Source organism: Coloeus monedula, assembly GCF_965178545.1.
Source record: "Coloeus monedula genome assembly, chromosome: Z".
Taxonomy (NCBI): Eukaryota; Metazoa; Chordata; class Aves; order Passeriformes; family Corvidae; genus Coloeus; species Coloeus monedula.
Window position 1 is genome coordinate 30,906,621 of NC_138822.1, and position 288,358 is coordinate 31,194,978.

At 39.3% G+C, this 288,358-nt stretch overlaps 3 protein-coding genes across 5 annotated transcripts; 1 reads left to right on the plus strand and 2 right to left on the minus strand.

The window, feature by feature from the left end:
* Positions 1-11,241: 11,241 nt before the first annotated feature.
* LOC309585049 (ras GTPase-activating-like protein IQGAP2) lies at positions 11,242-134,550 on the minus strand (the record flags this gene model as incomplete). Of its 3 annotated transcripts, none has more annotated exons than XM_082301499.1 (38): positions 11,242-11,355; positions 11,816-11,924; positions 12,891-13,034; positions 13,855-14,015; positions 14,864-15,076; positions 15,946-16,033; positions 17,737-17,878; positions 18,610-18,712; positions 20,145-20,277; positions 22,379-22,611; positions 24,073-24,157; positions 24,503-24,643; positions 25,246-25,470; positions 26,094-26,257; positions 27,042-27,191; positions 27,886-28,094; positions 28,391-28,460; positions 28,612-28,683; positions 29,327-29,410; positions 32,202-32,372; positions 33,332-33,474; positions 34,685-34,846; positions 39,200-39,290; positions 47,543-47,706; positions 49,702-49,826; positions 52,145-52,305; positions 52,845-53,008; positions 55,446-55,533; positions 56,063-56,226; positions 56,777-56,864; positions 57,496-57,674; positions 61,958-62,071; positions 62,422-62,489; positions 66,950-67,026; positions 68,766-68,843; positions 69,987-70,143; positions 112,698-112,797; positions 134,505-134,550. In XM_082301499.1, the coding sequence occupies 38 exons, from the start codon at positions 134,548-134,550 to the stop codon at positions 11,242-11,244; spliced, it is 4,980 nt and encodes a 1,659-aa protein (XP_082157625.1). The 3 variants fall into 3 exon arrangements, with proteins under 3 accessions (XP_082157625.1, XP_082157624.1, XP_082157626.1); XM_082301498.1 differs by having other exon boundaries at positions 57,493-57,674; XM_082301500.1 differs by lacking the exons at positions 55,446-55,533; positions 56,063-56,226.
* F2RL2 (coagulation factor II thrombin receptor like 2) lies at positions 41,426-44,270 on the plus strand (the record flags this gene model as incomplete). The annotated part of the gene is made up of 2 exons (XM_082301501.1): positions 41,426-41,483; positions 43,183-44,270. 2 exons carry the CDS (start codon positions 41,426-41,428, stop codon positions 44,268-44,270), a joined length of 1,146 nt encoding a protein of 381 aa, XP_082157627.1.
* A 20,724-nt stretch (positions 134,551-155,274) lies between the features above and the next one.
* SV2C (synaptic vesicle glycoprotein 2C) lies at positions 155,275-231,521 on the minus strand (the record flags this gene model as incomplete). Its single annotated transcript, XM_082301807.1, has 12 exons — positions 155,275-155,458; positions 164,043-164,202; positions 165,090-165,293; positions 166,586-166,719; positions 169,585-169,749; positions 170,102-170,190; positions 172,059-172,169; positions 176,367-176,456; positions 176,612-176,745; positions 195,498-195,649; positions 209,610-209,786; positions 230,938-231,521. The coding sequence occupies 12 exons, from the start codon at positions 231,519-231,521 to the stop codon at positions 155,275-155,277; spliced, it is 2,184 nt and encodes a 727-aa protein (XP_082157933.1).
* Positions 231,522-288,358: the final 56,837 nt, after the last annotated feature.

Here is a 288,358-nt window from a genome sequence, read left to right on the forward strand (position 1 = left end):
GGCGAAACTGAGCCATCAAATGTTCCATCAAAATGTGCCGGGGCTGGTCCGTCAGTTCCACCTGATGTGGAGTCAGGCGAAGGCCATCGTGGATATGTGCCCACATTGCCAGCGGTCAGCCCTCCCCTCATTAGGCACTGGGGTGAAGCCCAGAGGGTTGGCTAGCTGTGAGGTGTGGCAGACTGATGTCATGCACTTCCCCGAATTTGGCCGACTAAAGTATGTACATGTAAGTATAGATACCTTTTCTAGAGCAGTCTATGCCTCTGCCCACACAGGAGAAAAGGCTGAACACACCAGGAAACACCTTCTCCAGGTGTTTGCAGTCTTGGGGTCCCCAAGGAAATCAAAACAGACAATGGCCCCGCATATAGATCCGAGGCCTTTAAGGAGTTCCTGGATGAGTGGAGAGTAAGACATAAGAAGGGCATCCCTTACTCCCCGACTGGTCAAGCAGTGATTGAGTGGGCCCACCAAACGCTCAAAACCACCCTGAGGCACCAATGGGCAAGCAGTAGAGAGCTTTCCCCACAGGATCGGCTAAGCAAAGCTCTCTTTGTGATCAATTTCTTAAACTGCTCTTTCAACATCATGAACCTGCCAGTGGCAAGACACTTCGGTCCACACAGCAACTACCCTCTGCGTGAGTATCCGCCAGTCCTTATAAGAGATCCGGAGAGCAGTAAGGTTGAGGGGCCATACAAGCTGGTCACATGGGGTCATGGGTACTCCTGCATATCCACACCCCTAGGAGTGAGGTGGATCCCACAAAAGTGGGTGAAACCGTATACTCCTGCATATCCACACCCCTAGGAGTGAGGTGGATCCCACAAAAGTGGGTGAAACCGTATACCCCAAAACATCCAGTGAGACCCCCAGATCCCCAGATGTGTGCACTGGGAGGAGGAAGCGGCGTCACCAACCCCAAGATTTCCCCAGATGCCTGTTTGTCCCTGAGTTTTCACGTTTATGGTTTGATTTTCTCACAAATTATTTTTGATCTTGTTATCTTCATTACTCTATTAGTTTTGTTTCTCTTCAGTTTGTTAAAGAGATTTTGCTTTTCTGTTAACGCCACTGCACTCCCTCAAGTCAGCCACACAGAAGTTACTGAAGAAGCAGCAGCTGCTCCACCAGACTGGTTATGTGAACAAGAAAACAATTTCTAAATTTTTTAAAACAAAAAAAGGGGAGATGTGGTGATGTGATGTTTTTGTTGCCTTTTTGTGTGTTCTTTGTACCCTAATGGTTTGTCCCTACCTTCCCCACTTCTACTCCCAGTTGGTCTGTCCCAGATCCAAGACGCTCCCCTGGTGCTCCCAAAAATGGTTATCCCCTCCCCTTGTTCTGGCACCTTCCCTGTCAATCACTGAAACCCCTTCTGGAGTTCTGGACTGTTCTGTGTCTGTCACCCGAGCCCTCCCTAATTACCCTTATATGGTCCCCGTCAATCCCCTGAGACCCTGCCCCCTTGGATACCTCCCCTCTTGGAAATCCCCTAAACCTCGATGTCCCATTGGGGCATGTGACCCCTTTCCCTCCACCCCTCAAGACTGTTGGTCCATGTAAATGTCTATCCCTGTCCATATCCCTCCCCCAAAGACCCCTATTGGTCCCCTCTCAGGTCATCCCGGTTGTAACACCTCCCTTTATAAGTTGTTGCACAGATCTGGTCGGTGCTTGTGCTCATTGGACTCCCTTTGGGCGATAAACCTGAAGCTGTATCCAAAGGCAAGCCTCCCCACAACTTTCTATCCTCTACCTCATCAGGGCTGCTGACAGCCACTGTGCCTGGAGCTTCAGCTCCCCTGGGCAGAGCTGAACTCCAGAGGAGCAGCTTTAAAGCCTCGAGCCTTCGGCTGTGCCCTACTCCTGCCGCACACCACAGGTGCTGGCCAGGCTGAAGATAGCGGTCACTGTGACACATGCTGACTCCTGTATGCAGTCCGTGTCCCCATCTTTAACTTAGATGACATGAGGTACTACTTGAAAGCCAGCTTTGTGGAAAAATGAGAGATTTCTGTGCCACTTGATAATACAACACATGGTGATCTAAACTTTCCTGATGAAACTAAATTTAACTTGAAAGCTTGACAGCCATGTATTGGTTCTTGTCCTTTACCAAGCTGCTTGTATGACACAGTGTCTGTGTAATTCCAGGAGAAACAGTGTGCACTCCATGCTTTCTGAAACAGAAAGGAAGATAGATACTGTCCTGAGACTTTTTATTCCTTTTGTGTCAGTACTTATACGACAAAGCTGAAGATAAAAAAGATTTATTCACAGAAGAGAACAGGATGAAATTATGTCATATTATTTCAAAAGATCTTCATGAACCTTCACAACAAACAAAAAGGTCAGTACGGGAAACAGACATTACCTTTAAAATGGGTTAGTACAAGTCTGCCAATATACAGCAGCTCTACAGAAAAGATTTTGAATGTACTGTTAAATAACTACAACTATACCAGAATCTGTGAAACAATTCCTTGTAACTGTTTTCAAGCTACAGATATCATATGATATAAATGATATCTGTATCTACTTATTCACCACAGCTTAATTATTTTTTAATAATTCAAATAATGTTAGGAAAAGAGAGGTAAAGCTTGTATAATGATCATAAATGTTCAAAGGGTCATCTTATTTTTCTAGGCTGTCATCCAGTCCAGAAGAAATCAATCTTGGTGGATTTCTATTTTTATGACTAATAGTAACTCTGTCATGTCAGCAGTGAGAGTAACAGCTCTATCAAAACACCTACAAAATTTAAACATGTATGAAAGAGTAAGATGAGTAAACTATGAGCAAAGAAACAGCAGGATAAAGCATTGAGGTTTTATCCTTGTGGTGTGTGTAGTCAGGACACTAAATGACATGCAGAAAGTCTTTTCTTTGCCTCCAACAAGTACTTCAAAAGGCAAAATTACATAGAATCGGTACAACATTCAAGTTGCCCAGAATGTTCTTTTATTGCCTGTGGTTTTTGCACCAATTCTCCAACAAGGACATAGAGGAGTTATGTAGAAAGCTCAGTACATTTGTGATTGTCTAATTTTAACAATCTACACTCTGCTATTTTCCATCAAGAACTATAGATATTGTTCATCTCACAATCAGAATACACGTATTCTGCTTACTCCAACGTTTTGGGTTTTTTTAAAATACAGAGATATGTTGTAATTTCTTTTCATGTCTACCTTCATATGCAAGGAACTACTCTGCATACTATTCTGTGGAAGAATTACAGAGCAAAAATACAGAGCAAAAAACCCCCAATCTTATAAAGCACTCTTGAGTTCCAGAACAAACTTGAAAAATATTTCTGTAGGTCTATAAATATGGACAAGATGTTACAAACGAGCAGACTTCATATCCCAAGGGATATCTTTGATGTGAGAGACTAAAGAATAGGCTCCTACACAAGCTGGTTAAATATGTTCCTGTGTGCTGCTGGACAACAATTAATACTGATTTCTGGGCATTACTGGTGACAGCTGTATACTAGCTTAAAACAAAAAGGTTTCTTTTATCTCCCCTTTGTATAACCGAAAGCGATAAGCATCTAGAAGCTAAATTACTCAGTGGCCCAAAATTAGACACTTGAAGGCAGACTGTGAAGTGCATGCCAGACACATTAATAAACAAAATAAGACACCATCTTGTAGGAGTAGTGACAGTTATTTGCTTTTATAAAAACAAACACTGAATTGGTTATGAGTCCACATCTCCATTTATACAGAATTCATTATTAGATCACACAACTGATGTAGTAGCAACCTGAACACATTTTCCAGAAGTATTGTTTTCTTGCAACATTTTACTTTCCTTTCTCAACTCTTTAACTACTGTCTCGGTTTTGAAAGACAGGTGTCTGCTAAGGAAGGCAGAAGACCCCCTTGAAGTGGCAGATATAACCCCTTTTCCCTCCAAGTTATTATAGTTTGAAATCAAGGGCCTTTAGGTAAAGATGTGGGAAATAGGAATAACAGTTCTTTACTCTCTCTCTCTCTCTATATTTATATAACCAGTCAAACAAAACAACAATAAGTATGACAGTAACAGCACACACAAACCCAGTCCCAGCCCTCTCGGCTGTCGGGCCCTTTCCCCTCGGGTGCAGTTCCGCTCGCAGCCGGCAGGGGCGCTGGCGGCTCCCGGTGAGCAGGGCAGGTGCGATGGTTCCCCCGCGGCTGCAGGGGGCGCTCCGCAGCGAGCTCGGGGAGCACGCGGCAATGGCGCCCTGGGATCCCGGGAAGGGATGGGACAAAGGCTTCACAAACCCCTGGGCAGCCGATCCCGGACTCTCAGGAACAGCAGGCTGGAACGGCAGGCTGGAACAGCAGGCTAGGACAGCAGGCTGGAGCTGCAGGGACGAACACAAACCCCGGGTGGCAGACGAGATGTATCCAGATGGGAGAACCCCACGGATGCCCAGGCAGGCAGGGCGAGCAGGGCTACAGCGCAGCGAAAGCTCGAAGCAGCAGCAGCGGGGCAGGGCAGCCACAGCCCGGCCTCCAGCAGGGCAGGGAAAGCGGCTTTTGGGGTCCCGGCGTTGTTTCCAGCAGGAAGAGAAGAACGGCCAAAAAGAAAGGAACAGCAGCTCCTTTCTCTGCAGCTTCTCTCTCCGGATGCTCAGAGCGAACTGACCCCACACCCAGGTGTAAACAAAGGAGTAGCCAGGCCCGCCCCACCCCCCTTTTTGTCTTTCTTAAGTACAGCTATTTGTCCCCTAGCAACATGCATATGGGAGAAAATTCCTTTAACAGGAAAAAAACTAAGACTAAACTAAAACCCCAACAACTACATGTGCTGGCTTCAGACAGTGACATCCCTCTATCTTGCCAGCAGTGTCCCAAGGCAGAGAAGTCCACGCAAGTTCAGATTAGGCACCTCAACAGCACCTGGCCAGATAATCTGCAAGCACCTAAAACCAACCTACTGCCAAACTAGTGCTTTTTCACCTGCCCACAGGAACAGCACAGGTCAGTAATGTGGTGGTAACTGTGCATACTGGTGGAGGGGGGAAAAGCAGGAGAGAAGCTGCAGGTCCAAGGGCAGAGCAGAACTCAGGATACAACAATGCAGGGCAACAGGAATTAAGCACATTGTGGTAAAAACAGGGAAGGTTATCTACGACAGTGGGGAAATTATATTCTTACAATGAGAGTGAGCACAAGAAGAGCAGAAGATATATTCAGATGATCAGGTTTTATTAGTTCTGTTGTGCATCAAGTAACCGGAAGAATAGCACACAACAGTGCAATCTTTTTCCTAGCATTAACACGTATAGTTTGTCTTTCACACCACCCCCCCCTTCTTTTTAAAAGATATTTTCCTTAAGCTTCCCATATAAACATGATTTTGACAGCTTCATTCCAACTTGTCCTTGTGCCAAAATGTTGTCTAGCAAGAATTATTTGTCCTCCCTGATGTTTCCCTCCCAGCATAAACACTAGGTCTATCCCCTTTCAGTTTAGCTCAGTAGTCAATGTGTGCTATGCTCTGAAGTTTCCTCTTATCTGCTCCCCCAATCAGCCCTTTTACATACGTAGGACCTGAGGCTTTACTGCAGGCCATCTCATGGGACTAAGTTATTTCTATAGCAGTACTACCACCACTAGCTGATTGAAAGAAATCTCAAACTGAACCAAGCAAAATAGTAATAACAAAAAGCCCTTCGCTAATCTCTAAATGCATAGTTCTTAGTACTGCTGTACCTCTACGATAAACTGTGAGGTTACTTGCATGCCTGTCTTCTCTCACCTTCCTTCTCTCAGAATTTCCATTGTCTAACAAGCTCTGAGCTGGATGGATCCATGGGCTCACCAGTTAGGGTACTGATGATGCTATTAGTGAATAACCCTGAAAGTCATCTACTTGGGGTGGATATTCTGAACTTTTGTGCTGACAGGTCTTCCGAAATTTGCACCGCCTAGAAATTCAGCTGGCACTCCCTCTTCTTAAGTTGTTAATGAAAGGCAATGGTAGTTTTTTAAGAGAATCCACCAGCAAGTCTCACCAGTCTGGTCCCTTCTTTCCACCATCACCTGCTGCTGCCTGCCCGCTTCCTTAGCTACGGCGTCACTCCGAGCCATCCTTCACCACCACCACCAGCCTCTCGCCACCGCTGCCATGAGCACAAAGAGCTGCGTGTAACAACGCCGAAGAAAACTCGGCCCGAGCTCGCACTGCAGCTCCCAAGCGGGAGGCCCCCGACCCGGCTACGTGCAGGCACACGGTGCTGTGCGCTAGGGCGTTTTTTGTTTATTCCTCCATTTCCCCGGGGCTCGTGCCCGGCCCCCGCCTGCCCGCGGACCCACCTGGCCGGGGCGCGGCGGCAAGCGCCGGGCAGCAGAGCAGCGCCAGGGCGCACAACAGCGCCCGGGGCTGCATGGCCGCGCGTCCCGCCCGCAGGCCCTCCGTCCGTCCGTTCGTCCGTCCGTCCGTCGGTGCGGGCAGCGCGGCGCTGGCGAACGCAGCCCACAGAAGGCTGAGGCCGGCGAAGGGCCGCTCCGGGACCTCCTCCTGCCGCGCCGCTCCAGTGCCGCGAGGGGGCTGCGCGCCGAGGGGAAGGAAGGGGAGGAGAAGGCGGGGGCCAGCGCCCGCCGCCCCCGCGGGACAAAGAGCGCAGCCAGCAGCCCCCGCACCCAGCTGCGACACGGGAAGCGGTGGCGGGCTTGGGCGGGCTGAGAGGTCAGGAGCTCCAGAACAAAGGGTTGTGCTCAAGGAATTATTCTAAGCTAAGTTTGCCAAATTTGCAGTTCGAATGCCTCACGGGAGCAGTTCCAAGGCCAGATGAAATGCCGGCATTACTCACAGCTGAAAGATCACGCTGATTCAGAAAAGGCCCTTACAATTGACCTGCTTCGTATAAAGGAGATGACGTCCAAGCTTGCTTGTGTTGCATGGGTTCAGTAAACTGACTGCTCTACAAACACAGGGCAACCCACAAGTGATTCATTGCTCAGCTCTGCAGACCTGTCTGCTGTTCCAAAATCCCCGACAAAGTGGTGCCACTCCCCAGTCCAGTGGCATGTGCCATGGACAAACTTCGGAAAGCTTGTGTACTCCTTTAGTGATTCTCATGAATCAAGAGGTGGTTGAAAAGTAACCTACATGAAAGTTATGTAGGAAAATATTTCGGTAATTTTGCAGTTATTATTTAGACTCTTTGCTTTAAGAACATCCCGATGCTATTTAAGTGCTTTGTATTTATCAAGCCTGTAAGACAGTCAGAAGCGTTACAAGTGGACATTCTGGCTTGCTAGGGTGTGCTGTCCTTGCCTCAACTGTGTATCCTTCTGTTTACAGCAGTACAGGCAAAAAAGAGGAAGGAGGGGAAAGCTGAACTTGTATGTATGAAGTGCCTTTGTTACTGCAGAAGCACCGACCTTTGCTTTTAATGGAGAATAAAAACCATGAAAAACAAATTCCCCTAACCATAAGTACTGGTTGCCAGTAAGTTCTATGTCTCTACAGTGTTCCTTGCATAGTCCCACTAGTTTTAGCATGGTTGGAGCTGACTCCATTTGTGTAGAGCAAGAAATAGATCCATGTTTTACAGCTGGCCAGCCTTTCTACACCTCTATCATCCCAGATGTTCTGGGGAACCTAGACAAAATGCCTTAATTGAACTATTCATCTGTTTAGACAAGACCTTAATCAGATGTAATCATTTTATCTTGGAAGAGAAAGTGATGTCCTTGGTCATTCCTGTGGTCTCACAGTTCTATAAGCATACATAAAGGTTGCTCTTGTAACTTTCTAAACCCAAAATAGAACTGAAGTATAACAGATAATTGTAAAAATTACTCAAGATCTCAAAAAAGCATATATTGCCAGTATTTTTCTTACATTTCAAGAAGCCTTAACCAGTGGGCCCATGCTTGAGGAATAAATTAGTTTACAGAGTTTGTGAAACATATGAAGAGAACCTCAGATGGAACCTCCAGGGAGTGTTTTAGTCACAGACATTATAAACAGTCTTAGGGGTATGTCCTTTCATCTTTGTAAACTAGTTATTATAAATAAAGCAAGTAAATAAAAACCATGTTTGTTAAATTTTGTGTCTGCATGTGAAACCCAAATTTATGTTTTGTAACCTGTAATTTTGTGAATCAACTTGCTCCTTTCCTCTCTCAAGATCAGCTTATTGTAACAGAGGTGAAGAGTTCATGACATCTAAAGCTTTAGTTTTTAATTCTATTTCTTGCACCTTTTCAGAGTTTTGGTTTTTCTGGCAGAAGTGTGTTACAGAAAAAAAACTTCATTTCTGTTAAACACACCAAATCTACCAAAAAAAGCCTGTACCTATCTAGTGAGACTGCTACATCATTAGTGTTTGTGAAAGGACATCTTTCTGCTGCTCAATACACAGATTACCCTGGTGCATGTCAGAGGTGGGTAGTTACTGCTGAAAGATGAGTGTAGAAACATACCACAGGAGGGGAAATAGGTCATCTAGGAAGAGGGTTGTCTATCTAGTTATAAACTTTTTGAAATCACATGTGACTGCCAGTGTTTCAGTTTTCTGGAAATGAAGGTTCTTTTATCCTGTATTCTTTTAAAAGAAAGACAGACAGCTAAAGGAGGGCTGCAGACAAGTGCAAAGTGAAACAGAGCAAAGCTAGTGCTTGTATTGGTGTTTCTGTGTGCCTGGCCTAAGCAGAAGGATGTTGTTCTACAATGCTGTGGATAGTTTTGGATCTTCAGAGGCCCTTGAAAAGGAAAAGTTCCAAAATAAACTAAGTTAGCTACCAAGCACTCTTAGTCAACTCTAAAAACATGTGATAGAAAAATGCATGCTGCGGGCTTAACAGACTAAGATGATAGTCTATTATAATTTGTTTTCACTACCACCAGTTAAGGAGGACAAAGTTGAGAGATAGGCAAGTTGTCCACGGAAAGATCCATTTTCTCCTGTAGTGACAACTGATGCAGAGGCCCTATTCAGTTGCACTGGCTTTGTTTCTCAGCTTTTGAACCAGCAATGCAAGTCTTTCCACACCACCATTTCATGACTAAAACTGGTTTCAACAAATCCTGTCTATTGTTGAAGTCCCCACATTGCATCTTGCAGTAGCTTCTAAAAAGCCTGTCTTTTTTTGTTGTACGTAGTAGCTGGCAGCAACATTGGGTGATAACAGAATCACTTGGCTCATTTGTGTGGTACTTCACACTACCATCAGTCTTACATGGAGGTAGAAAACATTGTGGTCAGTCCTGTTTATCAGGGTTCGTATTATTGTTCAGTGACAAGGCCCTAAACAGAACTAGCTAATTAAGGAAAAAAGCTTACAAAGGAGTTTAAAGAAATTAAATGGAAATTACTCTTTGATGTGCACTAGGAAGAACAGGAAGCCCAGGAAATAGTCAGAAAAGGGGAGTGCTGGCACACAGACTGTACCATTCATACTTGTCATTACATCGGGACCAAAAACACTTTTCTAAGCTTGCCTACACCAGGAAATAACTGAGAAACGTGCTATTTGCTTTAGAACCAGGCAGATACTAGATGTGTCAAGTGTATTACACAAAATTTCATATCCAGGAGTACCTTACTCCCATAAAGTCTGTGGGGCTCTGGCATGTCTCACCAGCAGAACTCCAGGCTTTTGGCACTTTACCTCAAGAATCTGGTTTTAGGAGCAACATCACACCTGTGGCAAACTTAGTGCTCAGCTAGAATTTGTTAAAAATATCGTGATTAATCAAGTCTGTTGCAAATAGGGGAAAAAAAGATTGGAAATTTAATTCATACTTAAATAAAATTCACTTCTCTTTGGAAGGAAAAGTGAAGCTCTGTTTTTGCTTTTCTATCCAGGGTATCAATACTGCAGCATTTATGGCATGTTAAAATGTCTTATACATAACCAGCTAGAAGAAAAATGGAAACATGTGGGAGTTTTTTAATCCTTTAATTAGGGATAGTAGCTGTTTTAAAGTAGTCATGTGTTCAAACTTAATGTCATGCAAAAATTAATATCTCTGGTAAATGTCATCATTTCTTCAGCTTGTGTAACACCACAGGTCAGTTAGTGTATCAGCTGAGCTTGTAATCTATATATATGCCAGTGACTTAACACTGCTCTATTCCCATACCAGAGTTAATACTTATTTAATATTTGCTTTTATAATTCATTCCAGAATGTCTCACTGCCTGTCTTTTGAAGTGTTTGTCACAAGAAAAGTAAGAGAAGGAAGTATTTTCTATTGGTCATCATCACATTCAATGGCATAAAGGCCATGAAGTCTTCACTGCTGAGCAGCTTTCCCTAAGTGTACCGAGGACAGTCAGACTTAATTACATGCAATTTTATAAAAGCACTGAAAGAAGTTCTTTCAATTACCATCTAGATTGCAGCTTTAATGATTCCTTGAAATGAAATTTAGGGACCAAGCCAGTTTAATTAGGTAATGTTTATTTTACATAGAACAATCTTCAAAGAATATTTAAAAAACCCAATCTAAATACTGATTTTATTGCATTTATTTTCTTACAAAAAAAAAAAAAAAAAAAAAAAGACAGACAGGCACAATTTACGTATTCAAATACTTCAAACTGAACAACTGTTCGCTATTCAGATTTCCCCAATACCACTCCAAAGGCTGTGAAAGTAGAAAATGTCATTTTGCACGAGGCAGTAGTGCATTTAGTAGGAATGAATCACAAAATATATTTTTGTGAAGTAAGTCGTTATTGTCGCTTTATAATTACCTATAAAATTTTTTGAATTGCACAATAAGTTTGCTTTGCAATTGACAAATGCCACAAAATAGGCCTAGTATGTAACTAAATATTTGCTCAAACTATCCCTTAGAAACAAATTAGGTTTTCTTTTGGTAAATACTTAAAGTCTAGTATTAACTATATTATATATCTGAGGTAATTTAAAAATGTTTCAATAGGAAGAGGTTTATATATTCAACTAAATTCAGTTTCTGCCTACCTTAATATCTACACAATAGCTGTGTGTCCTAAAGAATATTTTGATTTGAAAGTACCAACACCAATGAAATAATCTGGAACTGTTTAAATGAATCGATTTTCCTGGTATTCTGTTTTGTTATCAATGCTGAAAAGGCACTGTCTACATTATTTGGAACATTTGGTGTTTTAGGGTGTGTTTTTTAAAGTTAAAAAGCATCCAACGACAAACTTCAAACAAATGTTTATAAGCAAAAAAATACTGAATAGACTTCCCACTGATTGACGAAGTCCATGATATCTGAAAATACTCATTTTCCATAGAACTTCTTATTCAACAAGAATATAAGCAAGTTCACATTCACTTTAGCTTTATCAAACATTTTCATTACAGCCACACCTTCATACTGCATCTGAAGCAAATCCTGAAATGAGAAAAAATCATTAGTGTCTGTATAAATCCATACCTTACAACAAGAAGATGTGATAAACATCACCAGCTCCAGGTTCTTCATAACTTATACAACTGCAAGCAACCATTGGGATATGTGTAGAAAACATTACGTGTCCTCTAGATTGTAAGCTGTAGATGGTCAGTAACAGCAAACCAAAAGAAATTAACTGTTTTCTGTATACTTCCATTTTCTTTTAGTATGTCCTGCTTGCCACTGAACTAATGTGGGGTTTGATTTCATGTAGCTGTCCCAAGATAAACATTAAGTCAATGCCCATGCCCAGCATCCTGCAGAAGTCACATTGTTATTCTCCACATGATCTGCTGCTCTGTACTGATTGACTAGTTCATGCATATATGTGAAAAAAATACTGAAATAGTTTTTCAGGAAATGCAACAGCAACTATATAGCAAAGTAACAAAATTCAAACCTGGAAATGAAGCTGCACTTTTTCCATCTCAACTCCTAAAAATTTTGCTTTGATTTCAAAGTCACCCACTTCTTCTCCAGGTGTGATATCAAACATCACGTTCTTAAACCTTGAAAGAGGAAAAGTAATTGAATACATAGGCTGTGCAGTTTCATATAGTCCAGAGACAGTTTTGGGGAAAAAGCCTGCAGAACATGGAAGAACTTTGACCACAAGCAGTGTTGTTGCTGTCAAAAGAATCACTACATCTCTCCCTGCACTGCACTCCATGCAGTGTCTTCTTAGAGACTTTCTGGTGTACAGGTAGCATGAAATACAGAATTCTGAAGTCATTTGTAATGGAAAAACAATACAAAAAAAAAACCCCAAAACAAAACAAAAAACCAGCCAAACAAAAAAAAGGCTGTGGGAAGTTCAGTGAGCAAATCAGATCAAACATCCAGTGGATAGAAACAGGACAGCCAGATTTTCTTTCTACCATGCCCAAGTGTCTCTTTGCAGGTACATATTTGCCTCATGTGGCTTCTTCTACCTGATGAATCCACTTGGAAAAAAACAAACAAATAAAAAAACCTGGAAAAAAAAATTTCTTGCAGAAGGTGGATGGGAAGGTGCAAAAAATGCAAGACTTTCACTACCACAGCCTCAATATGGATGAATACAAAATGGATGTTAAACCACCACATCCATTCACCCTGCCCTAGTGAGGAAGAGCAGAAAACCTGGGGTTTACTAAGTTATTTGAAAATGACTGGTTAATATATGAAAAAAAAATTGCTACAACTGCTTAAAAAGGTGGTCATAAATAGCAAGTCTGCTGCCAAACTTGTACTTGTCCATGTAAGCTGGTGCTAGGGCTCGCTTGTTAAAATATTTTCCCAAGGTAATCATAGAGCAAGGTACAAAGTAAAAAATTAATTACAACAATTAGATTGTAGCGTCCTTCTGAATGCAAAAGTCTGAGGTAATTTTAGCTGTGGCACAGGAAATTGTTAAGATTTCTTTCATCAAAAGCCAGACCTCTTCAGAAATTGTTGATTAGAAAATGCTTGGAATTGTTTTGTACTGCACTTACTGATTGGTTTGAAGATCTTCAATTTCTAGGATGACACCTTTTTCATGAAGTCTTGCAGCTGTGTACTTTAGTGAGGTCTGTTTCAGCTTTTTGCTTCCCTTCACCTCCTCTTTTCCATCTAATTTAATTGACCTCCGTGAATTTCTGGAAAGAGAACAAAAAAACTTGCTTTTGATGTGCCTGTCAGACCTTTAATACTTCAGCTACTCTTCTAGAACTTTCTTTCACTCTTTTTTGAACTCCTCTAAAAAAACAGAATTAACATCCCAAAAAATCTAAGAGTTAGAGGAATTTTGAGCATGCAGTGAATCATCTAAACATCTTGCCAATGATTTTTAATCATCTTTTAGCACTTTTTTCAATTCTGTTGCGAAATGCAACCCTGATCCTAAAGGGTCCTCAATCCCCAGTTTAAAAGAGCAATTTGTAAACTTATGGCGACATAAATGTTAAATGCTCTGTAGTTAGAGATAATTTTTGGATCAATGAAGTGTGCACTAGGAAAATTCCTACTCATGTCAGTAAAATGTTTTCATTTTGATACTTTGGTGGCATTGGTAGGGGGGATTGCTTTCAAGTAACTGCATCATACCTGAAAGGTAAATTATTTAGGCATTTATTTCCTCCTTTTCCATGCTAAAGACAAACCCCAAACCTTTTAAAGAAGGAAGAAACCAATAATTACTTCCCAAAGCTTCATGAACTCAAAGCATGCAAATGGATCTGCAAAGTAGCACCAATTAAATATATTGAAAACATCTATACATCTCAGACTTCTCTTTCTCAAAGAAGTCTTAAATAAATGCAAGACTTTAGTTTCCAGATGCTTATGCAGTTTACAACTCTCACAGACCTTTTGTAGATTGTCAATCTGTTGGAAACAAAACTTTAAACTACAGATTATCACCTGATCTCCCTCTTGTTAGAGCACACTAAAAGACACATTAGAAGACAAAATACTCACTTTCTTGTTAAGTTGTCTAAACAAGTTTTTATATAGGTGTTGTAATAATTAATTTGTTCCTCATAAAATGCTGTCTTGGAGTTAAGTGCATTCAAAGTCTGCTGGAGTTTCACCAGTTCAGCTTTTCGATGATGTCTGTATCTTCTTTGATTCCGGATATCCTAAAAAAAAAATGTATTAATGTAACTGTTGTATTTATTTGAAATTTTAAAAAGCCTCAGTTCATAACCATTCAAATTTGTAATTACACAATCTGACTTAATTACTGAGAGAAAGCACGAACTATCATTTTAGTTCTTAAAAGAACAGTACCTGTAGGGAGTCCTACAGTTTACCTGGCAATCACATTGCTACTCATATGTACAAGCAGTGGTATATTGACAACTTTGCTGTTCTGCAGGGCCTAACAGACCCAGAATGCGTAAGGAAGATGTCATTGTTGTGCTGAAGATAATTCAATATACTAAGATTCTTATGGCCAGAATGGGTTGTGGATGTGGAACAGGATTTGTTGACAACAGTCCCTGTGCTTTATGACTGTCAGGATGGGCACCGCATTGGCCCACTATTCTTGTGTCCTGCCCAACTACAGCAGATCAGCGTTAATACTAATCAGATAATATTTCACAGGGGTTTGAGTCTTTTGAAACCTTACCAAGACCACAGCCATTCTTAACTGAAACACCACTGAGTAATTCCAATTACTGTTAAAATATACAAAGTTATATTGAAACACATTACAGGGGAGGAGTTAAATCATCATCATCAAATTCAATATCAGATTTGGATAACAAAGGCTGCAGCTGTATGTTATTCAGTTCAGGAAGTTATGCAGGGATGTACTGTCTTTCACTTACTTTGCCAGGAAACAAAAACAATTTGCTTCATATGTGGATTGAGTAATTTAGGGTAGCATTCCCTGAAAAATATGTATTTTACTTTTCTAACTGGAATGGATTTAGGCTAGATGCTAAAAAACCATCGATATACAGCGAAACATTCCATTTACCTTAGCAATCTCATTTATAATTTCTTGGTACTTAGTTGCTGAAGACACTAGTCCTGCTTGTTCCAATGTCCGGAGATTTCTCTGAATTTTCCTTTTCTTTTGTTCTATTGGTAGCTGCCCATCTTCAAAAATAGCCTGGCTGTTCTTCATTTTCTCTGGAGTTTTTGAATCTAAGATGGCACGTTTTTCTACAAGTTTCAAGTTCTCAGATTCCTGGGGGGGGAAAAAAAAAAAAATCCAGAACAGTTATTTTCCAGATTTTGATAACTGTTAAATGTTCAAGTACATTGAATTCTCAAAGGAGATTATCAAAAATCAGGGTGCAGGCTTTATGTCCTATTACCACTTGGTCTCAAAGTACCCCATTTTTACTATGCCTTTGGGCATATCTTAAGTATGTAGTGACAACACCTAGACATACATTTGAATTAATCAAAATGTGTAATTCAGCCAGGTGACTCAGTGACTTCACTAAGTTGTGAGAAGGCTGTCCAGATCTCACAGGTGTTTCCTACATATGCACACACTGAGGTTAACTAAAATCTGCACATTATTAAGATGCAGTTTTGTGTGTCAGTGTCTACAGGAAAGACTTCAACTGTGAGCCGCTCCCACTCAATTCCCATACTGAGAATAGCAGTAGTTCCCTGAGATTTGCTTGTATAGATTAAGCAAATAAACTAAAGGGTCAAGGAACTTGAATTACAATACTGAATTTAATGGGGTGGGGGGGAATGATAAGAGTAGAAAGATTCACCTCAGGCTATTCGATTGTATTATAAAGTAGGAGAGAAAAGACCCTGCTCACAAAAAGTGTAAAGAAAAAAATATCCTAGTCATCATCCTAGCTCACAGCAAGACTTATTTTTTCTTTTCCTCTGAAGCTGTTTGCAATTATACAGTTAAAAAAAAAAATTGCAAGCCTCATATTTTGGAAGACTCTAAATCTGCATAGTCTAAAGCCATCAACAAACAATTTCATTGTTATAACGTGATGGAGAAAGCTGTCAGAGATCTGTTAAGGCTTCAAATAGCTATAATAAATTACTTTATTCCCTATTCAGTCACAGTATAGCACTCACCTGTTGTGCAGTGGCTGGTGTTTCTAGTATTTCTGAGAGTGTATCCCCTGGTTGTGTTCGTATCACATCCACGATAAGTCTTTTGGTCCTTTTGAAAGGGATATATGGATATTACAAACCAGTTATCACTGGATCACTTGTACATGTCATTTTTTCAACAATAAAATTCACAAACTCCCTCTTTATTATAGATTCTTGGTAAATTTTGCTTTCTAGCTTTTTATGTTTCAGAGCTTCCCTTAATAGTGTTGAGTATCTGGTTTCTACACAGTCTGAATAGAGAAATACATGTAAGCTTCCCTCCATTTATTTTAGAAAACAGATGACCAACTGGCACAGTAAAACAGTTACTGTTAACAAAAATACAAGCAACAACTTGCATGTGGATTTTAATTGTGATCATGACAAAACAGCAGACAGAAACGTAACCATTGAAAAGCCTCAGCTTTTCATCATTCCATTAAACATCATATTTACTGAATAAAGTGGAAATGCACTCAGAACTGCTGAACTCTGAAGGAATTTTACATTTGTTGCAGTGTGTTTACGCAAACCACTAAGGGCAGATATTTCTCTAGTGACAACAGACAAAGAGCACTTCCTTGCTAAAAAAGGGAAGCTGCTAGACTCCGATATGTTAACCAGTTTTTTTCTTGGTAAGAATTTATCTCATTCCTGCTGCCTATTCATTCATAATACTTCCAAGAACTTCCTGTTACAGAATTCTATTAATTTAGAGAACAGGATTACTGAAATAGCTCACTATTCTTAACAATTAACAGAAAATTAAAGATGCAGCATAAGTTTCCAAGGAAAATGTCTAAATATGGTCAAGATTTCTATGATAAAACCTAATAGTTTAAAGTGATAGTCTTCCTAGGTACAGTTACTTCTTCAGAAGTAAAACTTCACACCACCTAATAAATCCAGAATACTTATTTCTGATTTAAAAAACCCCAAACAGCTTATTAGATCATATTTTAATTACAGCCCATATCTGCCCTCCTAGTTATTGGTGCTGTCTTTCACTTTTAATGTGAATTTCTGCCTTCACACATGTGTGCTACATATAAGCATGGTAATAGAGGAGAGCAGCATCCTGTTCTTCCCCAGATTGTACTAGGATCTTAGAGTACGCCAATCCCTTTTCTGGACAGCTTGAAATGACTTCAGAAGATGGGTGCCAATAATTTGAAATTAAGTGCTGTTACGTAATTAATTTTTACTATAAAGTAGACTGTATTCCAGAGTATCCCCATAGCCATTTTTTAATTTATTCACCAGATAGAATAAACACAATTTGCTTTCCTGGATAAAAGCATGCAGCATATGCACTATTCCTCCTGAAGTAACAGTTACATCCTTTTCAAATGGCTGATGACAATGTATCAGGGAAGTGTTTATTTTTGAGGGGGAAGAAAGGACATAATACTCTCTGACCCTTACAAGTCTAGACTGCTTTTCATCTCTGCTTTCTCAAGGCTATGGCATTTTAAAGGAGAATGCTTTTGTAGCTTCATGAAAAAACACTTACTAGGTTAGGTAATGATGCAGTCATGCTCCAAAACACAAATGGCAATATATTTATTTTTCTGGAAGAACTGACAGTTCACCTGACTTTGGCAAAAGTTTGAGTAGCACTGAACACAAACTGGCTTTTGAAAACTGAATGCACTCAGCACCTCAGAAATGCACTTAGGCAGGGCAGTTGTCAAAACAATGTTTTTTTAAAAAAAAGTAAAAACAAAACAAAAAGCATTGCCAGAATATAAAGGTTGGAGCAAAACTTACTTTATCATCAGACTTTTGAGATCCTGATCCTCACCTTCCCGTAACTCATATTTACTTGTTAGAGACAGTGAAATCTCTGTTTTTGCAAGTTGATTTAGTGTGCTTTCCCTGTTGGGGTCATTGGGGTCAACAGCTCCTTCCCCTAAAAGGAAACATTCAAAACCATAACTTAGCTATTTATAAGCTCAATTACAGTGTTTTGGAAATCATGCCAATCCTTGCTTTTCAGGCTACTGATGTGCAAAACTTTTATGTTGTCTTCTCAAAGAATAATACAAACAATTTAACGTCCTTTATCCTAACATGCAGTGATAATGAAGAAGTGAAAGAGTAGCAGCTATGTTAAAAGGCTATTCACTTGAATGTTGGTGTTATCCATGACTCCTAGCTACTTTCTGAACAATTTGCTACAGTTAATGCAAATTAAGTATCAGTCAAATGCATTACTTTCTAATAAATTTGCATGATCTCAAAAATGTAATTTTTATTTGGATAATTAAGTATCAAAAAAAAGGCTGGTTTTAGAATTTTCTATATACTTTTTCTAAGTTCTAGCCAACACTAGCAAATCTTAAGATTGGATTGTTAAAAAAATCACTTGCTTCCTATCTGCAGTTTAAGCACAACTGGATCATTCAAAATATTACTAATGTTTGTATTTTGAATCACATCCTTCATTTTTAGAGTGAGTATTGCAGCTAGAAAAAGGTTCAAGTATAAGGTGCAATGTTACAATAAGTGTTTGGACAAAAATTTTGTAGTAAACAGAGAACCAGAAGCTATTGCTCTGAGAGACACAAGAGTGTTAAGGCAAGCCTCTGTTTAATTCAGCCCCTAGAATGAAATTACACATAAAGACAAAATACAGCATACCAAGGAAAGATTCTATATCCGGAACAGGTCCCAGACCTTCCAGCAATTCGTTCAGCAGGTCATTAGTCTCAGTGGCAATGGCATCCTGGTGTTCCAAAAGCAGCTACAAACAAATGTGAATGAAATAATCATCCAGAAAAAGGTTTCTTGGTATCTTTATACTTGAAAATAAATCTGGAAACTAAAAGTTGAAAAACACAGACCAGGCATGATTGGGATTATGGAGGACCTTCTCAAGGCCAGGAAGCACCCTGGATTCTGGGCTAGAGTGTAAGGCTGCCCTTGCTGAAAAACAACAGCCTTGCTGTTGCTCCTCCAGGAATTGTCTCTGGAGTCCTAAATGTCACAGCTGAGCGGAAGATTTGCAATTAGGACTAACAAAATCCTAATCATCACAGAATAAAGGGTGCTAATCCCAAGCAGAGCATTTTGGTGCTTCATCCTTAAACATGCAAAGGAATAAAGACAGTGTTGGTGGTCCACAGAAAGATACCTGTTTTCTGTATATCCATTCCAGTAGCTTACAACGTCAGTGATACCTTTCAGAAAGGACTGTATTTTCTAAGTGAGGAACCAGCTCTGCAGCAACCACTGCACCTAACAGATATGCTATGCCAGTCACTAGACTCACTAAAAGGAGTACTTGATCAGGACTAAGGTTCACATACAACTGCTGATCATTAAAATGCAGGTGTAGGTCTATTCATAATTTAGAAGAACAGGCACAAAGACAAGCCAGAATGTATGTTTTTAGCAGATTAGGTTATTTGTTTTGACTTGAATAAAACTGCCTTATAGTGTGGTCTGCTGTGAGTTGGGTGTTCTACCTTTTCCATAGTGTATCTGGCAGTATTTGTGAGAGGTTCTTTGTGGGCTTTTTTTTTAATGGGGGAATGTTCTTGTGTTTTTTTTGTTTTTTTTTTTCACTTGGGCGGGGGGGACACACAGGGGACATATTGCAAGCCAGGAAACAGATAGTGATATCCCAGCTTCAGGAGGAACATGTGGTAAACATTTAACTTACACTGTATTGAGTCATAACTTCAGACTGCAGTTATTCTGTTCTTTACCCACACTAAGAACAGGCATGATAGCACAGCTTCATTTTTTCTAAATCAGATGTTTGCATCTGCTTCCAAGAAGTCACGTGACAGAATGCCAGAGCCACAATACACAGTTTCTATTCCCAGAGTCAAAGGCTCTCCTTCAAATTGCTTTCACTTTTTTACCCATGACAGAAAATTGTTTCAAAGTTAGAAATGTCACACGAGACTAGAACATAAATGTTCTTTCCCCTCATCAGAAAGTGTTATGTAGTAATTGTTATTCAAGATGATGCTTTTGCATGGAAACAGTATTTGCCTTTTTCCTGGGGAAAAAAAAAATCTAATATTTAACTTCAGAACATTCCAGAGATGAAGAAATTACTTCAAAAGTAAGAAAGAAAACTAAGCTTTTCCCAGAGAATGTTAGCTGCAAATATTTGATAATCTGTATGCTACAGTCCATTGACAAGTCTGTTTTCATTGACTTACTGAATGGGTATTAATAATTTCTTCAATGGAGATATATATGACAGGCTTGCTAAGGGTCACCATATCAGAGTATTCATCAATATTGAATTTCTCCTCTGGTTCAGGAACATCACATGCTGCTTGAAAAAAATTCCTAAGAGAAAATGAGAAAGACTTCAATAATTGTCGCTTATAAATTCACTTTATTTAGCCTGTATAAAAAAGTCACAGTCAAGTCTTTGACATGCATTATATTTCTCTTATAACCTGCAATCTACCCTCAATGTTTCAAAGAGCCTTTTGAAGGAGATATGTAAATATGAATGATGAAGTGTTCTCTTTCCTGGGTAGCTGGTGGTAGACTGTTTTAAAGGGGTTGGGTTGTTTTCCCCTCGTTATTAACTTGGTAAATTTTAAGGACTTAGAGAAATATCTATTTAATGCTCTAGAAGTTATAAAAAGATTTCCCTCTGATTTTATGAAGGCACTTTGTAGTATGAGGTATGCCAAGAAGGAATTGATTGAAATAGCTGCACAAAATTCCCATTTGTCCCACAAATGTTTACGTTGCTGTTAGGCAGAAAATGAGCTGCTCAAAATGACAGAAAATGCAGTATTGTTTAAAAATATAAGAATCCTGAGAGGAAAAAATGCAGAGTGTGGTTGAAGTGTTACTTCAGTATGACTAGCATGTACACGGACTACTGAGACCTGCTTCGCAAAATGACAACTGATGTCTCTCCAAGCTACTGCCTTCTTCAGGAATGTGCACAGACAACTGAGAACCAGCAGGGTCCTCAGTGAGAGAACCACTTTTGTTTTCCAAAGTGAGAGGACCTGAAATGGGGCAGCTGGGTAAAACAGGGTTTTGGATGATGCCTATGGATTTGCTCCAGGAGCCATGTTGTGCCAGCCCTGTGGTGTTGAAGAGTATACATGTTTCAGGTTCACAGCACATTTAAAGTATTAGAAAAGAATAATCAAAAAAAAAAAAAAAAAAAAAAAAAAAACCAAAAAGAAAAAGGGGAAGGGTTGTGATTCTTCACTTTGGAGAGGAAAAGCTGGCGACTACAAATCAAATTGTACAAAATCACAGTGGTATTGTACGAGATGTGTGCAGAATTCATACTCAAGTCTAAAAATTAATGGCCAAGAGGGTATGCAATGAAACTGCAGGAAAATTTTAATTTTAACTAACAGGTAGCAAACTTCTAAATATTGCTACAGGAGGGGTTGTGGAGGCAGATGATCTCAAAGGCTTAGGAAGGGTGTGAACAGATTCCTGCACAAGTTCATAAGTGCAGAGTAAAAGAACTAGGCAGGCTCAGTAGCTTTTAGCATAGCTAATATTGCTAATACTGTTCCAAAAGGGAACAGGCAGCTAAGGGCAGCCACCATTGCTGTCTAAGAAGGGTTTAGTTGAAGTACAGAGCACAGGCATACAGATACTTAAGTTAGCTTAATTAGGAGAGGGATTCTTCCTTTTGTAGCGATCAAGGGCCAACTAGAGTAGCGCTCTTTTTTTAGCATTTGTTATTCTTATTATAACACTGTCTTTCCTATAGCTTCTTCATGTTTTGGTCATTCCCTTAACTACTTCATTAAAATGACTAAGTTTAATTATCTCTGTATCCATGGTTGATCTCTCAAGGAAACCCATTATATGAATAGTGCATTTGCTTTCATGAAGGGCAGACACTAAAGACAGAAATTCTGAGTGCAAGTTTGTTGCAAAACTCAACAATACCACAAAGTAATAGCAGTCACCCCCAAAAATGGGCAATAACCCCAAAAAACTTGTCTGAGAATGTAGCAAACATGCAGTTTCCTACGACTGCATGATAAAAGAATGAAATCTGTATAGAATCTCTCAGCAAAGATGAAGAGAATAAAAACCTGCAACTTTTTCCTGACTAACAATGTTTTTTTCTTCAGACAAAATGTTCAGCTGTCCTCCCAAATCAAAGCAGACATTGTTTCTGCTAGATAATGAATTACCTCAGTCTATTCTCAATCTGTGTTTGCAGTAAGGAACTGCAACCAAGACAGCAGAGATGATCTCAAATTAATGCACAAGCTAAAATACAACCTGTTACTCCTGCTCCAATTTCCTTGTCAGTGAGCATTTCTCTTTGCCATATCATTCAACATTTTTAACTATGAACAGGAAATTCCTATCAGTGAGGAGTCCACCTGCCTTACTTATCCTAGAGGAAAGCACTTATTCTATAGGTATTTGTGAGGGCTTTGCATACCTGAACTTCTGGTAGGTCTGTGAGAGGTAAGTGTTCATAGAGGACAGATGTTCACTTTCTCCTTCAAAGAGTTTGTTAGAAGCAGCGTGCTGGAGGACTTTTGCCACGCAGCCTAGGTTCCTCCTCTGGTCAGGGTGTATCTGGCCCCCAGCTGTCATATCAATTATATCAAAACCATCAGGAGCAACTATGGCAGGGTTCATGTAGCGATAGTACAGAAGGTTGCCAACAATCTAAAGAAAAAGTTAGAGAAAAAAGTTAAAAGATCTTCCCTTTACATACAGTAATGACACCTTACAAAACATGACCAATCATTTCTACTTCTGAATTAGACCATAAGAACTGGTTCTAGAAGATTCCTCAAGACACACGTTACCTATGGGGCTAGCTGGAAGAACCTGTGGTCTTTTACATTATATTCCTCCTACAACACCTCTGTGAACATCAGTTACAGACTTTTACAACCACATTTCAATTTGGTGCTGGCTGTAGTTCAGCTAATGCAAGGCATGGAGTTAAACACAAACACAACTCTTCTATATTTTGCAAGGTTCTGCTCCCGAGGCACATTCTCCCAAATGCTGCAGATACTGGCAGCATTTAATGCACTCACTGATAAGGGGACCCCAATTGTTTCCCAATGGGGCTGGACTGCAATGCAGCCTAGAAATCTAGAGAACAGATTTCCCAAAGTGCAGTTTCTATGACAATGGTACAGTAGCTTCTGAAGATGTCAACTTCGAAGAATTCCTGGTCTCAGAAACAGGCAGGACTTTGCTTTCTGCAATTTGCTTTAGCTTATGTGTATGTACATGCAGAACTTCCAAGTTACACATTTAAAGGCTTTCAGGCAGGTGCTCCATTTGCTATCTAAATTTTTTCATGAGCAATTTTTTAAACTGTATTGCTGGAGCGATGGACAGTGAAGAATAATAGGAAAGTTCTGTTAAAATTAAAACCTTGTACTTTTAGAACCATGTAATTAAATACCAATAATAGGGTCTTTATTGAAGTGTAAAATAGTCCTAATCTAAGAGCATTGTCAGTCTCTCAGCTGTTTGGATGGCTTATGGAGCAATTCCCCTAAAACCTCTGAAGAGACACTATGGCTGTGGTAGGGTAACAATGGCCACTATGCCAGTACATACTTACCACTCACACCTTATTTTTCAGTCTGTACAAATGCCATTTCTATAACTTTTACAAGCATCTTAAGTGTAATGTAATCTAAGTGTAGTATAATCTACTCTAAATTTTCTTTTAGAGACCTTTCTCATTGCATTTAAATTACAGTATCTTAACATGTTAACAACTTCAGATAGGGGAGGAAAAAAAAAAAGAGGACTACAGTGTTCTCAGTGAAAGAATTGGTGATGACAAGGACCTCAGCATCAACCCAAGCCACAGGATGATTCAGATAAACTCCAGCCTTCTAAGTATTTATTATTTCTAAGTTATTATCCAAAACAGGTTGAACACTCTCTTCCATAAGAATTGCTGAGCACCCAGATTAACATACCTAGATTGTGGCAACAAAATTCCCTTCTCCCTCAGCCCCTTTGCAACTCAATAAGAAGTGCCAAATTCCTTCAATAAATGCTGCTTTCCCACATCCTTAGAATGTTTAGTGTTAATAAAAATCCATTTTGGCATTAAAAGAACAAGCTGCTGGCAGTTTGCCCTCTGAAGTCTACCTTTAGTAGTTCATCTTCTGTTGCATCTGGGAATTTCTCATGGAGTGAGCTCTTCAGAACTTTGGCTATGTATCTCATTCCATAACTACACGTAGAACAGATGAAAAGGGAAAATATTGGAAAATACTTAGATGAAACACAAAACAGTCATTCTAGTCAGCTTAAGCTATTGGCTTTTTGCCCACTCCCTTGAAACTCAAGAATGAGTTGATAATGGAAAACAAAATGTTTCAAGTACAGGGAGAAGTTTGCCAGGCTGCTGAAGTGGGGCAGAGGCAGAGAAACCACTCCCTCTACTGGGGAAGTGATTCGAGAGGCACGTATCACAAGCCTTTGAAAGCATAGAAAGGATTTTAAAGAATCTCCATAACAGAGGTTCAAGTGAACTGCACATGAACTGCTGCTTGGAGAGTCCTAGCTCAGCACTTACGGCATCATATTGAGAGAGGAGAATATGGATGTGAGAACTTTGTCAGTTACTGCTCGCAAACTCTGAATAGATGATTCCAGTTTACTGACAACTTCTGTGTGTGTCAATGCTTGTTCTGTGGTCACATCATATGGGAGTTTGCTGCAAAGCAAAAAAATAGACATTAAACCAAGTGAAATACATTTGAGAATAAAATACTTTATTTTTTTCTTCATAAGGGCCATCAGTGAGCAAAAGTCCAACAAATACAACTGAATCTGAGTTTTGTTACTGAAAGTCTCAGATGCTTTGGCTTCCTTTTTTGGGGGTAAGTAGTTTGCTTAGTTGGGAGTGCACATGCTATCGTGTACCTTCCCTTAATTACAAAAGGAGTATACAAATATAAGGAACGCATCTCCACATCCCCATCCCAGCATAGCTCCTCAAAAGTCTGGGACACTACTGACATGCTGGTAGTAAAAAACTTGAGAAAAAGACTAAGTTGTTCCATGGCATAGTCTATTACACTTACAAAGATTAAGTAATTGACTTTGGAAGGTCATGACAAGGAAAGTGATCCTTTCGTTGTTCCGAACAAGTTAAAGCACCTGTTTTTCAAGCATCCCTCCCCAAAATCTCTCTGCTGGAGGAAGATTGAGAAGGGGTGCATGGACACAAGTACAATTTCTCAGAGGAAGAATAGGAAAGCAGAACTGAGGGATTCCCCATGTGTGTGGCACAGTAAGTCCAGCTTCCTCACTCACCTGGCCTCACCAGTCTGCATTTCTAGCTGGTTTACCCATGACTTGTAAACATCTACAGGACTAGTGTTGATTATGAGAGACTTGTCCTCCATGATTTCCTTCACCACCGGGGCCAGGAGCTGGCGCAGAGTGTTCTGCCCCCGAGCGCCTCGATTGAAGCTGACAACCATCTTAATGACAGTGGGGTTTCCAGTAACAATATCCTGAATCTGGTCTACTTTTGAGCTGTATCAGAAACAGAAGAGTTATATATGCAGTTATCCATATTTTCAAATCCCACACTTTTAAAATGACCCTATTTCTATGTTGAAACCTCTTTATATAGCCTATTTCTTAAGGCTTTTATATAAAACAAGGTGATATATAGAAACTACCACCTGAATTGTGCATGTCTTATAGTAATGTCCTGGAACATAGCATAGTCAGTGGCAGCTAATATATACCTGATTCAGACCCAAATACCTGTTCAGCCAGTATCTATTAAGGGCATAAAATAACATTTCATTATTTCAGGATAAACCACCAATCTTCACTTATAGAACATAAAATTACATAAAGAAGGATAATACTTCCTCCACCCTTACATACTCAAGCACAAACCAAGAAGCCCTAGCATCTTTTTACAAGCAATTTTTTCGTAGACAAATGTGTTCCACCATAGAAAGATAATTTTTTTCCTGAATTTGCAATCACTTGATTTTAACACCCAGAAAACAAAGTTCTCTTGTAATACAATTATGTGTGTAATTTTATGGTAAAGATTAACCACCAGTTTCTTTTAGGCACAAAGCATTCGTTGAACTGTCTGAAACACAAACTAGCTAAATCCTTTCTGTGAGAGCACATACGTTATCTCCTCTTCTAGAGCAGTTTTGAAGAGTTTGAGAAGCAGGTATTCTTCCCGTTGATTGGAGGCATAATTGTATAGAGTGAAGATGACTGTATCCATAAACTTCGTTGATTTGTTTTGTGGCATCTGGAAAATCAGCTTTGCCAGGTATGTGGGATTAGTCTACAAAGCAAACAAATGACATGCATGCTGTTGTCCAGGACAAGCTCCCCCACTTGGAGGGCAGCTCTCTACATTTGTTCTTGCCTAAAGCACTTATGGTGACTTCCATATCTGTCACTTTTGCACGCAGGTTTTACTTTTCTCCAAATCCTAGTACATAAGGAACACGGAATACTGCACAATCTGTGAGAAGCACCATTAAGGATTTTATTTGCAGTCTCTGGATAGTACCTCTCTGCATCTGATGACAATGAGAATTTACCAAATGACAATGGTTATCTACCAAGAAAACTTTGCATACTACATGTCTGCTTTGGAGAGCGGCTGCCCTGGGAGGATCTAAAATTCTTCTAGAAAAATGTCAGTGAGGTGAGATAAAAATAGCATAAGAACAGATACAGTATATTCTCTGAACTGCATTGCAGACCACTTCCCTTCCACCATGTATAATGCATGGTATTAGTAACTGACAGTAATTTACATGGGCTAAAAGGTATATGGACGTAAACATTTCTCTTCCACGTCAGTACAGACTGAAGTATACTCAAGCAAAAACCAGTCATATTTGCTGCACACTTTAAAAACAACAAGGATTTTCTCAATTACAGGGAAGATTAGAAATTAACCATAGTGCCTGTTGCAGTCTGCATGTTATTTAGAAATATTTTCATATACTCAATCATTTTCATATACTACAATCATTAAAACAAAATAAGCAGTACAGTATATTTTTAGTTTTTCTTTTAAAATTAGCTGCCATGTTAATTTTTGCATTAAAAATTACCTGTAGGAGGTAGAATAAGTGTTGATAAGCCTCCAATTTTTTTCTTCTCTCTTTACTCAAACCTTTGATGCCCTGTTTGTCCACCATAACCATCTCCTCCAGTTGACTTTTGCTCTTTTTGTTAAGTTTCTTACTGTGCAGTACCACATCCTGCAGAAAAGCAATCAAAAATCTGGATTATATATTCATAAAACAGGAAAAATTAACATTTTCCCAATCGTGTTAAATGTAGTATTACTCCAAGGGCCTTAATTAGCAACTTTGTAAATTTTGCTGCTCTATTCACTACCCAGTTTTTTAACATTTTTATCTTTCACCAGTATGGGTTGCCAACAGTGACTATATGGAACCTGATCTCCTACACAGACTCATTCATGATTAATTAACATTGAACAACCTGTTCCATATGATCAGAAGTCTACTCTAATTTAACACAGAAAAGATGTGAAATATTTTAAATCTGCCAGGTAGTTACTATTGTCCACAACAATAGTGTCCAGCACAAGAAAACACAGTGATGTACAACTCAGGACAACAGAACAACAGCTAGCACAAGGTAAAAACATGCAAAGATACTGCTTAATTTACCAGGAGTACTTTGACTAATTGAGGGTGACTGAACACTAGCACAGGTTGCTCAGGTTGTGCCGTCTCCACTGTTGGAGAGAATCAGCCATCTGGACATAGTCCTGGGCAACCTGTTCTGGGCTGTGCAGGGGGTTTGGACCAGATGATCTCCAAGATCCCTTCCAGCCTCAGCTGTGATTGTGTAACCCTCAGTTCCTTCAACATGGGCAAGTGCTCAGTGCATGCTACCAAGGGGGCCTGAACAGAGCCTGCTGACCTGAAGAGTGATTCTGTTTTTCACCAGCAATCCAATCTTTATATCCATTAAGTTCAAATCCTTCTCCAGCTGTTGATTGGATCGAATTTTTGTAACTACTTCTTCCCTTAACCTTGTTACTTCCAGTTCTTCTTGAAAGTCTAAGTCACTTTGGTCCAAGAGGTAGGCAAATTTGCGCAGAACAGTCAAGGGTGGATTTTCAGCACCAACTACAATTGAAGAAAACAGGCCTGTTAGTTGACGTAATACCAAAAGCCCTCAGGAAGCTGATCACTAAGCAGAAAATTTGAAGTTTATGCCAGTTACCAATATTTTTGTCATGCTTTAAAAGTACAGCTATGCAAAATGGTTTCATCTATAGAACAGCTGTTTTACAAACACTTGCACCCTCTTTTGAAGTTAAATAAGAGACTGAGAATTCCCATGTGAAACTTATAAAATAAAACGACTAAACACAGTAACATACTTGTCCCCAAACATACAACATGCAACTGTTACTACTTACTTAGTGTTCTGTAGTCCTCCCTGGCCTTGTTTGCTCTAAGAAATGCTTGTATCTTCACAATTTGGTCATTCTGAAAGGTTAGGCAAAAGAATCTAGTTATGACACACTTCTGCTCAGAGACATACTGCAAAACTTGCACCCTCTTTTCTGTTTCCCAAAACTGCTCCTGCATACTACCCTACTTCAATGCTTCGTGTTCAAAATGGAGAAAAATTACTTACATGATCCTTGAAGTATTGCAGACGATTCCTGTAAGCTCTCCTCGCTAGCCACATTTTGACCCATGACTGAATCTGAAAATTAAATAAAATTTTTTAAAAACTTAAGGGACACTGCACAAACTTTTGTGTGTGTGTTTTACATTTACTTTTGAATGTCTACTTCTGCAGGCATGCTGTTCTCGTGTGCTCAGGGCCATAGATGACTGTACTACCAGGCTCCTACTGGACAGTGACCAGATAAACGAGTTCACACTAAATCACTTAATCAAGCTGAGTTCAAGTTTCTACCATCTGTGTGTAGCATTATCTTTTGAAATAATTTCTCAAAAACAGGAGATTCTGTCACAATATTCCATCCGTGATCTACAATCTAATCGTGATATAACAGTCCCATTAGCATCTCAGAACAGTGAGCGCTTTTCAGAGAGAGATTTGACAGCTTTTAAGGAAGTAATACATTGTCATCCCAAATGTGTTCTAGTTTAGTATTGAAAAGGGGAATGTAAGGAAATCTCTATCAAGAGCCCCTCAAATTCTGCAAAGCCTGTTCCAAGTCAAACACGGCTTTCAAAAAGCAATTTGCTTAAGCTATCAATTAAACAACTTCCAATGCCACACAGATTTCTGGAAACCCTCCAACTTGTGCTCCTAGTCTCTGATTCCCAGGTGGTGACAGACTATGTCAAGGGATTAAACATACTTGGGGGGTTCTTACCTTAACAATAGCAGCAACATTACCTCGAAGCACCTTTAATCTGTCAACATAGCTTTTCCTTTGTTTGAATCCTTTCCAGAAAGCCTATTTTAGAGAAGGCAGGAAACCATTATCCCTAATAAGAAACTAATATTTATTAAATCTATGTAACACACTAAAATAATTGTTTATCTTGTTGAAAAAAACTGCCATTGTGATAAAGAGATAACTAAGCTTGCCTCTGTATTTTTAAGGTGTCCTAATACATTTCATGTTAATTTTGACCAATCTCAGCACACTTTTTTGTCCAATGCTATTTCCTTCACACTCCTGAAGTCATCATTACTCTTATCAGCAATCCACCCACACACTTGGCATCCCAGTCACTGGCTTCATCCCACATAAGTGACTTCCAGCTCTTGCCCATTACTCGGCCTCACCTCCCATCCCTGGAACAGCAATGGAGTGCCTCAATCTGGAAACCATCTCTATCCACATGGATAACATGATGATGATCAGGAATAATCAGTATGGGTTCACTATAGTAGTGTTTGACCAACCTGATTACCTTCTACAACGAAACAACTGCTTGGATGGATGAGGGGAAAGCAGTGGATATTGTCTACTTGACTTCAGCAAGGATTTCAACACTGTCTCTCACAACATCCTCATAGACAAACTCAGGGATGTGGGCTGAATGAGTGGACAGTGAGGTGGGTCGAGAAATGGCTGAACAACAAATCCCAGAAGGTCAAATTCAGTGGCACAGGGTCTGGTTGCAGGCCTATCCCTAGTGGTGTCTCCCAAGGTTCAATGCTTAACCGTTCAACTTGTTCATCCATGACTTGGATGAAGGGACAGGTGCCTCCTCAGCAAGTTCACTGATGATACAAAAATGGGAAGAATGGCCAACACCCCGGTGTGCTCTGCAGCCCTTCAGAAGGACCATGACAGGATGGAGAGATGGGCAGAGAAGAACCATCTGAAATTCAGCAAAGGCAAATGCCAGGTCCTGCACCTGGGGAGGAACAAGCCCAGGCACCAGCACAGGCTGGGGCTGACCTGCTGGGGGGCAGCTCTGCAGAGAAGGACCTGCAGGTCCTGGTGGACACCAAGCTGTCCATGAGCCAGCAGAGTGTCCTGGTGCCCAAGGAGGCCAATGGTATCCTGGGGGGCATTAGGAAGAGCATTGCTAGCAGGTCATGGAAGGCGATCCTGCCCCTGTACTCAGCCCTGGTGAGGCCTAACCTGGAATGCTGTGTCCAGTTCTGGGCTCCTCAGGACAAGAGAGACATGGAACTCCTGGAATGGGTCCAGTAGAGGCTACAAAGATGATGAAGGGACTGGAACATCTATCTTAGGAGGAAAGGCTGAGGGAGCTGGACTTACTCAGCCTTAAGAAGACAAGACTGAGAGGGGACCTCATCAATATCTATCAGTACCTGAAGGGAGAGTATCAAGAGGATGGACCAGGCTCTTCTCAGTGGTGCTGAGCAATAGGACAAGATGCAATGGGCAGAAACTGATGCACATGAAATTCCACCTGAATATGGGGGAAGAACTTCTTTATGGGCAGGTGACCAAGCACTGGAACAGATTGACCAGAGAGGTTGTGGAGCCTTTGGGGATATTCCAGAACCATCTGGATGCAATCCTGTGCCACGTGCTGTGGGATGACCCCTGCTTGAAAAATGAGGTTGGACCAGATGACCTGCTGTGGTCCCTACCAGCCCTACACATTCTGTCACACTGTTGCATCCAAAAGTTATCCCTTACCTAGCTGGACCCACATTGATCTTGCCCTGGCCTCTTTTCCAAGTTTCTAATCTTCCAGAGCCACTCAGGATCATCTTGTACCACAGATGACAACCTCCCAATTCCCTCTGTTTGCTAGCTCAGAAACAAACACTTGTCAAGGAACCCAGCAACAGGCATAACACACACTTTTACTGCTGCTTTTGCCTGTCATTTCTATCCAGACCGTGACACCAGCCTTGTCCTCTACTTGTTGTCTTTCCACAAGTAATTTCTACTTTAATGCCAATAGAAAGAAAACAGAAGAACTTTATTTACCTACATTTCTCCATATTTTGAACCTATTCACACAGACTTTGAATTTCTCAAAGTACAATTCTTTACTGGGCTCAGGCACGATGCTGGAAAATGAAAAGTCAATCCCAATAACTACTAGTGGTAAAGCTATATGTCACAATGAATCATTAGATATAGGTACTGCAGATTAAAAAAATCACATGTATTTTTTTCTTTTTTTTTTTTGTGAGTGGGTAGTGGAATAAATTGCTCCTATAAGGAGCTGGCTATTTCACCACTTAAAACCAGTATGCATGCCTCTGTCAGTGTTTGCACACTCAGCAGAACGTTTCCTTTGTACACCTTTTGGAGTACAGTGAACTAGAAACATCCAAGAAATACTGCCAGAGAACCCCAGGGCAGCTGCCACTCCCTGTCCAGCTATAACTTCATGGAACAGAAACAAACCACTTCCAACTAGGGATAGTCTAGAAAGGAATGTGTTTCGTAAGTCATGCTTTGCCAAGGAATTTTTGCTTCGATGCTTAACAAATATCTTCTGGTCTTGTACTGTGCATAGCTACGTACACCACAAAAAATCTGAGCACGTCAGAACAAAGCCAGGGCTGTGTACGAGCTTTTCCCAATTAACTTACACTAGAGGTGGATACGATCCATTCTTTTAAAATTGGATATTTGCTATATGAAAGCACATATTTGCAGATGTAGAATTTTAAACTGCTGCTAAGGAAAACAGGGAGGCAGACCTGTTTGAGAATTTTATCAGTGGTAGTAATCAGTCATGTCACCCATTACATGCAAAAAGCTGCCCAAGCCACATTACCTTCTTGTTCTAGAACAATACCTGTATTTTGATGGCAGATGGTTCCTGGTTTTGAAGATAGGCTTTTCTCTCCTGATAGTTTTTTCTGACTAAGAATCCCCTTGCTCGGGCTTGCAGCCCAACAATCAGATTTTCATTAGCAAGCCACAGCTGCTCTCGATTGTAATCTGCTGTAACTTGCCCAACAATGTTCTGTTAAGAGATCGTAGAAAAAGGTCATTTAAAGGACAAAACCATCCTGGAATTTGGACTGTGTTCTCTCCATCTCTGCACTTTATGTTCACCCTACCGAAATCCCTCCGATTTGCCCCTAGATTTTAATCAGTAAGAAGAAAGAACTACTTTGTTACTGCTGAACCATATAGGAAGGGTAACTGAGCTACTTTCAAGCTTCAGTTATTCAAGTGGATATGCTCTTTTAAGAGTATTCCTTTATACATTAGCAGGGTTCTGCTTTCCTAACAGCTACAAGTGTCTTGTACAACTCAGACATCTAGAAATACTAACTGAATCAGTGAGTTCTCTGCTGAGAAGCACACTCAAGTACTGCTGCCTTAAGAATTTCAAAGGGACTTACACTGACTTTTGTGTAGAGGAGTAAGCCTGTAACTTCGATGAGCTGCCTCAGAATAATAGGAGAACAAATTACTCAGAGGCTTGTGTGATCTACTTTGTTCTATTTCACACTAGTGCAAAACCTCTACAGTAAGGGAGCTCAAATAGCACATCCATCCTCTTGAAGCTGGAGATACAAGAATGCTGTCAGAGGATTAGATTTAAACAGAAAATGGTGGTTCCATCTGCTCTTAAATACGTAATAAAATTATTTGTTATACATCAGTGTAAAGTCCTATAAAATATAAAAGGATATGGAAGAAATCAGACTTTCCTCCAATGGTGTCTGTTGATAGTCATTAAAAGAAATGCTGTAACTTCCAGTAAGGAAATCCCTAAATCATTGCCAGACACTAGACAGGAGGCTATGCTATCACTGTCTGCTTAGATTTAAGTTGCTGCCCTTGTCCGAAGCAGATAACTGATAAAGTGACCTTCAGTGTCACCCACCACAGCCTCTTGATATTACCATGTCTCATGTGCTCTCAAATGTTTATGTTGCTTTTGCAATAAAAGCAAATGTTTTAGCCACCTACCTGGATTTCTTCACCAGTTAACCACGACATTTTTGGTAGAACTCCTTCGGGTGCAACACAGGTACCTTCCTCAGTTTCCACATTGTAATAGTAATCGTACATGGCTTTCATTACAATTTTAATCCATGGACTTTCGCTAGACCCTAAAAGTAGTTCATACCATTAGTACACATTTTTGTCCTGTTTCACTGATACATTACAGCTCTCTCTATTCATTTCCCCTCCCTGTACTTGCTGTGAAGCCATTTGACATGCAAAATCTCTGCATCTTGGGCCTTTTTGTAGTAAGGATTTTCAAAATACCCTGCTGGGTGGATGAGGGTCATTCCTCTAGAAAAAAATGGCTATAAGGTTAGTGAAACAGCTACGAGGTTGGTACAGATCCACTGCTAGCCTATGCAAACCCTAATGTGCCAAGTTAGTGCTCCTGAAACAGTGCATGCTCTGTCTTACATCATCACTCATAAGTGAAACAGACTGTGTTTATAAAAAATATTTTTTTTGTCTTCTGCCCAAATGCTGGACTTACTGACTCATACCTCACACAGGACATTTCCTATATCCACATCATTTTCTTGTTTATTGCTTTGGTAAACCAGTCTGCATCCTGACAGGCAGGAAAAACCTCATTTCCTCATGGACAAAAGGCCCCAAGATAAAGCTAGCAAGGCCCTCAAAATGCTCATGTTGCAAAGTGAAACATGCCCATCTACTGTAAGAACAGGTACTACCTTGACAGTAATATTTTTTTAACCGTTAGCTGTCCCTTAACCATTAACCTTGGCTGCTGTTAGCTGTGACCAGCTTTTGCAGCTCTAACATGACGAAACACCCCATCATCTTGCTAAGAGCAGATTCTAGCCCCAGCTTTTGCTAGTAACTGTTGCTCTGGCAATGCACAGAGACCATAACTGGGCTGTGAACACTGTCAGGTACTGGCTTGGTCTTTGACAGTAATCTGTAAGACTGATGTGTGCATCTCTGAATCTGCTAATATGAAAAAAATTATCAGAGAGTAATACGGTTTTCTGAGAGAATGGACTAGTCTATTGACAGTCACAGAGAAGCTGCCCTAAATTCACCCAGAGGCAGGTCTGACATTCTAGAAAGTCTCAGCTAGACTATGGAAATCACTAGACTTGTTTCTCAGCATGTACTGTGATCTGCATTATGTGCACAACAGTTCAATGTCATATAAAAAGCACCTGGAAAAATATAACATTTCTCAAAAGATTTTAAACCAGCAGCTATCTCCCTCAATTTACAGTGATTTTAGGTAAGCTTCTTGTTCTAGCTTTCTGGTTGCCTCAGTGATACAGACATGTGGAACTGTCCTGTTCAGGCAGGTTTTACCTTCCACAGTTTTCATGTTTTTGGCTTCTGAGAGGTTCCTGAAGTAGGCTTCAGCACATTCAGGAATGACTCGTAATCCAAACTTTGACTGCAGTATCATCAGGATTGGCTGTGAATCACCCTTCTCCAAGCTCTTGTTAAGCATTGATATTCCAACAGCCACTAGGGAAAAATAATAACATAGAAAATTAAGTGTCTTATACTCTAGGTACGCATAACTCTAGCCTCCAGAAACTTTGAAAATGTACTTCTAACACTGGCAAACACAGACAGCATGTCATATGCAGCCATTCAGTGCTTTGCCCATTTTCAGCTTCCTTCATGCTTGTAAGGACAAGTGTTTTGGAGAACAGCAAGCATGTTAGGTAGAAAGTGTGTGCTCCACCCAGGCTGGGATGCAGCCACAGCACAACCGAGAGCAGTCTGAGGGCATAGCTGCTCCCCGTCAAGTGACACACCAGGTCAGGGCAGGCACTGAGGATGGCAAGTACCCCCAAACTCAGCCTGCCCTAACAGGCCATCATCTGCTGATCACTTGGGAGCCTTCTAGAGGTACATGAAGTAATTTGGTTACAAGCTGTGAACATTAGTATTCACTTTTACTGTACAAAATAGGAATGAAAACTGATTGCCCTGAGTAAATTCTTGCAGCAACCTAGTCAGCATCCTGAAGCAACCCTTGAACTCACCCTCCTCAGGAACTTGTTTAAAGCAAATTCATGCCCTTGAATTTGCCAGAGAGGCAGCTTTTGTTTCCAGGGCACATAAAAGCATCCTGAGGGGTGATGCTGTGAAGCATGCACAAACTTTGATGTTATCTGGTGTTACCCATACTCTAATTCAGGACTTCCTCACACAGATCCCACCATCACCAAAGGAACAGATTCCACCACACCTGGCAGCACACAAGTGGAAGAACACACCATTTCAAGAGTACCTTACTCACTACATGTTTAGGCTGCTTTAGAAATGGCTGCTCTGGTCTTTAAAGGAGTTCTTTTACATCTAAATTCAAGATCACGCATAGAGGAACAAGTGAGTAGAGTTAGAACATCCACATTATACCCTGGCTTGAGGGAATCTGGCTACTTTTGCACCCCAGAGCTGCACTTCATGCTGCAGCACCAAACACTTTCCCCAATCTTGTGTCTATCCACATCAGTATAAAGGAGGTCCCTGCACACACAGAGCTGACCCAAAATGCATCCAATATCAGAAGCCCATGTACAGAAGTGACTCCATGAGACTGAGCAAGCAGAAGGGGATTTCATTACTAGAAACAGTTTCTTTGTTGTTAGTTTGACTAAAGTGGAATGGGTAGCTTTGGCTAGGCAGTTACAGATCAACCAAAAATACATTGTCAGCCAACTGAGTAACAAAGCAGATGCACAATACCACACCACCACCATCTGGATTTCTATCAGACAGCATCCTGCTAGTTTTCTGTGCTTTGAAACAGACCTCTGCCCAGCACATGTGTACTGGAGATGTCTTTCCACCATTGCTGTGGCACTGTGATATCCAGGCACCTGGCCTCAGCAGCAAGGAAGCACGAAAAAGTGGGAAGCCACACATTACAGCTGGCTGCTGCTGGCCCCAGACTCTTACACAGTCCCAATGTGCCTCATCAGCTCTGTTCAGCAGTATTTGAATGCTTTCCTTCCTCCATTTCATCATATAGTTAAGGGTGCTGGAAGATGTTTTTACAAAGACAAAACACAATTTAAGCTAAGATTTGTTTATGTAGGTCCACTGTCATCTGGCTTTTCCTCATCTTTAGATTAATTATGCCTGTATTTTTGAAGGAAAATATAAGAAAAATGTTTATCAAGGAAAAAACTCAACTCAGCAGAAATTATTCCTTTCATTTTAAGTGCTAGCAGTTAATACTGTGGCTGTTGCTCTAGAGAAAGGCCATATGGACCCTGGAAAATCATAAGATAACTGGGGATTAGCCATCCCCGACTGCCAGAAAATTGTCAGCTCCAGTCTGCTTCTCTAGCAGTTGGGATGCCAGTACCAGATCAACACTGTGAAGGGCTCTTTTCCACACCCATCCTCCCTTTAAACAGCTGTGATATACAAAGCTGCAGTTGTCTCGTGTAATAAGCCTGAACTCTCAACAAGGCTAAAGATCAGCTTTTTCCTATAACTCGGACTCTCTCAGGACAGACAGACTTCCTGCTTTGACAGACTCTTCCTGTGCAAGACCAAAGTCAGTGTTCAAATCTGTTCCTGAAGGCTATACAGCTGATACTCAGCCAATCTTTTTTTGTTCTCCACTTAGATAAGGAGTACAATGGTTGAACTCATTCAAATGAAGCAAGGTGATACAAAACACACAGCAAGCACCACAATGTGTTAGGAAGGGCACTGAACACTTCTTCCTCAATAAAGGTACAAGATATAGAGTCCTTTACTGACAGGGAAAACTATAAAAGCCTTTCAAAATTTTAATACTGCACCATTTAGTATTTATATAAGGCATAAAAGTTAGTTTGGAAGTGATCAAGACTGTTTCAGTACTGCTGCCAGTATCTTCTCTTATTTTACTGCTTATTTTATTACCATTACTGCAGCAATCTCAAAGCCACTTTTTTAACTGAAAAATACATCTTTGACTACCTTGCAAAAGTTTTGGAGTTGTTTGCCTTTCAAAAATAGTGCCTCTGTGATAGATGAAATAGAAGTTCCTTTCCAAGTTGCGATCAAGCTGAACTTTAAGTTTAGACTACGCGAACACAACATGCAAACTTCCTGAGACAGGATGTGTTGGTTATAGGAAGTATCAGGTTCTGTGCCATGGGGAAATGTTAAATCTCAGGTTTTAGCTGCAAAACCTTAGAGCTCTTAAAGAATGTGCTGTGCTGACAATGCTTCCTTTCAACCCAGAGGGCAGAGTACAGGAGATTAGTATTGTTTTCCTAAAAGAGACATGTTAAAACAGTTCCACTGAGCATCCTTGATTGTGAAAAGCTGTGCATTTATTACCAACACAGATTATACTAGAAGATTTTACTACAACTAGCATAGTGGATAGAGCAGTGGTTTACCAATAGCAACATCATATGGTATTGCTATATGGATGATGCTGTTCTAATTTCTGCAGGCTGCTTATGATACATATTCTTAATGCTTTTACACCAGTGAACACAAATGAGGGTGTTTTCAAGTTGCTCTTTAAGTTTAACTCAAATCTGTTTACAAGCTGCACATTTCCTTCCCTTCTCTGTGCTCAGATGCTTCCTCATGGCTCTGGGTCGCATGCATGGGAAGCAGGTTTTTCCACAAAAGAAGGTATCAGCACTCCTCAGCACAAGAGCTTGGTTAAGACAGTGTGTGTGTGTATCTGACCCTATCTCAGAAAACCCAAACCAAATGCTTTCTCTGGATGTGTGACCTACAAAAATATTTCAGCTATCTTCAGTGTATCTACCTTCTTACGTGAAGACTGTATTAATTGTGCAGATCAATTCTAAAGTAATAGTAACACAAAATGCAATGATCCTGTGGCAGGGACAGCTATTTGTAATGGGCAGCTCTTCCACCCACAGCTTCCCAAGCACTAACTCCTGACGTGCCTGTGGGCTCACAGCAGTCATGTTGCACCAGGGATGGCTGAGCACAGCACTGCAGGAATGCACCGACTCCAGCACTTGCATTCACTAGCTCCAAAGGTGCAAGAGAAGGTAACACTGACTCACCCAAAGCCAAGTGGAGCAGAAGGCTGACCAATACCCAGTGCCTTGTCTGGGCTCTGCTGGCCCTGGAACAGGCAGGCACACCACTGTGCTCTGCAATGTGCCCCATACACCCATCTGTGCTTGCTTCTACATTACTTGCCAAAGATTATTACGTGTTATGAATATTTTTTCTAAAATTATTATATTCAGCCCAAGCCTTGACAAAAGGTGTTGAGTGCATTCAGTACACAACACTCTGACAGATTAAGCCTCAGCATTTTTCCTACAGATTTCCTCTTCCTTACAGACTGGAAGAGCAGATATGTTTCAGAAGGACCTAGCCTTCTTTTTACACTGCTTTAAAAGTAAATATGTTTCTGATTTTTGTTTGTTAGCACTTCATAAAAGACAATATAAAGAAATACGAATAAGCAAAATTGTAAACCTAAAAATTTGCTCTTACAACATGCATAAAGATTTTAGACTTATATATATAGCAAAACAAGCTCCTGAACAGCATATCCCTTCTCATTCATGTATTTTGGGAGCCACATGAAGATACACTGACATGATTGGTCATGATGTTAACCTGTATAACTAAATCCACTGAATTATTAGCCATGCCTTAAAGATTACCACTTTAGATAGAACTAACACCACTCCTACAGTTTTAAGTCATCTCAATTTTAGTATGACAAAGGACATGCATTTCATTTCTTCTCATGTATTTGAAGGGCTTCCACCTTCCCTGAAGTGGAAAAAATAAATTACCCATTCTAGTTTCCCACAACCAAGAAAAACAAGAGCATTGCAGATGCAGGTTAATGCTTACAGATTTCTGCTTCTTTTATGTTGTTATTGCTGTCATTGATTCCTCTTTGTATTTCATCCAGCCAGAGAAGCGCTGATTCATCTTGAGATTCCTGGAAAAAGGACAGTAAAAAGCTTTGAAAAAACGGAATAACAAGAGTTGTCTCAATATACTGATACAGCTCCAATATACAATCTCTGCTTTGCAAAGCCATTGAACACTAAAAATAATTTGACTGTTTAAAATCGGAATGAAACACACTCATATACTATTTGATAACTTGGAAAAGATCCCGTTCAGATACAAAGCTCTGAAAGTTTTGATGTGTAAAAGAACAGGAGAATTTGCTGACACTGCTGGCATAGAATTCATCCTACTAAAGATCAGTAAAAATTGAAACATTTTTATTTCCACGATATGTCAGCAAAATAGTCTGAGTCACATAAAATCCCACATTATCAGGCAGCACTGTGATAGTAGGAGAGAGTAGCAGAAGACTGCAGGAAGTTGGCTTTCTTTCAAAACCCTTATTTGGAAAGGATCCCTGTATATATCTAAGTACACATTACATTAGAAAATAACAGTGAAAACTGACATAACAACACAGCTCAGGTTTAGTAATGATGACTTAGCTTGTGCAAACATTTCTGTAATTAAGCAGCAGAGTAGGGACTGCTCTTCTTACAGGCTAAAAGTGCATGACATTAAACCCCAGTTAAAATAGAAGGTGCAGTAAAGTGGGCTCAACATCCCTGCTAACCGACCCTACTGCCCAGGCTCACTGGTGATACCAGCACTTCAGCAGATAAAACAGGGTTAAAGTAATATTTAAAATCTAATCCAGTAGGTGGGGGGGGGAAATTCATGCTAAAGAGGAAATAGGAGTGCCAGGCCTATAACAGACTAATGATGAGAGAAGCTGTAATGTATTGATTGACAGAGTTCTAGGATAATATAGACACAAATATTTCAGGAAAAAAAAACTAGCTAGAAACATTCAAGCTAAAAGAGTGAGGACAAATAAGCAACTTTGCAATGAGTATCCCTGGTTAAGCACTGAATCTCAGGCCAAAGATCTAATAAATCTGATATCCACAGAAAGTACAAAGAGAAAATAGGGTAAAAAACCCTAAAGACATGCTCTTCTTTGCATCATCTATGTAAATAAGGTAGCAGAATACATAAATAACATGAAGTGGTGTCAGACAATCACAGGACAGTGGACACACACTGCTTATTTTTCTACCAAGTGAGAGTTAAGAGTTAGCATTTGAGAGAATGTGTAATAAATTCCCAAACTGCCACTGAATTTTGAGGGAAGCATTGAGAAACTGAAAAGAATTCCTCATCTGGTATCCAGCTTTTACACATTAAATACATGAACAGACACAAATACTGCTCTGAAGCCACGTACAGTTTATGCTGAGCCTCGCAACTAGCCTGGAAGCCAGACCAAGACTTGGGCTAGTTTTGCTTGCTGAAAAAAGCTGTTGTTATTTGGCAATGAAGGGGGGGAAAAAAAAAAAAGGGAAAGAAAAAAAAAAAGCCAGGCTGAGAAAAAGGAAGGGATCAACAAAACAGCAAATGAAAATAGGGGAAAGGTTTTAGAAGCTGCAGGCTGTGGAGGGGTGGAAACCATCTGAGTGGAGGCAGTAGCTGGATCGAAGGAGCCAGACAGCTTACAGTGGGTAGGGAGGCAAAAGGCAAAGCAGAATGCAGTTTTCCTAAGGCGTGTTTGTATATGTGGCTTCTCTCCATCTTCGCCTTTTGCTAAACTGAGATCATCACACTCTTCTCCAAGCCTGGCTTTTCCCTGGAGAAAGTTACAGAGTTCAGCCATGTGACATTTTGGTCTCTGAATGAGACCCTTAAGGATTGATTTTTCCAGAAAACACCTTTTTACTCCAAATATCTGTAGGTACTAATTTCAGCAGAACCCTGCACATCAGCTTCAGGCTTGTGGTAAATTAGGAGTTAAATTGCTGCTGTAAAGCAATTTTATCTCTGTGTTGGGCTGAGGCTGAAACTGAGTCATGTGTGCATATTTGGATACGTCACACCCTCTTGCTGTAGCAGACAAAGAATAAATTAGCTCCTTACCATAAACCTCATGCTTACAGGATGCTTCTGGAGGACAGATCAATCATTCTTTAGTCCCTTACAGAGGGGAAAAAGCCCCCACAAAACACCTCTCGAGATGAACTAGCGCAGCACTATCATTCAGCTGGCTGGATTTCACACACTACAATGAAGATACTGTTTTTCACTGGACTACTCTCTCTTACAGCCAGTCTTTGCACTACAGGTGAGTCTTCCTTTCTGTATCCATTCCATATTTTAGTAAATAGTACGGGCTTTTGATAATGGTGTTTCTTTACCAGCTGCGAACTGAAAGTTGTACAAGCATCACTACAGAAAACTGCTCTAGGATGTCTCCTTTTAAGCAGATTTTTATTTTTTCATTTCAGTGACACTTTACCTCTCCCAGTCATTTTCTGTAAAGAATTTAAGGGAACTTTCTGCACTTACTGAAGACACATCTTTTATCTAGTATTTTTGTAATTATATGATAATTTTAAACCTGTGGAGTCTTGTGTTACAACTTCACAGATGGTGTTATTAGAAGGAAATGCTCAGATGACTATTGTGATAAAAATAACTGAAGGAAATGATCAAATAACAAACCTGGGTTTTTTCCTTTCTAGAATTAAAACTGTTTTCAAACCAAGCTCATTTTGAAAGCTGGTATACATAAATATTTTTTTAATAAATAAACAAATATATACGCACACACACATCTGCCCATGCAGGCACACGTATGACTTTCAAAGAGCGGTTAAAACTAGTTTTCTGGAGTAACCATCAAAAAACCACTAAAAATGATGCAGTCTACTAATTATACTAATTATTATTTTAAAACATTCTACTGTAAGTCTGCCAATAAGCATTAACAAAACTGTTTTCCATATTTTATTCAAATATGGAAAGGTAAAAAACGTCCAAAGATTTTCATCCATATTTCAGTTTGCTTCTGAATTCCAGTTTCATGGTGCATGCTCTAGGCTTTACAGTAAGGAATCTTGCATTAAATGCAGCCAAGAAAACAAAACTGACACAAATACTTACACAGTTGTTTACTGTGCAAAATTTATCTTACAACACATGGCTTCAAAAAGCACTTTGAAAACATTTGTGCTTCATGTGGAAATGTCAATGTCTCTACAAATTTCTCTACTAAAGATTCAGGAACAGGCATTAAGAGAAGTGATATTACTGTTTTTGCCCACATGCTGGCAATATTTACTCATGGAATGTTTTCCTGCTGCTTGAAAAGTTTTATTCACTTCCCAGTAAATTACACCTAATACCTGCCCAAGCATTTGCTTTCAGTTCTCGAGACACTGCCCTTGCTCAGGTATGAGAAGCTGAAAAGATCTGGTTTGCTTTAGTCAGAAGCTGAAGAATAACAATTTCACATGTGAGACCAAAGAAAACAAGTGTAATTTCAGTTTTCTAATTTGAAAGCTTTAGTCTGTGTTAGACTAGATAGGGCTTTTTGCATCTTTTGCAGTCATGCATTTCATACATGAAGTGAAAAGGACAGTAACGGTGTTTGCTTTGGACATTCTGATCAAGCCTAAACCAAGACTGCTTATATTATGAATGACCAACGTTCCTACTACTGGGAAAAACCCTCCACTGGTCATAAGCATTACAGAAGTGTCTGATATTTTTCACCAAAGATTACTGAAAACACACAAAATGCAGAAAGATGAGCTAATACTACATTAATGATGAATTTTCAAGTGCGTATGAAATGGCAAATGAAGACTGTTGTCCGTACATTTGATATGAACACCCAAAGCAGAATGTCACCAAATCTTTCAAACTTCTATTGCTTTTCACATGGAGATGGTTATACTTCTGTGTTCCTGAAGGTGCGTTATAATGTTAATACAGTAGTTTGTCCTTTTTAACAATTTTAACTCTGTTTTATTTCTAAGCTTCAGAATTTTCACTGAATGGGTCTGCAATTAAAACAGTGTCTCTTATCAAAACTTTTCGTGGAATTTCAGCAAGAGACTATGATTACATCCCCCCTTATGCTATAGAAGGGGAGACAACAACCATCCATATCAGAGAAAACAAATGCACTTCAAAAAAGTCTAATGACTCCACTCTAACAGAAGTGAACAACACCACGCTAGAGTACCTGACCAGCTCTCTGAGCACCAAGCTAATACCTGCTGTCTACCTCAGTGCAGTTTTATTGGGTGTACCATCTAATGCCATCATTTTGTGGATGCTACTCTTCAGGATCCGCTCTGTGTGCACTGCCGTCCTCTACACAAACTTGGCTGTTTCAGACTTGCTCTTCTGCATCATGCTGCCCTTCAAAATAGCCTACCACATCAATGGGAACAACTGGATATTTGGGGAAACCATGTGTCGAATGGCCACGGCAGTGTTTTACGGCAACATGTACTGCTCCATTCTGTTGCTCACGTGCATCAGCGTCAGCCGCTACATGGCCATCGTTCACCCCTTCACCTACAAGGGCCTCCCGAAGCGCGCCTATGCCATCGCTGCCTGCGCTGCTGTGTGGGCCATCGTCTTCTTGTACATGCTCCCGCTTGGCATCATGCAGCAAAGCTATTACGTGAAGCAACTGGACATTTACACCTGCCACGACGTGCACAGCGCCTGTGAAACCATATCTTCCTTCCAGTTCTACTACTATGTGTCCTTAGCGGTATTCGGGTTTTTGATACCACTTGCAACTATCGTGTTCTGCTATGTCTCAATTATACGAACACTCAAGACTCATGAATGGTTCTGGTATGTTAAAGTCAGTCTTTTGATTCTTACCATCTTTGCTATTTGCTTTGTGCCGAGCAATATTATCCTTATTATCCATCACATCAACTATTACTATTACAATACAGATGGGTTGTATTCTTTTTATCTAATTGCTTTATGTCTTAGCAGCCTAAACAGTTGTCTTGATCCTTTCCTTTATTTTCTGATGTCAAAAATTAGAAGTCAATCCAATATTTATCTAACAATGGTTAAAATATCCAGGGAAAAATGAATTTATTTCTATTACTGGAATGATGATTTTGTATAGTATTAACCCAGACAGCAACAAATCTCAGGTGTGACATTTATACTTCAAGTAAAACATGTTAGAAAACACAATCTCAGTTAAATTTGCCTCCTCCCACACAAGGAATATCTCCAAAAATACACTTCTCCAGCTCTATAATTTTATTACACGTACTGCAACACCTGTGTGCCTAGATTCAGGTGAGTAGCTCTGCACCTCCATTTCTTTCTGAGATCACTTTTTGGCCATGGAGAAACTGCCAGAGTATCAGTCACCACAGCTTCTAAATACCAGAAGAGGAATCAGCACTCAAACAGCACTTTTAGGGCAATTCATAATATTTCAAATTAGCTCTCAGCCAACAATCACTGCAGGAACAGTGATACAAAACCAAGCTTTTGGCCTAGTGAAAATGGGAACAAGTAAAAGCGCTTCCTACATGCCTTGGAGCAGTGAAGAGCAAACACTGCCCTGGATGTTGGAAATAAGAGTCCCCATAGGTTCACAGAACAGTGAATCTACAGCTGTGGACACAGAACCTGACTCTTCCAAGACTACCTCTCCTATGAGGCTGCTTAACCAGCTTTGCACTGGAGACTTGTTCTTCCACTTCGTCAGCGCCTGTACTCCCCTAGCCCACAGGGATTGCTGGGAGCTAACCCTTATCAGTGTGAATCCAGGCATGTGTTACTCTTGCTTGGTAAGCAAAAGCGGGAAGCTATTTTGTAGTATTCTCTATTTCCACATCCTCACAGGAAATACCTACAGTGTTACAAATCCTGCAACTAGTTATCATTGATTGTTAGTAAAACAATGGGTCAACTTTTACCTTTACAGAAACCCAAAACCTACATCTATACTAAGTTTCTAGAAAATGAGCTCAGTGGTTGTCATTTGAATTTTTAACTGCAGCATGGAAGTGACGATAAAAATGTTTTACGTTGTTTTGATAATACTGTTGTAAAAAAACTTTACTTAAATAAAATAAGCTGCACTGGAAAATGCCTCAGGGGAATTTGCAGCCTGGTGAGGCTCCCTTTCTTCTATTTCTTCTGGCTCTTAATTTAAGATAGTTTTAATCCTGCCCTTCCTTCAACATACACAAGAACAAATTTTAAAGATAACTCTAAAATAATTCAAATATGACACAACTATTGAAAATATCAACAAGGTGAACCTAACTAAAACCTCTGTACCTATCACATAAAAACCCCTACAACCAAATGTAGCAATTTGGTCCATCTGTTTAACTTCTCGGTTATCCACAATACACTCTCTTAACACAAGATTTCTCTTCGCTGGGACCTGAATGCATTTGGTTTGAAAAGGCCTTCTGTTAAAAGCTGTGGATTAAGATTTACAGGACAAAATAAGTTCCAGGTTTGAGTTTTCAGTTTCAAGCAAGGAACAAATAGGTCAGATCTGAGGTAAGGACCTGTAACGGGTTCTGGTAGATTTGGGTGCAGACTCTACTGCCCCAAATTACCACAGCTGTGGGGAAGTGACAGCAAGCTACTTAGAGTAAGTGAGAAGGTTTGACACACATGTTTTTCCAGATGCTGGGGCAGGAAGTTTATAGGGAGACCTATCTGATCCTTGTAAATCAAATACTTCCTTTTACCACAGCTCACTCTTTAACACGCTAAACACAAATTAAGACAGATCTGCTTTATAAACAGGGATCAGAAAAAGAGGAAAATAGACGACAAAAATTGCACTACCTTTTCAATTGTGTCTGGATTTTTTTTCTTTAAGGAAATGTCAATCAAAATAACTTCTTTACCTAAAGAACGGTGATATCTATTGATTGATCACTGTAAAGAGTAAGTACGCATCTGAGTATTTCTTTTGGGAGCACCATGTCTTCTCTTATGAAACAGGAGCAACACTCCTGTTCACAGAGGAGGTACTCTAAGTAGTTGTCAAAAGGCTGCAAAACCAAAATAGCTTAGAAGAGAAAGGTCAGCAGAAGTCTCTAGGAACATCAAACATTTCAGAGTGAGAAGATTTCAAAGAGATTGTACAATTTTTGTTCCAAAATTTGGAAACACTCATTTGTTTCCTATGAGCACATTCACACCAGGACAGGAGTGGGCACCAGGTTTGCATCTGGGGAGCACTGGGACAGCTGGCAGGAGTGAGCCAGGGTAGAGCTGCTGTGTGCAGGTATCTGTGGGCTATAGGTCTCTGCCTTGGGGACATCCTGACTCACTGTGCAGCCACCACCTGCACTGCGCACAAATACTGGCCCTGGCTCATCCAGGACAGGTGAAATCAGAATGCACAAAAGCCTCCCCAGCACACATGGCGAGGAAGAAGGCTTTTCAGCACTGAGGGCTCAGTGAAACCAGCCCTTACCTGGGAACCCTGGTGAGAAATTAACTTGTGCAAAGACCTTTCAAAAGTTCTGACAGCAGATTACAGAAACACATGGTTTCACAGCAGATACCACAGAGGAGGTGACAAAAATGCTGGAAGATACTTTACAAGCCAGGGTTTGCAGACTTTCCCCAGCTCACCATGTTACATTAGAGACACTGTGTGAATTTTGTGTTTTCCAGACACTGGACATTTTAACTGCTGTGCTAGTAGCTTTAGCTAATCTTGTGTTCAGTCACATCCTGCAAGCTGCTAGGCTGATCTTTGTTTATGCTTCCCTGAGCCGTAATGCTGTAATGCTAACCAGGCCACTGCTTTTGGGGAAGCAGATAGCAACATCCTGCTGAGATAGGTTATTGAATGATAAAGCTGTAAAAGAAATACGTACAAAACACCACTACAATAAATCAACTTAAGCAAAGGAGACTCCTCAACATATTTCCCAGAGATTTGTTAAGTAATACCATAATTGTGACTTTTTTCTGGCAAAAACCTCAATTTCCATCCATACTGTAGCTATCTGCCTGACACAGTCCTGTAACTGTATCCTTACACAAATTCATAACTATGTGAGGATTGCTGCTGCCCATATTTTGTAATAGATGCAACAAACTAGTAGAATTAAAATAAGTGAGATTACAGCAAGTCAGTAGCAAGACATATGCAGAATATGTCTTAAGCTTAATACATTGAGAATTAATCCATTTTGCCAGTCAGAATAAGTTGTAGTGCAAAATTACGTAGCCCCAGTTTGTAATCACTGGCTTATTTACAACCACACTGGCAAAGCTAATCGGGGCAGCAGGACAGGGACACAGAAGCAAGTGAAAAGAATTGGCATTTCACTTCTCACAAAAAACAACAGTAAAAATTCTAACCTTGCATTTCTGTGCTTTGGCATGGTGCAGAACATCCTGATAATGCCTTGCATTTACTGGTGTCACATCTTGCAGCTTGGCTGTGGGCAATAGCAGGGCTTCTAGAGTTTTGTCAGGATTTCCTTGGTCAATTGCTTCATTAATGTGTCCAATTGCAATGATTCCTATAAAACAGGAAAGTTATTAAAGAGGCACTTACCAAAGAAAGTTGCAACTTTTCCGATATCACGTACAAACAAAGCAGTAACATGAAGAACAGAAAAATCACATAAGAAGCAGAGGCAGCAACAGCAGCTGATTTTAAATTATTTTTGTTCTTATATACATTTGAAGCTATTGCGCTATACAGCTTTCCTTCCTACCATAGTTATTGATATATCTGGATAAAACTCTTCCTAAAAATCAAAATTACCCTTAACAAAAAAAGGAGAACGGATTTCCCTATTTTCTGGGCAGAAGCACCTACATGAAGCTTAAGAAAAAGTTGGGTATCACATATAAATATGTTGACTAACATATTGGCTCACAGGGCTGAAAATTTTGTTTTCAAGTGATTTCTGACCGCATTACTTGAAACTCCAATTTGGACAAATATATAGATGCTGCACTTCCAGCTATAGCATTACATAGCAATTAACCTTCTTCATTGTAATTTCACTGTTAATAACCAATCTGACAATTTTGACCAGTGGCACTCAGTACTTCAGTCAGGAAGTAACAAGGCCCAGTGTATTTAATAAAACCTTAACTCATTTTCTTCAGACTGGGCCAAGAAGTGTCAAATCAATTTTCTCCTACCCCTGAACAGTACTGAAATGCACTGCTTGTGGTCCCTAAAGCAACCCCAGAAATGCATCAGTCAAGGGTTTCACCATCACCTGTGAGGGATGACATCCCTGCTTCCAATGGACTGTCTCTCAACGGTGTGTGCTGTCTCCAGACCCACCACAACCCACCTGGTGAGGTCACAGATCCAGGTCATCATAAGGCTTGGGGAAGGAGCAATTTTTCCAAGGCGGTCCCAGAGAGGAACCATGCAGTTATGGGACTTGCTTATGAAAACAGAGGCCTCCCTTCTTCCTCTTCTCTCTGCCCATCTGCCCTCTCCAAACATTCCCAGGCAGAGCTCAGTGTCACTGGGACCAAGTGCAGCTATTTTGGTCCTGAAGACTTTCACTGCTACTGCAAGGTCTCTTCCAACTCCTACTAAGTGCAGAGGTTCAGACAAAAAAGTGACTCTGCCAGTCAAACTGTTCAGCACCCCACCTTGCCAGAGGGCACATGGCAGCCACTGGACTAGGTTTAGGAAGCAATAATCCAGCCAGTTTTAGAAATTCTGCAATATAAAACCTCCCTTATCAGTATGAAACAGCAGCATGCATGACACTAATGACAGCACAGGAAGGGCATGAGCAGCCCGTGTCTTACAAAGGCTCTCAAACTGCACTGAGGCAGCTTCTGAAATGGCAGGCAGTCTGAAAGCTGCCTCTCATTTCCTTGCTCCAGCAAATCTGGCATAACTTGATAGCCTCAAATTTCTATATGCAATGGTAGAATTCAGTGCTTTACCTTTTTTGAAGGCCAAATGACCAGCTATCACATTTAATATAACACCACCCTCTTATGGCAATATAGTTACATTCAGCTTCAAAAGTAAACTCTAAATCCATTTACATGAGAACATGTGGGCATAAGAAGCTACTCTCAGACAGGAAATCAACTTACAGAAATCAGATATTTGCATTGTCTAACTTCTTACTAACTCCCTTGTTGAAAACAAGCACTTGGAACAATTTACACAATAAAACACACTTTTCCATGGAACACTGCCTATAGTTTCCTCCCCTATGTCCCAATATGGTCTTTGCTTACAACTGCAAAATCCCCAAAGTGAGACCATCCAGGGCTGGAAGATACTGCCAAGCAGGCAGAACCATGGCATTTTTAACACTGCAGAAGGCAGGCACCCTATGATGTCCTTCAGCCATCTGAAACAAACAGGAATGTTTCAAGGACATTTAAAGATCATGAGGCTTTCAAAATTTTTAAGTGCTCTGCTCTTTTCAAGAGTGTCTGAACAAGGCCACTCAGTTTATAGATTTACATACCAAAGACCCGACCATGACCTCTGCGGGCAATGTGGAGGAAAAATTACTTACTTTCATTTTCTTCTTGAATTTGCATATTAACCATGTCAATGCAGTTCTGGATATCATTCCAGCTTAAATAATCTTGGCCTTGAGATGAAGCCTCTGACTTAATAGACAATAGTGTATCAGCATAACTATAAGAAGATATAAAATACATAAGTGTATTTCATACACAAGATAAAATGCCAAAGAATTAGTCAGATGTATCATCCATCACTTAGTGACTACTATTTTTTCCAATGACTGAATTTCAAAAACTCAGCTCTTGCCAGAAATTATGCAGACATGCAAGCTGCCTGTTCTACACATGCACTTCAGGATCTGAAGAAATGTCCTGTACACTAATTCAGAGAATGTTTCTTGGCTACATGGCATGATGACAATATATACATACAACTTGCTGTATGGTGCAACAGATAAATGTGGGGAAAATTACAGTCAGCTTCTTGCTCTAGGAAATGATTGTTGTCTTCTTGACACTAATTCAAAGACCAGAATTTCAGTCAGTAGTATCAGGTAGTAGCACCTCCTGCTACCTCAATGTGGAAGATAATGAGTCATGGGCAAGGGACTGAAAAAAAAAAAAATTATGCCACTCTTCCCACGGCTCAAGATCCTCCAAGCACAGACTCTAGCCTGTGTCTGCTCTTCCTAGAAGGCTCACAGATCAGGTGAGCTGGAAACCTTCACAGTAGTGCAAATTTATGTGTACATAAGTTAAATAATTTTCATATTCCTGAATCAAGCACAGAACTGCCAAAATATGCCAGATCAAATACGTGTCTTCTGTTTCCATCAGAAGCCTGAGGAATGAATGACTGTTAGAAAAAAAAATAGGAGAGATTCATCATTTCCCAATCTAATTTGTCTTTCCAGCATTTAGTAGCCTGCATTTAAGGGCTTCCGAAGCTGGAGACTGTGTATCACTTTAATAGCTGCAAACAAGGCTACACTCTGTTAATTTACCTACTCTAATTTAAAATCTTATGTATTATTGAGGAATGAGCCGCAGTACATGCTTTGCAAGATGACAGCTTTTTTAAAAAAATTAAACTTTGTATTTGGTAAGGTCCAATCTTTTCTTTATTAAATTCTCAAGAATCCCTAAACAACTAGAGTTATTAGAAGCTAGTAACTGATTCTATTAACCTTCTCCACAACATGCACAGTTTTGGAGGCCTATGACATATTTCCCCTAAATTCTCTCTTCCAGAAAACACATTCCCAACAAGTTCATCTCTTCTGATAGAAAGCCATTGAACAGCATCTCCCTCAATGAAGTTTTTCTAGCTCTATTTCTTCCTGTTTTGTGCAAATCAAAGCTTCCTGTGATATTCTACGTATGGTTGGCAGCACAGGTTAACATAATGGCATAATAAAATTTTATTTAGTTGTTGAGTCCAATTAATTCCTACTCTTTCATCTGTATTGACTGGCAGCTTGATCTAAAGATTGGGTCAGTAACATTACAAGAAATGCAGCACTTGGGACACTTTGGGGCCATTTCTGTGTGTTTATAATGTTGCTTCTCTTGCTCACAAGCACCACAAGCAGCGGCAAAGTAGCAGATTAGTTTTGCACCATCTTATGTCATTCTTCTCTCTCTCTAACCAAAACACTGGCCTCTTATTCCTAATCTGACTGCCTTCCTTCCAGCTTTAAGACACCCAGCAAAGGCCACTCTCAGATTCATATCCCCAGACAACCTAGTGAAGACCTTCAGCTACTGTGGTCTCTTTTGCCTACTAATGCCTTCCAGAAGCATGTGGAGGCTTCCACTGCCTGTGCCAAGACAGGAACTGGTCCACATGCCCATGGTCTCCCTTACACACTGGGGGCGCAGGTCTCTCACAAATGGTTGTGTTGCCTGATGTTTTATTGATATACAAGAGAGCAACTGCAGTAGCAGCACGTGTCTGTGATAAGTCAGGCAGGTGACAAGGCGAGTAGCTGGCAGCCAAATGAAGGCTATAATGTAATGCTGAACACACGTGTATGCCACAGCATTGTATTCACCTTTCTAGCAAGCAAAAAAGGGCTTGGCCAGGGCTTAAGGGATCTCCTGGACCCTGAGGCAGTAAACACTATCACATTCCAAAGATCATCTTTCAGAATTGCAAAGTGGTTAGTGATTAACAGTTTCCAGCTACAATTGTTTCATGTTTTAGTGTCTGCAAAAGTTCTTGTCAGATCTTCATGTTTGCTTTCTGAGGATATTTTCCCTGCACCTCACACATCTACAGCCTTCAAGGCTGTGTTACTGCTTATATTTAGATACAACTAGTTCAGCAATTGTCACATGATCCCTTATTAATTTAAAACAGGCATGTTTATCTTGCAGCTCTTTCAACTTCACAGCCACAACACAGGACAGCCCACCCAGTAAAATGCCTGCGTATTTTTTTCAGAAGTTGCCAAGTCTCATCCAGACAAGACAAAAATGAACCTTTACCGTTGCAAGTTTTCCTCTTCCAGATTATTGAAGCCAATGCATGGGTCTCTGAGATGATTCTTTATCATTAGGATGTCCTTATTTTCCAAGGTCTGGTTTAGCAACACAACTGCTGACAACATTTCTATTGCAATAGACAGTTCATCATGTGCCAGGTAGTTCTGTAGGACAATAATGTACTGCAGTCAGGGAGCTAAATAAGTAGTGTAACAAATTTGAGTTACACACTCTAGATACCATTGAGGAGATGGACTTTATGTAACAAGCCTGGAAAGTTTCCTAGTCACAGGCATGCAAGACTGACAATAGTGGTGGTGAAGCTCACTGGGTTTCTACATCCCATCCAGTCTCTGCCTTTCCTTCTTTTGCCCCACAATCCCATCTCTTCTGGTCTTCCTCATAACAGGGGATTACTTTTCTACACAATATATAAACCAGAGTTAGTCCTCATTCAGAGCATGCAACAATTAAAAAAAGTCAGTTGATTTGTTGCAACACAAGAGCTCAGCCAGATTGAAGTGTGGCAAGAAACAAATTCTGCAATTCAATATTGCCTTTTCAACCAAAACGATCCATGCAATCCCTAATACCATGGCAAGAGAATTATGTCTGATTTTACACAACTATATGCTATGTTTGTGCTCTTTCATGGTCTGACTACACAACATCAACAAGCAGGTTGTAAGCTTTTCGCTCTTACCACAGCATTCTGTTGTTGGAGGTTGAACAGCTCAGTCTGATAGACAGCAGCAGCAAATGAGTGAACAACAGGCAGCTGTGCCTCAGGTTTCATCAGTGCAACCAGTGTTTTACTAGGATCACAGTTACGAATTGCTGTATTGATATTGTCAACCGCTATAAGTTCTAAAGAACAGCAGGGAAAAAAGCTTATTAATTTTAATATGCTGTTTGCTCTTCATGCCATGTAGATGACAACTAGGTTATTACAAAGAATATAATTTGCTGTCATAAGAGAAAAAACCATTTTTGTGAAATTTTTCAAGACATGACTGCTGAATGTTGCAAAAAGAGTGTCTATTCAAAGGTATGCAGCAAATAATTGACTGGAGGAGTTTAAAATTTCTGGGCTTTTAGAAATGAGAGACTGCTTGTTTTACCTTTGACACAAAACAAGTAGCTGACCCCACCCCAGCAAAGAGAAAGATCTAACTCCTCCTGCTTGCAGCAGGTACTGCTGTGTATGTCAGCTCCAGCACCTCAGTCTTGATTCACCCCAAATGCTCCCTTCCTTCTGCACCACATTTCCTCTCTCACCTCCTCCTTTAGCAGGATCTAATTGAGTTAGCTAAAATGGGCTAGTACCTGAGGTACCAACAACATTATTAGTGTCTATTTCAGGAGGCCTGGTAGAAATCAGCCAAATATGTTGGAGGGGTGGGATTTTCTGCCAGAAAATCAGTAGCTGAACTGATGGAAATCCACATGCTATGGTTTCTAGAATTTCCTCTGCATGCCAGCACCTGTTTGTTTGTCTGCCAATGTGGAAGATCAGTCATTACAGGCACTGCCATCTAGAAATGAATTCCTTTGCTACAGCTCAGATTTTAATTTAAACAGACCACAATAGAGGGATATGAGGGTATGAGTGTAACCCCTTTTCAGCACCTGAACAACTTGCCAGTTTTGCTTTTTGCAGAACTGACTTTGTCAGAGGTTTGAAGCCCAGCAGAAAAATGCTGAAAAACACTTCCCACTTGGGCAGCTGCAGAAGCATTACAACATCCCTCAGATTAGTCATTGCCACCATAATTGCACACCTGGAGGAGTCACCTCTGAAGAAACCCAGGCCAGGACACACCCAGGAAGTGTACAAGGCACCACTCTGATCTTGCAGAAAAGGGAAGCAACCTTGAAGATTAGAGCACACGTGGCCGAATGAAGAATAGCAATTATGCAAATGCCTTTTTTCATCAATAAGCCCTACTCCTCTGCCTTATCATATGGCTTTTCTGTGTACTGTTACCCAGGGAACATTTTTACTCACCACTGACTGCCCAAATCTGAGACAAGACTACTTGTACAGATGACACCATCCACAGTTCATGTATGCAGCAATACTCAGAGCTTATCATACAACACAAAGGCTTGGAAAACCTTTTAACCATGCCCAGCTAAAAAAAAACCCTCTTGCCTCTCAATTAATTTTCTCTGAAACATGGTCATACCAGGCCACATTTTTCCTGAAGACTCACTCTATTGGCTTTTCATAAAGTTAGAAACCAGGAAAGGCTCTCACAGCTACAGCATGCATGCTTTTTTAAAAGAAAAGAGCAAAGAGGAAAAGAGTCAAGGTCCACAAATGGACTAGACTACTTCTGCAGCCAATAACCAAGGTACTGACTTCTAGTTTTGAAACCCAGCATGCAAATTGCAAAACATACTTTACATTGCTCACAGTCCTATAACAAAAGCCACTATTTTTTCGTTCTCAAGCCAAACATAAGAGCTGTTACTCTCCAGATTGCTGTTAATGCTTTTCACGCATCACATTTTCTTCTTCCTTTCCTTTATCAAGAGATAACTCTTCCAGAGAAAGTACTCCTCACCATAACCAATCTGAAACAGGCTAAAATTTAAGGTATGAAGTAAAATTTATCTTCTGAGTTAAGCTGACCTCACAACACAGCCTTTAAGGCACATTACAAAAGCAATCAGCCTGGATTTCAAAGCACTGGAAACAGCACCAGAGACAAAGCAGCCATGCCCAGATGCAGCATGAAATGACAGCACATTAACCAAAGGTTAACTTCCTAGTAAAGAAGTTTCCAGTCAAAAGCAGCAACACATGCACTGCAAATTTAGATCCCCCTTTCATTATATTTTTTTTACAAACTATAACTTGTGTCATGTGGCATTCTTAACAGACTAAGAATAGGTTAGATTTAGATATATGTGTCTAAAAGTGTGAATAATTGTTTCTGCAATATGATTGCAAAATATTCTCCTATTTTAATTCTACAAGTATGGCCATTGCTCCTGAGTGAGTATTAATACTGGACTGATAAATATTTGTTCAAGCCATCAAGCCATGCATTGTTTTCAGTTTTAGCCACTGTGTTTGCCAGTGGCTCAAATTAGTTATCTCAAATAGAAGTACATCCAAATGCAGCACAGATTGGTGACTTGGCAATTGTGACACTGAGAAGAAAGATTATGAGAATAAAATGCAATACATATGGTTTCATTTTGAGAAACCTTGTTTATGTGCAAGAAATGGTGGACTCAATTAGCTTAACATAACTAAATGGTGATGGTAAAGAGTATTAGAACAGTTACTCACTAAGCTTGTGAGCCTCAGCTTCTGCATTGGCAACACTAACTTCTTTCTGTATTTCACTTTTGTCGAGCATATTTGGAATGCCTGCTATCTAACAGATCAGAAAAACAAAATTTAATTATGTTTTTGTTTGATGGGAGATAGGGGATAAAGTCCGGTGATGGTACACTGGGATTTGATTGTACTATCACCTGTGCATCAAATACAAGGCTCAGTAAACACAGCATTAATCTTTTCCTGTGATTTTCATCTTAGTTAAAATAATAGATTTTCTCCTTAAAACCCAATTGGCACTTTAACTCGATGTTAATGATGTTAATGTTCAATATTACCTTTATTTGTACTCAAGTTATAACTAATTTTGGAAACAAAGTATTAGGGGCTGCATGTTATATCTTAAATTTTCTTCTTATATCTTAGTTAGTAAATACTCACAAGGATATCATGCTCTTTAGAGCAAATGCAGCTCTTTGGTGTTGATTAGTTCATCAATTATTCTCAAATCTTTATAAAACTTTTCATAAATGATGCTGAAAGTCAGAGTAAAGATAATTTCTCTCTGGATTAAAACCAGCTAAAAATGTGCAAACTGACACGTAGTACCTGTTCCATTCAATTACCTGCATTTTCTGTTCTTTAGAATCACACAATTGCAATAGGTACCATGCGGAATTTTGTGGCAGAACTTCAAGTAGGCTCAGAGCAGGACGGTTCAAACCTGCCATCAGTGCCCCTTCATCTTGCCGGTCAATAGCCTCATTCACTTGGACTAAAGCTATGTGAACTGAAATGAAAACAATGCCTATAAACAGCAAATAAGGCTTTCATGGGGAAAAAAAGTCCATTGCTGTCAGCATCTCACTTTCTGTAAAAGCCAGCTAGGGTGGCAATCTTTACTTAGTGGAGAATTACCTCTTTCATGTCCAGTCCTACAAAGGGAGTCTCTGGCTCTGTGTGAGCCTGTGTGGAAGCAGTTCAACCACATCTAAGTGGAAGCTTATGAATGAATTTTGGGCCTGTACAGAAGAGGGGGTCAAAATTTACAGTATTCTGCACACAAAAAGAATGTAAGGAAACAGAGCAGGCAATAAATGATTTCATTCTGAACCTTACAGCAAAAACCACAAACAGACATTAGCCCCCTCTGCCAAAGATTAGTAGAGAAGGAATAGCATGAAAAAAACAATTGTAGACAGATATTAGCTACTTGTGCATATTTTACAAGTTTCCATAGAAATATTTTGTTTGTTCAGGTGGACTCAAGTTGTGTTCAGCTGGAATCTGGAAGATCACGTGTTGTGTGCATACTTCCACAAGGATCCAGAATAGCTTACTGTTTATTTTATTGATATTGCCTTGAATCTCAGCTTGTGTCAGCAACTCCTCGTAGACATCTCTCTCTTCATCAGAAATTGTGCCATTCTAAGAAAACAAAATTGTTGCTAGTTCACACAAAACAGTTTGCAGAGAGAAAACCTATTAGCCGAAGTCATTAAAAGTGCATCAGCTGAAGCATTTACTGAATGTATTTGTAAAGCAATTTGTTGACTAAGTGAACTGAAGAAATTAGCACTTTGTCGTAACTGGCTGAGCAGTTTACTGCTTCCTGTAAAATAATAATGTAAATATAGTATAGCATTTTAAACTATGGAGACCATTCGCTCTCATGTAAATAATTTCATATTAAACATCTGTGACAGAGGTTATACTCAAAAAAGGGTATTATTCTGTTTACAACTTTTTAAGCAGTAAATTTGTTTTTTCTAAAGCAATTAATGGAGGAAAACTAGCCTTCTTTAGTATTTAGTCTTCTGGTATTTTTAGCCTTTGGGCAAAGTTAAGCTGCATCATACTCATAGTACTCATATTCTTATAAAATTGGCTTTTAGCTCATTGCATTACCATTATTTCTCTTCATTATCTTAAAAGTGGGGGTTTCTTCCTAATTGTACTAATTTTAAAAATTAGGTTAATTTTTGAAACAATAATACTACAGCATAAGAAGAAACATGAAGGAACACATGTACTAGGAGTACAAATAAAACACCACTACCTTGAGTCTTGCATTTGATTCTTTCTTCCTTTTAGCGTCAAAGAGCTCATTCTGATAGTCCTGTGCCAGCTCCTCATCCACATTGAGCAACATTGCATTTGGGTTCCTCAGAGTCACAATGGTTTGCTCAGCTATTCCCTTCTCAACAGCTTCGTTGATTGCTATTACAGCTGCATGCACTAAAATTGAAAGCATAGTCCTAAATATCAGGAAGCAAAAAAGTCAAAGCTGTCACTGTTTCTTCTGATTTATTTGAAAGGTGTGTTTGTGTTCAACAATTTACAGATTAGAACATTCCACTCCATGTTTTCTCTAGACTGTAGAACTTTGTGTTTACTTAAAGGTGGCAAATCACTGTCTGCTCCACGTTCACCCTTCACCCAAACTGGGGTGTGCTGGTTTCAGCTGGGGTAGAGTTAATTTTCATCTCAGTGGCTGGTATGGGGGTGTGTTTTGGATTTGTGCTGAACTCAGGGTTGATAATACAGAGATGTTTTTGCTGTTGCTGAGCAGGGCTTGCACAGAGCCGAGGCTGTTTCTGCTTTTGGTACTGCCACACTGGGGAGGCGACTGGGGGTGCTTAGGAGACTGGGAGGAGACACAGCCAGGACAGGTGACCCCAACTGACCAAAGGGATATTCCAGACCCTGTGGCACCATGCTCAGTGTATAATGGGGGGGATGAAGGAGGAAGGGGGGAACATTTGGAGCTATGGGGTTTTGTCTTCCCAAGTCACCATCATATGTGATGGGGCCCTGCTCTCCTGGAATGGCTGTACACCTTCCTGCTCATGGGAAGCAGTGAATGAATTCCTTGGTTTGCTTTGCTTGTGTGCACAGCCTTTGCTTTCCCTATTAAACTGTCTTCTTCTCAACCCATGAGTTCTCCAGCTTTTACTCTTCTGATATTCCCCCACCAGCAAGACCTGAGAAAGTGTGTGAGAAGCTGTATGGGGTTTGGCTGCTGGCTGGGGCTAAACCGTAACATGGTTAATACTGTACTGACAGACAATAAAATATGGGTTACATTTTATCACTCAAGTCCTATTTTATTTAGAAGGTAATTACATGTAGGAATTGAAAGTATTTTTTTACCTTCAAGCTGCATGTTTGTGTCCATATAAAAGTACTGTCTAAATGGAGTATACCTGAGAGATGCTACACAAGAATAAGGAAATTGAAGATCCAATAAACTTGTCCTCTGGAAAAACACATTTAAGATCCCCCCCACACCCCAGGCAGGATGCAGCCCTGCACATCACATTTAAGCCTCTCTGAGATGGTTCTTTGCACATCAAAATCTCCACAAACCACCAGGCACATGAGAGACACTGATGTAATGGTCCCTCCTCCTCCTGTCACCTGCCACGAGACAGCAAAACAGCAGACTTCAAATGGAGGCAAAAAACACCCAGCAGGCTTTTGAGGGTTCTCAAAATATTACTACACAGGAAAAAGGGAAAAAAGTGTCATAGGACTCACTACAGCCATTGATCAGCTTAAGTGTTAAGCCTTTCCTTTGAGAAAACAAGAAAACTTCAGCTACTAAACAAATGCTTGACTCCAAAAACTTCAGAGTCAGACAAGCTCATGTTTTTTCACACAGTAAATTTGCATTAGTGTACAAATTCAAAACCAATTACAGCTGAATTAAGTTTAGAGTAGTGGCTCACACACGCCTCCCAGTTACTCCCTGCACACATTTGGTCCTAAGATCACTCTAGTGCAAGTGAAGGACTTACACTAGAGCTGCACTTTATCTGTACCTTCAAGCCACAAAGAGACCCCAATGGCTGTCTGGTGGCACATTAATCTCGAATATTTTACAGGCTTTGCTATATAAAATGTAATTCCTGATAAATATGTATCTAGATCATATCCCAAAGGAGGAACATTGCAGTTCCCCATTTATCATCACAGCAGCTTGCCTAGGATTTACTTTCATGCCACCAAGGAGATGTGTGAAGGCAAAACACAATGACCATCTTTCCTTAGTCTGTCAATAACCTTTCTCTACATGGCCCTGCGTGGTTCTGACAAAGTGGAGAAAAGCATGCAGTAAAAAGCTGTTATTTAGGTTAAGTTTAACTGACGGTCTAAATATCAGAGTCTGAAAGACTTCAGTTTCACTCAAGTTTATGAAAGAAAGCAAAGATGCCTCAGATTTGTGGTTTTAGAAAAACAAAGGAGTGTACAAATTTAGGGAAGTCAGACAAAAGAACATATGACTGAAAACTCAATGGGGCAAATGAAGGATGAAGTGAAGCTATACATCCTCAGAGATGGCAGCTACTGGGACTTGCATAGCTGTTGGCGGATAATCCATTGCTTAGCACTAAGTTCATGCCAGAAAATTGTTCTAAAATTGTTTCACTCGAGCTCAGCTCAGCACAATATCAGCGGGGTAGTACAAACAGCTAGCATAATGGAGGATTTTCAGGGGTTTGTTTGTCACTAAACTTTGTGAAAAGACAAAGTTCACATTGAACATTAAGAAAAGGTTTTTCATTGAGAGGGTGGTAAGTCACTGGAACAGGCTTCCCATGGAAATGGGTCACAGCATCAAACCTGAGAGAGTTTAAGGAGCATCTGGACAATGCTCCTAGCTCTGTGGTTTAGATTTAGGTAATCCTGTGAGGATCAGGAACTTGGACTCAACTGTCCATACGGGTCCCTTCCAGCTTGAGACATTCTGTGGTTCTGTGTACATCCATATCCACTCCAAGGGACTAAGAAATCTGTACTTAGGCACATACATGCTCCAAACATCCTCACAGAACACACAGGAAGGATATTATCTCTTCCACAGTTGTGTAAGAAGCTTCACTAACCTAAGTGAAGCTAGCAAAAAGCAGACAAAAGAGAGGTTCAAGATAGGAGAGAATTGAACGGATATTGGTAGATGTCAACCCACCTACCAAAAGAAACAGCCTGATCGGACTTGAAAGAGCAGGCTGGAGGCACAGAATAAGAGAGAGGTTTCCTTGAAGAATGAGCTCTCTGTAAAAGCACTTAAGCTTATTCTTTCCATGCTGATTTATACAATTGCTGGAGCTGAGTAGGAGTCATCAGCAGTTGTTTCACTTTCATATCTCCTTTTGCATACTCCACTTAGGAAGGATGGTAGACACCTTCCTCTGGTAGGATCTCCATTATCCAACCTCCCTAGTGTGTGAGGGTTCCTATAGCAGATGTTTCCTGTTGTGGGGCAGAGCAAGGGACAGAACCAGCATAAGGAAACCCTGCTTTTCTAAGACTGAAAACACTTCAGGAATTAAAGGAAGCCCTACACACTATAATAAGGCTTTCAGTGAAGGATGTTTCAGCCCTTTCATCTTCAGCAGAGGAAGCTCCCTGAAAAAATGCTTCGTAGTCACTAAATATCTAAAAATCTGCTAAAAAACTCCTGCCACTTCAAAAGGCAGCATTTTAAGAGCTAGCTTTGGTGAAGCATGCACATATTAAGCAGGCTTCAAAATAGACAACACAGATAATGTGAATCAACATCAGTGTGTTGTGGGCTCTGAAACTTTCAGCACACTAAATACCATAATGAATCAGCTTGCCACTTTGCAAGATTGAATGAAGCAGCAATGGAACATACTAAAGCCAGCCCTTCTGTTCTTCAGTTTACTCTGCTGAAAAGAATGGGATCTTGAACAAAATTACTGGAGCTCAAGTGTTGATTTAAGTGGGCACACTTGATTTCACATCATTTAAACGCAGGCAATTTTTTTGTAATATATCACTTCATTTCTTAAAAAAAAAAAGTGATATAGAGAAAACCACCCAGACTTACAGATGAATAGGCATGGGCAGCAGAAAAAGTATTTAATTCTGTTTTTGAATGGAAGGTGTTCAAGACAGGTTCAAAAGAACCATAACTGTCCAGCAGGACCTACCCCCCAGCAGGGTTCTACCATGCTGTGGGTCACATGCCAGTGGTCAGACAGATTGAAAGCTACCCATGGAGGCAAGTTCCATATACATAACACCATATGTGAGAGAGTTGTCTGTCTGGAACAATGACTTGTCCTCACACCAACCTGTTTGGGTGTTTTAGGAAAACTGCAAAAGGCAAAAAATAAAAAGAGAAGACACAGAAAATACACATCCATGTTCCCATGGCCATCTACATTGTACCCACATGGTGCAGAGGCACGCACAGAGCCCAATTCATTATTCTAGAGGAGCACTAGCTAACAAAACATTAAACCCATTCAAAATACTGTAAGTAATCTTTGCTTCTGGTAGCACTTCCTATGGTTCAATGGGGATACTAAAAAACTCAGACTGCAAATTTTGAAGAGGCCTTCTAACAATGAAGCAATGTGATAGTGAAAACTTGCTTGCTTTTCTTTCTAGTTATTAAGAGGTGGCAAACAAAGTGAATTAGAACACAGAAAATATTTTGTTAGCATCCTGTCAAAGCACTCGGTAGAGAGCACAAGAGTCACACTTACAAGCAGCTTCGTCCACTGATAACTCACTGGCCAGAATCCCACCAATTTTGCTAAAAGATGGCATCTGTATACCATATTTCTCTAGCTCCTTTCGCATGTTGCTGATTTCTTCCTCTGTTCAGACAAAAAAATAAAAGGAAACATTATCAGAACAAAAGCACTATGAACAACCAGACCTACAAAAACGTTTCTGAAAGTGCTTGTGCCCAGGGCTTCTGAGCAGTTTTCCTCCCCATTTTGAAAGACTCTAAGATATGACAAGTATTCCATGCAAACTCGCTCCCTCCTGTCCCTTGGAGACTGACAATCATTAAAAATAGCAGCCTCCCACCTGTTTAATTTGTAACAGTGTTTGCAACAATGTTTTCAGAGGAGAGAGCCATAATAGAATATATGCACAATGTTAGCAGATTTACAGGGTAAAAAAAACTATCTAACATATGATTATATGAGCATTTTTTTACCTGTGAAGTCTACTTTTCCCAGGAGGTCCTGGATCTGTGGAGCTAATCCTAGTTTGAAGAGATATAAACTGCAAAGGAGAAAATTAGGCTTTAAAGTTCCGTATGTGATTCAGTGGTTTGCTTTCTGTACAAGAGAAAAGCACTTTTATGAAGCTTTGTCCTTTAACCCTTGACTTACAAGAGCCAGTACAGAATAAATTGACACTAAAATTTTCTTTGTTCTGTATTTTTAAGTCTTATAGAAAAAGAAGCATCTCTAAGAGAGAGTCACTGTCAGTGTATCTCAGGTCACAGGGGATTTATAAACAAGTAGAAAACCTTAGTGAAAGATAGGTAAAGAAATGCAAAAGATAGTATTGGGGTAAAATTGAGATCTGAAAGCATTTTAGCACAGCTTATATCTTTGGATCTATGTTCTGTTTTGACTTGCATTAATTACATCCCTGTAATTACTAGCTGAAGACACATAAATCACTGAAACCCTTCTTACTAAGTGTAGAGGAACAAGACCCTGTAAGTCCATCCAACACCATCTCAAAATTATTTGTGTCATTAGCTATTTTGTTCTTGGAAAACAAAGAAAGTTGATTCAATGTACTCTCCAAGAGCTAATATTTTTATTTCAATATAGCATGAAAAATATCTTCACCCATTCCTAGAGCTCTGGGGTGCTATCTGAAAGAAAACAGCTGAATACATATATATTTTATCAGTAGCTTCCAAACACAAGGCATGTGTTTATCTACAAAAGACTGATGTTTCTATAATTTAGCAGTGAAATTCAATAAACGAGTTAAGCAAGAAAGAATCAAAAAAGATAGATTTTAAAATCAATACTTAAACAACACATTCCTCCAAAAGGATTGTTTTCCACCTATTTTCAAACTTACTTCACCCCAACATCATTCATTGCAATTGTGCTTTGGGGTTTAGGGTTTTTGTTTCCAGAGAGGCATATTTCCCTTTTGTGTTTTGTTGTAGAGAGGTTTTTTGCTAATAGCAAATAATAGGATGAGATTTCAAAGCACATATTTGTAGCTGGTGTATTTATTTAGGAGCATGTGGAATCAGCATTTATCTTCCACGCTGCCACAGCTACTCCTCTGTCCTGTCCCCATCTGGATGAACACAACAAAGGATATCAGGTAGATCAACGCTCCTTTGCAGCCTCTCAAAATCATTGCTGATGCCATTCTTAGCTTTCAAATCTGTCCAAAATGCAAATTAGCTACTTCAGGGGAAAAACAGCACATAGACTTTACATGACTATAGTAATGAACCAGGTTCCTCTGTTACCCTGGTCTGCCTTCCAGCCTTTTCTGGGTAGAAAGAGATTTTGCTCCAAGTTTGAGACAGGGACACAATCCTGTCTGAAATGCTGGGTGTCATACAAAAAGCTATGGAAATCAGCAGCATCTCTATGCTGACTCTTTTTTGGGTCATCACAATAAAAAGATACAAGAAGAAAGAGTGCCATGAACATTAAATAGTATTTTTTTTGCTGTTCAGCACTTCCAGAAGGATGTTGAACCATGTGTGATATTTCCTATGCTCCTTTGTTTGGTAAACTTATTAACCACCAGATGGTGCTGAAAATGTTCTTCTAGTCTTGCAGGGAACACAAAGACACTTCTACTCTGAGTTAACATATAATTTCACTTGAAACAGCTTGCTTAATGCTTTTATTGTGTAACTTGAACCTCAGAAAACACACAAAGTCAAAAGCAGGGGCCTCATGGTTAAGAAAACTGAATATGGAGGCATCAGGAGCAAAGGAAAAACAAAGGAGAAAGAGCAGTTCCTAGGTGAAACTCCTTTCAATACAAAGCATCACCCATACAGAACTGCATTTCATATCAGGCAGATGTTCCCACGACTTGTTTTATGCTTAGCTCATGTATAACATGCTGTGAAAAACAGATTTGAAAATAGCATGTTTTTTTCTTTCAAGGCATGCTTGTTATTCTGCTGCTTCCTAGGAAAACAATGTTTTGAAGCTGTCCAGCTTCTAGAGGGATAGTTTGTCTAAGATGTAGCAGTGATCTTCTTGCAAGATCACTGATCAAAATTTGAAAACTAAATTTTTCAGGGAAAAAACATCTCCAAGCACTGCTATTTATGAAGAAGAATCACTGTTAACATCTTAATTTAAATGAAGCTGTTTTTAACCTCACTTAGTGCAGGAACAAATCCAAGTCTGCTTTCACAAGAAAAACGGTGCAAGAAATGAAACCTATGCCTTTGTATTTTTCAAGTTGGAACCAGAAGCTCCAATTCTGGTTCTACCACTAATTTGTTCCTGGCCTTGGTCCCAGTCAATACTTTAAGTATTGATGTTTCAGTAAGAGAAAAGCAAGAGGTAATTACATTCAACAGGAGTATAATAAGAAATAGTTTGCTAAGTCACTCCTTCCTGGCCAGAGCTGTGTTGTATTTGACAGCACAAGTCATTCCAAATGATTTAAGTGCAATGGTCTTAACCTCAGACTTGAATCAGGACATAACCTAAAACTATATTTAAATAATCATGCTTAGAGTAACCATCTATCCTCAGGCCTCCTAGCAGCAGCAGATCAGCAAAATAATAAACAGCCAATGACTTTCCCTGAAAAATGTTACTATTTTCAGATGTCAAATATATGTTTCAGATACAGCTCAGCATTCTTCTGGTGCCAACCCACCTGGGAACACGGCTGGCCAAGCAAAGTGACCTGTCCTCAATTCTATTCTTTGCCAGACAGTTTTCAATGTAGCCTGAGTGCCATTCAGTACTGAGATTGGAGTTTGATTTGAAAAACTCCAGTGAAGGACTTATAGCAAGCATTTTAGGAAAAGGTACAGAAGTAAATAAAGCTCAGTCATTGTTTCTTCTATTCTTACCTCCTGCACAGGATGCAGGCACAGGAGCCTACAACCTCATGGGAAAGCATCATAAATAAAAGCATTCCAGGCCTAGTCCCTTTCAGTGTGGCATGACACGTATGATATAAAGTTCACTTCTAAAATAATAGAACTAAAAAAGCCCCACCATACTAAGTACAGAAGTACAGAGTTAGAGCTTTGTGTTGATATGCATCAAGAAAAAGTAATTTAAACAGGACAAACTTGGAAGGAAAAACTGAGACAACACAGACTAATTCTGGTGATGGCATAAATCCTGGGGCATGTCAATAGAGAAAAGAAAATTTCTACCATAGCTCAATCCATTGTAAACCTCAGTTCAGGATGAGAGTTATTGCCATTGAAATCATAAGGCAGATATTATGAAGGCATTTGATGGGATTGTTGTTTATGTAGCATTCAAATTCACAGTTAATACGTCCTATGTACATGAGGGGCAAATACTAGAAAAATTAAATGTGTTCTTCCACCTTCTGCAAAATGTTTGAGCTGGCCCATAACACAGCTGGGGGGGCACACAGCCCACTGAGTCAGCCTGACCTGGTTAGGGTTATAGCCCCATGGATCCTCTTTACAGGCAAGAGCCACACTCAAATAGTCCTGGAGTCACTTCCCAGGTAACATTACACCAAGTATAATAGTTTCAAGGGGCAGCTCCCGTCAAAGACGGCAAAAATATACTGAACTGTCAACTGAACACCTGGCATATAAAGCAAATACAGTGAACTTTAGTGGTAAGTCCTGTTTACTGGGAGTGACTGCACATCCCAGAGTGCAAGAGTGGTCACAATTTCAAGGATTAGCCCTAAAAAAAGGTTTAATAAAGCATGTATTGAAGAGTTTCTGTCTGTTAGCCCTGGAGCAGCTGATGTACTTTTGAACACCATTAAAAACAGAAGAAAGTTTGGGGTGTAAGTTAATTATGTTCTCTGAAAGATTAGTGCCAAAAAATATTTAAAGGGAAAGGTCTCTGTGTGCAGGAAATGAACTAGAAGAGCCACAGGAGAGTGGAGCTGTCTGCCAATACCACTGTCTCTCACACCAGGGACAGCACAGGGCAGATGTTTTTGTGCTAAACATCAAGAAAACCTTAAGGCAGAACATGAAAAAATTTTAATCTCTACTTTCAATGGTGTAGTGAAAGGCTCTTAGTTTACCTTAGAAGTCAAGTTGCTCAGAATTTTGAAATCTTTGAAAATGTTTCATTTTTACATAAATTACCACAGAATAAAGTAATTGCTTCGGTTTTGGGACAGAAATATGTCAGTTCATCATAATTTTCACTCTAATCAGCATGTCTGCTCCATGGTTGCACTAATGTTTTGCTAAGTTTCTGTTAATTTGCTTGATTTCTGTTGAAGTATGCATTTTGAAATTGTATGCTCACTTTGCAAGTGGGTGTACTATCGAGAGAGGGATGTGTGTGCTGAATTCAGTAGCCCTTAGTTTCTATTTTGAAAATTACTAGGCCAATGCCCTGACAAAGTTCAACTTTTGTCTCCAACTTAAAATTAATGAACTTCTAAATTCTGACAGATTTTGATATACTGGTTGCCCTAAAGCCATTTCAAGACTTACACTCCTAGCTTTGGCAGGTACTATAACTTTTATTCCTGTCAGCAGTTACCTTAGAGCATGAATGCAGTATATCATCCGAGGGATGTTTTTCCTATCATAGACATCCGTAGTCTCTGGATAAAAGATCTAAAAACCAAAGAGCACACAGTTAAATAAGACGACTTATTACAGAGCAGAAACATTTACTCTGCAGAACCGTACCTTAAACTTACAGAATTTCAGCTGCTACTTCTATACAGCTATGAGTCACGTCTCTTCTGATGCTATTTTAACTTTATCAGTAGTTTTCATAAAGAGGAGCTTAATAAAGCATAAAAGCTATTTAATAAGAGGGGAAAACAGGAAGATAAGCAGACAGCATTTCAACAAGATTTTTAGAAAATGTCCTTTGGCATAAGCTCAGCCAGTAGTGCTTGTCCTCTACAGACGCCCAAAACCTGGAATGCAGTTACAATTTGCAAAGCCTCATTACAAACCAAACCTATCAAGTATGGTTTGCAAATGCATAATTTTAATTGCCAGCACCCCTAACTTTGTGAATACATCATTTACAAAGAAAGATATTGAGAGAGAGGAATATTAAGCAATTTAGCCAAGAAGTCACATCATAAGTTCCAGTTCTGGTTCTACCACTAATTTGTTCCTGGCCTTGGTCCCAGTCACTAAACACTGTTTCTCCACAAATATATAATAAAAAGACTTAGTTAACCGTGAGAGTTGGCAGCATGCTTCCAGCCCAGGCTGGTCACTCGGGGCTGCACTGTCCTATGGTCAATAGGACCAGACTGAGTAAGTCAGGAGCACAGTGCCCTCTTCATCACTTGCTCAAAACAGCTTTGTGAGGGGAAATTGGGAAAGCTTTTGGCCATGACCATCCTCTGCAACAGAAACATAATCTTTCAGAGGAGGGATGGCAGGGTGGAAATCAGCCAGCTGAACAGAAGGCTCAAGGTCTCAACTGGAAAAAAAAAGCCTGATCTGGAAAAGGCAGGATGCTTTCCCATCTCTCTGGCATTTCTGATGGCAGTCATGAGTGCCTTTTCCCGGTTATGGGCACCTGCAGTGAGGTTGCCTGCAGTGAACTTGCCTACAGTAGCTGACCATTAGCCCATGTAGCCCTTCAAGCAGCTGCCTGAGCATCCCCACTGTGCCTGACCACAGTGCCTCAGGCAGCACCAGGCTGCTGGCCCTCAGGCACCCTGGGGTGGGAACTGCTCACCTCAGGCTGCATGTGGCCACCAAAAAATGTACAAACAAGCAGCATGGGTGTTTGCACACAGCCCTTTCTTAAAGGATTTTCATCCAAAATAGACTCACTGGTGCCCAGAAACAGCAGCAGAGGGGGGAGATGACAAGTGAAGACCCACAAGGAGGAAGGTAAATATAAGAGGTGACCCAAGAAAGCAGCTGGTGGAAGAAGAGCAGCAGCACAGTCACGCAGATGCACTGAAGGGTGCAAGAACAGTCTGGAAACAGGGTAGAGGCAGAGAAACTGGGACGTACAGTAAGAGGAAGAGGCAGCAAGAGGCACGATGTGAAGAGGTAACCTAAAGGAAGCAAATATTTAAGTTTTCTGTTTTAAACCATATTCCTTTCAGGGCCTCCCCCCCAGAGACTGCACTAGCAATAAGATATAGCTCAAACACTGCTAGTGTCCCCCCACCTCAGCCCACACACACCAGCAGCAGCAACACAGGACTGACACTCCCATTGCTTTCCACATTACCTTCTCCTCAATTTGTTTTTTGAATTACCCCTTCCCTGCAGACTTACTGTAAGGAACTGTTTATGCTCAAGCAGATGAAAGGGGATCTCAGTGAGCCAATGATTTCAGCCACTTTCTTTGCTGAAATTTAAAAGCTTACCTTAGGCAGACCAATGGACTCCATTGCTCTTAACCACTGCACAGTGTTGTCAGTGTGCCGAAAATGAAGGCCAGATCTCTGTTAGAAACATAGGAGAAGATTACTAAAGTCACATTAAGCAAATTCTCTACTTATTGATCCTCCTGTTGTTTCCCAGTTTTATATCCTGAAGCTGAGTTCAAGGAATGTTTGCTTATTTGAACCCGGAGACCAAAGTGTAACAGCTTCAATTTTGCTAATGAAGCATTCTAACACATCAACAGCTCCACACTGAGTTCAGCTCATTCTTTCACATTACATAAGCCAGATTTGTATGGATCAGGGTGGACTGTGATTGAAGTAGAAATTTATACAGTCCTTCAGTATTCTTTGGGAGTAGAGGCTGGATGTCAAATACCAGGAACCAAAATACAGAAATAGTAACACTGCTCAGCACTTCCATGAAGAACAGATAAGGAGGTCTTGGAATTCTTCAGTTCTACCTGAATACCTGACCCTCCCTAAAGCCTATGACAGCAGCATAAGAATAAAGTGGGAAAGTATTTTTATTTTATTTTCAATGTTATCTTTTAGAGCAAAAGGAAAAAGGAGTCTCTGAAGTTTTGGAGATTTTCAAGAGAAACATTTAAATGTAACCAGAATTCTTAACCTTTTTTTTTTTTTTTTGCCCCCTCTACATGTTGAGATAATGCTTTCCATAGTGGGACTAATGTGTATGATTATATATTTCTGCATTATCCAGGTCCTTGGAGCTAGCAAAAGCCTGTGCAGGGAACAAGCTAAGCTCATTTACTGGTAGCTTGCTTTTTGCTTCTCATAGTTAAACCTGATAAAATAAACACAGAGATCTAATGAAGTCAATGTCAGATATGCTCACATTCTAAGATGAAGAAAGCTTGAAATAGTTACCAAATTGCTTTTGACTTCTATTACTAATGAGAAATAACTTTATTAATTGCAAAGCTCATGTTCTCCTTGGAGCCAGAAGTGTAATTTGTGCAGTTTTAAAAATGTGAAGCCACACCAAAACAATTTTTCTATGGGTAAAATATCTCTAACTTATTATACAGGCTTCTTACAGCTGTGCACCTTCCATCTAGTCTCTACAGCCTTAAAAGAGATACAGAAAACTAACTAGCCATGCTTAGGAATCTTTAAGAGCTGGAATACAAACATTACTGGGTTTTGTCATCTTGGTGAGAGAACTGAGAAAGTTATTACCTTGTAGCGTGACTGCTCCGCATCATAGATCTTTTTGTCTGACACCACATTAGGTGCAAAGAATTTCGCAAGTTTGGCAAGGTAAACACCATTTCTTAAGCCTTCTTCCAGTTCCGTAGTTGGGGGCAGCTCTTCGTCCAAGCAGACCTCCATCCATCTACAGAGACATTTGAGAAACATTGTTATTTGTATTTTAATAGGAGTGACAGCTTTTGCCTACAACTATCATACTTTAAATGTCACTACCACAATGTAATTATAACAGAAGGACAAGGGCTAAAGAGAAAGTCCACATATTCATTTGCATGGCACATCAAAATGATTAGAGAGTCGTATCTGTGATTGTGACCCATCAACAAACAAACAGCATGCTTTGAGGTATTCACACTCCAAGGGGTCTAACTCAAATATTTTAAACAGTACTAGGCTTATGAAGAAACCATAATTTAAGCTGAAAACTAGAAGAAAATGTGGAGCATTGTTTATTATTGATGCTTACATTTAAAAAAACCCTGTGATTTCTACACCAGTGCTGAACCTTCTGAACATCAAGGACAGCAATGTTCTGGGTGAGGCAGATTCCTGTAGCCAATGTGCTCTGCAACATGACCTTGCAGCAATGCCCACCACAGTACAGAGCACTCCTGCAGATTATCCTCCTTCCTGCAAGGGAGTTCTGCACTCTCACCCATGAAATGCAGTACTGGTGCTGGAGGGAGGAGTGAGGGTTTTATTGAAAAGCCCGAGGTACTTCATGCATTTGAGATCTGCCTGGCAGTAAGTAGACTGAAACACGGCTTCTTGTTAGTGACAGTGACTAAATCCTGCAAGGTGCTAAACTAGTTGTGTGTTTGAGATTTAAGATGTGATAGACATGGTAGGAGACAAAACAGTATTAATTGAATACATAACGAGTTCAGAAGGCAAATAACAGATATGAAACCATATTATCTAGTATGTTTATATTGAGTAGCCAAGAGAAATTGCTTCCAAAGCCCTTCTGAAAAAGATTCGTGTCCTAATCACTGGACCAGAAGTTCCTTACATTGGTGGTCTAAGTGTTTTGGCCCTGTGTTATTATTCTTATTTCCAGCAGCTAAATCACATTACAAGAGCTTTAAATCTGCTTATTTCCTCCCAGTATTTTTTTTTTTTAATTTGTTTAGTCAATCTCTCATGGTTTTAGGACATTAATATCAATACAAATAAAAAAGCTAAAAGGCAAGAATAAAGTTGAAGACATTAGTTCACTTTGCTTACTGTAACTAAGGCAGCATCATTTTAAGCAAGACAGCATTACAAATCTGACATCACATCCATAGGGGTGACTTCAGAAACCTGAAATCTTGGATCCAAGTTGAAAATGAGCCAGTTTTTACTTCACCATGGAGTAGAAGAAAGCTCACTACATCATTTTGTTTCACATTAAAACTCTAGACAAATGTTCTACTCCATTCCACTTTTGGATTTGTTACAGGACATATGAAAGTTGTTTCACTGAAGCACAGACTACCCGAATAGCTGTTTAGGAAACCAATATCCATAAATCCAACACAATATCACACAAAACTGCACTAAGCAAGTGTCATTAGGAGAACTGTGTTTTGCAGTACAAAAACTGCTTCAGTGATGAGAATCATACTCCTGATGAGTTTCCCAGCTTTATCCTGCACTGCATGTTTGTGTATTATGGGTCCATGCCAAGGGTCCCGAAAGTCACCCTTATTAAATGACATTTTATAGACCAGATAGATTTATACTCTAAGGAATCACACTTGTCTTCTCCAAAGAAGACAAGGAAGAATATACAAAGAAAGTGTACTTCCAGGCAAATATGGCTTTTACCTGAGCCAGCTAGCTTTTCCTATAGAATTTATTTCCTAGGATGTGTCTTCTAGAAAAAGAATTGTACAGATAAGCAGCAGGAGCTTGCTGAGCCAGAGCAGGTATTCACCATGAGCCACAGCTGACTCTGCTGTTCAATGGATCATCTCCAGAGATATGAACAGTGTGCCCAGAGCAGCATTTTGTATTCTTTGCACTTCAAATTCTCAGTTTTCTTGTAAAAAGACTTTTCTAATATCTTAAGTCCAGGGCACCAGAAAGCTACTGCATTGGAACTGTTTTTGAAGATACACACATGTGCCCACCTGCAATTTTCTTCCTTCCAGTACAAAAATTTACTACTTATATATAAAACTGAGTCATTCCCTGAGCTCTAAATGAGATGCTGATCCAAAGTGAAAGCTACTCCTCAGCTTTTCAAACTTCTTGTAATTCAACAGCAGTAAAACTGTTGTGGGTTTTTTCCCAGCATGGTGATAAGCCTTTAAAATTAATCTGGAACCCTTCTGTTCTAGTTAGGGAGGCTACGGTGTCTAAAGGGTAAATGCAGTACCCTGAGGAACAACCTGGAAACAGTATGAGGATGCAAAGAAAGAAAAAAAGTAATGTAGAATACACCTGTCAAACCACAAGTCCAGATAAACATACAAGAGAACAAATCTTTTGAGAATGAGGATGTTAGTAAGTCAGTGAAAAAAAGAGGGGGAAAAACTAGAGAGAACTAAGTGGAGCAGACCTGAAAGATGTAAAGTTTCTTTCCATTTATAGCCAAAAATCTAAAAGTTATATCTACTCTGGAAAAAATTAGGGGTCTGCAATAGGGCAACTATAACTTACAGCATTTGGTAATCAGTGTCCAAGACTGAGAACACAGATACAAGCTGTATTACATATAAGATATTTTTTACCAATGTCTGGAAGTTGCAGAACTTAGCTACAACAAGATCTACTGTGAAAAGATTTACTGTGTTTTACACATGTTTAATCAGAGGAAGGAAAACCTCAGGATTTTAATTAAATCCTGCTAGTATACAAACAACCATGTAACTCAGTTATGCAAACAGCTGGAAGGTGCTGTAAGTACTCTGCAGAGCCTTCTCTTCTCCAGGCTGAACAACTCCAACTCTCTCAGCCTGTCCCCACAGAAGGGGTGCACCAGCCCCCTGATCAGTTTTGCAGCCCTCCTCTGGGACCCATTGGACTAAGTCACATCTTTCCTGTGCTGGGACCCCAGAGCTGGATGCAGCACTGCAGGTGGGGTCTCAGCAGAGCAGAGGGGCAGAATCCCCTCCCTGGCCCTGCTGCCCATGGGGCTTTGGATGCAGCCCAGGACACATTTGGCTCTCTGGGCTGTGAGTGCCCACGGCTGGGTCATGTTGAGCTTCCTGTCAACCAACATTATCTATAGCACTTTTCTCCCCAATGCTGTTTGCAGTTACAGAAGTTTTGTTCCCCTTACACTGATTCAGCCAAAAGGCAACTATGGTTTTAAACAGAAAGAACCACTACTTCAAACCTTGTGAGGTTCTGCTTTTTAAGACATAGTTTGGTGAGTTTATGAAGGTTATTATATAACATGGTACAGTCAGCAGGAGCAGACCAGACTGAGAAAACCAGAAATCCTTCTACTTCTGTTTCTTTAAGTGAAACAGAGGATATCCACATGACAGTAAGGATTTATAGATACCTTTGGAGCAATTTCTTTTTCTTCAGGGCTAAAGAAGCAGCATTGCCATTGGCTCACCCACTGTTTTCCTGAGCACACAGAACTGCAGCATCAGCGTCACATTTAAGTCTGTTGCAGAAACTGTTGCCCAAAAAGAAGTAGTAAATACCACTGATACACGTGATGAGGTCTATAAGTCAATCTCAGACAGTATGTTTTCCTTCAGTATCAAGCTGGTAGAGTAAGGCTATTATAGCTATCAAATGTGCACATGCATTTCTACCATCCTTTTTCAACAACATAATCTCGTAACTGTGCTTTTAACAACCCTAACTTAGTGACTGAGGTAGGCCATGAAAAACTGACAGTGGTGACCATGATGGTCCATTTGGTCACTCATTTAAGCTAAACCCAAACCCTGCTCCATGGTGGAGGGACAAAAGGGACTCAGGAAGCAGAGTAAAGCATACAGCATCACCAAAGCTCATCTAAAATTAATAATCCTTCAGACAGTCCTACAGAGCTACCCATGCCAGTTATAGTCTTACTGTTTGGATAAAATATGCATAAACAGGCATTTTCCTAAGGAGAGATACTTAGGAACGCATAAGTACAGCCCACTTTGATTTTCATAATACTGCAGTACTTGCCAACACAGAAACAAAGGATTTGCCTTAGACAAAAAGCAAACCTAGATCTGATCAATGAAAATGTATCTCCAAAACTTTAGTTCCAATATATAGTACTAGAGAGTCAGCCAGGAATAAATATTGAGGTACAATTCCCTTTTGCTTTGCTCAGTTCTGTTTTAACTCTTGACAACCCATGGCAGAGCTGTTCAGCAGTGAATTTCTGGCAAGATAACAATACACCTTCTATACCAGACTCAAGAGCAGCAAACAGCATGCTGCTCACTAGGAGATCCTTTTTCCACATTTGACTATGTACTGGAACAGACTGCCCAGAGAAGTTGTGGATATCTCCTCACTGGAGATATTTAAGAACTGGCTGGACTCAATCCTATGCAATGTGCTCTGGGATAGCCCTGCATGAGCAGGAAAGTTGGACCAGGTGACCCACTGTGGTCCCTCCCAACCTTAACCATTCTGTCTTTCTGTGAGAACAGCGGCAGTACAATTAGTTCAGACTGCATTTTAAAACAAAACCCCCCTGCTGAATCTCATTCAAGGCAAGGTCAAGGGAACTGGAAGACACAGTGCTGCACTACAAACTTAACCACTTATGAAGACGTCATTGACAGTGTGTGGTGAGCAAAGTACACACACAGGTCAAGAAACTGCAAATGCTGGAATCAATGTTCAGCAGAGAAGAGAGGATATGTTTTACAACCCACCCAAAGTCCATCACGTTTGGCACACAATCTTGCAGTGAAATTTATACTTTTGCTGCCCTGCCCCTTCAGATTTATGCCTCAAGATGAAGATCCAGGGGCACCAGATTTGTGGGGAGCAGACCTTCAAAGAAGTAAAAAATGGGACTCCAGAGTCACAGCTCAGAACACTACATGCTGCTATGGAAAAGGTGTAGTGAAGACAAGATAAACATAAGTTACCTCTCATTTATTACCTCTCTGGCTCACAACCACAGCCTTTCAGTCTACTTCAGCACAAGTGAAACAGACTGCTGCCCTAGAAAGTACAATGTGGCCAATTGGTTCCAAAGGAAAAAATCTTGCTGCTAGAGAATAATAGTAACCACAATAAGACCCAATGCAAAATGTTAGATTCTAGCTTTAAATGTCTGAAGTGGTGGAAGTGGTTTAAGTCAAAACTTTTACTTGGACATACTCAGAAATATACAACAGTCTGAAGCATGTGAGCTCATCATTTAAAATTCCACACTACTATGTCTCCAGTTTCTGAATCTACAGATTTGTTAAGAAATCTCAGCTCTTAAATCTTCATTTACTTAAAAAAAATATGATTTTCATTTAGCTGCCAACATTCGCTTAAATATTGCTTTATAAAGGATGGTGACAGCAGCCAAAGCAACCTAGGTGTGTTCCTTGGCTGACTAGTGGTGTGGTGGTAGTGTTGATTTGTTTATAAAGAAAACCTGTATGTTAACTTTGGAATTTGTTCTCATTATACTGCAAGCTTTAGTATGATACATCTCCTAAACCAGAAAACTTAGGAAAAGGTTATTTCTCAAACAGCCATGGGTTATTTCCAGAGGAAAACCATGCAAAGCTTCCAGCTAGCCGATGTAAATAGATACAATACAATTTGAATACCATCATGGCAAAAGCTATGAGTTGTATAAAAAAGTGCACAGCCTTGGAGGCTTGATTTCGAGGCTGCAGAAAATAGAGTGGTTAGCTGAAAAAACTGCTTTCTTCACACCCTTTTTTTTCCCCCCTCATGTTCTGGTGCATTCAGCCCCAAACATTCCTTACACATGGGAGCCTTAGCTCAAGTCAGAGCTATAGTCCTCTGATGCCAACTTACTCCTGGAGCCAGGCACCCTGGAAACAATGTTCCAAATTTGAATCTCTAGATTCATACTCCAGAGACAGCCTATACTGCATCTAAAGTTTTACCCATCCTAAGAAGTTATCTTGTCTGAAACAAATAAAATTTTGCGATTGTGGGTCACCACAGCAGTAGGGTGAAGGAATGTATGATATAGGTCAGTCCAGTCACCAGTTCTCTCATGTTACATACAAGAAGTAACATGAAGGTAGCAACATGGAGGACACCATGAATCACTCGGCTACACAAGATCTCAGAACTTCAGCACATAAAGAAAGTTTCAAATCCTTTAGCAAAAATTTTGGATTAATTTGCAGTTGTCAGTTTTTTTACACTTCCATAAGTTGGTTCAAATTCAAAGCTGCATATCTTTGAGTCTCCAGCTAGTGTTAGATTTAACAGCATCAGCTTTCTACCATCATGATTTCACCAGGGAGGATACTGACTTTCAGCAAGAGCTATAGTGAAAACTATGAAACATTCATGTGTGGATTCTTTGTGTATAAATGTTAAAACAATACAGATCTCACTGCACATTATTGCATGTAGTTGAGCTGTGCATGCCGGCGTGAAGTTTGTTGCGACATTCATTTCCCTGATCAAAGCCCTTCTTGATGCATTTCATATTCAATTCAGATAAGCAGAAGCTAGGAGCAGTGACGCCTTGCCTGACCTGCACAGCACACTAAACCAGCAATAAATCATGTCAGCAACATTTTTCCACACCAGATTTCTGCTGCCATGACAACACTGCCATATTTACAAAATAATCTTAAAGGTGTTATAAAATTCTGGTGCACAAGATGGCAGCACAGATACTACATGCCGGTTTAATCTGTTTTACTCCAGCCACCCTTTATGCGGATTAATCAGTGATTAAAGTCCACAAGGCAAGGTGCTGCTCAGAAAGCTGGCTCTGGAGCCCCGACACGGCCCCACGGCCACTGAAGGCTGCAGGGCACCCAGCAGCAGCCAAGTGCTGTTTACTCGGCAGTCTTTTGGTGGGGGGAAAAAACAGACAACTCTCCAGCAACACCACAACTGACAACAGCAACACATGTGCATGTGTTTCAGGACAGTCCTCAACCTTAGCAATCAGCAAGGCTTTGTTTTGCTGCCTTGTCTGTTTGCAGAGACATTAAGATTTAGCACCGGGTATCAACCGCAAACTCCAGGACTGCTATTGAGATAATGGTGCTTGAACGGGGGGCCAGCAAGCTCAGGCTGATGGCAGCAGAGATGCCTCATCTTTTCCCCCCGCTCTTGGCCTGGCTCCAAGGTGCCAGGGTTTGGCGAAGAAAGCTGAAGAGGCAGTAAAGAGAGCAGTGCCAGGAAGGGAGCTCACCATGGTGGTGGAGACTGAACAACCACAGCAAGCATGTCTCCTTAAGAGACCTCACATTGTTGCTGCCTGTTCCGAGCTTCCCTTCCCCAAGACACTTGCCTCTGTCATGTGCTCTGAATTCCTTTGTTCCAAACGCGGGCAAAACCAAATGTAACTCAAACTCTTTAGCAGTGTCTCATTGGCCGGTCACCCCGGGTCCGCCCCCAGTCCTCCCCTTTCCCCTCCTCCGAATAAAAGAAAGGACCAAGATGGGGCCCGGCCTCTTTGGCTTTGCAACCCTTTCTGCGAACATCTTGTCTCTGTTCCTATTTGAAAGCTTCTAATTGCAGAAATTGGCAACCAAAAGCTGTATTTCTCCCTCTTTGCTTCTGCTGGTGGTATCAGCTTTGCAGCTACTATTGCCTCTTTTAGAGCTACTGAAATGCTGGATTGCCCGTGCTACCTCTCTAGGCTGCCTGAGGCTTTCTAAGGCATTGAACTACGAGCCTAGCTGGTAAAAAGCTATAAGTATCTCCACATCACATAATTCTTCTAAGCAGAAACAACAGTACTCAACAGATTACATGAGCAAATGAGGTGGAATTATTAAGTCTGTGATCAAAGGTGTCAAGAGAGGAAAAGTATCTGCTGAAATGTACAGTCTGAAGTATCCCTTTTTTATGTGAAGAACTGGAGTTTGATTTGAATGAAAAGGGAAAAAAAAGCATGGAACAGAACAGTCCTCTCCTAAAAATCATGCAAAACCTGTGCAACTAAGTTAACACAACTCCAGTTTTAATAGCCTTCTCTTCCAATAGGCAGCAGAGACAACAGCAGAAACACAAGTATTTCCTGTGTTAGTCAGGCAGTGGTGGCTCAGTGGCCCCTGGACAGCATAATTTCAGACAGATAACAGACTCAAATCACTAATGAAATTTAGGTAGCGCAGACACAAGCTCTGTAACAAGTCCCACATACAGACATAAAGGGTCTCCCTACAAATAAAACAATGCTTCTCTCTGAAAAGAAGATTAATTTGGTACATGAATTAATCTAAACTTAGTTTTCCACAAATCTGTACAGACACTGATTTGATAAACAGAAGCAGACACAACAATAAAATCATTTATACAGTGCAGCATTTGTATATGTGGAAATGTTGCAAAACAAGTTTTTCCCCTCAAACACACCATGTTTGCTTTAGGAAAACACTGAGCAGACTGTAGTTTAGACTTGCACATTATACTGTCTTGCTACATGCTACAGCACTTTGCTTTGCTCCATTACGTCTTCTATAGCTACAGTACAGTAATACAGTTTAGGGCACCCTCTCAAAACAGCATATGGTGTTTTAGACTTACCAATTTAAAAGGTTCTGGCCTGAATAATCTCATAGTATTCCAAGCAATCCACTTCAGCAGAAGAGCAGCAGAAGATACATGCCCTTGGTAAGCCTCAGAAATGTGGCAGTAAAATAACCAATAATGAGTCCTTGAGTTAATCCTCACACTTTCCTCACATGATAGTCCCACTAATCTTAAATCACTGTCTTTACCCTAAATCCACACACTGCCATGGCAGTAATTCCTATCCAAATCCATAGAAAATAGAGCTGTAGTCTCTATGAAGTGATCTATCCAATAACCATTTTGATGAAGCTTCTACCGAAACTAAACCACACCTGTCCATTAGAGAACATGCATCTTTTGTTAACCCTCTCCCAAAATCTACCACATCATCAGAAGTGCTGCTTCTAGCATCTGTCAAACTAGCCAAAAATGGAATGATATCTAAGAAAACCAAGTAATACAGCAGTTTTTACATCATGATCTAGTATTATATGTGTTTGCCCCTTACCACTGCAAAGTGCCTTCCATGCAAGTATTAGTCCTCAGGTGTTCAGAGGGCTGTGCTATTACCTTTCTTTGCAGGTGAGAGGACAGGCATAAGCATTACCACCGTGCCTACAGTCAGCACACTTTTCTAAGGAAAAAAAGTGACCCAGGGAAGTAGCTCCAGTGCAGGTTCAACACAGAAGATTTTACAGTGTGCAAAAGTGTTAAAGCCAAGGCTATGATTCAGGACCAGCAACAGAAGGACACAGCTCTGCCTGCAGACCTGCACATTGGCAACTAATGCAGCTGGGTCAGCAGAAACCCTCAAAGGAGGCACAGACTAAAGATTTCATCGAGGCCACAGGGAAGACCTGTGGCAGGGGAGGAAACTGAACTTGAGCATGGCAGGATGCAGAGTGCTGTTCTGACTCCTTGACCAGTTCAAATCCACTGGATCAGACATGGACATTTATATTTTTCTGTCTAATATCTGACAAAGGTTAGTTTTGTGAAAGCAACTAGCAGCAAGTCTGGAGGTATAGAAACCACTACACCCAAGAAATACATCTACTAGACAGGCAGCTGCAACTTTTAAAGAAAGGTGCAGGACAGCAGCCAAGTCAGAATTAAAAGACACGGATGAGAGAACAAGATGTTAAAGCAGTGAAAAGACTGAAAGAGCCGGCTTGTGAAAGGCTGAACTGTTGTTCAAAGTGTTTAGTGTTATATAAACTCTACAAAACTGCAACAAGGAGTTTAAACTTGGCCCCATGTCAAAAAGAAACACAAGGTTGAGGAATAAAGTTAAAACCAAGGCATTTAGGTGAGACATGTCATGCACAGCACATACAGTTACCTTTTCCTGTTTACTTCTTCCCATGATCATGCAAGAAATCCTCTCCTCCGCTTTCCATGGCTGGAGAGACAGTACTCCCCTACCTAGTTAATAACAATCTATAAAATTCCAAGAAGCACATGCATACAAATCAAGTCTGGTATAGATGAGGAAAATTCAGGGAGCAGTATAACAGCATTTAATAATCCACAAAGAAATGCCAACCAAAGGAATTAATGTATTGCTTTACACTGGTGAACATAAGCAGCCTCTCTGTAAGAGAAAACAGCAAAAATATTGAGTGCTCTTCAGCCTCACCTTTATCATCAGAACATAAGCCAATAACTGCCAAACAAAGCTTTGGATCCTCCAGGACCATAACTTTTTGCCGGTTTCAAAACTACATGGTGTTTTGTTCAGAGAGCTGAGGCAGACAGTTAGCACTGCTTACACTAAGGGTCATAACCAGAATTTCTATATGATACGTAGACATGGGATCTTGGTGAAGAACTGTCTGCAATTTTTGCAGTGTAAGTTGGAATTTTTCTTGATAACATATAACTACAATAGTCATTGGCAGCTCAAGTAAATCTTTCTAGATAGCATTCAAGATACAGCAAGAAAACAATTCTTTAAGAAAATGGACTGGAGAAATTAAGTGGTAGAACAAGAGGTTTTAGCTGCGAAACTCTAAAATATTCCCTTGGAACAAGGAATGTACTAAGGAATTATATTAATGTATTAAGGTAGTGTGAAAGCTAAACTCTACTTCAAAGACTAGGCTAGGCTAGGAAGAAAAAAAGCTGATTGTAATCAGCATGGTAAAAAGTTAATAGTGCAATTAATCATGCCATGCAACAAATACCCAGTGTCTGGTGACAGTACTTCAGTTTAAGGGTTTTGAGATCACCATCCCCAACATCCGTGTACACAAGACAATCTCTTCTTCAAGAGCAAATAGTGATATACCCCCTATCAGAGTACTCACCAAGTGATAAGAATCTACCTACCATCTATGCACCAGTATTCAAGTTACTCAAGACAGTAAGAGAGGTACAAAGAATACTTAATCAGCTAAGAGCCTTCCAGTTACCAGACAAGATATTAGGGACTGGCAAAAGCAGGCTACTGGGACACCATTTGGTTCAAAGGCCACAAACACATCAGTGGTGTTATCAAGTCTGTCTTACAGAATCTAGAACCAATTGAGGACACCCTCCCCTGCCACCACCATGACCCCAAGTACCAGAGTGCAAAAATATTTTCCTCTATCATGTCAAATACCAAGAAGTATTTCAGTGTTTTGAATGGGCAAACCATCTATCAGTACCTACACTGTTGGCTGGCTCCCCTCCCCAGGCAGCCCTCATTGTCTGGCTAACTGACCCAGTAACACAACCACACATCCACAGCTGACCCAAGCTCTCATGTCCTGAACACCATTCCCGCTGCAGCTGCCACTCAGGCAAGCCACAAATGCCTCTGCATATTCAGCATCATCGTGTCAACCAGCAGCAGAAAAGCAAAGTGGCAGGCGATTCCTTGCCAGTGGTAGCCCAAGCCAAGTGGAGCACACAGCAGCTACACAACCCCAGCCAGAATGCTATCACCATTACTGGTCACATTGTTTAAACACAAGATGCCATATGCAAGAAAAGTCTTCTTAAGCTCTATTCTGGGTGTTTGAGACTACTTACGAGAAACCACAGAGTTTTATGCAAAGTGATAAAATGTAAAACAAAGTTCTTCTTTGTTTCCTTGTTCATGCACAAAGAGGAAATAAAAATGCAAGAATTTCAAAATCCAAAGGAAAAACTGACAAGTTTTAGGGACTATTGCAAACCATTCAAATGGTTTGAATTCAAAACTCGTGGAGCTTATGTACTACAATTCTGTTTTCAGAGAGGTTTCGGCATGCTCTAGCCCTCTAGCAAACTGTTAGCTGCACAAACTCTAGACAATAGTTTGCTCATCAATTTCTATAGAAGCAGTTTCTGAAAAATAAAAACTGCTGCAGAGAAGCTCAATAGAGACTTTTTCAACCAACACAGTGCCCTGTTTGGAAATAGTCCTGTACCACCTCCAAGAGCTCTCAGGCAAATTAACATAAAAACTTCTGTATTAGAAAATGGAAGTAGTGACAATCATTTTTATTTTGAAATCAAAGTGAAACACAGGGTAGACACCCAGGCATCCTTATCAGCCCTCTTTCATTAGGAAACTAATTTTTAGGGTGGTACAGCTCACTTTACTGTTACCACAAAAAGACGACAAGAATAAAAACACCGCAATGCTTTACAGGAGCACTTTCCTACTTTTCTTCATAAACAGCAGTTATCTCAGGGTCTCTAATCTACAGCCAGCTAACAATTTAACACAGGAAAAAAACCCCCTGTACCTGTGAACTTGAACCAAAAGATATTTTAAGTCAATTTACCTTGTTGCCAAGCCTATTAATGACCTAGTTACTTTGATCAAGTTAATCAGCAAACCATCACAACTTGTTAACTCTCAGCCCTCCACCAAGACCTAAGCGACTTAGGTTGCTATTTTCACCTGCAAATTTGCTCCCCTTCGTCCTCTGCCCATTCCTCTACTCTTTATCCCAGTCCAGCACCTGCACAGTGCCATTCATGCACTCTAAGAAGATACTGCTGCAGTTATGCCCAGAAGCCACCACTTTCCCCTATAATTCATAGAGCATATTTTTGTATGGTTTTAGCAGGGCACAGGTGTTCTGAGCCACTGGCAGTTGCATCCTGCAGAGCCTGACCATCGTGGGCAGTGTGAAGCCTCCTGCAGGAGGGCATTGGTGCTACTGGCTTTCATGGCAGTACAAACCAGCCAGCCTGCACAGTGGCAGCAAGCAAGACAGCAATGCAGAGTGTGGAGACACCGCTCATACACCAGTGCTGGGAAAACAACTGCCACAGGGGAGAGGAAGAGAAGTGCAACTGCCACCATGCCAAACAGTTCCTGTCAACAAGAGAAACGGACAGGAAGAGCCAAACACAGTAGAAACTAGATAAGGGAAACCTGATGCCTTAGGATTTAGCTTTTACATTTTCAGACCTTGTACTGGTTTAGTGTGTAACTCTAAAAACTTCACACAGCTTGTTACCTACTGCTAGACATAACAAATCCTCTCTGGGCCTCTCAAAGACACCTTGTCGTCCCAGGCCCCGAAATACATAAACTAAGCCTCTGGAAAGGTGGAACAACCCTGGGGTAACTACATCATTACCTGAAATAGTAACTGGAGAATTAACCCTGATACGCAAATAGACCGAACTTTAAAAAATGTGAAAAACCGATGACCCAAGGTGCATTTTGGGTGTAGCCCTAGGGCTCTGTAACCATAGTGTTCCTTTATTGAAGGCCCTTCAATAAATACCCTCTTTTATTCTCTTAATCTTGTCTAGCCTCTGTTTTCAGGTAGCCACTCCAAGGCATCAGACCCACAGGATGAACACCAGGACAGCAAGATCTACAGCAGGGAAGAAAAGTCTGGTAGACAATGCTGACCAAGGTTTTAAAGTGGTGTGGAGGGCTCTGTACCTTAGCCTAGGTCAAGAACAAGATGCAGCAGTGCCTCAGCAAAAATATGACTTGCCAAACTCTAAGGAATACATGAGATCCATACTCTCCCATCAACTCAACTGTCAGAAATCTGAACATGAGCACTGGAAAAGACACTTAATCAGGGGCAGGTAATTGCCTGGGATCACAGTAGATTTGGCTGAAATAGTGAATCTAAAATTGTTCAAGAAATACTTACAAAAAAGGAAGACCCCAAAAGAAAGTGTTAGTATAATCATGCACATATTCCAACAGATGCAAGCTGAAACTGAAGGAATACAAAGTTCTGACACAGAGTACCTTCATCCTTAGACATTTCCCTTCATGTAAGATTTAAAAAGCATGTTTTGCAGAACTTCTGCACATTTCCTTTGAAATCCAGCCAAACCCTTATATAGCATATTTTACTTCTGTTTTTCATATGAAATGCAATACAGTCAAAATGTCTTCATACTCTTCTTCCTCAGGAGAACTAATATGTATATTGAAAGAAACTTAACAGCTCTTAATTTTGAACATGAGAGTTACACTCTTTGACTGATTTCAGGAGTGCAAGGGTTCTTGCAATGAAATGAAAAGCCCAGCAAAAGTTCTGTGTTCACCAAAGCAGATGTTCCCTATGCAGAGGTGCAAGGGCTTTTTTCTCACTTGGCTGCAAAAATACCCAAAGACCCTCTCAACAAATTTCATCTACTTCAGATGGGAAAAGAAGGAAAAAGCACAGTCCTCTTGCCCTTTTTATTCCTTCATAATATAGCGAGCCTTTAGAACTTCATCTGCTTCTAATGCCAGCTTCTAGTACAAGCAGGAGACATTTGTGCAGACAGCCATTTCCAAGTTCCCCAGACTGGTGGTATGTTTTCATCACCACACTACAATAAGGGAGTTTCTCCAAAGTGGAAAAGCAGAACTCCTCCTGGTCGCCATATAACACCTCATCCAATGACAAAGTGCCCCCATCTTCCATAGCACCAAGTTCTCAAACAGGCCAAATCTCTGCAACTTTAGCATTCAGCTACTTTCAACATACTTGCTTATCAGGAGGCTGAAGGTTTATCCAAGTGTCAAACGTCCAGTCCCTTAAAATTAAAAAACCCGTGTTCTTCCTTAGAATGCTGCCACTACAACATTGCACATAGGGTAAGCCCTATTGAGACTATGCAACAGCACACTAAATCCTTCATTTAAAAAAAGAAAATAATCAAAACCACATTTCAGCTGTTATGGGTCTGGCAGAAGTAGGCTTCTCATGGAGGGGATGAACAATCATTTATATTGAAGAAACCAAACAGTACTACTGAATTCTATAACGTAACCTGTAAATCCAGTATCTAAGTGGGAAGAATATTTCTAGATATGCATATAAAGATATTCGAGGAATTTTGATGCCAACATAGAAGTACCTGGGGCATGGCGTCTAGAAAAGGAAGTGCAGAAGGCTATTCAAGAGGGGAGCAAACCCCAGTGTTGCCCACCCCAGCCAACACCTGACCAACCTCAATCCCTATTACTATAGGGCACTGTCTGCAAGCACATCAAGCTGACACTAAGATGTGGGCTGGGGAAGCATATGAAAGTAAAAAGAAAAAGCATACATCCAGCCTAATAAGCCAAATGGGATGCACAGCTCCTACCTGAGCAGCAGGTTTGATCAGCTCATTTGATGGCTGTTGGAAATCAAAATGTTCAAGAGCAATTGCTTTTCCACTAATCGTCTTACAACTTATGTTGCCATTCAAGAAAAATAAATTATATTCATGGACAGAACAGATGGTGAACATTGAAAGAAACACTAGATTAAATTCTTCTATCCATCAACTGATCATGGCAAGTACATAATCTTTACTTCTCTAAGGGCTATGAAAAATAGTGGAATAGACAAAGAGCTGGAAATTACTGTCTTCTATGTATCAGCACAAAAGTGCCTTGTCTTCACTATGGCTGGCCAGGGAAAGAGTGCAAGCATTTATTCTTCAGAAATAAGCAGTTTTTTTCCTTGCCAATTGATTTACAAACACATTAAGTGAAAGATAAGCTGTCTTTTCAATATCACTCTGGTGGCAGATGTGGTCCTAAGATACAAACAGCTTGTTAACAAAATCCTGAGCAACTTAATTGTACATTTATAAATATATATGATATTCTTGAATTATAGCACACTCCTTTCACACCACTTACTTTACATAAACACTGTCTCTCTTCTCCATTCTGGTTTGCTTTGGAAAAAAAACCCTCCTGCCACTGCAGTATACCACATCTGGGGTGAAGTATTTGCAACAACTGATTAGAGAAACACCAACTGCATGAAGCAAGAGAGTAAAGAAAACTCTAGATTAAGAGGGAGACTAAACCTAGATTTTTCAGAATGTTTTCATGTTTTTTTCATTATTGCATTTTTAAACTAATTTTGGTACATGTGTATTCTACTACTGGCTGTGCTTACATGCAAATGGTAAACTCCCAATCTCTCTCATGTTGGGTGTTAGGGTTAATTAGAATTTCCTTTATGCAAATTTTTAGATCATTTGCGGCTCTAAGTCAAACACAAACTTTACATGGACCTTTTTTTAAAATTTAAATTAAGGTATTTGCTTATTTAAGAGACAGAACTATACATTAGAGTATTTGCTGTATAGCAGTAACCACACATCTGCCTTTACTTTTAGGAGTTAACTAAAAAATGATGGTGGGCAAAACAGAAACACTGTCTTTATATTGCCAATTACTACCATTCAACAGTGGCCAGAGCTCAAAAGCTGCCTTTGTGTTGGATAAATTTCTGTTATATAGATGAAATAGCAGCAATCCATGTAAGAACAAAAACTAACCTGTACACAATTATAGTTCTTGATTTTAAGGAAATCTTGTAGTCTCTTCTTGGTGCTCTGTCAAATGGACTTAGTTTTCTATGACAAAATACTTGCACAAAAACTTAATTCTACTTTTCAGCAATTGCTAGTGCCTTCACCTTGCATCTTCTCAAAAACCTCGAAAAGGTGATTGCTTGTTTTTTGGTTTTTTTACAAAAATTTTGATTCAGCCTATTCTACTTCAACACGACTAAAAGTAAATTTATATTATCATAGTAACTTCTATTAGTAGTATGTATGCTTACAGGTACATGCACCAGGCTGCCCAGCAGTCCTCCAGTTACTCAATTTTGAATCCACAAATCTTGTCACCACGATAATCCAGTCTAAGCACTGGGATCATGTCAGCTCTGTTCAACACATGTGAGTTTTCATGGCTGGAGTTTTCCAAGAGGAGAATGTGCATGTCAAGGGAAAGCAGAGTGCTGCTAACACTCAAAAGCATCTAGAAATATTGAAGCAATGTGGACCTAAGTCTGGGTGGGGGCTTGAAATATTTAAACAAGAGGAATGCATTGTAACCCCTTTTATATTGCATACATATTATCAAGTCTGTACTTAGCTCTCCTAATGCCTAACATTTGACTTATGCTCTGTTTACTTTGTAAAAGCATATTTTGTATGCTTTTACATCTATGTAAACCAGTCACCATGGCCATCTCTTTGGCATTTATGACATATGAAGAACAATTATTTGAACCAGGATGAACAATATCTGATGGTCAATGCTCTTTAGCTACAGGCTGGTGGGAACATATTCTCTTTTGATAGTACCCTCAGTGCCTAAATGCAAAATCCCACTCCATGAGTAGGAGGCAGCCAAATAATGAGCCCTTCTAACTTCTTTTAAGTTACAGGTCCAAGATATGATATAGATTAGGGACAACTGAAGGGCAAAGATCTCTTTCTGAATGAGTTTTAAATTACGAAAAATTTGATTTAAATGCTGTATTTAATGGTCTTACCAGGAACATCTGTTGGTATTCTGGTTACAATAATCGGGAGCAGCAGAAGTAGCAAAGCACACTGCTCTAAGTGGCAGGACCAGTACTACATCACACAGGGAAATGAACTACATAAGCTGAACACTTAGACTTATCTTGCTTAGAGCTGTGCTTTGATACAGGTGGGTCAGTTTACATGCCAGGTTTTATTCACTGTTTGGTTTTAACACAGAAACAGAAATGAAGTAATAAGAAACATGCTGCTCAGTTCATTTATCTTGGGAATACACTGTGTGCAATATTCCAGGCCAGGGTCAGACATCTGACAACATGATGGTTAGTAGCAAGTTAAATTCCACATACATTCCCAAACCAGCAGAACTCAAATTGGTACATCTGCCAGAAACAGGAGAAGAACAGAACAAAAAGTGTTAGAAGACTGTTAATTTTCCAACAAAATCATATCTGTTGGCCTCTTTTGCCTTTGACATTTTATGAAGGAAAAGACTTTGACCCTAGTCTTAGTTAATACATGTTCCATGTGCCTGTGCAGGCCACTGGCCCAGAGCTCCATCACTGTGTGCCACAGACAGAATAACCCAAGTTACTGTGACAAAGGACTCCTGAGGATAGCACGTTGCTCCGCAGGGCAGCCCTTCCCCAGCTTGCAGTACAGCACAATGACCACCAAGAGCAAATGTTGGTTTTTTGAACAATGTGGCAGGATGAGGAAGGGAACACAAAGAATCATTTCATGTAAATACATTAGATATTTACATTTGAAATTCTGTCAAACTACTTAAGTGAGGCTAAGGATGTAATTTCAAGGTTGCTTTATAGTACAGATAGACAGCCACTGGACAAGTTAATGTGCTTTTCCTGCTTCCCGTTCTCTGCTGCATTCTTGTCTGGATTTTCCCCTAGATTTTTGGCCACACCAGTGCCCCAGGGATAGTGTGAAGAGTGGAACCAGAGAAATGATCCTGCTGAGAACTAATGCAACAACACAAGATACATATGTTAGTGTTTGACCAAATCAGTTCTCTGATCTGACACAGCTTGGCTGTGTGAACTATTGCTGGCACAAGACAGACAGCAGGAGAACAGGATTACCCACCCTGCAGTCATCAGAAAACACAGTTCAAGAAACACTGACGCTTTTCTTCATACCTTTTGCACTATCCCTGTATTTAATAAGCACACACACAATTATACAGATTTTAAAATTGAGATGTGCATCTGATATGCAGCTATTTCCTTTTTGTTCTTGTCAGCCTAATTTCTAAATAGCCTTTGGTTTGTACGTGGGATACTACAGTATCCAGATGACATCATTTTCTGGCAACTATGGCAGGCCTAGCCTATGAGTCACTTTGCAAAATGTGGGGAGAGCCTAGCTAGGGAAGTACACAGGATTCAAAGGTTTCTATTGTTCTAGTGGACCATGGAGTCCACACAAGTTCAGCCACTGCTCAGTACAGAAAAAGCAGCTATCAATCTCATTTTTGACTTAAATGAAAAGCAGCACCTTAGAGAAGTGATCACGCAAATACAATTGTACAGTCCAAAACACCAGAGTTACACTATCAAATGCTTGCACGGATTAGTTTATTAATGGGCAATTCATAGCAGGTATGCAAACACACACTGAGGTGCAAGTTACTTTATCTGCTTTTTCCAGCTGAGCACTTCCACAGCTGTAAGCAGCAGTTTCACTAACCCTGTGCACAAGGCAGGGCTACAGGATTACAACAAGGCTTCTCTACTCAACCCTGTCCAGCCCTCCAATTAACCTATCTGGGAAATAGACGGAAAGAGACCCAGAAGACTATGGAAACAATTTCTCATTACGGACTGTCTTGAGGAATAATGCTAATTATCATGGAAGTGTTTCTAGTTCTTCACTGAATCCAGGCACTTATCCACCCCGAGAAGAATGTTCCCTCTTTAGTCACTAATTGGATCTTGTTTGTAAAGCCAATCTCTGTTTCTAAGTCTGTCACAGTTTGGGAACAAGGTTGCCGTAGGGGCAGAAGATTTAAATGGCTATCCACAGCTGACAGAGACAGTAGAAATATTGTCCACAGATAAAAGCATGGCACACATTAACATGCACTACTTTCCTTCTAGCTTTCATTTTGTAGCCTGGGTAAAAATCTAACACTAATAACCCTTCTCAAGGTGTATTGGAAGCATTTCATCTACCGCAACTGCAGAGTCTCATTTCAAGTGTTTGCCAACCAGAAGGGCTGTCTGCACACTGAATGACAGGTTTATTAATTGCTTAAAGAGATATGTACTCCAAGAGAGAACAAGCACTGCTCACTGAATGCCATGGTGCATACAGGAGCAAGACACAGGTTTGCTGTACCAGCGTCTCCCTGATTCAGACACAACCATTTCTCCCCTCCCAAAAAATGGAGTTAGCTAAAAACACCTAAAAGACCATGGCTGAGTTTGCAATGTGTGTACACCTCCTTTGTGTGACACTGGAAACAGACTTTTATTAGATTTTTCTACCCCAGTCCCTAAAATAATTAGAATGGTTTAAAATTCACCATAATTTGATGATTTATACCCAACTTGCGTAATTTTGATGTGTTTCTGCTCTTCATGACATTAACAAACTAACACACCATCAAAAAAGCCATCCTCATGTTAGAGTGTTGTCTAGTGCTCTCTACTTTTTTTTAAAATCATCTTCCACTTCAGCTTTCTGACCTCTAGTCAAAGAAAGGCCAAAGATACACCATGTTCTTCCAACTCCAGCAGAGACCACACCATCCTGAAGTATTTTGTGCTCCAGTTGTGGAGGACACTAACTTCTCCCAGCAGACAGCACTAGATGAGTATTCAGACACAGGTACCAGAGGGCCTCCATGGGCCAAGAAATCCTCGCAGTAAAAAGATACAGAGGAAAGCTGTTGTTAAGCCAGCTCTGCCCTGTCCTCTCTTCACCCTGCCCTGAGTCGTCGAGACACCATCCAAAGTTGAGGGGAGAGGTCCCAACCTCTCCCCTGAACTGCAGCTGTGCTTCTGACATAAGAGCAGCAGAGGGGCTTTCACTATCTCTGCTTTTAGAGCCACGTACAAGAGAAAACTCACACGTGCTAAGCTGTGGCATCAAGCAGCACCACTCTGCAGAACTGCAAAGCTGACAGGTGACAAAAGGACCAGCAGCCTAACATCCCTCATTGGCTACTACCACCACATTTAGTCACTGAAAGCACAGATCTTCATGATGCTTTGGGTTTTGTATCAAGTTCAACTACCAAAAAAATTCCTCAGCTTTGTCTCTTTTTTTGCTACGCTTACACTAAGCCATATTCATTAGCAGCATATTTCTCCTAAAAAATAGTCACAAGGAAGGCTCTCCAAGCTAAGCTGTTATGCACTTGGGTGATTTTAAAGCTCTGTTTTTAAATGTTAGAAAAATTATTCCGTGCAACCATGCTGGTCTACTTTCAAGCAGAGATGAAACAGGCTTATCAATATGCAGTTTGTCTTTTAGCAGAAAAGTATATGAGAATTTATGAATATTGATCATTTTAATGCCAGCAAATCCTACTGGTTCCTGAATTTTATATGAAATTATTCAAAGCAAAATGCTTCAAGACAGAAAATCAGTGTTTGTTTTCTATCTGCTTTTCTAAATAGAAGACCATTGCCTATGGCTATACCACAATAAACAAAAGTTGCATGGTGAGGTAAAAGGAGTCAGACCTTCACATCTCAAGAAAGATAGGAAAATGTGTCTTCTCTGCACACCTGTGAAAACAAGAGGAGAGCATGGCTTTCAAAGTAGTGGAAGAATGGCTCTGTCTAATTCCTGTGCTCAGTGAATTTGGGTGCAGCAATCACTCCTGCTCTTATTATGCAGAACAGCTCTTTGATAAAGAGCAATTTTCCCCAGGACTTGGCTATCTGGAGAAGGAGCAGTAACCAACATTCACCTGGGTGAGTCAAGTCAAGTCAGTTGAATCTATCATACCCACATGCATATTGAAACCATAAAAGAAAAGCACAGTATTTCTGATAGAAAAATTGGATTTCTAAAAAAAACTAGTAGACAGTACCATTTTGGGTTTTGTCAACCAGAATAAATAAAATATTGCAGTTTGGTATGCACTATTTATGCTTACTCTCAAAAGCCAGTACTCAAGTCAAACTACTGAACTAGCCAGATCTGGTGCCTGCTTTGTTCAGTCTTCTCCAAATACTTACAAAAGCATGTTTTGTGTACTAAATCTGAAATAATTTTTTTTAGGACCAGGTTCTCACCTATTTATGTGAGCAAGTATCTTAATTTCATATTCCTCTTAAACCACTCTCTGAGAAGCATTTGTCTTCGTAAGTGTGTTGGACTTTACAGAGCAAATCCAATGTGATGCAGTTTCCTCTCGCCGTGAGAAGACTCAAAGCAAGTAGTTTATGACAATTTCAGCCCTGTATCCAGAAGTTTACCTGAATATGAGAAACATACCAGAGAACATAAAGTGGAGTGACAGTCACACAGGCTAGACAACAGATCCATAGCTCCATACCTTACTGTCCAGCACATGCAACAAAGAGGTACAAATATGTTTATTAATCAATCTCATAATACTTAAAGTCTCATTGAGTCTCAGTTTCTCAGAAGTTAAAAATTATTTTAAACATGTAATTGTCTGTACTACCTACTTCAGAGGGGATAACTAGAGCTGGAAGAAATGTGACATGTTTGTAATATGCTTCAGTTCTGACCTAAGGTACAAGACCTAAAGTACAAGAAGTCATGCTTCTTTGCACACAAACAGCATTGAACACTATTCAAGGGGCTGTTACAGAGCACAGCCATTTATTCCAGGAGTTGCACTGTGGGAACACACAGGTGTGCAAGACGGCGCACAAGAAAAGTGGCATTCCCAAGGACTGAAGGCTCAAAGTTACTTGGTTCCTTCCAAAGGCATCAAAACACAGCACTTAAAATCATGTCAGGCTGAAATCTAACTCATGCTTGTTTTATTAATGCATCTAGACCTTTTTCTATGCATTTACATGGAATGTATGAAGGACTGAGAGGGACTGGTCTAATTATCTTTAGCAGTGCTAAGCTGCTGCTCAATTTTTTTTTTTTTTTTTTTTTTTACTAATCTAAAATGAGAGCTTGTGTAGATCAAAGGTTGTCACTAAATCATAGATCATTACCCCAGTAAAGATTACATTACCCATCAAAGACGTACATGCCTGCTCTTTGTCAAAGAGATCAGCGTGTTTCATTATGAGGTGTGGGTCTGTTTCACCTGATTTGAATACTTGTTCTGTGTATGGTCCTCTATGCATCTCCTCTACAAACCTAGGAATTGCCATGAGTCTGAGGACAGTGGTACTCATTATCTTCTAAAAATGCTTTACTCTGCTTCCTAGGCACAGATCACCAGAGCCGCTGTGTTATTGGGCAGCTCAAGCTAAGTTTATGTTCTTGCCCAACACCACATATTCTTAGCCTAGGATTTATGGGCCATATCTGAATTGCTAACAAAAAAAAGTGACATCGCTTACACAGCATCTGAAGTTAACCATCTGACATAGCAAGTTAGATGCTACAGATGTATGACCCCTCCACCTTTAGCAGTGAGAGCAAGTACAGAAAGGCTGTGTGTCCTTATCACTACCCTTTCAAGTGACAAATGTGCTGACGTGTAAAGGTTGCTTTCCAGTTAAATGGTTCAACACTCTCACTAAACATATATACTGTTCTTTTTATGTTTAATCTCTATTTAAACCTCTTTTTTTTTATTCAAGTAGTATTTAATTACATTCTGGATGGAGATCTTTTCAAAACAACAAGAGTTATTTCCCTAAGAACCCTAAGTTGATGCTTTGGAAACATTTAAGATTAAAAAGGAGAATATGGGTGGCTTTTTGGCTGACTAACAGCTCTGACACAACATCTTCATGATAGATTTTCTTCCTTGGTATATCCATTTCAAAGGAAATAAATCTCGCACAGAAAGGAACTTGGCAACTGTCTCTAACCAAGAGTGCTTCTTGAAGGAAAGCCACTAAGCCTCATTCATTCTGACCCAGAAAAGGCTACTACTATAACTGCTGGGATTTCTCCAGATCTCCACAAGTACCTTGATGGAAGCTGCAATAACCCCAAACAAGTGATTAATACCTAGACAGCAACCTTGGCATCCAGCAGAAAGCTGTTTTCATAAAGTTTCATTATTGTTTTTCCATGTGTTATAACCAGCTTTTGCCTCACTACTGTCTAGTAATCTCCGCTGTATCTCCACTGATGTCCGCTGTATCAGGGCTCCCCAGTAAAGGGAAAGCCAAACATCTCCTTTAATTTTTTGAAGTAACCCTTTGGCCCAACCCATGAGCCAGTTGCTCACCTATCACATGTGTCTATCCAGCTGTGTGCTGGACATTTTGTCCAGAAGGATCCTGTGAGAGACAGTATCAAAAGTTTTACTGAAATCCAAAAGGATTACATCAAATGGTTTCCCTTGATCACCTAGGTGAATTACATTGTCATGAATGGAAATCAGGTTTGATAAGCCAGACTTTCCTCTCATGAAGCCATGCGGGCTGTGACCCATGACTGCATTGTCTTTCAGGTGTTTGTCAAAACATCCCAGAATAGCCCACTCCATAAATTTACCAGGCATTGAAGTGAGACTGACAGGCCTGCAGTTACGAGAGTAGTCCTCCTTGCCCTTTCTGAAAACTGGGACAATTTCAACAGCTTCCAGTCAGCTGGCACCTCTCTGGATTTCCAAGGCCACCCAAAAATTGAGAGAGGTTTTGCAATGGACTCAGCCAACTCTTTGAGAATTCTTAGATGGATCCCATCAGGCCTCATAGACCTGTAGGGATTCAGCTGTAGCAGCAGATCCCCAGAACCACATATTCTGTAATTCACCATTCTGTAATTCTAATTAACACTTACAAATAAGAATAATTGGGCCACAAGTACTAGATTTACACATTTTCTACTTAATTGTATGATGTCTAATCAGCAAGTGATGGGTATGTGGACTTAAGCAAGTGTACTCTTACAGGGAGAATCAGATGAGACCACAACCTAGAAATACTGGATGCTAATTTGATTTCTAGATGTAATGAAAGCCACAGCCAGCACTATTTGTCTACACTGCCCAGCACACTGACTGTATTGTCACTTGCCTTTCGTACATCAAATGCTAAACTGAAATACCAAGTAAATCGCAAGAGCTTCCAAATTCAATGATAAAAGGCAGTAATTGTTCTAATGCCTGGAAACTGTGGAATGAAGATTAACAATGATGAACATCTGGCTACCATCAAATCATACTTTGTGGAGTACAGAAGAGCATTAGCTGAACCAAAAGTATCTAATGTTTCTACCTTCATGCACACCAACTGGAAAAATCCTTGCCAGAAAAAGTATCTGCACTGCATGTAATAACAAACAGCTGTTCTGAAGCCTAACCAATTCTCTTTTCCAAGAAAGAAAAGTGTCAGCCAGCAAGGAGCATAGCACAGGAGCTGCAGCTGTGCCATGGCAGCCACTTCCTTTACCAATACTCAATTGCTGAAGCCAAGAGGAGAAAATCTCTTCCATGTTGCATCACACCTGCCAGGGTTTGCTCTGAAAGAGGATGAAAGCTATTCAGGTCAGGGAGGCTTAGTCTGCAGCAATCATGATTTGCATGAAAAAGAAACCTCCTGGAAGCAGACTACACCCAGGTGTAGACACATGCTTATTAATACACCAAATGGCTAGGTGGCTTATTTTGACAAATTTTGCACCTCTTAATCCCAAGTCTGAACATTAAAATAAGAATCAACAGATGTATATCTGTTTTCTGTGTCATTATGCTTGTTCTCATGTAAAAAGCAGCATTATTGAGCTGATAGCATTCTGTTATGGGGTAGGATAGCCTAAAAGGACAAATATTACACAATGATTCCTTTCAAGCACAGCATACTGGCAAACTTCCATCACTTGCAAACAAGAAGTTTGACCTGGGGGGATGAACTTTCATAGAATTTAAGATCTCATTAAAATATGTGGTTAGGGTTTCTCATTACAGCAAAAAAAAAGTGAATGCAACATAAAAACATCACCAAATTTCTGAACATGCAGACAAATTGGTACAGTGTTTTAATCATAATTTACTGTCTTTGCAAAATCAGGGAGATGATATTGATTCTAAATACTTTTGCTTCTGATGTTCAAGATAAAGACCCACACTTGTTTGGGGCAAAGAAGGGGATGCCAGTAAAGGGTGGGAGCCTATCTGGCAGTCATAAACAGGAAGCAAGTCTCTCAACAGCTCCAAAAGCAAAGGCTGAGGAAGATGCAGTAGTGGGAAGAGCTAGGATTGACTATAAGAGAATTGCAAAAAGGGAGCCAGAAGAAAATCCTGCTTTTTTTAAACCAAAGTGAGGAGGCAGAACAAGAGTTAGAAAACATCTTTGAAACAAAAACTCCGCCAATGACCTGCTTAATGTAAGTGTTTAATACCATGTTTTTAACTCTCAAAATTACTGTAGTTAATTACCACGTCATCATCAAATATCTTGGTTATACAAACTGTTTAATCTGACATGTTCAGAAGTTGTTTAATCTAGGGATCAGTGACTATCAGGGCTTAGGCACTCCAAGAAATGCGTCACCAAGGATGGGCAGACCTTGTCCCCCTCTCTGTAGGCAAGTCCCCCAACAAATATAGAGCTGTGATCCTCTAATAATCACCATATAGCTAGCATAAATGTGTTGATAGTTACAGCACATCTAAGCTACTTTAAAAGAGCAAGGAACACAGTGTGCTTTAGCAGTTCATTATTAGACGCAAATCATTGTTTACAGCATGAGTATACAGAGTTTACAGTTCAACATTTGGATGGAGCAGAACAAAGATCTTCTTATCCTTACAGAAGTGAGCACTCAGCACTTCTTCTGAGGGAGGAGCAATGTCTAAACTGTACCAATTCAAAATTTCAAAAATTGCGAAGAATTATCTTTTAAAAAAAAGATAATAATTATGAATATAGCTGTTCATCACATTACTTAAAGTATTACTATCCTACCTGCTGAGAGAGGTCACAACAAAACTATGTCCTGGCAAGTATCAGAAGCCCACCATGGGGCAAGCCTGCTTTACCCGATGGTCCTGCAGGCAGGCTGTCAGCTTTCTGCACAACACGTCACCACCAGAGTGTTCATCCATCCCTGTCATCACAGCTCCAACCAGGCTAGACTCCAAAGTTTTCTGCCCCCTCCGCAACTGCACAGCCTTGCAATCCCATCTATCCACCTCTTGCCTGGGTGCTTAAGGAGGGAAAGAACAGTATTTTCATCCTATGAAGAATCAATCTTCTCTTCTCATCCAAAAAGCTACCCTCAGTTCCCCATCTCCTTCTTCACTGCTTTTCCAGTTTCTTGGACTGTTTGACTGTGTCCTGTTGGGGCAGGCTCCTGGGAGAAGTTTGCTGTGGCTGTTCCTCTTCTGCCTGTATGGGTCACCCCTACTCCCCCAAACCATTAATCCCTGTTTGCTTCTGCTCTTCATCTGGTTCCCTTCCTTCAAGCTCACACTTTAATTCTTCTGATGTCATCCTAGTCTAATTTCTGCCATAAAGACTGTTCATGACTTTGCCAGCTGCTTTTCCCAGGACATACTCTGAGGCTAAAGCAGATGAACAGCAAGACAAACTCTCTTCAAATTCAGGAACAGACTTTATCAGCAGTGGCTAGGGAACTGCACCCCCAAATCTGTTCCCAACATGCAGATCCAGCTGATGGAACATAAGCACCATTCAAATATCACACTCAGAAAAGCTTTTCATCTTTCCCTTCCCTCTTTCTCTGCTGATGAAACCATTTGGTTGTGGTATAATCAGAGGGGAAAGCTGAACATCATCTTAACCTGTTTCTTTTACCAATGCATGTCTAAGTATTGCTATTTCCTCATCAAAACCTCATGCTTTGACACACTCAGTGACAGCAATAAAGCATCTGCACCGTACCATGTTCAAAAGTTTTCATTCTCTGCCTGCCTAGCAGAAAGCCATGTGTGCTACAGCAGTGCCATACTTGCTGTGCACTGTCTTTCATATATACCGAGACAGGATATTCACTGTATTCATCCCTAATCTGTTCAAGTAGGTCACTCAGAGTTCAGTGTTGCACACACCACTGAGAAAGTATCTGGAAAACAGTATTTCCCCAAATACTCTGAAAAAGTATGTCAAACACAGAGCTCAATCAATGTGACTACCTATAAAAACCCCCAGATTTAATCAAAGCAATAACTTGCCAAAGTCTGAACCTTGAGGCCCCCTTATCTGTAGACTTAGATCTTCAGTAGCTAGTGAAGCACTTCTAAAATGAGACAGTGGGAGTGAAAGGAGAGAAGTGACAGAAAAAAGAGATTGGGCCCCTCTGCTCTGGTGGGATCCTAGAGTCTGGAGTACTGCATTCAGCTCCGGGCAGTCCCAAGGACACTGACCTGTTGGAGCAAGTCCAGGGGAGGAACACCAAGCTGATTAGAGGAACTGACCAGCTCTCCTACAAAGAAATGCTGAGAGTCTTGGGTTTGTTCAGCCTGAAAAAGAGAAGGCTTAGGGATAACCTAATTGTGGCCTTCCAATACCTACAAGGGAGCCTACAAGAAAGATGGAGACAGACTTTTGATGGAAAGATGGACAGCACGGGGGAGAAAAAACTGAAAGAGTAGGTTTAGATTTGATATTAGGAAAAAATTCTTTACTATGAGGGTGGTGATGCACCAGAACAGGTTGCCCAGAGAAGTTATGGATATCCCATCTCTGGAACTGTTCAAGACCAGATAGGGAGGGGCTTTGAGCCTGTCCAAGTCAGGGGATTGGAAATTGATGGTCTCTAATGGTCCTTTTAAACCAAACCATTCTCTGATTTCAGGAGCTAGCATCAGATTTGTATTTAAAGTATTTTAGTTCCTACAACACACTCGATCAGTGGTAACAACTTGCCAGCTGTAATTCTTACACACCAGAAGAACAGAGCTATTGCTGACTTTAATGGGGCAGGCTCAGAAATGAACATGAAGTTAGATCTTAGAGACTGCATTTTTAAGTTTTATAAAAAAGATATTAATGGGTTCCTTAGAAACCTGGGTGCATGGCTCTTTACTATTCACATCATGGAAAATTGTCAAACCTGCTGAATATAAACAAGTCAAATAAAACAAAGCTATCAGTCTCCTCTCATATATCCTTGCACATTCCCAGTGAAAGAGGAAGAAAAGGTCTGGATCACTATGAAACACGTACTGAGTGTTTCTTACACAGTTTTGCTCAGGAAAGGGGCAGGAGTCCATCTTCAACTCACATGCAGGTGTGGCAAATTTATAACTCAAAACACTTCTTCCAGTCTCCAACCTTGAAAATCTACCATAGGACAATAAGCTATTTCACAAGCTGTTAGGTAACTTCCGTAGATCAAGTAATAAGTCTCTGATGCATCTTGACAGGTTCACATCAATTAATAAATTGTAGTTAGAAGTCTTACACCTCTAGGAAAATCCAGCACGGTTCACTTACAGCACCATAAGCCAGCATAGCTAACAGAAGTGAATTACAACAAAGGCTCATTTTTATCACCAGCTCAAGCACTTTTGACCTTTAAAACACGACCTCTATTCAAGGCAGAGTTGTACTTTAAATTCATTAAGGACGTATTAAGTCAGGATACTTCATCATGATTTCTGAATGTGTGCCTTGAGAGAAACTTTCCAACAGATGATGCAGGAGGAGAAAAGATGCCTGAGGTTATTCAGTTTTTTGGCTCACTGATCAGACTCCTTGGAGTAATATGGTCATCATGAAAACATTCTGCAAACACTAACTCAATAGTATTTCAATGTTTAAATGTCAAAATTGGATGAAAGCAGTATTGTGCAAAAGCACTAACAACAGTTATTTTAGAAAGTGCTTTATCAGGCATTACCAAAGCTGTACTTCTAAACAAAGCAGTTTTCTTGTTTTACTTGCATGCTCTAATGCTTCCCAGACAGAATTTTTACTAGTAGGCAGCCATGTGAAAAGATTCACTGCCTTGAGGTGATACATCCAATTTTACACTAGACACATTCTTATTTTAACAGCAACACTCAAAGAGCTGAACGCTTCACATCAAATATTTTTAGACCTAGTTCAGGTAACAAATTTGCATATGCTTTTCCCAAATCCTTGCTCCACCAGTCATGAGAAAAGTAGGTGTTTCTCTCCTGTAGCAGGAAGAAAACCTCAGTTGCAGATTATTCTTCTGTACCTGCTTCTGCAGCTACAGATGCTCAAGCAAACCCCATGCTATCCCCTCCCTGCTCTGTCCCAGCACTGCATGTACCAGCACAATTATCTGACCTGAAACAAATGGCTAAGAGAAGGTGATGACAGAGAAAGGTCAGGAACTTTGTTCACTCGCTTCTTTAAATGAATCTGAGAAGTGGAACACCTATAAAACAACAAGAGCAAGTTCCTTCAGTGCCTTCTTAGCACAGACATCAGCCAAGAGCACAACATTTTTTTCTTCGAAAAAACAATGGACTGTTTTGCCTGCCTGGGAAAAGCACAAGCTGTCATAGCATTTAATTTACAAAAACTGTTTCTTTCACCTTTACTTTATTCTGTCAGTCTCTTTATTAAAAAAAAAAAAAAAAAAAAGAAGAAAAAAAAGGGGGACTGTTTTGGCGTAATGTCTTAAAAAAAAAAAAAGAGGTGTTAAAAGGAATTTGCTTATTCGTGAAAACTCCCAAATGAACCTCACACTCCCTCTCCCAATTCTTGCCATTCCTGTAAGCAAGAGAAAAAGACTCAGATAAAACCAAAACATGCTACAAATTTCTTATTATGCTTTTTTATTGGCAATGAACCATAAACCTTTTGTAGATTATTTTTTTCGTAACAGCCACCTGCTTATTCACATCCTATGTCACATGAAAGGCCACACAGCACACTCAGCACTAATTACTAATCTAATCATGTTATCAAAGTACCAGCTAAGCAGGATCTTCAGAGAAGATACAATTCCTCTGGTGACACCCAGCTCAGACAGCACAGAAACATAATAACCATGGAGCCCTGTGAACTCTGCCCTGAGACAGTGCCTTCTTTTGAAACCTGTGATCTTGACATCGCTGTAAATCAGAAGCTGTGCATGTGTGTTTTCTCTTTGACTGTGCTGGAAATGAATAGATTGCTGAAAATTCTGCACTGCAGTGTAGGTATCAATGCTTTTAAGAAGCCTGTAAAGCAATGGTAGAGTTCAGCCCTTGTCTTTAGGTTTTGAAACCTAAAGACAAGCCACAAGAAAGTGAAAGTGCTTAGAGATGAACAGAACAAATTCTTTCTGCACTAAGGCAGAACCTAAACAAAAAATTCATTAAGTATAATCTTTTGCTGACATACAGATTTTGACTTTACTTGCTGAAAGCAGAACAAATACAAATAACAGTTCTGCTGACCCTAGTGAATGTTCAGTACATAAGGAGCCCTTTACAGATTTCAGAGGAGGTCTCAATTCAGCTGCTGCAGTGTACTGCCTCTTCCTTGGCATCTCAGGTTATTAAAGGTCAGTCTTGTTAAATCCTCCAGTTACCCCTGCTCTCCTAGTCTTTTTTTGCACTGTAATGAACAAATTCAAACTTTTGTTAGACATCTTTACAAAGGTCTGAAAATGCTGTTTAACATGGGGTTTGTTACTATGGTCATTATTGTATTATATCATTTTTGTTATTATCATCATCATCATTATTATAATTATTAAAAGGTTTTTCACCCATAGGGTGGTCAGGCACTGCAACAGACCCCCCAGGGTATTGGCCACAACACCAATCCTGACAGAGCTCAAGAAGTATTTGAATGACACTCTCAGGCACATGGTGTGATTTTTGGGGTTGTTGTGAGCAGGGCCAGGAGTTGGACTTTGATGCTCCTTGTGGGTCCCTTCCAGCTCAGGATACTCTCTGATTTCCTAAGAAGCAAAATAGCTGCTGTTGACATTGAAAATACCATTGCAATCTCAGCCAGTAACCACCACAGCAAATGAGTTACTCCCTGCAAGTTTCAAGCACTGAAAACTGAAGCAGACCCCATTTTTTCTTACTTACATTATTCTCTAACAATAAAGAAACACAAGATGCTACAAAAATAATGAGAAGCCTCCCTATACGCCTACCTTGTCCTCAACAGAGTAGGAGTGCATAAGCTCACAAATAAACAACACTTCTGGGATAAATTCTGTTCTCTTCTATTGCTTCTCAATCAGAAAAATAGTATGTGCTACTAACCGTCATGTGATACCACTTTGACCCTGAGGAAGTGGAGAAAATGTTGAAATTGGAATCACAACAAAACTATATTTACTTAGGAAAGACAGATCAAGGTCTCTCTCTGTTGAGACAGAGAGCAGCAGGAATATTAAAAAATACATTCAGCTTTATACACTGAAAATAAAAATATGCCAATACCATTCAATACTTTACCTTGCATTTACCAAGACTTCAAGTTAAGTGTAAACTCTCCCCAGAATAGATAGCAGACATCCCATATTAAGAATTACGCTAATCACAAGGTTAGATCAGGGCTCTTGTGGGAAGAAAAAAAAAATGGAAAAGAGGCATGAACAAAGGATTTGAAAATACTGTAAAAGCATGCTATTAAAAATTCAAAAACCTGCAAACACATCTCTTTCAATGCCATCAGTACTTCAGAAAAAAAAACCCAAAATACAAACCATAATTTTTCCCCCTCTCCCAATAGCTTATGATCAATGTTAAGTGGAATTTTTGTTTTTGAAAACAGTTGAAGATGGTGTGCCTCAAAAGTTACTGGGTGGATCAAGTCAACACTTCCCTATTCTGTAGATGTTAAACAGAAAAATGGGAAGCCCTAAAACCCAACTTCAGTCACGAATCACATTGAACTCTGTTCCAGCTAAGAGATTGCCAGACCAAGGCCTGGCACTCCCCCAAACATGCTGCAGAGTAAATCCCACATGACCGGGTCTGTACATCAGGCAAATGCAGATGTACTTGAATAAAGGACAATGTGCTTTCCTTGGATCATGGCAAGGGAGAGGATGCAATCTGCAACTTGGAATCTGTCAGGAAAGAAAGACATTCCAGCTTTTAGCATCTATTGATGTGACAGCATTTCACTGCTTTGTTTCCTTAACAGAGAAAAAGAGTTTGACACAATGTGTAAATAGATATTTGATATTTGCTCATTTTAGAGCAGCCTGTTTGACAGCCAGTCTTTAAAGACACTCCTGCCACAGAATGTAATTTATGATGCAATTCATGCTGTGATCCTTTCTCCATGGCCAGTGACAGGCTGCCCTATGGCAAATGTGACTGGCATGCAGCAGCATCCTCCATACCCCCACCCAGCCTCACATCCCAGGAGCAGCAGCCAGGGTCCATAACCTGCATGCAATGGCCCTCCACAAATTCCTCCCACTCTTAAGCCTCCTGTCTGGGGTACTTTCTGCACATTTCCAGTGAACCATTTCCCTGTCTTTCCTTGCTCCCACAGCTTCTTCTATTCTATCCACTGGCAAACAAAACACACCAGTGACCTGAGCATAACTACAACACAGCAGGGCAATTTCTGTGCAGTGAGATATGCATGACTGCAGAATTCACTGTGGTTTTTATTGCCTTAGTGGAGAAATTCTGCCTTTGGACCTAAAACAAGCAGACTTAGAGAACAGAATGATAGGGATAATGAAAAGCATTGAGTTTAAGTAAATTTCATTCATTACAAAAGTTCCTCTTACATTCTTACTGCATCAAATGTTATAAACCACCCACCTGCTTTGATGGTAAACAAGTTTTAGAAATAGTTAAAATGCTATAGCTGACAGAAGGGCTTGAGTTGTCAGACTAGCTTTATCACTTCTTTTGCAAGGTGAATACGTCACCAATAGCTCATGTGAGAGCAAAAAAAGCCAGGATGAGAATACAGTCTCTCATGTTTGCCACCTCACAAAGTGAGCAGTGTACTCCTACACTGCAGGAATTACAACACATCTTTACAATTGCCAATCCGAGACCTCTCATCCCGGGGCAGTCTAGCTGTTTGTCCTCTGGATAGCTGGAAAATTATACATGGTATTAGCCATCATCCTACCAGAATAAAGCTGTACTCAATGCCACAGTACAACTCACTTGTCAACACTTAACAATTCAACTTGAATAATTTAAAAAATACCTGTAAGATTCTTTCCCCTTCAAGCTAGTAGATCTGCTGCACTTGCAGAGAGAGGAGGTGTCTTCTTCCAAGCCAGAACTTGCCTAGCATTTACAGACACTGGAAGCTGTATGAAGTACTTTCCAGCACTTCAAGCTCAAGAGCAGCTCCTTCCATTCACTTGAGAGGATTCATTAACAACCCTTCCCCCAGACTCAAATTTTTCAGGCTCAAAACCCATTTAGATCACAGTCTCTGCTTCTGAAACCAATGTCAGGCCTTAGTTGTCAAAAATGGAGCTAGTGTATAGTAAAAACAGTGGAATACATTAAATGTTTGAGGCCATGTTCTGCTGCCACTGCTGAAACAGATCACCAGTATCTCATCTCTTTATTTTGTGCCTAACACAAGGCTAATTCTGACACATACACCAGATCACAGCAAGGATATTTGGGCTACCATTTCTCTTTTCACAAAAGAGATAACTCCACTAGTTATCTCTTCTAGGTTTTTTCTTTCATCTATTTTTGAATTGGTATCCAATAGCACCAACCGATTCATATGAGACACCAACAAGTTCATATGATTTGAACTGCAAAATAAAAATCTTGTCAAGAAATTTTTTCTTCCTTGTGTTTTAAAGAAAATACTCAACTGCATTTGTTTAAGTTGTACTAATTCAAGAATGCATGCCAGTTCCATAACTCAGTTGAAAAACAGATACATCACTTAAATTTTCCAGGGACTGGTTTGGCTTAAAGAATCTTTCCCCTGCTGGTATTAAATCTGGGATTGAAGAGATTACCCTGAAACCTCTCCTCTTGTGCATTACAGAAAGTGCATAAGCAATTCAAAGAAACATGGACAGCTGGAAAACAGAAACACTGAAGAACAGAGCCATTTTCACAGCTCTCTCCAGTTTGAGTGAGGTGGAAAGAATTTGAGGAGTTTACATAGCCCCACACAGAGGTCTGCACATGCCTATCTAAATCTGGCAACAAAAACAGCAAAAGCAAGGGAGGCTGTCACACTATCAACCTCAAATGGCAGTGGCTCCAGAACATCAAGAAGTGCCCTGACAAATGTCCAAGCTCCTACAAAGTCCATATAGGCTCTTACCTGCTCTGGGACACTACTATACCTCTTAAGAGAGCTTTGAATTTAAATGCAGGTGAATAGAAAGTCATCTTTATCAAAGCACATGAATCATGGAGACCAACAGCAATCAAAAGCACCATACACTGCAGATGGCTGAGCCACACAACCTCACAACTCAACCAGCCTAGTTGTAAATCTGACCACGTGTTGCTTTAAAAAGCAACCGCACCTCTTGCAGAGGACTGCCACCCATCTCGTGGTGGGGAACACTGGTTGTACAACAGCTCTATCTACTAACACAGGATTCACATGGTCTGTGGCAAGCAACGTCCACAGCCAAAGCAGTTTCCAGCATTACTCCATTCTTCAATATGAGATACAAACTGCCAGAGTGCTCCTTCTCTGGGCAGTGAACTATTGAGACATTTGCAACAGAAGTGATTTTTAAAGGAACCCAGACTACATCCCTCAGAAACTGCTTTATTCTACAAAGTGCTTGCTTGCAGTACCTGAAAGGCAAAAGCTGGGTGCAAGGTCATACCTACACATTCAGTGAGCACTGATCCCTCCACTCCTTGAGCTGCGTTTCCCATCCAGAACTGGAGGTATAGCAGCACACTGGTTCTTTTGCAAGTCTCAACAATCATTGGAACGATTTTAGTATTTCCAGTCTCAAAGCAGTAGCTACATCATAGAGATGTGGATTTCTAGCAAGGAAACCACAAGGTAATAGCAAAAACCTCCTGCTCTAAGAGCATGTTTCTTGTGAGCAGTCATTTTTTGTATCCAATACAGTAGGATTCCCTGCACACCTGTGGGAACCTCATCAGCAGCAGTGGTCAGTACAAAGTAGTGCTGTAAAGATCATCACATACAGATGCTGCTCCATCTCTTCTGACCTATGAAGAGCTATTCATCCTCCCCACAATGTTTCTGCCAGAGCCTGAATAAACACTTCTTCCAAAGATCAACAGCTCTTCAGGATGTGATAAGCTGAGAAAGAAAGATCTCAACATGTGAAAAGCACATTTCTGCAAAGGGGCTGTTAAGAAGCAAATTCCATCAGTCCAGGTAATTTCCTCCTCTGGTCCAAAACAAACAGGCAGATGATGCCATAAAGCTTTCTGAGTGCTACACTAGGGATATAGCCCAATGGAATGTGTACCAGGAGAATGCACCATTCTCTGGTCAGCTATTCCAGCAGCATGGCATGCAACCATGGCAGCCCACAGTCCAGCATAGGTGGCATGGGCACAGCACACAAGCACTGCCACACATGCTGTCACTTATTTCATCATTAACACGCAGAGAATCAAAGGCCTTGGCTGCTCTCACGTAAACAGGAAACAGTGCAGAAGGACTTACCCAAAGGTCAAGAGCAACACTTAAGTCCTTAAACATTAAGCAAAAGATGTCGATCCTTCCCAACAGCAGCTTCATACAGCTCTCTTAGGCAAGGTGCAAACCTCAAGTACCTCTGCTACCTCTAATATCCACAGTTGTGTTCCTCTCTATGCATCTCAGCCCCAAGCTTTCCTTTAGTAGCCTTCAAGGACAGAGTTTTAGCTTGGTGATGTGCAAGTCTCCCTGTCCTACTCCTCCGTGCGCTCCCCATGGTAATGTAACTACTCAGCCACTACTGACACCTTCATGAGGCCACCTCAGGTCATGCTTAACATTAACTAGGAGCTACCCAGGGTGCAGAATGAAGCCATCGCTTTGATCTGACAATCAGGTAGTCTTGTGAGTGGAGTGTAAAGTCAAAGAAGCTTTCTAGATAATCCAAGATGTAGAGGGGAAAGTGAAGGAGAAATGAAAATGCCATGTGCTCTCCTGAAGAAGCTAAGCCTACAAACACCAATACAAGGGCAGCAGACCATGAACTAACTTCAAATTTGTCAGTCTTCCATCAAAAAAAACCAGCCCAAACTACAATTCTTTTACAAGGCAGTAATGCCTAAAAGAAAGGTGGAAAACTTTAAGAAAGAGAACTAACTGGCTCTGAAGGGACTATACTGTTAGCTTCAATGCATGCTATGGGACAAGTGCCATATGGTTCTGTCCACAAAAACAAAGCTCACATCCATCATTACTCGGCATCATTATTCCACAGCTATACAAACTGAGCAATGACCCATTACATGTTACCTCAACATGCCACTAAGCAGGTCAATGCATCCTGTACAGAAACTAGCACAAAAGGTTTCTCTCGCCTTTAGATCTCACCATTAAGACTGTTCATATGCAAATATCACTATCCAAGCAATTATTGGATTGATTGATATCACTGACACTTGCATACAAAAATTCTGTCTTATCCGCACAATCGTATAACTCTCCAAAACAAAAAACTGTTCTACCAATATCTGGCAGTCTAGGTAAGTATGCTGAGGACCAAGACATGAAACAGCAAGTATACTTGTTGATCAGTACTTTTGTATGGACCAAGATACTTCAGCAACAGGTATACCACAGCTAAGTATGTTTCTTCAAAGTATTTCACCTCATGATGCACCCTAATTTCAAACACTTGACCTTTACAGAGGTCCTGCCAGCCATGTTCACTAGTACTTTATTTGGCTTAAAGCAGGCTTAAAGCAAAGTTCATAATTTACAACATGATAGTAGACTCTCAATCCCAAGAGAATTTTCTGACAAACTCATACAAAACATGTTACTAAGATGTATTTTAATATTTTCTGCCTACAATTGCATATTTTTACAGCTAGATTACAATATTTTATATTTACTAAAGGCACAGATCTTTAAAGATTTGGTGTAGTCTGAAATCATTTGAGTAACATTAATTCACTCATGACCTGCCAGGGCTGAATGGTTGCCATAATTTTGCTCCTGGAGAAACAGCAACATGAAACCTGGCAGACCTCCCTTGTAGTACACCAAGTCTTTGTAGGACTCTGGTACCTTCTCCAGAAACAGAGTGGCCCCCTAAGCCACAGTCTCACAGTCCTGGCAACTGCAGCTTTCCACTGTGCTATGGTACTGCGAAACTGTGTCAATTAAGCACTTCAGGGTTTGACCTTTTAAGTATATTAAACTGCACGTACATTTTCATTCAGCAATCAATACTGCAACAAGCCATTGCAAAACAATTAACAAAAACCAACATTATGAAAGAAGCAGGTTTTGGAAACAAATGGATAATTTGTTTTTCTATTGAAAAGAAGTTGGGGAAGAATGAGAATTTACTTTTTCAAAATGAAAAAAATGACTTAAAAAAAATTTTCCTGAATAGCTTTCTTTTACTGTGTCTTTATTGTCCTAATATTGAAGCTAGATCTTCAGTGTTTTACACAAGTTACTGCACAGCTGAGCAAAGAAAAAAAGAATTCTGGCAGCTCTGGCTATGAAATTGCAGAATATAGTGTGTGAAACAAAGTATATTCCATTTCATTCAGGGAGAGTCAAGGCTAGTAAAATGAGGAGCTCCATGGTTCAAATTCAATCTTATCATGAAAAGGTATAATTTCTAAAAAGCCAAGAGAAATAGTATCTACTTAATTATGGATGATTATAAGCCTAGCCAGCCACAACACATTTACTGAAAATTTGATTTGCTTTATATGCCAAAGCTTCAATCACAATTTAAATCCTTCAAATCTGTATTATCTTTACAGTGCCGTAATTACACATCTGCAAAGAGACAAGCAACAGCAAAAGCCAAACCCAAGGCAGAATTTGATGTGTTGGGTATTTCCTTTGGAAAGAAGGACGCTGTAGTAAATATTATCTGTTAAAATTCAAGAAGACATGAGGGCTTGTGACACAGCTGTCCATGCCCACCTTAGATCTTTGCTATTTTATAGTACAATTTTCCAAACTATACAGGATATGTGTCAGGGTAACATCTGGAGGACTTCTATTAGCGGCACACATGGCTACATTTCTTGAAGTGAGAAAATCCCTATTCCTAATTGTATATTCTTGATTTTTTCTTCTCAGAAGTTCAAGGACACAGTATACTATCCATTTTTTGCTCCTTTTTGTTTTTTTTTCATTTAGTATGCAAGAGACTTTCCTTAAAGGCAAAAGTAATAAATCAAACAATATATATAAGCAACCAAAGCCTCATTTTATCAGATGTGTAATTTCAGGAAGAAAGATTTGCCCCTAACAGAAAAAAAATCTTTTTTCCTCAATATCAAATGTAACACCCTATCAAACTTTACTGACCTCAGCAGATTATTACAGGCCTGCTCATTGTGTTTAAAAAATAATTTCCTATGCTGTATAGGTGTAACAGACACTGTGTCTAGCTCAGAAGGTACTAGCAGAAGCATCAGCTACCAGTGACAGGATTCTTCTTTCATGTTAAACTTGCCAAGTTTTTATTAAAGCTGGAGTACAGGAATTAAGTGTGCAAACAGTGATCTGAAAAGCAGCTGAAAGCACACATTCTTTGCCAGTTTAATTAACTCTGGAATTTCAAAATGCAGAGCTGCTACAACATAATGTTTTGGTTACAAATACGGTGAGAAACAAAATATGCCTCCTGACATACTGTTGTCCAGGTCATGTTCTGCCTCATCTTTTGCTATTTGTTTATTTCAGTATTTATTACTCTCCAGTATGGACCAAAACACATTGTCTTTCCATAGACCTTATTATCTAAAACAGTATTGGCTGTCATTTCAGTAGCTGTCAATTGGAAAAACTCACCTTGATGTACTCATTTGAATCTATTTATTGTCATTGATATCCACAGTGTTTTGAATATTAAAAAGTCCTCTCCAAGGACTCAGGACAAAGATTAAATATGTCATGAAGGCAGCTCCCACTCCCCATAGTCATCCAGGAGTGTATTGCAGTGAGCAAGCAGGCAGCAGGCACAGCTCTGGGTGGTTTCACAACCAGCTGCTGCACCTGGGGCTAAAGGCACCATCCTGCCTGCTCTGACTCAGACCCATTGCCACAAGTACACAGCAGGGGAAGAAGCCCTGCACCTCCCGTGGGTGCTGCTCCAGAGCTGGGGAGCATCCAACTGGGACACCTCCATTCAGCTGCAGCAAAAGTTGTGGATGCCCCTCCCCTGGGAATATACAGGACCAGGGTATATGGGGCTTGGAACAACCTGGTCTAGTGGAAAGCATCCCTGCCCATAGCAGGGTGGTTGGAACTGTGTGATCTTTAACAGATTCCTTCCAACCCAAATCCCTCTGTTGGTACTATGGATGGCCAACCCACCAGCTGGCTCTTGTGAAAGCGCTCTCCCAGCACAGCTGAAGGGCAGGACCCACCATGTGCTGAGGAAGTAGCCTGCACTAAAGCCTCCCCAGCTGGTCTCATTTGAATTATGACCCTGTTGCTCTCTCTGCTTCTCTCTCACTTTTCAGAGTCCCCAGTTTTGTTCAGGCTTAGTAGTGACAACAAAAATGCTATAATCATGCAGGTACAGACAAGGATTGTACACCAATGTGTTTCACCCCTAATCAAGCACACAAAGTGAATAACCACGCAGAGAGGAGTGATACAGAATTTTCTCATGTCTCCCATTTTGCCACATTGGAGCTGGGACAAACATGGCCATGTGCCTTTGACATCCAAGCCTGGGCCTGACACTAGCTCAGCCACCCTGGACAACATCAGTCACGTCCTGGGGAAGCTAGGGGCTACACAGCAATGAGACACAGGCACTTCTACTTGTTTCAGCAAGCTATTTTGTACATGTTTGTTGCTGGGTTGTTTCCACAATGGTAAGACCATTCCCAGCGCAAAGTCTCATAGTACAACAAAATTACCTCCGGGGTTCTCTGTGAAGGGAGAAGTTCCCCCTCACACACTCCTTTTTCTCACAGCAGCCCCATCTACCCAAAAGCACTCTCAGGGCCTTCGCCATACCCAGCACGACCACCCTTTCCTTTCTAATGAGCACTGGGACCAGCGCACTGAGGCAGAGGACCGGACATCCAGCAGCATTGTGCTGCCACATCAGATCCATCCATGACAGCCCAGTCCCTTGATAAGGGGAAGTTCAAGGCTCCTTACACTGCAAAACTCATCCCCACCTCATGCAGTAACAATCACTTAACAGTACTAGTCTATTCTGATTTTCCAAACAGAGATCCAGAAAAGCTTCCAGGTACCTAACAACCCTGGGAGTAACTGTCCTGGATATGAAGTCCTGTCATGGACTGCAGAGCTAAGGGAATGCTTCATCTAGAAAACTGCTAGTGGCAAGAATCTCTATGAAAATAAATACAAGGAAGGGGAGGCAGTTACTCATAGCAGATGCTAATATAAGTCATTAGCTGTAAAAATAACTTCACATTTCCTTGTGAAATATCAAGGGAGCTGCTTCAAATTAACTAGAGGACTTGAGTTCAAAGTGACAAATAGCCCTGGGAAAGTGGAAGGCTGAAGAGAGACAGGAAGAAAAAGCATAATAATTGCAGCAGAAGAGAAAAGGTTGAATTTGGAGACTAGATGCCATAAGGCAACAGGTAGGTGAGTTGCAACATACCAAGAGAAACCTTGGGTAAAATCAAACCTTGACTCACTGAAGTTTGCTGAGACGGTGGAGCTGATCCAACATCTTCACAAATGAAGCCTACTCCCTTCCCTCTCTCCAGTGTGCAGCTGCACCCCATCCCCTTCCTCCTGCCTGCACAGATTCTCCTCTGACCCCTTGATCAGACCAGTCAGCTCACCAAACCACAGAAAACTAACTCAACAAAAGGGCTAAGAATTCCCTGCCAGCATAGCAAGCTGACTCATCTGACTGAGGGCAATCTCTTGCGACTGCAAGATGGGGGCAGTAGGAGGTGTGGAGCAGGTCAGTCCTCCCTGGCAGCAGGAAGACACTTGCCATCTTAAATAATTGAACAGGGAACCATTGCAGGAGAAAGAGGAAGAAAGAGCAAAGGAAGTAATGTTTGCTACACCAAATGGAGCAGCGTAGTGAAGAGGAAGAAAGAATGGCTGATTTTGTAAAAATGCCCCTGGGACAAAACCACTGGCAGCCATTGAGAGGGAAACTGTGGATTCAAGGCCCAGAGCACAATTTAATAGTAGATTACTGACTGAAATACACTGGTTTACTCCATTACAAAGATTCTATGCTTTGTCTTCACACTAAAGTTTCACAGCTTGCACTACTAATCAGTAGTTCAGGTTTTGTTGTCTCAACAGAAATTCATGGGAAACTCATCCAAATACAGCTTATAACTAAAAACACCAACAAACACAGAGCAAAGCAAGACACTACCACTGGTGCCAATAACAATAACATGAGTATAATAGGCATCTTTGAAAAAGTCTGATCAGACTGAATATAAAATATGCTTTTACATACAATAATGAAGCTACTTCAAAAGCACAAGCATATTGTACCTTGTTTCCCTGCTCAGTAATTATGAAAATAATGTTAAATATTTGTTTTGAGAATGAAGTGCACATAGCACAGTGCATTTGCACAAAGGTGATCAAATCCCTGTGCACTTTCAAATCAGTGTTTCATCACAGGCTGTTGCTTCAAGAGATGAGTACTGCTGACCAGTAGGAACTGAAGCAAGAGCAGAATCCATCTTATTGCCCTGCCTGCACTTACCATTGTAACACTGAGACGATATTGATCATTAAACCAGTAAGAGCCCAGGTGATTTTCTGCCATTTTAGCAATCTGAGTGGCTCCACAAGCACTAGCACCAAGAAGGGAGCACAGCCGCAGAGCCAGGAGCAAAATACTTTCCCCAGTTAATCACATAAGCCTGACTCAGCTTCTCACAAAACTACAGCCTCTATCCAGCCCCTACTTCTGCTGAAAATTGACACCACAGCCAGTTTCAGGATGTTGTCTTGATTATTTCAAATTCTTTCTTTGAATCAGACTTTTCATATTGGGCATTAGTTTCTCATACTAGTGCTATGATACTCCAACATTCAGTTCATCCAAGTAATTCAAGATGTTGAATTAAAAATTGTGATGCTCAAGAACACAACAGGCCTGAACATCTGAATTTAAAGGCCAGAAATAAGTGTGCTTTCATTTACTTACCTTTTTGCTTCTTCTAAGTGGCACAGATACTCATAAGCAATATTCTGACGCCTCCTCTCATCCATTTCCTCTGCAGAAAGCCTTTCATCATCCACAATAGCTGCAAACAGAAACCCATATCAAGTTACACATAAGTCTGGGTGATTTTTAGAGCAATTTTACTTAGAACCTGGGTGAATTGCTGAAGAAGGGAAATTAAAATAGCTATCGCTTCTCTTTAAAACAGGCTTTTTCTAGTGGTGCACAAAGATGTCTAGGTCACCAAGAGTATTCTGTTCTCTCTTCAGTGAACTCAAGTTTCACTTCCTCAAGACCAAGCATGTATTGCAGTGAGGCCATTACCTGGTTCGGTGGCAGGATGGAGCACTCAAACATGGGGGGCTGAGGCTGGGACTCAGCACAGCTTCAGTTTACACATCCTCAGAGAAGTTTGAGGACTCTCATGAAGAAGCTCAAGGCAAGAAGTGGGTGGAGCAGCCCCAAGCTAAGCAGATCCTCAATAACAGGGACAAAGACAGCACACTGCAAAGGTATCTCAAGGACAACGTGGGAATTGGTTACAACTTCAGGAACCCATGAGACTGCAACATGCTGAGCTGCCTCCCACTGATGGAGGTGATGAGGGTTGTAATCAAATGAACCATCTGTGGTTTCTCCTACTTGCTGCTGCAACCTCATCACCTCCCATAAAAACACTCTCCCAGTCTACTAAGGATGTCTGTGCACATCTCCAGCTGCAAATTACCCCAATTATTTACAGCTACTAGCCAGTGACTGGTCTCTCTCTACTTGTGGAGTACAGAGGGGGCCTCTGTGAGCAGCTCTCCAATTCTTCCAAATGTGAGTTTGAAGGAACATACTGTAGTGCTGACTTGTAGGTGAATTTCAGCCACAGCAGGTGAGACTTCCGGAAACAGCCTTCAGCATAAATCAGTTACCAAGATGACACACTGTTTGTACTAGGCTGACAGTTGGACCAGATCATCTTGAAGATATCTTCCAACCTTGACGATTCTGTGAAAAGATGGGGTCTTCCATTCCCTCATGTTTCTCACCCATGTATTCACATCACCTCTCATGTCACAGCTGGCAACCCAGTGGCTGCATCAGTGAACCAGAACAAGGGGCAGCTCTTGCTAAAGAGACCCGTTTCTGGGAAAATTGACTCCCTGATCTGAGCCACTGCACATTTGCAAACACAATGGTGCAGGCACTAGGGAGGGGGCGGAAATTCAGGGCTGGGCCAGCTACCTTCTGTGGCAGCCCACAAGTCGGTTAACTGAGAACATCATGACATCCTCAGTAAAAACACAACAGCCCCTGCTTCTCCTGAAATGCACTGTGACATGCTTTGTTAGTTCCATTCCCACACAGACTCCCGCATGCCATGAGCAAGTTCTCAGCTTTTCCCTGACAATTGTTTCAAGTAGTGGATAAACACTTTCTGGTCATGGATACAGGCAACTCAAGTAAAAGGCACTTAAAACCAGCAGGACTCTGGGCTTTGCGAGTACTTGCATACTTTGAAACCTGTACCTCAAAAAAAAAAAAAAAAAAAGTCAGAAAAATTATCCCACATGCATTTACTGAAGACACAGAAGAAACTACACTACTCAGCTACATTTTGGATTGATGCTACCATACATTTGTTAATGTCTTGTATAGCTGCTTCAAGCTTCATAGTTTCAGTTTTAATGACCACATAAGAGTTGATGTGTCTCATCTTCCTTTGCTTTTAAGATTGCTCTTCCTAATTACCCAGATGTTTCATACACCAGTCAAACAAATACATGTCTTGCTCAGAATTTCTTTCAAGTCTGGTAGCTCCAATAAGCATGACTCACTCTAAAATGAGCTCTCAGATACTGTAATCAGGATATCACTTGCCATGAACCAAAACATTAGTTTGGAGGCAAACATGGGATGCAGATGGTAAAACACTGTGCCTGGCAAACTGGCCATGGAGGCTCCTCTAGTACTGCTCTTGTCCTCACCACCATCATCACAGCCAGGACAGACTGCTCCTACTCCATGACACAGCTCCTCTGCTGCAGAGGGTTCCTGACCGATATCTGGGGCCACTTTCCAGAAGCTCTCCCAGCTATGAGTGCTCATAAATGGAGACAAGTGCTGTCAGAAGAGCCCAGCTGATTGTCCTAGCTGGCTATGGTCCTGTCAGCTAGGGTGGGACAGCCAATACCCCCCCATGACAATTCCCACGCCCTGTTCCTCTTAACTTGTTGAACAGTCTTTACTCCTGCCCTCCAAAGACAGCTCAACACAGCCATAAGCAAAGCAGCAAAAAAGGCAACTTGTCTGAAGGTAGGTGAAGGAAAACCACATGACCCATTTGATAAGTATCAGTCTAGGAATTAACCTGAATAACACTAATGCTTTACAATCTAGTCCTGGATCTGCACATCCATGGGTGCCTCCCATCCCCAACAAAGGCATCGCAGATCAAGCAGCCCTGGCCAGCCTCAAATCCCTCTTTAAAATTATTTACAAAGATTGATGAGAGTGGATGAAGGCACCAACAGATATTGTGGAATTGTAATAGTTGTTCTGCTTAGCCAACACTGCAACAATGAGAGGAAAGGGCAAGATTCAAGAACAAGTAGACACTGGGAAGTGGAAAACCCAGCTCCTTTCTAGAGGAGGTATCAGCAGCTCATAAGCTGTAAATCAGACTTTTTTCCTGTCAGGGCCAAAACAGCTAAAGTTTCCAGGCTGAGTATTTGAGCAGTGAAAATAAAGAGCACAGGGAATGTCAACACCTACAGTGCTAATCTTGGGAGGAGTCTCTTACAACACCAGCTTCCAATAATGATTACATACTTGCCCTCTAGCATATACTGGCTTCAAAGCAACTGTGCTATCACATCAAGAGTGGTTGCAGACACAATTTTAGAAATAGTAATGACAACCTGCAGGATAAAGGTGGCCTCAGGACTGAGGTGTAGAGGCAATTACTTTGAAGACTTGGCTTCTTAAAGTCTAGTCTATAATAATATATTTTGGCAAGGGCTTCAGTCTTTGACTAGAGCCCTGCATATATCCTTCTTCAAACAACCTGAGAGCATCCATCAAGCCAGCCGCACCAAGTTCAGCACACAAACAAGTTTGGTTTGGAGACAGAAACCTCAGTCTTTCTGCTTAACAGAGCAAGTATTAGTCAGAAGACTAGGAAGATTGATGAAAGAATAAACATATTTCTGCTATATCAGTAACTTTTTGATAATGCTCAGCTCACAAAGGAAGAGAGTGCTGCAATAAAGGGTGTCATGTGGCAGTACAATCAGGGCTGGGCTTCACTCTACCAAGCAGGATCCTGACACAAAATGTTCCCGCTGAAAAGATCCAAATGCCATAGAACAAGGCACACTCTACATCTAAGCTATACAGAGGGAAAAAAAATGCATCTCAACAACATCTTACGATTAAATTCATCAATTACATGGCTTAATTTCAAATGGAGAGGAAAAATCTAAAATATTGCCTCAAAGAGGGAATGTTAAGAGTGCATCTGGACAACCAACAAGAACTAATACAAATGCTAGCCTTAACGCTCTCTATTTCAATTCATTTTAGATGTTGTCATCCTGTTAGCCAACAGTCAGTAGACACAAAACATGTTAAGACACCAAGTTCACTCAGACATTTCTTCATTAAAAAAAACAGTAAAGGAAGAGTGTGTATGAAACACATGGAACAGTGAGCAATACTAAAGCTTAAACTGCCACACATGAGACACTGATGCTAGTACTCAGTATGGTGCACCAACTTTCTAATTCCTCCCACAACTGACTCAACAGAAATAAAATAACATTCTCCTAACAGCTTCCTACATACGTATATTCTACATATTTAGCACAAAAGTGTTTACCAAGGAGTTTTCCTAAACTGAGAGACTTGGTCATCTTCCATCAACTGACACCTTGCACTCACACGCACCTTCCTCATTCTAAAATTGTCCTGTGTAGGCAGTATCTAGGACTAATTGATGTTTGGGGTCTGGTTATGAATTGCAAAGCTTTCTGATGTGCCCTGATCCAAGACAGCCGCTCCAGTTGCTGGCAAAACTTGGAACTATGTCATTTGCTGACCACAGAGCTGACAACTCAACCCAACGTGCTCCACGTACCTACAGCCATCATGGTGCCTGCAGGATTGACTAAGTCTGACTCAGCATTAGTAGACAACATGAAAATATTTTGAATTTCTGGATTTGAGTAAGTTTTCAGAAATAGAGCCACCACTTCTGAAGATGCAATATTATTACTGAAACTAGCAATCCACCCAGGTGCACAAGAGCCACTGGAGCCATGAACAGAACTAACAGAATCTGGAAAGAGAATCAAAACTTCAGGTTCACATAGATGTGGTCACTTTACACAAGAATTTTAAAAACAAGTACTGTCTCTGTAAATGTAATCCAGTCCAGAGTTCACCCTCATACTACATTCATGACAAGGATTTTGGAGGTCCCAAGCTCACAGGGATAATTTACACTGATACTGAGTTTACTGGAAATCTAATCACTGTTTCAGTGCCTCACCACTCAAAGAATTTCTTCCTAGTGGCTAATCTAAATCTACCCTCTTTCAGCTTGCAGCCATTCCCCCTTGTCCTACCACTACAAAGCCTTATAAAAAGTGCCTCTCCATCTTTCTTGTAGGCCACAATAAGGTCTCCTGGATCCTTCTGTTCTCCAGGCAGAACAATCCCAATTTGCTCAGCCTGTCCTCACAGGACAGATGTTTCAGCCTTCTGATCATTTTTGTGGCCTCCTCCTCTGGATCCGTTTTAACGGATCCGTGTCCTTCTTGTGCCTGGGGCCCCAGAGCTGGATGAAGCACTCCAGATGGGCTGCTATGTGGCTGGAGTGGAGTGGGTATAATTGCCTCCCTTGACCTGCTGGTCACAGTAGTTTATGTTTGAGTTTACATTAACTAAGAGGAGTTTCACAGGTCTAATTTGCAACAGTTTGCAAATTAGTCATGGATCCGTGGATTGTACTTTTAGATTATGCTAAACTTAAAATTTCTGTAATATGTAACAAAAGAGCAAGGAAAAGTAACATTTGTAACAACTTCTGAATACAAATTTACAGAATACTTTATGAGGCATAATCCTTAAATTATTCAGGTACAACCATTTACCAAAGAGTTTTTGTTATCTTGAAAAACTGAGGCTGGAAAAAAGCCCTGCAAAACCTACAACAGCACTTAAGGTTTCCCGGTCATTAATTTTCTCTCAGACATACGACTATCTGCAATAGTTCAAGAACAGCACATGGCTGCTTCTAGCAGGCAGACCCTCTAATAAGGCATTTGCCACAGACATACCAAAGGACTTCTTATACTGAAGAAGGCAAAGAAAGGAACAGAAGCTTTTATTTCCCAGGGCCAATCCCCCTCAATTTCCTGCCACCAGGGGCTTTTTCCCATGGCAGGAGAGACGTGAGCAATAAGGAGGAGAGCTCTTTTGGCACCACAACAGGGAAGCTCAATGAACAAGACATAACAGATGATGGAGAGAACAAAATCCTCTTACAGTGATAGAATAGAATTTGTAAAGTCAGGGTTGCACGGGGGGGGGGGGGGGGGGGGGGGGGGGGGAAGAAAGATACAGGAGAAAATACTGTAAAATGCCGGGATAAAAGTTTTTCACTAGAGTGTTTGAATTAAACATTAGCTAAACCACATTTGGCAGTCTCAGCTGTCTGCTGTCCGAGCCACACAGTAAGCAAGGCAAGGCAGTGTTTCAGTCCACTGACCAGAAGTTCTGCAAATTCTGTATATGTCCCCCTCACACCTTCCTGCGTCCTCCTCCCAAGCTCATATCCCCTACCCAGTATTAATACACTCAAAAGTACTTGACAGAGCCATGCTATAACAAAAACAAAAGCCCGGGAGCCTTTCCTGCACAAAAACTGACTGGCCACAGTTCGCTGGCCACAGCCAGTTCCAGTGATAGCCAAACCCAGTACAACAGGCTCTAGGCAGCATCCCATTTATGTCTCCCTGTACTGTGAGAACCTTAAGCATTTGTCATCACAATTCAGTGCTGTAGTTTCAAGAAGAAGCTAGTTGCATTTTAGATGGTCACAGTGACTTAAAACCTTACGGTCACTGTGACTTAAAACACAGTATTAAGTTCAAATAACTTACGCTATTTGAGAATATATACCTATTTTGTCCTAGTTTGAAAGAGGCCAGTAAATTCATCTTTTTATTCCTAGTAAAAAAAATCACACTCTCAGGTATCCATCACCCCAGGAGTGCCTGCCTTTGGCAGTTCAACTCCATGGCTGCTCCTAGTTTGGCAGTTCACATGCTGTCATTGCACCAACACAGCACCAGCCAAGACCTGTACCTGAAGCAGGTTGAGCTGGCAATGCTCTGAGGCAGGCTCACTGCTCCCTGAGCTGTCCTCACTGCAACAGGACAGGAGCTCAGAGCACTGGCAGGAAGCTGCAAAATACAGGGAAAAGATATATGTACAGATATCAGAACGACACTTCTCAAAGCTACAAGCAGATGGAGTTCCCCCCGCCGAGCCTCCACTCCCAATATCAACTTGCAGGTATCTAACGTAACAGTTTATTAAATATGCAGAAGAAACTATGTCAACTATAACTATGTGAACAGAGATAATCCAATAGGCTACAATGAAAAAATGGCTTTACAGCACAAAACACCAATTACAGGTGTTCTGTTAAGGTATTTTTTTACCTACAGGTCTATTGTTATGCTGGAAGTTATTTATCTTTGGATGAAAAATTTAAGGCTTGGATGAAAACAGCTTTCTATAGACTTCTTCTGTCAAAAAGTACAATTGCAAGCAACTAGCATGTGTCTCACAGTAATAAAACCAGATGGCCTGAACCTTTTTCTGTGTCTCCAGTTAAGGGCATTCAGTCCATTCCTTGAACATTTGCTCCAAGAAAGGGCTCTAGACAAAGGCAGACACTGCAAGCACAAAAAAACCTACCACAGCTGTGAACTTGGAGGCCAGATTCACATGAGACGGTAGACTAATACACTTTAATTAAAGTATAAGGGTGTCCAATATGCCATTTTTCAAAGTTCCCAACATTGAACTACTCTCTCCCTCCCTTAAAAAATTGCTGTATCTCTCCTAATCTAGTTATTTCATTGTCAAAGCATGCAGGCTCATAGTTTCAAACAAAAATACAAATGCATGCTCTGGCCAGCAGAGGGATATTATCCATTCTCACAAATTGTGTGACACACAGGATCTCCAGGGCCACTGCTCTGGACTAGGTCTCACTGCCAGACACTGCGCAAACAGGGAAAGCAAACATGCACCATTAGCATGGGAGTGTTGACAACAGACATCCAGTAAAAAACATCCTGATGTAAAATTAAAAATGTTTGCTAAACCAGTCTTTCCCCTGAGCTTTCTCATAGAACCTCATTCCTGTGCATTTACTTTCCCAAGTCCTCCTCCTCCTCCCATTTCCTTGATAAAGGTCTTATTTCAGTCTTATGTCTCTGCTACCACAAGGCCAGCCACATCCATTAACAGATACTGAGCACTATTGCAATACATGGACCTTGGGACTATCGTACAAGGGCACAGTGATGCAACAGCAACCACATTCCATGTTCCTGGAACCAAGTGTCAAAACCACTTCATTTCAGTTGGACACAGTAGGGCTCCTCAGACACATCTCAAGATACTTCAATCTCCACAAAGTTTAGAAAATGTCTTATTTAACCACAGACACAAGATGGTTTTGGCATTGACCAAGTCACTACATGCACTACCAGAAAGTTTAACATTCAATTTTCTGCTTACAGGTGTATACATCCTGCACTCTGCTTTTAAACCTCAAGCTTTTTATGGTACCATCAAGTGAGACTTAAGCAGAGGTAAATATTAAAAGACACTAAGTAGCTCTGACATTACCTTATTCTATGATGATACTAGAGCATGGACATCTCTTCTAGTAGCGTCCCTTAACCCTGTGCAGAAAAATAACATGTTTCATTTTATCTAAACTTCATTATAATTGTTCAGTATGTTTGGGAGAACAAGGAGAAAAAGTAATGGAGTTGAAGCAGATGAAAGCGCAGACATTTTCAGTTAGCTGCAAGTGTTGCCATCTTTGATTACACGGATGGGATGGAATGCAATGTATCAGCTTATTGCTCAACCACTTCCACCAACATCTAACTGCTGGTCTTACCGTCTCCAGCAACATTTGGTGAAATTGCTTAATACAATTGTAACTGTTTATCTTTGCATACTTTGCTAGCTGGTCAGTTCAAGGCACAACAGGTTTTCCTAAGATTCAGGTGCTCTAAAAATTCTGTTAAAACTCTAGCTCCTTTCTATGACCTTAAACTTTTAGGTCAACTTAAACAATTGACCTTAACACTCTTTACTCATGGTTTGTTTTTTTTTTTTAAACACTCTTTACTCATACTCACTATTTACTAACAAACCCTCAGTCTAGGTTCCCAAAAAAGTCACAAGTCTAAGGAAGCACTCAGACTAATGGACCCTGAAGAGGCAGTGAACACCAATTACAAGCTATTTCTTTCACTTAACAGGCCTTACTATCTCCACATGCTTAGTCCAAACACAGTAGCATGGCCGAACTTCAAGGCAGCTTTCAGAAGGTTACACGGTATCTCCTCCAGCTGGAAGGTTTGTTTAGTTTCCACATATTTACAGCAGGAATGACATTTTTCATGCGGGCTTGAAAAAAAAAAACCACAATTTTTTGAAGGCTTGAGGTGTTCAAAATAATATTGCACATTTGACCAAGCTTTCCTTCTCCAGAGATTAATTAGTTCATGAGAGAACAAATAAAAAAGGGTCAGATTTCTTCGCCACCTTTATACATTCACTATTTTCTTAAATAAAGAACTTGTCATTTGAATTCTATGTATTTTGATAAAGTTACCTTTTGCTCTGTTCATGTCACTGGAATTACTTCTACCTGTTTGCTTTTTATTAGTAATACACTTTAATAATCCTAAATACAAGAGCCAAAATTTTACCATATGGATTCCATTTCCTTACATTTTACCTACTGTGACCTCAATTCAACTTAACACAAGCAGACTGTTAATGAAATAATGAGGACAGTTTAATCTTGCCAGGCTAGTAAAATGCACCATGCAACTACAAAAGACAGAAAAATGCTAGTGTCTAGAGTGTGCCTTGGTATCAACCCTGTAATTAGATTTCGTCAGAAGACAAATGCAAGTCTTTTGCCTACAAATGCCATCAAATTTATTTTTAGTATTAGGCAGTTTATATTTAATTTTTCTCTGAATAGAATTGCAGGTATATCAATAAGTCAAATGTATACACACATCTACACAAAAGGACAAGTAGCTTGTGGGCAGTAAAACACTGCGATGATCATGCAAAGAGAAAAAAACTAATCCAAAAGGCATTCATCCCTATGCAAGCAGTTGGAATCAAGAGCCACAAATTAACAGGAAAGATGACTGTGTCTGCAGCCTTCGGCAGAACCCCAAAGGCAACTTTCGTTCTGTGTAATCACACCACACCACTGCCTGTGGCCACAACCCCACCCATCAACAATGGTGGCAGGGCAGAAAGTCATTGCAGAAGTGGAGTGGAAGAACAGGAAAGTGGGGCTGGAGACCATCAGTATGTAGGGCGGGGCACAGACAGAACTCACTACAGGCAGTGCGAAATCCAGATTCAGGACTGTCTGCTCATCATGTGTTCACATGCATTGTTACCCACACCTCTGTTGCACTCCTCTTAGCCATCTGCATAGCAAAACCTCTGACCTGGCAACAGTAAGATCGCCCTAATTGTGTTGTTTAAGACATCTCAGCCAACACACAGGACCAGAATAAAGCACAAGGCTTACTTACTTACAAAGAGGGACCATGGGTACTGAGGAACGTAAGCATGTTTGACAAGAGCTACTATACTTCACCAAAGGCAAACTACTTGAAATTCACAACAAAGAGCATGACAAAGGTTTTCTGCTTCTGCTGATGCTCCTTGGTAGACATTCAAAAGACTGATAACCATTTAAACAGTAGCCAATTAAGATAATGCCCTGCAAATGCTGCACAGGATTTTTGGCTAAGTCAGGACCTTGGTCGATTTCTGTTTCAGTCTTGAAAATGCCAGAAAACTGATCTGCATTACAACTTGAGGCCAGAACAGTGATTCATAAATACATTTGTAGCAAACCTCTACTACCCAGGGGCTGGTTAGGGAAGGCCTACACTTGAATGCAATAAAAGAGGAAGACAAGAACAGAGACAGGCAAAGTGAAAGAGAGGGGGAGGGATGAGCAACTCAGACCTCCTGAAAGTTTGGGAGGAAAGGGTTACCAAGTGGATTCAATACTTGGGTCATTGGAGAGTTGAAACCAGAAAGCTTCCTATCACCACATTCTCAGTACAGTAACTGACTTAAAGAAATGTGGTAAGGTGCAGCTTAAAGAACAGAAAAGGAGGATGACAAGCAGGAATTCTGCAATAAAAGAATCTGAGGGGAAATCTGTGTCTGGGTCACTAAGTAACTCAGACTGTAGAGCTGTAGGAGTCTTAGTCTGAACCAAGAGACTCCGGAGGACTGAAACACCTGTCTAGGAAAAGCCACAAGCAAGAGCACCACTTAACCACTGATTAAATTGGAAATCACCATGAGAAAGACTGCAGTGTGGAAACCCTCAGCCTTGACATCTGGTCTTTATTCTTCATTTGACAATTCATCTTCTGCTTCTTTCACAGCCAGTCTGCTGCAGAGTCCTTCTACCAAGGTCTGAATAAACCATCTGCTTCACTTTTTCCACATTCTGAGAGGAGCTCCAGAAAACACCAGAAATGTTGCGGCACGTTTTTCCTTCAAGATACAAATACAAGCATGTGAATATGCCACGGGGTTTTCAGCTTTAAACTGCAAGAACACATCTGCCTCTGCCTGCCTGGGTTTTCATTCCTCAATAATTATTACAGTCACAATATCTCCAAAGTTTGTAATTCAAATTCTTTGATTTATAGGCACAACAGCTTTTTTTTTTTTTTAAATCTTGGTGGGGAGAAAAAACCTTAAGCATTAGGGATAACAGAACTGAAAATTTAGTTTGCACCTCCAGACACAGAGAATGAGATTGAACAGTTAATACAAAAATGGCTTCAAATTAACAAGAACATAAAGAAATGCTGTATGTTCCACAGATACAGTAAGTTTAGGTGATGAGCAGGACCCTTGGGCACCCAGAGGCAGAGACAGAACACATAGCAGTTCCTGTCCTCCCTCCAACATTCCTGGCTCCCCTGGGAAGGCAGCTTTGCTGCTTGTTGAACAAGCCCCAAAACCACTGTGCATTCAGTAGCTGTTTCTACAGCTGATGTGGCCCAGCACAGGCAGGAACAACAAAATAAAGGGTGGAGGTACAATATTAGTCTCACAAGCTAGAATCTCACTCCAAAACCTCTGTTGACTGTGCTGCTCCACATAGAGGCAGAAAGGCACAGTGGATAGAGATGCACCTTCTTTGTTCCTGCTTCATCTCATGGGTGAGATGATAAATTCCTGCAGGAAGAAGGCAAACGCAGCATACCTGTGCAGGTACCCAGCTCAGAGGCAGTGCCAGGCCAGCAGTGACCTCAGTTACCACTTGAGGCCTGCTTGGCTGCCTGCACTATGCAATAAGCAAGTGTTTGCAAAAGTACTGGAGCTGATACTGCTAGCTCCAGGGTAATCTCCTCCCAGTCCTCCCTAGTAGGTCACTTCAGGAGCACACTGCATAGGCAGGCAGGCATTGCTTGCAGGGCACTCGCCCACAGGGCTTCTGGACAACTCTGACCCTTAATTCTCATTCGCATACATATCCAGTAATGTGAATTAATTTTTCCTTCATCATCAGGAGTTAAAACCATAGGAGAGAATCAAATCACAAAACATTTGAGCCTTGAATAACAGGCCTTTGAGCAAGGTTTGAAAAGAGCAGACAAATCCTGACCTTTTAAGTCAGTACATCCAGAACATATTTACTGAAACTCAAAACTGCTCTGACAATGACACATCTACCATTGCATATATTACTGCAAAATGATCAGATACAGAGTGAGCTAGATGTTGCTCATCTTATCAATAACTTATCAATAAACCAAGTACTTTTATTTCCAGGACAAGTCTTTGACAGCTGCACTCAAAAGATAAATTTTTACCCAAACTATACACTCACAAGTTTCTAAGTATAACTATTTGTTCTACTAAATTTCCTCTAACCTGAAAGAAACTTTGTCAATAGCATCCTGAATAACTTAATTTTTCAGGTTATGTGCTTATGTCTACCCTATAACTCAAAGTAATTTCTGAGTTAATGGAGCAAGCACTGACCTCAGAACAGCCTCCTTGTTACCTTGAGCACATTTTCTTGAATGAGAGTTTCACAGTGACAACGTTAAATATCAATGTGTATAAAATATCAGGAGCATATCAGAAACATTGTGTAAACACCCCAAAACAAGTATTTTTGCTTGCTTGAAACAGCAATATTAAGACCACCAAAATAAAGGAAACATAACTAGCATTAAATCACTGGTACGGCAACAACAGTACAAACAATACACAAACTTAACACCAAACTAAGTTATGTGTTAGCAATATTTAAAGTCTCTCTCCAAAAAAAGAAATTTGCATGCATAAGGACTGGGCACAGAATTTTATAACCTTTTGTATAGCTGCATTTTATTTCTTTTCTTGAAGCACTGCTTCACAAAAATCGAGACATTTGCTCAGTTTGTAACGGTTCTTCCTCCAAGTTTTGCCCTGGTTTCCAACTCACACTGTATGGTCAGCTTCTTTATAATGAGGTATTTACAGCTGCAAGAGGGAGTGGAGCAGTGTAAAAATATAGCTACTCCATCCGCAGTATCTTGCCCAGGTGAGTTTCTACCATTCCTATTCTGTATGGTAACTTTCTGGGGAGACCCACAGTCACAACAAGCTTTGTTCATCAGAAGCATCCCTCCTCTTCCTGGCCTCGACACAAAAAGCTGTGAAGTGTGAGCACATGTGAAATACCTTCTACCTAATTTGTAACGGTTTTCATGCAAATGGTCAACTTTCAAGGAAGTCTGTACTTTATAACTTGAGGAAATTATATTTAAAAAAACTTGATCACATATCAATTGTTATCTGAAATGTGCCCAAGAATCTAGTGGAGACAACTTCTGCTGCTACTATAGGAATCCAAATTTCTTAACTGCTCATTTCTTCATCCTTTTGGGGAGTCCAGATGGGCCCGTCAATGGGCAGCATTTGCAGCCTACCAGTCAGCACCCTCCTGACAGAGTTTCAGGAAGAAGAATACAGATGAACATTACAGAAATCCACCTCTGTTTTTATCAGAAACTTCTACAAACAGTTATGAAGCTCCTTAATTTTTGTAAGTGTGGCAACAAGAAACCAAAGCAAACCCTCTCCCCCCACCAAAAAAAAGAGGAAACTACTGAGTGTTATTGCCATGGTTCAGCATTATAGGAAACACCAGCCTTTGTTTTGCCTGTTATTAACAACAATACTAAGAAATTTGATTCATTTTGTTCTAGGACAGCTCATATCTGTGTCATCTTCAGCAAAACCATGTGATCTTACTTCTCATTTTCTATGTGTAGATACAAGTTGGTGCACAACAGGCTGGCTTTACAAGTAGTAAAAAGGCTGTGTATTTTCTGGATTATTCTAACCCATTTGTTGAACATCATTACCATAGTCACAGGTGATACAAATTAGCAGGCAGTCACATCCAGTCCTTGAAGGTAAGCTATCTATCCACCTTCTGTAATCAGCTGCCATGCAGCCTCGAATGCCAAGCCAAGCCTGGTTCATCTCCCAGCCTCCACTAAATCACAGTGAAGAAATGTGCTCTGCTGTGGCCTGAAAAGCAGTATTCAAAACAACTTCTCAGCTCAGATATAGTGAAATCACGTTTACTGTGTGCCTGGTTTTAAAACAGCTGACCATTTTTCCTTGGTCAAAGCCCTGTCCCAGATTCCTCTACACATAATCCCTGCCCTACCCAGCACTCCTTCATGTTCCTTTTCAGTTACACCACAACATACCCATGCTGATACTTCAATGATTATTTATTCTGCTATACTGTATTGGGAACATATGGAATGTTAGAACTGTTTACCACTGAATAGAGACCATCCAGTCAGTTATAGCTTGGGTAAATCAGTTGGTCTTGAAAAAACTAAAAATCCCAGAAATAAGCAGCACATACCACAAGTTACATTCTCATCCCCACAGCTCTGAGGCCCTGCAAGTCAACAGCAATTTTATCAGCTACAAAAGAAGGTTGAAAAAGCATCTTGAATCTCACTATCTACAAAAAAAAAAAAGCATTTATTTTTCTTTCTTATTTGAGTAGTCTAGAATTCAGACAGTTTCTTCAAATTTTCTTACCACTGTAACATTGCCTGGCAAACACTGCCAAGCCTTTACTGACACAGATTTGTGAAATTACAGCAGTAATGACAAGATTTCCTCAAAAATATTTCTGCACTTCAAAACTCCTGGGGCAACAGAGAGCTGAAAGCAGCCCTAGCCCTGTCAGGCAGACAGGGCACAAGGGTGTCAGCAGCACCACAGCAGAGGCAGCTGAGGACACCAGGGCAATGCACGTGACACTCCTTCCTGTGTGCCCCAGTCCACCCTTGAGTTCTACCTGCACATTTTCCTGCCTCACCACAGGCACACTTTCCGGATCTCTATGTGCAGCAGCAGCACAACTTGACCTGCCATTCTTCCAGGTGTTCGTGCTCATCCCTACTGCATCTACTACGTCATGCTGGCAGACCTGCCTGTGGGCTCATGCTGCAAACCAGACTGGGGACCTAATCCAGCCAAAAATAATTCCATAGGAGGAGTCAAGGTCACCTCTTCCACCAGCAGAGTTGACTGAAAGCACACTCAAACCCACAGTTTCAGGGTGCGGTTGCAGAGCAATTTTAGCACCTCTAAATTCTGGCTGCAACAGTCCCACCTGGCCAGAAAGTCCCCCTGCCTCGGCCAGCAGGCAAGGCTGTGAGACCTGCAGTCATCCCCTGCAGAGACCAGAGGTGATTGCAAATCCAGCAATGCAAATCAGCTCTGCTAAGAGAGATTAGCTTCCTGACAGATTGGATATCCATGCTGGCAAGAGGTGAAGTTGTCTTCAGCAGCATGACAGAGCAGCTGAAGACAAGTTCAGGCTGCTGAAACCTCACCAGTTGCAGCAAAGCAGGAGATGGGATCCCAATGCAAAATAACACCAGTTAAAAACAACATCTTATAAAAAAATGTCGATCCTAGACACAGGATCATGTTCTCAACAAATCTGTGCTCTTGATTAGTTCAAGTTTTTTTGGCCTTGTTTCTAATCACTTCAACCAGAGTAGTCCCAGTACTCATCTATGCTTCCCCAAAACATCTTTGAAACAACCCCCTTAAAACACAAGTGAAGCATTTACTGGCCTATAGTTCGACCCTACAACCCTGTGGAAAAGCAGTTGCCTTAATGAAGCACACTTCTGTACAGAGTTCGGGCATTTCCCATTCCAGCTGCCCCTGGATTAATCTGTGCTCTCCTCCCAGAAGAGGAGGCTCCAATCCCACAAATATAACCAGTTTACAGAGCAGTTTTATAAATCAAGCACAAATCCAGGAGGTTATTCTTCATTTCAGGAGGAACAGACAGTAGAGGATTGATAGCCTGCATGACTACAAATTCCTCTTCACACTTTGAAGCATGGTAGGAGTTGGTTTAAAGACCGTGCTAGATGCCACAAAAGCTTTCACTGCACTTTCAAAGAAGCAGGTCAGAGTCCACAAGAGAGGACTGGCAGAGACCACATCCTTCATCACTCACTTTAGCAGAAGCCATGAACTGCTTAGTCTGATACACACAGGCCAAGATAAGCACCTGAGATGAGGACAGTAGTTTCTAACAACTTTGGAGCCTGGCTGGCAGACAAGGCAGGACCACACCTGGAGGCAGAAAGTCTTTATGGGCTGGCAGCAATTTGCCAGCAGCTGTGAGTCAGAGCTCTGAAGTACTTCTTGAATCTGATTCCTGAAGAATTTATAGCTGGACGACCTCAACTTTGGCAATAAGTGATAAAAAAGAACTGACATAATTCCTCTGGATAAGTATTTCTTGCTAGTGCATATTCATTTGAATGAAACAGTAATTCAACACTGATATGAGCCACCAGCACAGGTTCCTAATGGCTGTTTATGTGCTTACACATTTCAAAAGGTATTTAGAAGCTAAATGTTTCACTGCGCAGAGTTTATAGGAACACCATCTGGTTCAGCAGCCCATTCCCTCCCTCTCCCACCACCTTACCAAGGCCACTGGCCACCACACTGCAGGCACTGCCTGCCCCACCAACCCTTCACCACCGCAGACCAGGGCACTCTTGTCCTGTGCCACAGCAACTGGCAAAACTCAACTGGAGTAGTGCCAGGGCAACATCTTGGTCTCCAGCACAACCCTATCCCTGTGTCAGATGCTCAGCAGCCCCCTTCCTTCTCCTCCCAGCAGTGAAAACCAAGCAGCATGTGTTCAGCAAACCTCTTCAAAGCCCAGCTGGCACCAGGCTGAAGGGGACATTGCTGTTTTCTGAAGGTGAACGCAAGTGCCAAGGTGCAGGAAGTGCTGACCCATGAATGACTGTCCCAGTCTTATCAAGCATCTGCAAATGAGGCGCATACAGCGGGCATCCCTCCTCAGAATGGGGGGCACCTGGCCCCTGTCCCCCCAGTCATGGTCCCCAGGCCAGGGGTAGGCACAACTCCTCTCCGTCCAGTACCCGCACTTTCATTCCACAACATGCAGTAGTTCAAGGATACCGGTTCCAAAAAAACAATGAAACAGCCCGAACAAGTGAAGCAAACACAGCAGGTTAATCATTTCCCACAAGGAGCAAGCACAAGAGAGCACACTTGCTTATCATCACACTGAAATATGACCCACCAGTCCTGCCTGTCACTGACAGAGTTTTTTTTTCTGCCTTATGTGTAGGGTTATTCCTAGTAAAACATAGTCAGCTTGAACCAGCAATAGTATCAAGCAAACTTCGAGCTCGAAAAATTATGTAATTGAAACCCCACTTAACAGAAGAGGCAAGCTAAAAATCTGCATGCTTCCTATTCCCTGCCTCAAGTATCGGACTTGATGTAGCACACTCACACGTGCTATAAATCCTGTTTCCAGTGCAGTATTAATATTTCCTGTTTCAACAGCATTCAAGTAGCTTTAAGCATGCTGTAACATAGCTCTGTCCTTTCTTTACCAGCAAACCTCATGGGAGATGAACCTGCTTTGTGCAGAAAGCACACAGAGAACCACTCCTACCAAGTGAATTATGTGCACTTGGTTAAACAAAGCAGTTAAACTTTTTGAGTTCTCATTCAGCAGTTTAATTATTAGCAACCTACAAAAGAGTGAAAGAGATAAACAGTGTATTTGGTTGCCAAATAACACCCATCAATAAAAAAGGGGAAAAGAGTTCTCATAAGTCACAAGCACTACAAGAAAGCATACACCCAAAAGAATATATATGCATAGGATACAGCAAAGCCTTTTTTTTTTTTTTTTAAGTTTAAAAAAAACCAAAATCCCATCTGTTTTCACTTAGGAAAATCCTATACAACTTTTACCAAAAGACTTTTCCCCCTTTTTAGATTGAAAACCAGCTATTTGTTTCACTGCACTTACTAGACATGCAGACAAATTTATAGTTTTTTTATGTTAAAACCTTTTTGAAAAGCCACTGGTTTGCAAACTTTCACATCCTGCTGAGCGAAGAAGCTAGGTTTCATAGAGAGGCGTAGGCTGTGTTTCACTTCAGGTTTGCCCTGCCTGTCTCCACAGGCAGAGCAGCACTCCCTCATGAAGCTTCATGCTGCTTATGCGTCTCATCTCCAAATTCCTAGCGCCAAACAGTAGCAGTTCTGGGAGCCAGCACCAGAAGTACAAGCAACGCCCTCATCGCTGGATACCAAAGTCAGTTTTTCCCTGCATTAACCCATCATCCATGCCCACTGAAACTAGCTTTCTGGGCTCAGCAGCAGAGGTGAAGACTCATCTGTGTCTCCAACAGAAGTATCTGCTGATGTTGGAGCACCTAGTGTTTCTTCTACTGAGTAGACAGGGACTCAGGGCATATATTAATTCAGCTACTCTGAGCATGGAAATGCCTAAAATCCTTTTCAAATCCAGACACTCATGGCATCACTCTCTGTACCTTCATTACATTCCTGGAAGTGCAGTGAAGCCATTCAGACAGTTCACAAAAACTTAAACATTTGTTTCTGCACACAGTTTTCAGGGAAAACCAGCTATAAAGGAACTGAGAGTATCAGGAAATGAGCATTCTCAAAGATACACCGTTGTCTGATTTGCTATCTTACCATGTTCAAAACTTCATGTTTAATCTGTGAGCTACATCTGAGATCTATACTTTTTCCGTCTTCATAATCTTCCACAGCACAAAGCTTTTTTGTTGTAAAAATGGCTCATACATCTAGTTGTAATATAAGTCCCCATTCTCAGCAGTTCTGTGAACCTCTGCTCCTGATTGTGCTGGGATTGAGAAATAAACCAGGCAACAGCTGTAGCCAGACTGGAAACCACTATGTAAATTCAGTTGCAGTGTGCCTGTTAACATGGTTTCGGCTGTATAAGTGGCTTCCTTGTAAGTTTATGTTCTCACTTGAGTTGGTCCTGGAGATAAATATCTGTCTGAAGGGCTCAGTGGAGCAGCAACAGAAATCTCTTCTGCATCTCTTTAAAGCTATCAACAGTAAGCAGATTTGGAGGCACCTTTCAACAAGTGGTCCAGGAAGCCACAAAACTTTGGCCCTAATAGACTAAGGGAAGGCTCTAGGATTTTGCTCTGAGCTCTGATTCTCCCATGAACCATGCTCATCCTGAACTAGCACCCACCCAGAAAGGGACTGCCTTATTTGATTTCATTCATGTATTTCCAGACTTTAAATATGGCAGTGATCAGCTCTAAAATTTTTTTTCTAGATATTCTTTTTGTTACTATATCAGCAAAGCTTGTACTGTACAACTGCTTTTAGGTTAAGGATACGTCTTCCCAGTTACTCACTTTGTGCTACAAGGTTTTATTCTTAGGGAGAGTTCTTCTCCCCAGTTGTATCCGTCACTCTATAAAACACAGCCAAAATTTGCATATGTCTTCTCTAGTTATCAAAATGAAATGCTACTGATAGTCATTCACTGGTTTATAAAGTACATTGCAGAAAATTATGATAGTAAAATGCTGGCATTCTTCAGAGTAATACACAAACTCTGCTAGGAGCTTGAAGCCAAAGTCAAAAGTCCAAGTCAAGTTAAATGTTTAAAACAGTTCTAGGTCACTAAAGCAAGGAGTCTTAGAAATTTGATAGCCTAACTTGGACAACTTATTAACTGTTTAGGAAATCCAGCATAGATGTGGTGTTCTCAACAAAGGGAACTGTTTGCCAGTAATCCAAAGTGCAGTTTTAGTTATGTAGAGAACCTTCAACTTATGATGGGCTTTCCTAAGAGCTCAGATAACGCTAGTGTAGGCTTTCTAGCTAGAGAGCCTTTTCCTTTTTTGTTTTTTTTTTAGGTGCTGGATGTCTCAGTTTCTCAAAATGGCAACCAAATGCAGTACAGATAAAGCACATGTATTTCTCTAGACACAGGCTAAAAAAACCAAACATGCACCCTACTTGTCACTACAGACAAGGCTATGGCTTGTTCTTTAAAGTATAGTTTTTTGGTGTTTGGTTTTTTTTTTAAATATTGCCATCAGCCTGGCATATTTAAGAAGCCTTTGCTTAATCCCTTGAAAGGAATGTAATTTTAAATGTTCCTGCAGCAAAAATTGCACCCTATAAAGAAGTGGATGAAGTGTGGTACAGCAGCCACAGCTTTTCACTCAGGGAAGGACAGAATAACTATTGGATCCTGAGCAAGCAGCAATTATTGGTCAGAGGAGAAGTGCCAGTAGAAAGGACAAGTGTACTCTCATCCACTCCTGTACCTGGGGGAGGGAGACCTAACACCAAGAGTGGCTACAACTCAGAACATGAACTTCTCCATGGTAACCAGAACAAAATGCTCTCAACAAGCATAGCAAAGCATAAGCACCGAGAGGATAGACCATCTCTTCAAAACTATATTTAGCATCCTTAACATGGTCATTCTTTCCCATAATAATTGAGGCCTATGATCTTTAAAATACTCTGAGCAGCTCTGGCAATAACGTAAATCATCCTCAGCATCCAGGGCAGGAACAAGGCTCAAAGGATGAGCCCTTTGCTTGAAGTCAAAGCTTCATCTTTGGCTGTATCAGAAGTCATGACAAACTGATTTCTACCTGTCCAGACCCACATATTCTGAGACCAGCCAGGCCAGATCTGCACAGGAAAGTCACTGCTGCTGGAGTCTTGATGGGCATACAACAAACATTTCTGCATTGCAGGCAAGTGGACACTGTCCAAACTGAGGCTGGAGCACGATGCAGCACACCTGGACACTGCCCAAGTACATGTGCAAAGCACAAGCAGCTGGGATGACTGGCTTCACAAGCAAATATTCACCTTTGCTAACACAGTAGCATGGGCACTTAGACTATGCCTGTAGTAACCAGTGAACACACACCTCCACAAGGATCTCATCCACCTACTGGGTAAAATGGAAAATGAAACCTACAGTTCCCACAAACTGCCCCAACAGAGGGCATCAGTAGTGGGAACCAGCCACCAATAAGGGGAAACGCTCAGAAGAGCATGGCATTCTCCAAGCTGAAGGTCTTACTGCCAAGCACCACTTTTTCTACCTGCCCTAGGTGGAATCAAGGTGGCCCCTAACACTGTTAAGGGGTTTTGTGTTTCTTTCTAAAAGGAGGTTTCAGAACCGGTTTTAAACAAAGCTACTACGATAAGAACTGGGAAGTTGCTCATTAGACCACAGGATGCCAGGGTTGTTGCGAACTTTGCAAATCATTTGCGTGTTCCCTTTTTCCAATGCCTGAAGTATCAAAGGCATTTCTTGTAGCAATGGCACAGCCATGGGCTTCCACTGCTGTGCCCACAGGAGCCTGGAAAAGCACAGGAGAGTGCAGGATCCCAGCACGGCACACAGCACGGGCAGGAGAGCCCTGCAGCAGGAAGAGGTAAGGTGCTTCAGCGGTTTTTCTTAAATATACGTTTGGGAAGTAAATACACGTCCTCTGAAAAGAGATGCCTAGTACCTGCACAGTGTCTCCCCTCATCCCAATTACTTAAGAGTTGCAAAGTTCCAAGACAAAGTTGTAAAACTGGAAAGCAAAGGTTTAATTTTATAATCAGAAATTCCGAAGTGATAATCCAAAGGTTACAAAGTTACAACCTGAAACTACAGTCATAAGTCAAGTTATGAAGTTACAACCCAAACCCATACCTGTAACACCAAGTTACAACGCTAAAACTCGAAGCTCTAATCTGAAACTCCAGAGCTGCAATGCGGAATTACAGCTCTAATCCGTTCAGAAAGTTACAGAACAAAACGCAGCCCCATGAAAACCTGTTCAAAACCCAGCCGGAGCTGGCTGCGAGCTAACCGAAAAGGAGCCGGAGCGCTGCGCGCTGCCGCAGAGTCTGCTGGGCGGGTTTTATTTTGCCCTCAACTCGCTCTTTTAGTGTTAAACCGAGAAAGCAGGCAAGGGAGAGGAACGAACAAAAAAAGAAATTACTAAGAAAAGGTCCCGAAACGCCCCCCAGGAGCCCACTCACAGCCGTAGCGGGGCCGCTGCAGGGACGCCAGCTCCTCATGGTGCATCCTGCCGCCGCCGGGAAGGACGGCGCCGGCCCCCGCCCGCCCTTCTTATGCGCGGCCCGGGCCCCGCTGATTTGCTGCGCCCGCGGCCGCGACCGCCCCGCGCGGGGCCGGGGCCACCGGGGCGGCTCCGGCGGGGCCGGGGCCGCGCGTGTGCACGGGCAGAGCGGGGCGGGGGAGAAAGTGCGAAAAAACAAGGAAAAGGGGAGAAAGAAAGTGAGAGAGGAGGGAAAAAAAACCCCAAAACCAAAACAAAAACCAACAAAAACGCAGAGAAGCGCCAGGTCAGAAAGCAGAAAAATAAGGAAAAAAAACCCAACCGAACCCAACCAAACAAAAAAAACAGTCTAGTCCCCAGCCCCAAAGCAAAGAAAAAAAAAAAAAATCAATCAAACAAAACAACAACAACAAAAACCCAAACAAAACCCCCCCAAAAACCGGAAAAAAAGCCCCACCAGAAAACCAAAAATTAAAGCACAAAGAAACAAAATTCAATCCCCCCAAACCCTAGCAAAACAAGAAAAAAACCAAAAAGCAAGCAAAACAAACCACAAAGGCAAATCAAACCCCCTTAAAAAAAGGGGGTTTTTATTCCAAAAAAGGAATAGAAGAGTACAAAAAGAGTCCTAAACCCAAAAATCAAAAAGAAGAAACCCTTCCCTCCCAAATGCAGAAAAAAAACCCCAAACCAGCAATCAATGCAAACCGTCTCATAAAAAGGGAATCAAACCACCCCAAACCACCAAGCAATTTAAATAAACCTAATTCCACAGTGTAGAAGGTCAAAGAACCTCCCCTATGGTGTTTTGGCAGAGGAGACTCTGAAGAGAGGTGAAGAACCAAGCCCAAGACTCCCTCCTGTAGTTTTTGCTCTTTTGAAAAATTCTCACTCCCCACTAGCAGTGGTTTCATCAGGCCACAAAATCACCACCACCATCTGCAGGGAACCTTTGGAGCTGGGTGTACTTGTGTGGACCTGTCCCATGTTGGTGCCCCTTTCTAAGGGGTTTTGTGGGGGAGCTAGGCACATATCTCCATTTAAGACTTCTCTGCAGGATGTCCCTCTCTGAGAGGGTTTGATTTTGGACAGCTGAGCAGCAAATCCATGAATCAATGATTCATGTTTTGTTGCCATGGGCTCCCAGGTCAACTATGAAATGCACCTGAAGATGGTTTGAGGGAGAGGTTTCTCAAATGGAAGTCTGTTACAGGGCAGCATCATACCCTCTTGACAGTCTCAAAGGCCCTAACATGAAGTTTTCTGGAAGACAGGATGAAGTAGTCTTCGTGCACAGCCCGTGGGACACAATGCACCTGAGCATGTTTGTATTTTAATGACAGGTAGCAGGTGACTCAATGTGTATTTGCAGGTTGTCTGGAAAATTGCAGTCTCCTCTGTGATTTTCCACAGATTTGACAATGTCTGTAGTTTGTTTGTGAGGACTTTGTTTTGCTCGTTCCCTTTTTTGCTCATCTCTGGCTGTTCTGGGCACAGATCACTGAGGTGGGGAAATACACTCCTGATAATACTTAAGACATGGATTATTTAGGAAGAAAAGACTGACAGGGTACAGGAGAAAAACAACACCCAAGAGCAAACTCTGTTATTTTTCTTGAGGTCCTTTTGATTTCCTCTGTTCTCTTTTCCTCCATCCCTAGAGATCAGGGAGGATGACTTATAGCAGAGGTGTGTGATGCAAGCATCAGCAGAGCTGCAGTCTGCACTCGGCTTTCTGAATGCTTTCTTGAGTTTTAAAAAAACACCTGCTTACTTGCTTCTTCTCTTATAAAAGAAAGTAGGTGACCAAACCAAACATGGAAAATAATAAATTGGCTTCCACAATTCAGAGAGTTTATTGAAAACATTGCATTTGCTTTAAATGACCATTTCTACAGCCTTTTACACTGTTACACAGCCTAAGTCAAGAATGTACTGTGGAACACTTTATCCATCTATTTTATTCTTTAGTCAAAGTAAGATACTTAAAAGTTTTCTTAAAAATATATTTTCTGATTAAAATCAGGGGGCCTTTTCTGCCTGAAAAGTTTCTTTTTGACATAACTGCATCATGTTTCATATGACAACACTTCTCTCTGAGGTGTGCTTGGCCTGCTCTGCAGATTGTGTAGATGTGGTATGACACAGTGACAGAGGGGTCTCTCTCCTGAAAGAACAATCTGCCAAAGCCCCAGAGGGTCTCTGTGTGATATTGCCAGGCTCTGGTGAGTTTTCTTACTCCCTTACTTGCTGGAAAGACAAGGATGTGTGCAGACATGGTGTCACACACATGTACATCAACACCTCTGCTGAGGAAATGTTCATCCCTGTCTCTCAGCCTCTGTGCCTGCAATGTGTCCCCTCCCTCCTCATGGGCCTCCTTGCTCTAGGTTGGCACCAGCATTTTTGTCACCGCGTGGGGACTCAGCTAGTTGTCCCAGATTGAAAAATAACTTTTTTCTCTTAGGAGGGTTACTTCTTAGGCCAGCAGTTTGTTCGTTGCTTTCATGCAGCTGCCTCTTGAATGCAAGTGCCAGTTTAGAGCAGGGGGCAGACCAGGGTAAGAAATGAAACGCCAGGGTAGGGAGAAGTGAGAATGTTTTTTTGGCAGCAGTAACCTCTGTAACGCTTGCAGAAAAACAGGCATGACAGAAACCAACTGCTCTCAGTGGGAACTGAGACAGGTAAAAGAATATTGGAGTAACAAGCAGCAGCCACACAGGTCTGCTCATGACATTCTGCATTAGGTTTGTTAATCCCTGTTTTCTGAATTTAAAGGCAAATTCCATCAGCTGTTCGAGGTATGAAGGTTTAAACACGTCTGGCAGAAACCAGGCAGAGAAGTTGCAGCCTGCCCCTGTAAACTGCTGGGTGTTTGTGTTGGGTGGGGGAGCAGCCCCTCTGCACCTCCCTCCTCTCCTTCCCCTTCCAAAGTCCTACTGCAGCTGTGACCAGCTGGAAAGGTTGCCTGCAAGAAAGACTGTGCATTCTCCCACTTCCTTATGGGAACCTGAGTGCAGTAAAAGATGTAAAGCCATTCACAGGTTTTAGGCAGCCTACACCAGAGCTGACACTATGGACACTTTATTCTTTTTTATGACCATATGCAAACACTCTGCTTCTATATGTTACAAAGAAGCATGCACTAAAGAAATCAGTGTAGTCAGCTATCTAGAGCAAATGTTTGAATGTGAACATTTCCTGTTCATACTCTGGGTCTTTTAATGGAGCTTAAGATCAATGTCCTCTCCTTATTATCAAGGACACCATACTGTGGATAACATGTTTCCCACTGCATTCATACTAATAATCCAGCTCTAACTTCCACACCTGCCTGTGAGGGACACTGTGCCCCAGTAGGGACAGAATGTGAGAGCCAGCTAGGAACGAACAGTACACATTTAAATACAACAACTGTAGGCAGAGCTGGACTGCTCCAGATCTAAGAGGGAAATAAGCTGAAAGAAGGGAGGGATGAAAATGTAGCCTTCCTGCCTGTATCATTGCCTGTACGTGGATCAAAAAACTGCAGAGGCCTCTGCTACTTCATGTTTCCTGACAGTCCTGTTGTGTACAGAGGGATTTAATACAGTGAAGGATATTGATATTTGAAATTCTTGGATGGCTTATGTAGCAATGACGCAGGTAATTAGAGACACTAGGCTTTTTGTTGGAATCAGAGGCTTTAATGTCACTTTTTCTGTGACAATACCTGAATTTATTGTTAAATCATATGCCTTGGCTGGCTGCATTTATCGTACAGAAAGGAAAACTGCATTCGTTAATTTAAAAGAGGTTTTGTTTGGTGGCTTTGGTTTTGATTTGGTTGGTTTGGTTTTTGCTTTTCCCTATTAGTTATTGCAGAGGAAGTCCATATCCTTTTTATTTTTGCAGGAGAGAAAGCCTGGGCTGGAGAGATCGCCCTGGTAAGTGGGAGTGGGGAGCTGCTCCTTGGGCGGGTCAGCCTGAATCTCTGCTGCACAATACGGAAGAAGATTAGCTCCAGGCAGGCTCCCAGTTACCGCAAGGACCTTTTCAATTGTTTCCTTCTTACAGCTAATTAAAGGCTGACAAGCTTAAAGATGGACGTGCCACACGGGTGCTTGAGCAGACCCAACAGCAGTGTGTCCTAACCAAAAATGTCTTGCTGCCCTTGGCGCTCCCAGTGCTGCCAGAAGGTCTTACCCTGACTAGTGGAATGGACTCTCAATGCCTCAGGATGGTGGAAGGGCTCCCTCAGCCCTGTTGGATATCGGAGGCGGCCAAAAGGGCTGTTGACTCCCAGGGGCATGGTGGCAGAGCTGGTGTCCCTGAGAGCTGACAACCATACTAGTGGGAACACCAGGTGAACCTAGACTAACAATTTTGAATAAATTGCAGAGAAAAGGCCACAACATTATGAATGTTTATGAATTCAACCCAAAGGTCAAGAGGCCCTCAAGGGTATGTTAGGGAGCACAAAATCAGGAAATGTCCCCAGCACAGACCTCTACGGTCTGCTGTGGGCCTTGCAAGCAGCTGCCTCCACAGGGAAAGGGATCAGCTCTGGGAACTGTGCTGGGTTACTGCCTCCCCCTCAGCACAGGATTCATCTTATGCATTATTTATTATCATGAGGTAAGTAAACAATTAAGTCATCACATAATTGGCCACAGGGATCCTGGAGAAAATACAGACTGTGTCAGTGGGGAGACTGTAAGTACCCTGCTCAGAAAAAGCAAGCGAGAGATATCACTTGCCTCTGTTCCCTTCCTTACGTGTCTAGAAGGGAAAGGCAATGGTGCAACTCAGCCCTCGCTTCCCTCATTTTCTTCTGAGCTCTTCCTTTTCAATAAGTGAGGGCCTGTGGTCACAGCAGAAACCTTAATTAAGAAGGTATATTAAGCTCAAGCTAGACTGGAGATATGTCAGTCAAAGGATCCTAAAGACATGTGAGATTTTACAAATTCAAAATATCATGGCAAAATGAATGGCAGATTAAATGCAGATCTGTAACAAAAGAGCTGAAGCGCCTTTCTCTCTCAGCAGCAATGCTTCCTTGCCACTGAGGAAGTGATTTTAAATTCTGAACTGTCCTGTCATATGGTTGGAGGCAACACTAAACACCAAACTTCAATGTTTAGAGGTTCAGATTTTGTAACGATTGCTAGGGTGAGACAAGGTAGTTGGAAATATGCCTAATGGAGCTCTATTTGGCATCAATATAAATAAAAGAAACCAAATTATATTGTTATTTAATAAAATTGAAAACTCAGTTTTAAAAGCAAAAGAAACAGTTTGTGGGATGGAGGAGAAACAAATATATGAGTAACTTCAACGAAACTTATAGAAAAAGAAACTAGGTGTATTAAAATGCACGTTAAAGGATAGTGTTACATTAGATGTGTGTAAAAGGGTGTATTTGTATAGCACTGACACTTGAAAAAGAAAATGGTTAGAGAAATTACTTCAGTGACAGAAATCTCTCTTCTTTCTGCCACTTGTAAATCTCATGTTATTTGCCTTAAAGCTCCAGCTGCCAGAGTAAGAAGGTGCTTAAGCACCCACACTTCAATTGTTCTGAGGAAAATAACCTTTTTAAAAAGACCTTGTGTTTTGAGGGAAAACTAGCAAATACAGTCCTGGAAATATGAATAGCTGTATATCCTCCAGCATTTTTGTCAGAAAAACCTCATGATTTCCAATTTAGTAGTAAATCCAAGAATTTTTATTTCAAACACTGACATATTGGAGAAAGCAATACTGTGATTCTTCAGTGACTCTTCTCAGGACCCAGATTGCACATTACAAACTGGAGAAACACCGCTCTTGCTGACATGGTTGGGCTCACAGATCTGTCTGTAGGGTCACACCATTACCTCAGTCATGGGACTAAGCTGACTTAATGTTCCTTGTTGCTGCTCAAAAGCTGTGGTTTTCTTTTTCAGAAGCCAGCTCAGCTCCCAAAAAGCTGCTTAAGTGTAAAAGAGGCTGGAGTGATGTGTCCTGTGCTGAAAGTGAGAAGTACTAGTGGAGTGGAAATATCAGGTGATACCATAGCTTGTTGTGTCTGCTTCTAATTGCTTAAATGTCATGCATCTAACATTACTTAAGGTGCATTTTGAAGGTATACTTTTATATGCCCTTTCCTATCAGGTGAGGCTCCCTCCACTTTCCCCATCTGGGCAAGACTTTGTTAAATCTTGTCTGTCAAGGTACCTAAGAAACCAGTTTCTCTGCTTGAACAGGTTTTTTTAAAAAGGAGTATTTGTTCAAAATGTCTTGGACAAATGCCCTGGTTCCTGCAAAAGTGGCATGAGTTTAGCAAGACAGAGGTGGGAATCTTTCTGCTAGCACCCTGCCAGAAAAGACCTTTCTCCATTTGCCTGTTGGAATAAATATTTATTCATTTAACAGAGTACTTCGGAGTGGAGTGACCCTCCTTGTCTAGACATAATGAATAACCATAAAAAAGAATTCAGAAGTGTTTGAAAGCAAGGAACATCTGTGGCCGGCTGCAGCTCACAGATTCAGGAAAAAAGTATTCTTTATTGAGCTGGATGTAGCAAAGGTAAAATCTTGATTGTTTCCTCACGTTATCCACAAGCTGTAAGTGGTCTGCCTGTGGCAGTGTTTCTTTGGGGGGGCGATTTTTATGGGTTTTGGAGTGGCATTTTTTTGGTTTTGTAACACAGCATCTGTGTGCTTCTTTGTGATTGCATGTGCTTAGGAATGTTTCCACTCCACTAAAAGTCTATGCATTATTCACTCATTAATGTTTTATTTATTTATTACTCTCGAGGCACAGCATTAGGAGCTTTGCATTTACAGCATACTGAGTGACAGCTAAGGCAACCCTACAACTATTTCTTGCCTGCCAACAGTTGCCCCACAGATAAAGCTCAGGCAAAACTCCCATGGATTTCCACTAGACTAATTCTGGTCTTATTTCCATCACTTTTCCACTGGCACAGCTCCAGCCTTTGGAAAGCTCCTCATTATTCACATTAGTGTAAAAAAATGAAGAACATGTCTAAAAGACTGACAAATTCAGGCTCCAGGAGGCACGACCAGGAGAGCTAATCCCAGCATCCAGGACCATTCACAGGGAAAAGTGTCAGCAGCCTCCTCTTGTTTAGATCAAAATGGCTTCAGTTTGAATTACACTCCTGGAAATATCTTGAAGGGAAAACAGGTATTCCTCAGATAACCAGATTTCACATCAGTTGTATCTGTAGCATTAAAATGTGCATGTGAAAAATAAGCAGTGAAAAATTAATTAGCAGTATGTTTGTGTTCAGGAGCACTGGTATCCTGGTGCTGGCTCCTTGGATTATGGCAGCACTACTGCAGAGAGCTCCAAAGCTGCCTCCACTCAAGACTTGTTCCACCAAAACACGTCAGAGATGAACTAATCCCTGGGTAAGGACACTGCTTACCCATATCACAATGTGTGTGGTGCCTGAGCAAGGGAAGGATCTGCCTGCTGCTGAGCAGTGACAGCTGGAACTCTGGGAGCTTTACTAATAAGGTCTTTCCTGTTGATCTCATTAGTTATTTTTTCTGCTCCACCTGTAGGTCAGTTTGGCAATTGCACTGTTTCAACGTGGACCAGGTTATTTTCCGTAACTAGTTTACTGACAGTATAATATGCTCCCCAGACACGGTCAGTGTTAATGCTTTCACAGAGGAAAGATCCTGTGTCATCGAGAACAGGTAGTTTTCCTTGGTTTCAATATTCGTGTAACAATAACAATGCAAAGTAACATATTTAATTGCAGATGACTTCTTAAACAGATGTGTGCTCTCACCCATCTGTTTTTTCTTTTGGTTTATGATCAGTCAATAGTTCTGGTATGCATTTGGCATGCAAAGTCCAGAGTTTTACCCTGGGAACTGGGCTCCATTTGACCCCATACCCCTTCATATGTCTTCAATAGTTAATATTCTATATATCACAAAACACAGTATGGCAGCCCTACCAAAGACATGGAGTTAGAGTTCACATTAACAGTGTAATACCAATATTACTCTAACTCAAAAGCACATCAACATCTTAGTGTTCCTTTGTTCTATCTCAACATCTTTACTAACAGCTATGACCACATTTTTTTTTAATTTAAATTTTAAACCCTCTGATTTTAGCTAAAGACTAAAGGGCCAAAGTCAAACTTCTCCTGTATACTGAGACTTGGGCTGATGGGCAATTACTCTCGAGCAGCCTGAACTTACTTTTCATATAACTATACTGAACACTATAAAACCAGTTATTTCTGTAGCTGTAACTGAGTAGGAGGGATGGGGAAACGTATTCATAGACAACAGTTCATAAAGGGTCCAGACCTGTTGGATGGGAAATAAACCTGGGAAAAAGGCCCTAACTGGTATGTAATCCTACATACCAGGTGGAATGCCTTTTAGATAGTCTGGTTCTAACACCAATGCAGCAATGCTCATGGTAGGCAGAACTTGGAGTTTGCAAGGGAGTCATTGGGGATTGTACGCAAGGACAGCCAGCCAAAGATAAATGAGGCAGCAAATACAAGAGCCCACTAGTGGCCTCACTTCCAGACCTCTTGAGAAGGTGGATTACTCGTACTTTTATCTGATTTCTCATCCCTACTCTCTGTAAAGTCCAGTCTAACTGCAAAGCAAAGGATGTTTTTATTTATAGTCAGGAACACCCTGAAAGTCGTGGGGTTGCGTGGTCTACAGTCTGTGCGGTTACAGAATACAATTGAATGCATTATGAACAAGCTGTTGTGAAATTCCCAATTCAGGTCTACTGTAATTATTGGGAAAAAACCTGTTGTTCTGCAATAATTGAATTCTGCATTATCATGAAACCTTTTAAATTAAAGTGCTATTTTCCTGGGGGAGAATAAATATCAGATCTGTAGCTAGATTGTATTTAGTCAGAATTCAGCTAAATTATCTGGATATCCAATCAACAATTTAAGGTTTTACAGTGGGCATTTCACACTTCATTCTTGCAGCTCAGGATTCTTAAGTACCTACTTTTTCAGCCCATAACAGTGTGTTTGAGGAATACTTTGACAGTTTGTCATTCTGTGACTAGAAGTGCCACAGTCTGGCTTTTCTGAAGGATAGTGGAACTTACTCAAGAACTGATAAGGCCGACACTGGTTTGTCTTTCTATTTTCACAGCTGGAAACATTGCCTGGATTGAATAGTGTACACATTTCCAAATGTAGTTCAGTCAGGCATTTTTTCTTCCTAAGATATTAAGTACATACAACTTTAGTCTGCTATAGTAATGCAAAATCGTTGCTGAAGACCTAATCAGATCGGTGAGGTTCACTCTGAGAGCCACAAGTAACATGGTGTGAAATGCATCTGCAGAAAGAGTGCATTAACTTGTATACTGTGAAAGTTTACATATGGTGACACCAGAAAATGTACAGAATGGTAGGACTTCCAGTTCAGCTTAATATTTTTAGGACAGTCTATGAAGAACTTTCAGCCAATATTTCTTATCTCTGTTGCCAGGGTAAAGTGCTACTAAAAAGTTCCAGATATGACTAAATTGGATGGGGAGCAGTTTGGGTTAGATACTGATCTCGCATAATATATAACCTGTGTAACTTTACAATTGCTATGGATAAAATACAAATCATAGCCTAGCTGGCATCCTAGTGGAAAGCAAGGCATATGAAGGATTCACATCATCTATTTTAATATTTGTTCTCAGGGACATACCAGGCTGGATACCACAAAATGCCTCACATTTTTACATTTGCATCCTCGGTGTCTATGAACTAATCTCACACAATAGGTAAATGGACACACACAAACAGAGTGCTGTGAATTAAGTGTCACCATTTTGATAGCATAGCTTTGTCAGCCAGAAGTATATATATGGATATGTAAGGATACATATGTATACTTCCAAAATTCATTTGGAGGAATACTGTTCTACAAGTGAAGTATCCTTCTTTCTTTGCAGGGTGATGTCCTCCAACGCAAGATTCCCTGCTACTGAAGGTTTTCTAGAGAGCATGTGCTGTTTCTGAAAGTTAGCTGTGAAGCATATCTTCTAATCTTGGCCCACACTCCCTTCTTGGATTGTTCTTATCTTCTGTGTAAAACTGTAGAAGGTAAGAGCAGTATTTCTTCCCAAAATGAGACTAGAAGTCAAATCTCCACTAAAGAATGAGAGCAGTGTACCCTGCAAATGCAGGTAGATGAAGATGTACATCTAAGGAGGCTTAAAATATTAATTGGTACTTCCATTGGTTGTACTTGATAAACACAGAAAGTTATCTTCCATACTGTACCACAAAAAGACCTAGCTGCTGAAGGACAGTCACAAAATCATACATGTCCTTTGTAACTGGGATTTGCAGGCAGTACTCTTGCATGAGCTGAAAAATGTTTCAATTCACATGTAGCTTAACTTTTCCCTGTTGATGACACAGCTGAAGACTCATGTGTTTTGTTTAGTCCATCATCTGTTTAAAATAACCTATATTTGGAAATCTGTTTCCAATTTATCCATGGAAATGTCAGAATATAAATAACTCTGCAATTTTTGTTATTTTAAAGCTACCACATTTGATCTGTTGATGCTTTTTGGATGTCCCAAAAGCACAAATGCAATGAACTGAACATTGTTACAGTTCTGCTTCAGGTTCTGGGGTTTCTGGGCTGGTTTTGGTTGTGTGTGTGGTGGTTTGGGAAATTTTTTTGTTTGTATGTGTTTGTTTGGTTTTGTTGGTGGTGGTGGGTTTTTTCCTGTGAATACTAAATTCTTACGGAATCATAGTTTATTGTATAAATTTCCCCTGGCCTTTCAGATTTATGGATCATTATATTTTGCAGCAGTATGTTTTTCACATAGAGTTAGACTAGACCCTTTGGTTGATAATGTACTCCTACAATGCAGTTATGTCCTGAAAGGCCAGGTGTCTATTTTGTCTAGTTAAGTACCATAAAAATATGAATCCCAGATGGTTAACTAAAGAACCCTGCCTCTTACAACCATACTAATTTTTACTCTACTTTTTTTTACAGTCATTTAAACCTATTTAACTTTATTAACTTGTTCCATGTTTACTTTTACTACATGTTCAACTTCTATTACAGGCACTAAAGATGAGTTGCATAGAGAACCTTTGTAAAATAACTAACAAAGGTAAAACAACTGTTTTTTTGTACAGTGGGTAGTGTAGTATCATGTGAATAAAGAATAATAGTATTCTGACTATCATCACACCTGGTATGTATTCATTGCAGAGAACATATCTTTATTTTAATACAGCAGAGCAAAAAATCATCCCCATTTATTAATCTGATGTACACTAAATAACTTTGCATTTGTTACACAGATGATAAATATTTTGCAGATAAATTTATAAACACTTCCACATTTTATAGATTTATACTGTACACAGCCATCCCACACAGAGCATGCCCTTTCACAAATATACAGACAGCTTTCCTCAGAGAACTTAATCAAAACACTTGGTCAAACATTTTGGAAGCTGGCAATTTGACACAGAGGAGGATACTGGAAAAATGAGTTCACAATTGTACCAGCTGGACTTGAAATGAAAAATTCGGAACTCCAAAAAAAGAGAATTTATCAAGGCACACACATGCAAACACATATATACAATAGTGATGACTGTAACCTGCTTTCCAGGCGCACACAGCAGTAAAGGAAACAAAGAAAGAAAGAAACAGAGAGGTCAGGACCATTGCCAAGATCTTGATGCAGATTAGCAGATCTGAAGTCAATTTCCCATGTTCAGATGGCAATTCAACTTTAAAGTAGCTTGTTACCCGTATATACAATATGTACATGTTACCTTGCATTGAGAAATGGAGATTGTCAGAAATGGTTATGATTTTATTGACAACATATGCCCACTAACATACCTGTATGTTTGTACACTGAAGACTGTTTGAAAAATTGTATGGCCAGTTGGCCCAGAGCAGTTGGAAATTTGAGTGAAAATTTAGAAGTAAAAACTGGGAACAGAAAATAACCACAAAAAACTAGGAAGGAATATATGTTTTCCTTCTGTTGCTTAGCATTAGAAAATGCTGTCAGGTTTTTAAGATCAGTAACCTGACAATGCCAATAAATTGCAGTGAAAGCAAAAACCTAACAAGTTTTTAAGAAAATCAGTAACCTTACAATACCAATAAGTTGCAGTGAGGGCCAAGAGCTCTACTTCCTGTACCTCATCCTTGATACTTGACTTCTGCACGTCATTACACTGCAATGGAAACTGCCCACTTAAACAGCCATCTAATTTTATACAGTAGATTCCTACATATGTTTGATGCCAAATATGAGATACAATTTGGTTGTCACAGTGTTGTGCAGCTGAACGTAATACAGCATTTTTCCAAAAGGTTTAATTGGGGTTTTTAATACAATACCCTATAGAAAAAGATTAAAATAAGCTGCCAGTTTATTCAGTTGGCTTGCAGCATTGCTATAAAATCCTTTTAATGTTTGCAAAATATTACATGCATAAGAAAAGCCAGGCTAAAATTATTCATGTTAAAAAAAGGGCTGAAAGAACATATTTCTCTTACAATAGCAATACCAACATGGCAGTATACACAGTCACAGACTTCATATTTTTGAAAGACAAAGCTGGGGTCCTGATCCTAAAAAAATGCTTCACTGAATTAAACAGGGATCAGTTTACACACACAAAGCTTCTTTCACGTAACACTTCGTAAGATCCTAAACCACTTGGAGGACAGTAAATGCAGGCAGACACTAGCAGCTTGGGGCATTTAAAAAATTCTTATATATGAGCTAGCTTTCCTACAGTGCTAATTTCATGCCTGCTCTCAATTTTTGTTGCAAATATCAATAAAACCTTTCATTTCATTAGTGAGGCACTAAAGAAGTCAGTCACAGTATCAGGATGGATTGGTAGCAGGAAGAAACAGGAAAGCACTAAAAGGTTTGTAAAAAAGAGATGATGGGAGGTCGTGTTTTTTAAATAGCTTTTCAAATTTTCTCCTTTTTCTTCCAAGCTATTGGTTTTAACCAATTTTTACACATTTCCATATAAAAGGTAGCATTATATACTGCTACTATAGACCTGAATAACAATTTTCTACTTAAAACTGCCTGTTGGTGATCACAATTGGAAACTATATGCTATGGTTTCACTCACTGAGTATGTTTTCCCCCTGGAAAGATCTCCTTGTTTCCAAAAGAACTATCATGTAAGCTTTGCTACCCTTTCTTAGTCTCCTCCCACAGGTTTGGTATGCAGTGGTATTTAGTTTATCGACTCATAGAAGACCTGGGGATAAAAAAAGAATAGCAAGCTGCTTGGGTTGGTCGGTTTGTTTGTTTTAATCTTATTATAGAGCGGGCTTTCCTATAGCAAATATACATTCCTTCCTGTGGAAGGAATACGCCCTTTCTTCTGCTTTCTTACTTCTGTAGCATGAATGCATGTCCCCTACCAGAGGAAGAATACTGCAAAGAGTGAACATCCGGCAAAGAGCAAAGAAGAAATGTAGCAGATGCCACAGCTTTTGGAAGAGCTCTTTCCACTGTCACTGGTCTGTGGGTATATGCTGATATTTTCACCCTGGATTTGCTTGATTTATAGTATCCATGACTTTATATGACACTAATTACTGTAGAAGATCTTCATGGGTGTTAGTCATTAATTGTAAAACACCCTGGCAATGGCTCTGTTTCAGGCTGGTCAAAAATTGCTCATAAGAACAGTAGCAAATAATTCTTTAACCACATCACTAGAACAACAGCAGCCATATATGCAGAAACAATGAAAAAACATACAATACAGAAAATCACAGACATTTTCTCATACATTACACAGAAGTTAGCATGTTGATATCCCCATGGACCATTTTGAAGGCCTTTTGGTTGAATAAGACAAAATTCATAGCTTTTAGGAGTTTATGTATCTGAGAGTGCTGTGTCTCCTAGTCACTAGAACACCAGTGCCTTTGCACGATGTGCTGCTTTGCTGTTTGGCACAGCATGATGGGGCAGGAGGGTGAGGTGGGCAGGCAGAGAAAGGCAACAGCTAAGTCAAAGCTCATTTTTCAGACAATTTTAGGAATCCCCTTCCAATGACTGGAAGCTAACGGCCAGTTGAGATGACTCTTGGCATCCCAACAATTTCGCACATGAATAAGTGAAGGTTTCTGCACAAGGAATGGAGCAGGATGTTATTTGTGTTCAAAGCATAATGCACAATGAAGACAGTAATACTGTCACAGAGAAAGAGATGAGAACATGTTTTGTAAATTTAACATCTACCTGTGTTATAGAGAGGTGAGTGTGTACATATGTGTGTACACTCACCCACATATGTCTGCATATGTGTTCACTTCTAACTGTGTAATAGTTCTTTACAATATACAATATTATATAGCTTCAGGTTAGGATTTGAAGAAAACATCTGAAAAAATACAATAATTGAAGCCTACATCTTGAGTTATTCCTCTTCATAGTTTTCATTTAATTTGATTCCACTTCATTATTTTTCCCAACCTTCTTCTTTTGAAGGATCACCTTTTAACTGCGTAAGACAGACCTAAGTAAGATTCACAAATTATTTTTATCACATTACCAGTGGGGGATGGGCATACATATGATCATACAAGGCAGACATTAAGAGGATAGAAGGCATGTCTTATAGATAAGAATACATGCAGAATTGTACAAGAGAAATGCTAGCTGACAACTTTATCTCTTGACAACAAATGAAACTGGAACAACACACAACACTGGACTCTTGCAGAGTACTGTGCCTGCAATGAGGTGTGAGTGCTGCCCATTAGCATTAAGGAGTTTCAGCTTGCTTGGTCACGACTGCTGGTGAAAACTGAATGGCAAGTGGTAGATGTCCAAAATTAGAAAGTAGAAAGCTAAGCAAAAAACCAGATCCTTAGGATCCAAGCGAAATGAGCTTAGGTGGCTAGCTGTGCAGAGAGTGCTGAAAGTGCCTGCCAGCTCTTTTTCTCTCTCACTTTCTCTCTCACTTGTGGACTGATGTGTCTGGCTACAACTCAGATGTGTTGATGGCCAGAGTAGGGGCAAGGTCTCTACAAATCATCTTGGTTATGTGGCATTAAAGTGTACATTCATGAATACCCTGGGTGGAAAGAACAATACCTTTGTGTCAGGTCATCCTCACCCAAATAATTTTGTTGTTAAGTAATCTCCAATCTTTGGTTATCAGACTGTGTACTGGTCCGAAGCGAGCGATATGTTCTAGACCTTTGTCAAAGAGAATAGATTGTTTACCCTAGAAAGCACTGTACTTTTCCCTAAGTGTTTTGGTCCTATTAAATGTAACTCATGTGTATGTTGTGGGAGAGACTGCTGAAAATTACTGCTTTGTTCATTTTGAGTTGCACAGGATGTATTCAAAGGCCCAGAACTCCATATTACAGGCCAGCATCTTTGTAGATAATTCAACAAAATATTTAATAAGAAAAGTATATCGAACATGCCCAATTTATCGTTTTTCTGCTTTTGACATGCTAAGTCACTGCGTTAAAAAAAGGTCCTAAATGTTGATGAAGCTCTATGTAACAATCTTATACATCTAGAGTGGGACTAAATGTTGAAGGATCCTTCCTTTGCAGGAACAAATAGGAAATTTACCTCTACAAAAATATAAAAATGCAGATTGTGATAGTGAATCCAAATATATTTTGCAACACTTATTGTAATTATTAGAAGAAAGCAAATGAGGCTGATAGCAGCACATGGACTGGTTGTAGACTGGGTGAGGTTAAATGAAGGTAAGGGAGATCTGAAAGTAGCATTATAAATTGATGCTTTCCATTTAATTCAGCTTTTGAACTGAGTTCCAGATTTTCTGGCTAACATGTCTCATCTAATTCCACATCTTCACCTGATCCTTGTCTTACCTTGAAAGAGCAAGCAAAAGTCTGTATTTTCATGCTGTGTTTGCTCAACTAGCAGCATTTGAAAGTACTAATGCAGGAAAATACCTAATATTTTACAGTAAGTTTAATGAACAAGGAGGCAGGAAACACAGAAAAGCAGTCTCTCAGATGTGTTTTCTTCTGGAATATGATTACTGAACATGTGTTTTCTTTCAAAACACCAGAGGAAGTGGAGCATTTCTGTTTTTACTTCTTATGTCTTTGACCCCCTGAGTGCAAGGATTCATTTTTTAACATTGTGATTGAAATTTCAATTGCATTTCCAGGTTATTAGCAGGAAACATGGCTTGTAGGTTGTATTAGTGTGCTACCATCTTGTTTAGGTAAAGAGGTGCGACTGGATGTAAACATCTTTCTCTGGCTAATGAAGATTAATTTAAAACTCAAAATGGGGAAGAGAGTTAAAGCCTAGCACATAGAGGCTGTCCATCTGAGGGACTGAGGACTATATTACTTTGCTGAGAATTGGTATCCACAGTTATGCCTCAAGAGGAGGCACAACACAAAGATAAGGCTCCACAGTGGTAGAAAAAAGAAAAAAAAAGAATACAGAATATAATTTCTTCCAAATTGAGCTGAGCTAGGTGCACAGACAAGAAGACTCCCTCAAATCTGTACTCTCATCAGGAGGCCAATAGGGGCCATTCTGAGAGGAGACCTAATCTCCTTGTATTAGGCCAGCCTTCTTGATATATAGGGAAGTGTGGAGTCTGGCTGTTTCAGAAGGTGAGATTCACAGAAGGACTTCTAAAGTTGCTTTCCATATTGTTTTAAAAAGTTATAACCAAATTGCAAAAGATATGCAACAAAACTTTTTACTGAATGTTACTGGGAAGTCAGAAGCAAGGTGAGAGAGTTTTGGAGGTTTGACTTTCTTTTAGGTTTGTCCCCTAGCAAGAAAAGTAATTTGGGATGGAATGAATGGAATGGTAGGAAGAGAAAGCAAGCAGAGCTTGAGTTAGCAACCTTAACTTTGACCCATATCCCCATGATGATAAAGGAGGAGACTACTGGAGCCATCAGGAAGGAGGGCTAACTTTTTTAGTGGTACCCAACTTTTGTAGTACACAACTCTGTAAGGGAACTGGTTAAAATCAAGCATAGAGGGAGAAGGTTTCCCAGTACGTCATTCATTATCAATCCTGTTCAGCACTCCACCATGAACACCTATTCCTAGTTCCCTCTCTAGGAGCCTGTACTCAACAACCAGTACAACGGTTGCTAAAGGTTGTAGCACATGCTTCCAAGCAACAGGGTGCTAGCAGGGGTATAACCAATAAAACATGCTAACAGGATAAATAAGATGCTTTCAAGACATTAGAGTCTGCTAAGTCAAGTTCTACTATTAGACAACCTGTAAGGAGTAAAACTAATTCAAATAAAATTTCCTTGCCAAAAATGAAAATGTGGTCTCTTTTGTGGATAGTTTCCAGATTTCAAAATTGTTGACCGTCATGGTTAACAGCATTCTAAATGCTGTGACTCTTCTATGTTTTCAGGGGCCATTGTACTTTTTGACATTGCTGCTGTTGGGATGAGCTTTTCAGCTGCATAGAAAATTCCTAGACATTATATCCTACTTCAGTTTAAACTGACAGGAATTTCTAGTTAGTAGTCAGTCAGTTCTGTGACCAAAACAGACAAATAAGCAGTTTTGATTACGTATGTTTTATAACGGTGATACACAAATGCTATCAAGTTTGTTTCTCTCTGATGTATTAGGAATCTAACCAGGCCATTAAGCGATTTTTTGTGTGACATATAAGTTAATAGACATAGAAAGGAAGTGCAGGTCCTTCCGTCCAGTATTTATTACCTGTGATTGCTTTGGAGGCTGCGAGAAAAGACAGATTTGCTGAAGACCAAATTATTTTGCTTGCAATGTGAGTAACATTTGTGTCCAGATCCCTACAGATTTCTGTTCCAGTCTGTGTATTTCACCTATCTTACCAAGTTACTCATAGCATGAAATTGCATTCACTTTTTTGTCTTTATGAGATAAATTTTATTGCGCTCAAGCAAAAACTATTGATTATTCAAACAACTTTGATGCTGGCCTGCACACTAGCTCAAATCTGTTGAGCCAACTAGCTCACCATCCAGGGAAATTCTGATTTTAAATTTTGTTTCATATGTTGGAATTGTTCTTGGGTTTTCTCTTTGTTCATCTCTTTCATTTACTCATTCATCCAATTCCTATCCATTATTCCTTTTTCTTTTTTCTACCTTAGATCATTTTAATTCTGGACCATGCAATATCCCTGTAGTCCCATTCTTAAAAATCTCTATTAATTCCTGTTGTTGTTATATTCCATTTCATCCAGACTTAATCACAGACTTATGACATAGCCAGGATTTGCAATAAAACCAACATTGAAATCAACATAGTTTTACATGTCATGAGATTTTAGAGTGTTAAACTTGAATCATAGCCCTCAAAAGCTGAATTTTATTTTTCTGTGACCCATTTCCTTCAAGCTGGTCAGATGCTATGAAGTGCTGTATCTGAGTGTTATGGGAATTACATGCAGAGATGGACAGAATATACTACTGCAAGAGGACAGTGCATAGCAACACAAAGCAATATTTTACCATTGTTGTTGATGTTGACTCCAAATATGTACAGAGGCTTCAGATTTCAAAAAAAGTTGTGCAGTACATGCAAGGAGTTAAACATGTGGTACTAAGGAGTGGCACAGAGAAACAGGGCTCAAATATAATACTAATTGCAAGAAACAGCCTTAAAATAATATTAAGGCTATGACTAGCGGACAAAAGCCACAGATGCAAAACTAGGGCCAGAATTTTGTTCTTAACCTAGAACTTTGTGAAAAAAATAATTCTTTCTCATTTATTAGCATAGTTTAGAAATTTAAGAGACATGTCTACGTCAGATTTAAACATAAAATATTTCATCTCACATATCTTGATCTTAACATTCCAAAATAAACACACTTCCTTACTATAGCATATTTAAATTATCAACATCAAAATAATGCCCCCTAGTTTTCCATACTCCTGCTCTTTTAATTCTGACACTTTTCTCATTTCATAGCAGAAAACAATATCTTGGGCTAATTTTTTTTTGTGCTACAATGTGTAGCAGAGGCATTTGTTAGTAACTGAAAATATCACTTCCAGAATCAATAGATTAAACAGTGAACTATAAATGTGTTGAGTGATCTTATGTAGACTTTTACTGACTCTATTAATATGATAAAGATGATGACTGATAAAGAATTCAGTGCCAGATATTGCTACCCAAATCTAAGTTCATGTCTAAGAGCAAGAGAAGAACTAATGAAAAAAACCCTAGCTTACTAAACTATAACCTTATCTGAAAGCTTGGTTCCTTGGCAATGGTTCATCTACCTACTAAATGCTGTCAGACATAATTAGAAGAAAAATACTGCATAAACTTTTCCATATATTTTATAGCAAATTTGTTATTTGACACTTTAAACTGCAGATAGTTCATCAGCTGATACAAGTTGTCTTAGCTCCACTGAAAGCAATGCCAGTTTCTGTCACCAGAGGATCTGCCTCTTTTCTTATAAAAATAATTTTATAACTCTATCTGTATTAAATTTTTAATGCTGATCCCATAACCTTTTGCATAGCATTAGAACTGATGGGGAACTTCACAGTAATCAGAACTGTCCACAGCATAGAAGGAATGTATTTACTACCATTTGTTCTTCATCTATGCACTTGGTCCAATAAAAACATTACCATTCCCCTGCAGCCTTGCTATGGCTTATTTCTTAATGGCCTTTCAAAGAGATATTTGAAAATATTAAGTGGTCAGACATCTCTGGAGCTATTAAAAATTAGCTGAGAAAATGGTTATATTAAGAACTGTAGAAACTATGAAAAAAATTAAGGTGTTTACATATGTAAATTCCAAATAAACCTCTGAAAGTATCTTAGTTATCATATAGTTCAATGGCCTGATTCTTCCTTTATTCAGACTTACAACAGCAAAACAATTTGCATTCATTCACTCCTGGAATGAGACAAATTCACTGTTTTAGATGGAAAAAATATTCCAGATGCCACAAGTGAGAATAAAAAAAATTTTTTCTGGAGGATCAGCAGCAAAAAGTGAAAATGTTAATTTTGTTATTCTTTCTGCTGCATACCCTTATGGACTTTTAAATTCCCTGCAGTAGCTGTTGCCTTCTCCTCAGCCAGTGTGGGGTGTGGTTGGTAATCTTTACTTAGATTGAATCTGCCTAAAAATGTTTCCCAAGAAAGAGTCATTGCCACTAGTTTTTACCACCTAAGCACAGCTGCAGAAGGTCACTGTTCCCAGTACTGATGCAGTCAGTAGAGTTTCCTGATAAATGCTGCATGCATTGATACATTAACATTCCCTGCACCAATACCGATAAGTAATTGACTTCCATGTCTGTAGTGTTACAAAAGCTCACAATTTTGCCATGGCCAAATCTAGCGTGTGTTTTTGAAATAATCTGACTTCTTGCATTTTAAATATCTAATAATCAGTATGGTTTTTACCTTCCTGGATGTGTCACCAAAACTATTTTAAAGAGGTAGCTTTGCACTTTGAAGTGAAATGGGTTTGAATAGCAAGGTACGCAAGCAAATAAAAGTGAAATTTAAAACTTTCATACAGAGGTGTTAAATCTCTGCTACTCCAAAAAAATTTTTGAGTTTGATTTCTGACATTTGAGCACTCTACTGTGTGTTGAGAATCTGAAGCCTTTGCACCATCAGTCAGGAGAGTTGACATTTGTACAAAGAAGGAAATAAATAGTAAATGTTTTTTCCAGTTACATCAACACCTGGGTTCTTGTATCAGGAAGCCGAAGTCCTACCAGACCTCCACATACTAGAACAGTAGAAGCAAGGAGAATAGGGATTGCTTTGGTGATACCAACAAGGGAACCAAATATTAGGTTTCCAAGTACAGCTGCAGCTTTGCATAGTGCATTCAAAAAGCCAAAGCCTGTTGCCCTAGAAGAGAAAACAGAAGAAAGTTAAAATACATGTGAAAGAGTAAAGCCTTTGAGACATTCTCAGTGGGAATAAATCAGTACAGCCCCAATATCTTAAACAAAATTTATGCCAGTAAGGATTCTGTGCCTATATTCTGTGCTCTTCTTTATAATGAGAAATTAAATCTCAGCTGCTACAGTATTTCATTGAGGCAATTCATTCTTCTGCCTCAGGGATCAAAACGTGAAATGAATGACTGAACTAGAGTTTGCACCTCTAGAGTTGAACATGGAATTTACAAATGGAAATTCAGTGAGCCTTATATTGCTACATTAGGAGAGTGAACAGGGCAAGTAGCTCTTGAAAGAGAACGGCTTTGTCATCTGTGAAAATCATCAGAATTAAAGGATGATCATCTTAGGGTACTGAATAAAAATGGGTTTCTTACAGGTGGTACACATGTTGAACCAGTACTTCTTCAAAAGTCTAATGAGACCTCCAATATTAATGAATGTTTATCTCTTAGAGGTGAAGAAGATAGAGTATATAAAATCATGTTGGGTGAAAGAGACATCTGAGAAACTTTGGACAAAAGAAAAAGGAAATAGATTGCCAACAGAAAGCAAGTATGACACAGGCAATTCAGGTGGAGTCTGGCATTGCAATTGGAATCTGATGCGATTTTAGTAGTCTGAAGTATTTTAATTATTTTGTAACCTTTGCATAGATGTATTATGCAACCTGCTATAATTTAAATTGTGTTTTGACATGACCGTATGATTCATAGATGCAGGAATAAACTTGCGCTACCAAAAGTTTCCTAACAAAGATATCTATATAATGGTAGAATCTGTAACCTTTCTCAACTCTCTTAGAAATTAAAGAGAGAAGGTCTATGAGGAGCTCAGACTGTGTTTGCTGTGATAAAATAAAAGAAAATCAAGAAGTTAGTTGTTCTGATTTTCAGAACAAAATATGTCTTGCTTGTGCTGCAATTACAAGACCTAGTCTAAATGACAGTAATTAAGAGAAATGCTAGTGATCTGAGTGACTTTAAAAGAACTCTGTTTATTCTACTGAATTCTCTGTGAGGGAAAGGAAGAAGTCCTATGCTCAGATGAGACCTAGCTATGTCTCTTACATGTTCAAAGTCCTTATTTACTTTTTTTATCTATATTTGATTGAATCTGCAGTACTTTTACAAAGTACATGCACATCCTGAAGGTAGCAGTTTTGAAAATGACATGTTCTGCCCTCCAGCAGTCCATACCCCCGAGGGCTTCCAGAGATCACAGTGCTGAGAGCAGCAGATGAGGAAATTTTGGGACATGTTGCCTGTGATGATTTCTGACAGAGAAACATTTGCAGCAACTCCTTGAAAATACCTTCCTCAGAGGAGAAACAAGCAAGTTAAAACATGCCCATTCTAAGCATGACCTTTGGACGAATGGGTCTGAAGGAGGAGCATGAGATACACTGAAGGAAGCATAGAAGAGCCATCCTACTGGGGTGAACTTCCAAAGCCTATAAGAAAACAAGCAAATCTCTAGTATGGAAACATTTGTGCTACAGGGATAGATAAAGCCCAGAAAATCTGGAGGAAGATGACCCAGGATGGGGGGTCGCTACTGAGACAGAAGGAGCTCCAGACTGACAAATCCTGTGGGGTTCACAAAATCACAGAATGGGTAAGTTTCAAAGGGGCCACAGCGAGTCACCTGGTCCAACCTCACAGTTCAAACAGGGTCATCTTAGTCCAGAAGGTCAGCCCCAGCTTGTATTGGTTGTTCTTCCCCAGGTGCTGGACCCTGCATTTGCCTTTGCTGAATTTCAGATGGTTCTTCTGTTCATCTCTCCAACCTGTCAAGGTCCTTCTGAAGGGCTGCACAAAGCATGCAGGTAGGAGGGAGGTTCATGAAAAGGAAGGACTTTGTTAAAACAAACTGTATTGCAAGCAGGTAGAAAGAGGTTAAAGGCAACACAACTGGACTGGAAAATTGAGTTTACATGATAGAATAACAAGAGATTGCAACTATTCTGAAGAACTCAAGGGAAGAAGGAAAGGTAGAGAGTCAGAATGGTTCTAATGTCAGCCTTACTTATGCACAGAGAGTATTTGTAAAGTTATGGTGGTGATTGGCTGTGATCAGTGTCTGCACACATAAATATGATTTTCTCAGTTGCCAATGCTGATGTAAAATCAAACTTAACTCCAAATAACAGTAACCGAAAAAAACCATAGAGAAATTAGACACATAGTTGTCAATAGCCTCAGTACATTCAGAGGTACTGGAACTCCCCAAAGAATACATAGATCCATCTAAAACAAATTTGGACAGATACAGGCAGGAAATCTTTGGAAAAGCACAAAACATATGGGATGTTTTACTTACATTTAGTGTTGGTTTATCCTACCTTATAAAGGTAAGCTGTTTCACAGATGTTAGTTGCTTATATCAACTAGTTATGTCAGTGGTCTGAATATAATTTTCTGAGCAATTTGAACCATTTCTTTTCATGTTCTGGTCTCTACAGATGCCACTGTGCTTTAGATCTATTATAGGTTATATACCCAACATTACCTTATTGAGTTTAAAAGTAATTTTGTAATACATGCAATAACTCTTCTGTGTGAATAAAATTAAGGTAATTTCTTTGCACTGAAAAACCAGTTCTGTTTGTAAATGGACTTATAGAATTTTGCTGATTATAAGGGGTCATTATTAGTCTAATCCCATCAGTGTTATCAAATTATAAATGAATAAAAGTAAGAAAAAATAAGCTCATTTTATTGCCCTTAGCTGTCCTGATGATTAAAAAATGAACAACCCAGAAGAAGTTCAATCTTTTAACCTTTAAGCAGATTTCAGGCATGTTCTTTTGCCTAAAATAAGCACATGATTGGCATGAACAATAGGATTTTTACAGGCTTAAGTAAATTGTTGTTACGACCTGTACCTGAAAAGCATTGTCACTGTTTAAACTTATGCCTTCATACCCTTCAGTTTTAATACTGTGTTTGAATGTGTTTGTATTTAAAGTCAGAACAAGGTGTTCAAACCATTGTTGAGCTCTAGGGGTAGCAAATTTGGAGTGCTTGTTTTTTTTAAGTGTGTTTGTGATTCAAACCCTTTAAAATCTGTATTAATTCATGCTTTTATGATTAATTCAGGAGAATTCCTGAATCCAGGGTAATAAAAATAGCCAGGAAATAAATATGCTGCAAATCACACACATGTATGACTATAGTCTTTTGCAGCATTAGTACAGTCTCTGCTACAGTTTGAAGAAAGTGCAAGAGTTCTGCAAATGATCAAAGTTATGTGATGTATCATCTCAGCATCATGAACAAAATAAGTGAAAAATTACAAGGGAATGGGGCCATTTATATATATACCAATTTTCTTTATGTTGATCAGTTATGGGACAAATATTTGCATAAAAATGTCATTTTGGCTTCATAAGTAATCCTCATTACAGGTCAAAGGACACCAGTAGTAAGTAGCAAGAATCCTTTGTTCAGGTAGAGAGTTCACTTAAGTCCTTCAGGCACATCAGTAAGAAAATACTGGTTAATCAGTTTGGGATTGTCTTTAAAAAAAACCCCCAGATACAGATTTTAGTATTGATAGGAGAAAAATACAGAAGTCTTTTATAAAAATGTCAAGATGAAGAGAAAGCTGGATGTTACTGTAAAGGAATTTTCCCCAATGTATTTTACTTCTGCTGCTGAGAAAGCTGTGACAAAGAAAAATACTTAGCTTCCTTTCATCCAAGGTCCACATAAAAATGGCAATAGTCCAAACAGTTAAAAATAGAGGGATTATCCAAGCCTTTAGATTAAAAGAGCTTGTTTCCTGATTGCCACATATGTTCCTTCTTAGACCAGGTGCTTATATTCCTACATAAAATACTTCAGATCCACTTTTCCATTGCTGACAGAGTATCTAAAAACTTCATTGTCCTGCAGCCGGGTGCTACTAAATGTGTGGCACAAATATTTGTTATCTTTCTTTCCAGAACTAGTTACAAAAACCAGCAAGTTACAACAAATACTTTGAATAACACTTTTGTTAGAATTGATAATATGTAAAGCATTAAAACAGAGTTTCCGAATGTTCCAAAAATTTACAGTTTTCTAATGCCCAGATGTTTTATATTCTCTTAAAAAATTAGTACAAAAATACATATCATAGCCTGATCAGTTATAGTGCTTAGTGTGCAAGTAAAACTGTGGAATTTGCCTTCCTTCCTTGGACTACTGCCAAGGCATAGGTTTAGCATGTCATGCCTTAAAAACTTTAACATGAAATTTCAGCAAAATGCAGTTGAACCGTATCCACAGGATGGCAGTAGAAAATAGCTCTGAGGAAATCTACTGTAAGTCAATTACCGGTATTATGACTCAAAAGAACAGAAAGCTTCTCTTCTGACAGCCACACCAATACACACTTGGACATAAGATACTGTGTGAATAATATGTACTGCTCTGGGCATAGATCCTCAGTGTTCAAGAAGAAGTGAAAAAATTAGATATCATGAACTGAAGATAGGAGATATATTTCTTAATTATGGCCAAACCCTTATGAACTTATTTCAGAGGCATTAAAAGAAGGCAAAACAGGATGACTTAATTTTATACCTCACCTTGAATTCTAAGTATTCCTGGACAAGATTCAAACCCAGATGTCTGGCAGCCATAGCAAAATGATGAATTGTTGGTTATCTGATGCAATCTGATTTATTTGCTATGTGGGAGATGATCTATTTCTATTCCACTTTCTATTTAGGTTTTGGTGATTTGTTGTATCATCTCCCTGATGAGAATCTTGGCTTATAAAGCTGGTGCTTCCCAAGTTCACAAGAAGATACTTACCATTTATGTGAAAGTAAAAATTGCATTTTAAAGTAATAAAAATGTCCTAATGTTCCTTCTTCAGAGAACTTTAACTCTCTTCCATCCGTATTTATATTACAGGCAGAGCTGAGAAACTGTGCAGTGTTATTGCAGGCCCCTTGGGCACACACATTACAATGCAAGCCATAATTACTTCATCACACAATATTTTTTTCCTGCATCACTCTGCCAATGCAGAGAACAAAGAGAGCTTGAGGGTGAAATATAAATGTAGTGAAAAAAAGTCAGTTTCCCGCATCTGCTGCTGAAACTGGAAGGTGCACTGTGAATATGATTGGGGACTGCAACATGAGAAAACAGTTTCATGGTTAAGAGAGTGGCGTGCTGTCAGAAGAAAGGACAAAATCCTTACTCCTGTCACAGAATTTGTATATGATGTGAGCAAGTCACATAAAGCTAACTAAATGGTCTTTAAGCATGCATTTCATATTTTCTAGGTGCTCAGTTTAGCGCCTTCAGGTTTATGTCGCTGGAGTGTTAGGCACCTATAGCTGTATTGAAATTACGCTTTCAGCCCATTCCTTCTTCTAAAACACTCGGTGGCTGGAATTGTTGGTGTCACACATTTCAGCCTACAGATGTCCTCTCCTGATGGACAGCAGAGTCCATTAAGAAGATAAGGTAAAATGCAAGAGAAAAAACAAGAGAAAATACAAGTTCTTTACATTCCGAAGTTGTATTAATTTACTTGCTTATTGGAAATCCACTAGTTTACATCTGGACATCATGAGTGTCTCTTAAAATTTGTGTATTGAAAAGTTTAAAAAATGGTATTATATCAAAATATTATTTATTACTTCATACGTGTCATCTAGAAGACAGAAACCCACTTATAACCAGCATTAGTAACATCATTTGCCATTTTAACACTACTTCATCACCTACCTGAGAACCATTTGAAATCTGTACATCCTCTAACATCTCTTATTATAGCAATTGTACAGACAAACTGAGGTTTTATGAAGAATGTGAAAGCAAAAGGTAAGCTAAAATAGCATAAAATTTGAAAGAACTCATCAAGAAAGTAGGACAAGCTATGTAGTTACCTCGATTCCAGGGATCAGCAAACTGAAATGTAAATATGTAGGTGAGCGTGACTTCATACAGAATCCAAATCTGTCAAGATTTTGAAGCAACCATAACTGATGAAGAAGAAACTGAAATGTGTGCCATGTATCACACAGACTGCACATTGCAAACTGTTCACCACACTCTTACCTGGCAAAAAGCCAGTATGATCCCTAAATACCTAGAGTACGATTTATGAAACACCTTTTGTATTATACTGCACAACACCAGCAAAGCCCCTGCAGTTCAGCAACTGGCTGGTATCCAAGAGGAGGAAAAGGAGGGGCTACCCAGTTCAGGCTCTTGTGCATGGTAGCATGAACTGGCCTCCTTCCATCCACTTTTCTTTGAGCCCAGCCTTCAGCTACTTTTTGCTGCACATTTGTGGTCGTTTCACTGATAGGGAGGAAGAAAATAGTATTAAACACTGACAGAGTGAGCAAAGATTTGGTGCTTAGATTCCCTTTACAGGAGGAACTGGAAGCCAGTTTCAGGACCAGATTCACTCTGGGTGCAGGTTTGTAGCAAAAGAAAGCATCACCTTAAGTACAAAGGATTTCATATGCAAAAACAGATCAGGAAGCTTTGTGTTCCATATATGCTGAGAAAGGCTGTTCAGCCCTACAGTAACTTGCAGAAGCTGGAAATTCCCAACAAACTGGCAAGCTGTGCCTGGCTATGGAGATCAGAGGAGTCTGAGAAGGAAAGACAGGACTGTCAGAGATGGGCAATGCTAGTCTGATAAAAAATTTATCAGAGAAAAATTCTGATAAGCAAGTTATTTGAGTCCCTGAAGGTATTAATTTTCAAAAAGTTCTACAAAGCATGAAGTAGCTTTGCTCTAGTCTAAAAAAAAAATCTAGAATTGGTTGTTTACTTATGACCAAGCTGGCAAAAACTAGCAGTCATGGTTCCATCACTGTCAGAATTTCTGGGAAAAAATCTCATCTACAGCATATGTCACCAGTGTCTTTCCAGGCACAGGTATATTCACCTATCAGCCTTTTTGTACTTGTAATAAGAGACAAGTTTTTTCTCAGATTTGTTGTAAAAAAGACCCCCAAAACTCAGCTTCAAGTAAGTTTCTGTTTCCAGAGAGTTATTCTTGCTTCAAACATTCAAACATCAAAAAAGATGTTTACATAGAGAAAAGATGAGTAAGAAATTGCCATAATCCCAAAGCTAGCAGAAACTACTAAAAACAACGTTAAAGCACAATGACTAAAGATGCCTTAATGTCTGTATAGATATATATAGATAGATATCAGTTACATTCTTTTTATCGTTCCTAGTAATAATTTTTTTTCCATTAACGCCAATGACTTTTCCAATTGTTTTTCTTTATTTCATTTTAGGAAAACATATGTGGCTGCTACATTCAGGAATACCCAAAAGATGGTCTTTTCTACAGGATATTTATTAGAATTATATCATAGCATTTTGGATGGTGCAATAATTCTTGCCAGAAGAGCAATTTCCTGAGGTGTAATAAAAATACTAGTACTTAATATTAAAGCTTAGTGCTTGTGATTCATAAATAGCCTGGTATCACTATTCAATATAATTACAGCTGTGGACAACAATTCCTTGCCTGAAGAAGCATATAATTTCAAAATGGCAATGAAGGCAAAACAGAGAAATCAGTCTACACTTTTCCATATCTCTTCACCGACAACAGTGGAACCCCTTTCCAAAAAAATTACACTTGCCAGCAAGGCATCATGCATTTATAAACTGGAAATATTTTTCAGTGCATTTCAAACTTCCAGTGAATGACATAATAATTAGTAGTGCAACAAAAGAAAGGACATGGTGTCCTTTGTTAGAAATCTGGGCAATTTTACATAAATTTTTTTAGGGAGTTGAGAGGGAAGAAGTATCCCAGGCTATTCAAGATAGTGCAGCTTTTACATTTTTGCATTCCCCATACAACAGAATATGACTCAACAGTTCTTCTTTCAGTCCATTAAGCAACATAAGGTCAAGATTAAAAAGTGCCCTGTATCTGAAAAAAATCCAACCCATGTCCTCTAGTGGCAATGCAGGACTTGAAAATTGTCCTGAGATTTCCTGCAAGATCCCTGAAGAGTCAAGAGCAGTGCCCGAGGTAATTTTTGCTCACTTAATGTACACTCCTAGTGGCCCTGCATACAAATTCATAGCAGACTGATTAGCAGCTCAGGGTGCTTCAGAGAGTGATACTTATCTTGATTCCCACCCTTTCACAGTCAAGAGACAAATGCAGCTGTATTGCTGGTTTGGACCAACTACTGCCTTCATAGACAGTTGAACTAGGGGAAAGTCAGAGATAGTCCATTATTGTTTTCAGAAATACTACTCATTAGCTGTGTTTTAAATTAGAGTAGCAGTTAGACCTTCTGTTTTCACATGAAACTACATTAGTGGTATTTTCCTGATTAGGTGATATTTGATGCAAAATATATTCTAAATCACTCCAAATCCCTCATTGTTTCCCTTGTCTTTTCATAAGACAAATTATTCATTTGGTCCTCTCAAAACAGCACTACCTCTGCAAGGCTCATACATAATAATTTCTATTTGCCATTTCTGCTGGTACATAGTATGTGAGGTTAGGGGAGGTGTATCTGCACATACCTTCTGTCTGTAGGATACAGCTCCACAGTAATGACATCTAGAGAGTTCCATGCTGAGATGGTGAGGCCATTGTAGAGGCACAGCATACCTATCATCATGGATTCACTGGTCCCAAACCACAGGAAAAAACAACTGATGCCAGAAAGAACCATGGAACCACCTAGGTACAAGGCAGGTGAAACAAGCATGTAATAGAGTTGGATTTAAAGAATAATCTTTGTTTTGTCTAATATTTCTATGCACAGAGTGTAGCTAAATAAGTGACACAAATATTTGAGCTAAGAACCAAAGAGACCTCCTCTACTGATAAGGCCAGTCAGAAAGAAAATTGCTGAAGGAAGGAGCACATAGGAAAAAATATGACTCCTCAAATATCAGAACATATCACAAAGTATTAAGCCTTTTTTAATTCCCAAAGCAAGATGTCTGAGGAAAACTACCCCCATTATTCTTTGTTTATCATCTTTTGCAATTATATATTATATATGTAATATATATATGTTCATATATTATAATAAAAACATTGTATTTATTTTATTGTATTTATATATTCTCCTAGGAAACTAAGACCATGAACTACCACATAGTTATTTAAGTAAATCGAAAACAGATTTCTCATTGTAGACAATCCACAGGAGATAACCTTTCAACTGTGTTCCTCTGCAAAATAGATAACAGACAAAGAACAGCTGATACTTTCCAGGAGCTGCTCCACTAGCTGAGGGTCACCTGTGCACACCTTGCTTTCCTTTTGGCTAGAGCAGAGATAAACCAATGGTTATCAGGCTCCAAAATATCATTCTAAATGTCTAGGTAATGGTCTTGTAATACCTGCATGGAAGAGCAAGGATTGATAATGCGGCGTAGCAGAGGTGGCTACAGAGCCCCTTTTTCCTACAGTTTCTAAACTGGGGGCTTTTAAAAACCATACTTATGATGTCACATAAATGACATAACTGCAGAAAGAATGTTTTTCCTTTCGCTGAGCCAAATTCCTTGGAAAGAGAACATGTTACTTTTGACTTTGTATCAAAGTGAAGCCCCTACCTAGCATCGTTAACCGTCCTATTCTATCCATCAGGAGAGCGGACACAATATTTCCTGGTAACACTGCCAAAGTTCCCAGGAAATTAACAAAGTAGATCCAGTAGGCACTGTAGTCATCATCAAAAGAAATCTGGCATCCTGTCCTGATGTGAAAAAATGTGCAATTTATCAATTCACTGTCAACAAATTTATACTGCTCGAGATCTGTGGAAAGAAGAAAAAGAAACATTTCAGCTAACAGCCAACTCCATGTGTAACTTTTGATTAAAAACATTTCAAGTTCAAGCCAATTTAATGACAACTTGGAGCTTTCACAGCTTTGCAAAAAGGGGGCTAGTTACTGCTCTTAATTTTGATAGTTTTTTATCTTACTAGAAAAATTTGCAGAGCTCTTGGAAAGGACCAACTAAAGCCAGAATTAGGAAGTTATCTTGCTGTATTTTACCCTGCTTGAACTGTATTTCATTAAGGCCTTTCAGTACCACCTGGTCTTGCATAAAAAGCACTGGGTGTCCATGAGTTTCTATGACTCAGTCCTTCTCAGTATCAGGCCTTCTATTTCCTGATGAGACTGTCACTCATGCTCAGTTTGGTTTGATTTCCTTTAAGTGAAATACTACTGTGGAATTCAGTTTAAACTGATTTTTGTTTCTGAGAAGGCCTCATGGTCTTCAGCTTGTCCATGGATGAGTTACTCTATGTAGTTAATTCTTCTGCCAATACCATTCCACAGGACTAGCCTTATATTTCTGTTTTTACTCCGTTCCTCTTGCCAGCTTTATAAACCTGAACCAAGAATACCTTCCTTCCACATAAAGATTATTGCTTGCTGTGAAACCTAGGTCTATTTATTATTATTTATTATTATTTATTATGACTATTATTTATTATGACTGCTGAAGTTACAGGAAAGCGGGAAGAAGTGCCCTATCTTTCCAACAAGCTTAGTTGGCCATGTTCTACTTTCAGTTATGTTTTATTAAACTGGGAAAAAAGAAGTCTTCTGTTTAAACATAGGAAAATACAGATTTGTATTTTTGTCAAAATACTTAGGAGATTGGGAATGATTACAGATTAGATAGTTTGAATCCTAAACTCAGATTCCCCTGCCACAGCAAGCACAGTGAGCAAAGTATTTCACCAGTCCCATTTGGACTAAATAAAAATACAGTAGTTAAGGCTACCAGTAAAACAGTAAATGTATTTTCTTCTCTCCAGACTGAATCTCTTTAGAGATGGTTGAAATTAAAGATAAAAAATAAATAATATATTATGTTAATAAAATAAATCATTTATTATCCGAGTCAGTATTAGGCCTGCAGTATCTCTCATAGTGAGATCCTTTCACTTCTCTGTTGTAACAAGCTGGTTGCTTTTCATATATTATTATTCCTTACCAAAGGACTTCTTCTGTGTTTTATTAGAAATCCAGAAATTATAAATGTAAGATGAGAACATGCAGCTAATCAATGGGCATTTGAGGCTTTTTCTCATACCTGTGTTGTAGAAGGTGGTATTAACAAAAGTACAGTTCCTGAAGTATGTATTCAGTGAAGTAATGTCTTCAAACACACAGTTCTTAAAGAGTGAATCTTCAAAGGTTACTGATTTAAACTTCATCATAATAAACCTGCCCAATACAAAGAATTCCAGTCAGTCTACCTTCATAATTTAGAAACAGCAACAGATCAAGCTGATGCAGCTATTTAGAGCTAAAAATTCTCAACCCCTGTAAAAATGGTTCCTTTGATGCATTTTGCAGGTATGATTAATGATTAACTCACTCTAGAATACTATTATTCAGAAGAAGAATTAGTGAGACAAATAGCTGCACACAGTTACTGGCCCTAACTGGTAATATAATTTATTTGATAATATTTCTGTTGTTACTTGCCCTTAGTCATCAATCAAAAACAATGTCATGACAGTCATGGAACAGCCTTGTAAAATCACAATTGCTAGTAACTTGACATTACACCTGGAAACAGGGTGCTTCAGAAATTCAGTCCCTGGGAATAAATAAGCACTTGCAAATACAAACAAGCTGAAAAGAAAGAATTTGTCAAAGAATCCTGATTTGTCAGATGAATACACTGGTTACTCAGTTAGGCTCAAATACAGATCATACCGGTCCAAGTTTAAAAATTGTTTTCACAAAATGGTTATAACACGAATAAAAAATTACATTGCCAGTTACACAGCTAGACATCCAAACGTGTGTCCTCATTACTCCTGTGCCTATGGACGCAGTTGGAATTATAATTACTATGTAAATAAAACTGGCATAAACAATTTGCTGGTAGCTGTTTTTTATTTCTGAACATCCTCCTTCCTACTGACTCTCATTTAACACCTATGGGTTTTATCAAAATATTAATAGAAAAATCAGTGACAAAGTATATTACATACAGTAACATTCTACCTCAATGTCACTAGACTAAAACAATGCTGTAAGACTTTTAAAATAAAATTCTACCAAATAACATGATTATGCTAACAACAACAACCACAACAAAGATAAAGAAATACATCATTACTTTTGTGATGTCATTCATTTCACATGTGTGAAGATGTGGAAAAAAAGGGCAGTTTTTCTGGAAGTAGTTTGAAAGTGGCAACAGTTTGAAAAGCAGTGCTTTAATTGTTGTATGTCGATAAGATCTGTTAAAATGGAAAAATCTTCCAAACACAGACCTGGCTTTATTCTAATTAAACCTGGGGTCACTAGCTAAGTATTTTTCTTATAAGAAGAGTAATAGCAGAAATAGGAACACAAAAAATATGCTGTCTACAAAGGAGCAAGAATTAGAGTCTCTCACAAATAAATTTGCTGGAACCACATCTTTATGAGAAAGGAGAGGAAAAGCTAGTAGTATTTTTCACAGTAAATGACTTACTAACTAATGAATTCTCTTTTTGTATTGAAGAAGAATAGTGTTTTCAGTCCATTAGTTTTAGTTACTATATAATTTCTCATTTGTGACAGACTGATTAAAATCAGGCTGGAGCTTGGTGTCAACTCATTATCATTTTTCATACAGCACTTTCCATTCTAAAATGTAGACTTATTCCAGAGGAGAACAAAGAAAATATAGTGATTAGATTAGTCAGTTGAAACAGAGATGACAGACTACATGTTCTACATTCTTCTGATGCACTTTTTACCTTTGGGCAGGAAGCATGTGACGACATTAAAACTGGTGTCACACTGATTTGAATTAAAACCCATCAGGAAAGCAATGTATTAAAAAGTCAAGTATTGATGGATCTTCTCATTAAGGAAGAACATGAAGGAAACACTGAGACTGAGGGTGAGTATGGTATTGAAACATTTATGAAGGAAGGACATCAAATGGGTTCATACCTCTTGGAAAACGTTCTGTGAATCTCAAATAACTGTCAGAGGTGTATTAAATTTGCACATTTGAAAGAGTAAATTACTGATTTAGCACAAATTAATGTAAGATTTAATGTTTTACAAGAATAATCTGCTTAAATTGATAGAACCTCAGCTGAGAGTGTGCTGTCAGTTACTGTCAGGTTACTGACAGTTCTTTGATTTAAGGAGACCATCTACATTCTGGAAAGGAGTAGGACTTGGAAGCTATGGCTAGGCTAAAAATTAAATAACTGCTATTTTTTTCTTCAATACATAAACCTTTATGTCAAAACTCAACTACTACCACTACTACTACCACTACTACTACTACTACTACTACTACTACTACTACTACTACTACTACTACATCATCACAAAATAATCAGTTTTATTCACTTACATATAGATTTTCCTATGGAAATAGTAATTGCTTATTATCATGACTTCCAGCAGACCATTCATATGGTTGTTCTGTACGTTTCTTAATAGAAACCAGATACGTAAACCAGCTGGGTTTAATTTTCCGCTAAGTTATCTAGCTATTTGTGAAGTCTAGATAGAGCCTTAATATATTTGCCTTCAGCTAAAAAAATCACACACAGCATTGCCAGAGTGTTGTTTCCCATTTCAGAGCTGTTCATGCTTTTTATTGGTTTACAGTAATGTTCAGATTTCATTTTTCTTTGGTAAGATCCTAACCTCTCAGTGTTCAGCATTTTCACAGAAGCATCTTTCATCAATAAAAAAACAACAAGCAACAGAGATGAAAGTACATCTTTCCCCAGCCCCCTACAATATACTGCATATGTTGGATCTTAAAACCTTTGAATCCCACTGTGAAAGGAAGTAAAATTGACTCAGGCTTTTTGGTCTGTCTTTCAGGATGACAAGGAAGCTGGGTTTGCATGGTGGATCCTCACACAGGAACCACCAGTGCATGTACATTTCTCCCCATGCTCATGAGTCATAAGAAATTAAGCACAGAAATAAATATTCACTAAAAAGTAACAAAACCATCTATCATTACCTCATGGAAAAAACTGGGTTATTAGGATGAGCTTTAAAACATGCATCTGTTTATTCCAACTAAGCCAAGATATTAGGAAATCTCTAAACCTGTCATTGATGTATTCTCCATTGCTGTGAATCTGATTTTCCAGTGTGAAGTTGAAGACAAAATGTGAGACCTCCTCATTGCGGAAATGTTTCACTCGGGATGCATATTCGTCGGACTGCAGATGTTTAATGACATCAGGAAACCAGACAGATAAGCCATAGTAGCTGTGAAAACACAGAAAAATTTCAGGCACTAATCTCACTCATTCAGAAATCTGTGTGAGGTGTGAACGAGCAGCTCTCTTGGCCACTTATGTGATGGAGCTGTTGCTCCATCAGAATAAAATGCTCCATAAAATAAAATTATTGAAAGATGCTGACACCAGAAGATGTCAGTTTTCAAAAAAGTTATTCCTGATCAGTCCGGTTTCAACCAAGAACAGACTAACTGACAAATATAACATTTTGTGGAAAGATCCTGAATAAAACAGATGATCATAGTGTCAGAAATTTACATGCAGATGATTTTAATGTCTGTCAAGGCTATAAAAAATGGTTTAATCTCAACCACTCTTACCCAAAAGACAGGGTGAACCATACAGCTGTAAGTTTGATTGTATTATCCTTCACCGGGTAGTTGAAGCATCTCATAAACGTCAACCAAATCTGTAAATCATTACAAAACACATTTATTTACATTTTATTTTGAACAACTTTCTTAAAGGCTAGAAAATTTTTGATTCTTCTTCGATTGCTTCTGCAGGGCATGAGAGACAGCAGATCAGCTCTCTGGCTACACTTCTTTTGATGTAGCCCAGGATGTGATTTGCTTTCTCAGCTGCAAGAACATATTGTAGGCTCATATCAATTATTTTCTAACCAGCGTGGACTGTATACATTAATTCAACCTTATTCTGATCACCTTAAACTTTCCTAATCTCTAGCCAGCTTCATTTTACTTTCTCAAATAAACCAAGGATTTTCTCAGAAATATTTCCTTCTCACTTCCCAGTATTAGACAGACTATATTCCATAATTAAACAGGGATACAATCAGAGTGTGATCGATCATAACCTGCCATGGCTAGAAATTGATGCCTGAACTATATGAGGATAATGTAGGACTACCGCAAGGTCAGAGACAGTATAGTAGAGCTGGCTGATAATGGTGCTCTCATCTCTCCCCCTCTCTCCTTTCAAGAAGATCTCCTCCCTTTAAAGAGGAGAGGAGAGGAGAGGAGAGGAGAGGAGAGGAGAGGAGAGGAGAGGAGAGGAGAGGAGAGGAGAGGAGAGGAGAGGAGAGGAGAGGAGAGGAGAGGAGAGGAGAGGAGAGGAGAGGAGAGGAGAGGAGAGGAGAGGAGAGGAGAGGAGAGGAGAGGAGAGGAGAGGAGAGGAGAGGAGAGGAGAGGAGAGGAGAGGAGAGGAGAGGAGAGGAGAGGAGAGGAGAGGAGAGGAGAGGAGAGGAGAGGAGAGGAGAGGAGAGGAGAGGAGAGGAGAGGAGAGGAGAGGAGAGGAGAGGAGAGGAGAGGAGAGGAGAGGAGAGGAGAGGAGAGGAGAGGAGAGGAGAGGAGAGGAGAGGAGAGGAGAGGAGAGGAGAGGAGAGGAGAGGAGAGGAGAGGAGAGGAGAGGAGAGGAGAGGAGAGGAGAGGAGAGGAGAGGAGAGGAGAGGAGAGGAGAGGAGAGGAGAGGAGAGGAGAGGAGAGGAGAGGAGAGTCTAGTGAGGTAACAAGGATGTGAGCCAACCAAGCTGCAACTCCTTAAAAGATGGTTTAGTAAGATGCTGAAGCATATTATTTCAATCTTCAAGTGCTCCATTTTTGGTCAGTAACTGTAAAAGTAGACAGTTCCTGGAATTTTTTCTTTTCCATGGGGAAAACGTGACAAACCTTGGTTTGCAACACTTCATCATAGTTCTAGACAGCTTAAAATGACAGACTTTTAATAGCTGTGAAAAGACAGTTTTGAACTTCTAAAATATTAATTAATGAGGCTTTTTTCAATTTTCATTGCAAGGCTCAAAGATAGTATGCAATTTTGTTTTTACAAAAAAAGTAACAAAAGGATAATGAGCACAGTGCCAGCAAGCTTGTATTAAAATCTGAAGTAGCTCTAAAATATTTTTCTGGTAAAACATTTGACATACCTAAAAAGTACGTGCAGATACAATGCCTTATAAAGGCATTAGTTTATGCAATTTATTCATTGATATATTCATGTGGAATATTGATCCACATTCTCAATACATAGTTATTTTGTGCTTTTTATGTATATCAGTATGTATTATTAGCTATCACTTCTGTGAGGATGGATGCAGCATTTTCCTCCTCTGAAGCTGGGATAAAGCTCTGTGATTCACCTGCATTTTTTTTCTGGGTCAGGAAACCAAAATCTTACACTGGTTCCTGATTCCCTCAGTTGCATGGAAAATGTAGCATTGCAGCTAACAACAGCAGGAACTCAGCAAATCCATCTCATTTCTGAAAGTTAATTAAAAAGGAGGAACGTAGTTACAGAATGAACAGAGATGTTACTTACACCATACAGCTCTGTGCGGATTCTTACAAAACACCTCCTGTGCCAAGTTCCAGTATCGCTCTCTATTTCTATGAGCTCATCTATCTGCTTTGGTGTTTTGATTCTGGTAACCTAGAAATAAAAGTAGAACAAAAATATTTGTATTTTCTAGAATCATGAACTGCCTATGGAGGAGTATTGGTGGGGTTTATTACACCCTGTCTCCTAAAAATGAGCAGATACTCAACCTGTGTCTACACTAGAAATGCTTTAGATTTATAAAGGAATAGTAGCACATTGTAATGCCAAAGTCATTATGGATGCAACTGTTTCAGAAAAGCTCTAGATATGCAGGAAATAAGTTCCTCTGGCTACAATAAGCTGTTGCTGCCATACTCTTCTAGAGTGGTGTTCTATATACCTCTGATGTTACAAAGGATAGGATTAATTTAAAACACCAGTTAACCATGTCCAGAATTTGCCTTCAAATTGTTTTCGACTTGCTATCACAACATTGTTGGAAGCCTTTTGATTAAAGACACAGCAATGAAAAAAGAAGTATTCAAAATGTCATGAATTAGTAGTTGGACAAACTTTTTATTATTTTGTTATTTTCTCTAGTGTTAAACAGAGAAGAGAGAAGAAATGAGGTGAAATGATTTGGAGCCAAGCATGTTATTGCTGTTATGAACAATCACCTACTTATCTAAAGTGAAATGAGATAAACAGACATCAGGGAAAAATACAGAATTACCAGTGACAGAGAATGTAATGCATCCTACAATGCTAATTTTTACTTTTACTCAGTTGTGTAGGAGAACAAGGATGTGTTGCATGGTCTTTCCAGACACAGGATCTGATAAACTTAGACTACTGTATGGTTTTGCTTTTAGTTTCTGCTCTGATCCCAGCTTCATAGTGATATCACAAAAGGCATTGTATTCATCCACAGTTTATCTCAAAAGAAGACAAGGAGAGAACAGAAAGAAAATTAATAAAATGGGGAAAGGGACTGACACAGAAGGAAGGAGAGAGCAAGAGACTGAGTGTCTGATGTTTGGCTGCAGTTTCTGAAGTTAGCCATAGCTTGTGTTTCTTCTTAACAGAATGGGCACATCCCCTGCCCCCACCTCCAATGTATCACACTGGATTACAGGACATCAGGGAATAGCAATACTGATGATAAAGCTCTAGTTTTGAGCCTACTGCTTTTACAGATGTATACTGTTTGAGATGCAACAGCAGCCTCATCCCATGAACAAGAACATAGGAAAGCCCACTGAGCAGTTTGAGGTATAACTGCCCTCATTTCTGAAGTACTACAGCTCACTGTTTTGCCAGATCATGACTTTTACTAAAGCCTGCAGCCTTCTTGTCATGCCTCGTCCAGTAATCCTGTCTCATCATTCCATCGATCTCAAGCTTTTCTTAAACTGCTTTTATGAAATGTGTTACACAAAAGAGTGAGTCAAGTCCTCAAAACTTATCTGATATCTCCTACATACAGAAATCCTTACATACCACTCCTCTGGGCAGAAAGGGGATGCCTTTTGAATCCCACTCTTGTGGGCACAGGGACAGCCTTTTCACCATACTGGGCACCTGACTCAGTTGGAGCTGTGGAGACTGGGGGAAACATGTATCCTAGGACCCCTGTATTTGACTGGAGACAAAAGTTCCCTGGCCTTGGTGGTTCTTTAACATATGAAAAGTCCTATTGAGTCAGGACAATAGTCCATCTGGACCATGCAAATTCAGCATGTCAGTATATGAAGAATGAAAAAAACCAAACTCAGAAAAGAAAACGTGTTTTAATGAAAATGATGCTTCTGTTTAAAAGCAATGGCTCAACGTATGTAATGTTTTTAAATTTTAAAAAATCAAGACTTTTTGCAAAGAAAAATATTTGCAGGAAAAAGAATTAATACATGGCAATGGAGGAGTAGAGAAAATTTTGGTTTTAAGGATGCAAAGCTTTTTTTTTTTACATCTTTAAACCAAGAGATCTAATGAATATGTATTTTTAAACCCCAGGAAGATAATAAAGCATATACATAAACATTTAACTTGGGTTGTTCCATGATTGACGATACTTTCAACTTATTACCATCTCTGTTAGTGTCCCTGCTTTCAGGAGAAATTCTCCAAAGTATGAAGAGCCACCCACTCAACTAATTCAGGAACCAGAATACTCCATTTTGGATTAACTCTAAACCCAACTGCTTGTCAGTTGATGCTGTCTCTTTCTAAGGGCTTGAAGATAATCCCCTCAATAATATAAGTAAAAAGAATAAACATAACTTGTGAAAAAAAGCTTCTAGAAAAATACTAAATCAATACAATACAAGAAAATGCATAAAAGAAAATCACACTATAGAGAAAACTATATTAGTAATGGAGAAAAAGTTACATCATCCTTAGAGTCAGAAAACATACTATCAAAATGTGTCTGATGTAACTAACAGGAAGTGGAGGAAAATAGTAAAGTGTTAAGTCATGGAATGGCATTGGATAAGCAGAGGAGAAGTACAGAAAGCTTAGGAGAATTATGTGAATAAATTACTGAGACAAAACATCATAATATCAAGGACTAATTTAGAAAAAAAAAAGAAACAAAAAGGATATGTCAAAAAAATTATGCATAAATTCTTTGCTTTCTGGGTTTTATGAGATGAAGTGGTGATGTTTTACAATAAGAAGAGAATGATGCATTTTCTAATCATATTAATGGTAGCTAAAAATAGGGATGTCTGTATATGTCTAACCTTGACACACAGCACAGTATTTCTAATCTCAGCTTGATATATGGGGTTGAGTTTCCCTAATGCTCAAGGCAGAAACTGGCAAAATTAATGGCTGATCAATTTACAAAAATTACTGTAGATAAAGTGGTTGAGTGTCACATTTCAACAACCACAGAGACAAAGACTTGTTAGATCACATGAGCTGGAAACAACAAGCATGTGCTTTGTTTTCTTCTCCACAGCTGCTTTAGGACCTGATTACAATTACGTCAAAGTGACGTGAGAGGCTTGTCCTTCCTCCCACATTTTCTCCCAGCACATTTCTGTCTTATTCCTTGTGCCCAAACCAACACTAAAGGGGGACAGGGCCAGTGCTGTGGCTGACTGAGAAATGAGTCAATGAATATCAATAGTGGCAAAAAAACCTCCCCTGGAGTTACCAGGAGCAGGCATATTCTGTCTGAAAGCAGCTCGGATCAGCAAGAGCCAATTGTGAAATTATGCCATAGCTGTATGGCGTTAGGCAAATCCCTTTACTCATAAATTAAATCATAAAATAAAATATTAGATTAGGTGGGATTAGAGGTAGGTCACCAGTGTACCAATAAATGTGGATTTGTTATGGTAAGTGTGCTAACCAGCCTTCTTTCAAGAAAAATACAGGAATTCTTGTGCTTCTTTGTGGAAAAATTTAAATGGAAGCAATAGAAACTACATCCAAGGCAACAAACTGCAAGTCTCAGTGGAATAAAGTTATGTGGTCAGATGGTCATTCCTAAAGAGAACCTTTAAGAGGATTTCTTAATTAAATTATATGTGCATTATAGTAAGAAGAAAGCTTCTGGAAGAGGAAAAACATCCCACACATGGCTCTGAGGGAGCAGAGTGCACATACTACCACAGCACTGTACAAGCTGGAGAGGCCGACTGGATTTCAAAGAAAGAAAGTGCTGTTTGATCCCACTGTATCCAGGAAGACAAGATTGTTGTGTATAGTCTTCATAAATGAGGAAGATGCCATAAAAACATTCAATTTTTGAATCGGCAATTTCTCTTCCAATAGAAACAAGCCATCAATACTTTAAATAGGGCTTTATAATTAGGCCTCAACAAAATGAATTTGAGCTTCCAAGACATTTTGAGAATATTAAATGTTTGAAATTAGTATTTCATAGAAGTGAAAATGTAGTTTTTAAAATCATTATTTTACCTGATAAAAATGGAAAAAAAAATCCAAATCCTAAAAAACACAACAGCTAACTAATTTGGACTTCTATGTGCCTACTGTTATTACTAAGGGTGAAATATTAATAAATATAACACAGATGGACTCTATTAAGTATCTTGGTACACCAGATAAAATTATCATGCTGTGGGTTCATACACCCGTGAATATCCTGGCCAAAGGCTGATATCTTAGTAGATGTTGTATATATAACAAGTTCAGTAGGAATTCACAATATTTTAGGTATTTCGGATTAGGCACAATCATTTAGGTATTTAGAGTGCAAAAAAGACCTCCAGACCTCACCAGTCAGCAGGGTTGCTGATGTGATAGGTGATTAGCTTTAAAAGCAGTACTCACAGTGAAGACTTTCTCGGGCTGACCACGAGCGCGCATGTTCGTGTCATGAATTTGCTTGAGTATCATCCAAGCTTCATCATGTTTTCCAACCTAAACATTAGAACAAAACATTTCAGCACAACACACATAGAAATTAAGTTACTCAGTATAGTCCCTGAACCATCTAAATACCTGTTTGGTAGAGGTCATAATATAAAACAGAAATAATTTTGACTGGAATCTAGAAACCGTTTGGAAAGTTATACCTCCAGCAGGAACCGTGGGCTTTCCGGCATAAAGGTGAGGGCAACCACAGAAGAGACACAGGGCAGCGCACAGACAATCACAAATACTCGCCAGCTGTGGAACTGGTAGGCAGAGCCCATGCTGAAACTCCATCCTGTGGAAGCAGAAATTCATGAAATGTAGACAAATAAGGAGTATTATACGTGTTATCCTATATATGCTGCTTCTTGGAGATGCAAAATTATACCTATATTTAAATGAAGCCTGACTGATATATTTCCACAAATATCGATCATCTAAAAAATAATTTTACACTATGACTTTTAGCCTCTTGCATCTGACTAGTCAAGCTGGAAAACGGCTGTGTTATGGATGAAAGACTTTCTTATGCAGGGATGAAGAAGCTTCTTTCAATTCTCTTAGCAAAATCTGTATTAAGGCAGTTATGTGAACCAAACAGGGACATCATCACCATGCATAAGAATACATATACAAAGAAATAGGTTTTTTATGAACAATGGAATTGGAGAGACTTAAAAATCTACACTCGTATTATATATTTTATGGAATTGCATAGCTTTCCTTAATATTAGCTGTTTCTACAAAGCTGATTTCAACACTTAATAAGAATCACCTACGTGAAACTGGAGGGCTCGTAGTTCAGCATTTTAATAAAATATCTGGTTGGTTGGTGTATTATCACTGGACTCTTGAAATGTTATAATTGTAAGAAAACTAAGAATTTATCTTAAGAAAGAGAAAAGTATTATTTGGGTAACTACCTGGCCTTTTATTCTGGCTTCAGCGCAGTGGAAATTTTCAAGTAAAATTTTCAAGGATTACTTATTAAAAGATGAGTGGAAGATAAGAATAATGGTAAAGGACAGAAGATGTTACTGGAAGAAAATTAAATCTTGGGTAATCAAAGAACTGATGTACTGGGTTAATCTGATATATTATTTGCTATCTGATTTTTCTAGGCAAAAGACATGGTTAATTGAATCTGTCTGAATGTCAGTAAGCAACTGGAAGAACGTCATATCAAATGGCCTTTTAAATAGCTCTCCAAGGGAGGTATTCATCTGAGAAATCTAAAGTGTGTTTTGGAATTTAAAGATTCTATGCTGTGGATCATAAACACATTATTGGAAAAAAAATTCTTTCTCATATTAAAGTACTTGCATACTACCACATGAAAAATCCTGTCAATTTATTTTTATTCTTTATCAATGGTTTGGTGAAACATCTTGATCAGCAAGATGTGAGAATGTATTTATTTCTGGTCTCCTATGAACATCCTATGTTTCTGAAATTATATCAGTTTGCTCTACAGCCTTGTTTAGCACTGCCACCTTTACCCCAGGGAGAAAGGGATAAAATCAGTAAGAGTATTGATGATGATCTTGGAATCCCACATTATTTTTTTCAAGAAAGGCTCCATATAGACATAGTTTAGTGCTCCAAATGTCCCTCCAACTAAACAAGGATGTCTAAAAGTTAATGTTAATTTTTATTCCAAAATAAAACCTGGAATTAAAATTTAAGAATAAACATGTAAACAAACCAAAACCAAAGGCATAAAAGTGTATTAGAATTCGTTGATTTTTGGAAAATATTAACATTTGATTTTATGGGATTTCAAATCTTAAATAATATGGATGTATTTTACATCTAAATTGTGAAGGGAAGGAAATAAATAAGAAAATGTTTACAGTGTGTTAATTACGCAATCAGAAACCACACCTGTGTTTTGGCTGTTGTAAACATATTTTATTCTAATCATTAGAATCATATTCTTCATTACATAATTTAAAATATAGAACAAAATCACCTGATGCAGAATTTGTAAAATGATACTTTTTGGTCTGATCAGTGAGTTGATCTGACTCTCTGGGCAGCTGTGCAACTGCTAGTGCTGCAGGGAAGGGAGCACAGGATGGGAGTTTTAATCTTTCAGAAAGTTCAGTATCTGTCAAGGTACCAGCTTTTGTTATTAGAAACTGTTCCAGAAATACACAAAGCCACCAGTATAGTCAGGCAATCTGCCTTTCATTGCTCTAGTTCATGTTTTATGGGATTGTTCTGTACAAAGGGCAGTTCTGCAGTAAATGAAATCAACCTGGCTTTATACCTGTTATAAAGCAACAGCAACATCTTGTGCTCTGTAGCTAGTCCTGGAAAATGCTGTTGGTAATTTATTTTTTAATTGTCATTTATTAATATAAGTGAACCGTACTACACTTAATTAAAAGCAATAGATGCACTGTTCATGCCGCTGTCATTGTGACAACCTACAAAACACCTTTTTTACTCCTCAAAATACCTGAATATTTTGAATACCTCAAAATACCTCAAAACACATGTCAAGTGAAATGTTCATTACAGTTTTTATTGCTTTTATTCCATCTTTTTCTCTACATACTGTATTAGCTGCTGCAATTTATCTTGTGATTTAATGTATCTGCTGAATTAATGATAAAGGGGAATGTCAGGATTATAAAAAGCAATTTGTAGAAAAAAAGTCCAAGCTGCAACACAGCTTTCTGGAGGTTGCTCCTCCCATCTATTCCAGTGCTAGATCAGCAAAACAAATATATTTCAAATGCAGAGCAAGTTTGGATTTATTCCTATACTTAACATATCTTTTTCCCAGGTCATGAGCTAATCTAGAAAATGGAGACATTAAAGCAGCACTGAATTTAGCTCACAAAGTGGCTTTCATTCCTTTTGTACATAAGTCTTGAAACTAAATGAAATTGTGTTCTTGGCTGTAATTCAATCTCCTTCTCCCCTGATTTATGGCACAGTAGCAAAGGCACAGCAGCCCTACATGGCTGCATTCAGTGCACTGCTCAGCAACCTGGAGCCGACCTTCACCCTTGCTCCCTGGCTATGCCGTATTCAAGAGTCATTAATCTTGAGAATGGGGACAAGTCCCAGTGTTTTATGAATTGCAAATCATTTGGCCTAAATGCATCTTGGAAATAATGTACTGTAGAGCAACCCAAAATCTGTCATGGCTGAATCTGAAGCTGCTGCAGCAACCTTTGTGCTAAATACCACCCTCCTGCTTTCCTGGCTGCTGGAAAAGGCCAAGTGAATCACAGACATGGCAATTACTGATTACAGAAACACAGGAGCACACAGCGGAGCAAAATCAAAATGTACAAGATGCTAATCTATATCCAATCACTAATTTATGAGTTGAACTCAATGTCAACAAAATCTTGTCTCACAAAACAGCATACCATCAGCTCCATAATATTAATATATCAAATGGATATTTTAAAATTCTTGCTCCAAAGGAGAGAACACTTGTCATAGACTTTCTGAATATATAGAGGGAAACCTGTCCACATTAAGATGAATTTTATAAATGTATAGTACCTGATAAACAGCAAGTATCTTCAAGCACAAGGATATGTTACTACAGTAGATATGTTACTTGAGAGCAGATTTATGGGGATGATTTGCTTAACTTTCTACAATACGGGCTACAAGGAACATGACAGATCTCTACAGATTCATACATGTTACACTAAAGCCCAATGTGGGCAATGAAAAACACGGGTGCCCAGAGGCTCTGTACAAGTACTGGCTGGCAAGGAGACGGTTTATATATACTAGAGGAATAAGCTTACGAACACTTTTCTAAGACACTGAAGTTGACAAAGAAAATCCAATCAAATACTGTGATTTTATGGCATGGTTAGCTAAAGACTGAGCATTTTGACAATTTTTGTTAGTCATTCAGTATGAATAAGAGGAACTAATTTCATGGCAGTGTCATAAATTGCCAAAACCCGAATTTTCATAGATTTCTGTCTTTTAGTAGATCAAAGGAGGGAGTAGATGCAGAAATATACTTTAAGGATAGGAGAGAAAGCAAACTAAGGAATTTACAGTAATTCATAGACTTCATAGATTCTTCTGAATAATAATTTATATTATTTTATAGCTTTTCTTATTTCTGTTTTAACACACCACCTTTGGTCAGAAGTCAGCTTTCTAGCCTTCATTCTCAATGTTTTTGTTTGAAATACTTACAGTAACTAACAAGCATGATTGCTCTAAATTGTCACTTGGTGGCACTGTTACCGTACTCAAAACAAATAAAGCTTAAAACTATTGCAGGGAGACATTTACTATCACATGCTGTTGTTGAGTATTTCCCGAGTCTAAGCTAAAGCAAAATTTTAAGTACTGGAAATATTTTGAAGCTTGCATCACTTAAATACCTTATTATTGCACTTATATTTTTTCTGCCCTGGCATTACCAAGTTTAACTGTCAGTGTTATCTGGGATTTGAGCCCTTCTATTGTAGTGCTACACATTAGAATAATGGTGAAATACTGCTGAAACTGAAAAAAAAGAGAAAAGTTCAGGTAAATTACGTAGCTGAGGAAGCTCTGTTAGACATTTTTACAAAACTGGATGAAAAACATTATTTTAAACCATTGCAGAAATAATGTTTCCAGAGTTCTTCTCTGTTGTATTACTGTGAAATTCCAGTAGCACAAAATAGAACACTTGTCTTTTCTGTGATTAAATTATTAATATCACATGGGAAAAGCAGTGTTATTTTTAGCCTGTATAGATAGTTAGATACTCTACAAACCTAGTCTCAGCAGGTCAGCTGCTGGTAATTTCTGAAGAAGGAATTTGGAAATTAAATAGCTGAAGTGTGTCAGGCCGTGATTGAGGCAACTTAACAAAGGTGTGTGGCTCTTTAGCCACAAGGGCAATTAGCCCTTGAGGATCACCAGTTCAGTGGGAGAAGAAAGTAGCAGTGTTCAACAGATGTATTTTGCAAACACATTAGACTCGGTCTGCTCGCACTTAAAACTGTGATGAGAAGGAACAAAGCATTTTCTAAAGACACATTTCCTCTGACACAGTGGAGGGGGTTTGTAAGCACAGACACATGTCACTCCTCACTGTGCTGGCATTGATATTTATCTGAAGACCTTAGGAAATCAGGTCTTCAGTCACTCCAGTGGCAGTATCTGCTATTCAGACAATCCCCAGGACAGCTGAAAGAACTGATCTTGCATAGAAAATAATTTGCTCTCAAATACCATCAAACACACTCTTGCACAGCACTGCAGTTTACTTTTCATTAAGGAGGAAGTTTGTGTATCCTCATACTTCAGACAATGGTATGGTATGATATGTTTCCAAAATTTGAGGTTTAGTAATGACAAGTCAGGCTTTCATATAATTTTATGTATGCTCTGCAGAATATCAACAGAGCTGTAGGTTTGTTTCCTTGACATGGAAATGCTAATGTATAAGGCCTGATAGGAAAAAAAGAACCCATAAAAATTAGTTTAAAATCAGAATATTTAGAAATGCTGGCATGGAGGTAGATGGGGGGGAAAGGTAAGGGAAATTTGTAAGTCATTGTGTGCATGGTTTGAAATGGTCTGTCTGAAATCTGACTTTCATTTGGCCTGATATATGGCTGTATTAAGATGAGGCGATGCACAGTAGCCGATGCAGCCAAGAAGTTAATACTTAAAATGAAGAAGAGATGAACAGACTTAATCATATATGAAAATTAAAGCAGTATCCCTAATAGGAGAACTGCAGGTGCCCAGTAGTCCAGTCATGTAATCCATCTAATCTCGGCAGGTGCTAGAAGTAGTGAAGGATGTCTAATTACTGGTCTATCTATGACTATGAAATAAGAATCTCTCTTGCCTCCCTAGTAGATAAATATTAAAACCTGTATGGTCTTGGAAACCAGTAGGCTTCTGCCACTACTGGGCCTAATGGGAATGGCACGCCTGTATCTTGAGCTGAACACAAAGGAAGCTCTTCTTGCACTTCAATCTTCTTTACTGGGAAGGATACTGGGCCAACCAAATAAAACAGAGACATGAGTAAGACAAAATCACTCATTATCCATTCATATTTTATGAAGTCTAACAGGGTAGAAGAGAAGCTATACAGAACCAGAGAGTGAATGGTCAACTAAATTGACCATTATAAATTTTCTACATAGTCACCCTATATCCTCTCCTTCAGGGGACTGTCTCAACTATTCAGAAGTTATGACTGTTCCAATAGTTACAATGAACAGTGGCAAAAGAGTAAAGTGCATTCACAAGAAGCAGCTTACGGCATTTTCAGAACTGTTTTTGCCTCTTCAGCCCTTTCTATATGACTGAGAAAGACACAGTAACAAGAGCATTTGCCTACAGTGCACAGAACTGGACAAATTCCTTTTTAACTGATGTAAGGCAGCGCTAAAACACATTATCACCTCTCTATATAAATAGCAGGTTAAAAACAAACAAAAAGGTCTTGTCTTAGTAGAGTTTGCAGGAAACATTCTGTCTTGAATGGTAGTTGTAAGAATTAGCTGACATCAGAACAGTTGGCAGGAGATGAAGATTCCTCTGCCTCTTAAGTTATGTTTGTTTATTCAATTTAGTTTGTCTCCAAGCCACCACTCTCCATAACATCATCCAATCATAAGGCAAGTTTTTGCCAACCTGTAGTGCTTTATGGTGGTTTTCTGTGTATTTATATTATGCACCTCTATGTCCTGTTATAAAACAGGAACACTAATACTTACACAGGTTAAGTCTTAACTCAAGGCTGTAAGACCTCAGTAACACTGAAGAAGGGTAAAAATAAGATATTAATCAGAGCCAAAATACAGATACAGAGGAGACTGTACTGATGAAATCCATAAAGAAAGACATTGACATGAAATGCAAAGCCATTATCCCATAAGGGGCACAGGTGAAGATAGACATCAGTTTTGTACAAAACCTTCTGCATGGTTTCTTGAGATACTTGCACCTCGTTCCTAAGAGATTGAGGGTTGCTATCCAATCAATACTCTTTTGACCCAGGAGATGTGCTTGGCTGATGTGTGATTACCATACAGAACTTAGTGAGCCTTTCCTAGACTGATCCCAACTTCAACTATGCATTGCACCCATCGATATGACTCTTCATGAAAATAGGGGCTAAGAGTAAAGCATTCCACTTAGTGGAAAGGAACAAAAAATGCCACTGATGAGGAGTGGAGACAGGTTTGCAGTGCTCTACTTCTGTTTTTTTAACTTTGGCCACTGAGAATTTTCCATTCTCAAGCAAGGGAGAAATAATGGAAAAGCACTATGCTAAGATGTCGTGCTGATGTAATGTCTCCACCACCCTGCAGGATCAATTTTGCTCCTTAGTAATTCTGAACACAATTGGAATGCAACTATCTTATAGGACTGGAAACCTGCCAAAAAAGCACTTCCACACAATATTGCAACATCTTGACGTAAATCATCATTAAGAGTTTTGCTACCATCCTGTCATTTCACCAGACTTCAGACACCTATTACCAGGAATTGAGCCTGAGTAACTTCAACATGGCTTTATTCTGAATGCAAATATCATTATATTCCTTGAGAAGTGGGCATATCCTCACTCATTACAGTCTTTGGTTAATGAGCACAGATTCTGAAAGCTTGCTAGGGCATATCTGTAATTTTCTGCTTAGATGTTGAATCAGTTTTTCTAAAATATTATACTTTGTGCATTCTCAAAATACCTTTCTTCCTCTCTGCCCCATAGTTTATAAAATACAAATCAGTGGAAAATATCTCCTGAAACTTAAGTCGATTGCATACTCCTGAAATTCAAAAGGAGAAATACCATGTAGCTATTGAAATTAAGTAAATATACCTATTATAGGCTAGAATGTTCTGAATTTCCCTTATGTGTACTCATGGCCCTTGCTCAGAGAAAACTGCCCAAGACTGCTAGAAATGAGTGTAGAAAAACACAGGTAAACTTTTGTCCAGGGTGTAGATGCAAAACATGAAAACATGAAAACATGTAATCAAAAGCTCAAATGTTTTATTTTCCTTTATATGTCTGCTTTTGTCACATTTCTGCACGTAAATTAGATTTGGAAAATTTTCTCCTTGTAGTTAAAGATATGTTATAAAGCTACATCATATGGCACCATTCTCAGTCCTACAGAAGCCAATACTTCTTGATAGTGCTCTGATGCTCTTTCATATATACATTTTCAATCTTCCCAATGCCTTAGCAATGCCATTGACTTAGGAAAAAAAAAATAGTGCTGGGATGCAATAGGTCAGTGGTTTACATCCTTCCTCAATTTAATGACCACTAGACATTTTCCAAATGGATTTGTAGGATACTAGGCGGCTAACCAAGGCCTATGGAAGGAAGATTTGTTTGTTTTAATTTTTTTTGTGGCCATATGGTCTAGAAGCATTTTATGAAAACCCTGCTATCAAAAACCACAGCAGTAGCTGAATTTTTTTAGCTTGACAACCAGATAAAGAGTGAGCATAAAAACTGAAATGTATTTTTCCAACACAAACAAGATCTATTCAATAACTACATAAAGTTTACAATAGACACTTAACAACTGTAAAGATGATGTTTTAAGTACTCAGATATAAACAAATAAATAAATAAAAAAGAATAGGCTACCAAGGGTTAATATGTAGCTGAAAATCTCATTACAAGGACTGTGGCACATAATTGATCTGACTGTTTGGCTGACTGAGTCAGTGGCCCCAGAGATTTATGTACTCATGCATTTCTGCAAAGTCCTGGCTTGAGTCTGACTCTGTGCAGCTGTTCAATGAAGGCACTTCACAATCTGCAAAACAAAGAGCAACATCTACCAGCCACAACACTGACAACATCACAGGCTTGTCAGTCTAAGAAGAAAAGGTTCTGTTAAGCTTTCCAGAGAAAAGGGTTCAAACAGATGCAATTAATATCGGAAGTGGGGGAGACAGCATGGTAAGAGATGCTGCTGTCAGGGCTTCAAAATATCATGGTCAATGTTGGCACCAAGACTGCACAACCAAATGTCACTAAAATGTGCTTCAAACTTCATATGAACTTCATTTGTATGTTACTTTTAATTTGTGTTAAGTTTTTTACCTCCATTCTCCTACATGTGCTTAGTAGTTTTCCACTACTTTATTTAAGAATTGAAAAATGGTTTTGCATTAATTTTGAGGCATCTGTTTGGACCATGCTGCAGAGTACAATAAGACTAAATCACTGAGAGCAGACAGAATCCACTTCTGTAAGAAGACAATGTGAAATTGTCAAATGCCTGTGTAGTAGCCATTATGAACAAAGTCTATAAGGAAACACTTGTCTGCAACAAAATCTCTTCATATTGTTGTCCTACCCATATAAAAAAATACAGATACAATGATATCTATGTATTCTTGTGTGGTGCCCTTCACTGTCTATCCATAGCTCTGAGATCAGAAATGGTGCTATGTTTGATGTGATGCGTTGTTGTAGACACTACTAAAAGCAGCAGTTAGATGTGGAAACTAATTGAAAATGTAAGTGTTCTTGTCCCGCTCCAGGACTCCCAGTGATTTATGTGCATCTGAACTAAGGAAATTTAAATGATGGGCTCATGGAAAAGAAGGAAAGAGAAGCAATTAATCAAAAAGGACAATCAGTAAAAGGCACAATGAAACACTGCAGCTTGTGAAAAGAAAATGGAGCCTCCTTATCTAGCTTAACTTAGAAACAAAACATTAATTGAAATGCTGGAACATTATTTGAAGAATACCAAGAGGACATGTCTTTTACCAGTGATGCACATTTTACCTTTTGTGTGCTGCTGCAGTGTAACAACAGAATATCTCTGCAATTAAAGAAACTCTTTCAAAATGTAACTCTATTACCTTTATTTGCTTGAAAGATGTTGCAAGAAAAATATTATTTTCAATGAGCATTTCAGTGCTGTGATTTGTCTTATTTCTATTTTTTGCTATTTCATTTGCCTCTTGTTTTCTCTCCTTTTTTTAAAAAAAATTTTAAACAAAAAGGAAGAATATCCTATCACTGCGAGAGAGACAGATAGACTAAGCATATGTGACCAAACGATTAGAGCCGATGTGCATTCTAGGAATTATCTTCTAATCTAACAGCAGTCAATTAAACAAACCTGGTCACATTTCTGGCCTTACTGTACATTCTGTGGGGCCTTTCTGTACATACCGTGAACCACGGGTCAGAAGCCTTGAATTCAAGCCTCTGTCAAAGACTTGCAACAAAATATTTTTTTGCATTCTCAAATCAACTACTAACGATTCTCAGTAATAGCCTATCATAGTGGCAGTGGGGAAGTGGATTTGCATATGAACAGATAGTCACAGTATTTGAAATGCAATTCTCAAAGGGAACAATGAAAATACAATATATTAAGAAAGCAGAGAATTATATTACATTCTTTCTTTTATACAGCTTCATGACTTCCTTGAAAGTCTAGAATAATAAAGGAATCAAATGTTTATATCGGATTGAACTAAATAATGCTTCTGTGGGAAAATTAAACAATATAAATATAACCTTGATCTCTTTAGCTGCAATTCCTTATTCTTTTATTATATGGCAATGACATTTTCATGAAACAACTAAGAGGGGGGCCAAAGCTTTCAATGCCTGAAAACAAATTGCCCCAATACTGAAAAAAAAAAAATACTAACTTAAACATCAAGGGAGAAACAGAGAGTGGTAGAAAGCAGCAATTCTTCACCTTGCCCAGCACCAAAGCTGAGGAAACTGTGAATGGAAACCTCAGCCCAGAGTCCTCACTATGAAATCTTAATGCTTATCACTGCTCATTTTATACTGCTTTCTGCTGGCATCTTTGTAAGGTGTAAAAGTAGAGCTGTCTTGGAAATACTAAGCACACAAACACTGTAAGGAAGATAAATCAGGTTTTGCCATATTTTTGTCCTCTCCTACAAGTATGAACAGAAAGAATATAGTCAGATGTTGTATTCATATGCTCTGGTAAGCATGGATATTTGAAAAGACCTCAATGGAATTACTTTCATTAAAGTAGGCATGCTTTTCAGAAGTAACATAAAGTACTTTTCTTTGAGGAAAAGTGTGAACAAACTTCCTGAAAAAGACCAATCCAATGTCATTTGCAATTGAATTTGTTAATTTTATTTTAAAGGCAACTGCACTGCAAATTGAAAAATTATATTCCAGTTGTATATGCAATCCATAGACAGAATATATTATTAAAGTGAAAGGAAACTGTTACTAAAAGGACAATCACCAAGTTCTTCAAAGCAGGTAGCTTTACATGCCATAGAAATAATACGGAATTGTGGTTGATGAATGTATACTGTCAGGTTATGTTCTAGAGGAAATTAATGTATTTTTGTATATGAACAATCACATGAATTTTTGATCTGTTGTAGACCAATCACAAAATCAAAAGTGTTTTTTTTTATGATTTAACATTGAAAATATTAACGAAGAAATCTTATCAGATTAGAATCGTATTTGTTTCTAAAAGTGAAAAACAAGGTTAACACCTGACACTGCAGGTACTTCTGCTGGCCAGTCTAGACAGGTTTCTAAGGCAGCTTGATTGGTTTGGATGTAATTTTCCTTAAATTAAACTCAAGGCCAATTCATTGTGTGAAACTGAATTTTCATTAAGAGAAAGGCTGAGAAGTTGACATTTTTTATTGTCATGAGAATGACTGATGATTACTGTGGTTTCTGCGGAAAATTATGTTTATGGCATTGAACAATGATGCTTATGGCAACAGTCTGTTCACCTGTCCATCAGTTCCTCCACTAGCATTCTTTAAAGCCATTAAGCTACCTCAATCAAACATCACAGGAAGCAATAGTCTCAAAGATAATCACATTCTCCAAAGCCTTGTGAAATATGCTGCCCCGGCAGAGAAGAGAGAGTCACTTGGAAAAAGAAGGAAAAGGCAGGAGATACCAGTGGTCCCTCAGGGATGCTGGAACCTACCTGGGGATGGGGACTGCAACACAGCCACCCCATCCATTGGCTTTGGCACGGATCTGACCCAGGTTGAAACGAGCTGCCTTCTCCCTGAGAGCAGCTAGGCCAGAACAGGGCTGTATTGCACCAGGGAGCATAGTGCAAGTGTGGACATCTGAATGTTTCTTATAGCAGAGTTCTGGGGGAAAGAAAGGGGAATTGTAGAGACTATAGCAGAAAGGGATCCAAAAAAAGCAAGGACAAACTAAAAGCACTGTCATGGTGCCTTGTAAGCAACATAGGGGAAGAGAGGGCAGAAGGGATTTTGCCAGGATCAAAAGGTGATTGACAGAAACCCCTAGAAAACTGAGCCTCATATCTTCTTTGCTCACAAAACAATTTGCTAGACTTTTACTGAACCTCTCCATAAAAAAATTTTCTCTTTCACCCTTAACCTAAAATGCCAAGGAAAAGTTTATATCTGAAGCTCACTAATGAGCATCTTTACTGTTCATTAAGTAGATGTGCTAAAAGCTACTTAAACTTCTAGGGCTTGCAAATATAAACATTGAAATGACCATATCAAACTCTGCATTAGAGCACAGAAAATAAGAAACCTGATAAAGAGGTTTGTTTTGCTCTCCTAGTTAGATTTGCATAAGCAGCTCTTCTAAATTCTGCCGTATTCTGTCATTATTGTTGTTCCTAAAGACGAAGATTTTTTTAAAGTACACATTCAGTGTAATCTAATAGGATTATTTCAAATGAAGAACAATTCACAAGTAGAAGTTGATAACTCAAGTTAACATTGAAACTGCCTTGCACACATTTTAATTAACTCAGATTAAAAAAAGTATAGATGTAGCTTCATCTGCAGAATACCAGATTAACATAAGTGCATTAAGTATTGGCAGAGGGGAAGCATAGTGCATTGGGAATCACTGTCTCTTAGAGGAATGTAAAATGGATCAACAGATGTTGCATTAGGTAGTAGATGCCTTTATGCCCGATCTAGTCCATTTATACAGCATTACACAGTCTCACTGCAAATGCAGATTCAACTTTAACAAAGCTCTAACTTCTTTAAATATCAAATGGTATTTTTCATTTGTTTAGGTTTATTCTCAAGACAGAAGATATATCAGAAAGGAAATAGTAGGAGGCAAATTTAAAGATTTGTTCTTGGTTTTAAATTTTGGTTCACATATTTCCTCCAAACCTGAAAAAAGGACAATATATTGATTTCAAATTCTGCAGACTGCAGATTTCTTGGTGCATTCATGGGCTTTTTACAGCTGAGAAAAAAAGCATTGTGCTCTTCCCCAGGCCATCTTCTTCAGTATTTCTCTTTGTACTGGGCAACTGATGAAATTCTTCTGCAAAGAATGGAAACTACTGTATAATAGAAAATGGAGCCTTGGGTTCAGCTTTTTCCCTAACAGCTGTTGCTATGACATGAATTTGTTCAGAACTACCATGAAAAGGAAGCCTATCAGAGAAAAGTTTGAGGAAAATAAGAAAAACAATATTAAGGTGTTGGAGGTTTTTTTTTTTTTACTTGAGAATCCAGAATTTTAAAAATTAAAGAAGAACCAACTTATAAATTTCTGTTTATACCAGTGCAGTGTTATTCAGCCAAGAAGCTTTCTGTCTTCCTTTTGGAGCTACCAGTCAGAACAGTTTGATAGGCAGGCATTTTCCTACATGTGCTGGGAATATTCAATGCTGCTTCTTTTTCTATTCTTTTTTTAAATTCTAGTTTTTTCCTTTGTTTGCTGTTTTCTGGCCTACCCCAACACACTGCAAAAGAACAGTATCTGTTTAATAGAACAGGGGTGAGGGAACTTTGAGGGGGCATCCAGTGCATCAACTTGCTTCAAATCAGAATCAACAACAGCCCCTGCAACAGGAATTTCAATGCCTGACACTTCACTACTTCCATAGCAGTTCCATTCATACGCTTAACCAACACACCATTATAAAATATTTTTTATTATCTGTGCTACCTCCACTTGACAGAAACATCAGCTCAGTCTCTGTAATCCATACTTACAGATCCTACCACTCAAGAGGATCCAGGTCTGCTCACCAGAAGTGCTGGAAGATGGATGCCTCCTAAAATGCATCTGCCTTTATTGCATACCGTGTACTAGATGTTAGGGCTGTGCCCTAAGCCTATAACCCACTGATAGTATAAAGCATTGGCGTAGGAATTTTTAACCCAATACCACTGCTGCCATGTGCCATTGAGAAACCCTTCAGCCCAACAAAAACCCAGATAGAATAACGGAGTTAAAAGGTTTTCTCATTTCATTGCCACTCCACAATTTTAGTCCATCATGTTCTCAGATCTGCAGCAGGCTGGAAGGTTAATTCCTCCATTAACACTGCCTGATGGTGTACATGCTATGTGTTGCACAGTGAGCCAGTAGCTCTCTATCTCCTCATCTGCATAGTTGCTGCATGCAGCTTTGCTTACCTCCTTGCCTGTTTTACTACAATACAGTTCATTATGGCTTCGTGCAGAAGGGGATTTCATTGCAGTTTTGAAGACAAGTTTATCTTTTTTATCTTCAATTGGTTGACACAAAAACAGAGCAAACATGATGCTTGAAATAAGACATAAATTTTTCTCAAGCCACCACGCAAAAAGGTGATAAGAGGATCATTTTCATTGCCACTAGGCTTAATTTCTTCAGATGAATTGAACTGCTTTACTGCAACAATCTTCTGCTACAAACTTGAGAAATGTTTTTCAGGCCAATTTGAAAGCCACTTCTTACTCAAAAGAGAAATAGATTGGTCCATTCTCATCACAGTTGCACTCAGATGGAAACAGAAGCCGTTATAGACTCCTGTGTCTACAAAAAGACTTATCTAATTATGGAAAGCAGAATTAAGAACAGACAACAGGTCTCCATTGGTAGCTCTAGTGAATTTAGCGTGGTTCTAAACTATTAAGAACAGGCTGTAGTTTCAAGAACCCTTGACAACATCCAGTGAATGAAGATTCTGTGAATGTATTTGGCAGTTAATGCTAATAACATTATAACAACTGTATTCAAAACTTAACTTCTATCCTGTCTAAATTAAATCCCAGTTCCTGCCCTTTAAACTCATTTAATGTTATTGACAGGAGAAAAGTAATAGGAAAAAAACTTCAGAGAGAATAGAAGTGAATATATTTTACAGACCAGGAAATGAATACAAAAAATTTCCAGTAGGAGACATAATTATACATTTTAAAAATAGAAGATATTGTTAATATTTTAAATACAATGCTTTGCAAGTCAAGAGTGAGTGCATTACTTGGACACTGTATTTTTAAGCTCTGTGTTACTGTAAAGAAGTTACTCTCTCAAAAAAAATCCATTTGGGAAAGAATCGCTTTCTTAGTAAAACTCTAATGACTGATGTAGAAATATCATTTGTGACTAGTGACTAGTTTATAATTTGTAACAAGAATTTCATAAGAATTATGAAATTAAGAATTAAGAATTTCATAATTCTTTTAAATTCCTATTCTCCGACTAAAACATAAAGTTGGTGTCAAAAAATTGTAAGATATCAATGTCTAGATTTTAAACTAAAATTTCGCAGTCTTAGAATTCTTCATTATTTGAAAAATGAATATTTTTAAAGACTATTGTAATACACAATTGATGCATTTGACAGTCTTTTAACTACCCTACCTTGAAACAGGATGCTAAAATTAAAATTGCACTTGCAAATATATTTACAGAATGACTGTTATTCCTCCTATCCAGCCTGATATAAGCAGTGTAGAGAGGAATTTCTTCTTAGCAGTCTAATCTGGGACTTTTAAAATTAGTTGCAATTAGAAGCATTTCTCTGCAGATGTTTCTTCTTCTTCACAGCTTGAGCTCGAGTTTAGGAGACCCTGAACAGGTCTACATAAACTTTCATTTTTTAAACAACAGCCAACAGATATATAAATCAAAACCCCTGCTAAAGAGATTCTTGTCTTCCAGATGATATTGGCCTTTCCATATGTGGTCACTGCAGCACTGCATCACACTAATCCCTCACTTAACAAGATGCTGATATCAAGACAACAGTTATTAGCACTTTCTTTTGTATTTCAGAGCATTACTCCTGTTTCAGACTCTCCTGTGCTGCTCGAACAACAACAGAGATAAACTGTTACATATAGAGAATAATCCTTGTTTTCTCCCAGAAGGATATAGCTAAATGTTCAACTGGCAAACTTACATGCATACATAGCTTCACTGTCTGCCTTGGGCTAGATAATGTATACTTATGAATCTAGGACTCTTTTAAAGTGGCTTATATAAGAAGGAGTATAAATGAAAGGAATGCATTGGTAAAAGAAGGAAGAAAAGAATATTCAAAATTATTCTACTGTGTTGACCTGATATCTTACTATTAATATAATTCCACTATGCTCAATGACAGTTGATTGCTTTTTTATGGATGGAGCTTCATTCACTGCTATTGAGTAACTTCTGAGTCCAGCTGAGAAAAACAAATGCTGTCAACTCCTCAAGTGAGAAGCAGAGAACACAGAAATACCCATGCACAATTATAAGCTGTGTAAAAGTGGAAGAGTTGTTTAAAACTATGCTTTGCTTTCTGGTCAGTGAAGGTGTGAATGATGAGAAGTACATTAAGTGATTTGGAGGAAAATCTTTACCTCTGCTTAATTCTGGCAAAATAAATCTATGGAAACCATGTAGAAATTGTAAAAGAGAAAATACTGTAAGAGCCTCCTCATAAATGCATGTGATACAAATGGTTAGACACCTGCATGGGCGTTTGTCTGACCTGGAATGTTTCCAGGAGGGGACAGCAATGTGTGACCACACTCCCCAAATTCTGGAGCAGGATTTGCCCTGGGAGCCCTTGGCAACATCTGGCAGCTTGGCACAGCATTATGACAACAAAATAGTTTGCAATGAGCTGGAGTGATTTCACATTTTTAGTAGGACCTAAGACTAGCTTTTAAATTTCAAACATAACAAAAAAGTCTGTTTTAAAAGTAAAGACAATTTAAAGACCTCATTAAAACCCATAAATATGTTCTGTTTAATTTTGCCAAAATGTTGTATGAGCTTACTTTTACTGTGAAAAAGGATTCTGTTGTTTACAGCTTGATTTTTTTGGCCTTCTTTTGATCATTATAACTTACCTTAATAAACTGCAAATATTGATTTTTACATCTAGCACTAAAGAACACTATATTTTGAAATTGGTTTTAATTTTCTTTTGGTTTATATTATTTAACAAATATTCTTGCAGGTGGAAAAAACAACAGAACAGCAGCAACAAACCAGTGCAGAGCTCCTTTTTGTTGCTGATATTCTTCCACTGCTAAAGAAAGAAGAAATTTTTTCCCTGTAATAACACTGCTTTTGTGTATCCATTAAAATATACTGCTATGCAATGTTTTAAAAGCAGCTCAGTAAAGGATATAAAGCTGTTTATAAAATCTACAATGAAATGAGACAACCTATGTAAATCAGTCTGTCACAATGTCTGCATTTTCCATTGAGAGATAAAGAAAATAAAAGTCCACAGGAAAGCAAAAAAGTACTTGTCATCCAGTGCAATTTACTAATTGTGAAAAAAAAAAATCCATATTGTGCCTTGTCAGCACAAATTCATCTCTTTGTTTCCAGCAATTCAAAGTCAAAAGGCAAGGTTGAAGGTATAGATTCAGGTTGAGTGTACTGAACTCTAAAATTAATTTTAATGCAAGAGTCTAGGTATTTGATTAGTCTGCATTATTATAATTTATTTCTGGACATTACCACTCGCTAAATGTTCCCGTCACTTTGGGCAAACCTCATGAATTTGCCCCCTCTTTCACAATATAGCTGTGATAAACCTCACTGCTTGGCTAAAGAAAGCTGCTTTGGATGCCAGCTAACTCACAGCGCTGCTTTACTTCACTTGAGGCCTGCCAGGGAGAAGTGCTTGAGAAGCTGATTTTTAAGAACCCCTGAGCAGTCTCAGCAGCCCTGGAGACCCGTGAGCACTTAACTGTTCTAAAAGGCAAGCCCAGAAGACAAAGAACTGAATCTGTACCTCCACATTATGTTTAACTATGACAGGGCAGTTAAAGAGCTCTTTCACGAGGTAGCTTATGTTTCATGTGTGTATAACTTCAGCCATTGCCCTCATACATCCCTACAGCATTTAAATGTACTCTGTTCCATATATCTGTTTTTACACCACTAAAAATATCTACTAAGAAACATTCTGTACAGATTTATTTTCAGACTAATTCCAGATTTCAGTGCTGCAAACATTAAGAAAATTCTTACTCCTTTTCTCAAGAATGTTTAATTCATAATCTATCACTGTGTCAAAAGGAACACTAATTTGACATTCCAGCAGTTTAAAATTTCTCTGATGCAAATCTCCACATAATCTATTTTCTCCAGATTTAACGGTAACATCAATTACATTTTCATATGTCCAGGTTCTCAGTAATTTGAAGACTCTGACTAAATATGGACATTGGTGAATTTTTGCATCTTGTAATATATTATTTCTTATGTGATGTACAACCTATTCCCACTATATCCTGAGGCCTGAGGTGGCCACCTAAAAACAGAGACTAAACAAGAATAAGGGAATAAAGGTAGGTATTTATTTGAAGGGCCTTCAAGGTATACCTTGGGCAGTCAAAAGGCTACACCTAAGATGGACCCTGGATCACCAGTTCTTCACACTTTTGTGTACAACCCCAGTTAATAATGTAACTACCCCAAGTTTGCCCTCCTCTTCAGAAGCCTTAGTCAACATATTTTGGGGCCTTGGACAATCTAGGTTTACTTGGAGAGCAAACCTAGAGTGGCTTGTTATGTCTAAGTAGCCTGAGAGAACAGCAGCTAACAGGCCAGAAGAAACTTCAGAGTTACACACTACATAGTTCAGGATTTGGAAAATATAGAAGTTAAAACCTAAGGCATCAATCCTCTAAAAGGAATCAATTTCTTTTTAACAGTTAGGTCAGTAGTTTGAGAACAGACATGGAGACCCTTCTTTAACCTGTACTTCAAGATCTTTACTTTCATACTAGAAGAACTCCAAATCACAAGGAGCTTTTTCTTTCTTCTATGGATTTTCTTACCATAATGAGGAATTATTGCCCAAGCCATTGCAGAAGCGTAGATGCCACCAATCATCCAAAACATACAGAGCCAGCTCAGGTGTTCACCTCGTTTCTCCCGAGCAAGCACTTCCGAAAAATAGGAGAAGACTGTTGGCATAGCTCCTCCAATCCTAAAAAGAGATACAGATCATGGATTAAGCAAGAGAGTAACAGCTAGATCAAGTTTGAACAGCAGCAGTCATCAAACACCTCAACTACAAGCAGCTTCTCTGGCAAGCATTTTTTCTCAAATTACACCATGTATTAGGGAACTCTAGAGAAAACTTTCATCAGTTTGGGTGCAATTTTTGTTAAATATTTCCTTGAAAATTCTATGTACTATTTATTGCATTCAGTGTTTCAAGGGAGTTGTCAATGTGTCAGTCACTGGAACAAAAACCAGCGCAAAGTCTTGACTTTCACCATTACAAAATCATGGCAGCCTACTGACAAGTGTCAAAATACATTGCTTCTAATGGAAAAATATTAATCATTTTCCCAAAGTGTAATAGGTATTTCTCTAAGTCTTACCTCCCATGATTTAGGTAACCAAGAAGTAATTAACTGTCAGTGGGTTTTTTTACACACAATTAAAAACATATTTTATTCAGTTGCCCTATATGAATGGCATATGCATTCATATAATGTTCATTTTTTCACACAGTAATATAAACATTGTCTGAAGGTCAGTTGGACAAAAAAAAACAAAAGAGAAGATTTAACTCTTTTTATTTTTTTTTTTACAGAAATTGAAGTAACTCAAGATATGTATCACTTTTTGTACCTGTGTCCAAGTCAGCTGTTACTATCTTTACCTGCTCACTACATATGCAAGCTGTCAAATGTTCTAGATCAGGACAAGTCCTTGTGGATTTTATTTTTTCCAATGAAGAAAATACCTTCTCACTTATTAGATTACATACTTCAAAGCAATATATGGCATGGTTTGAATTTTTAAGTGAATTTTAAAGATAAATGCATATTTATGATGTCATCTGGGAGCTGCCAAACTGGCAGCAAAGAGCAAACCTCAAAACAGTTTTAAACAAATATTAATAAGGAAAACATGAATATAGAAATGGTATATCACCACTAGGAAAATTCCGTGCCATAGCCATACAGTTCATTTTAAGATATCTTCACGTACTGTGATGAAGTACTGGATTGACTGTTATGCTTGTACAGGGGACTGCTGTTTTCTCATTTCCTTTATACAGCTCTTCATAGAACCATAGAATGCTTTAGGTTGGAAGGGACCTGAAAGATCAGCTGGTTCCAACTCCCTCATATGGGCAGGTACAACTTCACTAGGCCAGTTTCCTTATAACCCAATTCAACCTGGCCTTGAACACTGCCAAGGATGGCACAACATTCCTTGGCAACATATTCCAGTCCCTCACCACCTTTACAGTAAGGAATTTCTTCTTAATATCTAACCTAAACTTGCCCTCTTTCAGTTTGAAGCCATTCCCCCTTGTCCTATCACTACACGCTCTTGTAAAAAGTCTCTCTCCATTCCATTTTTCTTATAGGATCCCTTCAGGTACTGGAAGGTCCGATTAGGACAGCCTGAAGCCTTGTCTTCTCTGAAATACTGCTGGGCAATATTTAGCTTTACGATGAATGTTTTGCATAGTTGAACCCATTAGCTGTTAAAGGCTCTGCTGGTAACGCAAATGTTTACACTTCAAGGAATTCTTGTTATACACACAGTTTACAAGGGCGGTATCCCTTTGCTTTTCATGGGTGGAAACACTGAAAGCCTTCACCAGTAAACTGGTCTGTCACAGGCAACAGGAGACATTGTCCTTGGAGCTTCCCCTGAAAGCCCGGGCTGAGGAAAACCTGAGGGGGCATGGCAAAGAGTAGAACCACAACTCATTTTCCTGTGATGGGGAAGCCCTGCTGTCCCAGTGCTTTTATGGATTCAGGGCTCTCCAGTTCCCAAAATATAAACAGATCACAGCTATGATGTCTTACCCTCCAGGGCTCAGACACAGCTTTGAATTGCACTTCCACAATATTGTCTAAATAGAGTACTCATGGTTCTACTTAGAGTTTCTTTTCTAATGTCAAAAATTTACTAGTAGAATCAGAAACAAGATCTTCCTCTTTCCTGCCAAAGCTAGAAAGGAGTTATAGATGATGAGGAGTTACAGGTGCCCACTTCCAAGAAGACCTAATTTAATATGTTGCTCATGGCATCCATTGGGTGGATGTTTTAAGTTGAAAAAACCTACCCTGTCCTAATGTCACAAAACGTACACAGAACCTGACCAAAAGTAGCAAAAAAGGCATCTCCCACCTGTCAGCATGAGCCAAATGTATCATGGATGATTGGAGGTAGATGCTGCTTTAGCAGTTAAAACTGATTCAGGGGGGTTGGCATTTATGCTACATCCTAAAGGTTCTACAAAGCTACAGAAGAAGCACTGTATATACTGACCATATTAATAGGGCACTTTTCTAGCAAACAGACCTTTTTTACATGTAAAAGGAATTCTGGAGCCAGCAAATTAAAATGTTTATTTATGATATGCAAAGGAGTAGGGGGAAAAATCAGCTCTGAAAACTCAGTTTTCCTGTTTCAACTGATTGGTTAATTTGGCATTTCCAGTATACCAACAGGCTAAGAACCCTCTAAAGTCCAGATACTATGTTCATATTGATTAAACAGTGAAAATAACCTGTCTACAGTTTAAAGGAGAAATATGGGGTGTACTTCCATCATACAGACAACTGCTGCTATGTAGAGTTGTAGGTCTTTGTTTCATAGTGATGGTGTAGTAAAGCGTGTTGTGCACTTTTTTGCACCTTAAACCTCTGAATGGAAAATTTAGCTCTCAGCTGGTTAAACTCTTCCTTCTGGCCTCATGTAAGTGCTACAATCTTTTAGGACACCAGTACCTGTAAAGAGCTTCCTATATCACAAAGATACAACAAGAACTAAAAAACTATTATGAAAAACTTAGAAAGGCTAATCAACAGCAAAACTGGAGGAGCAAGGAGGGAGACGGGTAGGAAGCATCCTCCTGCAGAAGACTGTTCTTTTGCTCTTAATGCTGGACAATCTCAAAGTGGCAGTAGCCATGTCTCCACTCCCTAAAACTTGTTCCTAAATGCAGAGCAAGCGACAGCAGGAAGGGAGAGTAGAACAGCTACAACTGTTGTCACACTCCACAACAATGAGAAAACTCCTTAAAAACTGAATGGATCTTGAGAACTCTTCTAAGGAGCAAAGAAATTTCTTTGAAGAAATGTCTCTTGCAAAATTTTAGCTTGTGCTGCGTACTACAGTCATTTATTATTACAGAACTAACATGGTGTCTGGTATACTGAACATTGCTAGCAGAAGCATAAACTACCTCTCGAAGACTTGGGCAAGGGAAGACCAGAGTATCTCCAACTTCTTCCATCACTGTCTTGTGAGGATTTTTCAGATCCTTCAGCCGCTACTGAAAATTATGAATTAACTTATCAAAAGTTCATATTAAAAAACCCACCACCATATCACCCAACAATTGCAAGGAAGAATGTACTTTTTATAGTTAAAAAAAATAAATCCTAGCCTAGATCCCATCTTCACTTGCACTCATATAAACCCTTGATAATTCAGTGCCTCCAGGTAAGCCCTTCCATACCTTCATGGAAGGAACAGAATTTGTTTCTCAACATTTTTGTATTGTAAGTTTGAAAGCAGACTGCCTCTTTGTTGCCCACCAACATTTTCTGGAATGCATGGTGGCAGGCACAGGAGGGAATTTCAAGTAAAATTAAAAGCAGAGCTGCCACTAATTTTTCAGTAGGAAGACTTAATCTTTTGTTTTAAGGGAAATGCAAATGCTATTTTCCCACAGGATACAGTGTAAAGTCTGCTTCTGGCAATTAATTGGTATGATACAGTGGGCTGTTTGCTGTTACTGTGTTTGCAAATTATATAGCTCATTGTCACTTGTAGAAAACAATTTGGTACATGAAACTGTATTATTCTCTTAATACGTCTGCCTGTGCAGATGAAAAGCCTGTGAAAACTGTGCTGACTTGAGAAGAGCATTCATTCCAAAAATGGGAAGGATTTTAACTTTCCTAAACACAACTTATTCAAGAAAGCTGAAGTTTTTACATCTCATCTGTTATTCATTTCTGTTATTGCTTGAGTTACCCTAACCCAAGCAGTGGACAGAAACATGCTACCCACAAATACCATAAAGAAGTCCATGCACTACTTCCTTAGGGGTTGCAAAAAGTACGTATCTGTTGGCATATACAAAAACTAAAGTATTTTTTTATATCTTCGCAGATGAAGTGTGTGGAGCTTGAACATTTCTTTAAAAGATTTAAAAACCCACTAACCATTTGGGATCTAAGATCTTAGATCTGTGATCTAAGCCACTGGGATGATGATCATGAGTGATATCTGTCTGCAGAATAACACATTCTCTAATGAGGCACAATCTAATACCAACAGTAGGCAAAACTTCACTGAGCTTGACCCAAGATTGTGAAGTAAGTGCTCTCGCTCAATAAGGATCAAACTTTTCACCTGAAACAAAAGGATGCCTGACTTCAGCCTTGCTTTTTTTGTAAATATGTAGGAATATATGCAAGAACAACAATGAAGGAACAGCAGGAACCTTTTGCTACTGCACATGTTATTTATATGTGGGAGAATAGCATAAATGTCTATCAAAAGAATGACAAATGTTGACTTTTTTCAGTTATTCTTCATCTTATGTAATCAACTCCATCAGAAGTAGGCAGAGCAAGAGAGAAAGTATATTTATGTATTTATATATACTCTCAATTCATGTTTGTTCTGTGAAATTGTGAGAAAGGTGAAACCAAAAGGAGACTTAAGTGATGCACCTTAAGAGAGTAGGATTCAGTGAAACAAACTATAAGCTAAGGTACATTTGCATTTTCTTTGTTACAAACAAAGATGATAAATGTCTGCTAATCTACCTTCAGAGCCGTGATTTGTCACAACAGATTTTGGCAGCTGCACAGTGTGACAGCTGGGATGGGAACACTTCTGTGAGGCATTCAGAAACCTCTGGCTTCAGACAGAAGCTATTGTTTATTTGCAGATTTACTGGCCAAAGGGGCTTGAAATGCAAAAGCATACAAGGAATAGAGATAATTAGGAAAAAAAGCCCTTACAGAATACTAAATATACAAGGTAAGATGGTGTTCTGAAATACCTTGTCTTCTCTTTCAAACTTGGACAACATCCAGACTAAAAATAGGTAGTGTCTGTGTGAGACGGCATTTCCAAGTTGTCACCTTGTAATTTGCAATTTGTTAAACAGTGATAGAGCTCAAAACACAGATTCAGAGATTTGGAAACAGCCCATCACTCCTTGTCCTTCCATCCAGTTGCACATAACAGTTCTTCTTAACAATTCTCTAGCCCAGTACCACAAGTCTCATTGAAAAGTATCTCTATTGTTTTCCTTTCAGAACTGCCATTAGACTAGCAAAGTATCTAAGGTTGAGGAAACAGACCGACCTTTTCCTTGAGAACTGCTGGATAAAGCCCTAGAAAACTGCATCACACCAAAGACTAAGCTTTGCTGATCATTGTACCCATTTTTAAATACAAGTGTTTCTTTGGACTATGAATACTGAAGACGTTTCCTCGCAGGTACACAAGTGGCCTGTATGCTATTAATAGCAAGAGAGTTCTTGTAAAAAGATTCACATGATTATTTACTGAACTCTACAATAGTCAGTTCTGATGAAAGATGACCTGACAGGTAAATAATTCATTCCCTGAATTTACCCAACAGTATTTTAAAAAGTCCAGTTTAATGCACATTCGGGCTTATAATAGCAAAGAATTTTCTAGGTATGTCGGATAAATTGCTTTCACATATGCCAGTATTGGTAACCACAAAATCATTGCTAATGAAGTCTTTCTTTTGTAGACTTTTCTTCTTCTTTTTCCTTCTTTTCAAGTTTTTACTTGAAAGACAAATACCATGGTGGGTGTCTGCTATAGACCACCAAACCAGGAAGAAAAGGCAGGTGAAATAGTCTATAAGCAGCTAGGAGAACTCTCACAATCACTGCCCATTGCTCCTGTGGAGGATTTCAACCTACTCGATGTCTGCTGGAAAAGCAACAGAATGGAGAGGAACCAGTGCAGGAGGTTCCTGGAGTGTGTAGAAGATAATGCCCTGACACAGCTGGTCAGGATGTCAACAAGGGGCACCCTGCAGGACCTGTTGTTTGTAAACAGAGAGGGACTGGTAGGTGATGTGGTAGGATGGTTGGAGGCTCTCTAGGCCACTGTGATCACAAAATGACAGAGCTTTTCATTGTCGGAGACACAAGGAAGGGTGGCAAGGTTCAAGGCACCATGAACTTGTGGAAGACAGACTTGGTCCTGTTTAGAAGCCTCGATGAGAAAGTCCCTTGGAAGGCAGTCATAGTGGGCAAACGAGCCCAGGAACACTGGATGTTCCCCAGGAAAGAAATCCTAGAAGTGCAGGACCAGGCTGTCACCACATGCTGGAAGTTGGACCAACAGGGAAGAAGACCAGCCTGACTGAACAGAGAGCCAAACTCCAGAAAAATAAGAGAGTTTATGATCTATGAAAGACTAGGCAGGCCACTCAGGAAGAGTACAGGGGTGTCATGAGGTTATGCAGGGAGAAAATCAGAAGGGCCAAAACCCAACTGGAACTTAATCTATCTACTGCTGTAAAATGCAAAAATATGTTTCAAAAAATATATTAACAAAGACTGGCTAATGAGAATATCCAGCCTTTTTTACATGAGGGGGGAAACATAGTGCCAAAGGATGAAGAAAAGATTGGCGTCTTCTTTGTCTCAATTTTTAATAGTCAGACCAGTTGTTCTCAGGGTACCCAGCCTCCTGATCTGTAAGAGAGAGAGAAGCGTAATCCATAGTCCAACATAATCCAAGGGGAAATGTTCAGTGACCCACTACACCACTTAGGTTTGCTCAAGTGCGCGAGACTGGATAGGATCCACCAAGGGTCCTGGGGGTGGCAGGTAGAAGTGCTCACCAAGCCACTTTCCATCATTTACCAGCAGTCCTGGCCAGTTGGGGAGGCCTCAGTTGACTGGAGGTTGGGATACGTGATGCCCATCTACAAGGAGGGTTGTAAGGAGTATCTGGGAAACTACAGGCCTCACCTTGGTGCTGGGGAAGGTCATGAAGCAGATCAACCTGCACCATCACATGGCACATATAGGACAACCAGGGGATCAGGCCCAGCCAGCATGGGTCTGGTTTGTGAAAAGCAGGTCCTGCTTGACTGACTTGATGGGTTGGACTAGATGATCTTGAAGGTCCTTCCAACACAGACATTCTGTGAATCTCCTTCTATAATAGGGTCACCTTTAAAATCACCACCTTTGTGGATGAGGGAAAGGTTGTGGATATTGTCTAACTTTAGTAAAGCCTTTGACACTATCTCCCAAAGCATTATCCTGGAGAAACTGGTAGCCCATGACTTGGACAGTTGCACTGTTCACTGGGTAAAAAAACTGGCAGGGTGGCTGGGCCCAGAAAGCAGCAGTGAGTGGAGTTACATCCAGCTGGCTGGTCACCAGTGTTGTTCCCCAGGGCTCAGCACTGATAGCACTTCTGTTTAATGCCTTCATTGATGATCTGGACAATCGGATCGAGTGCACCCTTAGGCAGTTTGCAGGTGACACCAAGCTGGGTGGGAGTGCTGATCTGCTGGAGGGCAGGAAGGCTCTGCAGAGGGATCTGGACATGCTGGATCATGGGCTGAGGCCGATGGTGTGAGGTTCAACAAGGCCCAGTGCCAGGTGGGTGCTCTTGGATCACAACAACCCCAGGCAGCTCCTCAGGCTGGGGCAGAGTGGCTGCAAAGCTGCCCACAGGAAAAGGACCTGGGGGTGCTGGTGACAGCAGCTGAACATGAGCCAGGGTGTGCCCAGGTGGCCAAGAAGTCCAATGGCATCCTGGCCTGGATCAGCAACAGTGTGGCCAGCAGGACCAGGGCAGGGATTATCCTCCTGTACTTGGCACTGGTGAGGCCACACCTCAAATCCTGTGTTTAGTTTTGGGCTTCTCATTACAGGAAGGTCATTTTGCTGCTGGAACATGTTCAGAGAGGGCAACCAAGTTGGCAAAACATTTGGAGCAGAAGTCCTAAGAGGAGTGGCTGAAGGAGCTGGGGGGGTTTTGGATGGAGAAAATAAGAAAAAACGCTTATCACTCCCTACAACTACCTGAAAAGAGGTGTAGGCAGGTGGGGACTCCTTTTCCAAGTAATGAACAATGGAGTGAGAGGAAACGGCCTCAAACCCTGCCACAGGAATCGCATAGTAGGAAAAATTTCTTCATGGAAAGGTTTGCAAAACATTGTAACAGGCTACTCAGGGAAGTGTGGAGTCTCCATCCCTGGATGGTTTTAAAGTCTGTGTAGACGAGGTGGTTAGGAGTAAGGCTTAGTGGTAGACTTGGCAGTATTAGATTGATGGTTGACCTCAATGATTTTAAAGGTCCTTTCCAACCTAAATAATTCTTTGCTATGATTTTTCTTTTGATCTTTTTTTCTGTCATGTAGTTTCTCTACTTTATTTACATACATGCCTTGTCTAGTCTTTTTCTCCCTTCTGTATAATTTTCCTTTCCTCATAAGAATATTGTCTTCTTCTCCTAACAGCTTTAAGGAAGACCCCTTCTCTCTGAGGTTTAGATTAGTCAACCTTTACCCACATCTGAAGCTGCAGGGGCTGAATCAAAGCTATTTGTGAAGCTCAGACCTTGCCAACTGCTTCGTTGGCTTCACTGAGAAGCGTATATCCCTTTTGGCATAGCCTATCAGCTTTGAAGCCAGTCACCTGCAGAGCTATTCATTAGCTCACAGTGTAAAAACACTGATCACCATGGGTAGGAGACAGCTGGATGCTGGAGAGGAATCAGAGACAGATTACAACCTTTTGAGGGTGAGAGAATACAAGGTGCCTGGTGAAAAAGTGGAACAAGTGGGTATGAAGAGGTAAAAGATGAGCGCAAGATGATACTAAATACTGATTACAAAAAATTTTAAAAGTTGACTGTTGGTCTAGATCTGAACTTCTGAAAGGAACTGCTTGTGTAGGCCAACCATCTTGTAGGCCAACATTTCCACGTGGTCTGTATCTCCTTGGAAGAGGACTTTGTTATGTGTACAGACTGCTTGCATTTCCTTCATGTCATAGTCTCTAAGGGGTGAATATAAAACTCTAAGTGTTTCTCCCCACTAGACATAATATACAAAACTGCTGGTAAAAGTCAGCATGTGTGGACTTACAGAGACAACCACCTCAAAACTGCAAGTTACAAGAAACCAAATTCACTGTTTGAGATTTTTGTTAACTTTTGATTCTTTATGAAGAATTTGAGAATGTATCTGAGTCATGAGTTTTGTTCTACTATAGTGACACCAGCACTCTGTGGTGAATACCAATAATGCAGAAGGAGTACTGCAGGAAGGTTAAGAGATTGTCTAAGGAAGGATGAAGAAAGCCGTCTGAAGGTAAGAGTCAGATTTAATGAAGTATAGTCTAAAGTAGTCTGGAAAAGAAATGTTATATTAATGCATCTTGAGAAAGACTTTCATTCACAAGAGATAACAGGTAGGGAAAAAGCTTCTTAATAGCTTTTAGTTACATCAGCCAACAACATCTAACCTGTATTTCCTAATATTTCCGTGGGCCTGGAGAAGAAATTTGGCCAAATTGGCAGTTCTGGCAAATTGAAAGAAATCTTTTCAGCCTGAAAATAATGTGTGCTTTTAAAATAGGACACATCTATTTAGCATTTTTTGTTTTGCTCAGAAGAAAGAATAACTTTCTACCAGGAGCGAACATATGAAGTTGCCTGAAAAATTTATAAACCGTAGTTCATCTCAGGAAATTTATTTTAGCTAGTTTTCACTGCATGAAAACTTTGATTTGTTTTAGAAGTAGTATTTGGGCTGGATAAGCATGATTTTTTCCCCCAATTTGTATATATCTGCTTATCTCAAAGCAACCAAAATGAAATTTAATGGGATAAAGCAAATCGATAGTACAGTTTTAATCACTTTATTATAAATTTAGTTGTTGTACTTTAAAAAATTGCATCTAAAATTTTAAGTATCAAATATATTAAACGAATAGCTTCACATTTTTTAGAAATCGGATAAAATTCTGTAGCTGAGAATAATATTTCACAGAGGTGGTGTTGAACAGACAACAGCTCCAGCTTCATTCAAGTTAACTATCTTGTGAGTCATGTTCTGTATCAGAGAAACCTTCCTTTCACAATTTCAGACAGATACAACAAGGTGCTTTTTGATGATAAACATTTGCACCTACCCCCAATGGCTAATGATGAATACAAATCACAGTTTCTTGTCTAGATCTTTTCACTTTGTAGGAAACCATGTCTAAAGCCCTCCTAGACCTTTATCAGGCTTTTGGATTCAATTTTCTTCTGAGTTTTGATTTTCAATTCATAAATGGAAAAATCACAGTTCTGATATTATTTTCTGGAAAAAGAGATTATTTTGCAGACTTTCCACCATTTCTTCATTCTTTTCTCTAGCTTAAGTTTATATTTCAGATTTTTGTATGTACCAATACTCTTTGTGCAGCAATATCTTTATATTATTTATACTGGTTTGCATTCAAAATCTCTTTTTTTTTCCTGCAAAAGTTTTACTAGTTTAAGATTTTTTCAGATTAAAAATGGGGGGGGGGGGGGGGGGGGGGGGAGTATTTGAAGGGATATTTTTTCACTGAACATTTTACTTCTATAAACACATTTTCACTGCAAGACATTATAAGACCAACATATTTTATAGTATTTTTTAATAAATAAAATCTTCTATCAGATACTGGTTTTATTTTTCATGCTTCTTAACCATTTTTTTATTATCTAGAAGATAACAAAGCAGTTTAAACTCTATATACCTAAATTATTTTATATCATTTGAATACTTCTTAATATTTCAGTGATCTTTAATTAAAAGAAATTGTCCAGATAACCCTCTGCCCCTTCAGAAAACTCCTCTCCAATCTGAGTAACAATACTATTTTGCCTTTAAAACATATCATTGTTCTTTCCTTAAAATCATTCTAATTCCATAGTTGGGCTCTTTGAATCACACAAAATTACTGGAACAAAGCATCCTCCCTTGAAAACAGAGGTACAGCAGTATGTCGTCAAGAAAAGGAAGATTAGGGAAAACGTGTGCCCTTTCCTGAAGGAAGCCCGAGACCTGGTTGCCTGGATATCAAGAAGGCTGAGGCACTCAACAGCATTTTTTTCCCCTCAGTCTTCATTGAAAAGAGCCCCACCCACACCAGCTGCAGCGAGCAAGGCAGGGGAGCTGGAAGAATGACAACATCCCACTGCAGGAGAAGATCATGTTCAAGAACATCTAAGTAGCCTGAGGGTGCACAGGCTGATGGGACCTGATGAGATACATCAGTGGGTCTTGCAAGATGAAGTTTCTAAGCCACTATCCTCCATATTTGAGAAACTGCAGCAATTTAGTGAGGTGCCCATTGACTGGAAAAGGGGAAACATACCATCAAGATGAGCTTTTCCTCACCTTGAGGGTATGAGAAACAGATTCTTTTCTAGAAACCGCATCGCTTTCACACTGCTACTCTGATACGACTTGAAGGGGATTATTCAGGGGAAAAAGTCAATCTTTGAAGAACACAGCAAATCCGACCCTTCCATGGACCTCCCTCTGCAGTAATTGCTATGAGGAATGACTCTGCAGTTCATGCTGTCTTTTTTGTTGTTGTTTGATTGGTTTGGGGTTTGTTTTGTTTTGGAGAGCCCATTAAAAATACAGTACATGGTGACAAATTGTCTATGATCTATTCATGTAGCTCTCAAAGATGAGGTAGGAGGACTTCGAACAGAGTGGGGGCCCACACAGAAGTATAGGATACAGGTATGAAGGGCCTGCTCCTTCAAGGACCATTAATCATAAGCTGGGGACACAATAGAACATGGTTCCCAATCAAGGACAGACATGTATCACAAGGAAAGCTACAGGCACTGACTGTTACTGTAAAAGCTCCTGGACAGGTGAGGAGGAGATGGTGCAGGCAAGTTTCTCACGAGGCATAATAAATACATATTTAGCAGTATATCCCAAAAGGGACAATTCTGGCGAAAGCCAAAACTGTCTGCCAAAAAGCAAACCTTTGTAGTATAAGGGTCCAAAGCTGTCCCAAGGAATTGGCCAGGCTAAGCAGTAACACAAGCTTCTCAACTTTGCCAGGATCCCAGAAGAATGAAAGTGTCATGAAACATGATCTGTAGTGTTTCTCCATGGAGTGAAAAAAGGTAGCTCCTGGAACTGATAGTGATTTACAATACAGGATTTTTGAAATTTTGTTTTTCTATGGGATTTGGAGTTTTTTTTAGTAATTGGAATATTGCCATTTCCTCTTGTTGTCTTATAAAGTCATATCTGACAATCTGGTGACAGACTAAGATTCTTCTAGCTAGAGGACTCCTCACATTTTTCTCTCTCCTCTTGCCCTTCCATTCCTCTTCCGAAATCAGTTTACTGAGTGCTGTAGTAATTTCTTTTGGGTATTCATGTCTTGTGCTAGCCTACTTCAGACCAGTTGTACTAGTTTGAAAACAAACTAGTGGGAGACACCAAGTCAGAATAACAATTTAATAGGAAAACAAAAATAAAGGCAGAAAACACTGTTTCAAACTGACAGAGTCAAGATACAACCTGACTCCCTGTTAATCAGGGTGGTGGTAGCAGTCCAATAGAATGGTGGCTGCAGTCCTCTGAAGTGGTGATCCTGTAGAAAAGGGGTCTGCTCTTCCTCAGGTCCAGTGGTGGCTGTGTAGCTCCTGTGCTCTGGAAATCCAGTGGAAAGGTTGTCTCTGGAGTTCAGAATCTCAGATTATATCCAGGATGGAATGCTTGGTTCCTCCCTCTGGGTGGAGCATCTCACAATGGGTTAATGAGTCATGAGGCCAAGTGTTGATTAGGCTCATTAACAGAAGATGGTCCGGAGGGAGTTATCTCTGAGTCATGCGGCAGGGCATTGATGGGCCATTAACAGAAAGATAGTCTGCGGGGAGGAGGCAAGGAAACACTGCCCCTCCTGATTTCAACAGCTCATGGGGATGGTAATAGAATACACTGCAACCCAGGACATCAGTTCAAAGGATTTCAAAAACCACAAACTTCACATAACTGCATTACTGAACCATAAAGCCAACAAACCCTACAAGCAGTGCAGTTCATGTGCATGACTTTACAATCCAGCTGCTGTGCTCTTGCCAGGTCCTGACTATTCAGCATACTAAAGACTGATAGTGGTCAGAATTGAAACTGTAATTAGGAGTCTTAATCTGAACCAAGCAATGGCCAGAAGTGCTGAACTAAGCACTCTGCAGAACAGAATTCTAGTTTATCCAAGCGTACAGTAAAAGTAGAAGCTTTCTCATAGTAAATTACTTATGTATCTCAATCTCTGCTCATAAAAGTTTAAAATTATAGACTTAATCAACCATTAGAATTATCTTAAACTTTTCCAACAATTGAGAAGTTATTTAAATGAAAAATAAAGAAAACACAGGTCTACAAACAATACTTTCAGAAAGAACAATAACATTTGGAACAGTTTAGGACCCCGTTTTAAATCTGACTATCTTGATGCAGTGGTATTATAAACAATACTGTGCACACAAAGACATTAGAAACTTTACAAATATTGCCAAAATCTTAGAGTACACCTGTGAGGAGAATGTTATTTTGCTGACTGAACAAGGTACTGTACATAAAGAAGCTCAGGTATAAAAAAGTTAAGCAAGTTCATCAAGTTCACAAAACAAATTCTTTCCAATATAAGAACAAACTCAATCTCACAGTTTTCAGTCTGTGTCTTTCCCCTAAAATCATTACTCTTCCCCTTCAAGTGTTCTTTAGGACTGCACTAGCTACCTTGCTTAATTCTCTCATCCCCTGACACAGACTGTATTTCTACATTAAATACTGTTCTTTTGCAAACAGAAAAGTTTTATTAACACACAGAACTGTGAAAACGAACAGAACCAGAGGAGCTTACCCAAATCCAGAAAACAAGCGACAGAAGAGGAAGAAGCCATAGCCCTGGACAAATGATGACAGGAAGGCAAAGAATCCATTGACAGACATGCATATCAGGAGTGATTGTCTCCTTCCCACCTTGTCTGCCAAGCCTCCCCAGAAGAATGCCCCCACCATCATCCCAAGGTACACTATGCTACCTGTAATACACAAAAATACAAAAAAGAGATGCTTTGTGAGCTACATAATTGATCACAATTGACTGCACCAAAACCAGTTAACCTTCTATATTTACAAAAAAATAGTACACAGATGATTTAATCCTTTCTCACTGAATAGAAATTATATGCACAGTTTTGCAAATGTATCTAGAGACACACCAGACACACTTAATATAAATATTAAACTGAAGCTTAATATAAATATTAAACAAGATTTCTCATAAACATGCAGGCAAGTCTGAATAGAAGGAGAAAATGCCATTATTTCCTCAATAATAAAATGCATTCATATTAAATATTGCAAAAAATTATAACTTCCCCTACAGATAAAATTTGTCTGCACATCTCCAGAATATGAGCAGTCCTGCAGGGGATTAAACCCTGGGATCAGTAGGACCAGTATGTGCTAAATCTAAAGAAAGCTGATTATAGAAGAGTTTCTACCCGAGATCTATAGAATCAAAGGCATCCACCTTCATTGGTTTTTTCTCCTTCCAACTTCAAAGTATTTATTTAAAAAGGTAAGGTCCTCTCAAAGCAAAAGCACTGTAATGTTCTTGACTTGTTTTGGGGTATTTTGTTGTGTCCCCCCCAATAATTTTGAACAGATATATTACAGTTAAGCTACATTTATTAAAATGATACAGTAAAAATAATATTGGGGTGATTTTTTTTAATATAAATCATGTTTTCCACATGTACTTTCTCACAGAAAGATAAGTTGAAATATTTAACATTTTGACTGTTCACATCTTAGCATATTGTACACAATTTCCTTTCCAAATTCCCTGTGGAATATTTGACAAAGATGTACATTGAGCAGACTGTCGAAGGAAAAAGTAATTCCCAAGGTTTGAACAGAACCATTAAGTTTGTATTTTGTTTGACAAATGGAATTCTTTTTCTGTCTAATTTCTTGTTGAACTGACCAGGTTAGTTTTTATCTATCCTGCATATTGCTACCACCTTCTACATCTTCTTCAAAGCAGGAATTAATTACAAATGGGCTGGAAGCAGTTAAAATACTAGAAATCCTTGTTATGCGTCTCTTTTTGATTAGTCTCAAGAATGGACAAATTCTCCAGCATCTCTGCTGGACTCTAGTTGCTGTGAAGTTCTGGATTCCAGAAGAATCGCCTCTGCCCTGAAGAAGGTAGTTGAATGGGAAAGGAAGCTGAAAAATACCCATTTAAATGCCTGGCCTTGGTTAAATGTGTATCAGGGTAGAGTTTACCCATCAGTATTTCTGTGCTTGGAATTACAGATGGTAAGATCTGAAGTGCTGACATCTGCAGGGTTTCATGCACCCTAAATTGTCCCTGTTCCCTCTCATGTTTCACAGAAGTAGTTTCCACTGCTATTTCCTTATAACTTAAAATAGGGTATTTTTGAAATGGGATACACATTGTCTTAAATGTCTACTAACAACATTATAGAATCAGAATCATAAAGTGGTTTGGGTTGGAAGGGACTTTAAAGACCACCTAATTCAAACCCCCTGCCATGGGTAGGGGCATCTTCCACTACACCAGACTTCTCAGAGCCCCATCCAACCTCAGGACAAGATAACAGATCCATTTCTGCTCATCACAGGAGAAATGCAAAAGCAACAAACTCCGTAAGAACAACGGTCGTGGTCTCCGGCTTGGCAGTGCTGGATGGTGAGGCGCTGTGACCTTCTTAAAAGCGTCGCCAAGGTGACGCCGCTCCAGCAGGTCCACCACACCCTCACACACGTGTGTACATGCAGAGACACAGATAGCTCCCTAGAATGGGTTGACAGCAAAGAGGCAGGAAGGGTCTTCATATAGAGTTCCATGGGAGGGGTTTATTGCAGCCACGCTCGTGGAGGGGTCCAGGGACGAACAGGAAGAACGATGGAGGGTCCAGGTTTATATACAGGAGCGGATCAAGCATCAGGGACCAATGATCTGAGGGCACGGGGGCGGTACATAGGCAGGGCTAGGGTAAGGGAGCCAATAGGGAAACTCTGAGGGAGTGGCGATGGGGCAAGGGCCAATGGGGGAACAAGGAGTGGAGAAGCTTCTAGGGCACGGACATATAAGGTAACAAGGGGCGGGGAGGCCAACGGGCCAACCAAGAAAGCAGAACTGGGGTACGTTAACATACCAAAGCAGAGCATTCTGGGGGAAGCCTTTTTTCTTCACCCTAACCTGGGGAGGATCTTTGGTACTAGCGACTGTCCCACCAGTGGACTCTCTTTGTCCCTTGTACCGCAGGCCCACTGGCCACCACAAACAACAGTTAAGTGTCTTCTAAAAATAACTTCTGTCAATGGGTATTTTCTAGGTGTTGATGAGTTCTTAGACTTTCATCAAAGAATACTGATGATAATGTGGGTAAATGCAGAATTTACAGAATTACTAAGATATCTTAATTTACTTTTTTTAGCCTGGGAAGGAGACAGACATTACAATATTCTTTTTCAGTTTAGAGGTGTTTAGGAGCAGACATTTATTGGATAGCTTTTTCATTTTGATCAGAAATGTAATTCCACTAGTTGAGATTTTCCTGTAAATCCACATGGCTAATGTATTTTCTGGTCCTAAAGAGAAAAAGATTGGTGGGTGACTTAGCATATTCATTCAGCTGCTTTAAGATCTCTCTTGTGGTCAAGGTTATTGTACCATACTGCAGATGGATCACTGCTCAGAAGCAGTTTGGAAACTCCATCCAGCAGATCTGGTGCTTGCTTGTCAATAGTAGTGGAAAAAATGTAATAAAGATAGTTAAATAGCTGTGTTGCCAACTGTGTTACCAGCAGACAGATATCAAAAAGGAAAAAACATGGTTAATTTTTATTCTTACAGTGAAATTCATTACATTCTTTCCTGTATTAAGTATTATTGGGCTTTCCCAGTCAACAGTCTAATATAAGAAATAGAGAAATAGAGAAATTAAATAGCCTTTTATTTCTTTATATAGATAACTTTGAAATATTTCTGTGCAAATAATCCTAATTTTACCAATTTACATTCCCTGTGATGCACAAAAATATCAAAACACTTTGAATGATGAAAGAAAAATGTTTTTAAGTCTTGAGTTTAAAAGCATTAACCTTTCTTTTAGATGACAAACCCTTTGGTCATTGTACTGTGTTTTGGACTCTCATACTGATGTAATTCTCCTAAAGAGCATTCAAAATATGCTGCTAAAAATAATATTCTTATCCTGTCAATAAACTGCTATAAATAATCTGCTCTCTGAGCTGCTGAATTGTCTTATTCTTTCCCGTTACATTAACTTTAAATTTTTTCCTAATTGCCTTGCAGTCTTTGCACAAACCCTCTCATTGAGCAAAGATCTGCAACCCTTCCATCCTTAACCTACTGTAGCTACCAGCAATACATGTTTCGGTGCATTTTCCCATCTTACTTTTTTTTTGTATTTTCTGTCTCTCTTTATAATAAGAGAATCATAGAATGGTTTGAGGCTGGAAGGGACCTTAAAGACCATCTATTTCCAACCCCCCTGCCATGCGCAGTGACACTCCTCACTAGACCAGATTTCTCAGACCCTGATCAAACCTGACCTTGAAAACTTCCAGGGATGGTACATGCTCAGCTTCTCTGTACAGTCTGTTCGAGTGCCTGACTACCTGCATAATGAAGAACTTTGTCCTTATCTAAACCTGCCGAATTCTGAACATTCTCCAGATTCTGGGCATCTCTTGTTGGCACTGGCATCAAAATGTTAGGAGCGGGATAGATTGAGGTTCCCTTCCCTGTAAACTTTAATTTAAACTCTGCCTGCACCATGTTGAGGAAGTCCCCTTCCTCTCAACTTCCAAATTTTTCATTAAGATCATTTTACCCTGCTGCAAGATCCACAGTAGATCATAAGAGTGACAAATGGTAAAGGAGATCTCTAACTATGAACAGCTAAAACAGCTGAACAACCACCCAACAAATGCAAGTAACCAATGAGATGAGATGATCACTTTATTATTATCAGATTATCATGAGCACTTCCTTTCCAACCTTTGTAGCTTTTGTTTATTATGTTATGCTGCTGGTCAGAACATAAATTTCTTGTGGATAACACTAAATTTTTTGTACGTCTTCCATAATTCACACATTACATTTTGCATAAATTCATATTTTTATGAAATTAAACAATTAAATTAAATTAAAAATTAAATACCATGTTGTTGGTCAGACCTTGTTCCCTTTGCTCATTGCCTTTAAAGAATGTTCACCAAAACAGTAATTTTATGGGTGTACATATATGTATGTAGATGTCAATCTAGCATGTGATGCTGAGGGTGGTACTCCCTTTTTGAGCAGCTACTACTTATCACAAGACTGGCTGCTTTTCTTTTTAGTACAGCACATTCATGCCTCTAAAGAAATCAGCTAATACAGTGGAAGGAACACACTGGTTTGACATCCAGTCTGATCTTAAAACATTTTAAAAAATATTTTAAAATATAAAGACTTCTAATGATATCTGTATCATATGTCTTGGATTTTCCCCACAAGGTAACATGCGATGTAAAACTCCATCAATTTGTGGAAAAGCACTGAGAAGAGGCAAATGGCAGCTGAAAAAAACATGCTAAAAAAATAATCTCTTTTATTATTCCCTTGCCAAGTTTCAATAAACCTATATTTTCTTTCCACAGCAGAAATCTTACACACAACAATGATTTTCCCCCATTGTATAAATGTACACAATACACCCTTACATCCTCTTCAGACAAGGGAACCTGAGTCTGGAATTGTTTTACACTATGCACACTCTTTGGCTACCAGGTGGCTAGATATTTTTTAAATTTAAATTTAAATTTTTTAAATGTGATGTGCACACAGCATCTTTCAGACTGCTAGAGACAGTTTAGCCTTACAAAGCAGCTGACAAGAACTCCCTCTTTATCCAAATGCTGGTTATGGACAATTTAAACAATGACATAACACTAAATGCATAATCAGTCACTTAGGTTCAGTTAAGCAGTATTTTTCCCTTTATGCTGCCATAATTTCATTACTTGTTGATATCTGTTGTAATCTATAGCCTGGTATCTAAATGATAGACAAAACCTTCTGAGAAATCATTTTGTAAGTATATTTCATTAGGAAAAAATATAGCAATGAAAGTAAAGTCAGATTTCCTTGCAATAGAGAGACTCAGAGGCTATGAGACTCCCTGATTAGGTTTTTGTGTTAATGCACCTATTATAAATCAGTTATAAAAACAGCATGAAGTTGGTTTTTTCCTATTGTGTTGTATAAGTCATTTGTCTGAAAGAGAAATGCATTTCATACAGCCAGAAAAAGTACTCACATTATAAAAAACACTTTAAAAATAAGATTAAAATACTATTTATATTTTGGAAAGAGCAATTGTAAATGTGGTGCTAAGGCAGTTCCATAAGAAAAAAAACGCTTTTCATAAGAATTATAATGTAATGAGAGTTTTATTTACTTGTACTAGGATCTTCCCATATGCCATTGTTTAGAATATAACAATTCGTAGTGAAGGACTGCAATGCCTATAAGTAGCATAATGAATATAAGAATGAGAATTTCCAGCTTTATCGTTGTTTTAACCCTGGTAATGCAGTATATTTGGAGTTTAAATATGATAGTCTTTCAGACCTGTATTTAATTACAATCTGTTAATAGTTTCTTCGATCAGAAAAGACTTGGAAAATAGTAGCAACCCATGTAGCAACTGTCGAACATAACCTCTAATTAACTGTTTGCAATGGAAGGTAGTTAAGGCAAACACTTATCCATTAAGACAACAAATATAAGAAAGTTGTAGTAACTCTAGAATTGACAAAAGAACTGAAATTTTCTACAGACCCTGTCTTTGGATTCTTCTATGTATCCAGTATATTGGATCTTCACTTCTTTTTTTTAATATTATGCCATTAATCTCCTCAGATGTACCATGGCTGCAATATTCATACATAAAGAACTGCCACAAACTAGTATTTCTCTGTAATAACTACTTCTTTTTTTCTCTAAATGGTTCTTGCTGTGGTGAAACAACAAGCTCTATATACACAGAATGGTTAATTTTTAGTAAGTGGACATAAGTGGTTAAAGTAAAACACAACTTGTTCACCCATCTGAAAAAGCAGATAGGTACTGTTTTCTGACAAACATGTGAGACAGACACCATATTAACTAAAACTAAACTTTTACATGAGTCTTTGCAAGTTCAAGACTTCTCAAGCCTTGGATTTCCTTCATCTAAATGCTAGCTGTTTCTCACAGTAATCATTTTGTGTCTTAACTTTAGATGTTAAATGACTTCTCTGACCTAATAATATGCAATGTATGCAAATCCCCCAAATGCCACAGCATATCAGGCTTTTTTTCTATTACTATTTTCCAGACTAATCCACTCCTCCTGCCTTCCCTTTCAAGACAACTGCAGACAGGCTTCAATATGAAATTTCTTATCTGCATTTCTAGTGCAGATGCTTAATTACAAACTTGTTTTGAAGCTTTTTGCTCTTTGGCTTACTATACATTTACAAACAGTCAAGTTTCACTTGCATTATTAGAATTATTTTTATAAACCGGGGTAATAGGGTTTATCTGTTTAAATACATGAAAGGTATAAAGCTATTTTTAAATGAATGCTGAAGCTCCTCATTCTCAATATAGAAGTTTTTTACAGCACTTATCATGCTGCAGTGATTCTTGAGCCTTCAAGTGTGAATTGCAGCTGAGTAACCTCTGTGCTTAGTTCTCTAATAGTAATAATTCCAAAGTGACAAGCCTTTGCGTGACAGACCATTTTGCTTTAACAAGTTTTTTTAGCTGCTTAGTTCACAAGACATTCTGGATATGCTTCACAGTCAGTAAAAAAGGACAACTTTATCTCCACAATAACTAAAAAATTATATAAATTCACAAAAAGGAAAAGACTAAATTCCAGTGAGACCACTGGAAAAAGAAAAGACAACCTCATCTCTTCTTCTCAAACATGTTGAGCGTTACAGAAACATTAGTGTTTTCATGAAGGCAAAAAACCTAAAAGATATTGTTTCAACCCAAAACAAATTTTTAAAATTATTTAGTTATTTCTAAAATTCTGGTTCTTTAGTACTTATGTAAGAAAAGAACTCAGGGAAATACTCTGATGTACAAGCTACAAAAAATACATATCATACAACCGATAGCTCACTGCAATCAATTTAAAACAATACAAGAAATAGCCCCTCTGCTCCATCAGTAGGAAAAAACCCCAAACAACCCAAACAAAGAAACAAAAAAACCCCCACCAAACCCAAGCACCACTTTCAAATATGCCTACAAAACATCTGATAACATTCAGTCAAATACCAACCCAGAAATTCCATATAAATAAAAACCAAATTAACTGTGTCTGGTGTTCACACAAAATGATCCCGTTCTCAAACAGTACTGATAAACTGCAATACAGGACCTCAACCATGAAAATCAAGAATATGGAACTTAAAGCAAAGACAAGCAAAAGTAATATCATACTCAGCTGACCATCATACACAGGAAAAGGAAAGAACAAGTAACTCAACAGTTCTTCATGCAAGCCTCTTTATGATTTTTAAGATAATGAGAAAAAACATTATCATCTGCACAAACAATTCAAAAAATACAAGTTTGTAATATTATGACAGGCATAATTTGATGATTGATTCAATAAACGAAAAATTGTTGTGAGGGAGCCTAGTACTGAGTTCTAAAGAGAAGTGTCACAAACACAAAACAAAATATAGAGCCTAAGAAGGTATTTGAAAAAATAAGGGAAATTAAAAAGAACATGAAACTGTGGGTTTCTTCCGTATTTTTCCTTTTCAAAAGACAACTTAACTTGAAAAGGGAAAAAGATATAGAAGTCAATATGGAGCCTCCAACATAGCTGGAAAACAACTGAAACAAAGTGGATGGGACTTCTGGCATATTTAAAAGGCAGAAAGAACCTAATGCAAGATAAAATTTGACAATACATAATTTTATGTCACCAAAATTTTAGACTGAAGAATACTTACAATTTATTTGTCTCAACTTAACGTTGAGACTTAAGTAAAAACCATCTGATGGCACAGCTACCCAAACTGATCAGCTTGCTCTTCCAAAAGTCAAAGATGAGCCAAGAATACTTTTTTTTCTTGGAAAGAAAGGAAAAGTGAGAACTGTTCTGTCCTCTCCATTAAATAAAGAAAACAAAACAAAAACAACAACCCAACAAAAAACTCCCTGAACCACTTCTTTTTTTCCCCCAGGAAAGCAACTTGCATGTATTTCCAAGTCAGGAATCTACTCCAGTGTGGATCAACCCTGAGGGAAATCACAAAGACGAAAACTCATTGCTGGAAAGGTTTGATCAAAACTTTGCTAGTCCTATAATAGGAATACTGTCCATCAATGGGTCCACAACAACCATTCACACAAATTTCATTCAGTTATTAATGGGGGGATTTTTTGTTTGTTTCCTCTAGCATCCTCATATTATATTTATGTGCCTAATTTTGGTTTGTTTGCTGTACCTCAATTGTGAGATTTACAACCTGCAGTGCTTCTGGCATAAGGCTCAGTTTAATTCCATCATGAAAAAATTGGCATTTTGCTGCCGTGTTTCCTCTCCTTGGGCTAATGAGACTAATTCTGGTTTATATATTTAGTGCAGACCAAGGCGATGTAGCTCTAGACCTTTACATTATTGGTTCATTTTGAAAAACATCGTATTTTCTTGCTCTACGTTTCTGTATGCTGTTAACTTTCCTTACAGTTCTAGTGACATTCACCTTACAATATATCTAAAATTTACACCACCAGGAGTGCTGATACTTTTCTTTACTGATGAAATAATACTCAGTTTCAGAGTATTACTTCATTAGTAACATACATTCTTGTGTACTCAGATATTATTTTAAATGAAATACTTTAATAACAAAAGGAATAACTGCTTCTGCTTGTCCTCATATCCAAATTAGATAAATTAATAAATTAATAGAAGAAGGTCAGTAGCTGCAGAGATTGTGACACGTAATGGATTACTTGCTAGGATGAGGAATTTTCTTCACAGCTGCATTTGCTGATAAGGCAGCAGTACATTGTCATCATCACTTCTGCTTTTAAAATGTTATCATGTCAATAACTTAAGTCTTTAAAAAAAGTGTTATCTTCTACCAGATGCTAGCATAATTTTTATTTATTCCATGACAGATTTATCAGAATAAAAAATTGATCAGAGTTATTCCATTTCTTCATTGGATTAATTTATAAATTAGATACTGACTGTCATTATTTCAGGAAACAGCAGCACACTGCTATTTCATACAGCTATTACTTGGTTAGATAAATCAACGATTCATTATAGAAAAAAAGACTAAAGCACTATTTCCTTTCTACTTTCAACGCAAATGGTCAATCAGCATTCAAATTTAACAACATGGAAATGTAAAAAACAACCAATACATGGTATTTTGCTTCCCATATAAACAATATTTTACAAGCTAGTAGCTACTAATATGCAATATACAGAGCACAGACATTAACATAAGATCGGGTAATCCCAGGTGATGACGTGAAGCTGTTGACAGATTCCCTAGGTGCTATCATTGGACATACTATTTTCACATTATCTTTTCCTTTGATCCAACAATTCCCTCTGGCACTAGCAAGAAAATCCTAACAGACATGCTTTGGATAAAACACACCTAGTTAAGCTGTCTTAGCCCCCCTAATTCCTGTTTTATCCCACTGCAACTGTGGAGGTTCCTCTGGATTTTTTCTGCTCTCTGATTTAGATGCTAAATTCAATGCACTCTTTGTCCATCTCTGAATTGACCCTGTCATGGTAGAAATTGCTGTGACTTTGCAATTTGAAATGCACTTCCATGGCAATCCTGGGAATCAGAATGATTATAAATGCTGCATATGTTTGAACAGTGCATAGCACTGTGCAATGAGCTAGGATTAATTAAATTTCAAAGCCAAAAGATATATTTCACTAAAGCTTTAAATTGCCCATGCAGTCATCTACATTAATCATCTCATTTCATATCAAAACTGTTCATTTTGGCCACATTTTTTATTGCCTGAATATTAATTTCTTATTCAACTAGTCCTGCTTCTGACTCTAAACAGAGCACAGCCCATGAATATCACTAACTGTTAATTAGTGTTGAATAAAACAAAAATCCCAATGTATAAAAATCTAAATTAATAACAGATGCATCCAACTCTGCAAATCAAAACTCATGATACTAAGAACTAATTAACAAAACTACAATCTCGGTGGTTTCTGTTCAATATTTAAGCTAACCATTGGTTGTCCTTCCAGTGTTTAATCAGCTATTAAGTGTCTTTTCTGTAAGTATATCCCAGTGCAGAAGTAAACTTCTTTCCTTGTAAATGGGAGAAAATAGCTTCTTTTTATTTTATTTCATCCATACAGTGGCTGTTACCATCATTGTTCCAATGAACTGGAAGGGTGGAGGAAGAAAAATTACACTAGGAAAACAAAACAGAAAAGAAACCTGAAACAAAATTAAAGAAAAAAACCCTAAAACCAAACCTTTTGCTTTGAGAAACAGACATTGAATTAGGCTGAACTTGTTTAGAAACAGCTTACCAAAATTAATAAACCTCTGAAACTCTCACATTTCCCGGTGTCTGAGAAGATACCTGGTCTACCTCACCTAGCACAGAGCAGCATGAGAGTGAGAAAGGAAACTTCCATCCCACATCTTCTTTCTGCTTTCCAGTTTAGAGTCAATGAAACAGATTAAATCATCCAATGGCAGAATTATGAATAACGGATCAGAATAATCTTCCATGTGCTGCCAATACACCTGCAGGTGCTGGTGAAGCTAAACAGGCTTTTAAATTATGTATTTACAATAGTACCAGGAGGCACTGTTATAATGTCTAAATGGAAATTTTTTTAGATGACTGCATCTATCAGTTTATGATCTCCATTTAACAAGACTTGCTAGTGGCAGCTTCAGAACCAACCTTGAAAATTGCCCTGAATTCTAACGGATTAGGAAAATACTTGTTCTCTGTGAAAATGAGCAGGTCTGACAAATGCCAGACAAAAACAATATGCAGCACAAGAGAGTCACACACCACATGGGTTATATTCATCCATACTCCTCAAATTCATGTAAGACTCTCCACTTCTCGCCAGTATAAAGCACATAATTTCTGTCCCGACAGACTGATATGAAGAAATTTGCAAATGGCCACCTTTGCCTATCATTGAAAATGCAGACCTTTTTTAATGCTGTGGATGTAAAGCCAGTTTCACTTTACACCATTTTCTTAATTTTTCTACTTTACAGTACTCTCCCAATTTTCTACAATCCCCTCAAAAAGTTACATAGAAACACTTTTCTGCCTTTTAAACAGGTTTCTGTGAGTCTTTGAAAACATTTTGTCCACTACATGTTGATCCTGAGTAAAGTTTACTTGTTAAGAAAAGTTAGGATAACTTGACATATGTAATGTGTCACCAAAACCTCTTGGTATTTTTTTCCTTCACCTGGAGCAGACTGGCCGATGCTGTTTAAATATGTCATAGGTTTAGCAGAGCCAGGGAACAATATTTTCCCTTTGGCAGTATGGAAGTGCCCATCTAGCAGTGTGAGTAGTAAGCAGAGTTGCTCTGAGTGTAAAATCTAAGATTCCCTAGTAAAAAAAATAAAATATGCACAGAACTTCCCTAAGTTACCCATAGTTCTGCTCACATAATAAATCTGTGAGTAACTCCTCCCCAACTCCTGTGGCCCGTTAATAGCATGTGAAACTACGAAATCTTACATTTATATTGTTTCCTTATATCAAGACTTCTGATTCTGTATAGGGCTGACAAAGCATTGAAAAATGAATAAGAATAAATGCAATCAAGAAACTTTATTATTAATGTCAGTAAATCGCGGTATCCTGGACAGATTTTTAACTGCCATTATAGCTTACCATTATATTCATGCAAATAACAAGTAATTGCATGAAGAGAAGATTTTTAAAAACATACACATGCCATATTCATGTATCTGTTCTGCAGTGACTCTGTATTATTCCCTTGTGTAAGTATTTATAGTATAATATTGTATAACCCCCACTTTGGTGCTGCATCAGCTATGAAAGTAGTGATATTCCATACCTTTGAAACAATCATAAACTGATACTTCAAACAAGTGAAACAAGTGTGTACAGTGAGAATTGATGTGCCCATCACTAGGAAAGAATTATATCTGCAGTAAAATGCAGCCAGAGCAGATTAAAAAATTATTTGTGTTCCTTTCTTTTCAGCACTGACACTCCCTTAAACAAGTCAAAGGTCTGGAATAAGAAGTTATTTCAAACTGTTTCTACAATAACACACAATTTTCTTTCAATTCTTCAAAATACTGATAGTGTAAGATAAAAAGACAAGTCAAACTTTGACAGCCTCTAAAGTCTTGATGGACTAAATTCAAGGATTACATGTATAGGAAGATATTTACTCAGCTGTGACAACAAGCCATTTGATTATGTTTGTTCCATGTCTTAATGAAGTTCATTAACACTTTCTCTGTGAAAATATTTCTTCTTCTTGACAAGGAACTCATGCATTCTCTCTTTAATTTCATAGCTCAGCATTTGATGCAAGATGCAATATTCAAAGATTCACAAAAAAATGTGAAAGCTTGCAGATTATAACTAAACTCTGCCACAGAATTAACCAGAGACTTGGAAGAGATTGCACCGTCATATTTTAAATGTTCAGTTTGGCTAAAAATCTCTGTTTGACAAATTGATTTAAGAAGCGATGTATTGTCAACCAGGGACCCCATGGCAGTTGAGAGAGAGAGGAAAAAGTGGAAGCGACAGCCAAATTAAATGTGTGAAATCAACATGGCCCTCAGGCTTTTCCTTTGGGAAGCAATTCCTTTTTTTGGCCACTTTTGTAAGACTATAAATTAATTTGACATAAATGGTAAAATTACTGATCTGTGATGGGATAGGCAGACCCAGAAAATAACCTGTCATGAGCAAAAAAGCAGCCCAGAGATATTAGATTATTTTAGACAAAATCAATCTCTGAGACAGAGATTTGAAGATTACTACAAGCAGTAATGATTTAACTTTAATCCTCTGTGCAAATAAATGGTATAAGAGGCTGGAGAGTAGCCCTTGGAGAGGGATATGGGAGTTGAACGTGAGACAGCAGTGCCCTGGCAGCCAGGAGGGCCACCTGTGTCCTGGGGGCATCAGGCACAGCATCATCAGCCAGGCAAAGGAGGGGATTGTCCTGCTCTGCTCTGCTCTGGGGTGGCCTCACCTCCAGTGCTGGGGGCAGTTCTGGGTGGCACAACAAAGAAAAGACATTAAACTATTGGAGAGTGCTCAAAAGAGGGCAATGAATATGATAAAGGGCCTTGACGGGAAGCTGTATGAGCAGCAGCTGGGGTAATTTGGTCTGTTCAGCCTGAAGGAGTCTGAGGGAAGACTTCATTTCAGTTACAGCTTCCTTGTAAGGGGAAGTGGAGGGGCAGGCACTGATCTCCTCTCTGCTGACAAGGGACAGGACCTGAGGAAGTGGCATGAAGCTGTGCCAGGGAGGTTTAGGTTGGATATCAGGAAAATGTTCCTTCCTCATGGGCTGGTTGGGCACTGGAACAGGCTCCCCAGGGAAGTGGTCACAGCACTAGCCTGACATAGCTCAAGAAGTGTTTGGACAATGCTCTCAGGTACATGGTGTGATTCTTGGGGCTGTCCTGAGCAGGACGATAGGTTGGACTCAATGATTCTTATAGGTCCTTGCAGTAAAGCCGCATGCAGAAACAACCTGAAAAGGAAAAACATTTGAAATGGGTCTGTTCACCATCTTAATACTGGCTTCAATAAGGTGGCTTGGAAACAACATTGTACTCAGAAAAGGAGGGCAGCTATGACCCACCTTAGACAGTGGCTTACAATGGGAGCATGCACCAGCACAGAGGACTGAGTACACTGTAATTTATTAATAGTTCAAATCTGTGCTCCCAGTTCCTGTCTCGTGACAGGTCCACGATGTTCCACGTGATACAGGTTTAGTCCTGTTCATAACAGACAGAATCATGTTGCATGTTCCCTCCACTGTCCCTTTTTTCCCCCTCAGAAAAGAAAACCAGACATGACTACCATTTTCACTGGTCTGTATATTGTAACAACTTAGAAATTTTAAGGATCTGTCTCTTAATGTTTCTCCTTCAAATAACTGTGTTTGGAAGGCAAGCAGTAGGAGGACTTTAATAATGTCATTGCAAGGGAACTGAACTGTACCAAAGGTGAACAGTATGCATGATGGCATTTGTATTTCTGGCATCTCCTTCTGAAGAAGTAGTACATTAATCCTACAGACCAATTTTCACCTTGCTCTGGAATATTTAGAAGGCATTTCAGTGACTGCAACTCTATTTCTAAATATTTCTATTGCTGCTAAAGATTTATTACTACTATTAACTGTAAGTGCAACAGACTCACTGTTATTTCAGTGGGATTCCTCACAAGCAAGGGTCTGATATGCCTCCCGTAAGTACTCTTTACCTGGCTGCTTTTCTTGTGAATATATGCCAGATCATATATAAGTACCTAACTTTTTTGATATCTGTGCTCTCTTGAATAAAATGTATACCTTGGCCGAGTGTCCACAGTAAAAAATTAGATATAAATCTCTTTTCCTATCCCTGAAGTATAAAATAATTTAAGCAAAAACTTCAACATGCTCTCCATAATAAAGAAAAAATACTTTCCCCCAGAATTTTCAAGTGTTCAACAGTACATCTACTAGCTCAACACAACAGTAAAAGATAGAGTAACAGAGCCCGGGTTTCCTTTATTTTATATCACTTGTGATGTATTTTGTCATAACAAATGCAGTACCATACTAATAACTGGAACATAACCAGAAGACAATCATCTTCTCCCACTGTATTTTATGCAGGAACATGCAATAAATCTCATCCATCTCTAATTACCTGTACTAATATTCAACAAAAAAAGACAACAATGCTATACACAGATAACTACTTATGGCAGCAGAAGGCATTTTACTCACTGTGGTGTAAGGACAGTTTTGTGACAATCTATTAAAATGCAAACCTTTTAACCAGTAAATAATCCCACCAGGCATGTAGATGCATCAATATTTAAAAAACTCTCCTGTCAAACTCAGGTCCTGCAGCCCTTTATTCACCAACATTTTGTCACATGCTTCCAGGTTTCTGCCAGATCTCAGGAGGAGAACAAATAACTCAAGCTAAATGATTTTGCTGGAATTAATTTAGATACTAGTCTGTGTTTGAAAGAGCAAGCCTATGTACAATCCATGAGTTCTAACCCGCCTTTCCTTTAAAAGCTTACTGAAGTGTAACAGCTGGAGAATGTGTTTTAGTCATAGGTAGGTGGAAGTGTCATACATTTGCCGATAACTATTTTTTCATTTATGAAATCAGAAAATTTTTGGTCGGGAGGGGCTTTTGAAGAGCTTTTGTCTGACCTCTGCTAAAAGCAGGGTTACCTTCAAAGCAAGATTACTTTGCTTCAGGCCTTCAGTCAACTTTTGAAAATCTCCCAAATATACCACAGTTTCACTATGCAACATCTCCCAGTGGTTGACCACCTCACTCTCAACTTTCCTCATTTACCAGATGATCCTTGATTGCAACTTCTAACCTCTTGTGTTCCTCTGAGAAAAATTTTAATCCACCTTCACTGTAGCTTCTCTCAATTTTGTTGCCAAATAGTAAAGAGAGATTCACCTCTTAGACCCCTTTCCTCCACACTAAACAAGATCAGATCCTTTTGGTTCTTCTTGTATTCTGTGTATTCCACTCCTCTTGTCACATTACTAGTCCTCTACTAAATTTGCCTGAATTTGTTAATCTCTTTTCAGGTGGCTCCACAACAAGACAATATGTGGGCTCACTGTGTTGAGAATGGAAAATAATCACTCCTCTCTGCTTACTGGTCACATTTGCCAATGCAGCTGCAAGGCAGTGCTTCCCCGTGTCAACTTGCTTCCTACTAAAAGCCACGCATCCTTCTGCAGAGCTGTTTGCTACCCAGCATTTCAGTGACTAGCCTGTACCAGTGATTTGAGTTGTTCTGTCCCAAGTAAAGGACTTGTATTTGTCATCAATGCAAGGAGGGTGTTTGGTGAATATAAAGTTGTTGAAAATGATCATTATAAAACCAGAATCAAATTAAGTAGCAAGGATCTGGCAAGCCAGTGCTTCCGTAAACTAAGAAGTGGAAATATTCAGTGTTCATTTGGTATTCTTAGCAGAGCTTTTAAGCACATTGCACCAGCTACCAAACCTCAGGAGGGCACTTCTTCTTGTGTAAAGAGAAAGAACTGTCTGGATTAGAATTACGCTGGTTATGTTTGGTACAATTTAAAACAGATTAGGCATGGGAAGCACTGTTATCAGAACAGCTAATGTGCAAGTTAGTAATCAGTGCAGAATTGGTAGGCTGAGAACTTCTTCCACCCGAAAGACTTAGTTATGCCTATGATACTTTTCTTTCTACAAATACTACACAAAATTTTATTATTAAATCCAGAAATAACAGAAAGAACCTGTATATCAAGGTATTATTTGACACTAAATGTGGGGTTTCAGAAAATAATTTAGTTTTCAAGGTAAGCTGTTTGTTGTTATTCATATTCACAAAACTTGCATTATCAGTCCAGTGATTTGCCACAATACTTGCAGTTTTTAGATGGAAGAAACTGTTTGTATGACTGACTCATCAGCTAAGAATGTCTTTTACATATAAAAATTATTTCTAGTGTATTGTCTATGAACCTGTATCAAAGCCTTGATTAACACATAGGTTAGTGCAATGGTAAGACAGAACAGAGTAGAAGACTATTCACCCTCAAGAAATCATTTGGTCTTAACTTCGTACAGAGGATCATATAGGGATTCCAAACAGACCAGGGCGACTATTAGAAATCACTGAGGAACAATTGGCCCCCGTAAAGGATGGCAATCAGTGAATAAGAGTGCTTAATCAGTTTTCAGGTTTTGTTGGTACACATGCAAAAGATAAAAATAAAATGTTTAAAGTTAATCACTAATCCTGAGATGTTTAGACAATTTTTTCTAGTATTGAGGCGGATGGGCCTCTGAGCAACCTGATCTAGTTGAAGACATCGCTGTTCATTGTAGGGGGTTGGATTGCATGATGTTTAAAAGGTCCCTTCCAACTCAAACTATTCTATGATTCTGTGATAAAGTACAAAAAAAGGATGGAGGTGTCTGAAAAATGTGCCAACTGATGCTGTGAAGAATGGCCTCATGGACCAGCTGAGAAGGAGTCAGCCAGTATGTACTGCTAACAGTGGTGACAGCAGTGCAGCTGACAAGGGTCCTACACAAGGGTGAGCACTTACAGGTCCCATGGGAGAACCAGTGACAGGACAGTCAGGAGTGGCGTGGAATTCTGAACAGATAGAGCTGGGAAAGACTAGCTTTTCCTAGCTTAGGAAAAACAATGTTTCAGTATTTCAGATACAGAGATGCTGAGGAAAGAAAAGGCCGTACTATAAACTTTACAGGAAAAAAAACCCAAACCAATTAAACTTAAGAACAATCTGAATGCAAAGACAGAGAAAAAATAGGAAGAAAAGTATACCCAAATCACAGCCCAGAAAATTAACTTAAAATCAGTCTGTTTCTGATGGGTAAAACCAAAGAGAGAAGATGCATGCAGGAAAAGAGTTAAAACAGCATCTCTAGACCTGAGCCTACAACCTATCTCATGAGGATACAGCCTTGCCTCATCAGTGTCAGAACCCAAGAAGTCACTGTGAATCCACTTACATGCAGGAGCTGGCAAGTACAGCCAAGTCATGTATACAGCAGGGACACCTTTCTCTCATGATTAGTGATATGTCACTATAATCTTGGAGAATTTAAGCTATTCAACTTCCCTTTTCTTAAGAAAATCACTTACTTGAGATGAAAAAATGTTTTATTATTTAATTCAAAAGACAACTTGAAACTAGTTCATGACATCATCACACTCGTTATATGACTTTATGGGCTCTGAAATGTTGCTGGTGATCAATAAAGTGATCTCAAGCTCATTCAAGGGTCAATAGGGAAGGATTTTGGGAAATTGTCTTTGTGAAAGTGAATTTAAAAAAAAAATAAAAAATGCAACAGGGAGACTCAATGAATATCATCACATGTTTTTAATTAGCTCATGTTCCCTAGTAAATGATCATGGCATGATGTATGAGAAATCAGTTTTACAACCAAATCAATGAATACTTTTTCAAAGACAAAATAAGATGTTCTTAGCATGTGTCTTAACAGTCTAGAAAATTGCCTGAATAATAAATATTGTGTATGTGTACTAATTTTACCTTATAACTCTTAGCATTAGTCCTATGACTTTAATATTCTAACAACATTAGAACCTTCTGGATTATGGGATTCTAATAATGAAAAAACGAATTATGCCAGTCTGGAAGACCCCAGTTAGGATGTACTTATAAAGTGAAATCACAAGCACAAAATAATTGAAATGCACAGCTGTGAGGGCCCAGTTACGACAACATAAAAATGCTTTCAGTAAGCATTCACTGCTACAATTAATATTTTGTAGTACTGGAATTAAGGTTATGCTCTCTGCAAGCAGTATACCTACTTTGTTTATAAGCAATATGTACATTGGTATACTGATGACTTGCAGCTTATGATCTATTTCTAGTAGCAATGAGTAAGAAATATTTTTTTTGGTGAAATTATTGGTAAAACAGTCACGTGTTGCGATGCCTTCAATACACACTGGGAAAGAAATTGCTTATCTCTGTTCTTTCGTGCTTTTGTCTGTTAATCTTTTAGTACATAATTATTTGTTTGTTAATACCACAACACAGAGGCTAGTTTTATATTATTGCAAAAGGAAGATACAATTTCTATATTTTAGGCATGAGAATACATTAGTAGCACAGCTGAATTTTCCAGGGCTGTTACCTTAATTTTGTCAACAAGCATCATTTATACACAACACACACATTCATACTTGTAACTATGAGGTATTTAACAGCTTCTGTACTGAATTTTAGCTAAATATTTACGGAGTTATTCCAATACATCTCAAGGCAATATCATAAGAACTCCAGTGACAGAGAAATCCTCAACCTTATTGACATGGGTCAGAGGCCAGGAGCCGGATATGAATACTCATGGCCCCTACTGCAATGGGGACAATACTCCCCGCTCCCAGTTCCAGACACCTCCATGATCCTTAATGCAGTTGTTTAAGTAGAATACTATTTGTAGAAAATACAATGCAATATGAATTAATTGCAGAGGGATTTGGTGGTTACCCTTATGTTTTATTGTCCTGGAGGACACAGACAACTTTGAGTGCTCCATTTGTCAAGAAATGTGCATGTGGTAAAACAAACAGGTTTATCAAAAATTAAAAACTAGGGTTGAGATAAGTAATTTTTGTTCCAGCAATGTAAAAAATTAGAAAAATTAGAAAAAAATATAAAAATTGAGGTGTAGATTTTAAAGATGTCCTCAAAATCATGTTAAAAAAACCAAGTTGGGAATTCACGACTTTTCAAAGATGCATTGTATGTTATTATCTGCACTGACTCATTGACATTTATCTAGTGATACAGGTTTGCATTGGTTTTGCTTCTCATCTTTCTTTAAGAAGTAGACCTGAAAGCTCACAGGTCCAAGCATGATACATACAATGTTGGCGTTTTGTGTAAACAAGCAGTACAAAACAGATTCTTTGCATTCGGCATCTTTAACCATAAAAACTTTAATAATGTATTTCCCTCCATTTTAAGTTTAATCACTGCACTGTATATATATAGGCAGAGTACTTCTTACAAGAAATGATCAAATGGCAAGGAATGACTCAAAGGACACAGTCATCCGGGAATTCCTCACCTGTTTCCACTCATGATCCTGTCACCTGGAGGGAGGCTTAGAGATATAACTGGGGGAGACTGCAGTCCACTGTACTGAAACCCAGAGAGCCGAACTGCTGGTATCAGTATGTCAGGAAACTGAGCTAAGCTAAAATGAGATCTGTTGCAACAGAACCATGTGCTGCGAAGATGCAGGGTACAAGCAGAACATCTGCTACAAAACACAGGCTTCTAAATATCTCATATGGAGTCCTCCTTTTCTGTAATAGTCTCCAGGCCCAAGTCATTATCTGCAAACATACATTCCATTTCCTACTCTGTTACAATTGCCCAGGCTTCTACCTCCCCTCTTCCTTGGGGAACCATTTCTATACCTTTTCTTCACAGCCCTGCCCCATGAGAGCCTTGTTTTTCCTGCTGTGCCCAGGCATGTCCAGGGAAGACAAGCATAGACCTGATTGCAGAACTGCTGCTGCTCTCACTAAGCCACACAAGGCTGGCTCAGACTGCCTGTTTCCCATACCATAGGAGGGAACAGGCAAGGGGGTGAGACATGGCCCATCCCCATCAACAGAATGGACACACAAAGCACACCCCAGGCTCTTGTTCATTCTTTTGTCTCCCTGACGCTAAGTAAACATTATTTTCTTTGGATGCTAGAGAGCAGTCATTGGTATAAAAAGACTAAAAAAGAGTGAAAGGTTATATTATACAGCATTTTCACTGGAAATTTTTGCATTTTCCAGATTGAATTTCATATCACCATTGGAAAGGCTCACATGCAATGTGAAAGTGTTGCTGGACAGTTGTATCATCTGCTCTTTATTACACCTATATAATTTCAGCAGGACTCCAGTTCTCCATTTGTGGGCTGGTTTTGTGGTTTTGCTTTGTTTTTAGATTAGTTTGTCTGGACATCTACTCTTGTATATGAGAACAAAATTTGTCCCTCTCCTCTTAAGTTTTACTGTGGAGTCTTTCTCTTTAGTGATTTATTTACCGACTAAGAAAACAGTCACCTAAAAAATAAAATTACAGTATACATTAAATTCTTTACTAATGTTAATCAATGTTAATTAACATTACTATTAAAGCAATTTGTGGATTTCTTGTGTCTATTCAAGACGGACATATTTTTATATAAGCTTCTATGTTGACAAATACACATTTAGGCTTATTGTAAGCAAATATCTTAATAGCAAAAAGACAGAACGAAGACTTTACTTACCAAGCCATCCTGATCCAGAATTGGGTATACACATATCTGTTTCAGCACTGGGCAACACAAATCCAACTACAAACACTTCAACCCCATCAGCCATTAGGGCCATTCCCAACACAAAGAACAGGGCCCACTGGAAACGACCATGGCCACATTCTTGTATTATCAATTCATATTGCTGTGCTAGCTCTTCTTCATCAGCTTTCCTCTCAGTTTCCAGTTCATGACGATCCTTGTATTCATCACGCATAGACTGACCTAAGGCCACCATGTCATGTTTACCCTGCCCCATGCTGGGGATTCCCTGATATTCCCCTTCATATATTTCATCATCTTCATCATGTCCTTCTGTTGCTTCACTTGATCCTTCATCATCATTAGCTTCTACACCATAATTTCCTCCTTGGCCATAGTAATCATCGTCATCTTCCTCATCCTGGAATCGATTGTAGGACCTCTGCGTGTAGCCATCCTGGGCTTTGTCAACTGCTTTATTCACTTTCTTCACTGCTTGCCTCTTCACCTCTTTAGCAATATCTTTGGCCCCTTTCACTAGCGAAGTCCTATCTTTGTATGTGTCCTCCATCCTGTATCAAAGAAGGACTGCTGTTAAGCTGCAAATGCACCTGCCAAATATTGTTTGGAATGTCTATTGCGTGTTGGATATCAGTGGAAAAAGCCCAGGTACAAGTGAAATTGTAATATTCAACCTGCAAAATATAAGAGAAAATAAGTTTATACTTCACTATTTTTAGATGTCTCTTCACACTGATACAGAATCATCCCAATCTTTAATTAAGCACTGGACATCAGAACACAGGGATTTGAATATAAAAACCTGTATTTTCTTCAGAGATACAAATATCACAGGTTACAAGGAAAATATGCTGAAGATAAATTTATTATCTCTTTCAGTTTTCAGAATTCAATTTTTTACTCTCTAGTCTCAGATACCAGGTTTTATTCTGAAAGAAACCAAGTAACTCCATGTATCGTACATCATATTGACTGTGTCCGCAGTGTCCGTTCCCATTTGAACTCCCTGTTTTGTAAGAAAGGGCTACACATACTAACTTTTCTCTCAATGAGTTACCATGAAATATCTCTCCAGCCTGCTACTTAACACAAATCCTGCAGGAAGTTAATATTCCTCCAACCTGTATGAGTGTCTCGAAGCTGACTGAATTTGGCCAATGCATTCACAGTACATTCACACTGAGTCTTAGCAATACGAAATCCCACCCTAAAAAATTCAGTGCAGGGAGCTGTGTGCATGGAAGTGGTGGGACTTCCACACTCTGGAGATTCCCAATACCAAAGTCATGGACAGACACATTTCTTTCTTTGCTATCTGTACTGACAGTAGCAGAATGGAGCAACTGTATATTATCAGCTAATGCATGTCAGGGTGTGTTAGTTCCCTAATGATAGCTCCCTAGCATGAGTTCCCACTAATCAAACTGCATGTAGGCACCAAGACATTTCACCCAGTCCTCCTCCCTGCTCCCCTGCTGTATCTCTCTGTCTTGTGCACCTCAAGGTAACAAATGCAGACACAATGAGTCAAGAGCAGTTTGCTTATTAGACTGAAGACTAACCATTCCCTTCTTCTCTGTGCAATTTTCAGGCATATTTGCAAAGCAATTTTATCACCACACATCTGGACTCTCACTAAGAGCAGGAGAAAGAAATGGCAGCAGTGTGCAAGCACACGGAAGAAATGCAGGATCATTCTTTGGCAACAGTCCATAGTTAGAACAGCTAAAATCAATTACGAAACTGCACCATTACTCATGTGTCTAAAGTTAAGTGAGAGTGTGTGTATGTGTGTGTACGTGTGTGTGTGAATCTGGACACTGCAACAGATTGTAGAAGCCTCCCCTCTGGGAGAAAGCAGGCTAAAATTTCTGTATCAGTGCTTCTAAGAAAACACTGCCTGCTTCCTGCTTGGGGAAAAGGTTATTTTTAACCATGATCATTTTAATGATCTATTTTCCATCATTACCTCAGAAAAATGCAGTAACACAAATAAGGAGGCTGTGAGATATGATGCAGGAGTAAAAATGGGTGGAAATTTCTGAAGCTAATCCTATTACCCTTTCTAAAGCAGTGTGAACTGCCCTCAGAGCTTCATGGGAGAAGACCAGCGAATTGCTTTGAGAAGTTGTCCTTTATTTATTCTATTGCATATACTGTCTCCAGAAGTATACTCCAGACATGAGTTTTAGGACTGATAGTGTTTTGAGAGATAGGAAAAATTACAGACTGCATTAGATAAACAAAGGATGTGATTTTGATACAAGAAAATGCAGCCTCCAATCATATAGACATGACTTAAGAAGCTAAAATATCTTTCCCTAGCTTTTTAAAAATAGAAATTCACCTATAGTAGAAAATGTCTTTATTTTTTGTATCTTCCTCGAGATTAATTTCATACACTTTGAATGTTTCTCAGAGAAATCAGATGTGATGGCACTATTCAACTATTAATGGGAACTGAAGCATTTACTGGAAGAGAAATGCAGCCTTAAAAAAGCCATGATGTAATATTTATGACTGCAAACTGTAGCCTGAGTTTAGGTACGTGATGATCCTTTTAAGTAGGTCATCCTGGTGAATGTTTTATGCCAAGGCAGTTTCTCTAATTCACTTTTCAGTTTTCAAGGTGCTCCTTAGAAGTTATCCCTTATGTGCTGAATTAGGTATCTGATCCTTACCTGTGTGTGGCTACAGTATCTACTAGCTGTTGGTGAACATGCAGTGCATCAAAACATTCACTGGATCTGCTGAAGCCTTCTACAAATACTTTCAAAAACTTCATGAACTCCTAACAGGTACTTTTCTGAGGGTTAATGAGTACAGTGTGTTACTAGATTTTAGGTAATTTTACTGAGTCCATGCAATCCATTTAACCTAAACACTGAATTCCTCTAATTCTTAGACTCATATTTGTTTATTTTTGTTTTTCCAATGAGTACAGTCTTCTTTTAAGGATTTTTAGTTGTCAAATTCCCTATTACTGCAGGGTGTATCTATACAGAGCAAAGAAAGCAGGAGTTTAGGAATACCAAATGAACAAAAAGTCCAAGGGCCAGCACTGATAAAACCATGCTTTGCTCTTCTGTAGAACACCTATCTCATGAGTTTAACAGACTCAAAAAAGACAATTTGAAAAAGTAACAAAACTTATGCCACATTTTGTGATAAACCAGGTACATCAACAAGGAATTTCACCTGTTTAAACTCATTAAGAGCATAACTCTTCTGGCAAAAAACCTGCACATAGACAGAGCAAAATTTCTGTCTGGGCAGAAATCAGAAATTTCTGTCTGTCTTGCCTTAGTTTCCAAGCCAAATGCTTAATTTGAACACTGCTTTTTTAAACAGCTTTGTTTTCTCAATGAACTGAAATCTGTGCCTTAAGGTGATAAGTATGAAGAGGAATAATTTACAGCCCACGCATGATAGCTTCCAACCCTTTCAATTATGTTGGACTGATTACTACAAGTAAGTAACTGGAAAGTCTGAAAGAGTAAGGATTAATGACTACCTGAGTAGCATAAAGCAGCAAAAGCAGAGATGATAGTCTAGCCATATACTCTTCTTTGTATCAAATGATTCATCCATCATGTTTGCTGGCTTTCACTAAACCAGACACCACATTCCTATTCAATTCCTTCAACTAAAACAAAAACAAAACAAAAAACCAAACCAAACCAAACCAAACTAAAACAAAACAAATCCCAGGAAAGTAGTGTTTCTACCAGAAATGGAAATACTACTTCAGGAAAGGCCTACAAAAACATTTTTCCAAAACACTCAAAGATGCACACACAAAATAAAAATCAAGTTGTTCTTTTACTCTAATATTTATTCTAATATTTATTCTTTTCATTCTATTACATTCATAAATTTCAGTATATTTAGCATTTTGTCTCAATTGTGCTACATCTGAAATAAAGGTTGAACATCACAAACTAAACCAGTGGAATCCCATAAAGATATAAATCTATGATGAGTTAGAAAACTCATTCCCACAAAGACTGAGATCTTTGCTCAAGCTATGAGAAGACTCACTGGGTATTCCAAACAGTGATATTAACTATATGCATATCTTGAGATAATAAAATCTTCAAATAGATCTGGAACTCACGCTCAAATGTGCATTTCACATACTCCTGGGAATTTTGTATAGCATCTTTTCTGCTTTTCTCTTGAATCTGTAATTCCTTTCCAAAGGAAAAAAAAACAGTAAAACTCATTCCTAATCAAAGTTGATGTCTTTTTAAATGCATATTTTTCTTGACATTTTACTTCTGGTTTTATTTCTGGTTTTCTGCTGTTTGTGCTGGTTTCTGCACAAACAGGTGGTTTGTGTTTTCCAAGTTTATCTGTTGCTAGAAATTGGTCATCATGTGAAGGCATAATCTTTGGTTAGATCATAACTACTTCCAATTTTACTACCTTGATGTACCAAATGATTTTCTATCCTGGGTTAAATATAGGCACTTGAACTATGTTAATTCACAAGCACATGATGCTACTGTCTTGCAAGTGTTCTCAGTAATTCAAGAAATAAAACAACACACCCTTGAATTCACTGGCATACCTGCAAACTTCCTCCTCATCTCTTCATGTGCAAAGCCTTTGTTTATTTTTTCCAGGGTAGTACTTACTTCAGTATGACCTAATAAATGATAGATTCCTCAATTAAGGGTATTTATTTATAGAGGTATTAATTTATTTAAAATAAATAAGAACTGGCATCAAAGATGGTGTGAAGCAGATTCATTTTTGGGTAATGTTAACAGATTAAAAGATAAGTTTCCGTATTTTTAGTAAATTTTCTTTCTCTTCTATTGAGTCACATACCCATACTCTTCTAGCTCAAGCTGCAGTAGACAGAAATGTGTATAATACTGCAAGGCTGCAGTGCCACCACCCGTGGCAGTCTCCAACCCTCTCTGATTTGGATGTTAGTCTCACCACTTGTCCTGTACGAGCATTTGTCACTGCATCCTTTCTGCAGACACAACACACGTACACAAGATGAGCATGGAAATTCATTTATCTAGTACACATCAACGACCCTGAGCTCAGCATAGACAGGGTCTTCATGGTACACTGCCATCTTTTTCTTCCCATTTTACTACTTTCCTTCCTCATTAAACCAGCAGAGATTACTGTTTCTGAACCACATTCTCTACCTGCCCTGTTCCTCTTAAACTATTTAACTGATTTACTTAATTAGAAAAAAACAGGTGGAATTGCTTTTAGCCTGTTTTTACTTGAAATTTGATAAACTTTATCAGAAAAAGGGAACATATTTGCCTGAAACCAAAATGTATGTGGACATCGGCCTATAATAAAAAATGTTATCTTTAACTACCCCTTAGAGCCTCAAAGTAGAACCAAAACCAAATAATTCTAATAATTATTTCCATACAGTGCTTTTGATCTCAGGGCTAATTCTTCCTCACTTACAGCTGGATACATTAGCATGAAACCAGGATCTGCAAAAGCTCTGCTTAAAGCAGTACAAACCAAAAATCTAACAGTACAATGAAATCAGACTAAATACACTTCTAAGACAAAAGCTATAAACTCTGTCTGTTGAAAATTGGGAAATATTAACTGAATAATCTGTGATAAAAATTCAATAATATTATAAAAATAAATTCTCCAAGGGAGGCAGAGTGGGAAATTGTAGGTGCAAAGTTAGGAGGTAGAACATCCTTCACTTTGTACTTCCACTTTATTAGTCCTCCATGCATTACTTCTATGCTCTAAATACCTTTAAAAGAATATCCTGAAGAAGGGTGATGCCCTTTATGAACACCATTCCTTTAACATTGACATGGTCATGCCTAATTCATCTCATTCTTACTAGATATACTCAGTCTTCCAAACCCCTTTGATCCACAGTTCCACCTAAGGTCACAGACTGGACTGAAGATTCATCTCTCCTTCACCCTCTCTTATTAAGCTTTCTTTTGACCTACAAAAAAGCTTTAATACTAATGACAGCAAGGGAAGATGTTATCCACTCTTTTGTTGTAATAACAATATCTAATTCCTTAGAATTAGACTCAGTTCAATGCACCCCTAACAGGCTGGACAGTGTTATGAAACTGATAGCCATATCTACTAATTAAATTGTAGCAACAAAACTGTAAATACTCTACTATGGAGTGGTCCCTTCCTTCATTTTTTTTAAATCAAAAGCTTACTTTTCTAGGAAAAGGTGATTGAACAAAGCACAGGACATGCTTTGAGATGTCTTGCTGTCTTTCACACAGTAAACTCTTCACAGAGAATAGCACATACAAAGAAAACTTTATTAATCTGTTGGTTTTAGTTTTGTTTTTGTTTTTGTTTTTTTAAAATCTGATGCTTGTTAGTTGTTTTGCCTTACTGTACATTAAATACCAGAGTTTTGATTGCTTTTATCAGTTTTGCAATCAATCTGATCACTATTTGGCTACTTCAAGTTTCTACATGTTTTTACCTGGCAAACACACACAAAAAAAATCTCATTAAAGACAAACCAGGATCATCTAACTGTCCTTCCAACAGTGTGGTTTTAATTTCTTCTTTGAATACTTGACTATGTTTCCTGTGGACTTCTTAAAAGAGCATTTCCAGGATCTGTGTTGAGTGGTGGCTAACACAAGTTGAACACATAAATTTGTTCAACAAGACTTGACAAAAATCAGACCACAGTCCAGTCTGGATGACGTAAACTAAGTCTCATCAGTAAAAGTTAATGAGATTTCACACTGTACCCACATTACCTGAATGACTACCCAAATCTTAGGAAAGTTGAAATTTCATTATTTTAAAAAATTTATTTTTAAACAAACATATTTCAACATATATATGCACTTTTAAGGCTGCCTTAAAAGTAGAAAAAAATTCACTTTCATCATCAGGATATGTGCTTCCCATGTACTTTGTACTTTTCAGTTGTCAGAATCACAGTGGAAAGCATCATCCTGCATTTCAATAATGAAGGAACAGAACAAAGCTGTTCAGCAAGCAAGTTTTCATTGCTCAATGTTAGCAATCAAAAAAAACCCTCTACCAAAAGCACACCAACTAGCAATTTCTGTCTAATATCTGCCATTGTCATGTTTGTTGCTGTTCAGAAAGCAGACGTCTTCTCTGAAAGTAAAGGCCCACCAGCAATTATGAATCATTTGAGATCAAAAGAAGGCAGAAAAAATTTCCACTCAAAAGAAGAAGAGAGAAACCAGGGGATAGGTATATAAAAAACCATAATTTAAATGCATCAAGACTGAAGTTCTAAGAACAATAGCCAAGGAGTCCTACCCTGGAAGTAAAATAAGAAAATAATGCACTGTGGAATGTCTCCAGGGAATAAAATCTGCAAATGCAACAGGACAAGCTTCAACCACTAAAGCAGCCATTTCTGAAATTGCTTTGCACAAATCTGTGATGTGCGGGTACTTTGAAACAGCAACTGTACAAATACTAGACTGACAGATGCCACAGAATAACACTGGAGCTTAGGGAAAATTCGGGAAGGTTGAAGGGCATCTTGTAGGGTAAACTGTATTACAGGCTGGAATTACGTGTCTTTCTTTTCTTCCTGAAATAAAGGATGCAAGCATTCTTTATATTTTAGGAGTAAATACAGGGTCACAGTTTCAGATCCCACTGGGAAAAATTTTCTGAAAACAGTCAGCTTTTCATTCTGCTGACTTTCTGCTGGGGCACACCATCCCTGCGCCTTGCAGAATGAGAGTCTCAAGACTCTTCTCAGTTCTGCCAATTTTGTCTTTATCTGATGCCGGTCTATGCTGGCCTCCTCATGGGGAATCAGCTGCTGTGGTCAATAAACCCAGGTAAGACAGTAGTGGTTGCTTAGCGTAATGTTAAAAGGTACGTCAACATCCTGTTTTTTCATCCATGCTCCCTTCCAGTCACTTCGCTATTCACTCAAAGCACATATTATTTTTTCTTTATCTTTAACATCTGTTGCATTTTATTGTTTGTAACAGGATATGAAAAGTTGGGGGGAAAAAATCCTTTTTAAGAATTCCTCAGTTCTCATTTCCTTTGCTACATTTTCAGGATGCCGGTTGCTGAATTTGGTACTTCAATTTTATTTTCCTGTTTCACAGGCTTGACACCAGACTGATGCTAGATCTGAGAATCCCAAGCAGTCATGTTGACCCGCTCCTCTTTCAGGGTAAGGTTGTCTTTCTTGAGCAAACAGACAAACTATATATAATACTTTTTATGACTGAAAGCCTATTTCCTCATTGACCCTGAGAAAAAATCCTTATCCAAATATGTTGTGAAAATAGATAAATACTAAAATCAAGAATAACATCATAAGCTTTGCTGGTGAGGGACTGCTTCAACTATGGAATCTGAGAAGAAACTGAGCATACATCAGTTTGACCTAAAAAGTGAGGGGGAAAACAGAGTAATTTCAGGTGAAAATTAAAACAAAATGAGCCTGAATGGAAAACATGAAGTACACCTATGAGTCTAGCTTAAAAAAAAAAATAAAAAAATTATACAGGTAAGGCTATGTATAACTCTATTAATAGACATACATAGTTAATATATTAGGCATACCTATGTTTACATGAAATGAAATCACAGAACCATAGGAATGGGTCAGATTGGGAGGGACCACAGTGGGTCACCTTGTCCAACCTCCCTGCTTAAGCTGGGCAACCCCAGAATACATGGGATGCATCAGAATTGCATCCAGATGGTTCTGGAGTATCTCCAGTGAGGGAGATTCCGCAGCTTCCCTGGGCAATCTGTTCCAGTGCTCCGTCACCCACACAGTAAAGTGTTTTCTTATATTCAGGTGGAATTTCCTGTGCATTAGTGTCTGCCCATTGCCTCTTGTCCTACTGTGTGGCACTGCTGAGAAGAGCCTGGTCCATCCTCTTGGTACTGCCCATTCATAAACTGATACACACTGGTAAGATCCCCTCTCAGTCTTCTCCATGCAGAAGAGGCCTTGTTCCATTAGTAAGTGGAACCTCACTTGGAGCATCTCATAAGATCCAGTCCCCTCATCAACTTTGTCACCTTCCACTGAACTCACTCCAGGAGCTCCATGTCTCTCTTGTCCTGAGGAGTCCAGAACGGGACACAGCACTCCTGGGGAGGCCTCACCAGGGCTGAGTAAAGGAGCAGGTTCACCTTCCATGACCTGCTGGCAATGCCCTTCCTAATGTCCCCCAGGATACCATTGGCCTCCTTGGGCACCAGGACACTCTGCTGGCTCACGGACAGCTTGGTGTCCACCAGGACCCGCAGGTCCTTCTCTGCAGAGCTGCCCCCCAGCAGGTCAGCCCCAGCCTGTGCTGGTGCCTGGGCTTGTTCCTCCCCAGGTGCAGGACCTGGCATTTGCCTTTGCTGAATTTCAGATGGTTCTTCTCTGCCCATCTCTCCATCCTGTCAAGGTCCTTCTGAAGGGCTGCAGAGCACACCGGGGTGTTGGCCATTCCTCCCAGAGCTTGATACATTCCACATGTTTCAAGGACAACTCCACCATTGTCTCTCTAGTCTGTCCTTCCTAAGCAGCATGTAGCCCTTTGTGACAACATTCCAGTCACGTGAGCTGTTCCACCACGCTTCCTTTCACACATTAAGATCAAAGCCCTGAGACTGCACAGACCTCTAATTCCTCCTGCTTGTTCCCCATACTACACCATTGTAGTTTAGCCCCAGCCAGCAGCCAAGCCCCACACAACTGCTCACTCACTCCCCTGCTGGCAGGGTTGGGAAGAGAATCAGAAGAGTAAAAGCTGGAGAACTTGTGTGCTGAGATAAAGACAATTTAATGAGGAACGAAAAGGTCACAACTCAAGCAAAACAACACAAGGAATTAATTCACTACTTCCATGGGCAGGCAGGTGTTCAGACATCTCAAAGAGAGCCGGGTCCCATTACCAGTAACAATTACTGAGGAAGACAAATGCCATCAACTCCAAATGTTCTCTCCACTCCTTCTTCCCCCCCGTTTTTATACTGAGCAAGATGCTATGTGGTCTTCTGGGGTCAGCTGTCCCAGCTGTGTCTCCTCCCGACTTAGTAACAAATCATAAGAAAAAACTAACTCTGGGTAGAAGAAAATCACAAGTTCCTTCAAAAAATAAATACTTGTGTGGGGGGGAGTGTATTGGTTTTGTGTGGCCAGTTTTTCATAGCAGGATGGCTACAGGGTTGACTTCTGTGAGAAGCTTCCAGCAGCTTCTCCCATGTCCAACAGTGCCAGCTGGCTGGAAGATGGATCTGCTGCTGGCCAAACCGAGACCATCAGTAATAGTGCTAGCACCTCTGGGATAATGGATTTAAGAAGGGTGAAAAAAGAAAACTGCGTAACTGCAGCTGGAGAACAGCAGAGTGAGAACCTGTGAGGGAACAGCTCTGCAGACACTAAGGTCAGAGGAGAAGGAGGGGCAGGAGGTGGTCCAGGCATTGGAGCTGATATCCGCCTGGAGCCCATGGTGAAGACCATGATGAAGCAGCTGTGCCCCTGCAGCCCATGAAGAAGCAGAGATCCATCTGCAGCCCATTTAGAAGCCCACACTGGAGCAGGTGGATGCCACTGAAGGATTGTAATTGCATGGAGAGAACATAAGCTGGAGGAGTCTTCCGGCAGGACCTGTGGCCCCATGGAAAAAGGAGCCCATGCTATGGCAGATTTACAGCAGGATTTGTGACCCCACAGGGAAATTGTGCTGGAGAGGTTTGTGAAGGATTGCAGCCTGTGGGAAGGACTCATGTTAAGGACATTCATGGAGAACTGTCTCCCGATGGAGGAACCCCACACTGCATCAGGGGAAGAGTGTGAGGAGCCCTCCCCTTGAGAAGGAAGGAATGGCAGAGACAGCACTGACTGAAAGTCCCAGTTCCTATTCCCCTGCAATGAGGAAAGAGGCAGATAAAACTGGGAGTGAAGTTGAGTCTGTGAAGAAGGGTGGGGTGAAAGGAAGTGGTTTACTATTTATTTTAATTTCTCTTTTTTGTAATCTGATTTTATTTGCAATAAAGTAATATCCTCAAGTCAAGTCTATTTTGTCTGTGATAGAACTCCAGTAGCTGCCTGGAGTCGTGTCTCCCTGTCCTTATCTCAACACGTGAGATTTTCATTACATATTCTCTCCCCCATCCACCTGAGGAGGAAAGTGATACAGCAGCTTGGTGAGCACCTGGCATTCATAGAGGGCCATACCACCACAGTGGCATATGGTGGTTTATTTGGACCTTGTTATTCCCCTAGTGCTAGGAAGCAATGAAGGAAATGAAGAAACAAAGCATTCTCTGGTAACTGTTTTAATAAAGAGGTATATTATTGCCATATCTCATAAATCCATCAAAATAAATACACCAAAATGGAAATTTAAGATGGGGAATGTAGTCTCTGAATTAAATTAATATTTACGTAGTTTAGGTTTAGGTCACTTCCTTAACTCTGCACATCTGGACATAAGGATTCAGGTGAATAACAGGCCAAACACATTCCACCATGACAGCTGGGTCACTTTAGGAGGAATGCTGCCCACTGGTTGAGGGGAATATTTCCCCTCTGTGTGGCCACACTGACTACCACATCCAACTTCATGCACCTCACCACCATCACAATCTGGAGAGGATAACTGGAGTGGTTAGAGGTCTGGGATGCATGATGCACAAGGAGAGTAAGCCTTTTTTTGCCCAGTCTTCAGAGGAGAAATCTTAAGGAGAAATCTATTCACCATCTCCCACTATCTAATGAGGGATTAAAAAGACAACGAGGAGACGTTCTTTTCAGAGGTAAAGGACAAAAGAAAAGAGAAAAAGCTGCAACTTGCAGCAAGGGAAATTCCAGACAGGTCTAAGGAAGAAATTCTTCATGGTAAATCTCCAGACTACACAGCTACACAGAGGATCACCAGGATTCTCAGCATTCGGGGTGTTCAAAACCTAACTGTACAAGACTCTGAACTATTTAAATCCAGATCTGAGACTTGATAACCTCCAAATTACTTATCCACCCAAATTACTCTATCGTTCTGACACATTAAAAAAAAAGGTCAATTTTCCCACATTAAATGAAGAGCTCTATTTTTTATAAATGAAAATCAAGCATCAAGTGCTGAATGTGTCAGTGTGCAAATACATCTTTCACAGAATAACTAAAAAGGTTTAGAATCCAGTCTGGTAAACTACAGAAAGAGTAAAGGACACCTCAGCAGACTGTGGGAGATAGGTGACTATTTAGGTCCCTATTTAGTTAGCTAGAACTGGTTAAGCAATAATCACCCATATGAGAAAAGAAAACAGTCTTCTGTTTTCATACAAATTTCATTTTGGAGAAGCGCTGGGCAAAGATGTCAGAGCTGCACAGATCTGAAACATGTATCAGATTTTTGTCACATCCTTGTCACCTGCTATAAAAATGCCAACATTTTTATGATTTTGCTCTAGTTCAAAATGTTTGATCTCTAGTCAGTTTGAAATGCAAAAAAATTTGCCACTATTCCTGCTATTTTTGCTCTGTTTTGAAAAGTAAAATTAGATCACAGATAGCATTTATGTTTCTTGTTGCAAATTAATTAGGGTATATAGGAAATATGTAACAACTGCTTTAGACTATTAATGTTCAAAGGTGCAAGAATTTCCTTTATGATGAGCTCCTTAGATAAACTACACAGGCAGACTATTTAATAATTTTCTCTTTCCTGCTTTGAAATAGAGGCAATTTAAACACAGAAAAATTAGATCACTTGCTGAACTTGACATGGGCAGGTATAAAAATATGGTTTTAAATTAGTATTTGGTAATTTCAACACATTGCTCTTTGAACAGTGTTTTTCCATAAACTTACTACTTCTGAGAGAAAACAACTCGGAAAAATCCAGTCTCAAAATAGAAAGCTGTGTAACTGGAAAAGTAAAAGCTGTATGTGTCAGGAGCAGATCATGACACAGAACGAGGCCATAGCAAAGTTGATAAGGATTATACTTGCACATAAGAAGTAACAATGACTTTCAGATTCTGTGACGTAGAAATTCATCAATATGGGAAGTCAGCTATAATCAAGAATGACAGAAAAAACATCCATAGAGGGCTGTAGGAAAAACAGCCTGATAATATGCAGGTAAGAGGTACATAGGCAAAAGGTATTTTCAGTGTTTTCAAAATACATTTAAATATTTATAAGATATATAAATAGCAAAAAAGTCCTACAAGTTTAAGTAGAAAGTGAAATAAAAAGCTTTGCATAGTTTTATAATTTTTCGTTCTGAAGTAATTAAAAGTTTGTGATCTCTCTTCAAACATCTTGGATGTCAGATAAAAGAAGGAGGTTAATGAACAGATTACTGTGCTTTGAAAGTAGCCTGCAATCCTACATGGTTTTCATTTCTGTACAAGAACAACCAAGATTCCTAGATTTCTTCTTGTAAAGTGATTTGGTTTTACATCCACCTTAGATTTTCTCTGTTACTCTTAAAGAGCAGGATACATTCTAAATTATTTGACTTAAAAAAACTGTACTGTGTGTATTCCAAATCATGTACACCAATCTTTTCTAATTCATCCTGTTTCTTTAGAGTTCTCCTAGTACTGTTTTCTGCACCATGCCACATGCAGTGTTTTTACTGGAGGGCTGTGACCACAGTAATATATTGCTTGTCTTTAGATACACCCAAGTTATTAAAGATTATGGAACCTGATACTCAAGTAAAGTGCTAGTTCTGCCGCACTAAAAAAAGGGATTCTGCACACTCATAAAATCTTACCTCTCCCTGTGGGGAAATGCAACAGTTTCAGGTGGAAATTACTTTTTCACAATGAAGACTGACTCATTGTCTACCAGGCCTTAACTAGGTAAGAAAGGAAATCATGACTGCTCTATCCTCCCTAAATACAAATGCTGCTTCTAAAAACCCAGCCACATTTTATTTAAAGATGCACTGACTTGCAATTGTACAAATTGTTTAGCTCATTTTATTCCACACTGGGAAAAACAGACTTTGTAATGCTTACCATAAACTCATATTTTAGCCAGGTTCAAACTGCATCATATGCTGTCTACCCATCTTCAGTTTTTTAACCTGAATCACACTATTATTGCAGGTTGCACAGGGCATATGTGCCTTAGCACACACAGTTTTCCAGCAGGTGTAAGAAGACTTCAAGTAAATGAATCAAAGTGCCTGCAGGTGTATGGCTCCCATTAAATCACAAATATAATATTTTAGCAGCTTATATTTTACACCACTACGTGGTTCACTTAACTCCATAAGCTTTTATTTTGTGGACTTGATAACACAAGGTGAGAAGGAACCATGAAAAGAGACTAAAATAGTGGACAGATGAAAAGCCTTTATCGAAAATGCAGCAGTTCCAAGCTTTTCAGATCCAGTAACTTACACTTCTAACAAAATGGGATTTATCTGTATCTCAGAGTACATTATGCAGTCTGAGCACTACCTCAGTGTGGCTTTCTTCCCTTGGGTAGAGTATGTAGAGATGGATGGCACAAATGAATAAACACAGTGCTCTGCCATTAAAAGCAGAGAATAAAGGCAGCAAAATGAATATAGAAGAGCTGGTGAACATTTTTTTTTCAATTTCAGTAAGCTTTCTGCATCATATTTTGAAAACAACCTACTTGCCAGTTTGAAAACTTGTTCAGTTCCCTCTGTTTGAATTTGCACAACAAAAAGGTGTGGTGAACTGAAATCTGTCAGAAATAAATTCTGTCATATCAAAAATTTTTATTTTATTTTAAAGCAGAATGGCACCTGGCAACATTTATGCCTTATAGACATGAACAATTCTGTTATTCACTGAGAATCCATCTTATTCTTAGCCTAATTCTTAGTCTGGTTCTTAAAATATTTGACACCCAACCATGAGGTTTACCATCTTCCTGGAGTTCTCTGCTTTGAAACTGACTGGCCTTCTTCTCTTGTAGAGTTTTAATTGGCTGTCAGGACTCCAAGCGCCTCAATAGGCCTAAATCACCTGCCCAGCCTCACCCAGTACCCCTTCCAGACACCCAGATCCTCTGCCACGGGCTTAAGTTCCCTCTTAAGCTCAGACTTGGCCACTCCAAGTCTGCCTGAGCTTCGCTATAGGGTACCTGTCTCCTATCCCCTGCTGTTCCTGAATCTCAGACTGGATTTCCCTGACTGATCATGGATGTAACACTGCCCTACCTTGTCTGATGAGCACCAGACTGTTGATAAAAACTATTTCTGTCACCATACTCTGCGTCAGGACAATGTCCCATCAGTGAAAGCACAGCCCTGCCCACACTGTGGTCCCCCTCATCTCCTGTCCTCTCTTCTCTCCTGGAGCAGTACCATGGTTCCTATTCCCTGGCAACTCTTACGAAGGCTGAAGCCTGATTTTAACTAGAGTTCCTGAACCAGGAGGCAGGAAGTGCTTGTGAGCTTGTGAGCAGTCCCGGTGAGACTCACAGGGCAAACAAAGTCTGTTGGGACACTCAGCATCCTCACAGACGATAAGGTCATATTCCTGATTTGCAGACTATCCTTAGGACCATGAAACTTCACTAGAAGCAGATGATGAAGCTACTGCCAGCCAGCTAAAATTCTCTACCTAAAGGTCTGTCCCTCTACTAGAAATTTTGAAGGCATCTCTAGACTCCTGAAATTTGAAAACAGCTTTATGCATACAGAACATACTCAAAATTATAAAGCCTCTTGGGACCAAAACTAAAACCTGGAAGACGAGCAGGAATAGCCAAAGACACCCATGGGGAAACATGGCAGTATTTTTCATTAGCAATCTCTGACTACAGCTGTTATCAGAATGGCTAGTTAGAAACCCCATTTTTTGACATATGTAGCAAGTGTAGTCTACAAAGAGACATTCTCAGTTCTCCTTTCTGGCCAGACAAGGGGAACACACTGCATTTCAGCTACTGAGCTGCACTTCTTAGCATCAAGCCTCTGTTACCTCTCTGTGGTCTCATTTTTTTTGTTCTCCTACATCGAGCAGCAGCACACCCTTCAAGTCTGAAAAGGGTGTTTGCAAGGAACATTACAGATGAACAGTTCAGACTGGATTAGAATTAATTAGAATGCTCACGCTGAAGCCAGAGGGACTTGCAATGAACAGGTATCACCTTTTGTAGAATAATTATCTTCAGTAGTTTGCTAGGAGTGCATGCTAAAAACACATGAGCAAAAATTCAAAATTCTGCACAACTTTTAGCATTGACTGAGATTATGAATTTATAGCACTTCAGCATTTTTTATATCATGACTGAATACTTGAGAAGAAAAATGTCATTGAAAGAAACCCTTGAAAGGACAAAGGCTAAAGCAACAGAATTTCTGTGGCACTGTTGCACTCAGGGGCTGTGGGTTTGATTTCCTGTGCTACCATTCAAGTAGCATATTAGATATGTTATCAAAGCAACACCTTCTCTCATATATAAAGTGCAGAATAGGAGTCATTAGACAATTTCTGGAGCAGGTGGTGTCAAAAGTCTTAAATTGGTTGAGTCTTTGGTATGGAGCACACCAAAAAAACTGTTAATCTCAGAGTTCTGAAGAGGACAAAACATACTATCTCTGCCAGCTGTTGAGACCAGATGTGTGAATTTCTTGATTCACATTAAAAGGGTTTTCATTACAAGGAACTGGAATAAAAACATGGGGGGGGAAAAAAAGTCAAAATCAGTAATAGTTGCTTAATAATGAAAAAATACCTCCCTCTTATTGTATGTCTTCCTGCTAGAAGGAGTTTATTACAGCAATGTAAAATACATGGAGGAGATACACAGTCATATTAATGGTTTCTCCTAACCCCCAAGGTTCAGTATAACTTGATAAATCAAAACATTAAGAAAGAGTGTATTTAATTTTTCATATCATTTCCATGTTTTAAAAGGTAGAGCCTACCTTCACTGGTTCAATCCCTAAAAACCATACATTCCCCAGGAGGCAATGTTCTACATTACTAATAGGCATTTGTAAGAATTTCCATCTTTCTCCTTTTCAGATTTGGCCTACAATGATCACTTTTTTTTTAAATTCAAAAGAAACAGTAAGACCCTCTTTATCCACCCACAGTGGGGGGCCTGGATGACTCAAATCAGACAATATTTTTGGTTCAAAGACAGAAAATTATCTGCATGCCATCAGTGCCAGCTGACTAATGAAAGAAATTGGTGTTACACTGCAAGCAGGTGTCTTGCGTAGTCTGTGGCCAGCAAATCTGAAGAGAGTGCAAGAAGAAACAACCCACTCGTGTGTAGAGGTATATGTCCAAAAGAGGCAAAATAAACAATAAATAAAAATAAAATAAATTAAGTCCAAATTAAGGCCCAGTATACCATAGCAGCCATGGTCTAAAAATAATTTTCTTTTTCTAGGGAAAAAAAAATGAAAAGTCTCAGATGTCATAAATTTTTAAATTTAATAAGCGAAGCAATTTTAGAAGATAAATTCTTGCTTTGTCAACCAATTAGTTATTGATTATAGTTTACAATCAGCTTTTAGAAAGTATCACGTTGTGGTGGCCTCAGGATATACGTCATATTAAGTTCTTAATTTTTTAAATAACTTTGCATCAGCTTTCACTGAAAACAGTTTTGTAGATTGTATAGCTGATACAATGTTCAGTGCTTGCACCCCTAGAGCAAGGGACCTCCCCATGAACGAAAGGCAGTTTTTAATTTAACCCAGAATTGCACAGGGATATCTTTGCTGTCCACTGCATGTGCTCTCCTGGCCTCTCTACAGCTTTCAGTGGTTCACACATGCAGCGACACATAACCCTTGCATTCTATGCTCTTGTAGCACTGCTAGACCAGCAGGTAGCAGGTTTTCTTAATGATATTTTTAACACTTACCTGGATTTTTTAAAAGACCTCTACATGTTCACAAAGCCCTTAGAAGTACAGCAACTGTTCCTTTTTTATCAACTCTATTCCAGCTATGCCATACACTTTCTTAGGAAGTTTTATTGATTAAAAATAGCTTCCTAATTAAAAATCCTCATTATTAAAATATCAAAGACAGAAGACATCACAGAATTACTACTTCTACTATTTTAAAATATTAAATAAAATTTATTTTAATATTCTAACAAAAGCAGTAATTTTTAAAAAATTACTAGCGTGAAGTTCAACCAATGAAAGGATACTTAAGCCCACAGTAGTTTATTTGCCCAGTCACAGAAGCGAAGGAAGGCATTGTATTGGAACCTGCAGCTCAATCCTATTCCTAGATATTAAAATACAGACATACATAATGGATTCCATTTCTTTCATGTATAAAAAGGACAATATAAAACAATTTTTCCCACCCAGGAAAAAATATTTTTTACCCAGTAACCACAAATAAAATGGACCTAAAATACATTATATTTAATCAAGAATCATTAATATTTGACTGAAAAAGTTTTCATTGATAATTCAGCTCCATTTCCTACCCATGTCCTGGCAGAGACTTTCTCTGTCAAAACTTTCTTGCCACAACATTTCTACTTTATAAACCAAGTGGTCTTATTCTACAAGAACCTATGCCCTTGAGTAAATAATTCATATAAACAACCCCATAGCAATAAATCAGATTATAGATATTACATATATATGTGCATATAAATATACATGTGTACATATATGGGCAACAACCTTCACTGGATGTTTTTCAGAAATGACATTTCTGTGTTTTGAATTCCCACAGTCTGCTTCTGTACAACATTGGCCACAGAACTAGTAAAATTTTTTTTTTTTTTAATTAAATAGTGCACATGACTGCATTACTTTTAAGATTAATCATATTAGAAAACATTGAAGAAAATATGTCAAAGCTCTTATGCCACTACAATCAGGAAAAACTTTTCGGCACAGGATGCAAAAATCCTCATGTACTTCTAAGAGAAGGAAAAAATTAACTATGGCTGTCAGAACTTGGATAATGCAGGTAAACTTTCTATCTCACCACTAGCACAAAGAAACTTTGGCTGGTAAAAATCCCCAAAACACTAAAGTCTTCATGTTTTCTGAGCCCATGTGGGGAGATTCATTCAACATATAATTTCCACCTTAGAGTAACTTATTTTACTATGATGTCCAGTAACTTCTACTCAAATTCTTTCTGTGTACTCCTAAGTACAGTTCCCTAGAAAGAGAAAACTAGCTAACAAGCTAAATAATGGCCAGCTATGAGCTGATACTACAACATCTCCGTAAATAGAGAACTAAATTATTCTGCAGTTCTAAAATTTGGCCTTTAAACAATAGAACAAGTAACATAATTTTTCAGCTATATCCATTTTTTGATGAAGGTTGTTACCTGGATTTTGCATCTCAATCCATGCCAGTATTTCCAGCCAAATAAGAGAAAATTTTCAGAATACAGATTAACAGGGCAGAGTATTTTGCTTTTAGTAATCAAATTCCTTCTCAAATCATAAATTCTTCCCTTCTAGGTGTACATATTCTGAATTTGTACACTACTGTAAAAATAAATACTCATCTTGTCCAGATACTATTCTGATGAGAGTAGAAGGTCTCACAGAGGAGGGAGATTTATTAATTTTGAGTTGTACATGGTTTTTATATCAGTAGTCTCATATATATGTAGAATAATAGAATAATGAAGGCGTGAATGGACTTCTGGAGACCTACTCCAGCCTCCTGCTGAAAGAAAGACTAGCCTCAAAATTAATCAGGTTGCCCAGAGCCATGTCCAGGCAAATTTTGAGCATCTCAAGGACAGAGGTGTCACAGCATTCCCGTGCACCCACTCACTACTTTACCACCCACAGAGTGAAGGAAGAATTTCTTCCTTCTATCTTATTGAAATTTCCATTCTGTTTTCTGACTCCATCTTCTTAATAATCACTCATTAGATGATGAAAGACAGCAATTAGGTTTCCCTCTCTTCCTTTGGCCTTCTCTTCCCAGCTGAGCAAGTTCACAGCCTGTCCTTACACTTCGTGTGCCCCAGTCACCTGCCGGATAGGGGGTCTGTCAGGGTCTTTCTTCACTGGCTGGCATCTATAGTCATTCTATTCTGAAACACTGTACCTGAAGCAAGCATACTGGAAGTCTGTAAGATTCAGGAAACATTTTATTCCTATTCCTACCAGAACATCCCCTAAAACACCAAGTGGGATGTTACCACATTTCAGGTCATACCCTTGAGTTCCTCATATTTCAGCAAGTATACACAATAAAATGACTCTTTAGTGATTTCTATGAGCAAAACCTACTTTAGAGGTAGTCCATATATCGAAAGAAGTTGGTTTGCAATAGTTTCCCAAATATTGGAAAACATATTTTCTTCCTTTGGACTACAGAGCAGACAGTCATCATACTCATTTGTTACTGTAATACAGAAATTCACAGGTAATTTCTCCAGTGAAAATTTGTTCTTCTGAGAAATTACTTATTTCCTAGAAAGAAAGTTTCCTCATCTACTAAGAGTATGTAGAATGGCAGTAGTGTGTCATTCTACTTAATCATTTTGCACAGCTGGTTACAGCTAGGAATCTTCTATGCTGTTCTGCATGACCACATGAATGATAAACATTTGCTACAGACAGAAAATAAAAGAACTGAAATCAATTTTGTGACTTCTGGTAGTTTTCTCCAATGAAACTGTAGCCGAAATCGAACTGAAACATTTAAAATGAGGAGGAAAATGGTAAGTAACATTTAAAGTTTTTCATGCTATGTGGAGCAAAAACAACATACAGTAGACAATTCAGTCATCTTCCTAAGCAAAAGGGTGAGCCAGGTATGAGAAATAACCATTACTCACAGGTAATGAATTTCAATCCCAGCTGGGGATCTGAAAGACATTTTCTGAATTTTCACAAATCGAACTCCACTAATATTTTCTAAAGCAACTGATAGGCCAAACAATGAATTTTTATATAGCAAAGAAAATCACCCTGAATGGGTTACCCTTGAATTGTTACTGAGTCACTTCAGTCAAAAGATGTCTCAGAGCAATTTTTAGTTCTTGTAATTGGTTGTTCCAGATTCATAATCAGCACTGTAATGCTATTTTATATCAGAAAAAAACCACCTTTTTTTAGCCATTTAACAATTTAACCATTTATTTTTTATTAATTAACGATTAAATTAAATAAAATTAATTAATTAAACAATTAAATTAAATAAAAAAATTAAACAAATGTGAACTAAAAGAGAATTTCCAGGAGTTTCCTTGTTTCTACAAAGGAAGTTAGTACAAAACAAGCAGCACTCCTCACAAAACTGCCTTCAGGAGGTAAGGTGTCCAGGACTAAAGCATTATGGTTGCTTCCAGACTACCAATGAGTAGTGCCACATGTTGGACAGCTATTAGCTTCATGAACAGACATGGTCATGGACAGACAGTGGGTAGCCAAGCCACAGCTCCAGCAAATACCATATGGGATATTAATGTTTGGTTAATTTGGATTTTAGCTGCTAAAATCCTTAAGGAGCAAGCTTTGCTCTGTCCAGTATAGGACCTAATAAATGTCTTCAATAACAGCTAGTTTTGTCTAATTAACACCTGTTTTCTAAACATCCTTGTCTTAAAATGTGTTTGGCCAATTGGCTAGAGGTTTTTATTCCTTCCCTGCCTTCTAGTTTTTCTGAGCAAAGACACCGAAACAGCCTGATGGCAGTATCTTTTAACCTTTGGGAGTTTGTGATTGGTTGTTCAAGGTGTACAAGGACTTATCCCTTTATTATTTCTTTAATACAGGTATCTACTACATTCAACTGGAATATGTCTTCTAGTAAGAATTCTTATAAATATGGGACTAAATATATCTGTTTAGATATTCAAAGTTTAAGGAGTGCATTTATGGAACAGAAGATGGCTCAGATCCTTAAGATCATGTACTAAGTAAAACTTTTAGATCTTTACAATTGCAATTAATAATGACTTAGATTCTCCCTCAAGTTCAGATGTGAAGTGAATATGGAATTTAATTTGAGGAAACAAAAGTTGAATAAATTTTAATCCTTTTAAGCAAACCACTGCTAGTTGTTTCCAAATAAGGTCTAACACTTATACCACCTTTTCATGCTTTTTAGGAAAGGCATCCTCACTTCTTCATGTCCATGTTGTTTTTTTCTTTTTTCCTTTTCAGTTCATTTCAAGGAAAGGAATTAGTATTCTAGCTGAATGGACAAAAAAAATTACCAAAGACTAACATAAAAGGCTCTTCACTTTTCTCAACAAGTGGGCTGAATTTTTGCTGCAACAGTCTTGGCCCACCCAACTTGGGAAACCCTATGAAATGTGTTAAACTTAGGAACCCATTTGTTAATTTAGAACAGCAAAGAATGAACTTGTAAGTGTATACTTGCAGTTGCCCATAGGGATCATCTCCTCAGCAGGCAAATCTAGTGTCTACAAAAGTATTAAAAGGTACATACAGAAAATACATTTTTTCTCTTTAAAGATGAAAAGAAGTTAAAAGTATAATCTTTATAACCTTTATAAAGTTTTATAAGGTAGGTATACACCCACAAAATGGATGTGATTTTTTAAATTTATGGTACTGACAAACACATCCACCTGAAATTTTCTGTGCTAATAAACATGATGATATCTTCCAAGGCTGACCATATAGGTTCTATCTTAATACAAGTTTTAGGTGTCACTGAATACTTGGAATCTTAGAAGGTCACAGATTTTCTATTCAAATGCTTGTTTATTTATCAATGTAGCTAGGACTATTTAAAATCAGAGAGAAAATAATCAGAGGGAAAAAAATATCAATTACTTTTATAGCCCTTTCTCTCCAACAAACCTCCCTATTGACAGATTCTAAGCCAAATTCCCATTGAATGCAATTGCATTAACCTCATTTGAATTACAGTGAGATTTACTAGTATCTAAACTAGTCCTTGTATGTGGACATGCAGTAGGTGTCCCTGCTCTCACAGCTGAGGAGAAGCCACTCGTGGAGCATTTCTTTGTCAACTGACACTTGAACCATTACATAATACTTGATAGCTCAGTGGGACACTTCTCTCCATGCTGTTTATAGGCAGCCATTTCTCAAAATATTTTTCATGGAATACCACACTTGAAAAATCATGCAGAGTAACATCTTTCTAAGAGATAATGGAAGATGTTTTCTCCAAGAAAAATCAGGTCCTCTGTACCAAAATCAGTCTTCGGGCAACTGACCCCATTTTAATTTAGGCAGCTATACATCACAGTGTACGCTGTGGTAATGAAGGATAACCACATCCTGGAATGCACTAGCAAGAGTTTTGCTTGAGGCAACATTCCCCTCTGTTTGTCAAGATACGGTTAGGTAAGTATGTCCAATTTTGCCCCTCTTACCAATACCCAATTATAAGGAAGAAAGTCTTCATAATGAGCCCAGTGAAGCATGGGAATGGTTGCACAGAGAAGCCTTGAGGTCCCCATCCCCAGAGATATTCAAACATTGGCTGGGAAAGGCCCTGAGCAACCCAATCTAACTATGAAATTTGTACCTGTTTTTAGAAGTGGACTGGATGAAACAATTTTGAGAGTACCTTCAAATGTACATTATTCAATGACTCTTTTGCACTGCAACAGTGTTGTACAGAAACCTTCCTGTAAGTTTTAAATTAATTAGCTTTGAATGAAGACAATCTATCGGCATCATGATCCACACTGTAGGATAATCTCAAGTATGCTTGTAGTTCATTCAGAGCATCGTACTGGTGTACTAAACTACCACAGAAACTAGCTATTTTAAACATCTTCCTTATGTCTGCAGTATACTGCAGCCAGTGATGAGATGGCATACCAAGGGAAAGAGCAGATTACATCTGCATAGCAGAGACTCCCATGAGCCTTGGTACTCCTTTCTTTTTTTTTCCTCTTAACAGATCACCCTTACAAAATTTCCAGGCACAGTAAGAAATTTGTTAGTTATATGTCTTGTATCACTAGGGGCGTTTTCATCTGATACGCTATCTATTTCCAGAATTTGATGTATTTAATGAAGGAAATAACAATTGAGTTATTTGAAAGTAAGGCACTGCTCACACGCTGAGAAAGAGTTAAAAGGATAAGTGAATGCAGTGTCAGTGGCAGACTGTCCACCAGCTAGTCATGAAGAGAGTCCCCGAGTTCTGCTCACAAGAAGTGATGTCTAGACACCGAGAATATTGCCCAAAAGAAAAAGCCAACAGAAACTGCACAGTTAAAGGCTTAAACAAAAAATAGGAGAACGAGACATGTCAAAAGGTAACATTTGGTACCTTCACCTACTGCATTCCAGGTGAATATTAAAACAAAATGAGCCTGAGTGGAAAACATGAAATACACCTATGAGTCTAGCTTAAAAAAAAAATCATACAGGTAAGGCTATGTATAACTCTATTAATAGACATATGCAGTTAATATATTAGGCATACATATGTTTACATAGAATGAAATCACAGAATCACAGGAATGGGTCAGATTGGGAGGGACCACAGTGGATCACCTTGTCCAACCTCCCTACTTACACCAGGCCATCCCAGAAGATATGGCACAGGACTGCATCCAGATGGTTCTGGAATATCTCCAGTGAGGGAGACTCCACAGCCTCTCTGGTCAGTTTGTTCCAGTGCATGGCCACCTGCACAGTAAGGAATTTCTTCCTCATGTGCAGGTGGAACTTCCTATGCATCAGTTTCTGCCCATTACCTCCTGTCCTATTGCTTGGCACCACTGAAAAGAGCCTGGTCCCTCCTCTTGGTACCCTCCCTTCAAATATTTGCGTACATCAATCAGTTCCCTCTCACTTGTGTCTTCTCAAGACTGGACAGGCCTAACTCACTCAGCCTTTCTTCATAAGAGAGATGCTCCAGGTCCCTCATCACCTTTGTCACCCTCCACTGAACTCACACCAGGAGCTCCATGTCTCTCTTGTCCTGAGGAGTCCAGAACGGGACACAGCACTCCTGGGGAGACCTCGCCAGGGCTGAGTAAAGGAGCAGGTTCACCTTCCATGACCTGCTGGCAATGCCCTTCCTAATGCCCCCCAGGATACCATTGGCCTCCTTGGGCACCAGGACACTCTGCTGGCTCATGGACAGCTTGGTGTCCAAGAAGTCATTAATTTCTCAGCCTTAGGAACAGTACAGGGAACCACTTTTTGTAAGGCTGAAGCAATGGCTATGATTCCCAAATAAAAGCAAAACCCTCTACGGTTAAAGGATGTGGGGGTGGTAGAATACATTTTGCAAAGGCGCCTTCGTGGGATAAGCACTGCTATGCTTACAGAAAGCAAAGTTTATCCTCCAGCTCTATATGGAATGAAGATGGTGTCACTTAAAGACATGGAGGTCCTATGACGTGCTATGAGTAAAGTCATCTCTCCATTCCCAGTTACCTTGGTTAAATCATAAAATAGTGATTTAAGTAGTTAATTTAATTATTTAATTATTTTCCATAATGCATTTCACAAACCTTTTTCCTACACAGACCCTCATATGATCATTAAAGCGGAAAAAATCCTGCAGAATGCTTTAATGCTGCTACCAACCATATTCATTTTAACATGGTTTTTCCATCAACAATCAAGATGTGTTTGTGAGACACATGTTTCCGCTCTAGAGAAAAGCACATAGCTAGGCCCACACAGCCATGACCACAGAAATAATCTGCAGTGAAAGAGAGAGCCAGCTACAGGAATGCTGCTTTGTCTTAAGAAAAAAAAAAAAAAAATCTTGCGGCTGGCAAGGAAACATGAAGCTGCAGCAACACCATGTTTTTATGAGTCCCAGATCAATACAAAGCTATATGCCTTGAGTGCTGAAGCAGCTAAATTATGTGCTAGGTGTCATTTGTATTTTTAATATGGTGCATCTTTAGTTCAATTAGAAATATTTGGATGGAATCCCCACCTAATCATGAAAGTCTCTGATGTTTTGTTGATGCACAGCAAGCCTTTACTGTCAGCAGTCGGTCAGCAGAAATACAGATGCACAGAGGTAAGAATTCAGTCTTAAAAATGACAGGATGTTAACAGTATCTTAATAGTATTACATGAATTACACTGTATTACACCTTTAGGCAATTTTGTTTGTTATGTATGCAACATTTAAACTTTGATTAGCCTCTCTGGGTAGGAAAATGACTGAGAGTTGGAACCACAGAGAAGGAAGGGATGTGCTCGACGTTGCTTTACTCCCTCTGTTTTGGTTTTTTTTTTTTTTTAGCAAGAAGACAGATGCTTCAATAATCATCATGCTAAAGAAATTTACATTTGATTATATTTCGTGCACACTTATTTATCTCTTGCTCCCATAGACATGGTAGTTTGTAAACAAACCTCACTAATAGATCACTGGCGTGCAATGTATGTATTTACACAAGAATAGATACTGTGTATGCTTAGAATGTCTCTAGAAGAACTGTGTAGCAATACACAAACTCAAAGATTAATTAAAGGTGTTAGGTTATCAACCACTGTTTTATGGAGAAAAAAGGCTCACCATGTTTTGCAACATAGATATCAGAGAATATATTAAATTTAATTTAAATCTGAAACACTTTGCCAAGTTAAAAATTTAACTACCTTTTTCTTCACAATGTCAATACTTTGAGCACACTTTTAACATTTTTTTCCATTATATTGTTTACAAACACTTAAAAGAAGACAAGCTGTAAATCTAGTCCTCTGAGTAATTTTAAAAAGGACTCCATTCTGTTTTAATAGGAAAATGTTATGCACTACATCATAAGAAAGCAGTGACAGCAGCTGTGGGTTCCCTATCACAGGTTTGCAAACACATTTAATCTAATTGATGAGCTTTTGTTTAAACATGCATTGATATGCATCCTGTGGTGCATATGGGTTGCAAAGATTCACAGCAATATACAGCCTGAGTGATCTGCCTGTGATGATGAAACAACTTTTATAATACTAAGAATGTGAAATGTCTTTATTAATACTACTTTCATGCAAGAAAAATAACCCAAAAACAATCAAGCAAACAAAAAAAAACGAAAAAGAAAAAGAAAAAAGAAAAAGAAAAGACAACTAACCAAAAAACTTAGATAATTATATAGCTGGATTCATTCTAATTCCCACTGAAAATCAATTCACACTGATTTAACAGAATAATCAGGACCACTGTGGATAAACTTTCATCATCTGTGCTTTGGAACACACACTTCAAAAAGCTAATTTGAAATCTGCCGTTAGTGCAAGTAATTTACACAATCTTACATTCTCAAGCACATATAAATTCAATTACAGATTTCACATTGTCACCTGAGGTAACACCATGTTTTGTAAACATAACATTTCTTCACATTATTTTCCTTTGTTGCAAACATCTTTCTTGCATATTGCTCAGAACCAAGAAAAAAACTTAACACCTTTGCTTTATTATTATTGAAAATAAATTAGATTTCTCAAATATATAATCCGAAAACATTTTGTTTGATTTCATTTGGTGAAATTCAAATCTATTTTTCCCAAAAGCAATGACACATAATTTAACATCAAATTGCCATCAGAGAAACTCTCTGTCTAGTCAGTATCACTGATAGTCAGGGTCATCTTTATTGAAACACCATAGGAATACAGCTTTAGAAATACAGACATTAAACAGATGATTGTTTTTTCTTTTTCCCCAAGTATTGTTTCAAGATGTTTGGAGGCTTGGCGTGAATCAATAATTTTAATTGACAGACTGTGGTTTTCTCTGTGTTTGGCCTATGCAAAGCTTTCCTCCTAATAGATGTAAAAGTCCACTTGGAACTTACTGTGACTATTTATCAAATTCCGCATTTCTTTGGAATACAGAAAAGCAATACTTCTTGCTTCCACATTAAGGAAACAGATTAAAAAAAAAAAAAAAAGAACACCACCAAAACTGTAATCTATCATTCAGGGAAATTGCAGAGAATGCCTAGGTGAAAGGGAAGGAATGGGGTCTGGTTTACCATGCTGCTTTGTTCTCCAGGAAAATAGTGAATAAATGCTTAGTTACAGGGAAAACTATGAACATTTCACAAGACAGTAAAACTGTAGTTTTCATCTCACAGAGACCTCAATCCATGAAAAAAAGTTTAAAACTTCAATTTGAGAGGATACGTGGAACAGCGAAAACACAATACTTTCACTTAGAGAACTTGGAGGAAAACAACTTCCAACAGAAATACACTATTTACAATTAATCCAATCAGAGACCTTCATTTGGTTTGTATGTTCGGGTTTTTTTTTCCTGAAACCCTTTGTGGCTTGTTGTGAATTCATCAGGAAAATCCTCCCAGTATCTCCTTACAGTTCTACTTCTAGTTCTATCTGCAATTCCTTGAGAAGCAGTCATTTTTGGCATAGTTTGTGCCACCTTTACAGATGAATTCAGCAGCTCCCTCTCTCTCTTAAGGCAGAAGTTGCTGTTAGCTCCCTGCACTGCAGTGCAATGCAGCCCAAGTACCAGCAGTACCAAGTGTGTTTGTCTGAGTAGGTTTCGCTTGTGTTGTACTAACCTCTGCAATCCATCCCCCCCTCCATCAGAGATATACTCAGCAGCATCCTAACCCTTCATGGAAAGGAGACCAGGATACTATCAATCACAGAGCAGCCTAGGTGATCTCAGCGTCTTTCGATGAGACAATCTCCCTTCTCCCCACCTATCTTTACATGCTTCTTCCTCATCTTTCCCTTCTCTCCTCAGCCCCCTCCTTTCTGTACAGATGTGCCGCGGCCGCCCCAGCCAGGATGACTCAGCTCCCACCCTCGCCCCCTACTCACACTGCACCCACAGTGTTTTGCAGGATTAGGCTCCTAAGTCTAATTAGTGACCTACACGTTCAATTACCCACATGTCACCCAGCCTTCCAGTCCCTGGAGTGTCCTGCTTCCACTCAGGACTGCCAGACCAGCTCCTATGCCTCTTTGAATTCCTCAGGTTCTTCTGCCCTGCAGTCCTCTTTAAATTAGGTGGGTGTTGCCTCAAAAAGCCTCACCATCCCATGGCTCTTCCTAACCCTAGGACTTGGACTATACTTTTCCTCACTGTGACTTCTCCATTCTCCCCTCCCCACATACGTCGGAACCATCTCGGGACCTAAATTCCCAAAGCCCCTTGCAAAGCAGGACTTAGTGTGTTTTGGAGAACTCCTTTCCTGAAGCTGCAGAGAAGGAAATCCCTCCCTGCCCCTTATGGGTCACGAATGCTAAACTATTCTCTCAGCATCGTCAATGTGAGTGAAAATCCTTGAAGAAAATCGATAGTGAGAAAAGCAACAGTGTTTACAAAACCACTTAAATTGGTTATTTTCTTTCTTCTATTCCCGCCCCCCCCCCCCCCCCCTTCTGTTGCAAGGTCTGAAACGCCGCCTGTTCCCTCCTTAACAGATCTTAGAAAGTCTCGGTTCCCTGAGGAACTGGAATTGACAACCTTTCTGCACCTTTGGTTTTCCTCGCCATCCTTACTGCTAGGACATCTGCAAACTTGTTCTCCTCAAAAAATATCTGGAGTCTGCGATCCTCGACACCCCTGGTTTTTGCTCCCCTAGCGTGCAAAAGTTCCAGCCTTAATAAGCCAGTCAGATTCTAAAGCAAAGATTAGACTATGGCACCTCCGCGGATCTGTGTAACCTGCTCTCTCTCTGTGCAAAGACCGAGATCTGGATAGAGCTGGAGTGAGCAGCAGCCGAGCACAGACTGCTCACGCTCACCGCGGAGATGAGAGGGAACCCCGCTCTCAAGTCTCAGCACCCGACCTGCTCCACAGAGCTCTGCCCCTTCTCCGGCGAGCAAGACCCCTGTAAGTCCCGCGAAGAAGTTGAAGTCAAGCATGCAAAAAAAAAAAAAAAAGAGGAAAAGTTGCTCTAGAGCAGTCGCGGCAGCCCGAGTGCCCGGAGCATCACTTACCGGGGGGCAGGCGGCGGAGAGCCGCGGCAGCTCCCTCCGCTCCCGCTGCCTCCTGCTCGCGGCGTGAGGCTGCGGGAGGGAGCGAGGAGCCTCCCGGAGGAGCCGCCGAGCGTGACAGACCAGAGGAGGGGCGGACCGGAGCGGCTGTGTGGGCTTCGCGTTGCGGTGGAGCCTCTGCGGCAGTGCCGGGGAGAGAGGGGGAGCGGGCGGGCGCGGCGGGAGGCGCGGGGCGGGCGGCGGCCGCCACCATCAATAACCGGAGGCGTGGGGTGCGGGGAGGGCGATCCCCCCGCAGGCAGCGGCCCGAGCCGGCGGAGGGGAGGCACAGAACCGCCCCCCTGCCCCCGTCGCCGGCATGGCTGGGAAGCCTCCGTGGAAACAGGGCCCTTTCCCCCGCTAGAAGGGAAAAATAAAAATAGTGACGCTCATGCTCTCACTTTATTACAGAAGACAGTGTCTTATGAGAAGGGAGGACAGGGGAGAGCATATGAAATTGCTTGTTTCGGAACAGGTTGCAACAGGCCCGATGATCATCCAGAGATCACTGCATCCCTCCTCTTTACTCTCCTCCCAAAGCGCGAGCCGTGAACACTTTGCAGCAACAGTGCGAAGCTGCCTGTACTCCACACACAAAGGCTGAGACTGAAGATCAGTGTCGGTGCAGGAAGTCCCACAAGCAATATTCACTTTCCTGAGTGGAAAAATTCCTGACTACAAGAAGAGTGAAGCATTAGAAGTGAAGTGATACTGGACTCATATCATACATGGCTTTTAGGAAAACATCAGAAAAACATGTTTATAGATGATTGATCGTTTTAGGACAAGCAGGTAAATAGATTAGTTTGTGAAGTCTTGTTTTTGGACAGTAGGAAGTTATTATATTTATTACCATAATCAGCTTATTTTTAGTGCAGTGGCATCAGACTGAAAACTATATCATAACTTTGTCACACTAGATCTTAATAGCCACTGTAGAACAAAGATCATGAAGGTAGTTACTCCTTATGATTATATACATTTACCTGCAACTGTCTAATGTGACAGTGTCTAATGTGACAGACATGGTATTGCCAAAATGAAGATGTGAGAGAAAGTGCAGAGAACAGGTAGGACTTCATATTAAAAACCAGCAAATATTCAACCAGTTTTATCAACAAACATGGGATTTGGATTCATCTTCCCAAAATATATTAAACCACAAAATATACCTATAGTAGAAAAGTAAGTATTAGGCAGGTACCATCATTGCCCCTGTACGATACTCTGCACATACCTAGTGTGTATGTTCTACGGAGTTGTAATTTTTGATAGTTCCTCTGCCTTTGAATCTTTCTGTCAATATTTGTGAGCTTATACACTTTGAAATATTTTTCTTTTCCCCTGTTGTTGAGCAAAAGACTCAAACAGCAAAGGAAAGTGGCTTATTGATTTGCTACCCAGGGGAAAAGCTGAATGAACTATGCATGGAGTGCTGTCAAGTGTGAAACAGAAGTAGAGAAACAGAGAAGAAATGCCTATTACTATTCTGTCCCTTTCAGTAATCCTAGCATTAGAAAATTGTACCTGGTGTTACAAAACAGCACTCCCTTGTAAATATACTAAACTTGTCACATGCAGTATACAAAAAGAAAAAAATCCAAAATTTTCATATGGCAACAAAAGAAAAGGCTATTTGTGCCACACAAATAAGAATGGTGACAAAGTGTCATTTCCATCCATTTACTGTTGACTATTTAACAGAAACATTTCTGTGTATAAAATGCATCTTAAGCCAATGCTACTGTATTTTACTGAAATAAACTGATTAGGATAAAGACATACTCCTTGTGAGATCTTGAGCACATATAACAACTATGAAAGAAGGAAACACCCCCACATTTAGGTATTGAACATACAGGACTAAAATGCTAAGAAAAATAAATCACTGTTGTAAAAGCACAATGTTTCTTTTAACATTAAAGACTCAATTTTTTTTTTAACCTTACCTTCAGATTCCGCTGAGAAAGCAGCACCTTCCTCCTCACCTACTGCATCAGAGAGAGGGACATTAGTGAGATAGGTTTGTAGGCATTTTGTAGCAATAAGAAAGATTAAAAGACTAAAACAATCATTTTATCCTTAGAAGTAAAAAGTGTGCAGTTTCATAGTCAGGTTAAATTGACGTAATGCTGTGCTTCTACTACAGACATTGGTTCTTCCATTTGCACTTCATTCTGTCACTTTCTTAGCATCTGCTTTATTGTTTGTGTGGCTTCAGGGTTAAATGGGCTGGTGAGTGGATCTGCCTTCAGAATAACTTTTAGAAACCAAAGGAAAGTATGTCAAAGTGTGGTGGGTTTTCACCTAGACCAGTGACTGACTTGCTTGTCTCAGGCTGAGTTATGACAATGCTGAACCTTCAGCCCATATATAGGACTGATTGTGCCAGCTCAGATAGATTGTTGTGGGAACATGAAGCATCACTGAAGTAAAACTGCATAATGTCTCCTTGGTCTGTTTTCTATCCACAAGGAATACTTGTATGAAAGCAGAAAGTTCTTCCCCAAAACTTCCCAGCTGCAGATTGGCAGGAAGCAGGTCTCATTCCTGCTGCCAAGAAAGGAATCCTGAGGTGGATTGCCTGCATACTGGCAATTTGGATGAAAACAATATCTCTCAAGTTTGAGAATTCTACACAGACTACCTGCATTTTCTCCCTTCATGGATCTGATGGCTTAGTCCTTTCTGAAATTTGCTCTCAAGAGTACTCTTTCATATCAGACATAAAATTTTATCTTTATGCGCATTCAGTTAAGCTTATATCCGCTGCTCTGTCAGTTTTCTGTGGAGACTGCAACGCATCTAGACTTTTTAATTTACAGCTATCACAGACATCTATCTATTACAGCTATCACAGTAACACAATATTTATTGCTGGTGGATGACCCTAGAATATGACCACAAACACATTGCATTCCTCCTCCAAAAGGACAAAACCAAAGTTGTTCTTTCTCAAGCAAAACCTAAGTAGCATAACTTTGTAAAGCAATTGAAAAATTCAAACCTTGTGATTCTTAAAGATTATTTATTCCATACTGGTTTTCAAAGTACCTGGCAAATAAATGACTGTGTTAAAGTACTGTAGATAGTTTGCCATTATTATTATTTTTATTTGCTTTAACCTGACCCTTAAATGTTTGTAACATATTAGCTTTGTTTCTCCATTACTTCCTTTCCAGGAAATAAATACAGTAACATCTGGCTATAGAACCATCTTAAAATAGCAACAGAAAAGATTGATAGCATTTCACTTGAAACCAAAGCTAAATGCTTCATAGAACCAGGATCCTACACCAAACTACATGTTTCTTTTGTGGAAGTTCCACCTTTATCACTGTTTCAATCCTACAAGTAATTTCTTTGACTTAAACAGGGCAATGGGAAATGAATAGAATATAGATGTAAAGTGCACAGAAACATTTGAGGTTAATCTTCAGCAAGGGTCAGGGACCCACAGGAATCCTCTGAGCTGCCACGGTAAACAGCTTACCTCAGCCACAAAAGCATTTCAGTATTCTATTGTATGCAGTGTATAAACCTTTCAGACTACATTCCATGCACAGTGACCTAAGGGAGGCATTTAGACACCCCTTTGTTTCAGATAAGTAACAGCAGAAAAAAGCCACCTAAATATACCGAACAAATTCATTATGTTTTCAGGTGATAGAGAAAGAAAAAAATGTCTACAGATTTTCTCAAAGAAAAGAAAAATAATTCAGTTTTCTTTAGTTATGCATGAGATACTTGTCTGAATTTGACCCTTAAGATTGTTCATTGTTATGTTTAGCCACATCCAATTGAAAATATTACACAAATATAAAGCGTATTGCAATGAAAGGGAAAAATCTGACACTTCTTTTCTTCTTTGTCAAATGAAAATCACTTTTTAAATTAGTCCATGTGGTAATGATTCATACCCAAAATAAACATCCATCAGACCATGTTTTCCTGTGTCCTCATAAAAAAATGAAAAAACTATGACAGGTTAAGGCTACCATTGATCAAAAGATCCTATATCTCTTCTAAAATTAAAGGTGAAGAATCACTAAATAAATCCTCACATAATGGAGGCAGGAAAAACCTGATCAACTAAGTACTCTACCAACAGGAGGTCTATTAATATCCAAATCCTTTTGGTCCTTATTCCCATTGCATTTGTTTTGTTTTGTCTGAATTTTTTTGTTTGCTGCCTAAATTTCAAAATTTGATTTGCAGGACTAAGTGACTTACTGGACAGGAAGGAATATTAAACATATGTCTCCTAAATCCTAGTTTACGGTCTTCTGCTGATCCACTGCACTGTCCTTGAACAGATAATTTTCTCAAGCCACTGTTTCCTTTCTTGTTCTTTGGTGTCTTGGTAGTGTAAGATTTTTTTTGTCTTTATACATAAGGAATAATATGATCCCCCTGCTGTCATGACTGAGTAGTTTCGGTCACTTAAAGGATCACCATCAAAGCTATTACAGAAGCAGAGTTAATATAAATTTGAGAAAGCATGACAAAGTTTGATGATGAGGTTCATTCCTACTACATGGATGAATCATGTAAATGAAAAGTGGATTAGAATCAACTTAGAATAATTTACACAGAGACTAGAAATGGAAAACGGTAAGGATGCAAGAGGGTAATGGAGACCCTCCTGTTGGGTCATGGGGTTTAGAGAGGACCCCCTTGGTTTCTAAACTCCTGACAGAACTTAGGAGTGGCTGAGTCAATTCTTATCCCAGACTTGGTGAATGGTTTATGTCTAAAGGATTTGGCAGCACCTAATTATTCATTAATTTAACATTTACAAAGCTATTCAATAGGATTTACTACAATTACAAGAGTGACTTAAACATAGATCCAAGATGGCAACATTCATGCTATACTTGCTACAGGTTCTATAAATCAATTTGTACATATACGCACACACAGGGACACAAAGACCTTTACATACAATTTCAGAAATATTTACAAGTGAAAAATTCCCCTCAAGTTCAGTTCACATTGAATGTCCTTGCATTTCTCAAGGCATAGGGCTGAGCCTCAAGGTATGGGGGCAGGTATCAGCCCTGTTGACAGGCTTTCTGCAGTGGTCCTACAAGTATTGCAAACTTAAGGGTTTGCGAGCTCTGAAAGGCATTCCACCTGGGGGAAGATGCTGGTCAGCCTGCTGTGGCTAGGAGTGCTAAAAGAGCCTCACTTAGGCCCATTTATAGGGTCAAAAATTATTTACTTCAATTATCAATCAATCTTCATCCTGGCATTAATCCAAGATGGTAATTACTGGAGTTTTTCACAAGTCCAGTAAGACTATTACAGTTCTACTTGGGCTATGATTCAGGCACGTAATGTTCCAAGATTATTGGGGACGGCTGATTATCTCTCTTTCCTCTTCTTGCTTAAGCAGCAGTAAATCCTGGTGCTGTAGACAGTATCCCTGATAAGTTCAATGGGAGCCATTAAACAAGGCCAAGGCCTAACAAGAACCCCTGAGAACCACCGAGCAGCACAAGGGGATAGATGTACCACCACAACGGCATATAGAACTGTTGGCATAATTAGTATTGTAATATATTTGTAATTCACACACTGCTCTCTCTTACGTTTAAAAGTCTTAGGCCCTTATTTCCTCAAGGACCACTGAATGATCTTAACTAGTAACTGTATTATGCTGAACTCCTGGGGAATGCTCTTCATATAAAAGAATTCTATTCAGTGCTGTTGATATTTACTGCGTCAAGGCCTAAATTTGCAACAAGATAAATCTTGGCTTTCTTCATGTATTGAACTTGAGATGAGTTCTGAATCATATGTAGTACATAATTTGAAACTTGCTTCTTTTTCAAACTTCATACGGCTTCTGTGTTTGATCATTCTTTTTAAAGTGATTTCTGATATTTTCATGTGTTTTTTGGAGAGGCTTATTCTGTAAGGTTTACAGAGTGAGAGAGCCTATATCATACCAGAGCCGTCTATACTGGTATGTAGTTTCCCCAGAACTGGGGATATGAATGTACTGGGTAAAAAAAGTGTTGATCAAAGAACACAGACATGAACTAAATACAGAAAGGGTGTAGCGGGTTCAGTTGGTAACCTCACTTCCGGGGCTATGCTTGCTAACCCATGACAAAGGGTTATTTATTCAAAATCATAAAAGTGAAAGGGGGATGAAATGAATACAAAGTATCTCATGATTTTCAGTTATTAGTAAATAAAAAGGTAGGTGAATTTAAAAGTTGATGAATACAATTCAATGTGTGCAGCAAAAACAATGTCTTCCATGTGCAAAGGGGTATGATCCATAAGAGCAAACTCTACTATAATGTAGGCTTGCATTTTAGTATGTTACATTGATTATCTCATACTGGATAACTTCAGTTATTCGGGGGGTTTTTTTAATATATATGGTTTTTAAAAACAAACAAACAAAAATCTGTTTCCATGGTATGACTGACTGGTGCAAGCAATTTTAAAGCTTTTTCACCTACAACGTGGCATATAGACTATACCGTGTTCCTTCTAAACAAAAAGCTTGAAGTGTATTTCCACATTTCCAACAGCCAGGGCTGCAGTACCAGAGACTGTGCATTGACCCCATATTTTCATAGCTAGGTATTTGCACCTGCGTCCTCTGAGATATATTCTCTGAGACTAGATAAATGGCACGATGTTACAATGAAATTATGCTAGGACTACCTTTTAAATAAAACTATACTGAAGAACATCTATTATAATTTAAAATCTGTAAACAAATCATGTATATAATCTGATGGTTCAATCATGAATGCACATTCTTCATGCAGATATCTCAGTCATACATACGGTGCCTCAGAGTGTTTATTCTTGCATATATTTTTAAGGAATAATGAAAAGCTATGTAAATCATAACTTGACTTAAACTTCCCTGTGGCATCTATGAGCATCTGAAGAGACTTGGAAGCCTTGTTTGTGGTATGAAGCTGGAACATATCACACAGCTGAAACATTAGTTGATACGTTCGTTTCAGATAGAATGTGGATATATGACAAGTTTAATGGGCTACATTTGAACAGCATTGCTTATTCATCATTACCCTTCTGATTTTTTTTTCAAATTAGAAATTGCAACAAGTGTACTTGTCCTAATGAATTTCTAAGAGAAAAAAAATTAGTCCTCTAATTAATAGAAATTCCACAGAAGACTTTGGGGATTTGAGGGTTCTTTCCATTACATACATTGCTCCTTTCTTTGAAGGTATGTATAATCAAATTAGAGACCAGAATCAAAAAGAAACTTCAGTTCTGAAGATAAAACAATACCAGGATTTAAGAAGTAGGTCTATTCAAAGTGCACAGCAGTGCAAATGGATGATTCACTGTGGACTACAGCAGAGTTTTTTGTAAGGAGTGGAAGAAAATAAACACAATTAAACACATCAAGTGTGCTTTGCACAGGCATCGCTCATTCTGGATTAAGTTAATGAAAAGAAGCTGATTTTCCTGGAACTGTCTTAATCAGCTCAGGAACTCCAGGGGTCTCCTTAATTCTTTAGCACTCTGAGTATTAAGCACTTCAAAACAAGTACCAGATTATTTTCTATTATATCTTCTGAGCTACCTTGACAGAATTTGAACATTTAAAAATCTATATAGAATAGACTCTTTTGTAGACCACATTTCAGGAAGTATTTTTATTTAGGAAGAATAATCAGTACCTGAAGGCAAACTATTTGATGATTATTTGTTGCTCCAGAGACCTCCTCTCCTCCCCTCCCCTCCCCTCCCCTCCCCTCCCCTCCCCTCCCCTCCCCTCCCCTCCCCTCCCCTCCCCTCCCCTCCCCTCCCCTCCCCTCCCCACCATTCAGTGTCATTTGACTCCAGTGCATCCCAAGGGATCTACTAACAAGAACCTGGGTCACTCTTGCCCGTCTGGGTGGGTCACAACCAGCAGACTAAGAGTGGTGTAATGGACAGCAACCCTTGAACTACTTTATGCCTTAGGACCAGGAATCAGATTTTTATGTCCTTTAAACTAGCAGAGATTTTGCATTTTGGCAGGAGTAGAGCTGAGCTGCAAATATGCTTAGGAGTACTTGTGGTTGTGTGCAAATAACTTGTTCCAAGAGACTGTATCATTTCAAATGTAATTCTATAAAACATTTCAAAAATAGAATGAAGTTAGTAATGTTTGTAGAGCCCCTTCATAAAGCTACTTCTGATTCAAAGAATAAGGAGACTTCTAAATCTTTATCTAAAATTCTATCTCAATCACCAACAAAAATCCAAAACCTTTTTGAATCCTCTGGTTGTTGCCACAGCTGGAGATGTAAGCCAGAAATCTGACCATTTTCCCCTGCATCCTAGAGTTATATGAATCACGTGCAGGTACACACACACACACACACGTACATATATATATATGTGTGTATATATATATATATATATATATATATATATCCCTTTTCCCAGGGAAGTGATCATGGCACCACACCCACATCCACAAGCCTACAGTTACCATGTCATCTTTGAAAGACAGATTTGAAACATCTTGTTTCACCCAGCTATCAGTTTTTCATATAAGGGGAGGGTTGGGAGTGTCTAAGTAAATATTCACATGACTAACAGCTCACCAACATGACCGGGTTCTTCACACTGGGATTTCTGAAGGACGTTTATTTTTCAGTCTTCCTCTCTTAATGATGTTTTGTCACATCTATATTATAAAATCATGCCTGGTCAAATAGTTTGCAGAATAAATCTAAAAATGCTCAGTAAGTCTTTTCCAATGTTAGATAATTAATTTTATCATAATGTTCACAATATGTGTATTAAGATTATTCTATTTCTGGGCAATATAATTTATTTAACATTTGCCTTGAATCATTTTTTCAAGTGTGTTTTGCAGGTTTTCAATTAGTTTTTTTTCTCTAATATTATTTTTAATATCAAGAGTGCTTGGTTCCCAAGATGGGAAAACTTGTATAAAAAGCTCATCTGAAATCAAATTTATTTTACCTCTAGGGTGTCATATCTTTTATAACCCAAACGGATGAGCTTGTAATGGAACATTTGAATTTTACATAGGTCTCTACTTTTAAAAAACACGTCAAAATGATAATGTAAAATAATAAATATTAGGACAAAAAGCACCAAATAAAATATTCTCCTGAAAGATTTCTGACTTGTGTTGTTTCATAAACAAGTCAAAAATTTTATTTAGATTAATCATTGTTTTTGCAGAGATGTGCAGCTGCAGTTGATCGTATCTCCTACTTATCAACTTACAAATTATTGAGCTTATTTCATTTTTGGCTGAGATCACATACATAAAATATAGTAGTACATAAAGGAGATGACAGGAAGAGAAGATTCAGTTTTCTTCATCTAATGATATTTTTCTGAAAACACACTTTCAAATTACAAATTTTGTTGCTAGGAGCAACACCATACAAAGTATTTTCCCAGCTGCCTTAGTTATTACAGCTCTGTCTACTTATCATCACATGTATTCTCTATATGTAATGTACTCACTACTAATTTCATTTTCATAACCTTCCAAGCCAAACATTTCTTCCAGAAAGCCCACAGAGACAATCATCCAAATGGCTGTTTTGTTCCAGTAACACATCCGGAAATAGGATGATGTCAGAGGAGAAGCAAGCAGAAAATAACACAGTTAATAAAGATTCTTTTTCTTTTTTTTCCCCAGGACACTGAAAATAGTGCCTCTATGCTTCTATTTGACATTCTCTGGCTCTAAGATAGAGGAGCTTCTCACTGAAATTGAGTATGTTGGCAGACATGCTGTATGAATAGACATTCAAGAGCCCATAGCCTGAATCAGCAGAGTCAACCACTCCAAGAAAATTCAGATCACAGAATCTGGAGGATTCTGGGGATGAAGTTGCTGATAGGTAAAATGATGTTCACCTCCCTCTTTTGTACTTGAAAAATCAGGGTAAATCTAATAATTTCTGCCGCTAATTACCTGATTTATGCTCTGCCATGAATATACTAGAAAAGTTCATGTACATAGAATAATAAGATATTCAGAGTTCAAAGGCATGCATCAGGATCATTGAGACCAACTCCTGGCCCTGCACAGGACACCCCCAAAAATCACACAAGGTGCCTGAGAGCGTTGTCCAAATGCTTCTTAAATTCAGACAGGTTTGGGGCTGTGACAAGTTCCCTGGGGAGCTGGTTCCAATGCCCAATCACCCTCTGAGTGAAACACCTTTTCCTTATATTCAACTTAAACCTCCCCTGACTCAGCTTCATGTTGTTACCTCAAGTCCTGTCATTGGTCATGAGAGTGAAGGGATCAGTGTCTGTCCCTCCTCTTCCCCTCTCAAGGAAGTTGCAGACTGCAATGAGGTCTCCCCTCAGTCTCCTCTTCTCCAAACAGACCAAGTGCCCTCAGCTGCTCCTCCTACGGCTTCCCCTCCAGACCCTTCACCATCCTCGTGGCCCTCCTTTGGACACTCTCCAATAGCTTTATATCTCTCTTATCCTGTGGCACCCAAAACTGCCCCAGCACTGGAGGTGAGGCCGCCCCAGAGCAGAGCAGAGTGGGACAATCCCCTCCCTTGCCTGGCTGGTGATGCTGTGCCTGATGCCCCCAGGGCACAGGTGGCCCTCCTGGCTGGCAGGGCACTGCTGACTCATGTTCAACTTGCCACTGACCAGGACCCCCAGGTTCCTTTCCATGGCACTGCCCTACAGCCTCTCATTCCCCAGTCTGTCTGTACATCCAGTGTTGCCCCATCTCAGGGCAGAATCCAGCACTTGCTCTTGTTAAACCTCACACAGTTGGCAATTGTCCATCTCTCTAATTTGTCAAGGTCTTCCTGGGGCCTCTCTCCTGTCAAGGAAGTCCACAACTCCTCCCAATTTAATGTTGTGAGAAAACTTATTTAATATTCTTTCGGGTCCTTCAGATATATTAAGGGATAGAACTTAGTCTAAACATGATTACCCATGTTTGGATGTTCAATCTGAAGTGCTTCTAGGAATCTGATCATCACGTTGAGCACCTATAAATCCAAATGAAGGTAAATTATGTCTGTGATTAGGATTGAAAAAAATTATTATGACTAATGTCATAATAATGGCAGAAGAAGCAGGCTGCTCAGCAAGGGGAACTGGAAGCTAAACACGTTAGTAAGGCAGGCAAGGGCAGAGACAAGAAGCAAAGGCTCACAGCAGCCCAACAATGCAAGCAGGACAGGCCCAGTGACAAGGTTCAGCTAAGAATCCCAATCCTCAGACAAGTTCAGAGCCATGAGGCAGGTCCAAGGTCGAGCCAGGAAGTTGAGTCAGCAAGTGTGTGACAGGATCAGGTCTGGAGACAGTAAACAAGATCAGCCACAGTTCAGTGACAGACAAGACAACAGAGATTAGACCAGTCTGAGATAAAGGCAGATTGGCAGGTCAGGGCTGGAGTCATGGGGGCATATGGCCAGATACAGGCAGCAAAGATACAATGAAGACTGAAGGCAAGGGCCTGAGCTTAAAAGGAGTTCCCAAGCAAAGGGGACAGGCTGTCACTTCAGCGTTTTCTCACACAGCAGTTTCCCTGGTGCAAGGCTGGGCAGCTGCATTGCCAAAGCTGGCCCTGAGTACCAACAACAATCTCACACAGAAGGAAGAACACATTCCGGTCCCTGCCACCTAATTTCCACCCCTACCAGGAAAGTGGGTTTCAGCTGACCTACTGTACACTATGAATGCTCTTATCTTTTGCAACTCTTACTCATGATCTACTTTTTGGCTTTAGGACACGTATTTGAGGTAAAAAGGGTTTGCACAGTAACACAGAGCATTTCTGGAGAAATTTCCAAAGCATACTTACCTCTAGCAACATACACTATTAATATATTTGCAGGTTTTATATACTTGATATACATCACAGTTACGTTCATTATATTAAATACACATGCATAGATATGCATACATATACATATTTATCTATATTGCTTATTGTACACACACACACACACACGTATATTAACGCATAACCTGACATATATCCAATTTGTGTTAAGCTTTATTCTCAGTATTTCAATTTGTGTGTACGACGTAAAAGACAACCCTTCTTTTTACACAGAATCCAAAGCAGTACACTTAAAGTGTAGAAGAGGTCAAAACAAGGTTAATTGCATTTCTTGACATTTCACAGAAAATATGAGTTCTTTGCATGGTAAAAGATTAAAGGAGCAGCTGGCAATACTGGCAGAAAACTATGGAGATGTGAAGAAATAATCAATATATCAACACAAAAGAAAAAAGCTATATGTTATGAGTAATTAGTAGGGCATTGTAAAGTAGTGGAAATGATACAATTGCAAGTACAATATTAGCTCAATAATGATGAAAATAACCCAACTGTTTGTTTTGCAAAAGTGATCTTTTTTTCCCCACTAAGTATACCCTATTTAGAAACTGGAGAGGAGAAACAAAAACAGAAAAAATGATTGCTAATGGCTTTCAAAATGCTGCAGAATTCAAAAGCTTAACAGACAGAAACACATGTAATTAAAATGAACAAGCATATTTAAAAGAGTTTCTCCTACTAAAAATCTAATTTTTGTTCCAACTTTTCTGCACTTTTCAGAGTAAAGTTAAATTCAAAGAAAAGGAGCCAAAAGGTAAGACTTGGAAACAGCCAAGAAATATTTTTTCATAAGAAAAAACCTCAAGCATGTTTTCTGGACTACAATCTTTTTGGCAATTGTATCTTGAGAAAATTTAGAAAAAAACCACAACTGGGCTTCTAACACACCCTATTTCATAGAGACCTGTCAGTGAGGTCTCCTGTGTGCAAAGTGTATTATCTCTGATGTTTCTAGAAGCCTTTTGATACTGTGTTTCCCCAGCCTCAATGGCAGCTCTCTCTCTGCTGCTTATTGCTTGCCAAATGGCCATTTTTATGATATCCAAGGGACACTTCCTTCCACTAACTCAGACTGTAATGTCAGCAGTCCTTAAACTGACCTTTGCAGGTTAGTGGATAGGGTACTCTCCAGCCCCTGAGAATCTGAAACACCAGGAGTGGTGTGACATCCCTCTGAGCAGTATTTCTGCACAAGGAGAAGGGGCAGCTGATGTTGGGTGGGTAGGCTGCAAGAATTGATAACAGAACTGAAGGCTGTCATCCAGTTGCTGAAGTGTGATACAATTTACCCTGTCCACAAATTTCTCTGTGACACCTGACAAGTAAGTCTTCATTGGCTTAATCTACCTGCTTGATATTTCCGAAATGGAGACATTAGCACTCCCCTACTTGAGTGGGTTAAGGAAGTGGGGGTACCATAATGACTGAGACATCCTAATACCACAACAAGTGGTCTGCATAAGAGAGAAGATTTCATTCTGATTATTTTGCAGCACCCTAAAAAGCTCTGCTAGCCTTGGACATAACTACTGCATTCCTTCATCACAGATGACTAGTGATACAGCACTGTAATTTGTTGTAAATGGGTTGTTCTCACTTCAGAATGTTTAGGGTTGTCACACTTAACACTTATCCACTGAGAATTCAGTTTTATTCTTTTCAATATTTTCAGATTTTATATTTCTGGTTATGGAATTTTGAAGACTACTCTGCCTTGCAAAAAGGCAAAACTAACAAAAAGGATCACAAAAAATTTGGGAAAAAAATTAGAGCTAAATGTAGATCATGGCTTTCTTACTTTTTCTCTATTTTTAAGATCATGTACACTTCCCAGAAGATTAATGAACTCAACTCCCAGTTTAAACTTTTGCTGGTATAGTGAACATACTTTTGTCTAATTTTATTCAATTTTAATATATACAGCACATCTTTCATAGGTACTTTTTAAATAAACACTAATGCCACACTACAAAATTAATTGCTGAATGGGATTACAATGTTGTTTGCACAGTTACAAAAAAAATCTACTGAAATAAAAATAATTTAGTAAATTCCTTATAGCAAAGCTGCAGTTTGTGGATGTGGAATAAGTGGTCTAAAGAAGAATGACCAGCCAATTACATACAAAAATAGAAAATACTGTTAAGTTAAATATATTTAAGTCTGTATAAGAGACTACTTGTTATTCTATTAAAAAAAAAAACCCAGGAGAGAAACTAAATTTAATTCTACCATAAACCATCAAGTTTATCTATAATGAGGCACAAGCTATATTAAAATATCTATTGTGATATTACCTGCACAGGATTACCCACACAGCCTAAATATCATTGCTACTCAAAGTGCATGGTGTATTTATTTTGTCTAACTGTACTCAAAATATGGTTGTGTCACCAGCTAATTAGGTCAAAACAGCTGTGTTCATTAGCAGACAGTCAGGTCTTGGGTAATTACAAGCATAATAGCTGTTAATATTTTATTAAATTTATCCTAAATGTTTGGGCTTTTTCACAGAAGACATGAACACCTTATTAGACAGGTCAGTAAAAGCAACTGACAAATATTTGAGATGACACTGAGAATAAATTAATACATACTAATATACTCTGCTTTGACATTATGACCTTTTCATGACCAATACCTCTTCTGCATTGTATGTTTCACATCAAGGCAATTTTACAGTTCATTATCTTTTAAACTCTGCTAGACTAATGTGCTATGTTGAGGTGAAGAATTTGAGTCCCAAAATGCAAGAAGCATTCACCCTTTTGGGAAAAAAGCGTAGGCTTAGATACAGCCTGTGGTTTGTCAGATGCCATCCAAAGGATGTCTGTAGAGTAAGCAATGAGATTTTATACTCTTGAAAATCAGAAATTACTTCACTACCCTTGCCCAACTCAAACTTCTTCTAAAGAGTTTTGATTAACATAAATTTATAAACAGCATAATATACCTTAAAATAATACCAATATATAATCTGAAGACTGGATAATAATACTACTATGAAAATTAAAAGTACGGACCATATTTTCAAACTGGCTTAGCAGCACACGGACATATTTCTGTCTCAACTTTCCTTGTTCATCAATGCATTCCTCCTCAGCCTATGACAAGTAGCCTTTGAAAGTCCTGACCATAATGTACCATGTGTTTCTTCAGTTCTCACTAACATAACCTGCTTTTGTTGATATGACTATATATAATAAGAGAATTTTGTCCAGTCATAAAACATCTTTTTGTAATCACAACAATATTCAAAAAACAATCACCATATATTGAATACAAATTACAAAACATCACAAAGAGGACCAGTATTCAGAAAGTGCTGAATGTTAAAATATTGACAACACCAAACCATTAAACATTTCAAAGATCTTGACTTACATGCTTCGAAACACAACTAGCTTTAGTATGAATTTTGGTAAGTATACTCATTTCAAGGCAAGTGCTGGACAGTGGAAACACACCAACATAACATCACTCCTTAATATGAACAAAACAACCTAAAAAATGACCTTTTTTTAATTTCACAGTGGGCAGAGTCATGGAAAGTATTTTGAGAGTTTAAATACCAAGGCAAGCAAGGTCACAGTCTTTTCATTTGGTTAACAGATAGAACTGCTAGAGCAGACTGAGAATGAAGTAAAGATCACGTTCTTTCCCATCCCAGAGTCACTGGTATTTTCTTTAATACAGTTGTGGTACACCAAGAAACACTACAAAGATAAATTTTCATCACACTTAGTTTTCTTCTCAATAAAAATTGTACAAATGGGATACTGCTCTGCAGAAGACAAAAGTCAAGGTTGTCCTTGATGAACGAATAATAAAAACTTACCTCTTTCCTACGATAAATCAGATATTCTGCAACTAAAAGCTCCAATATTTGCAATTTATGAATGCTATTTGTTTATTGAATGAATAAGTAAGTTACTACATGCAAATGAAGATCTTACTCAAAGATAACACTGCAGACCTGAATACTGGAGAACTAGTTTATAATCCTAGCAAAATGGGTCTGGAAGCAACCTCAAGACAATATCTAATCTTACCTACCATGGTGCAGGATCACAGAATCATAGAATGGCTTGGGTTGGAAGGGACATTAAAGATCATCTAGTTGCATCCCCCCTGCCATGGGCAGGGACACCTTCAACTAGACCAGGTTGCCCAGAGCTCCATCCAGCCTGGCCTTGAACATGCCAGGGATGGGGCATCCACAGCTTCTCTGTGTAACTAGTTCCTTACCACTCTTACAGCAAAGAATTTTTTCACAATATCTAGTCTAAAACTTCTCTCAGTTGGAATCCATCCTCCCTTGTCCTGTCACTACATGCTCTTGTAAAAAGTTTCTCACCATCTTTCTTGTAGGCTCACTTCAGGTACTGAAGGGCTGCAATTAGGTCACACCAAAACCTTCTCATCACCAGGCTGGACAACCACAATTATCTCAGCCTTTCCTCATACGAAAGGCTCTAATCCCTCTGATCATTTTGTTGGCCTCCTCTGGACTTGCTCCAACATCTCCATGTCCTTCCTGTGCTGGGACCCCAGAGCTGGATGCAGCACTGCAGGTGGGGTCTCAGCAGAGCAGAGCAGAGGGGCAGAATCCCCTCCCTGGCCCTGCTGCCCACGCTGCTTTGGATGCAGCCCAGGACACGTTTGGCTTTCTGGGCTGTGAGTGCCCATGGCTGGGTCATGTCCAGCCTCTCACCCACCAGCACCCCCAAGTCCTTCTGGGCAGGGCTGCTCTGATCTGTCCATCCCCCAGCCTGTGTTGATACCAGGGTTGCTCTGACCCAGGTGCAACACCTTGCACTTGGCCTTGTTGAACCTCATGAGATTCCCAAGGGCAAAATCAGTGGGATCTATCTCATTAGAGAAATATGCAGATGAATGTAATACCAATAATAAGCAAGACTCTGTGTCCTCCACACAAGCTACTGGAGAGCTTCACTATCATACAATTAAACCATGGATTATGCTACAAAGGAGAAAAAAAGAACATAAGGCAAATATAATTTAAAGGAAGACTGAGAACAAAGGATGCAAGAGGTACGCAATTGCATCTTTTAACGTAACTGTGACTATGTTGGCTTATTTATTTACAATTTGTTGATGTTGTGTGTGCCTTGCATTGTTTGAGATTTTTTACAAATGTTTTCCCATGGATGATACTTAAAATGCAAGTCAAAGTACACGGACAAACCATCACAAACACTTTCTGTTTCTTTTGAGAGGAGGCTCTGAGGGTCATGTTTCTGTGAAGGTTATTTGAGTTCTTACAAGCAAGATTTTCTTTTGCCAGTAGTCTCTAATATTTACTTAATATTTTCTGCTTTCATTAACATTTCAGTCAGCAACTTTACTTGCTTTAACACTCGCAGAAGCAAATACAAAAAAAGTTTAAACTTAGTAGCACTTAATTCAGCTTTAAAAATATTTGATGAAATTGTCAACATTTACTTACCTCTAACACCATATCATACTTAAATACTGAAAGAACAACTAATCCTAAAGTAAAATAAAAATAATGTATTGTAATACATAAGCACCTGCATGATTATTGTGCCAATGAGATAGCATTTAGAAATGTTAGCCTGATTTTTTTAAACTTCCCCATAATGAAGTCTAATGTATGTGAAACACTTCAGAGAAATCACAAGATGTGTTTAGTTAGTAACATGTGTGTTACTAACATAACTTTTAAAATTGGTGTACAAACAACATTGATGGGCCCTATGTTTAAATAACAATAATATCGTAGTCTACTCAAAATCTGCCAGACTTTCAAAAATAGTGCAAAATTCAAGAATTAAATGGACCATTCTTGTTCCTCACTAATAGCTCTTAAGAAAGAGTGTTTGCATCAAGCAAGATCTATGGTAATACATAAGCAAAGTCAGCTATAGATAAATTGAAAATCTGAAAGATATTGCAGTCTTCCCACCAGCACTAACACCAGCAGAAGTATTCAAAGCAATACAATACAGCCCCTCTTCTTCCACACTCTGGATAGACCTAACCCCATGCATAATGCAAGCACTTTATTGTTTTCAGCGAGTCAAAAAAATCAAAAAAACCCAAGTATTAGAAATCACCACACCCTAGCATATAAAGCCCTAAGCTGTGACCTGGAACACGAAGAAAAAGTAGATTAAATGAGTTAAGAAGCTGCCAACTCGATATAGTTGCACTTCAACTGGGTTTCCTATTTTCAAGTGCTAGGCAGCAGTAGTACAATCAATACATTCACCCAATGTACTACAAGAGCACCGTTTAAATGGGGCTGCTATCCATCATAGTGCTGCATCTGGTTACCCTTAAACCTTAAGCAGTGATTAGAGTAATGGAAAACAGACTTTTGGTGGGTTTTTACTAAGGCAAAAGCTGAAAAACTGTTGATCTTTAACAGTCTTTTACTGTCAAAAGGGGGAGGGTTGGTGCCGAACATAAGAGGAGGAAGAGTTGGTTACTGAACACTAAAATACAGTTCATCCAAGACATCTGCCAAACTTCTTACATGCATAGAATAAAACGATCACTTGTGTTGTTAGTACTCCAATTTCCTGAAGAATTATACTAAAGCTAAATTCCTGCATCTGAGAGTTTTGTTGCAGCATGACACTTAGTGAAAAAAAAGATACTAGGAGGCTAAAGAAATTTTAGTCTCTTTTATTAGTGTTGACTGCTGAAATTGCACTGCATAGTTATCAAATATACCATAACTCAACATTCCATATATGTATAACCGTATGTACAATTTCTGCATGGAAGTTTCAGTTTATTAATCTAGACCATTTTTTTCTTCAGTATCTGAGTATTGCAGTCTCAAACACAGTCTGGTATTGTTCCAAAAAAGCTGCTCTAAAAAATTATTCCTGATAAGCGAATAGTTTGGAAAGAACAAAAGCTAAACAGCAAAGCATTTGTTCTGCAAATCAGATCCAAGAGAGAGAAGACTAACACTGTAAATCACAGAGATGTTCAAGGTTAGGGGACAGTTTGATGGATGAGAAATGGAGGATGAATTCTACAGTTCTGGAGTGCTTTAATCGAAGAGTCTTTAGAGATCTCTTGTGCGCTGAACAACTTGCTGTCTCTTAATGCTGCAAAGAAAGCCTCTGCAGTAAACCATAAGAAAGCATATTACATAACTGTTAGACCAAAGATCCTTCTAGCCCACAAGTTTGGGCAGTGCTCAGAAGAGGATGCTTAAGAATTTTAAAAAGCTTTGAAGTTTAATTCTTTTAAAGTGTAAATGGTGAGAGTAACTGAGCACTGGCACAAATTGCCCAAGGATGTTGTGGGGTTTCCATTCTGTGAGGAACTCAAAAGCTGTCTGCTAGGAGACACTCAAATGCCATCTTCAATGCAACTTAGTATTGTTCCCTTCTTTAAGACTTCTCATACTCCTGAATTATGAGGAAAAATGTAATGATAGTTCTAAATTGATTTTTTTCAGTGTGTTTTTCTGAAAAGCCATGCAAAAAGCAAAGCTGAAATTAACTCAAATATGTCCTTTCTGGATTGCTCCTTTGTAAAGATGCTTGATAATGAAAAAAGCCATTATATATGTAAATGTATAGAGTTTACTTGTAAAAAATATTTAATCTTCTCAAAGCTATTTCATAAGCTATTCAAGTGCTGTAAAAATCTAAAAGGTATCCAAATTCTGTTTCTGCCAACAATATATGGTATATATGCTGCATATTCCCTGTGTCTAACCACAAATACTAAAAACGGTTCAATAATTCTTTGAAATAAAAGGCATTTTTTTCCTCTAACTTTGCAGTTATCATCAATATTTAATTTTTTTTTTCAATTAGGAAATACATTTATAGATGTAACTAAACATCAATATTTTGAATTCTCTTTACCTTTTGAAATTGGAAATACCTGCAATATAAACATTAACTCTTTCACAGATCTCTCTTAATCACATGCAGAAAGCTTAGATTTACATGGGTTTGGTTTAATACATATACAACTTTGTCATGTATATGTATAATAAATATTCAAATCTTTAAAAATCCTCATTCATTCCATATATTGGAGAGTAGAAAAAATGTAACAACTTCAAAAATCATGCAGTTTATCACCAGTTTGATAAGGGTATTTTTGGCTTTGACTGTACCAAATCCCTGTGAAAACAGAGTTCATAGGCCATCCAAGACCAAAAGCCCTCTCAGAATCAGAGGACTGTAATCAGCAACATGTTGAGAAATAAGTGACTGCAGCAAATCTTGAGTGAAATCTGAAGTGTACCACTTCAGAAGCTTAATTCTATCCCTATTGTGATTACTAAAGTTTGACATTAAATTTAGTAAATCTCTGAAAATTTAATATATTAGCCAAATGAAACATGGGGAGGTGGTCCATGCCTGTGTTACTTGCTTTGTCCCAGTGGACTAACTCAAATTTCATGGAGCTTATATATACAGATACATATACATATTTAACAAAATCAACAGTCAAGTGAAGAAACAATTTATGAGGACTTTTTCCCTCTTCTTTTCCACTGTCAGGCTGGTTTTCTGCTTTTTATGTTTGTTTATGAAAACCGACCTTTATAATTGCCTGACCTTGGTCTGAAAATATATCATGGAAGCAGAAATTATTGACATAGTTTCATAAACACTATGAAAGAAAAAGACATCAGGGATTAAAAATGCTGTGTTTGTCACTGAACTGCTATTGCTTATCAGAGATCTGTACCTTGCTTTCAATTTTCCTGCAGCACATTCTGTCATTATCCCACAGCTGTCTCAGATAACACACATTAAAATTGTTCAGACACTAGGACAAGTTCAACTAGCCATGGGCACCACAGAAATCAGGCCCCACAGAAATCCTTCCCCTGAGAAGGAGTGGAACATCAACAATCTCAATAAAAACTGACTTGTTTTTAAGTGGTCTTTTGAAGTGGTGCTTACTGCACTTCACCTGTGTATCTCCCAAAAAACAAGTAACATTTCTCTAGTACTTCTTTCAGGTGCAAAGACCATCACATTATTCATACACCATTTCAATACTATCCATTTGGAGCAGGTATTGGGAAGATTTTTAAATTTCTACTGGCTGAAAAACTTCAAAGGAATTGCTACTTTATGGGATTGAGAAGATTTCTTCAGTTGTTGTCCTGATGTATCATGAAGATCAGGTAACATCAGGGGTATAGGAAATTTATCAGTGATGCTGAACACTTACAGTTTCTCCTTCTTGTCCCATAGTTTCATAACAGCATATATTCTGAGGAAGAGCCAGCAAAACTTTTGTGGTCATTCTTACACTCTCACTGAGGAAATTCCAAATTCTGCATGCAGGGACATTATCTCTACTAAAGCCCATTACATTATTTCTAAGGAGAACAATTTCTGTCTCTGTGCATCCCCAGTAATCTGGGTATCACAAAAGGATAGATAAAAGAGTGTCTAAAAGATAAGGAGAAGGTTTCACTTAACATTCAAGTGATTTCTCAATATGCTGAGGAGAATCAGCGTGGAGAACATAGGTCGGGCATGACATGCTGTAGCTGTTAAAATGAAACATTGTCCTGTGAGCCATGCACTCTGATAGCTTCACACTCTTTCTAAAATTTAACTGGGAAATGGCAATGGATTCAATGTACCATTGAACAGCCATTGTTTTTCAAGATAGGATGTAGTCTACTCACCATTGACAGGTCATGCTACAAGACCAAGACAAGAATATCTACTAGTAAGCAAGAAACCAAGGAGTTAATTAAGTTTCCTCCATCAAAATGGAAAACATTGTGACCAAAACAAACTCCAAGCTCCTCCTTCTGACATTCAGCAGTCTGTCTTTGCAGCTTCTGTTGTACCCAGTTGATCTGCATTCTCCTATATTTCTTGGCAAAGTATTGGGCTATATTGGCAGTGTTCTAGAATTATTCTGTGTTATACAATACAGAAAGAAGCATGCAAACTCACACTCAGTCTATTCACTGCCAAATCAGTACATTCTATGTTTATTAATGTTTAAAAGAGTCATACAGAAAGCTAATGTTCATGAAGCTCCAGAGGTAAGGGAGGTACAGTATCTCAGAATGTACTAGTACATCTCTTCTTCATAAACAACATTAGGAATTTCTCCATCTCTCTCAGACAGGTTACTACTAGCTCAGGAATGACTGATTCAAAAAGGTTTGTGCACTCTTCATCATTGGCAGGAGAACACCTACCAGTGAGAGAATGTTGCTCCTGTCCTGTGTTTTGATCTAAATTTGATCCAGATTTTTCCAGGTCTAGGATATCTCCTGTACATAGACTCTCAGAATCCTTTCTATAAGTTTCCTTGGAAAAAGGAGGATTTGGCAGTAGCCAGTAATTAACTAAGTCAGGTGTCTTCTGGACTGATCACTGTTGTTTGTCTGAATTTCATAGAGTTAGTTATTTTGCTGGGAAAGAACATCATCACTATTTTAATCTCAATAGTAAGGCAAGAGAGAGACATCTTCCTCAAAAACTATCCATAAATGCTTAGTGGCTTAGGAAATTTGACTTCTTATGCTCCAAGCATCTTCTTGAATGTGGATGATCTCCTTGGCAGATGGACTTCTACCTTTCCTGTGGATTGCCCTACTTCAGTTTAAGTAATTTACTTAGCCCACTCTGCAAGACATTATTAAACAGCTACTTCAAAAGCAGAGAGAAAAATTCTCAGTTAATGGAATCTTTTCACAGGCTTAGGCAATTTCTATACTACAGTGTCGGCTTTTTAGTTTCACACTTCCCTGCTTCTGCTTATCTCTAGCACAGTACCACAGAGAAATCCATATTGTAACACTCCACATTTTCAACACATAGATTTATAGATTTCATCTATCTACACTGCAGTGCCTTTTTAAAATCTGATATAAATCTTAAGCCAAGATCAGGTATTTAAGTATTTTTCAGACGGAGAAACACTACTAATTTAATGTGACTCTTCAAGGTAAAAGGCTCTTATATGTATAGATTGTATAAAAAGACATGTTACAATTGGCACAATATACAAACATATGGATGACAAGAAATCTATAAGAAGTGAGAAAAGGAATATTAGGACATTCTCTTTGAGATGTTACAATAAAGATGATGAAGTCTTTTAAAATTATGAATCTCATCATTATGACTAAAAACCTTGTGAAACGTTGATATGATAGGAGTTAAAGTATTAGCTTACTGAAGCCTCTGATTTCTGGATGTTTTGGATATGAACTTGCAAAGTTCTGGGATTAGAAGTTCTGGTGTTTTTTAGAAGACTCTGAGTGAACCCAATAACCTACAAAGATTCAAGCCAAAACCACAGTTGTCATGATTCCTCACCAATTTTCAAGATTTTCTCAGTTTACATGTTGTCTGAAAATATTCTGGCAGGATCTGAGGCCATGAGACATACACAACAGAAATATACTCCCTGTGACCTTTGCGGTTCAAACACGCATGCAAACAACTTAAAGCCTTCATATTCATCAAAGGATGTTTTTCCTCCTCTTGCTTTACCAGCATCATCCAAGCAAATGTCACTCTCTGGCCTTTGCAGACAAAAGATAGGTCTATTACACCACCCTTCAGACATGATAAGATGTGTGCCAATAAGTTAGGGAGAAGCTTTTTTATGTATTTGTCACACTTTTGAGAGAAGACTGCCTTATTTTTGCCAAGCAAAATTACATCATGCTGAAGCCACTTAATTGTTCAAATTAAAAAAACCCAAACCATTTATGTATGACATTCAAAATGGTGTGCTTAATATTTGTAACAGACATAGGTAAATGTGCAGAATACATTCAATCTACTTATGCTAAACCTATATTAGAACGTTTCTCACCCCACTGGTTTGCTCCTTGATTCTGCCCAGGCTGCAGTCACGGTTTCCATTTCCGTGTATAGTTTGCAGGTCAGCATGCACTTTTATGAGAAAATACTTCCATGAGAGAAGCCACCTAGGTGAGGAGACCTTCCAAAGAGAGTTTCTTTAAGGCAGTTCTTTCAGGAGCATCATCATATTCTTCTTTTTTAGCTGAACATGTGATTCTACCCTTTGCAACCTTCAGATATCCTGACAGATACAACCTTTCACCCTGAAAATGAGTCCTTTCCATGGGAGTTGATCTGAACACCTCAAGAGCTTTTTTTTTTTTTTTTTTTTTGGTTTGTTTTTTTCTTTTATTACTATTATTTTTATTATACAAAGTTCTCATCAATGAGCAAGGGAACAGCTACAAATGTCATTTATCTGGACTTCTGCAAGGCCTTGGATGTCCTCCACAACATCATGCTCCCTAAATTGGAGAGACACAGATTTGATGGATAAGAAATTGGATTGTCATATCCAGATGGTAGTGGTCAATGACTCAACATCTGTGTGGAGGTCAGTGATGAGTGACTTCCCTCTGGAGTCTGTATGGAAACCAACACTGTTTAATGTCTTCATCAAGGGAATTTGCAGATGACACCAAGATGAATGGAATGGTCTACACGCTTGATAGAGGATAGCATGCCATCCAGAGGAATCTGGACAAGTTCAAGGAGTGAGCCCATGGGAAAGTCATGTGAACATCATGGGGTTCAATGAGGCCAAGTAAAAGGTCCTGCTCCAGGTCAGGAACGCCACCAGTATCAGTAAAGGCTGGGAGACAAAAGGGTCGCCAACAACTCTGCCAAGAAGGACTTGAAGGCAGTGATGGATGAGATCACAGAATCACTTAATGGATAACTTACTGGAAGGGACAACATTAGATCATTTGGTCCAACCTCCCTGCTCAAGCAGGGTCATCCTAGAGCACGTTGCTCAAGATTGTGTCCAGACAGATATTTGTCTCCAGTGAAGAAGACTCCACAACCTCTCTGGTCAATCTGTTCCAGTTCATGGTCACCTGTGCAGTAAAGAAGTTCTTCCCCATATTTAGATTGAGCTTCCTGTGCATCAGTTTCTGCTCATTGCATCTTATCCTATTGCTTGGCACCATTAGGAAGAGCCTGGCTCCATCCTCTTGACAGCCTCCCTTCAGATATTTACAGACACTGATAAGGTCCAGCCTGCCGCGGTACTTCTGAAGGGCTGCACAGCACTCTGGGGTATTGGTCACTCCTCCCAGCTTTCTGTTGTCTGTGAACTCACTGAGGTGGACTCTGTTCCTTGATCCAAGTCTTGAATGAATAAGTTAAACAACCTTGGGCCCAGTATTGAACCTTGGGGGACAGCAATAGTGACAGTGAAATGCTGGACATGACCCAGCAATGTGTACTCACAGTCCAGAAAACCAGTTGTTTCCCAGGCTGCATCAAAAGCAGCAGGTCGAAGGAAGTGACCCTTCCCAGCTACTCTGCACTAGTGTGACTCCATCTGCATCCAGCTCTGGAGTCCTCAGCACAGGAAGCACATGAACTTGTTGGAGCAGAGGAGGGTAACAAGGATAATCGACGGGCTGAAGTACCTCTCCTATGAGGACAGGCTGAGAGAATTGGGGTTTTTCAGCCTGGAGAAGAGAAGGCTTCAGGCAGACCTTGTAGCAGCTTTCCAATACTTATAGGGGGCCTATAAGCAAGATGGAAACAGATATTTTAGCTGTCCTGTTGCAACAGGACAAAGGGTGGTGGTTTTAAACCAAAAGAGGATAGATTCAGAACTAAATATAAGGGAGATTATTGTGCACTGAGGGTGGTGAAATACTGGGACAGGTTGCCCAGAGACGTGGTGGATGCTCCATCCCTGGAAACATTCAAGGTCAGGTTTGATGCCCCATTTGACATTTCTGAGAAACCTGATACAGTTGAAGATGTCCCTGCTCACTGCATGGGGGTTGAACAAAGGTCTGTTCCAGCCCAAACCATTCTATAACTCTATCATTACTCCCTTGGTATAATCATCGGTACTTGATTGGATAGTTTACTTTGTATCAAACAATAGCATTTAAATAGGAGAAGTCAGTAAGACAGCTGGGTAAGGTAAGTTATTGTTATATATGAGTGGAAAGTATTTTTACAATAAAACCCTAATTTTGTAGTAGTCTGTAAATTAAATTTTCTTAGCATGAAGACATTTGGAAAATATTATTCACTGGGGGAGTAGTGCAACACTGGAAGTGATTTCACAAAAGGTTGTGTAATATCTGTCTGGATATATTTCAAAGCCCTGAGCAACCTGATCTAACTTTGAAGTTAGCTCTGCTTTGAGCAACACATTCAAGTCCTGAAGTCCCTCCCAACCTAGATTTCTCTCCATGACTTATTTAAATGAGACGTCCATAAGTATCTGATTACCAATTCTTGACTGTGATCAAATGTTATTGTAATTAAATATTTTGGGAAGGATTTGCAATAAACTCAGAAGTGTTACAGAATGCTTACAGGAATTACATATTTGATTAATTTCTGTTGTTTCTGTTGCTGGTAAAATTCCTGGTGAAGCGTATCCTTGTCTTCTTCTGTTCTGCAGAAATACTTTTCTAGTTGATAAAATAGGCTGCTACTAATGTAGCATTTGCGCACGGCAGATTTAAAGTATGCAACAGTTGTCACCAGGGCAAGCATTTGGTTCTTAGGGAAGACTTAGAAGAGCCTTGGAATCCAGTAGAAAACTGTTTTAGAAACAAGCTGTTTCACAGTAATTGCTGTCCGGTAAAATTGTTTTGCAGATCCAAGAAACAATTTCCATTTATGTACTTCTTCTCAAATTCTATTTGCTGTCGCCTTGCTTTTGACACAACATAGTATAAACAGGGAAGGTGCAGGTTGAGGGGTGTTGAGGGGTAAAATTACGATCAAAACTTAAAATGTGAAAGGACAAAGTAGTTCAAATGATGCAATGCTCTTAAGCTTTTACTGCTTAGCTCATTTGGACCAGACAAACAACTTGAAAGTGTCTCCATTTGTACATTCCACTATTTCCCCCCCCTCTATTTTTTTAATTTCCAGTCATGTTTGAAGCAAAAATATCTTGCAAATTATTTGTATTATCTTGCCTTTAGCTCAGAGAATTTAAGATCACTTTTCAGACAGCCATGTACATTGAGAGATAAGCCACCTCCACTTACTTCAGAACAGGGCTAAGCACAAACACATTTGTCACACCACAGCTGACACACTGCAGCATCACTCCCAGCATCAACTTCCAGTAACTTTTCTGCAATGCTCACATTCATACTGCCCAAGTGCAGGTCATACTGTATCTAACTAATGAAGAACAGCATGTACCCACTCAAAGTATGGGCTCAGTCAGCTCAAAGAGGTATTGTTATTCATGAATATGTATTCAATTATTTTGAGAATCATTGAATCATTTAACTTCAATTAGACATATTTTAACTACTCCATTTTAAAATAAAGTCAGTGTGAGAGATATTTAGCTTAAATGTTTATTAAGAAGGGAATAGCATTTCCAAAAATAATGTAACTTAAGGTTTAGAGAGAATTTTACTGATTTAGTGGGTCTTTTTATATAAATAATATCCTCCTACATCCTTCTAGTGGCTATCATGTTAATTCCTGTGTTTATTACTGGCCATTATTTCACTTGCTCCCATAGGTCAGTCCAAGACTACATTGCAATGTTAGGTACCTCAAGTGTCATATAAATACCTCATTTTAACTCCAGTAAGTCTCAGGAAAATTTATACCTGTACTTCATACGGTCAGAATGTCTCCATA